Here is a 276397-nt window from a genome sequence, read left to right as displayed (position 1 = left end):
AAGTGCACCCTCGCGACCGAAAAGTACCAGTGCCACAGCCAAATTGCCCTTATATCCAAAAAATAGGCACAGTTTTTTCTTTGGGGATCCCAAGATTTGGCTCAGAGAATACTAATAACCAGCCAAGCATGGAAATCCTGATTCTTAACTTGGAAACCTCAGGTACGTAGCAGCATCCTGAATATTTGCAGCCAATTAGAAGCCCCTTCAAAGGCAACCAAGCTGTGCTAGGACTGCGAGGCCACCTGGTGGCCACCTGCCTTTTCTCTTTTTATCGTTTATTACTTCTGTCAGTCGACTCCCTCTCAGGCCATCTCTTTCATGCAAGCACACCTGCATTCTTTTTAATCCCTTTCCTCTTATTAAAGAGAACCACTTGGGGTTTTCAAGCTCAAATGCACCCAGGGACTAGCCAGAAAATATCTTCGTTAAATGAAGACCTGGTCCAGTAAACACCAGCCTACTGTCACCCCCTGGAAGTTCATTGCCACAGCCCCAGGATGCTAGGGCTTTCCGCAGCCAGAAATCTGGGTGTTTTTAATGACATTTTAATATCCTGGCAGATTGTTTTTTTAAGCTTTAAAATGTATTCTGGATACGGAACTGTATACCTGAAATTTGCTAAGAGGGTAGATCTTAAGTGTTCTCACCACACACAAAAAAAGGTAACTACGCAAGGTGATGAATATGTTACTTAGCTTGATTGTGGTGATTATTTCACACTGTATCAGAACGTCAAGTCATCCCTCTTAAATATATACAATTTTCCTTTGTCAATTATACCTCAATAAAGATGGAAAAATAAAATAAAATTTTAAGAAATATACAAATAATTGCTACATAGGACAGCAAGGCATGGACTCAACAAAACGTGACTGAGGGTCAGCAGCTTGTGATGCTGCGATCTTCTTGCCCCTTGTCTCTTGTTCTTCTTTCTTCTCTCTCCCTCTCCACTTGCCATTGGTAAGACCCAATGGTGACAATGACTGTTAGACATGAGAGGAGGTAGGTCCATGCTATCTCAAGGAAAAGATAACAGGATAGAGGAGAAATCCTTGAATTTTAAACCGAAATCAGAAATTTAAAGAACTTGCGCCATCAGCCTCAGACTAAATCCCTTGAGAGAGCCCAGAAGAACCATTGTTCATCCCCATCACATCTCCAACAGACCTCCTCCTCTTCTAAATTAACCTGCTTCCCTCAAGCACTGGGATTCTAGATAAATAAAAAATGAGTTCTTATTCAAAGGAATTGTTTTTCTGCTTTGTTTAATTACTAGTATTGTGGCGGTATTGTTTTCCACCATTTCCAATGCAAATGCGCAGTGTTTCTGCTTCATTGTGGATTAAGCTGGGTTTTATGAGCTGGCCCAGGAAGATAACCACCACTTAAAAACTACTCCTCTGGGAAAAAACATGCCAAATTCCAAAGATCCAACTTTTACAAATTGGCTCTGGGAAATACAGTCTATTAATACACTGAGGGCAGCCTGGGGAAAAAGCTGTGTTTTGAGGGGTACATTTTACTTTTCACACCATTCTTACTCGAATCACAGGCTGTGAGAGTGAGAAGATGCTTAGAAATTGCTTCGTCCACCCCCTTATTTCACAGATGAGAAAAATGTTTACGTGTGAGAGAACAGCGAGATGGAGTGACATGCCCCAATTCGTACAGCTAGACAGTGACCCAGGTCTCCAGGCTCCCAGTGCAGAGACTACACTTTTCAGATGATGGGAAATACCACGGCCACCAGGCAACCGAGGAAGAAAAGAAATAAAACAACAGCAGCCAACATTTATTGAATACTTGGTATGTGCCAGGCACCGTGCTGGGCATTCAATTTAATCTCATCATTTAATCTTCCAAGAGCCAAATCGGGTGGTACCAAGTATTATCTCCACGACACAGGGCTTCAGAGGTTAAGCTGTCAGCCAGTGCATAAGTGTCAGAGTTAATAAGTAACCAGGAATTCAAGAAAAGATGCTCTTAATCAAGGTGTTCCCGCAAGTTGCCCAGTTCACTCCATTACCCCCACACACCCCAGCCATCTGGTGGAGGCACCACTTCGCAAACCCTAGATTTGCATTCGTCTCTCCCTGTTGTAGGGCAGGTGTAGGATTTCTCTGTTGAGAAGTACCAGTAGGACCTTTCATTTCGGGTAACTGGACAGTCCAGATGTCCAGAAAATTCCCCCAGAATATGATCAATAAAAACAAATTCATTTCAGAAATGCATAGGTGAACTGGGGGAAAAGAAAAATCCCCAAAGGCCAAAAGTCACCCGAAAGCCCCGTCTCAAGAAGCAGGTACACGCTAAAGCCCAGAGTGGGGTTAGAGGGAGTCAGATGACCTCTGCTGACCTGGAGCTTGGGTTTTAATGGGTTTACATGAAGGGAAGGAGCTCAGGAAACACAATCTGGGCTCAGGAAGAGTAGGAGGCAGATGAGAAGTCCCATCACAAAGCCAGGACACCTCTGCACCCTAAATGAACCTGCCCCACAGCTGGAGGTGGGGGGCCTGCCTGTCTCGGCTCCAGGCAGGGTCCTCCTGATGACCCGCCTGGCCCACACATGGCCCTCACGTGGGTTTGAAGTGACACTCGTGTCAGCTGTGAAGCACCACCACAACAAAAAAATTATTTTAAAGTGGTTTTGCTTTAAAAAAACAAACACACAGACCCTCTCCGGAGGAATACAATTCAAGCTTAAACATCAAAGAATTCCTGCAATCAAGCTCTCAAGAGATGAGCTCAGAGATCTGCACTCCCTTGTTCACTGCAGTATTATATACAATAGCCAAGATATAGAAACAATGTACGTCTCTGCTGACAGGTGAACGGGTAAAGATGTGGTATATATACATGGATACACAATAGACTATTACTCAGCCTCAAACAAACAAGTAATCCTACCATTTACAACAACATGGATGAAACAGAAGGGCATTATTCTAAGTGAAATAAGTCAGACAAAGACAAATACTGTATAGTATCATTTACATGTGGAATAAAAAAAAAGATAGAGCTCATAGAAACAGAGTAGAATGGTTGCTGGCAGGGGCTGGGAGACAGGAAATGGGAAAATGTCGGTAAAAGGGTACAAAGTTTCAGTAATAATATGAATATGTTCTGCGGATCTAATGTACAGCATGCTAACTATAGTTAATAACACTGCATTGTATACTTGAAATTTGCTAAGAGAATAGATCTTAAGCATTCTAATCAAAAAAAAAAGATAACTATATGACATGATGGATGCGTTAATTAACTTAATTACGGGAGTCATTTCAGAACATACACATAGATCATCACATCGTACGTTTTAAGTACATCACAATTTTATTTGTAAATTATACCTCAATAAGGGAAAACAAAAATGATCTCACAATCAAAAATTACAAGATACAGCAGGAAATGAGAGGTACCCATAGGGAAAAGCTATAGAGGGAGAAGTGAGGTGGGCTTCACGGTGCTGATGCCAATCAGGTTGTAAAAGTAACAATTGCCAGTCACTGAACACTTACTATGAGCTGTACTCTGTGCTAAGGGCTTTCCACGGACATATCTCTATAACCTTTAGCTGCATATTCAACTGACCAAGCAAATGGCTGGCTTAGAAATAAGCTTCAAATAGCAAAATTGGAAAGAGCATTATCTACTAGGAACTCTCATATTTTTCCAACTGCAAGTGTAATTTTTGTCCAGTTAGATACATAGATAATGGATAGATGTTAGAGAAAGGTGCACACAAAATTAGACACAATGTGTGTGTGTGTGTATGTGTGTGTGTGTGTGTTAGTCAGGATTCTCCAGAGAAAGAACAATGGGAGATACATAGAGATTAGACAGATAGATAAATAGGTAGATAGATAGATAGATAGATAGATAGATAGATAGATAGATAGATAATGGGGTAAATATATCTCCATTCCCATATACACACACAATATGAATACTTACACTGGGTCTCAATATATACATTTTTTATTGCAGATCAAGGTTAAAAAGTAAAAAAGTCTCGTCAACACTGATAAAGTCCCAAGCCACCATCTTCTTTCATGGGAAACTGAGGTCCAGAAAAGAAGCAATCAAAGTTGCTGTCCTTACTAGAGTGGAGTCCAGACAAGAGCTAGGACTTTCTGTTGCTCCCCGTGGCAGCAAGATGGTACTGGGAGCCTTCACCGCGCACAGCCTCGTGCTGGGAGGCTTCCTCGTGTGCCCCTTGGAGACAAAACACAAGCAAGTCTGGCTCTGCCCAAAACAGAGCTTTTGGTAGTTGAGCTCCTAACTGCCCTGGTGATGCCTCCTCCTTCCCCAGTCCTTCTGCAAAAACACCTATGTGTCTACTCTCCCACCATCAACACCTGGTCTCAGGAAAGGCGTTAGTGGCCTGCTTCACACAAAGCAGTAAGTTACTCCCATGTTACCTTCCTCCCGATTATTTGCTCTTGTGCTGAAGGATGGAGAGTTTAAGCCAAAAACAAGAATTTCCCATCCTAGAGTTTTTCCCTGGCATCAGCAAACCATCAGAGAAGGATTGAGGGCATCCAAGGGACAGAGAGAGAACACATTTAACCTCTCTGTTACCTGATAACCCACTATGTCTAGTGCTGGTTAACCAGGAATCACCAGTGGACTTGGGTGGTCCTAAGGGGTGACTGAGGGGTCAGCATTATTCTCCCCGTGATCTCATCCAGCTGCTCTTACCTCTGATAAGGAGTCTCTGTATCTATCCCTACCCTCCTACTTGCAAGGTTGATAAAGAAATTAGCAGATAAGATTATAGAGTTTTAACCGACTTAGCAGAATTTATCATTCCAGATAGAAGTTTGTCCCTTCAAAGCCATCACCTTGGGGATGAACTGCTTATTTCAGTGATGCTTCCATTCATTTCAGGATCTCTGTTTTAGGAATGATAATAATTAACAATAATGCGATGACTGTTATAAATCAAAACCTACTCCAGTCACTTTACATACTCTATCTTATTAAATCCTGTAAAAAGAAGTCCTTTTTTTAAAGAAGACAAAGCTAGTTACATTCAATCCATATCAAACCTCATCAGTGGCCACAAAAACTCTAATCCCCAATTTCAGTCATCACGCTTGGTCTAAATGACTTTAGGCTGTTTCCAGAAATCAAATCTTCCCCTGAAATGCAGAGTGACCCCTACAGAGAACAGTCAGAAAGTATGTCACATGCTCTGTTGGATTCCCCAAAAAGGAGTTCCAGGAATATTTTGTGCCATGGCAACCTCTTTGCAGTAAGTTCATGGCCCAAGATGACTGCTTTGATGTTGGCACTGGCGCGGACACACACGCTCACACGTGAGTGTGTTTAATTAGCCGAGGTGCCTTAGGGGTGCAGGCTACACTCTTAGAAAGACCTGCCTACATGTCTGACCTGACACCTTGAGAGGGGAGGGAGCAAGAAGGGGTCACAGGAGTTTCCCATCCTGACAGGTGAGGGGACGTGGCCACTGCCTCACCGGCTGCCCTGCTTTCTAGTCCTGCACCTTCCTTCTCACCCCATGGCTGCACTTCTGCTGGCTGCACACAGCTCATGGCAGAGGGAACGCCTTGGTTCTCAGCTGGAAGGTTCACCTGGCCTGGAAGGGTCTCCCTGCCCTCCCCCTACTTATGTAAGACCTCCCTGGGGTTCTAAGGGGTTGGTCTTATTTTTCTCTCCCCCTTTGGGTCCCCTGCTCTCTGATCTGATGTCTGAAGTTTCTCAGCCTTGTGTGGGTGTTTCACAGGTTCGTTGTCAAGCTGCCCTTCTGACCAGCTCTACACCCCTTACATCCTTCAAATATAGAAATTCTGGAGTCACCACAGGTCAAATGGACCCTTAGTGCTGCTCAGCAATCTCTGTTTCGTGAGCCCACTTTTTGCCAGACCAAACTTGGGTCCGCTAGCTCATGCGCAGAAAAGCCAGTCTACTGACAGCGGGTTGTGGAGAAGGAAAGTGCAGCGTTTACTGCAGACACCGAGCAAGGAGTCCAGGCAGCGAATGCTCGAAAAACCCAGACTCCCCAATGGCTTTCAGGGAAAGGTTCTTAAAGACAATGAGGGAGGGGGTTGGGGTACATGCTCCATTCATGGACATTCTTCTGATTGGTTGGTGATGACGTAATCGGGAGTCACCATCATCAACCTTCTGGTTCCGATGGGTCAGGGGGCTACGTGCTTGTGGTCATTTGCAGCTAACTTCTTCCACCTGGTAGGAGTTTCGGTATCTGCAAAACAGCTCAAAGGATATGGCTCAGAATATTACCCAAAAAAATTTTTTAAAAGGAGCTGGATTTGAGATTTGTTCTCCCATCTTCTCATGTGGCTACCTTGTAAATAAACCCTCTCTTTGCTGGGAAAAAAAAAAAAAAGAATATTATCTATAGCCCTTGAAAAGAAAATAAAAGGTCCTTGACTGTGTTTAATGGCCAAACTATTATTATTTTGTCTTGCTTGCCTGTTTTCTTTTCTTCAGCATTTTCTCACTTCTCTGATTAAATGCGCTCTTTGGAACTTGGGGAAGGGCTAGGAGGCTGTCGTTTTTCTACAGACCAGAGGCAGGCGGAGCGGGGGGGGGGGGGGGGGGGGGGGGGGTCTCTTCCAGGAAGGCCCCATAGGGTCCTGCTCATTTACACACTTTCTCTCCTCTCTTCTCTCTTTAAAACTCTGACACCGCCTCCCTGCCCCTCTCCCTCAGCTGTGATTCTTATTTCACTGAGAAAAGAGAAGTAATCAGGAGAGAACTCCATGGGCTCCCACCCCTGGATCTCCTGTCCTGCCGCCCCCTGCCCTCCCTCCCGGGACAGTGACCTACCTCTGAGCAGCATTTAATTAGCCGGAAGAATCAACCCCTCCTCCTCAAACCCCCCCAACCCCCCCACCCCCCCACCCCCACCCCCACCCCCGGCTTCCAGGACAACCACTCGCTCTCCTGGTGCTTCTCTCTGTTGTCTTTGCTGAGCTCTCCTCACAGCCTGCTGATTGCAGTGCCCCAGGGGTCAATCCTTTGCCATCTTATCTTTTTTACAAACTCCCCCTGGTCCTGCAGCTTTCAGAGTGAGCTCATTCTGTCTCATGGCTTTAAAACACCATCTAAACTCTAGTAACTAACTCATACCTTTCTGTCTCCAACCCAGACTCTCCCCTAAGTTCCGGGCTCATATCTGCATCCGCCCACCTGCCGTCTTCACTTAAAAGTCCCAACTTAACCTTAACCTGTCCCACTCGGAACCCTTGATCTTCCCTCCGGACGTGCGCCTGCTGCAGCCTTCCCCATCTCAGTAACTGGCAACCCCATCCTTCCAGCAGCTCAGGCCAAAACCCTTGGAGCCCCGCTTGACATCTCTCTCTTACAGCTTTTACCCAATCAGTAAATCTCACTGGATCTATTTCCAAAGACTCTCCAGAATCTGGCCATTTCTCACCGCTCCCCACCTCCCTACAGTCACCCTGGTCTACACCGGCATGGCTTCGTCTGGGTTACTGCACAAGCTTCTCTCTGCCTTCACTCTTGCCTCTCAAAGTCTGTTCTCAGCACAGCGGTAAGGTGATCTGTTTAAAATTAAGTCAGATTACTGACTTCTCTGCTCAAAATCCTGCATTGACACATAGGATAAAATACATCTTCACCCACAGGGAATCACCAGGTCCCCCAGGATCCAGCACCCTCCCCACCTCATCTTACTTTTCTTTCCTGCTTCCTTCTTCCCACTTGCTCTGCTCCAGCCTCACTGGCCTCTGCTGCCACTCCCATCTCTATGCCTGCTGCTCCCTCTGCCTGGAATATTCTTCTCTGTCCTCCTCTTAGCCTGCTTGATTTTTCTCCTCAGCGCTGTCACCACCTGGAGAATCAGGTGTCTGTCTCCCCCACACACACTCACCTCCCCCCACCTCCCGCCACCGCCAGCCCCGCAGAGCTTCAGAAGGGCAGGGACTTTCTCCACTTCCGCTCAATAGAGCCGTCCTACCCGTGCTTCTGAGAAACTCCCCCAGTCCTGCAGCTGCCTTTCCATTCCAGAAGCCACAGCATCTACCGCCCCTCCCATCCCCACCCACCTCGCCCCCCTGCTTGGCCCTTTCCACCTGTCCTGCTTGGCGCTACCTGTGGCCAGCCCACGAGACCAAACACTCGAGCAACATCCAGGTACCCGCATCCAGGGCTCCACACTCAGTAAGATCTCAGTAAGTGTTGGCTGCTTGTAAGGAGGTTTCTTTGATGTTGACATTGGTTCCATGGGCTGGGGGTGGGAGTGGCTGAGTGTCCTCCGTAAATACACCCACCCCGAACCTGGGCACCTGCTACCCCCAGAGCTGGCTTCTCAGGGGCCCACTCAGGCCTCAAAAATACCACCAGCCCTAAGAGCTAAGGGGACCCCATGCTCCTCGGGCCAGAAGGAATTAAAGGTTGGGCAGCCTTCCCACCCCCCTTAATTCACTATTTCCCCACATGAGAGTCAAGTCTCACTGCTGATCCTTGGACAGGCATTCAGTAGCAGTGACCACACGATGAATAAGCTCTCCCTTTTCGATTCTCTTTTGAAGACCCTGTTTGGGGATGAATTGTGCCTCCCCCCAAAAAAGATACATTGCAGTCCTAACCCTCAGGCCTCAGAACGCAGCCCGACTTAGAAATCAGGTTGTCACGGATGTAGTTAGTCAAGATGAGGTCATACTGGGGTAGGAGGGACCCCTGACCCAACGTGACTGTTAGCCTTCTAAGAAGATGGCCCCGTGAGAGGGAGACACAGGGAGAAGGCCACCTGATGGCAAAGGCAGAGGCTGGAGTGACAAACTGCAAACCAAGGGACAGCAGGGATCGCCGGCCAACCACGAGAAGCTGTAAGGGGCGAGGAAGGATTCCCCACTGCAGTTTCAGGAAAAACGTAGCCCTGCTGACCTCTTGATTTTGGACTTCCAGTCTCTAGAACTATAAAACTACAAGTTTCTGTTGCCTTAAGCCACCTGGTTTGTGGTTTGTGGTTTGTGGCGGCCGGGGGAACCTCACACAGACCCTGGGAAACACACAGACCCTGGGAAACTCACACAGACCCTGATCACCTCGAGAAAGTCTCATCTGGGGGCCTGCAGATTTTTCATGCCTTTCCAACACTTGCTAATTTTCCTTTTTACAAAGAAAAACAAAAAAAAAAACTGTCCTCAGGCCAAGAGCTTTTGGCAGGAAAGGCAGCTAACTAAGTTTTAATAACCTTGTTTTGATCTCATTATATTTATTTTTATGACGACCATCTATTTTTGGCGAGTGATAACTAGTTTCCCATGCACAACAGTAAAGCAAAGTTTCATTTTTAAATAAAGCTTAGAAAGAGTCATTTAAGGAACAATAGTATGTCGTACTAAGAAAAGTGTAGAATTATAGCACAAATAGCAGATGCAGGGATGGTAACTGAAGACAGTCTTCAGGAAAGCCAGGCCCAGAAGCCGCAGCATCCACCACCCCTCCCACCCCCGCCCCCACCAGTTGAAACTGACAACACATACAATTCAGAAAAAAAAAAAATGACATCGCAAAGTGGTCATCACATCGCTTTACTGTACCTTTTCTCCCCACCCCACCCCATCCCCACCCGCCTTCCTGGCCTTCCCTCATTTGGGGGCCAGGCCCTACATGAAGCCAGGCTCCCTCTTGTCACCAGAGAAAACTGATCTGATAAACTGGATCCCACTGAGACTGGAGTCAGAGGATGTGGGTGACAGTCACATCGCTGTCACTAATGTGACAAGTGACCTTGGGTAAATCCCTTAGTCTCCCCAGACTTGATTCTTCTCTGCAAAAGAAGGTAAGACTATCTTCAATATCTCTTTCGGCTCCGAATTCTATGCTCCTGGGATGTTAGTGACTTAATGCTTTCGCCTCTCAGGGACTCCCATTTCACGTTAAATTTATAGGAATGATTCCCCAGTAGAGGAATTCCAGGCTCAGAGGCACTTGGAGGAGAGAGACTCCGGGTGGTGGGATGGGGCGCTTCTAAAATTTCACAGCAAGCACCCCCTGTCCCCACACAGGCTGACTTTCACCCCCAGATGCTAGATCTCCCACAATCCCAGTCCCCTTCTCCTCCCCCGCCCTCCAGGGTCCCTGCCTCCCACTCAGTCAGGAATCAAGAAGCCAAATGTCCAATCAGGCTGACTACTACACGTTTAATTTTTAAAAGCAAAATACAGCATTTATTTACATGCATGTTCATACACACACACACACACACACACACACACTGTTGGGGGCAGGAAAGGGCCAGGGAGAAAAATCAGCTTTGACAACCTCATAAATGTCAATTTCTGAGGGGGGCTGAGCTAGAAGATGAATCCTTACAGCTTTAATTGGAGACATGATGGTCTCACTTTGCCAGGCAGCCCCGCCTCTCCCCCAGACCCCTCCACTGATAACAGGGCCCTTGCCTCGCTTGAATTGACATAAGGCCTCTGTCTGCTGGGGTTTGTTTCTGGGATGTCAGAGGTACAAGCGGAACGGGATGCTCCAGTGCCCCTCGGAGAGGAGAGGCCGGAGCAGCCTGGGGACGGTGCCCAGGCTGTGCTGGCCCTAAACGAGATCCAGCAGAAACAAAGGGGCCCTCCCGACTGGGGATGCTTCTCCCCACCTAACAGGAAATCAGAGGCGCCTTTCCATCCAGTGACGGTGTGCTAACCCAGGTACAGTGGGAGGGGGACACAGAGACCTGGGGATAGCACTAGAGAGGAGGCAAGGAAGCCAAGGGCCTTCCCCAGAAAGGCTTGTCCCATAGTAGTCAGGAGGACCACTCCACAGCCAGACTGCTGGAGTCACTGCCCAGCTCCACCACCACTGCACCTTGCCTCAGTTTTGCCATCTGTAAAATGGAGGTAATCACAGTATCAGGAGAGGATTTAAGGGGCTGATACAGGTGGGCTAATACAGGTAGAGCACTTGCTTGCTATCCAGCCCAGCGTGCCTCTCTCGGCCAGAGCTCTGTAGGCAGCACTCCTGGGCAAACTGCAGAGCCCGGGCAACATTACGCAAACAAGCTGCATGTTGTGCATGAGACAGCCATGCCAGGACTGACAAGCGCCAGTCTAATGGATCTGGGGCAAGAACCACAGTCCTCACCATCACCCTCCGGGCCCGCCCGGATACCCTGACCAACCACTTCCCAGTAAAACACGGAGGAGCATTTTTCCCTCAAGACCACCCCACCCCAACAGCTCCTGCCCACTCTAGAAACTGCGACCATTCTCCTTCTGCCCTCCTGCAGACCCCAGTCCCAGCCATGCAATTTAGGTCATTTTTATATTAGTAATAGCCCAGGTAACTAGCATCGGCACCATGCTCTACAGTTTACAAAGCCATCTTTAATTTACATGTTTTTTAATCTTTTTTTAATTGAAGTATAGTCAGTTTGCAATGTTGTGTCAATTCCTGGTGTACAGTATAATGTTTCAGTCATACTTATACAGACATATATTCGTTTCCATTATAGGTTACCACAAGATACTGAATATAGTTCCCCGTGCTATACAGTAGAAACTTGCTGTTTATTTTATATGTAGTAGTTAGTATCTGCAAATCTCGAACTCCCAGTTTATCCCTTCCCACCTCCTTTCCTCCCTGGTAACCAGAGTTTGTTTTCTTATGTCTGTGAGTCTGTTTTTCTGTTTTGTAAATAAGTTCATTTGTGTCTTTTTTTTTTTTAGATTCCACAAATGAGTGATATCATATGGTATTTTCCTTTCTCTTTCTAGCTTACTTCACTTAGAATGACAATCTCCAGGTCCATCCATGTTGCTGCAAATGGCATTATTTTATCCTTTTTTACATCTGAGTAGTATTCTATTGTATAAATATACCACAATTTCTTTATCTGACTTACATGTTTGCATTGTTAATACACTTACATGGGTCAAAAAATTAAAAATATCTATTAAAAGGCAAACAGTGAGGATTCTTCCTGTTACCCATCTCCTTTCCTTCCAGAGTCCAGCCCCAACCCCCACAGGTGACCACTGTTATTAGTTCCTCAGAAATCCTTCTAGAATTTCACTATGTAAGCACAAGCAAGGACTCCTATTTCCTCCTTTTTTAAACACAAAACATAGCACACTGTACATAATGTTCTGCACCTTGGTTTTCTTCGCTTAACAACATGTCTTAGATATCAGTATGAAGCTTTTTTTCTCTTTCCTTTTTACAGCTGCCTAACAGTCCTTCACAGGGGCGAACCATAGCCTCTTAAGAAACTCTTCCCAGTGGACATTAACATCGTTTCAAAATCTTTCCTCATTGCAAATAATGCTGCAACACATAACCATAAACACAGACCTGCTGCACTTACACAAGTATATTTGTAGGATTAATTCCCAAAAGAGGAATCACTGGGTCAGAAGATTATGTGTTTATAATGTTGATAGCTTCTGCCAAATTGACCTGCATGCAGGTTGTATATATTTACCTTCCCATGAGAAATGCCTGATTCTTTACAACATCCCCATTAGAGCAAGTTATCGAATTTCTGGACCCTTGCCAATCTGATAGGAAAAAATTATTTATCGGTGTAATTTTAATTCACATTTCTCTTATTCTGAGTGAGATCGAACATCGTTGCATACGTTTAAGAGCCATTCGTATTGTGTCTTCCCTTAGATGTTCTTTGCCACCCATTTATCTGCTTTGGTCTTCACAACACCCCTGTGAGTTACGGAAGGCAAGTATTAGCAAGATCTACATTTTAAAATGATAAAGCTAAGACTCAAATCATTTAAGATACTGGCTGAAAGCCACAGGCTGGTGTGGGGCAAAACCACACTCCATCTTGCATTTTCTCTCTTCTGCCTTACATCACCCCCACTGAACCAAGAACAGTGCTGAGAAGTGTCACAAGGAGGAGCCAGGGGACAGGAGTCCAGGGACCTGTCTTTTCCCTATGGCTGTGAGTTACGGCTCTGTGCCTTTGGGCCAGAACCTCCCCTCTCGGGTGGACTTTCCGTATCTCTAAAACCAAGATTTGAACTAAATCACCAAGGTCCCTTCCAGGAAATGATTACAGTGGGAAGCACTCCATGAATCTTTTATTATTATTTCTTTTTGAGCAGAGGAAATAAAACAGTTTTCAGACCTCCCAAGATGAGAACTTTCAAAGCAAACGGCGTTTATGTGAACCTAGTCTAATCAGAGGCGGTGAGATGGGTGGCAGGGGAAGGGAGAAAGGAGGGGCTTCAGACAGCGTCGGGAAGGAAGAGGGGGCTGCTGTTGCACTGGGGCGCGGGAGGTGGCCCAGACTGAGAGTTGATGGCGAGATTTCCAGGAGTCTTGCGGGCCGGCTGATCTGACAGCTGGAAGTGGCCAGGGTGGGAGGATTTACACCACGGAAACCAGCAAATGCTGCAGATGATAACATCCCCATCTCCTGTCCCCAGAGGCGGTTGTCTCTAACACCTCGCCTCTGCTGGAGGGCCTGCAGAAAATCGTAAGCAGCGACGAGACCGCAGAGCGGAGAAGGCTTGCGGGGAGCGAGTTGGTTCCCAGGTCGAGACGAGCTCGCCCAACGCCCACACACGCGCAGGCAGGCCGCTGGCTCACATCCTCCGCGTCATCTGTGGGGGTAAGAGCGTGGACCCCGGGGCAAACTGTAGGAGTCAAATCTCTGCTCTCACGTGCTTGCCGTGTGACCCTGAGTAACCACTCGGCCTTGAGTCCCTCGTCTGCAATGACCACGGCCCCTACCTCTCGTGGCTTTGTGCAGATTGATGAGCTAATCCATAGGAAGCGCTGAGAACAGTGCCTGGCACCGTCAAGCGCACCGTCGGCGGTGGGCACTACTATGGCTCTTTTTCTGCAGCTGTGCGAGCGCATTAGAGGCGCATCCTGGGAGGGGAACCTCCCTGTCTGTATCTATGGGGCCTGGGGCAGCCCTCTTGCCCCTCTGGGACTGTTCCCATATCTGACCATCCCTCCGCTTCTTTCCAGCCAGTGCCCCTTGATCCTATGATGAACACAGCTGACAGAGGGATGCCGGCTCCGGGCCTCCTCCCTGCCCTGTATCCCCGGGACCAAGAACGGGCCCTTCACAATGTGCTTGATCAATATTTGAATGAATGGAAAAATCCGTCTCCCACCCTCACCCCAAACACACACGCGCGCGCGCGCGCGCACACACACACACACACACACACACACTAATACCTCTCTCCAGACCAAATTTCTGGCTCTCGTCTATTTCCTGCTAAGAAGATAATTGACGGTTTTGCTGATAATGAACTTAAGGTATGGCCACTTTATAGAGGTGCCTGCCTTTTATAAGGGAGGTCTTTAGAAATGAGAAAACCTTTCATGAGCAAACTCAAGGAAGCTATAATGGGTGAATTATATGGGGGAGGTATTTGAGACCCCCTACCCCCATTCGGAGTGCCTCAAAGTGGATGAGCACATAGGGGAAAAACCGGGCCCCCAAATCACACAGCCAACAGCCGTGCCCCCTTCTGAAGCCCAGTTCGGCTCTCCTGATTCCTGAGGAAGCTGTATCAGCTGTCCTGACCTCTCCTGTCCCCAGCCTTGCCCCCGACGGAGGCCTCATTCTGGCTTTGTCTGGCCAGCCAGGGCCTGGAGTTGTGTGCAGGGGGGCCTGGCTCTCTACAGCAGCAGGTCCCAACCAGGCTGGGGTGGCCCAGTTTGCAGCTCCTGGAGGCTCCCTGGCATTTCAGTTAAGTGTTGCTAGGCCATGAATCTCAAGTGCCCAGAAGAGCTGGCATAATGGCCCTGTGGGCTCACGCCCCCGCCAGCAAATGCCAGATGATTATGGATGAAGCAGGAGACCCCACAGAATGCACGGGTCAGTGAGTCAATCGATGAAGCCCTCCTACCCGAGCCTCTCATGTGAGCAAACATGGGGTTGGGCTCCAGGGAGAGAAACTTCCCCTGCCCCAGGTCACTGTCACCTGTCCCCGGAGCTCCCATCAGCTCTGATCTGGCCAGGGCTAGGGCTGTTTTAGGAGAGCAAATCCAGAGCCTCTCCTTGGAAGATCCCTGAAAACAGAAGGAGTCCTTCAGGTTGTCTCTCCACTAAAGAAGAGCCCCTCTGTGGCTGGAATCTGAGCTTTCCCATCTGGGGACCCCAGCCGGCTGAGCCAATCTGATCACCTCTCCTGGGAATGCTCTGAACAGCGCCCATCTCGGGTCCAGACCTCCTGGAGGAGAAGCTGGTGGTTAAACTTTCTGCCCTTTCTACAACGCCAGCTTCTGGAGGCAGGAGGAGGCACCGAAGACCAAGCCAGCGGTGACCTAAAGGTGCCCACAGATGTCAACAATGACAAGCCTGGGACACTCAGAATGTGACCACATTCAGATACAGCAATAGAACATCCTGTCCACCCCACCTGATCCGCATTATCAGGGGCACCTGGAATTGCTGGCATGCCCTCGCAGGTGCAGACCACACCCCGCGCTCAGACAGAGCCTAGCCTGGCGTGCGGTCAGCAGGGAGGGTCTCTGGGCTTTCCTGGGGTGGGCGTGGGGGGATGGGAAAGGGTACTCGGGCTCCAGCTAGAACTGCTGTCTTCTCTGAAGCAGGCTCCTGGGAGCCCAGGCACTCACCGCCAGGCCCTGAGTGCAGCCCCTCCAACCGGATGGTCTCCATTGATCCACTGGAGCTTTTGCCAACAGGTCAGTTCTCCATCTCAATCCTTCTTGCAGCTCCCATCCCCTCCTCCTCAGGCCATCCATCATCTGTCCACCTGCCTGAATCAGCAGGAAGGGGCAGCTTCTCAAAGGAGCCAGGCTCAACCCTCAGGTGCCCTGTCAGCTGCCCACGGGTAACGAAGCCTCCCTCTGTCCCAGGACCTTGACACTAGGTCTGGCCATTTGCGCTGCCTCTGGTGAGCTTCAGAGGGAGCCAGACCAAGCCAGAAGCAGGTGGACCTAAGAGTTCTCTCCGTCTCTCATCACCTCCCTGGGAACATCTTGTGTCCTCTTCCCAGGGCTCTTAGTCCAGTGCCTCATGGAAGCTGAGACATGAGCTGATAAGACTTTAGGCATTTGTCTGCCAAGGGGGACCCTGGAAGATGATGACTTATGATTGAATAGAGGCATGCAGTTCCCACTCGCCCTCCTGTGATCTCATTTAAGCCTCCTGATCACCCCATGAAGTTGACCGGTGTTACTAACTCTATCTTACAGATGAGAAGATCAAGGCTCAGAGAAGTGAGATGACTTGCCCAAGGTGGCATCATCATCAGAGGTGAGTCTAGGACCTAGTTCTCTTTCCAATCTGCCACATTGCCTCTTGGAAGACTTCAAGTCGCAAAGGGATGACGTTCCTACAGGGACTCTAATAAACAGCATTGGCAGGCAGCTTCCTGGCACCGCCCCCCACACATGGTGCTCTGGCACGCTGCAGAGGGCTTGGCTGAGTCCAATAAGGCCACACAGGAGCCTGGTGACCTCCAGCAAGTCATCAAGGCTCAAGTTTGAATTTCAGTTTCATCATCTGCAAAATATAAACATAACCACTGCTTAGAAAGGAGCAGAGCATGGGGGGTGCTCTGGATTCTGGGAAGCCCTGTGCCCAGGAGAAGCGGCCATAGTCACCCCTCCTCCAGACAGCACCCACGTGCTTGAGATGCGATGATCTACTGTGATGAAACAGCCTCCACAGCTGACTGTGACTTCTGTCAACAAAAAGATACGCTCTTCCTCCCACGATTCCCTTTGTGAAAGGACCAAAGAGGACCAGGCCTACGGCTGAGAGAAGCAAGGAGGAACACTACATGGAGCTGGGAAGGGATCAGGCCAGGGATGGTGTGGACTTCAAGACAGGTGTTCCTGGTAACTGAATGAGGGTTAGCCCAGCTAGGACAACGGGAGGGAGAAGGGGAGGCTGGTCTAAGGGACAGCTCTGTGACCAGCTTCCCAGGAAGGGGAAGTTGGGTTTTACAGCCCCTTGCAGGCATCTGCTGATGAAGGACCTCAGTCTGTGAAAAGTACCTCCTAGGTGTTCACAGCTGTCCCCAGGTGCTGGCTCTCTGTCTTCTGGCACTGATGCCATCCCCACTGAGACCACCACACCTATGTCTTCTGTTCTGCACTTTTTTTTTCAGATTGAAGTATAGTTGGTTTATAATATTAGATTATTTTTAGGTATACAACATAGTGATTCAATATTTTTATAGATTATACATCATTTAAAGTTATAAAACATTGGCAATATTCCCTGTGCTGTACAATATATCCTTGTAGCTCATTTATTTTATACATAGTAGTTTGTACCTTTCAATCCCCTACCTCTGTCTTACCGCCACCCACTTCCCTCTCCCCATTGGTAACCCCTAGTTTGTTCTCTAGATCTGTAATTCTGATTCTGTTTTGTTATATTCATTCCTTTGTTTCATTGTTTAGATTTCACATATAAGTGATAACATACAGTGTTTGTCTTTCTGTCTGACTTATTTCACTAAGCATAGTACCCTCCGGGTGCATCCATGTTGTTGTAAGTGGCAAAAAAAACAAAAACAAAAACCCTTGGGCACTGAGCCCTTGGATCTGTTGACAGTGCTTGGCAACAGTAGCAAAGCAAGGAAACTCCCTTTCCCTTCTCTGCCTCAGCCTCCACTATAAGAGCACCCAAGTGTGCAGCCAGTGCTCTCAGTGAAGGAAAGGATGCTGAGAGACAAGTCCTAGAAATAGATACCCAGGCATGGCTCCGCTGTGGTCCATGTGAATGGTGCCCCCCTGCACTTGTGCAGTGCACAACCTGTGCCACCGTACAAATGGCTCTGTAGACACTACACAGTCCTCAGAGGACCCCATCTCCCTGACAACTTGGGCTTTATTCCTTGGTCAAGCAGGTCAGGCTCACCTGAGCCCTCATTATGAATGGTGCCCCCTAGAGTTGTTCATTGCTCAGCCTGCACGACCATACACAGAGACCCTGCAACACCATCTCCATCTACAGGGTGAGTCTTCTCCTGGGAAGCATCTCTGTCCCTCATGGGATGAGATCCACCCCATCAGTTCTCCAGACATTTCTGAATCCCAGCAGTGGGCCCCACTAAATGTTTAAATTGAAACTTTGAACTCATATTTTCCATAGTCCCTCTTGCTGGAGTCATTTCTGCTTCCTTGTTGCCTGGGCAATCTCCCCAAAACAAAGGATTGTAGAGTTAAGGGGAACTTTGAAGGTCTGCTAATCCAACTCTATCATTTTGCAGGTGGCAAAATAAGGCCCAGAGAGGGGACGAGACTTGCCCAGCATCCCACGGCTCACAGCCAGTTAGTGGCAGAGCAGGGACGAGAGCTCCTAGTTCAGTGCTCTGTCTAGGGTACCATCTCAGCCCTCCTCGTGGACATGTGGAGGTTAAGAGCACAGAGCTGCTAACAAGCAAAGGTGCCTCAAGCACAGAGCCCTCCACACCACTGCTGGCTTCGCTGCCTTCACCAGCAAAGGAAGCAAAAGGCCTTTTCTGTTTTTTTCTTTTTTTTTAAGAGTCCTCTCTATTGTGTCTACTGGGAAGAAGGCTCCTATGCTGGGTCAGCCGAACTGGAAGGCAGGACCAGGAGAGCAGAGGCTGGCTGTCAGGGTCTGACAAAGTTACAAATGCCCCACAGGAAGGTGGCCCAGTCTCTGCCTTAGGCTCAGGCTAGACTTGGCCGGTCAGTTCTGCCCCCTGGCTCTGCAGGTCCCAGACACTGGATGCCTGGCTTTGAGTGCCTGTCCTTACCGCCTGCAGGCTGATCGCCAGCCTCCCAGACCTTTGCCCACCAAAGCCTGCCAAGGGCTCCACACCCCTGCTGTACAGCCGAGCCGCCGCCCCCGGCTAGCCATGCTCCCCGAACCTCCTCAGTGCTGCGCCAGCACCACCTCCCAGCCCAGAGCCAGCCAAGCTCCCGCTCCCTCTGAGCCAACAGTCCTTGAGAAAACCAGAGTTCTTCTCACTGGTTCTCAGGCATAACCCCAGCTTTGGACAAACCCCCCAGCAGCACCAGAATCTGGCCTCAGCAACCATTCTACTTTTCAAAAACTGCAAACTCTTGAGGCTCCTGCATCTTCTGTGACCTGAGAGCATGGTCTTATCCCAGCTGCTCCCCGCAAAGCTCCCCCAGATGACTCGCCCCTCTGGCTCCTCGCCCAGTCCCCATCTCAGTTCTTTCCTTCTTGTGTCCGCACCTTCCCATCCATCCCATTCGCCCCTCCACCCTCTGTCTCCTGTCCATCAACCTCTCCCCTCCCTCGTCTCGTACACACTCATGGACCAAGCTGTTCCTATCTGTAGCGGGGAGAGGAACCTGGGAGCCAGGAGCTGCCTGCACAGGAAAGCTGCCCCTGGGGATTAGGGTCACGGATAATGTGGACAAGGACTTGGGGGAGAGGGAGTTTTGGAGGAAGGTTGAAAGGGAATAGGCCCGCACAGCATCCCTTCCCATACGGATCAGGGAGGTAACCAGCAGAAAATGAACAGCCTTGGTCTAAGTTCCCCTTAATTAACCTGGGCTCTGGCTCGTTCCCCTGGGCATTTGCTCGGGGACTTGCCGTGGTGACACTGGGGAAGGGAAGAAAGCCTTGCTCAGAGAAGGCAGAGTAGCGGAATCAGGACCCCTCCTCCCTCTTGTCTCTCCCCATCCACTTAAAAGGTTAGAAATGATCTCCCTGGGGATGTCGCGAGTGTCGACGTTAATGATTTGTTCCCGTGGATCAAGCACACAACCGTAAACAAATTCTAATAAAATGTAAATACATCTGAGAGGGATTAAAAAATTAACTTGGCCTCCGTTTCTTTAAGTGGAAGATAAGAACTCAGGCGAGAGGATGGTGAAGGCCGCTGTCTGGCTCAGATGTTCTGCTCCTGGAAATGTCAGGGGGCAGGGGTTTCTCTGCCCCCGGGGCACCCAAGGGCCCTGGCTGTGGAGGAGTCGGCTGCGGTGCGGAGAGGGGCACAGGCAGACAGGCAGGCATCAGCAAGGGGAGACTTGCCCATTCACAGTTCTATTCAGAGTTTGGTCTTCCAAGAAGCGTGCCCCGCGCTGAGCTGAGGGCCCGCCTGTACTTCCTGCACCTATGGGCTGAGCCGCCAGGCTCCCAGAGATGCAGCACCAATCAACCAACCACGACACCAGACCCAGGTCGGGGCCGCCCACCTTCAGCCCCATTCCTGCCACCCCAGGACCACCTGCCTCCAGTCCCAGGCCTGCTCCTTTCACACTTGTCCTCTCCTAAGGATTTTAGTCTATCAGGTGATGACCTGCCCCAGGGCATCTGCATTTTAAAAGCAATCTGCTGGGAGACACCGGGGTGAGGGGGTTGGCTTGGACCCAGAATGCTAAAGGTGGGTTTCCTGGAGTCTGTGGGGGAAATGTTTCTGGATGGGAGCCCCCCCAGGGCGCCACAAATCATTACACGCTGGGGAGCACCTGTGTCCACCCCACCCCCAAGAAAAGTGGGCTCTGTTTATTCTTTCCATCCAGAAATTAGTTGTCTGTGCCTACCGTGTGCCCAGCACGGCCTTAGCTGCTGGGGGCGCAGGATGAATTAGGTTAGGAATGAATCCCGCCCTTAGCAGGTTTGCAGTCTAGTGGCAGAGACGGCGAACCTACTGCAGATGGTTCTCTGGCTCCTGTCTGCCCATCCCCTGCCCAGATTCCTCCTGCTGCGGCAGGGCAGTGGCCCCAGGCTGGAGTGGGGGGTGTCTTCATCCCACCCGTTGGCAGGCAGCGCCAACTGGACCACCAGGTACTCCTACCTGGCAGAAAGCTGCCCCCTTCGCACAGGCGTGCTGGCTGCCTAGCCACGGAGGGATGCGGCAGCTCAGATGAAAGGAAGAAATGGCCCCTGTGGCTTCTGCTCTCTGGCCCTGCCTCAAGCCAAAGGCCTTCTAGTCTAGGAGGCAAGCTCTCCCACTTCTGGGCGTAACAGTGTAGGCAAGGCCCGCCCTGCCCAGGTGTACGGAGTCCCCCAGCCAGGGGCTGAAAGGCCTTTGATGCTGCCCAACCCCCTCACCCATCCTCGAATGCTCTTCCAGTTTTCTTCCTCCTTCCTGTCAAAATCCCATCCAGGTCCTCCTACTTCTGCAAAACCTAAGTTCACCCCAAAGCTAAGGGATTCCACTCCTCTGTGCCTCCGTCCCCGGGTTTATGAGACAAGTGCTTCTCCCTGCCCGCCTGGCGGGGCCACTGGCAGGTGAAATGAGGTCGTGGGTGACACGGAGCTCTGCGGTGCCAGGTGCCGTACTGAGAGCCGTGCGTCTATTCACTCAGTCTTCACAACAAGCCTCAGAGAAACACACTATCTCCATTTTACAGGCATGGAAACAGATGCACGGAGCAGGTGCCAGAAGACACACAGCTAGCAAGGCACAGAGGCAGGATCTGAAGGCAGGTGGTCAGGCTAGAGTCTGGGCCTAACCAGCTACACACAACTGCCCCCGGAGCGGTATGTTAACGAGGACCACTGCACAAACTCAAGGGCAGTGTTATTATCCCAAGTGCTGCTGCCCCTCAGGCACACCTCAGGCACCACCCAGCCCTCTCTGAGCAGCCGCCTGGAAGCACAAGGCTGACCCTGTCCTGGGGTGCAGGTGCCAGAATTATTTAACCCGGCTCTGGGACTCAGGCTACCCCAGTAATCCCTCAGAAGCCCATGCTCCCTCCTGAAACCACCAACTGCCTCTGGCCCAGGGATCCAGGAGCTGCTGTCAAGGAGAGGGCTCTGGAGGTGGGAGGGAGCAAGGAGAGAGGCAAGGCCTGGCCAGAGCCTGAACATGGATGGGTCCTGCTCCCCGCTGGCCGGCATCGGATGGGCCTGGGCTCTTAGGAGTGAAGGGGGGCAGTGAGGAACCGCCCTGCCTCCCACGGGGAAGACAGCCTGATGTCTGGGCAAATCAGACGCCCCCTCCCAGGCCTTCTCAGGCCTTCACCTCCCCCTCCCAGCTCAATGACCTCCCTCCTTGCTTCCCAGCCCCACCCTCCCTGAAATCTCCAGCTGCCCTGGCTGATTTTATAAATGGCCCTGGCAGGCGGTGGGCACCTTGGCTAATTGAATCAGCGCCCACGAGGCAGGAGGCAGGAGGCTGGTTAGCATCAAGGCTGAAAGGTGGTGGCAGCAACAGCTTGAGCGCAGCCATCAGGGAGGAGTCTGAGCGAGCAGAGAGGCCCAGGCAATCTGGGCCTGGGTTTATTCTGAGGCTCCAAGGTGGGAACTCACCAGGGGGCCCTGGCCGCCCACACCATAGCCTGGGTGGACTACAGGCCAACACACACACACACACACACACACAAACACACACACACACACACACACACATACACACACACACACACATGCACACACCCTACTCCTACGCTCTGGGAAAAAGAACATACAAGGAAGGGGAGGCAAGAAAAGAAACAGGAAGAACGATGTAGCATGTTCGTGTGTGCACATGCAGTTACGCTAATCCGTGTACATATCTTTACACCACATCACCAGTTGTGATGCCATTCTTACCTGCCCTGATGTCACCTCTGCATAATAATTAGCAAATGAAAGCAGACTCTAAGTGCTCCAACCCAGCAGAGCATCTCCTGGTATCAACAGCTGCCAAGAAGCAGTCTCTGGAGCCAAGGGAACTTTTCTCGGTAGAGCTGTCACCTGCTCTTCCATTGCCCTGTCCCCTTCGAGACCAGTCTGTTTCCTCCCCTAGGAAAGTGCCCCTTGACAACAGGCTGCCAGAGAAACACTTCCAAAAGGGCTGGACCTCTGTGTTTCTGTTTGTGGAGATTAATCCTTGAGGCTCACACCTGCATGAATCTATTCCCGCAGAGCCAGTCGGCTCCACGCTGGTGGAGGTGGGTCTATGCTGGCCCCCCAGCCCCCCAGCTCCAGGCTGGGCTGGTCCTTGGTGTTAGGGAACGATGCACGTGTCCCAGGAGATGGTGCGGTTAAGGTTGGACTGACACAGTTTTCTGCAGAAGGACCCCCCCCGCCCGCCCAGTCACATCTTCTGAGAGGGCCCTTGCCGGCTGGGTCAGCATCCTCCAAGACAGGGCCAGGACTTTCATGACCTGTCCCACTTCCCTAAACGCTCCCCTCCCCTCCCCCCACCAGCCCTCCCTCCACCTTTCCCCAGCCCCAATCTACCACTTCCCCTTTCAAGCAAAACTAGCTTCAGAGGGAAGAACTCCCAAGTCCCTACATCTCAACGGGGAGGAGAGAGGAGAGGAGAGAAGCAATTTTCAGCTGAGGGTCCCACACCTCTCGGAGGCAGGGTCCACAGGTCTCCAAGCGGGATTCTGAGGATCTGAAGGGACAAGCTCTGCCATGCAGGTTCCTCAAATTATCCCTCTCTCTTTGCGGGCAGTAAACCTTGAAGTTCCCTCCTTCAGGGCCAAGACCCCATACCGGGCAGCTGCTAAGCCCCCAGTGGCCTTTCCTACAGGCTAACACTGCCCCCTGCTGGGCTGAGCTGGGATGTCCACCTCAAAGGGCTCTGAAGGAAATTAGAAAAGTGGGTATTCCTGCCTGAAAGTCCCCAGCTTCCCCCTCTGGTCTGGAGAGGGGAACGCCTGAAACCCTTGGAGGCATTAGGCCTCCCAGCCCCCCGTGTATCTGAGGCTGCGACTGGATGGCAGCAGCAGAGACAGCCCTTTGGCACAGACAAGAATCAGGGCTCCCGGCAGGCCTCCCCCTCCGTCTCCATCCTGCTCACCCATTGCCTCAAATTCCTCTAATAAGGGACAAAGGCACAGTGCAAGACAAGCCCCCGGGGAGGCTGGGCAGTCCGTGGCTCTCTGTCCGAGTTCCCTCCCGAGCTCTGGGGCTGCTGCTGGACCTCGTCTAGCTGGAGAGAGTAAAGCAATCTTAGCCTCAGACAGTCTGGAACTGAGCTCACCTTCTTCCCCAAACCTGAATCTCTCCAGAAACCCCATTTCTCCATGTTCCACATCCGAGGTGACTCCAAGACCCACAGGCCCTCTCTCTACAGTGGCATGTGAATCCCCAGTCTTTCTGAATTTCTCCTCCCAATTCAGCCCAACCCACTCTACCCCCAGTGCTTTCTCCAAGGGCTGTCAGGGTCATTGCCGTTACACGCAGCTCTCGTGGGACTTTCTGCTCAGAAGCCTTGTCATTCCTCCTCCGCCTTTAATTAGGTACCAATTCCTCCAGGAGTCTGCCTTCCCAAGCTACTCTGAATGTAGAAGCCTTCCTGAGCATATGTGTGTCCCTGCCCCCACACCTCCACTCAGGTTCTTCTACCCAGGATGCTCTTTCCCCATCCCTTTAATCTTCATCGCGTCCCTTCCCACCCTGAAAATGCCACCTTTGACATGAAGCCTTTCTTGGTCCCCACCATGAACAGTTATCTCCTCTGACCCCCAGGGCCCCGAGTCACTTCTTGTGGCACTCTTGTCCCCCTTTCGTTATGGACATCTGTGCCCTCATCTCAGCTCCTTCTGGTTTTTTTTGTTTGTTTGTTTTGTTTTTTTTTTTGAGGGGGGAGGTAATTAGGTTTGTTTATTTATTTTTAATGGTGGTGCTGGGGATTGAACCCAGGACCTCGTGCACACGAGCTATGCGCTCCCTCCTATACAAGCAGGTTTTGATGAGAAGAGTGCATGCAGGGCCTGGGCTGTGGGGAAATGAGATCCGAGGGCCAATGGGGAGCTTCAGAGCAGGAAGGGGTCCCAGTGCCTACATGGAGGAACCCCCTATTTTACAGAGGAAGGGGGCAAGTCTCAGGAAGGCAAGGGATTGAGTGGGATTAGTCTCATTTCTGGTGCCTAAGAGGCTCAGTAACAGCTAACTCTTGTCTATCTTCCAGTCCAGGTTTACACATACAAACAGCTTCCCCGCTATTTTTCTGGCACGGACTCCACCTTAACGAAGAGTCAGAGATGCTTGAACATCTTTCCCAGGGTGCCCTGACTTCTGCAGACCTCTGCCTCTGTGGACAGATGCTTGGGACCCAGAGCGGACCTTGCTGCTGGGAGAGGAGGGGTCAGGGGTGGCCAGTCGGAGCATTCACCCCAGCAGGGCTGTGCCTGTCCCATCCCCACTTCACACACTCATGCCATGCAAAAATATTTCAGAAATGTTTAATGCCACGGAGAAGTCCAAAACCTGCAGAAAGCTTCAGTCATCCTCCCGGGCTGTCCCCTGAAGGGGACATCAGCAGGCTGGTAGCCTGCACAAGCCAAGGAACCGGGGCCATGTGTGGCCATCTTTTTGTCCTCTTCCCCAAATGCCAGAGGTTCCCTTTAGGCTGGGGAAAGAAAGAAGAGGAAGTAGAAAAGGAGTAGGAGGAGAGTGGGTCTCCTCAGGGCACTGTTCCTGCTCTGGGATCATGACTCACGCAGCAGGCCCTGGGAGGGATCCTCAGACCAAACTGAGGCGGCCAAGCCTAGGGTTCTGGAAGGAGCAGAGAGAGGTTCCTGGGAGGCCGTGGCCAGGAGTCCCCAGCAGCAGCTAGAAGAGGAGGCCTCTTCCCTGGCCTCTAACCCTGGCCAGTGTGCACAGGACCACGCCAGCGCTGGCATTCAATGGGGTCCGCGTCTCCTCCACCCCTCATCACTTCGGGCCTTTCTTAAGTATGATGTTGTCATACTCAGTTCCCTGTGGCCAGCCAGAGGCAGAAAAGTCCTTCTCTGCTGTGTAGACATGCTGGAGGCCTCTGGGGTCCCCATCTGCTGTGGCCTGCCTCCTCCAGGCCTCACCCTGGGGCTCCTGCGGGCTGTCATACAGGGACAGGGTGGCCACCCCCTCAGGCTCGTCATATATGTGGTCAGGTCGTGGAGGCGGATGCTCCTCAATGCTGTCGTACAGAGGATCTGCCTGGGGCTGGGGAGGGACGACCAGGACGCCCCTCAAGCTCTTCCCCAGGTTCCGGGCCACCGCATCGAAGGGCACTGCATACTCCCCCTCCGGGCCCCGCTGCTGGGGGGCAGGCACCGGGATGGTGGGCGACGGTGGTGGCAGTGAGTCGTGGGGCCGGGCGTATGGGCTGTCTGGCCGGGGCAGCACCATGGGCGCCGGGGCTGGCTGGGTTTGGGGCCCAGGAGAGGCAGCCTTCTTCTGGGCAGAGATGGCCTCCTCCAGTGCCAGGAAGATCTCGTTGCCTTGCCGGGTTTCAAATTCAAAGTTGCCCTCCCCAGAGATGCAGCGCCGGCCAGCCTCGAAGGAAAAGGTTACCTGGGTCGAGGGGAAAGGAGATTACTGCCAGCCCACCAGGCGGGGCTGCTGCTCCTGGATCCAGCCCCCAACCACAAATCTGTCACCTCCAACTACCCTTCCAACCAGGAACTGCAAGTCCCCTCCCCAAGCGGCTTCCCCTCCCTCCCTCCATTTTTTTCTCACAAGCAAAGTCCTCGCTCATCTTCCTTCTTTCTCCATCCCATCCATCCGTGTATGAGCCTCCATGATGCCAGCCACCATCCCCCCTCTAACGTCCCCCTACCTCTTCCTTTCCTTTCCTTCCCCACCTCCACCACCATCTCTCCTTCCCCTGGGTCCCTCCTCCTGCCCCTGGGCTGGGCTGTTTTCCTTCTGCAGGACTTCAGCCCGCCTTTTCTTCCTCCTCCCATTCTCTCTTCCTTTGAGGGCCCCTTCGCCCTCTCCCTGCCCGCTGCGGCCCCTGCTCACCTTGTCCCGCCCAAAGCGCCGCAGGAATCTGTAGGGCCACTCGTACAGCTGGGTGCCCGGCTCAGGGCCACCCCACAGCTCCAGGGCACTCTCCCCAGCCCGGAGCGTGTAGGCGCCCCGCAGCCGGCACCTCTCACTGGCTTCTGTGGGTCTCATGGTCACTGCAAACTTTTTGCAGGGGGCCACTGGGGAGGAGAAGGGAGAGGAAGAGGAAGAGGCAGTTAATGGGAAGCAGCTGGCCTGTCTCCACTCCACCCTGCTCTCAGTAAGCGTTCCAGGTCTCCAACAAAAGTGTTACCAATGACCCCATGACCCTGCAGCCTGCATCTTGAAGGCTGAGCTGCTCCACGCCAGGTCATACTCCCCCAGAGGCCAGGTACCTCCACCTCCTCCCCCAGGAGGCATCATGCCTGAACCACATGCACCCTGAACTCGTGCCCACATCCTTCCTGCCCGTCGCCAGAGCCACGGCCTTGTCTTCTCCATCTCATCTCTCACCCCAACCCAGCCGCCTCCCCGATCCCTACTGCCACGGCTGCAGGTGCAGCCGACCCTGCCCTCCCAGCTCTCAGCCCACCCACACCCTGCTGATGCCATCTGGTGCCCTCCAGCGGGTGGAGCCTGGATGTCTCCCCTGCCCCCGTGTCCACCTGCGCCCCACACACACACACACACACACACACACCCAGAGGGCTAGACAGACTGCAAGAGGGGGACTGCCTTGTCAGCAAAAAGCTCCCTTGCTACAGGACACCTTAAATCCACAGAAAGAAGACCATTTTTTACAGACAATTGCTCAGGTCCCAACAAGGGAGCATTCAACAGCAGCGCCTTCACCTGGACCCCTGAGCCCGGCCCTTTCCCACCAGCAGGGCCTGGACCAGACCGCATGGGTCAAGGGTGAAGGGCTGACATTTAAGGCAGGCCAGCCTCCCCCACCTTGGGCCATGCCGGAAGCGATGCGGAGAGGCTGATAAGGGGGCTGGCCAGGGCCAGAGGCAACCACAAGGCAGGAAGACTCAGAGGCAGCCCCAGCCTACATCTCCTCCCCATCACGCCCTGGGGAGAGCACTCGGGGAGAAGAGGCAGGCCCCCCACCTCACCTGTGGTCCTGTTGCTGTACAATTCATTCTCCTCCATGCAGGGCCTGCCGCCCTTCCTCTGCGGCCCCGACAGCTCCTTCCTCTGGCCCTGGGGAGGAGGCCAGGGACTCACCACCACCACCAATTCCAAGCCCCCTCTCTGGCCCAGCTTCCTTTCAAAGCACACTCAGCCTGCTGCCCCATCTGCATTCTGAATTGGGACCCCTCTACCACCACCACCAAGGAACCACCTCCAGCATCCTGACCTCAGCTCTTAGAACACCTGCCCACAGCAAGCAGCCAGTGCCCCACGCCCTTTCTGCAGCCCCGGATGACTCACGGGGAAGGCCAGGAGGCAGATGGCCTGTATCCAGTCACCACGCTCTGCAGTGGGGGCCGCCAGCAGGTATAGGCGCTCTGTGGTCTCCAGGAAGAAGGCGCTGGTGTCCCGAGGGCTGCTGGCCTCCCCACCGGCCTCGGCCACCCGCAGGCAGTCACCGAGGCGGATCACCTTCCTCGGGGCCTCGCCCCGGCGTGGCTTCTCCGGGCCCTCCTGGAGTTCCAGCCGGGCCAGGGCGCAGCCTGACCCGCCATATAGCACAGCCCCGAATCGGCGCCATTTCTACCCCCAGGTGCGTGGCAGGTGGGGAGATGGAGAGATGGTGAGGGGGGGAGATGGAGGGGACAATCACAGGAGACCCAAGAAGGCAGAGAGCATAACAGAGGCCTTAGGAGTCAGAAAGTGTTGGAGATCCACCCCAAACATCCAAGAAAGAGGCCTGGGATGACACAGAGAGGACACCAAAGGCAAAAAGAGGCACAGCAGTGAGCCCCATGGAGGCGACTGCAGGGAGGCCTGGCAGGCCCAGCCCAGCAGCTCTGAGTCTAGAGGTGGAAAGGCTGTGCATCCTGAAGCCCGGAAGGGGTGGGGAGGGCACCCTGAGGGTCCAGACTGGGGCCCAGCCTTCTCGTACTGTGTGAGGCCCTAGAGAAGGACCTGTCTCCAGGAGCGTCAGCTCACCCTCCTAAACCTTCCCGCCTCATCCCCTACAAGTTGGGCCATGAGAGAGACAGAGAAGAACCCTGGGTCAGCTGAGGGAAAAAGGACTTCCTCATTCAAGGAGGCCAAGGGAAGGAGAAGGAAGTTGGACATGCTGGGGCCCTGGCTCCCAGAGACCCCAACTCGAGCTCAACACCAGCCACATGCACCCGGGGCAGAGGAGGGGGCAGGAAAGGAGGAAGGAACCTCTACCTCAATCCCAAATCATTGCTTCCGATGTTCCATTCCCTCCCAGGTGGCCCTGAGAGGAGTCACCACAGCGCAAGAAAGGCGAGAAACAGAGGGGAGCCCTCCTGTACCCGTCCCTCCTGGGGGAGCAGCTGTCAGCAGGGCAGTCTGCCGCCCAGGCTGGGAGGGGAGCGGTTGTCAAGGAAAGAACCCTCCCCAGCTTGTGCTCTGGGCCTAATGCGGCAGACAGCACGTCCCCACCATCCCATGAGGGTTGTGGAACATCCTGGGACCTCCTCTCCTCCCCAGGAGTTTCTAGCAGCTCCCCAGCCCCTCGGCCTGGCCCCCACCCAGCCGAGCTCTCCCTACCTTTCCAAAAGTCTGCTGCTGCTGAAGGTACAGGAAGCCCTGCTTCACCGCCGCGTCCCCCATCTTCCCACCATCCCGTGCCCCTGCGCCTCAGCCCGCTCCTTCCACTCCCGCCTTCTTTCTCTCCTCTCTGCCCTGTGTTCCCCCTTCTCTCAAGTTCATTTCCTCTCTGCCTAGAGTTTTCTGCACTATTCTAGTCTGCTCGATGACGACAGGCCGATAGGCCCTGTGGTTTCTTGCGCTGTGTGTGTGTGTGTGTGTGTGTGTGTGTGTGTGTGTTTCTTTTTGATGAGTGAGTTTCACGTTCAAGCTTCCTGCATTTTCAGTGAGTGAGAGAGAACTTCCAAAAAGCCAAACGCCAGTGCTTCAGTGAGCAACAGCTTAGGGACAGGGGCCGGCGCGGGGAGTCACCCACACAGAGTGGCTGACCCACAAGAACAGAGGCCCAGGAACAAAATTCGACAGTAAAACCGGTAGCCAGAGGCCCCCACGCTCAAGCTGGATGCTCAGCATGACGGAGCAAGCAGAGAACTTAGAAATCAAGCAGCCCAACTCCATCATTTGAAAAACGAGGAGGTCGGAGGGAGGGTGTAGCTCAGTGGCAGAGCGCTGGCTTAGCATGCACGGGGTCCTGGGTTCAATCCCCAGTCCCTCCGCCAAAATAAATAAATTAATAAACCTAATTACCCCCCCACCCCCACCACCACCAAAAAAGCCCAAAACAAATGAAAACGAGGAGACTAACAGAAACAGACTCACAGACATAGAAAACAAACTCAAGGTTACCAGGGGGGAGGGATAAATTGGGAGTTGGGGATTTGCAGACACTAACTACTACATATAAAATAGATAAACAAGAAGGTCCTACTGTAGAGCACAGGAAACTATATTCACTACCCTGTAATGGCCTATAACGAAAAAGAAGATGGAAAGGAATATACATATGTATAACTGAATCAGTGTGCTGTACACCAATATTGTAAATTGACTATGCTTCAATTAAACAGAAAAAAAATTTTTTAATGAGGAGACAGGCTCATGAAGGTCTAAGGGCCACCAAACAGGAACCCAAGTCTCTCAACTCAGTAGGAGCTGAGCGCACACACCCAGCCCACTGGACACGTGAGCCTCACTGCTTTCACACACTCCGCTGCTACTGCTTCGCTCTGCGGGAGCCACTCCCTGCCCACCACCATGACACACACCTACACCACCTCCTTGAGGTTGTAGAGGCATGTACGTCCCCACGCTGAAGCACACTATGCTCCCTGAGCTCATCTCAAGCATCAGAGTTCACCTTCTTTCCAGCCTTTGTGAGAGTTATAAAGGCACTTGAGTTCCATCGGGAGATTATCTTCCTATGTTACAACAACAATCTGTTCTATTTAAAAAAAAAGAAAGAAAGAAAAAGGCTTGAATAGTTATCAAAAGTGCTTCATAGTGACCAAAACTCCAGGCATACACTATCTCCAGCCACATTATCCATCCCTGGAAGAAGGAAGGGCAGGTATGAACACACCTGTTTGCAACTCTCCTGAGGTCACAGGGGCAGAGGAGGAAGTACCAGGACGCCTGGTCTTTAATTCAATGATCTTTTTATTGCTGCCTTCTAAGTGGAATCCGGACTCCATGCAAGAAGAGACATTGCTTTGGGGAACTCTAAACTCCCCAAAGAATATTTAATCTAGAGCCAGATGGTTTAGAGAAGCAATTTGATGGAGGCATGGCACAGAAATGTTGGGGGAACCAGAGAATTAGATCAGCACTCTTGGGGTAACCCCGTAATGCATGCTTATGTGAGGGAGCTGTTTCCTCTCCCACAGGGGTTCGGTTGCCTTGGAAAGGAGAGCAGAGCAGTGCCCCGCTCAGGCCTTCTGCTGGACATGCACCAAAACAGCTCTAAAAGATGAATGCTACAGCTCTGGGAGGAGAGGGCTGAGGCACGGAAAGCTCACCCACTCAGCCCTGCTACCTGGATTTGAACTGGTGGATCCAGAGACCAAGGGGGAACCAAGGATGCTGGTGTAGGGGAAAAAGGCTCCTTGGGAAGTGGTTAGGAGCATGGAAACGGGTGGCCTATTCCATCTCTCTAGTCCTGTAGGGGAGGCAGCGTTACCTGGGAGCTGCATGGTCTGTGGCCGACAGCTTCATCTCCTTATGGAGTGGGAAGAGAAGGGCTTGTAAGGTCATCCTGGGGGGGGGGGGTGCCTTTCAAACTTCAGTGTGCAGATCTTGTTAACAGTGCAGATTCTAATGCAGCAGGGCTGCAGCCAGACCTGAGATGCTGACGTCACCCTGGGGCGACCAGACCTGACTTTGAGTAGCAAGACAATAGAGGATGTCCCCCCGCCCCCACCCGCCCACTCATGCTTTTCCCTAAGGTAAACTGGACACATTCCACTCAGAACCACAAGGGGGCACTCGAGCTTGACAGATTACTCAGAAACTATTTAAACCTGGAGGCCTGAGCCCCAGTGCTTCAGACACCCCCATGCCATCCTTTGCCTGTGGTAGCTGGAGAAGTTCTTTGCCCATGGCTATCGCCTGCAGCAGGAGTGAACTCAGAGCAACACCCACTTTTCCTGGCAGGACTTGTGGGAACCCCTCGATGGAAGTACTAACCCTACTACCTTCTGTCTGGCCACAGGCAAACCCTGTGAGCAGGGACCTAGAAAGCACAGCTCTAAAACACAGCAGACGGGCAGAGAACCTGAGGCCCTTGGGTCACCCAGGCACCACTGATGGGAAGAGAAAGCATCATAAAGGAAGGGGTCCCAGTGGTTTACACTGGGGCAGAAATGGGGGTAGGGGTGCCCCTGGGCTTCTCTTTGCTTTTATTGGAAAGGGATGCCCCACATCTCATTTGCACCTCAGTATAAGCCACCAGGATCCTTTCTTTCACAATGGTCTGTCTCAGCCAGAGTCAGGAACCATACAGATCCGGAGACCACAGCTCCAGGAAATTTGCAACTTTTTGTTAGTCTTCTCATCAGTGATTAGCAACTAAATCCTTAACACAAAAGGGCTTCTGAGTTTGTCTTTGGAGGTAAGAAAGGAAGGAACAGAAGTGACTGATTCCTTGGGCCGGCCTGGAGACTAGGTAACTCCCATATGATGGATAGGTGGGGGCAGCTACCCAAGGGGTAGCTCTGGGCACATAATAGGAAAGAAGGTATAAAACGGGCCAGGAGCTGCTGTGGGCCTAGGAAGGATGGAGGACTGAGCACAGAAATAAGTTAGCAGGGATTCATGAAAGATCCCATCCCTGCCTCCTCCCACTACAGTGGTTCCGGACTGCAGGGGAGGAAAGACAACCCCAGTCTCTTGGGTTTTATTCTTAGACCTCACACTTTCTCCACTAAGTGTATCACTTCTCCCAGTACTAAGAGAGAACCCAATACTCTGAGATGAAGGGCTTATAATGTAACATAATAATAACATAATAATTACGTTACTTAACATTGGCACAATACTTCAAATGCTTTATGTTCTCAAACGAGCCCCAATGTACCAGAAAATTAGACTGAGATAGGAGGAAATTAATTAACTCAAAAATTATTCTTTTGAGCATCTACTCTGTGCAGAGGTAGAAGAAACGGAGCATAAATAAGACATATAGAATCTGTTTTCAGTGTGGTTCCTTTCTAGTTGGAGACTCAGACAATGAAAACAATAAATATGCAACTAAATAGTTTGGGACTGACAGTGACCAGTGATGCAAGTATGACAGTGATGGGGTCAGGAGACAACTTTCAATAGAGCCATGAGAAAAGCCTCTCTGAGGAGATAACAACTGAACTAAGACATCGAAGGTAAGAGGGAACCAGCCACTTAAAGATCTGAGGGGAAAACATTCCAGGCGGACGTTCCTTCAAAGACCCCGAGGCAGGAACAGCTGGCGGTGAGAAACTGCAAGAAGGGCAGAATGGCCAGAGCATTGTGAGCTGGAGCGGACACAGGAGAGATGAGGTCAGATCACACAGCCTCTTAGGCTTAGCAAAGATTTGGAAGGTATTCTAAACGTAACGGGAGGCCACTTGAGGATTTTGAAGCAGGGGCATGAACAATCTGATCTATGATTTTAAAAGGATGTTCTGCCACTATATGGAACATGGATTATCAAGGGGCAAGACAGGAAGTAAGGAAACACGCTGGGAATCTATTATCAGAGCCCAGGAGAAATGGGATGGTGGCCTGGACCAGGGTTAGCAGTGGTGATGAAGAGGCGCCAGATTTGGGCATCTACTGGATAGAGATTTAATAGGACTTGCAGGTGGATTGGATACGGGGGACTGTTAAGACACAAGGAATCAAGGTAACTCCTGGGTGTTTAGTTTGCACAACTGAATGAATGATGGTATTGTTTACTGAGCTGGGTGAGACAGAGGGAGAGAAATAGATATGGGGGAGGGCTGTTGGTGGGGGGTGGCTTGGGGTCTGTTATTTCTACCCTAAAGGCAAGCAGGGAATTGGAAGGCTGCCACTGCATTGTCACTCCACGAAGATACCAAGGAAGCACCTGACCCACCACCCCTGCTCTCTCCCCTCAGGGAGCTAACATCTGGATACCGAAAGGTTGTTGGAAAACAGAAACAGAAAAATCCCACATATCAGGGGCTAGGCTTGCCAGAAGCTATAGTCTAAAGCTCTGACTCCAAAGTCTTCTCTGAGAGAATCTAATTGGCAGAGCCTAACTTGCATACAGAACCCTAGCTGCAAGGAAGTCTGGGTAATGTAGTTTTTCGGTGCCCTACCTCAGCAAATCAGGAAGACACACTCCGAGGATGAAGGTAGAAATGAATGCTGAGCACAGTTTGCTCCATACACAACAGAAAGTGTGTATTATTCACTACTATCATCATTTCCATCGCATGTGGTGCCCCTAGTCAATACAGACTTCAAACAACCAATACTCTCAGCATCCAGCTAAAATCTAATCAGGGGGCCTTGACTGGAAGCCAAAGTGGAATCCAGTGGAAAACAGGAACCAGCATTATCTAACACAGACAATTCCTGGTGGTAAGGACTGGGACTGGCCTCAGCAGGCAGGGCCTTACCTGATCTGACCCAGAGCCCGGGGGTCCTAAAACCCCTTTCTCTCTCCCCACCACCACCTTTCCCAGCTTCTGACCCCTCTAAAGGAGGCAGCCTAGACGACTAGTTAAGCCAAGCTGCTGAGGGAGATCTGAACTGTGCCTTCTGCATGTTTCCATCATCACCACTATCTGGAGGCTATTTGCATGAGCCTTTATTGCGGAGAAAGGGAGAGAAATGAAAACAAGGGGTTCACTATTTGGGTTGCTGGTAAAACCCAGGATCAGAAAGCAATGGCTGTTGTCCACTGGAGCAGAAAGCCAGAAAGACACAAATTCGGCCGCCGCCGACAGTGGAAAGAATAATGCAGGCGTCCTAAGGTGGTCCTAAGGGGGTTGGGGCTGTGGCGCACCGGAAGGCCCCCCCGGAGTGTAGTGTTACAGCGGCGCGGAGGCAGCGGGGTCGGGGGGCGTCCCAGGAACGTCCTGAAGACACTCGGGAAGCGAGGCATCCGCCAGGTGCAGAGGTCTGGGTGGGGACAGGTCCCGGCCCCTCCAGGAGCCCTCACCAAGGCGAGGAGCGAAGGCAGCGCCAACTCCCGCTGCAGGATCTCCGCTGCCCATCGGAGCGAGCGCGGCCCCTTTAAAAACCATGTAAACAAAGCTTTGTTCCCCCGGCCCCCTCCCCTCGCGCCCCCCGGCCCGCTCCTTCCTCCACCCGCCCCCCGCGTCCCAGGGCCGCTGACGTTGCCGCGGCTTTACGCCGTCCCGACGGCGCTGCGCATTCTCCAACCGCGGCCCGGGCCGCCCGGGCCTGCGCAGCCGGGCGGCGCTACGCCGCGAGCGCAGCGCGACGATCCCCCAGCGCGCAGGCGCAGCGGCGACGGCGGCGGCGGCGGCGGCCCGGCCGAGGTGCGCGCTGGGGGGGAGGGGGGCCGGAGAGGAGCATGAATGGAGCAAAATGGCGGATCATGTGCAGGTGAGAGGAGCCGCGGGGGAGGGGGCGGCCGCGGAGAGTGGGGAACGGGGGCGCACGCGGCCCAAGGGGCTCGGGCAGGCTCGGGGCTCGCCGGGCCCGCGGCGCCGCCACTCGGGGCTCCGGAGCCGCCGCCCGTCCCGGAGCTCTGGGGCCTTTCCCGCCTCCTGGGCCGGGGGCCTCCTCCATCCCCTCCCACCCGGTCCCACGCCTCTCGCGCGGGGCTGGAGGTTTGGGGATCCGCGCCCCGGCGGGCACAGCCTACGTCGCTTATCAGTGACTGTCCTCTGGCTGGAGGGAGGCCTCCCGCAAGTCCTCAGTGCCCCCCAAGACGGAGGAGGGAGGGAGACCCTTGGCCGACTCTGTCCTGAGGGGGGGGCTGCCCCCTTGCACCCGCCAGCCCCAAACGAATAACAAAAAGAATACCTCGCACTGATAAACCTCGCTCGACCGAGTCCTTCCCGCCGCCTTCCTCTTCGCGCCCCCGAATCCAAGGGACCCCCCTCGGGCCTCCTTCCCCCTCCCACGGTTGCGCCCTTCACTCCCGCACTCCTGAGCACACAGCCTGCAGGGCCGAGCTCCCCAACCTCCAAAATGGGTGCTCAGGCCTGGGCCCGCCCTCCCTTCGGTCCCCCTATCCACAGTGAAGGAGTTGAGTGCCCACACCTCCTCTGAAACGCGGGGTGGAGGGGGTGTGTCTGAACTGAAAGATGCATCATTGGGTGCAGACGTTGCTCTGGAGGGTCCCGATCGGGCCCAAGAGCAGACCCGGGCGTGCTTTGGGCCCAGGCCACTTTTCTTAAAAGACATGGCACAGGCCCTCGGAAGGGACAACCCACAGCAAACCTCATAGTAGCTGGAGGAGTCAGGGTTCTCCCTTGCAAACTCGAGAAAGTTTTTCCTCCCTGTGCCTTAGATCTGATATTTTTATGATAGATATTGTAAATCACAAATCTGTTGTCAGAAACCTTCGGATGATTCTAAGGTAAGAGCACAGGTTCTGTGTTGTGGGAAGTAAAGAAGTAGAGAGGATAAAAAGTGTCGCCTAATTTCGCATACTGTATAGTATCATTCCTCAAGTAAAAAGGATAATCTTATTCCTAACTTTATGCCTACCTATGTCCACAGGAAGGTGGAGTGGTGTGACTTCTGTCAGTTTCTTTGGGAGAGATGGGACTAAAGTTCTCAGGCCAGGAATCAGTAAATCTTTGGAATGTGAGGTTCAAGTTATCAGGACAGACTTATATCAGAAATTGCAACCACAGATGGAAGACCACAAGATTTGTTTTTTTTAAAGCCGGTATCATGGCCTAATTCAGAAGTAGCAGTAAAACTTGATACAAGGTGGTAATAATAATAATAATGGTGTAGCACCTTGAGTTTTATAGCAGCCATTTCTAAGAAGCGTGAAGGATTTTTATGTGATTTTTTTTTTCCAATTCTTCCATCCTAAAAAAGTAGATAGGCAAGAATTACTTCTGTCATTTTGAAGAAGCAAATCAAAGCACAGAACTGGTATGAAATTTGCTTTGGGTAAGGTAAAGTGGATCAGAGGCTTTTGACTTTGGGTCCCGTGCTCTTATCTACTGAAGGAGAAAAAAAATAGTGTCCATGTGCATTCCAGAACATAGTTTGAACAGATAGCCTTTCTGAATGATGCTTTGGAAGGCAGAGGAAGTCCCCATGTACTTTTATGAATATACATCTGTTTTATCTCCTGCAGAGAAGTATCTCTTAATGTGATGTCTTCCACATTTTGAACCAAAAGGTTGTCATTCCGCACCAAAGGAAAGTCATGGTGGGTGAAAGCAATCTTCATAGCATTTTTGTCTCAGAGGAGGATCTGCCTTATTTTTAGAAAGGTGATGTATTTCTCCCACCCAAAAAAAAAAAAAAATCTACCAAAGTAAGAATTTATTTACTTTTAAAAGCAAAGTGGATTATGCCAGTCCAGTATTTTGTTTGACTTTTGAGAGTTGTAGGGTGTTACTCTCTAAATGAGTGGTCTTTATAACAGCAGGGTGAGTTTGTGAGAGAATTTTTTTTCTGTTTAAATAGAATGGAGTGTATTGCTTTTCTTTGTTAGACTAAAGTATTTTTAGTATTGGATGCTCGGAGACTTTATTGTAGTAGAAAATCTCCCCAAGAAAAAGATAAACTCTCCCCTGTGTGGAATGAGTGAATAAATGAATAGATTGAGGACAAATCTGAGTGTGTTGAGGGGGAATACTTTTCTGAAAACACTTCTGGAACATGAAGTTTAAAAAGGGGTCTATTAAAAAAAAGGAGTCTTATCACAGATTCAAGACAGTGGTTATTTGAAAGTTTCATATGTAGTACTAAATAGTTGAGTCATTATGTATCTCATACTTTTCTGAACCACCAGGGTGAGCAGTTTTTTTTCTATTGACACTAAGCGTCATATGATTCTCCGGCTGGAGTCCTGAGCATCTCTTCTGATAAGTGTTTAATGGAAGTCACAAATCGGTAGTAATGGAAAAATTATAATATTTGGCTTGTCTTTTAGCTCTGTGGGTATCATAGACAAGCCTTTTTCAAAGAGAGGCTTGTAAGAAAGTCCTTGTTGTGATGAGTGTCTAATTCTTGGTCTTAGGTGACCTTATCTAACGCCCACCATGGAGGCAGTGATTGATGGTGAAAAAAAAAAAACTCATTTGTATTTATCTTCATAAAATGAATGCTCCTCCTTCTTTTTTTTTTTTTAATCTAAAGTTAGATGAAGATAATGAGGATTCAGTATTTTCACTTACTGGCTAGTTATTGCAAAGAAATGAAGATGACTCTTAGTGTACAGTGGTAATGAAAAAAAATTAAGAAGGATCAGATGTTAGCTTTAATAGTGCTAGCTGGTATTCACGATCTTGAGAGGAAAAGGAAAATATATACTATCATTATATATTAAGTAGATTGCTTAATATATAAGTATATGTAACTATTAAGTTAAAATTATTAATATAAATAGTAACATAAATGAAGGATAATTCTGGGTTTTTGTTGGATTTATTATGTTATGCTGGGCCTTACAGAGATTCTTAAAGTACTATTTACTGGGCTCTGCATTATGACGATGTAATAACAGAAAATACTGTTTTCAGATAGTGATATTTGTTTAAATATTGACCACCAGTGTAATTCTAGGGAGTCAAAGAATCATTAAAACTGGTAGGTTAAATTTTAACAGAATGCAGAAGTTTATCCTGATTATAGCAAAAGATAGTTGTCAAATTTAACTTTTAAAAATATGCAAGGAAACATGAGAAGAAGACCTATAGGTGGTTCATTTTGCAAAGAGAATTCTGTACAACTTTTGAGAATTTTAAATGGGAAAAAAAAACCCAGTTCTGTAACTTTTTTCTGTTAAGCGAATACAGTAAGGCTTAGTGTGGACAAGGCCCTTTGCTGCTGTGCTGGGCACTGCAGAGGACTCGGAGCTGAGAAAGATACTGGAGCCAGACTGCTGAAGTGTCAGATTCTGATGTGCTCCTCAGGCAGGCTTCAGAAGTACAAACAGATACAAGAACTAAGACACTGATTTCAAAACATGCTACACTTGTGTCAGGTGATACTGGGATGGCTACATCCCCTCACCCCATCTACCTCTTCCGTGGACTGCTACAAATACTACGTCTGTATTTTAAAATAACGTATTTATAGGTACTTGATAATTCTGATTTAGTTTACTTCCTCTTGTGAGAAAAGCCTTCAGAAAAATTAAGGTTGTGTATATGCATGTGGTATCATTAACACTCATTCAATAAAACAAAATATATTACTGTAATGGAATCTCTGCTTTAGATGGAGGTAGGAGAAAAGAGCATAAGAAGACCCCTGTTCTGTGTCTTACAGATAAATTTACTTCCATTTGGTCCAGAAATTGATGGTCATAACCACCAGCTGTATTTTCTTTTTTCTTGGTTGGGTTTCGAAAGCAATATTGTACCACAACCTTCCAAGAAGGGAAAGTTGCCAATTTAAACTGATAAGCTAATGTCTCCGTAGGTACAGCTAACCGAGGCTACTCTGCTCACTCAAAATATGTAAGGAAGATAGTATTCAGACATTGCATCATTTTTATTTTAAACACCAAACATATATTATCTCATAGATTTTCTCAGAGTCAGGGATCTGGGAGTGGCTTAACTAGAGGGTTCTGGTTCAGGGTCTCTGTTTGCCCGCAAACTGTCAGCTGGGGCTGCAGTCAGTCTCAAGGCTTGACTGAGGATGGAGAGCCTGTCTCCAGGCTCATCTGTTGGGAGGCCTTGGTTGGTTACTTGCCGGCTGTTGGACTGGGGGCCGCAGTGCCTCACTGGCTGTTGTCTGCAGGTTTCAGCTCTTCACTATATGGACCTTTACTAGTTCATAATTTTTTTTAATTGAAGTATATTTGATGTCCTGGTATATGATTTTTAAGAGCTTCTTTTCTACATTATGTAATGATGTCTGCTGAGTATAAGTGATCCATCTTGTTACTGTTTTTTTTTTAAACCTCTTATTGAAATATACCCTTAGATACAAAAATCATAGCTGTTCAGCTTGATGAATTTTCACAAGGCGAGCACTCTTTTGTAACCAGCACCCAAATCCACAATACTTTCAGAGCCTCAGAAGCCCTTCTGATGCCCCCCCAACCCCCCCCACCCCCGTCAATAACATCCTTCCTCCTAAGGATGACTACTAGCCTGCCGTTTGATTTTTAAATGTCCTTATAGAAACCCAGCTGAGCAGGGCATGTCCATGAGAGCTTGAACTTTAAAGCCAGGGGGGAGGAGCAGTATAGAGCAGTGGTTCTTCAGCATTTGGGGGAGTTGGTTTGTTTTGGGGTGTTTTTTTTTATTTATTTAATTTTTTTTTTTTAAGTGTAACGGAAGCTGTGTGCTCTCTAGGGAGGAAATATATACCTACATAAAAATTTGCCTACAGTTTCAGGCCATTCATGAACTTCAGAACTAGAGTTTAAAGTTATATTCCTTCTTAGATGAAATGTTTACCGCATTTTCTTTAGAAACTGATTTACCAGTCTTTCTCTTTTGACTTACGTGAAAAGCTAGTTCATTATGACAGTATGTGTTCTTGGACAGTTACATGCAGGCTGAATTTTAAAATATTGAATTTTTGAGGATGATTAAAAACAATTAATGATTATTAAGCATCTAATATCCTGTTCTTAGACACATACAAGATGCGACATCCTATTTTCAGGGGCCTTGCGTGTTAATTGGAGAGATGATGACGAGCCTGGGTTGAGTTGTGAATTTGTGATGAGACATTGTTTTTGTCAACATGTCCCTGAATGAAGGTGCTGTTGCTCCCATTACCTTTTTTTCCCCATTCCAATACATCTGAGCTCACGCCTGACATTTGTAGTGACTCACAATGGCAGGGAATTCTCAATGGAATGAGGTCATATCAGGATCTTGGGGAAAGGAGGGGAATTATCAAAAATTGAGTCTCAAGTATGTCTGATATTTGCATCCCTGACTCTTCATTCCCTTCATATAAGTTCATGTGCATGCACACAAAGATACACCCACACACCCACACACACACACACACACAAACACTGCTGCTACCATAAATGGGAAGGACGTGTTTGAGAGAAGGCACAATGGAAACCTCATGCTAGCATTTATTGGACTTCTAGCTGCTTGCCATTTTACACAATCTCTAATGCTCACAGTAACTCTAAAAGCTCGGTATTATGGAGGTAATAGTAATACACTGTTCCTTGAAATAGGCAGAGGAAAGGACCTGGTGTCTCTGGAGGACAGGAGAACTGTTAGAAAATTTATGTGATGATTGTGTGGTGGTTATTGTACAACTTACTGGTGTGGGACCTTGGTTGAGGGTAGCGACAGAGAGGTACCAACATTTATGGAACATCTGTTATGTTCCAGGCACCATGCTAAGTCATTTAATTGGGCAACTCATTTAGTCTCCTTGAACCTCGATTAGGTGATCTGTTAATCCCTTACACTGTTAACATTCTGGCTGGGATTTCCAATTGTCAGCCTTGCCATTCTCTCCCAGATAAACACCATGTTCTCGATTCATATGGACCTTACTGTAAATTTTCCTGAAATATTTATGCTCATACTAATATTTCCACTTCATCTCTCTTAAATACACCTTCCTCTACCCCACCTCCCAATTTCTTAACTCCCAGTTTTGGGGTTTTTTTTAGGAACTGATAGCCCGTAGCTCTTCTCACAGATTGAGCTCTGCTATCACCGCAATAATAAGTGAAGAGCTCTCTTAGACAACAAGCAGTGAAAGATGTTTTCTTTTCTCTTCTTTTCTTTTCTCTTTTTAATGGAGGTGCTGGGGATTGAACCCAGGATCTCGTGCATGCCAAATGCACGCTTTACCACTGAGCTGTTACCCTCCCCCCAAAACATTTTCTGTGGCACAAGAAGTTTACATTATTAGTCAGATATTGATGCTTGTAGACTGAAAAATAATTCTCACATAAAAGTCCCTAGGTTTAAGCCTCTCAGAGAAAAATTAGATGAAAAACTCAAAATGCTCTCCTGTAAATATGTCTGAAAACAATTAGATTAATAAAATATCCTTTGTACTACATCAGGAAGTTGCAATCCTGTAGCTGTGGTGGCCTTTTGATTTTTAAGTATATGAATGTATGTTGGACACAAAGGCTCATCTCTTTGCTATTTTGGATGATAAGAAATTACAATATATGAAGGGTTATAGTCTCAGAAAGAACTGAGAGTCATGCTGGACATATGCCTTATGATTTGGTTAAAAGGGGGTGTATTTAAGGCCAGAAATAGGAAAAGCAGTTTTTAAAATGAGTTTTTCCAATTCTGTTTAGAATTGTTTGCAGAGTTTTGAAAGCATGTGTTTGGCAAATCATTTCAAAGCTCAGTTTTTTTTAACCAAGTCACCTCCACTGATTCCTGAATTTAGGATTTTATTTCTCTCTTCCAAAAGGACATTGTCTAAAGTCAAGCATGAAACTTAATTTGACTCTAGGAACCTGTAATAGTCTCTGAAAAGAATCTGGGAACTCATGTGTGTATTTCACACATCTGTACTCAGTCGGAAAAAAACAACCCTTCCCAATTTTGCCCAATATATAGTGACAAATTATTTAAAATGCTATTTACTTTGTGTTAGAAGGTGATTTTTTTTTCATTAATTTGTCATTCACCCATCTGACAGGTCCCTGTAAGATCTTATCAAAAAACTAGTCTAGTATTTTAAAAGAATGAATAAAACTTACTAGAAAATGGGACCTTATTTTCTTTAGTCTTAATATTTTGAGTTGATAATGTTGTTCCAGAGTTGAGCAGGTTTCTTCAAGCCTTTATAAGACCCATAACAAAATGTTTTTAAACAAATTGAATCTGCACAACAGAGTTGTTTGTTTGTTTTGTTTTGTTTTAGTAAGGACAGTATCCCAAAGGGGTTACAAATGAAAACTTGTTTTAATATAAAGGATTATTTACTAATTCTTGGAATCCTGCATTTTAATCTAACTTAAAATACATGTTCCAAACAGGAAGATCAGAATGTTGTGAACAGGAAAGGTTTTCAGTTCACAGAATTCTTAAAACCTGTCCATTCAAAGCTCTTTAAGTTGGGTTATATTAATGTGCTTTACGGGTCCCATCAGCAGTGATTATGTGAGACTTGAGACTAACTTAGCTATCCCCCCTTACTCATCTCCTCAGATTTAAACAGCACTTATGAAAGTGAGTATATCAGTTCATAGAGATTGTATGGGTAAATCTGATGCCAGTGGAATCAGATCATCTTTGTACAGTAAATAGCATCCATTTAAAGTATACAAATTGACAGGTATATACCAGTGACTCCTTCACCACAATCAAAATACAGAATGTTTCCTCCTAACCGCAGGCTACCCCTCCCTCAACCCTCAGCCCCAGACACCCCTGATCTGCTTTCTGTCACTGTAAGTTAGTTTGTATTTCCTGGAATTTTATATAATGCACTTACTGGGTACTCTTTTGTCTTTGACTTCTTTAACTCAGCAGTGGTTTTTGAGATTCATTCAGGTTGTTGCATAGTATCAGTAGCTGGTCACTTTTTATTGCTGAATAGTGTTCCATGGTATGAGTGTACCACATTTTATTCATCATTCACCCCTTGTGGGGGGGGCGGCACTGGTATTGGGGCTGTTTCCAGTTTTTAGTCACTGTGAGTAAAGGGACTATAAATATTCACATGGAAATCTTTGTGTGGGCGTAAGTACTCTTCTCTCTTGAGTTAAGTACTTATGGCAGAATAGCTGGGTCCTATGATATGTTTAACTTTTTGAAGAAACTCTCAATTTTCCAGTGATTGTGCCATCTTGTTTCCTCCTCAGCAGTGTGTAATAGTTCCGAGGGCTCCGTATCTTCACCAGCCTCTACTATTGCCGCTCTCGTGGTATCTCACTGTGGTTTTATTGGGCGTTTCCTTGATAACTAACAGTGTGGAGTACCTCTTTCTGTGCTCGCTGACCTTTCCTGTGTCTCAGAGGTTTGCAAACCAGGCTAGTGGTTTGGCCCCACAGCTTGCTTTTGTATGATCTGAAAACTGAGAAGTTTTTACATTTTTAAATGGTTGAAAAAATCTAAAAGAATAATATTCCATGACACATGTTAATTACATGAAATTCTAGTTTCAGTGTTGATAAATAAGAGTTTTATTGGAACACAGCCACGTGAGCCCGTTTACACACTGTCTGCGACTGTTCTGTGCAGCCGTGGCAGAGCTGAATAGTTACAGCCTGCTGGCTCACAGAGCCTAAAATATTTACTGTCCGGCCTTCTACAGAAAAAGTTTGTAGACTCCTGAGGGTATGTCCCCTCAGATCTGTTGCCTGACTTCTGGGTGGAGGAAGGGCTAGCCCAGTATGGTTCTAAGCTAAGCCCAGTTGGACAGAAACCAGATCAGACTGGATACATTTTGATGACTGGCATTTCTGCTGCACTGTCCGAAATGGTAACCACTAGCCTCATGCCACATGCTATTTTAATTTAGAGTAAATTGATTTAAATTAAGTTAAAAATTAAGTTCTTCAGTCAGCTGACCGCATTTCAGGTGCCCGATAGTCACATCATGACCACCATATACGGATATAACATCTTTCCACTATCATGGAAATTTCTGTTGGACAGCACTGCTCTAGAATAAGAGAAACGCCACAGAACCAAAGGTGTTGGGTGCAGAAATAGAACGTAGGTTTTATAGAATTGCTTTCCTGGGTGCCTATAAAAATCAGCTAAATCCTCATTCTCCTGGGTGTGTGAATGCAAGTAGATATATTAAGTAATTTATTTAAAATTACTTACTGTCCGTTCTATGAGCCTATGATGTGTTTGTTCTCTTAACCAGGGGAGTGAGAGGGGACAGTCAACTCTTAAAAGAAATTAGAATTTTACTGATAGTAAATAGTGTTTTAGGGACTTTAAAAAAGTACCCTAAATGTATTCTCCCCCAAAGCACTTTGCAAAAACAGTCCTTCTAAAATTCCCATGTGTATGTAACTGTTTTACAGGTAAGAACGGAAGGAGAATATTGAAGAAGTTATTAAGCCATAAGATTGCTTATTCCAGGAGCTAAGTCTTGATATACCAACAATTCTGTTTTCCCTTCAGCTACTAATTTTAAAATATTATTGACCTTAAAGTTCTTCATAATTATAACATTAGCTTTGAAAATAACCCAGAAATATTCTAAATTAAAATGGTTGAGGTGACCTATTTTAAGATTGTATTTAAAGGCTTTCCTTCATCTCAGCAAAAACTTTTTTGTGATTCAACTCTTGGGAGTAGGCATAACTGATTCTAAATAATGAAGTGGCAGTCAAATATAAAATAGTCATCCTACTCTTTGGCAAAAGAAAAAATTTGTAATTACTGTAGTGAATGCATTATTTTGTTCTTTAACATAAATTGATGTGTTTTGTAAGTTTTTGGTGATTGATTAGTCATGTCAGTATAATCTACCCTAGAAATAAACGTTTTGCTGAAGTAAGAAATCCAGTACCCCAGCCAACACTGAGAAAGCGGCACTTGGGTGTTGTAGTGATGTTCTTGTATTCAGAAATAAGGAGGTATGTAACGGGTGACGTGTGGCGTCAGTGCCCAAGGACTTGGATAGGCAGAAATATATACCAGTAGGACTACAGAGTGATACATGCAGTGTGATACGTGTGTGCAGAGAGCGTAATGAGACATGAGTGTCAGTCCTCCCTTGGAGAGCCAGGAAAGGCTTCTTAAAGTGGGAATGCTTAAGCGACATCTAAAAAGACGTGGTGTCCTCCAGGTTGATAAGTGCATTCCGGGCACAGAGAATACCATAAGCAAAGCTATATATGTTCATGGAACATTGCAAGAAAGTAAAAGCAATTAAATACTGCGGCTGTGTAGGAGATAAAGAAGAGCAAGGTGATAAAGGAGGCTAATGGTAGAAGGGACCAGAACCTAAAGAGCCTGTTAACATCTTAATAAGGAGTTTGGAAAGTAGATGTGTAGTTGAAGGTTTTTAAGTAGAAATGACAGAATAATCGCATCACTGTGGTGATGGTATAGAACATTGACTGGACATGGATGAAGTGGAAGACGAGGCGGTAGTCTGTGCAAGGAATAATTGGGACTTGAACTAAGGTAATTTAGCTGTGAGCATGGAGGATGGAAGACTGATGTGAAGGAGGCTGTACTGTGGGGCTTCATTGACAGTTGAATGTGTAAAGTGAGAAGGCAGGCCCCCACATTTCTAGGCAGCTAAGTTGAGAGTGATTGAATAAACAGGGTGTTGGAAAAGATTGTAAGGTCAGTCAGATTTTGAGGTGCTGGTAAACACTTGAGTGGAGATATCCAGTAGGCATTTGTTTACCTGTTAACCGACTTGGGTTGGAACTTACCTTTTCATAGTGAAAGTCCAATTCAGTCGCCTTCAGATGTTGTAAGTACGTAAAATGTTAGCTGCTTACAATATACACCTGTCATATTTCTTAAGTCTTACAGCAACTGTAAAACTTGAGTGAATCTCTGATATTTTATTCTGGTTTATTTGCTGAAACAGCCTTAGATCGTGTTACCGGCGGCAGGAGTGATGCCCTTCTGACAGTCGGCAGTGAAATTGGCATGCGTGTAATGCAAAAAAGAGGTCCTGTTTGAAGGAGTTTGCGTAAACCTTACAATGTTGACAACTCTGGCCATCAGTACCTCTTGAATACCTTTATTGTTAAGGCAATGAAAACTAACATCTGCTTGAACTTGAACTAAATCTACACCCTTGGTCTGTTTTGTCTCCCCATCCCATTTTTAACTTTTGGAAAACCAGATTAGTTTTTCTTTATCCTCCATCGTAACTAGTGTTTAAGGGGTATATCCAGAATAGACTTCTTATTTTAAAACTCCTGTTTCTTCTACTGGAGGATTCTTCTAAATCTTCTGTTTCGCAATCTGCCTGGTCTTCCTTATTTGCTGACTCGACCAGTTCTTGGAAAACATTTTTCATAAATCATATAATAGTGTAAACTTCAAAGGCAAATTGATATTTTTACAAAACTGTTAAGGGGAAAAGCGATTTAGAATTCCAGAGAATCAGAACACCAACATGTATAGGGCATGTATGCCAAAACTTCTTAAGAGACTTTTACTTAAATTCTTTTTTCACTTTTTTTGTCAGAGGATAAATATGGAACTCTAAATTCCTTCTTCTCTGAATCAGAGTTCAGGGTTCCAAGAATAAGTATTTGTGATTACCTTTATCTTATTTCTTTTAATGTTCTGTTTTGAGTTTCTTGAGCTTTTTTTTACTGAGTCTTCTGAAGGAGTACATGCAATGTTCAGGGTTTTCTCATGGGAAAAGAGATAAGGAGAGCTGAGAAGCTTTCTTCTGAATTTTTAGACCGGTAAAAAAACTCTGTTCTCTTTTATGCCTTAAATCTTCTTTCATTCTTACTAACAAACTTTTAAACATTTATTAACAGTAGTTGGACTGCTAGCCAATAGGCCATAGGAGATGCTGTCTTAAGATCTCAGAATATTAAATCTTAGGGAAGCTCAGAAATTATAGGCTGTTCATTCTTGATAGCTGTGATATAAAGTATAAAGAAATAACATACAAAGTGGGGGCATTCAAGGAGAGTTGGCTGTCCTGTGCATTTAAGATACACAGTGACTTCTTTTAGGGAACCAAAGATGCATTTCTGTAGGGCAAGAAAGTATTACTTGGCATGTGATGTACTATACTGCTTTACTGCCAGGGTTACAAGTGTACATGACATTCTGAGGTTTTAGAACACAAATTGAAATGTCTTCCTCCTTTGGCTGGATTTTATGACATTATCATGGTTACTGTTTAATAGATGGTGTGCTACAGTTTGAAAATTCCTCTAATTCAAAGGATTCAGGGCTATATCTGAGTACACCTGTATATGAGTTCCCCAGTCACATGTAAGGTTTGTTTAAAATTGGAATACTGCCCTGACTCCTGTTTTTCAACAGACAACCGTTTTAATGATGTACAACAGAAGCTTGCTTCGTATTTAATACTACATTTTATTTATGTGACTGTATTAAGAAAGCATTTTAAAGCCAGTTAACATTTTCCCACCAAGTGTACTGTTTTTGTTTACCCACAACTGAATATTTAGAATGTTTCACTTGTGAATACAATAATTACCTTATATGTCCATGGTAATCAGAATAATACTGTTACCAGGTTAATGAAATGGGCTTAGAATCACATAATTTTTAAACTAAGAAGAATCTTAGAATGTGATGATAAAATTTTTTTAAAGTTTGTATACTCTTTTTAGAGGAGATCTAACTGTATATTATTGTTTTTTAGAGATAATGTAAGAATTTTAACTGTTCCAACCATTAAAATCTTAAATTTGTTAGATAATTAGCACAATTAAAGAAAAATTACAATTAAAACATTTAAGAAAGCTTCATTAGACAAGAATAGGTTTCGACAAGAAAAAATTTTTTAATTGTGTATTTCATTTCTGTGGATCAGACACTGTGCTAAATGTCAGAGGTGAAGCAGAGAAGAAAATAGCCATGGTGCTTGCTCAGAGATAGATGGTCAGAAATTGTACCAATAAATATGTGTTTACAATTTGTGATAAGTGATAATGAGGAAAAGAGAGAATACTGGTATCTTTTGAGAATGTGATTTCTTATTTTTATTATTGGGTGGAGATGTTAAGGAAAGGAAGGGGACAGTGTACCATTCAAAAAGAAATGGCATGTTTAAAGTCCCTGAGGTCAAAAAGACCTCCCCTCACAGAACTGGAACAGACCATCCTGGTTGAAGCTTAGTGAACAAAGGGAGATGAGGCTACAGAGATTAGCAAACCCTAGCATATGATGGATTGCTTTGCAGGCATTCAAACCAGATTTTTAGAGATTTAAATGATTTATTAAAATGCTTATTCCATAAAATTTTTTAAATTTATTTACTCCGTGATTTTTTTCTTAGCTCTCACTTTTGAAAGATAGCGTAGCTGGATATAGAAATACAGTATTGTCACTTTCTCTCACCCATTGAAGAGGTTATTCCGTTGTCTTCCACCTTTTGTTGCCGGGAATTCTGCTGTCAGTCTCCTTATCATTTCTTTAGTACAATTACTATGTCTCGTCTGGGACACATAGTCTGAAACAGTCCCAATTTTTCACTCCTATTGCCTTAAGGTCACATCTGGCTTAACATTTGTCTCAGAAAAAAGTGTCCCAGTTTGGAAAATAAATTATGTGGTCACTCTATTTAAGGTCTTCTCTTCTTTGTTTTACTGCAAAGTAGGGTGGGTTGATTTTTTTTTTTTTTTTTTTTTTTTTTTGATTCTGTTTGATACATATTTCCTGAAACTGGGGATTTGGAGTTTTCATCAGTTCTGGAAAATTCTCTGAATATTGCCTTTTGCATTCTCTATCTTTCCTTCTGGAAACCTTTTTAGACATATGTTGTATCTTCTTGTTCTGTCTCCTGTATGTCTTAACCACTCATATTTCATGTCTTTATTTGTTTTCTAGTCTGTATAATTTCCACAGATTTCTCTTTTAGTTCACTAACTCATTCTTCAGCTGTGATTATTCAGCTGTTCAGCTCATCTGCTGAAGCTTTTGATTTAATTGGCTAATATTTTCCATTTTCCTAAGTTTTATTTCATCTTTATTCAAGTCTGCCTGTTCTTTTCTTCATAGTGTCTTGTTCTCTTAAGGTCTTGATTATGTCAACATCTGTACTCATCTCTGACATATAAAAGTTTCTTAGAGGTTTAATTCTGCTGTTGGTCTGCTGATTCTTGCTCTCTTCATGTGTTTTAAGTCTTAGATTATGAAATAAACTAAGAGATTTGTCTGTGGAAACCTTGTGTGGTCTGGATTGGAGGTGCCCTCTACTGGAGAGGTTTTGCATTTAATTCCACCTAGCACAGAAGTATCATTGGCCCAAAGTCAATTTGTATCTTAGTTTCTGAATCAGTTCTTGGTTACAAATTCTTAGGAGATTTTTTTCCCTTTACTCAGAGTTCAGATTAAGATAGACATGCTTCTTTATTGTCTTCGTATACGGTTGGCAGATTTTAAACTTACATTTTAGTATCATTATTTTTTTAGTCTCCCTTCTTTCTGAGATATTTTATTTACTAGTATGAAATCAAGCATCCTTGGGGACTCATTTCCAGCTCCCACCCAGTGCAGGACCAAAGATGTCAAAATGTAAGCCCCTAGATTACCGAGAGCAGAAACCAGCCCACCCCATCTGCACCAGGACAGTCACATGCTTATCTTTCCTGCTTGCTTCTCTGCTTTTCAGTTCTGTCTCAGTTTTTGGCCCTGGTTGATTCCCCCTACTCTTTAGTTAATGCAGCCATGCATTTAAAAGCATTTTCGTCTTACTTAAATAGCAGCTCTAGATGTTTGTGTCAGGAAGGTTTGACGGTAACTACTGTGCCATATTGCGGGACCAGAAGCAGGAACTTCGCTTACCAAGTATTTTCAAATGCACTCTCTCTTTTAATTTTTATATCAAGGTGCAAGCTTCATTGGGGCGAGCAAAATAATTGCAAATTGAGCTTTTCGCTCAAAGTCGAAATCAGTGTGAACCAGGACTAAAACTCTAATATTAAGCTCCGAGTGTAGGTTTCTTTCCAATGCTCCCATTTTCCCACAAAATACAGATAGTGGAACTCATGTGTTTCTTTCTCTCCCCAGTTTCTGCAAACCCCAGGGACTCAGTTTGCTTCATTTTTGTTATTTCATTTTCTTGTTTATTAGTTGCTGCCATTTTTTCTGTCTTTTGGGGCTTTCTTTTCCCAAACACTTTTATGGACTAGTTCCCCCTGAAATAGTGTCATAGGGCCTTTTCTCCTAATAGGTTTACTCCTCGTCATCCGTCGAGCACTGACCAGGAATAACTGTAACAGCCGTGTATGCTGAGCTCTCACGGCGCCCCAGGCGCTTTGCCAGGAGCTGCGTGTATTATCAGTTTAAACTTCACAACCACATGAGGTGTATGTTGTCATTTTCATTTTATAGGTGAGGAAACAGGCACAGAGAGGTTAAATAACTTGCCCAGTTTCACACACTTAGTAAGTTGTGGACCCGGATCTGAACTGTTACAGTCACGCAGGCCTGCAGCGTGCACTGTACACAGAAGCTCCAGAGGTTGTCAAGTCCTGTGGTTGTGGGCCATGGCTTAGTGCTGCTTGATTGCCTCTGAGGTGACGGCTGGAGGCATCTGCCCTTCTGTTTTATCCTCCTGAAAGCCAAGCTCTCTAGCCCCTTCCATCTGTCTCTAACCTGACCTTTGTTAGAATCACCAGAACCCCACCTCAACTACTGGATCAAAATCTTGATTGTGGCCATTTGATTTTTTTAATAGCACCCCCAGGTGACTCTGATTAGCAGTCATTTAGGGATCTCTGGTAATTATTTCTTCTGCCAAGACCTCTCTTTATGCCCGCAAGATCAAATAGCAGAAGAATTTCTGACCTTTGTTTCACAGAGGCGGTTTGGGTCTCAGAATGTGCAGTCCTTATAACAGGCAGGTCACTGGATTCTGCTCTGCAGAGAATGGTTATGAGTGAAGCTTGTCCTGACCGAAAATACTGTGATGATGGAATTATATGTGTTCTGTGATAATCTCAAAAGATTAATTCCCAAACCTCCATGAATCTTGAAATTTTGTGAGTCCTCCATGGCAGCATTTCCTAAATATTTCATGGCTCATTGGCCTGTCACATGTTTCACACACATTAGAGGATTATGTGGTCTTAGAAGTTGGGAAACTTACATATTGTATTTCTCTCTTAGAAATTCATGGTGTACATTTGCATATTGAAGGACTCTTATAAGTTAAGTTTAAAAATTCTTTTTGCTTTGTTAAACTTGGCAGTTCACAAACTGGAAAGGTCTTTTATTCATGTAACTCTATTAGTAGCCAGTGTGAAACACTCATTGCTCTGTAGGTAGAAGTTTCTGTTTTTTCATTTGAAAATGGGGGACAATATCTACTTCATATTGGGTGATTGTGAGGATGAAATGAGAGTTAAGAGGTGAAGTCAAGTGTTTAACTAGGCTACTCGCTACCTACAGAAGTGCCTTGCTACTGCTTCCAGCCCCAGCAAAATAGAAAACTTACTCTGTAGCCAACCTTTGGGTCGCTCTCTTGGTAGAGTCAGGCTGTGACTAATCAAACCTGTGAGTTTCCAACCATGAAAAAAAGAATGATATTCTGCCATTTCAGTGACATGGGTGGACCCGGAGAATACTAGGCTTAGTGAAATAAGTCAGACAGAAAGACAGTACTATGTGACATCACTTACACATGGAATCTAAAAAATAATACAAATGAATATATATGCAAAACAGAAACAGACTCACAGGTACAGAAAACAAGCTTGTGGTTACAAAAGGGGAGAGGAAAGCGGGGAGGGACAATTAAGGATATGAGACTAACAGATACAAACTACTGTATATAAAATAGATAAGCAACAGGGATACACTGTATAGCACAGGGAATTATACGCATTATATTGCAATAACCTTTGTGATGGAATATGATCTGCAGACATACTGAATCACTATGCTGTACACCTGAAACTAACACAGTGTTGTAAATCAACTACATTTCAATTTTTAAATCATACTTTAAAAACAAAGGAATAATTTTCCGAGAAAAAAATTAAAATTTTCAATTTCAAGGTAATAAACAAAAAACCAGAAATATATAAAGAAGAAAAAATTAGGTCATCTGTAGTCCCACAATTTAGAGATAAACACTGTTAACATTTTGTTGTATTTTCCTCCAATTTTTTAAATATGTAAAATAGGACTCAGTATAGCATTAAAATGTATTTTTTTAATTTAAAAATCTGAGTTTCAAAATTGTACTATATTTTTAAATGCCTAGCACAATAAGAGCTCAAAAAATTTCAAACTTACTTATCTTCTGGAATTTTCAATATGGCTAGAGAAATTTTCAAGTAACATCTATATATAATTATTTGTAGATGATAAATTACCACTATGAAACATGCACATGCACAAATTCGTGTTGGTTGAATGAATGAATCTTACTTGGGCCTATTAAATGTATTTCCAGAATACACTTGAGTCATCAAACTATTGATTTGCTTTTTAAAACATCTTGATTTGTTGCATCGGGCCAAAGTGCTTTTGATCTCTCTACCACCAGGATTAAACCTCTTAGTAGTCATGTAATTGGGAAGACCTGTAACTGCCTGGCTCCACAGGAGCTGGGCTGCGTACACTTTTCAAGCTGTGCTTGTCCAGTTCCTTAGCATTCTGAAGTAGCTCTCAGCTCTCTCCTTCCTAGTCCCGTCACTGTTCCTTTCACGGCAGGGTCCCCATCTAAAACAGCCTCTGGGTTGTCAGAACAGGGAAGGTATTCCTTTTTTGAGTTTGATTTTAATTACTAGAAGGCTCACTAAAATCACTGGAAGTTGCTGACTAGTAACTCTGGTTAATTGTAGAGGATTATGCAGAAACGGAAGTACCCTGGACCAACTCAGAAACCTGCATTTCTGCTTCTCAGGGCCTGATTCTTGGGATCTTTGTTCGTCTTTTTAAAGCAGTGTGTATTTGTTGAGCAGCTTCTATGTTCAAATTGATATTCAGTTTTTGCAGGTAGAGATTTTATATGGATAAATGAGAAGCTTGAAAGGTAATTTATAAAGGAGATAGAAAATTTGTATAAAGTTCCTATTGTTACTAAACTTTTATTACTAATACTTCAGAGAGGTGAGGTATGGGTAGTGAGTCTTATGTAACAGTTTTTCTAAAATTTTCTTAATATTATAGTCCTTTTTAAAAGGGCAAATGTTGTCTCACAGATTCCCCAGTATTGATTTAGAATATTTTGGTCTTAATGTAACAGATTATTAATAAACATAAAACTAGACATAAATTTCACAGGGTTGTCACTCTTATGCAACTCTAAATGATTTTTACAAATTTAAAACAAACCTTAAACCAATTACATTTAAAATGGCAGCATACCTTTAATATGCTTGGTGATGATAATCTAATACTGACTCCCGTGCTGTAAGTTCTTTTTTTTTCCTTTCTTTTGAGGTAAAATTCACATAATATAAAATTCACCGTTTTTAAAGTATATAATTCATTGGCTTCCAGTATATTCACAGTGTTGTGCAACCATCAGCACTGTCTAATTCCGGACATTTTCATCACCCTAGGAGGAAACGCACACCCATGAAGAAGTGTCTGTAAGTTCTGTTTGAGTTCGGCATGCCAGTAGTATTTTGTGCCCTGTGATGACCCAATTCTCCCTCCATTTTTCTGTGGAGGCCTGGGAGACATTCATTTATACTGTAACTTGGCCTTCAGTTGGTAGAATGCATTATTTACATGTTAAGTCCACCTCTGCTCCTTTTTTATTAGCCCTCAACTGTTAAATATAACTTCTTGTCATGAGTGTGTCCCTAGACGGGTATGTGAGCACCAACATCATGACACAGTACTTGATACGAAGGTGATTAGCCAGATGATCCAAAATATGCTTGTATTATTTTTAAAAACAATCATAGAAAGGAAAACGCATCATTAAAGTTCTCATAGAGAACTTGTGAAACCCTACGACCATATCTGAGGATCCCAGATTGAGGAATACTGTTAAAATTGCTGAGGTCTTGTGTGTACTTAATGAGGAGCATGGACGTTTTAAATTTCTTACTATACTTTACCATTTTTAAGATAATTGCCCTGCAGTGTGAAAATACCTTTTTGGAAAAGTCTTACTCGTATCTCATTTTGGTGAAAACATAATTTTTTTTTCACTGGGAACCTGAAAAATACTTCCTCCTTTTGGAAATTTCAAATCGATAATAAAATGAAGTAATTTCATTTTTAGCCCTTTTTATTTTTATTTTGTCTCTAATATATTCTTTGTGGATTAAAAGTTAGTAGACTTAGGTTTTTCCCTATACAGCATGCTCATGATTTTCAAGCAAGTAACTTATTTTCAGATTTTAAAATTTGCTTTAGAGAAATTATTCCCAACAATTGAGTCATATTTTTACGCCAAAGTTAATTGAGTCAGATTCTTATAAAATAATTGTAAAATGAATTATCTCTATTTATGAATGATTTTTAACATTGTATCAGGAAAACAGCATCATCAAAACAGACTTTTTTTTTTTAATTTATACTGTCCAAAAAGATTAGAAGGTAAGTGTGACAGAGTGGCAGAAGATGAGGCTAGAGAGACCAAGTCATGACATTCCTTATGAGCTAAGATAATGACATTTAATTTTACTCTGAAAACCAAGAAGTCATTGAAGAATTTTTTTTAATGTAATTAGCAAACATTTCCAAGTCTTTTTAATTTTACCTGAACTTATTAACTCAGCACATGTGTTAAGAAAATCATATTTTTAAATCTATCCTGAATTTGGTGTTAGATTTGAGAACTAATTAGTTATCAGCCTTTCCCATCACTAAAATGTCTCTGCTTATGGAGGTGGACGTTTTCAGGTGTGAAGCTGATCTTTACACGGCTCAATCTGTAGTTAAATCTAGCCTTTGATGGCCAAAATGTGCTGTCTGATAATTTGGCAGAGAAATTAATCAAATACGTTTAAATCCGTTCATTCTTGGTGGTATTTTAAAAGTAGTAATCATTGGTCACCTTCAGAGGGTGATAAGGAAACCCAATTCATTATCTTGAAAACTGGTAAAAGGAAAAGAATCCAGTATTACCCCTGCCTTTTCTAAGTGAACTGAGCCAGTAGATAACCAAATAGTAGATGAGGGGTAGAATCACTTTATAAATGTATTCCAAATAATACATGAAGAAGAAATTACAGAAATTAAAGTATCACCGTTTTAGAATCCCTTCTGACAGTGGCAGTAAGCAACAGTGGCTCCTAACATCACCAAGGGACACAATCAGGCTTTATGTGCCTCCTGTAGTCTTGCCAGAGCGGGGCAGAACCTGAATCTAATCCAATCTCTGGATCCATCTGTCAGTTTTTAGGAAATACCAAGTATCAGGAAGATGCTGAACTGCACCAAGAATATGCAGTCAGCAAAACCCAAACCTGGGGAACGCCAGAGGTGCAACAGCCTGGGTTCTTCAATAGATGCATTACACATGAGTGAAAGGGATGCTGGAGAACCCTAAGGATTAAAAGAACCTAAAAGACACCAATTTTTTTTAAACAGGCAAAACTAAACTCTTATGTCTAGGGAAGCACACGGAGTACCTAGGGAAGCATGCAGTAAAAGGAAAATGGCGAGGGAGTGGTTAGTGTAAAAGCAGGGTGACGGTTACACACAGCAAGAGGAGGAAGGTGCTGTGACTGGGTGGGGCTTCTGGGGTGGGTGGCAGACTTCTGTTTCTGGACTTGACTGGTGTTCACCTTAGAATAATTCATTAGGTTGTACCTTGCAGTGTTGGAGAAGATGTAGTGAATAGTACTCCTAAGTATTTCTTGATAAATAAGATAAATTAGGTAGTTCCTAAGCCCCGCTTGTGTAAAGTGGAACAGGGCTTCTCAAAGTGGTATTTTTTATCAACTGCAGGAGCAGTTGTCAAACATTTGGTCTCAGGACCCTTTTACACTGATATTGAGAACTACAAAGAGCTTCTGTTTATGTGATTTATAGCTCTAACATTTACCCAATTAGAAAATTTTTTTTCATTTTAGAATATGTGTTTAATTCATTTATACACTAATCATAACTCATAAACATTTTAAATGTTTATTAAGGTATAATTGACATATATTAGTTTCAAGTGTACAATATAGTCATGTATTGTGTATCTCATAAAATGATCTCCACAGTAAGTGTAGTTAACATCTGTCATCATACCCAGCTACAGAATTTTTTTTTCTTGTGATGAGAACTTTTAAGATCTCTGTTAGCAACTTCCAAATAGGCAATACATTATTATTAACTGTAGTTGTCATGCCATACGTTACATTCTCCTGACTTATTTATTTGATGACTGGAAGTTTGTGCCTTTTGACTCCCTTCACCCATTTTCACCAGTATATTCTCTGTATCTATGAGCTTAGTATTTTTTCTTTCTTTCTTTCTCTGTTTTAGAGTCCACATATAAGTGAGATGATATGGTATTTGTCTTTCTCTGTCTGACTTATTTTACCCAGGATAATGCCCCCAAGTCCATCCATGTTGTCTCAAATAGCAAGTCCTTTCTTTTTCATGGCTGAGTAGTATTCGTGTGTGTGTGTGTGTGTGTGTGTCTCACATATTGTGAATAATGCTGAAGTGAACATGAAGGTGCATTTTTTTGGAGGGGGGCAGTTAGTGCTTTTGTTTTCTTCAGATAAACACCCAGAAGTGGAATTGCTGATCATATGGTTGTTCTGTTTTTAATTTTTTAAGGAGTTTCCTTACTGTTTTCCATAGTGGTTGTACCAGTTTACATTCTTTATCAGCAGTACACAAGGGTTCCCCTTTCTCCTCATCCTCTCTACAATCTCAATTGCTGTTTTTTGTCTTTTTGATAAAAGACATTCTAACAGGTGTAAGGTGATAGATATCTCATTGTGGTTTTGATTTTCATTTCACTGGTAATTAGTGATGTTGAGCATTTTTTTCTTGTGTCTTTTGGCCATCTGTATGTTTTCTTTGGAAAAAATGTCTATTCAAGTCCTCTGCCCATTTTTAAATCGGATTGTTTGGGTTTTTTGCTATTGAATTGTTTGAGTTATAAACACTTTTATGAAAAAATGTCCCATGACAAAACACAAAAATTTAGTGAAGTAGTGTTGTTCTGTATTTTTTTGGTATATCTCTTTAATTTCTTGCTTAGTAGCATACAGCTGGATTCTCATATGTACTTCTGCATTCAGTCTGTTACCATACATTGTTCTGGTTGAAATGTATGAACAAAAATCCAGCCTCACAAAGATTAGTAGTTGGAAAAGGGAGGTCTGTTTTAATAGTTTTTTCAGATAATTATGGATATTCTTCTTGGATACTTCTCTGACAAGTAGTAGGTTCACGAAGATGGGTTGCAATGTGGAACCTTACCTGAGCTTTCCTTACTCTGCTACATGAAAACCCATTGGCACGCAGCAGAAATGTTTTATGTACTTCCCATTTGTCACATGGAATATTTTCAAGAGTCCTCAAGGTTGAGATTTCATAAAAATAATAATTTTTCTGCTTCCTTCATCAAGGATGTTCTTAAGTGAAGCTGTCTTTTTTTTTTTTTTTTTAAACAAGTGTGTGGCAGTGAAAAATACAATGACTGCTAGTACATTTTGATGCCACTATGTTGGTTTGTACTAAGACACCAGCAGTTTCATCCAGCATTGCCTTTGTGCACCATTGTGCAAATGTCAGTACAGTGGCAAAAGGCAGATAATGTCTCAGTATTATGATGAAACCAGCTTGGATTTCACAGACCTCTCGGTGACCACCAGAGGTCCGTGAATCGTAGTTTGAGAAGCACTGACCCAGAAGATTTTGTGGATGCTCACTGGCTGTTAGTTTAGGTTCAGCACTTGTCTTTGTTTTGTTTTGTCGTTTGGTTTTTTACTTTTTGCTTTTTGTCTTGGTGGGGGTAGATAATTTGGTTTACTTATTTATTCTTGGAGGAGGTACTGGGGATTGAACCCAGTGCCTCATGCATGCTAAGCATGCACTCTGCCACTTGAGCTATACCCTCCCCCTCTCGTCTTTGTTATTTTTTTGAGAAAGATATGAAACAACTTCTTGTGTTTTCAAGAATTGGCACATGATGTGGCTTTCCCAGGCTTGTCAAGAATCAAGTACTTGATAATGTATGGAAGTTCCTTTTAGGTGGCATCAATTGAATAAAATATTTAGGACTGGAGTGTTAGTGTGCTTCAGTGATTGACAGTATGTTTCAAAATATTCTACTTCAAATCATCTGCAAAATGTATAGCCCCCTTCTTTCTTTGGTTGCTGTAACTGAATACATTTCCTTCATAAGTGTTTGTTGCTCTACTGTTTGAAGAAATAAGATTGTAAGGATATAAAAGCAGACTTTGGTAGCATTAAAGGGTGGGTAATTTTATTAAACCACACAGCATCCTTTATTTCCTTCCCTTCAGGGTAACTAAATACAAAATCCTATTTCTTTCCTCCCATTTTACCTCCAGTGAGGGTGGGACTAGACATGAGAATTCTCATTTTCTCCCCAGATATCACACATTTAAAAGGCATTTTGCTATAATGAAACACTTATTTATTGACAGTTTGCTCTGTGTTTAACACTGTGATAAATAACATGGGAAGATAAGTTACAAACTCATTAAACAGTCAATGGGCAGAATATAATATAATATGATATTTTAATGTTTAAAAATGTGCGTTGCTGAGTTCAAAGTTGTGCTAAAGAGATCAGTATGATCCAAATACTCAGAATGGTTTCATGAAGGATTAGGGTGAGTCAGTAAGGCTAGGAGGAAAGGGAAATGCTGTGTAGACAGAATATACCTGGATTTCAGCAAAGCATTTGATAAAATCTTTCAGGATGTCCTCATAGACATTAGGTGATCAACTGAGATGTAAAATTTAATGCAGTCTCAAATATTTGTTGAATCATTGAGTAACTAGTTGAATGACCGTACCCAAGTGTGCTGATACTGTGACCTTGGGCTTATCCGTACAATATTTTTATCAGCATCTTAGATAAGGACATGCATTCCTTATGCATTTATCAAATATCTCCTGTGAGTTATATATTCCAACCTGCTTTCAAAAATCAAAATAACTAATATATATCCTATCCTTTAATCTCAAGGGTAGTAAAAGAAAAGATCATGTAAACAATTAACTGCTGGAGTAAAGTTTAATGTGCTGCTCACACAAGGTGAAGGGGTGGGTTCTTTGATAGTAGATCTCAATAGACTAGAAAAATTCTCCAAATCTGACAGGATAAGTTTATATGGATAAATGCAAGATCCTACATGTAGGTATAGAAAAACTGCGTGGCTATAAAATGGGGAAAATCTAGTTTAACAACAGAGTTGAAGAAAAGAGGACTTCTGACGTTTCTAGCAGTATGGCAGAGTACATTACTTGAAAATTCTTCTCGGTAACACTGAGAAATGCTTAGTAAAGCATTAAAATAATTCCTTTCAAATACATATTGAATCTAACCCCCCAAAAGTAAGGGAAATCCCTTGGTAGCAAAACTGAGTAGGAAGACAGAGTTCCATAAGTGGATCCTATTGAATTTGAATAAGCATTGAGAAGCTTGCAAAAAATGAGGGAAAGCTCCAAGTCCTCCACCCCCATTAATTAATTTAAATGAACCCACTCTAGCTGGAGAGTGGGGAGTGAGTAGTGAAGCAAAAGTCATTCTAGGGTCAAATGCCAAAGCTGAACACTTGTGCCTGCTGCAAAAGTAGGCATCTAAAGCTGCAGCTTCACTATCAATCCAGGGCCTTGGAAAGCAACTGGAGTTGTTAGCACTCCCTGGCCACTGGTAGAAACAGGGAAATGTAGGTATTCAGGATTTCCACAGAATTTTCCTATCAGTCAGTTGTGAGTTTATATTGTCCCCAACATGGGAAAGGCCCCCATAAATGGGATTGAGGAGATTTAGGTTACTCCATTGTCCCTCCCCACATATACACCCCAGGTACTCCCGATACTGGGAAATCATCAGATGCAGAATTAAAAATTAACTGAACTATGTATGAAATGCTTAAAAAAAAATGAATTTTTAAAGGAATAAAAGAGCAAAAAGTCGCCATCAAAAATAATGAGGCACGTTTGAAAAAAAATCAAATAGAATATAATCTAAAAGTACAATCTTTGAAATTTTAAACCCAGTGAGTAGGTTAGCATATTAGACAGTGAGGAAGAGGAAAATCTGCAAAGATTGTTCAGAATCCAGCATAGGGAAACAAGGTCAGGAAGAGCATGAAGTGTGAAAGGTCAAGAGACACGTTGACAGACTGTTCAGCGTACCTAGAAAGAGAGAATGGAGGAGAGACAAGTATTTGAAGAATGTTGGCTGAGAATTTTCTAGAACAAGTTAAAGGTGCTTTGCATATAAAAAAGATAAATTTTTAAAAAATCATACCTAAGCATATGTAGTAAAGGTACAAACTCTCAGAAAGAAAGCATCACCAGATAAAAATCAGGCTGATAGAGACATCTCAACATCAGCTTAGGGGGGAAAAAAAACCAAATGTATTAGGCAGGTAGGTTTGTTTTTAACTTAATTTGCAGCCGTACCCTAAAATATTTCAGAGTCCAGAGGGGTGAATGGGTCTAAAACAAAAAGAAGTCTATTTCTACGGTGCACACACTACTTTTTTGTTGTTGTTGCATATTTTGTTAGTTGCATATGTGGCAGCAAATCTGCTAAAATTTACTGTAAACTCTGCTCTTCAGGTGAAGTGGGTGTTCTGCTTTTTTTAAGAAATGGAGAAAATGCCTGGTTAAGCTGCAGAAACTTACAGAGATGATATTTTCGATTATCAGTGGCCAGAATAGTATTAAAAATTTTTGACAGGAGGGGATAACCAGAGATGCTACATGAAATAGAAGACCCACAGGCAAACCAGCTTACATTTTGCTGCCCTTTCCCATATAGACATATTTTGGGTGTTGAGGAATGATTTCTTAGAAGAGTAACAGTAAGTTATTTAAATATGAGCATGACTTCGAAATAACCTTGTAAGTCTATCTTTTGAAGATTCTTCCTGTATAGATCCTCTAACAGAATAATATTTTATACCGGATAGATACAGTGTGGATCCTAATTTAGGCCTGAAGAGAACCACCGTCAGTTTGACCATCTTTGAATATGACTGACAGTGTTATAATAACTGTGTATTAAACTAGAGATTTTAACCATTTTATTCCCCTGTCAAGTGGACCAGCAAGGTGAAAAGTAGGAGGTGAAATGGCATGTTTTATTATAGAACATTGGTTAGTGAACTGTGGACAATATTAAAATAAAATTTGGGGAAGAAAAGTAGGATTTTTTTTTAAGTTGACAAATTAGATTTATTTTTACGAGACTATATTTTTTTAATATATTTTACTTTTTGGATCAGTTTTAAGTTTACAGAAAAATTGAGTGGAAAATACAGAGTTCCCATATACCTCCTTATCCTCACATACAGTTTCCGCTGTTACTAACATCTTTCATTACTGTGGCATGTTATAATTGATGAGCCAGTATTGATACAGTATTGTTAACTAAAGTATACTCTGTGTTGTACGTTCTGTGGGTTTGGACAAATGTATGATGGCATGTATCCATTATGACACTAGCATACAGAGTAGTTTCACTGCCGTAAACATCCTCTGGACTCTGCCTGTTCTTCATCCCTTGCTCCCCCCCCCAAACTTGGCAGCCACTGTTCTTTTTACTGTCTGTAGTTTTGCGTTTTCCAGAATAGTCAGAATCGATACAGTGTGTAGCCTTCTCAGATTGGCTTCTTTCACTTAGTAATATGCATTTAAGTTTCCTCCATGTCTTTTTGAAGCTTGATAGCTTATTTCTTTTAAGCAATGAAGAATACCCCATTTTCTGGATGTACACTGTTTTTCCCTGCACCTATTGAAGGACATCTTGGTTGCTTCCATGTGTTGGCAATTCTGAATAAACTTGCTGTGAACACTCATGAGCAGGTTTTTGTGTAGACGTAAGTTTTCAGCCCATTTGGGTAAATAACCAAACAGCGCAAGTGCTGGATGGTATGGTAAGAGTATGTTTAGTTTCATAAGAAACTGCCAAACTGTCATCCGAAGTGGCTGTACCATTTTGCATTCCCATCAGCAACCAGTGAGGGTTCCTGTTGCTCTGCGTCCTCACCAGCAGTTGGGGTTTTCAGTGTTGTTGTTTTTTAGCCATTCTAATAGGTATGTAATAGACTCTCCCTGTTGTTTTAATTTGCATTTCCCTGATAACATACCATGTTAAGCATCTTTTCATACGCTTATTTGCCATCTGTGTGTCTTCTTTGGTGAGGTGTCTGCTCAGATATTTTGCCAAAATTTTAATTGGGTTTTTTACTGTAGGGTTTTGGGAGTTCTTTGTATATTTTGGGTACCAGTATTTTCTCAGATACATGTTTTGCAAAGATTTTCTCCCAGTCTGTGGCTGGTCTTTTCATTCTCTTAAGCAAACTAGATTCTGTTTGTGACTGCAGTTCCTATCAGCCATGGAAATGATAATGACTGGTAACATAAAAAGAGAAGGGGAAACCCTAAGATTCCTGAAGTTCCTTGAATACTCACCAGGCCAGTTGCATTTATTTGGCTAGCCTATTAATAAAACAAGTGTATATTGTGAATCTGAAATTCTTTTTATTTAGTCATGGCAGTACATAGTAATGAAGCTTGCTGACCGGTGGCCTCGGGTAGTTGGCAGCTGTATAATCACTTTCTTTGCTCTGTATGTATTTAATGGCACTTTTAATATCCTGTTGTGATTGTACATAAATACCCCCAATACTCTAAAGTTTGGATCTTATACCAAATTGATATGAATAACAAAATTAAATTAATAAATGCACGCTGGCCTAGCAGTATCTGTCTATAGTATAACTTAAATAATAAAGCAAATAGCTCTTGGAAACCAGGACTAAATGAAGTGGAAGGCGATACCGCTCTCACATTTTGACTTAATACTTAACCTGTAGGCTGTCACTTTCTGACCTTTAGAAATCACTTGTTTGACCATATTTGCTATGTGGTTAAAAAAAAATTATTGAATTTGTAAGAAAAAAATATGATCCCAGTGGATGGTACCATTCCAATTTAGATTATTAGAGATGTGGTTTAACACTCTTAACGAGAATATTGAGCTATTATAGGATTTTTCCCCCTGCATAAACCTACTTTAAAAATGAGGTTTTAAGGAAATGATAATATAGCAGAGAAGTTTATTTATGGTTGTGATTGTTTCAAACTGCAAATTTGGGTTCCCAGATAACTGGGTGTCAGCTTCCTTTCTTAAGGTGATCTGCTTGGCCGTCATAATCTGCTCTCTTACTCAGCCATTTTCATAGCAGAGTACATTGTTTTGGTCTTTTAGTGCTGTCAGCATGGCAGAATCAAGTTCCATAAAAGGCATTTGAGAGACAAACAGAGTTTTTTATGAAGGAAGTGAAGGTGGCAGAAACCAAGTGTATTCTTTTCCTTTCTTTCTTAGTGGAACCCCATTTATAAATCATAGGGTGCAAAATTGTTGCACGTAAAGCCCATTACAGCTTTTAAATGCTGCAAGTAACCATACCATGCAGAATTCATTTCAAAGCTGTCTTTTATGTTGCACAACTGCCTTTCTCCTTCGGATGTTAGTTTAAAATGATTACACAGCTCTATAGAAAAACTTCCCAAAGTTTAATGGAGAGTGGTTTCTTTGTCAGCTGAGGGCTTTTCTGTGAACTAAACTGCAACATGGATTTAGGTGAAATCTTCTTAACATAAGAATACTGTCCTTGGGGGCAGCAGGGCTCTTGGTAATGGCTTCCTCAGCGTGACTTGTCCCTTGCGCCACTTGGCTTGAATAAGGCCTCGTTGCTCTCCGTGGCTAGTGCACAGGTGATCCCAGGATCTCCCTTCACCATCCTCCTCGGATTCCCTTGGCATCACTCTCCTGGGTTGGACTTCCCATTTCCCAGGCTCCATGCTTACCTCTCTGTGGGATTACTCTCGTCGGTGTGAGGCACGTTCTTTCACAGTCACGTGGATGATACGTTCTTGTGGCCTTGTGTGCCTGAAGTCGCGCGTGGTTACTTGTTCACCTGGTTGTAGCGCTCTCTATTGATCATCCCCCTTCAGGATCTTGCAGGCGTTCTCTTTGCTTGTTGCTGCTGTTGCTTTCGTGATGCCCAGAGCTGCCTGATTCCCGATCGTTCGTGTGTCATGTGGCTTGGGTTTTATTTTTGTTTTCGTTCCCAAATCCCGCCATTTCCCCACCTGCCCTGCATCGGGTAGAATCTTCTCTTTGTCCTCGGGCTTCTCGGTTTCACAGTGATGTGCTTGGGTGTGGCTTGATTTTCACGCATTATGCAGAGCTCGCTCTGGTGGACCCTTCCTTCTGGCAGCTGATATCCTTCAGCTCCAGGAAGTTTTCTTCAGTTATTTTGTTGATAACTTCCTCTCCTTCCCTAGTCTCAGTTCTCTCTCTCATGAGCTCCTGTTCATTAGACGTTGGACCTCCAGAACCGGGCCTCTGATTTTGTCCTTGCTCTCTTATTTTCCATCTCAGTCCTTTCGCTCTACTTTCTGAGAGACTTTAACTGTATTTTCCAACCCTCTGATAGAATATTTCACCTCTGCTGTCATACATTTAATTTCTGAGATCTCTGTTTTATGTTCGTTGAATGTTTGTTTGTCAGAGCATCATGTTCCTTATTCCACAGTTGCAGTATGTTTTCTTACCTCTTTGGTAAGCTTAATAATATTTTTTCTCCCCCGACCCCATCTCTTTTCTTTTTTTTTCAAGTTTCCTTCTCCCTATACAATTTGTTTTTTGCAGGTTGGTTTTTGTTTGTTTGTGTGTTTTATTGGGGATGGGTAATTCAGTTTATTTATTATTTTTATTATTTTTTTAGTAGCGGTACCGGGGATTGAACCCAGGACCTTGTTCGTGCTGAACATTGCACTCTACCACTGAGCTATACCCTCCCCACTGTGTGTTTGTTTTTATTGCTATTAAAAGATAAACTGAGGCAGATTAAACATTTTAAGAGTTTATCTGAGCAAAAATTGGTTCCAATCAGGCAGCATCCAATCTAGCATATAGAAAGGAGCTCCGAGGAGCCATACAAAGTGAAGGACTTCAGGTGGGAAGGGAGCGGGAACAAGGAAGTCATACTAAGCGAAAAAGCAAGTTAGTTATTGCAGTCACTTCCCTTTAGGGGATGCAGGGGTCTGTCGGGCAGATTACTTAACTAGTGCTGATCAGACAATTCCTGACTGACTGGTTTAAGATTCCATTTCTGGGAGAGCCGAAACTATAATTAAGTCTCAGTTTTTTGACCGACCATAAACAACCCCATTTTAGGTTTGTTTTGTTTTTTAACAGTATCTTCCACATTGAACGCTTCCTTCAGATTTCTGGCAATACTTGATTTCCTTATAACCAAGATCAAGAGACGACAAAGCTGGTTGGAAGCTCTCAGTGCGGGAGTGAGGCTCGTCTACTGGAGGCTTCATAATAGGTTAGCCCAGCTGTGGCCTTTGTTGAGTGGCCCCGTGTCAGCGTAGCTTTAGGTGTTTCCTTTGTGGCTGATGAGATCCTCGAGGGAAGGTCCTCCAAACTCCTGCCTGGGGAGTACAGTCCGGATGCTGGCATTTCTAGGTGGACAGACCCAGCACGGGGAGGCTCAGCAGCATTTTATGTGCACGTGGCCGCTTAATCAGTCAGCCTGTTAGCTGTCTGGTGCCCGTGTCCTCAGATGTTCTTTGAACTGGCTTGGTGTCTCCCAGTCCAGAGAAAGGGGCAGTCATTCAGAGTAAGGGAAGGTGTTTGGGAATCTAACTTCTCAAAAATACTCGTACCCCATTCTTCCTTGCTTTGTTCACCCCGCTTCAGCTTCACACCTGAGCATGCTGAGTGGAACTCAGCTTGGTTTTCAGGTTTTCTCACTGCTGGCAAGGGGTTTGGCTTTCTTGAGTCAGTTAAATCAGTTACCACTGATTTTCCTGTATTCCAAAATTTTGCTGCTATTGTCCACTCTCCTCCTGTCATGGTCCTTGTGGGATTATGATTTTTTCCAATCCCTTTAGTGTTGTTTTATTTGGACTTGGGGAGGGAACGAGATTAGATGTGTGGACAGTCTACCGTTTTAACCCAAACTCCTTCAGAAGCTTTTTAAGAGTTAAACATCCATTTATGCAAGACATTTTAATGAAACTCCTACTGTGTGTCAGACACTGAGGCCTGATCTTGTCCTTTCCATATAGTGTTTCCATTCCTGATCATTTACTAAAGTCACAGTACATAAATAATTAATATAAATGGCAATTCAGACATTTGAGTCAGTTGTGCAAGAATTTGAGTGGTACAGTTATGAAAGTTGATAAATAACTCACTTTTGAACAGACGCCTGTAACAATGGCAATGTAGTTCTGTTTTTGTGGGGAAATATGTACTGGATACCACCCAGTGGTGCTGGCTAATCCTCATTATTTATGGTAGTTATTCTCTGTAAATTCTCCTAGAACACTGATTTAGCGAATCCTGAACCGTTTCTCCTACAGGGTACATAGAGTTAGGTTCCTGCCAACGTCTGGTCACATGTCATCAATCAGTCAGCCTATAACCTTGTTTTATTTGTATTTCTGTTTAAAGACACCTATTTTAATACACGCGAATGAAGCTTATCTAACGTGTATTTTCACACAGCCTTCCTGATCTTAGAAACACCAGATAGCACTTCAGCACTATGCTTGGGTCCATTTTAAACAGCAAAATCAGCACCTCAAAAAATGTAGAACTGCAAAAAAAATGGCATTGAATAACCAACGAAAAGGACACTTATATTTGTTTACGTTGTGAGAGCTGAAACAAGAAAAGAAAGCCTTGTTCAGCCTCAGCTTGGAACACGTGTGTCAGGCCACTCAAAACTTTCACTGTTCTGTGCATATCCACAAATGACCAAAAAATTGCTGTGAATTTCGATTTGGGGGTTTACAAATAAATTTTAGCAAATAAGTAAAATTGCAAATATGGGACTCATGAACAACAATTGTACATCCTGTCCCCAAACCCCCTAGCCCAGCAGGGGAAGGCATTAATAACCCTTTTAGAAAAGACAGTGCAGATTTTATATGCATTTATGCATGTGCTTAAGAAGCTGTTGTTCTCCAGTGTTTAGTAGCCAACGCAATCTGCAATAGCTGGTAACAAACTTAGTGACTGCCAGTTTACATGTGTTCCCTCACTGACTTTTCCAGCCTTGTGAAATAGGTATTTCTGTTGAAAAGAAATGAAAAGCTAGTTTGAAAGATTTGAGTTACCTTACTCACACTTCCAAATAGGGAAGTGAGGATGTGCCTGACACCTGAGGTCTTAACTGTTACACGGTGCTGAACCTCCGCTCCGAAAGGATTCTTGTTCCTGCTGTGAAGTCGCCGAAGTCACTGAGTTAGAGGGATGTATTAACCTGATTTATTTTTTGTTTAATTCTCTTTTTAAAAATTTGTCCTGTTTTCATGATCTTTTTAATTTTAATATTTGCTTTCTTTTAAATCTTACTCACTTATGTAATTAAAAGCGCAGAATTTTAAAGCTGGAAGTATTTTTGTTAAATAATATGATAAAATCCACTTATTTCACACTTGAGAAAACTGAAGCTCCAGGAAATAAATTTGCCCAGAGTCACAGAGCTACTAAGACCAGTATCCAAGTTGCTTAACTCTCAACCTGATTCTTTTCTCTGCCTGAGTTTTATGTAGCCCCCTTGTACTCAAAAGATTATTTTAACCAAATTAGCAAAGAGTTAGTACCCAAAGTTAAATCAGAATCTATTATAATACTGTATGCTCACTACTTTTGAACTTTGACATCTTGGAGTGAACCACTGATATGAGACAAAATTGCATGACAGCAGGTGAGAAAACAGCCTTCTACAGGGGCCAGGCACTTGCCCCTGGGAGGCACTGGCTCTTCCTGGCATTTGATTAGCAACACTTGAAAATGCAGGTCCAGTGTAATCAGATCTTCTAATTTTTCATGGGAAGCTGGAAAACCAGATATTATTATGAATTACTGGCAACTACATCAAACTTAAATCCACACTGTAAGACAAAAAGCAAAAATGTCCGCAGGCCAGTTTGAGACTGCCAGTTTGACATGTGTGCTCAGAACATTCAGCTTCCACTGGAGCCTTCATTCCTTGGCACAGTTAGGGACTAGGAAGTGGAACCAAAACCAGTTTCTAGTGATGTGTTAAGTGAAAACTCAAGAGTTAAATTTGCAAGTCAGTAAGCTCGGCACAGTGAATCTGGCTGCTGACTTCATGAAGTAATTTGTTTATGTGTGCTTTGGCTGCTTATTACCCACGATGCAAACATCATATGTGTTTATTACAAGTTAGAATTGATTCATATTTTGAAGTTAAGTGTAGAATTTTGCAGTCTCATACGTTAGCAGACTTGCTGTCCTTATCTAATGCGTGCAAGACTCCAGCGCGGCGTTATCACCTGCTGGAAATACATATTTTATCTTGTTTGACGGCAGTAGACATTACACAGCATCTGCAGCCAAAAAGCTTTACTCACCCTCTGAGCACTCTGAGAAATAGAATGTCCTCACACGCATCCAAAAATCTTACCTTATTGATGCCCTGAGCAAACAATGGGAGTTACGGTTCTAAAAGCAGGAACTGGTGTAAAAACTAAAGCATTCTGAATCTAACTTGTCATTGTCGGTTATTGATGAACTTCTTTTCCATTAGTCAGGAAGAAATAGATCAGAATTCTCATCTGTTTCCTGAAGAATTTAGGAGAACTGTGTCATTCATCCATCTTTGTTTAAAGCTACCCGTTGAAGTACAACATATGTCTAGAAAAATACACAAATTATATTTACAACTCAGTGGATTTTCTCAAAATGAACGTGCCTCTGTAATCATCACCCGGATTTAGAAATGAAACATTTATCCTTACTACTGTTGATGGACATTTGTTCTTTCCATTTGGGAACTGTATTTAGTGCTGTCATGAACATCCTTGTACAAGTGTTTTGGTGAACTTAGCTCGTATCTCTGTTGGGTATATACATAGAAATGGAGTAGCTGGGTCATAGGTACCCATGTTTGAACCCAGCAGGCCAGGTTCTCATTGTGTTGAATTTACATTTCCTGATTATTGAGATTGAGCATCTTTCACTTGCTTATTGGCCCTTTTAGATATTCTCTTATACTTTTTAAAAATAAAGTTTGCATATATAAACATTCTCATTCAGAGAACTAGCTAGTTTTCCCCCCACTGACTCCACTGCAGTTGTTAACATCTTGGAGATCTTTTGATATATGCATAAAACCAAAATGGCTTTGGTCCACAAGAATACCTTCTACATACATCACTTTATAAACGAGGGGAAGCCTTGCGTGTAACGTTCTTTTCAGGCCATTTAAACTATCAATATTCATTATTGGTAGGAAAGAACAAAATAAAAGTAGTAATAAACACAGACATACTTTTTGAAACTTCTGCCTTTGAAGTAGCCTTTTGCCTTTTTGGTTTTATGAATTTGTTTTATGAATTCTGATTGGAAACAGGATCGACTATTAATTAGTAATATGTTACTAATTACAAGAGATAATTTAGCCCTACTTATCCATCTTTAAAATCTTTCATTTTCTGGCAGATTCAGTACGCTTTTTTAATTTACTCAACACAGTGTTTTCCTAGTACACAGAAAAATTCCAACTAAGGAAGATCTAAATTAATGGAGTTTATGAACAGATGGAAAGTAAGTTGGTTTTTCAGCAATTCTTTTTATGTTTCAGGCATCCAAATCATGAAAATTCAGCTACCAAATTGGTAATTCTAACTGTGTATTCCTCATGAGAACTTCTCTGGACTGAGCCTGTATTGTATACTTCATAATAAGGTGGTGCTTCTGATCATTTCAGGTGGTTTCAGTGGCCATCAGACCAAGGATATACTGTGTAGAGAACCTGCAGATCAGACTAGTTATCCAAGGGTTGTGCTGATTCACTGCTAAGCATTACCGGGCATGTCATCAAATTCTTCCTAAAAGCGAGTGTCCTGATGTCTGATTAGAAATCTCCAAGTGGATTTTTTTTTTTTTAAGCAGTGAGGCTAATTTAAAAGTATATATAGGGTTAGGCTTTTTTTAAAAAGCAATTATGTTACAAATTAAAATAAATTCTAAGGTATTCTGTTTTGTGGAGCAGTATAACATCTAATGTACGAACAAGATCTTCATTTTCCTTTAATATACAGGCAACTCTTCGGCTAAATCATTAAGTTCTCAGGTCTGTAGTCTCAACTGATTACACTTTATATTGCAGTGAGAATAATTGAGCTGCATTTTCTCTATCCAGGCTTAAAAGACTGTATAAAGTAATGTTGCTAAATATTAAAAAAGATACATCCTTTTAATACCTTCATTGTAACTACTGTTGGTGAAGTCGGTGTGGTCAAAGTTTGGGGGTTTGATGGTCTTGAGTTTCTTGTACTAAAGCAGAACTTGGCTAGTTGAAGATCGCCTTCCAGTTTTGTGAAGTATTTCACCCAAACGTGCTTTTGTGTTCCAGTGGGACCAGGTGGAAGCTTCTCTGTGGGTTGTAGATTTGGCAATCTCAGGAATAGAAAACAGGCATTCTTCTCTGGAGGCTCCTCTGTGGCTGAACCGGCCTCGCGTAATAGATACCCTTAATAAGAACTGGTTGAGTGGTAGACAGGACGGTGCCTGGGGGAAGTGCTGCTGAATGTGGAATAACTAGTTTTAATAGCTAATCAAGTAATCGTAGGATGAATTGTATTTTTCTGGGTCCCCCAAAAAAGGTGATTCAAAGTAATCTATTAGATTTGCTTTCAAAACATTAGCATCCAAGAGCACATAAATGTAAATATTTCATCCCCTCTCCTTATGGGTAGTATGGGCACCCCAAATAAAATGACTGTTTTAACCCTGTGGTTTTTAGCTGTTTCCACTAATCTTTTGGGAAAACAAAATTGTTTCCCATTTGTTCTTCTAGAAACAAAGAAATAGAGCTACAGTTCTTCAGACTGTGTAAATGGTCAAATTACTTTTTTGTTTTTTAAGCTGTCTTGTTTCCTGAGCTAAGAACTCATTACCAGACTTACCCTGCAGTGTTGTTTTTGTCTGCGAAATTAAAGCAAATCAAAACAAAACAACAACCAGCAAAGCCCGCCGTAACCTGCATGTCGGTCTGTAGCAGTCAGGAGCTACCCCGACAGATGTTTAGTCAGCGTCATGTGAACAGCGTTGTTGTAATAAACGTAAACAAGCGTTGCACTGGGGCAGCTGCTGGAACTGATCAGACTTTAAGGAGAGCCATTACACCTTCGGTAGCATGACTGTTCAGGGAGTGTCTGTTCAGGATATTGGAGAACTCATAGCGTGTGGTAGCCGTGGGCGTTATGAGGCTGCTCCCCGATACCTCATGCTGGATTTTACAGCTGTCTTTCAGTTTTAGTTAGGGTGTCTTCCTATTGGTGTCTCCTATTTTTGACTTAATTTGTTTCCCTTTCAGTTGATCATTTCATAGGAGGGGGAACAAAAGCAGCCTGCTGGGTTCAGACAGAACCTTGTGAAGGAGACTTAATCCCTTGCTTAGGAATGTAGGGATTTATAATTAAACTGATTCGTTGTCCGTAGGGTGTTAGGCCAGTACTGGCAGGCGTGACACTGACTTTCACATGTGTTTTATGGAGTGTGTGTAATTAATTAGCCTTGTCTTCTATTCCTTGTGTTTTTAAGCTATGTGAAAAAATCAGATACTGCTTATAGCACTTCGGTTACTTCACATCTGGCTTTGCAGGCAGCTTTCTCTGCTTTTGAACTGAAGAAGGTATTAAGCAGGACCCCAGGAAGTCAGAGGGGAACAGATTAAACAGGAGCCTAGTCGGAGCCCCAGGGTGTTTTGAAAGGCGGTTTGTGTGTGTTGTTTTGGGGTGGAGGCGGTGGTTTTTCTTCTTGGAGGGCCCTCTGAAGTGAGACTGGTCGTCCTAGAGTGTCGGTATTTGTCTGTCTTATTTCCTTTAGGTTAATGTTTGAAATGTATTAATCAGATTGAGTAAAATAGGTGTCCTGCCCTCAGGGCTTTCCTGCTTAGTGGGAAAGCTGTGATTTATTAAGTCGCAGCATAATGAAATAAAGTGATAATGAAAAGCCTTGGGCAGACTGGCTGTGTAATATATTTAAGGCGATTTTCACAGGTTGGTTTGTTTAATTATTATTATTTTTGTTCTTGTCAGAAGTGTCGTTTCTAATAGTAAGAGCCCTCAAACTGTTTAAACCAGATCTTGCTTGCTGTTGTAGAAAATGGGGTCAGAATTTCTTGTCAAAGTCCAAACCATTCCTTTAAAAACTAACAGATGTTTGCAGTCCTCCCTCTCCAGCCAGTGAAAGGTGATGGTTACACGAGTTCTTGCTAGTTCCTTTCCTCTTTGCTTTTAAACACCACAAAAGTGGAAGTGGATTTGCATCCTTTTGGGTTTTTGGCCAAAGCACACACCCATCCCCTGCCTGCCTCCCTGGAACTGGTTCAAGATTTGGAGAGAAGGGTTTGTTTGGGGGCGTTCCCTGTGTCTTATCTCTGTGTGAGCACATGCTAGGGTTGAATTTATTTTGACCCTGCACTTTAAATTTGGAACCGAAGCGAGAGTTTGAAGTACAACAGAAGAGAGTCTGCTGAACTTCAGGCATGAGGGATCCAGGGAGGAAGGTGCGTACTTGCATCCCAAAGCTTTCTTGTAGAGGTTGGCCGTCTCTGTGCGTACACGTAATTGTAGGCAGATAACTACCAGACAGAGAGAATGTTTAAACTTGTATAAAGACCTGTGTGCGGCTAACGTTGTGTGTTTATGTGCTTAAATTTACAGTGATGACTCTGATATTCATAATTTTGAAATTGATGGCAGAACAAGTAAATTCTGAATTTTTATTTGAAAGCCTTTTGGAAAAGCTTAGGGTGGATATTTGCGAGGGAAAAAATGTATCATTTGTGATTGATCTTTAAGGGAATGACTGAAAAGCATATAGATATTTTAGGCTTTCTATCACTTTGTCTTCTAAAGCATCAAGTAAAGATCGCTGTAAATGGTTGTTACTGGATAAAGGTCACCCAGATTCTCCTCCAAGCTGAGAAGCAAGTCTCTCTTCATTGATTCCTATTTCTCTTTATTCAGTCATTCTGTGCACAGTGCCTTGTGTATATGATAGGCTAGGCTGATTTCTTTTTTGACTGATCTTTCCCAGAGCCTGGCCCAACTAGAGAACCTGTGCAAGCAGCTGTATGAAACAACGGACACGACCACCCGGCTGCAGGCGGAGAAAGCCTTGGTCGAGTTCACCAACAGCCCCGACTGCCTGAGCAAGTGCCAGCTGCTCCTCGAGAGGGGAAGTGTACGTAAAGTTTGACAAATCCCGAGGGTCGCGGGTCTAGCAAAGTATATTCTGGGTCTAAGTTTGGAGGGGGGATTGGGGTAACTCCTGTTCCTTGATTTGTAAGTACCTCTGCCTTCTTCATTTCACTTTTGAAACTCACCATACCTGCAGGTTAGCAAAAGCAAAAAGGCCTTACACCCTCATCAGGAAAACCTCCTTGAGCATATCTTTTTGTCCCATAATTTTTCATCTTGAATCAAATATCTGGGACTCCTTTTCTGTTTTTCACACTGAAGTACCACTTCACATCCTTTACAGAGAAGACAGGGCTATATATAAATGACCTTTCTTATCCACGAAGTCCATGTCACCTTTCAAGATCCCCAGTCTTCTCTGTTTTTCCCTCCCCTGTACCACAGCTACTTCTGATTGTCTTAGAAGCACAGGGGGGAAAATGATCTTGATAATGAAAATTACAGGAAGTTAATAGTTTTTAAAATGGAATTAGAACCTCTTCCAGCTTAAAAATGGCAGGCAGTGATCAAAGTCATGCTTTTAATGAGACATAATTTGATTAAGTTAATATTTTTGGCAAGATGGAGGTCTTAGGAGGGGTAAGGATCCAGTCAGGGTATCAGGAAAGGGCATCGAGGGAGTTAGCTTTCCGGCTAGACTAGCAGCCGGCATGCTGCTGGAGACGAGAAGGAAATGCGAAAAGGATGAAAGCAGTTAGCTTGTTGAGGGTGTAGGATTCTAGATGACTTCATTTTTTAGTTTGCCTTAGTGGTAGCACAGTATTCATGCATAATTAGAACAAATTATGGTTGGCTAAATGATACCCCTCATGGCTGAGGGAGCTGTAACTCTTCTCCCAAGTGTCAGAAGGTTACAGAGTCGGGGTCAGAGATTGCGCAGTGCTCTGTCCTGTTTTCACATGTAGTATTTTGTATTTCTCTTCAAACACTTGGTTTTAGGGTTGATCCACTTACACCTGTACGATGGGAGATGCGCAGCTCGCTTTCATTTGACTCCCACTGGAGTGTCATCCATGGCACTGTTAACTCCAGTGCCTCATGTTGACAGTCGACGGGCTGGAATAAAACAGGGTTGGTGCAGTACTGCACACAATTGTAGTGGATTCTTCCTTTGTAAAACTGATGGTATGATGTAATACATGTGGATAGCCTGCTGTCTGAACAGCTTTCAGTTTTGTGGGTGAAAATTACCTTTGGCCCGTTGATTAAATTATTTTGATGGCTCTGAGTCCGTTCCTATTATATGGCATTATATAATGCAGCCCCATGGAGGAATTTGCACACGGCTCCTTCTTAAACATTATGATCAGATAGAACGCTCTGATTCTCTGTAAGGTTAACATTCATTAAAATCCACACTTAAGAATATGATAATGCTATTCCATTGCTTACGGTGTAATTTTTCTCTCTAATAAATAATTGTTATGAATTTACTTTACAGCTAGCATATACATTCCCCAAAGCTGTGGCTGACTGATATTTGTGCTGATGGGGAGATACAGTTCGGGGGTTAACTACATGGCATAATGTGGTGGTTCCTGCTAATACTTCTTTTTTTTTCTGTCTCTTTCTAATGTCACATATAATGGCATAATATAGGAAATTTTGAGGTGAAGTCTTTTGAAATATCATTATAACAAGGCTGTTGGAGGGAGATTTCTTGATTTAAATGAAAGAAGAGATTTGTCTTCTAAAGATCTTAATATCTTTCTGAAAAGGTGCCCTCTGACTTCTGCCCCCACAGAGTGACACAGATGCCTGTGTTAGATTGAGTTTGATCAGACACTCACTTTCTCCAGCCCCTTGTCCGTGACTGAAAGCAGCTAAATGAGCACAGACGCTATGTGGGGCTCACTTTTCCTCAGTGTGATAGACTCTTTAAAATCCAGGGTCGAAGATAGCAAAACTGATTCATTTTTCTTGAATCTGAGCACAGATCTCCAAGTTAAAAACCTTATGACTGACTAACTCGATAAAATTGAATTCTAAGTCCTTTCTCTCCCCTTCTCCATTTTTCACAGTCATCTTACTCCCAGTTACTGGCAGCTACATGCCTTACAAAGCTTGTATCGCGCACAAATAACCCTCTACCATTGGAACAACGAATAGATATTCGTAAGTAGAGAATTGCCTTTCCTCTCTTAAAGAAATGTTTGTTTAGTGTTGTGCTAGTAATAGTTAAATTTATGTTGTTTGTTTCATAATGTTCTGAAATTGCTAAGCATACAGAATAGAATCCAGGTTCTTTCCAGAATTTGGGCTTAGAAAAGTGAAGAGGACCCAGTGTAAGTGCTTCTAGGTTAAGCCTCAGTCACCCCTTACGTTGTCAGGAGGTTGTTTTCATTCAGTCTTTACTGTCACTAGTAACTCAGGCGAACATTGTTCGGGATTTTGAATCCTGTGCCAGCCGTGTTACTTAATCACCTCGGGGTTGATTCAGGGTTGCCACACTTCAGATTCTTCACTGGGACAAGTATAAAATTCTGAGTTGGAAAGCCTACAGATCTGAAATTCAAAGTCCCCTTTCTCTGTAGTATGAAGAATCAAGGGAGTTTAGGGCAAACAGCTCACCATTTCCTGGACATGTAGCACATTTAAAGATGGACACCCTTCCCTGGCGGAGCTTCCGTGATGTAGGTGATTTTTGTTTTATAGGGAACTATGTGCTCAACTACCTTGCCACTCGGCCAAAGCTGGCTACTTTCGTGACGCAAGCACTTATTCAGTTATATGCCAGGATCACCAAGCTGGGCTGGTTTGACTGTCAGAAGGATGACTATGTCTTCAGAAATGCAATCACTGATGTCACAAGGTTCTTGCAGGTATGATGTCTGTATATAAGTACATGATGTAATAGAAACGGGTGAAGCGGCACGTGCTGACTTCTGTGTTGATCTGCAAATGGAATTACTTGGTACATCCCCTTCTGTGTCTTTCCCACTCTTGGTCCATCTAGGCTTTACACGTTTCCATGTCAGCACAAACCCCACTTTGTTCTTTATGATGCTTGCACACTGTTGCAATTTAAAATGCTGTAATTCATTTAACTAATTTCTTACAGGTGGGCATTTAGTTAGTTTCTGTATTTTGACTGTTGAATAAATACCTCAGTGAATATCTTAGTGTGTGTGTGCGCGCGCGTGTGTATGTGTGTGTATACACAAGATATATATATATCTTGTCATACTTTGAGTTAACTGTGTTTGGAAGGTGAATTCCTAGCCTTTGAATTATTCAATCAAAAGGATGTGTGTATTTTTGGCTTATAAGCATATTTCCAAATTACCCTGAAAAAAAATTGCTCCCTCCAACAATTAAAAGAGTGCCTGTTCTCCTGCACCTCCACCCTGGGAGTTCAGCTTTTTTATTTTTCTAATTTCATAGGTAAAAAGAATTGGCATCTCAGCATTTGAGTTATGGATGAGATGGAACGAATTTTCACATGCTGATTTACTGCTTACTTTTGTTTTTCTGTGAACTTCCTATTTGTGTCTTATGTATTTTTTAAATCAGGTTCTTTGCCTTTCTCTTGTATACAGTCTCTTCGTAAATCGCCTTACACTTTGATTTGTCACTTACCTTGAATGTGATTTGCCAGCTTCTCCTTCTGTGGTGTGTGTGCTGTAATGCTTATGGGTATTTTTTAGATACAAAAGGCTTCCATTTTGACGCAGTCAGATGTAGCAGTCTTCTTTTATGGCAGTTAGATTTTACGTCCTGCAAAGCAACAGTTTTAAATTACAATTTCCTGCTACCTTGTCTAGGCAGTTTTAATAGCAGCACAAGATTCTGTCATTTCAAAAGTATGACTGCATTTCAAATGCTGAAATCAAGCTACACAGGCCAATTCTTTCTGCTTTCCTTTTTTTTTTTTTTTAACCAGGATAGTGTTGAATACTGCATCATTGGCGTCACAATTCTGTCTCAGCTAACCAATGAAATTAATCAAGTAAGTGCTACAGCCTTCCTCATTGAAGTAAGTGCCATATTTTTTCTTAGTATTGGTGTTTTCTGCTGTGTGTGGGATGATCTTTTTTGGCAGTTGTGTGCTTTTGCGGTAAGTGATTAATGCCCTTTTGAAACAAAACAGTTCCATTGAGTTTTCCTCTGTAAGTGCAGTCTACCTCACTCTTGCTGTCCTGATCCCCTTCTGTCTCCAGAACACCTTACCCTCTCATCTCAGCTTCCCTCAGTGGTATTAATGTTCATTTAGAGATGAGAGCAACAGTCCTAAGTCAAAACTTCAATGAAATAATTGCTGATGAAAGACAATGAGCCCAAAAAGGGATGACAAACGTGAAGCCAGCGTCATTGGTGTACCCTTTCTGCTGTATAAATTAGTATGCGTTTATAATCATTCAAAAGTCAACTGCCGGGTGCTGTTATTAAGGATTTTGCTGATAATCTTTTCAGAATGCATGAAACACTGCTAAATACCAGATAATTTTTTAAATAGTCATTGATGGCACAGGTTACTACAGAGGAAACACCAGTGGCTTTCTTTTGCTCTGGCTGTGATGTTTTTAGTCATTCACTTTTGTATCCAGCTGAAATGTTACAGTTACTGAGCAGACCAGCATCACTACTGGTTGTAACGCCTCACCCTTCAGGTGTCGGCTGCTAATTACATTGGCATCCCTGTTGCTCTTGTTTATACTGATGCAAACGTTTTTATTAACCTTGACTATTTTTAACCGAGTTGGTACTGTTTTAAATGCACAGGCTTATAGCCTCTTCAAGCCTAGAGCCTCTGTTGTGTTCTGTCACTTGCGATCTTCATTGTGGTTGATAATTGTCAAAATAAGAGTACCTTGCACTTCTGACTAGTTTCACCCTCACGGTAGTGCTGCGTGTAGGTACCGAGGTTATCCCGTTTTCTAGATAAGGAAACAGGCGCATAGAGGCTCAGTAATTTGCCTTCAGCGTCAGTTACCACACAGCAGTTCGTGAATTCAGACCCGTGTAGTCTTATTCCAGACTGTGCTCTGAACAGCTAACTTACTATCTAACCGCTATTACCCCTGTAGTAAGAAAGCACGAGTTCACTAAGCATGGAGATGGTGGGGCTAACGGTCTCCCCTTTGAAGTCTGTCTCTGCAAAATCCATCAATGTTGGTATTTTTAAAAAATCTTTTCAAACTTTTATTTGCCTTTCCTAAGAAAACAAAAGAAATGTGTGTGATATACTTAACATGTAATTATTCTCTGTGTTATGATCAGTGTAACAGAGTATCTACGGCATCTGATATATAACCTAGCAATACCTTATTATGCAAGACATTTATGGTAGCACAATGACACTGAAGCTGAAATTGGAAGCCATGCTTAATTTTCTATTAGGCTTTTTTTTCTTTCTTTCTTTCTTTCTTTCTTTCTTTTTGCTTGTTTGTAAAATTTTAAGTCAGAAAGCGTATTTCTGTTACCATTCCTATTTGAATTTAGAAATAAAATTCTAGGGGGATCCTAACTTAGTTGTCTATCAGAAATCTCGCTGCATTTTTCTTTAATGTGCCAAAAGCAAAATGAGCTCCCTCCTGGATGAACTGATCAGCATGTAGAAGAGATTTAAGCTTTCAGTAAGTGGTTGGACTGAAAGTGCTCTTGGCAACGTTGAAGTTCCTTTATTGCACTTATCGAGAGCCTCCTGTGTGTCAGAAACAGAGGGCATACTAAAGAAGTAAAAAACTGAATTCTTGACCACAAGAACCTTTAAAATGTGACTGAAAAGACAACAGAGGAGTAAGTGAGAGACTAGTACAAGTGCTGAAGTGCTCCCACCCGTGGTGTAGACACATGTTGAAACATGTTAGGGAAGGAGAGTGTTACAGGCTGTTGTCATTTATCTCAAGTTCATGGTTGTTGGTTAATGACTGGGGAATTTTGTAGTAACTTCAGCCCTGAGTGGATTGTTTACCAATTGTCTACTGTCTGATTTTGAGACTAAGCCACAATACAGCGTCATAGTAATTATTAGCAATATCTTCCAACAATTCGTTACATTTCATCTCCCTAAGTGCGGAGGGAATTAAACTTTACTGTGGAGATACTCACCCCTCCTGTCTGCCCTCTGTGTGCTGTAGAGACATGATATCCTGCTTAGCTATCAGCAGCTTACTGTCATTTGCACCCTCTCACTGAATATGATTTAATAGGAATTTAAATGTTTAAAATGCATTTTGTTGTTTATGTTGGTTTTATTGAAAATCCTTCTAGTTTATTTGAAGTCTACATGAACTTTTCTTTCCTTTCAGTTAATTCTAAAGCTTGCATTGGTTTATTTTTCTGCACAGGCAGACACCACCCATCCTTTAACCAAGCACAGAAAAATAGCCTCTTCTTTCCGCGATTCATCCTTATTTGATATCTTCACACTTTCCTGCAATTTACTAAAACAGGTGAGATTGTAGGTTGGGTCCTACAGTTTCTTTTGAAAGAATGAGAAAAGGTGGGAACTTGTTAGATGTCAGCTGTTCACTGACCCCGTGAGAGTTTACGTATCTCTTTAATCATCAGCATCTCTCACATAATACCTGTGTCAGATGCCGAGAAACTTGCCAGACTGACCTGACGTTGGAGAGAGGATTGTGACTTCCCTGTGTCACATCTGTTCCCCTAGGTAAAGAGCAGTAAGTGAACACTTACCCACCTCCTAGCTTAAAGGAATTTATCTCCTAGTTTAAAGGAACTAGTTTACCACAAAGTGTGAGATTTTGTTGTTTGCTTTTTTTATGTCCACATAAAATCTTCCTATGTCGAGTAAAAGCATCTTAGCTTTATGGTGTTTGGATTCTCAGTGCTCTGAAAGCAGGTTCAAACTACATTGTTAGCGTACTAAAACTAGGCTGGCTCCCCCGTCCCCTGCTGAGTTACAGGCAGCAGATAAACAAGCAACATCTGTAAGGAAAAGTAGATTTTGAATTTTTAACATCCATTTACATTTCATAACCTGAAGGGGTAAACAATATCACATAAGGAAATTGCCTGTTTTAAAGTAGAAAGTTGGTATTTCTTTTCATTTATTGATAGCCTTGAACTAAGAAGGAAATGTTAACCTATGAATTCTGTATATTTGTAACAATGTTTGGTTGCTTTGTCCCTATAGAAAGCTGAAGGGGGTTGGCCTCTGGATTTTTCTTCATTTGAGGAGTTTTTTGGTTTGTTCTTTCTTGTTCTCATTTTCCAGTGTGTCTCAGCTTTAGTACTAGAAGCAAGTTTGGCTCTGTCTTTTGTCCCAGTTAACGGTGTCCGCCTTTTCCCTCAGTCACCTAGTTTTACTTCAGGACCCCCCAAAGTCCTCAGTTTGGGTAAGCTTCTCGCAAAAGCTGTCGTACCCTCGGGAGGAATAAGCTTTGAGAAAACTGAGGATTGAATCCTCCTCTGATAGTGATGCTGTCGGAAACAATTAGCCAGCCAGTCACCGAGGTCACAGCTGGTATGAATTAGAATCTGATGGTCCCCATGGCTCTGGGCCAGTGTTGAGCTATTGGCAGGTACGCTGCTGATGAATAAATAAAACTCAGTGGCGATTTGTCTTAACTTTGGTTTCAGAGATTTTTGTTGATGTTGGCAATGGTAATGTTAAAAAGTGGAAGGAAGATACAGCAGGTGCAGCGGGGTGTAACACTTCCTAGGACTACCCCCAGAGCTTAGTCCCAGCCCTGTCTGGGAAGAGCAGGAATCTCACATGCACAGTAACCATACTGCCCACGTTGCTTCCAGTTTCCCTGTGGCCGTGATGTCCTCAGCATGTAAAGAATAAGTGTCCAGGGGGGATTTCTTTAAATACCAGCTTTGTCTCTTTATAGTAAATATGCTTTAATAGTAATAAGGAGCTAGGATTTTCATAGTGACATTAAAGTGATGGAAGTACAGCGTCTTTTGGGAGAGGAACATCACTTGACTCTGTTGAAATGCTACCCTCCTTCTGGTAGCAAGCTTGGAAGAAAGGAGTGATTGTTTGGGCTCATTACGTGGTCATTTTTACAGGCTTCGGGAAAGAATCTAAACTTGAATGATGAGAGCCAGCATGGCTTGCTCATGCAGCTGCTCAAGCTCACTCACAACTGCCTGAACTTTGACTTCATCGGCACCTCTACTGACGAGTCCTCGGATGACCTGTGCACGGTACAGATTCCCACCAGCTGGAGATCAGGTAACAGAGTCGCCCCCCGAAGCAGGCGTGCTGCTCCACTCTGCTGGGGGCCTGGGGTGTGGTCTAGGGAACCCCTGGCAGATCCCTTGCTTGCTTCTGGAGAAAACTCAGAGTGTCAGGACAGGCCTTAGTAAGGTCAGGGAGGGGCTGTTGGAGGAGTCTTACAGACCCCCCCAGCCTGGGAGAACTCTTAACTGCTGGGTTCCCGGTGGATGTGCGTTTGACCTTGCACTAATCACCTAGAGATTTCTGATGTCTTACTCATTTGAGGGGATTTCCAGCTTTAAAAACAAAATCAAATAAAAGAACTTATGCTTACGCTTGTTTTTGTGTTCCTAAGAATAAAAATTCTTGCTGTGAACAGAGTCCTGATTGTCTTAAGTTGTTTGAGAATCAGAAGAATGAATCTGTTTCTTAGAGAAGTTAAAAACTAATGCTTTAAAAAAAAAAAAGGAGAGGGGAGTCGGGTATAGCTCAGCTGGTAGAGCACATGCCTAGCATGCATGAGGTACTGTGTTCAAACCCCAGCACCCCACTGAAAAATCAAATAAATAAATAAACCTAATTACTTCCCCCTGCAAAGAAAAAAGAAAAAAAATTTTTTAAAGAAATTGATTACAGATAAACTTTGTAATAAACATGTTTTTAAAAAAAGGAAAAGAAGGGAAAGAAAGGAAGAAAACAAAAAGCCCCTAGTAGCTTATCACTTTCGAAGGCAATAAACGTTGTGTAAGATAGGAAAGCAGAAAGATACCTCCCTGATGAAGACGCAGTGCCAGCTTACGCTCATTGCAATGTACTCAATAAAGTGCTCTTTTTCTTTCAGCGTTCTTAGATTCTTCAACTCTGCAGCTGTTTTTTGACCTGTATCATTCCATCCCTCCTTCATTTTCACCTCTGGTAAGTCAGGACCGTAGTTTGTGTCTCTAGAAAGTAGCAGTGCTGAATGAGCTTTATGTTCGTTTTGTTGTACAAAACCACAGAAGCACGGAGAGAAGGACTAGGGTTAGTGCCTTTGGAGATAAAGCTTTTTGTCATCTAAAGGTTCTCACGGTACAGTCTTAATTCCTTTTAAACTGCTCCTGTCTAATGACAAGTTGCTGCAGGTGTCAGGCTCTTTGGGTCTCACCTTTTATCTGACTTTATACTATGCCTCAGGTTGCAGTAGGATAGAGTGTGGGGAATTCACCCTACATTGTCTAGTTGAAGACTGTCACGACTAAGAAACCGTCTGAAAATCCCTCAGGCGTGTTACGTGAGTGATCCATGGACGCTGCTTTGGGAAGGCAGATCTGCATCCTTACCCTGAATAACATTTGAAAGCTCTTGGGAATGCTGCACTTCTCCTTTAAAGCAATCATTAACTTCCTCAGATCTCAAAAAATTCATGCCGGTCCTAAATGATGTTGGTCTAGTATGCAGATGGTTAGTGTAAATTGCTGTTGTACAGAACATACAAAAAAACACAGTGAAGTAAATGGGTGTTTTGCATAGTGTTTCTGCAGTAGACCGTTTTCCTGGTCATTGCAGTACTTTTCCAAATAAATATAGGCCTTCACTCTGGCAGAAACATGGATTCATGTTGTTTGTATCATTCAGTTTACTTTAGGGAAAGATAGCACACTCAAGAGGGGTAAGTAATGAAAGCACTGTAAAGGGGTCGGCAAAATTAAGGGACTCCAACAAGGGTGGTGATGTACACCCCCCAGAGTGGGGCTAGCAATAGTGAGGACCTTCAGGGGCAGGGGAAGGAAGCCTGGAGCTGAAGCTGTGGCTAGGGGAGGGCTGTCCAGCCAAGGCAGAGGAGGTCTGCCGGCCACGGCCCAGCCGGGGGCGGTGAGGGGGCACCTTTTTCTTCCTGCACTTAGTCTCCTGCTGGTACTTCCAGTGGTTGAAGCCAACTAGAAGGAAGAAGGCAAGGGAGCTTGGCTGTTGTTAGTCAACAGAGGTCAGCCTTCCAGAAACAGAGTAGGGTGGAGAAGGGCAGAAAATAGATCCATCTGGAGGGGCAAACCGAGAATATGAATATGTACACAGTGGGGAAAGGGGAAGTGCTTTCGCTGTCAGATCTGACTTGATCATTTCATGATAGCGCTACGTAACAAAGACCGGTTAGCCAAAGGCCTTAATGAAATGGGAAAAAAAGAACTATCTAAAGCATTATTTAAACTATGAGTTGCTTGGTGTTTTCTACCTTTAACTATGTATCTTAAACACAAATCAAAGAAGCTGTAGGCTGGTCAAAGAATAATATCTGAACGGACTCCCAGACTGTGGATCTAACTAGTTGTTGCGATCAACTGGGATTTAATGTTCTTTTTATTTTTCTCTTAATAACGCTGTTTCAGGCATCCTGAGCTGCGCCCTCCTTGATCTTTCTGCATCGTTCCAGTAGTAGCAGGGGTTGAAAGAGCAGAGCTAGAGGCGCCCGTGTAAAGAGTGTGTGCGGCCGGGGAAGAGGCAGCGGGCACAGCGGGCACAGCGGGGGCCTCTTTCTGATCACTGTGTTGCGTCTGCCCTCCTCAGGTACTCTCCTGCCTAGTACAGATCGCCTCGGTGAGAAGGTCCCTGTTCAACAACGCGGAGAGGGCCAAGTTCCTCTCTCATCTTGTGGATGGTGTTAAGCGAATACTGGAAAATCCACAGGTACAACTTTTGAGAATGTGTGTGTGTGTGTGTGTGTGTGTGTGTGTGTGTGTGTGTGTGTGTGTGTGTGAGATGAGTACATGCCTGCCTGTCATGACTCAGAAGGAAGTCAGTCTAGCGGTCACATGCAGCAGAAATCCTAGAACGCAGTCCGGTCTGTCCTTCAGAAGATTTAAGTACGTCCGTGCGTGTTTGTCTGTGTTTATAATGTTCACTCAAAGAGGAGCTTGTGTTCTTTCGCTTCAGGAATGCAGGATCACTCAGAAGGGAAAGAAGGTGAGGGCTCATCATTTTTCCCCGAGAAATTAAGAATCTCAAGTTTGTTTTTTATTTTCATTTCCATTTTTTGAAAATGCAGTATTTACCCAAGTATAAAGGACTGCATTCAGGTGGGAGAGGGAGATAGTTCTCATTCACATGTTCAGTCCATAACTCAGTTGCCCTTTTTGTCTTTTTCAGTCCCTACTTTTTTTTAAGTGTCACTTCTCCATGCTAGGAAATATTTTCAAAGCAGTTCATTTTTAAATATACTCAGTTCTGTCCCTCTTTTTAAAAATTAATCTATTCAGTCAACGAATGTGTGGAGCCATCCACCATGTTGCAGGGACACAGTGGTGAACAGAACAAAATCTGCCCTTTTTCTCTAATAGAGCAGGACATGTCAGGAAACAACCGTGCTGGTGTAACACACAAACAAACCAAAAGCGTTTTGATAAACAAGTGAAATACATAAAGAAATAAAACACATCGATATACTAATACGGGAATAAGTTTATTGTAGCCATGATGATAGATTGTATGAAATATTTGTATCACTGTGCCACGATGGTGTAGTTGTGCGTCATGATAAACCTGACAGATGTGAAAATGAAAATTTCATTACTTTTCCCTTGATCAGTGGGAAGCAGACAGCCCAGTCACACCCTAGATCGTGCCCCTTCTCTGCCATCAATCAACTCTACAGCTCCGAGCAGTACTGTGGTCCTTCTGGGCTGCTGTTTCAGACTCTTCCCATTGAGGATAACAACCCCCCTGTCTCACAGGGTGGTTTCTGTGAACAGATGAGATAATAGATGTGCCCATCCCTTTTAAAAGTGACTTTTTAAAAAATTGGTTTTAAACATTATACAAACGTATCATTCCAAGTGATGACCTGCAGCTCAGAAGCTAAAGCAGGCTCCCCCTCCTCGTGCCGTCCTGGGCGTCACTTGGGAAGAAGCACCGTGAGTCACACTTGACATTTTATTTTCCTCCCTGTGCTGTCCCCAGAGTTTATCAGACCCAAACAATTACCACGAGTTCTGCAGACTGCTGGCCCGGCTGAAGAGTAACTATCAACTGGGAGAGCTGGTGAAGGTGGAGAACTACCCCGAGGTCATCCGACTGATAGCTAACTTCACAGTGACCAGCCTGCAGGTGTGTCTTGGGTTGCTTGTCTCTTCTCCCGAAACGTCGGACCCTCCCCTCTTGCTCACCGGTGTTACTTAACCTTGCAAGGGTTTTCTCCCTTGGCAGAAGTGGGGGGAAGTACAGGACAGCCCCACGGAGCAGTTACGGTCGCAGCCCGCTCATTTTCCTTACAGAAGTTCACGGGGTGTGCTTAGAGGAGCGTGAGGGAATTGCAGGAGTAATTTTTAGACTCGCAGCAGAGAGAATTCCCTCACGGTCCCCCCGAAAGAGGCAGGCTTGGGACAGGGCGCCACGTGGACGAGTGAGGGGAGCCAGCGACCTCTCCGTCAGGTGGAGGGCAGAGGTCTGCCAGGCGTACGGCCTGCCTCAAAACCGTCTGAGGGGCGTGACGAGCAGTGCAGGGGCGTGGGTCCTGCCCCGTAATTTCTGGCTCGCTCGGTCCAGGGTGGAGCCTTGGCACCCTCGTCCCCAGCAGCCTCTCCACGAGACTCCCATGCACACTGACGTTTGAGAGCGCCTGCACGACCAGCGCAGGACAGCTCTCCTCATCTGATGCGTAACCCCTGAAACACCAATAAACATGTTAGACTGGTTGCTGTACACAGACCAGAAAGCCTGTAAAAGTTTATCTTTTTTTTTTTTAAGAAAAGTCTTTATCTTGTGTGTTGAGTGTCGGGGGGCTGATGTGTTGTGTGCAAAATCGAGAACTGTGCCTCCTGTCTTGGTTTCCTCAGCACTGGGAGTTCGCCCCGAACAGCGTGCACTATCTCCTGAGCCTGTGGCAGCGGCTGGCGGCCTCTGTGCCCTACGTGAAAGCCACGGAGCCCCACATGCTGGAGACGTACACGCCCGAGGTCACCAAAGCCTACATCACGTCCCGCCTGGAGTCTGTGCACATCATCCTGAGGTGAGCGAGCTGGGCGGCCGGCACCGGCCTTCCCGGGGCTCAGACCCCCACGTGGCAGGAGCGGACCTGATCCGAGTCCCACGGGAGCAAAGGCTGCATAACGGTCGTTTTCTCACGCTTCTTGTCAGCAGAGCAGCTGATGGGAGCATCAGGTCTGAAAGAAGAGTCTTCCTCCTTAACATGCTGTTCACTTCCCTGTCTCTCTGACCATAGGTGCTTCGTGTCTAAATGCAGAGGACGCCAGTATGTTTGTCCTTGCCACCAATTTTCTTTCATCATGAGAGAAACGTTTATAAGCTATAGATGACAACAATTTGCGAAGTCTAGGAACCAGTAGGTAGGGCAAGACCTGGCACAGATCCACAGTGCCACAGCTGCGGTTCTGAGGTCTCAGATGCGAACGTTAAAGTTCCTCCTAAGTCTGGCACAGAACTCATTTGGTGGCAGAATTTGACGTGTGCTAATACAAGACCATTTATAGTTGCTCTTGAAAGTTCTACTTAGTACGACTAGTCGCAATATTTATACATTTCACTACAGAAGTAGTGTATCTGACGTGCCACAGCCCGTCGAGGGTTCACGTTACATGGTAGAAACATCGTGTTGGCCCTCCCCCAAATCTGAGCATTTCTCAATTCCAAAACACACCTGGTCACAATGCCTTCATGCAAGGGAAGGGATACTTGTAGTCCCAAAGTTTACTGCAGTCACAACAAATGAGAGGCTAAGAACTGAGAGCTTGCAGGGGTGAGAAGCGTAGGACTGAGAGGGTCAGGGCAGACAAGTGTTAGGGACCAGGAATTGAAAGATTGGACACCCACAAGCAGGACATTCCTATGGGAGCCTGATGCTAGAGTGAGATGTCAGCCCTCCAACTGTTTCCGTCTTCCTTCCTTGGTAAAAAGTAGTGTTGGGATGTGGGCCTGTGCGATTGGACGTGGAGGCTAAGCGGAGATGAAGGAGGGCTGCTGCGATGGGGAAGTCAGCAGGCATGTTTTAAGAGAGCGCCTTCCCTTTTTCCCTTGGGAATAGAGATGGACTGGAAGATCCCCTGGAGGATACAGGTCTGGTCCAGCAGCAGCTGGACCAGTTGTCTACAATCGGGCGCTGTGAGTACGAGAAGACGTGTGCGCTTCTCGTGCAGTTGTTTGACCAGTCCGCCCAGTCCTATCAGGAGCTGCTCCAGAGTGCCAGCGCGAGCCCCATGGACATTGCAGTGCAGGAGGGTGAGTGGCCCGTGGCCGGGGCCTGGAAGGACGTGCCGTCAGCGCCCTTTCACTCATTGCCACCTCTCTTTCACCTTCCCCCCAGAAGACTTCTTCCCTCGTCAGTTAGCTCCATATACACAAAAGAATATTTGTTAATAATAAATGCCGCTGGGAGCTCAGGAAGAGCAACAGAAATCATACTAGCAGCGTTTAACTGTAAGGAAGTACTGCACTCTAAAAATAATGACCCTGTCTGATAGGGGGACCTTGTTCATCTAACAGATTTCCCCCCCGGCATCTGCCTTACCAGACCAGAGTGGTAGCTATACTCTGTAAAAACAGTCCGACTTCATGGCTTTTTCAGTGTTCTTAAGATTAAGGAAGCTCAGAGTAAGAAATGAACCTCACAGTGAAGAATTTCTTCATGAAATTGTCACTGGAGGTGACACTAATGGGTCCCCTTCCTGCTGCAGGAAGGCTGACGTGGCTGGTTTACATCATCGGCGCAGTGATTGGTGGCCGAGTCTCCTTTGCCAGCACTGATGAGCAGGATGCTATGGACGGCGAGCTTGTGTGTCGGTAAGTGCTCCCACAGAGGCTTCCTGTCGCCCCGCTGTGACCCGCCCACCCTTTGGGTCCTGAGACCACCGGAACTCGACGTGCTTCTGTTAGTGCTTTCCTCCCCACTTTTAGAACGTCACCTCATGAAGCTAACTGCCCGTGACAGTGGAGGACTGTTCAGGTCCAGCTTCAAGCCTCTTACACGTACAGCAAGAACTCTGCCTACAGTTCTTACTGAAAAGCCATCTGTAGTAACTCAGCAGGGAAACGACGGATACAGAATTAGGAGTATTAGAATGCAGGGTGGAGAGTAACTTTTAGTTCTTTTCAAGAGCACTGTCTCCAAGTGAATGAAATGTGGGCTGCTTCTGCCTCCCCCGAGGACGTCTAATAGGAGAATATCCCCAAAGACGGAATTACAGAGTTTCTACAGCCTTTCAGATCTCTTACCGTACACTTTTCCACCTACAGGGTTTCAAGTGATTTTGTATCTGTGTTATTCTCATCTTACTGAAAACCTATAAATGAGCATTTAGTGGTTTCTGAAGCTTTCCTTAACATAGAAGTATAAAAAAGGCAGGGTTTTTTAAATACCCTACTGCAGAGGTTTGCAGACCTTTTCTTCAGGACTCTTTACCTTCAGAATAAAAAGTATTGAGGCCCTTGAAGAGCCCCTGTGTCCGTGAGTATATCTAGCAATACTTAGGTATTAGAGAGTAAAACTGAGAAGTTTTTGAAATATTTATTAATTCTTTTAAAAATAACAGTAAGCCCATTCCATGTCAACATACAGTATTGTTTTTAATAAACTATTTTTTCAGAAGAAATTAGTGAGAAAGTGACCTTGTTTTAATGGCGGGCGTAGCAGGAGTCAGCTGGGCTCTCATCTCTGCTGCTGCATTCAGTCTGTTGTGAAATCACACATCTTGTGGCCTCTGGAAAAGCCCACTGCACCCCTCATGTGAGAATGTGAGTGAAAGGGCAGATACTGTTCTAGTATTTTGATGAAAATGGTTTTGTGACCTTGCAGAGAACCAGCACCCTGAAGCGTTCTCAACTTTCAGATGCTCTCCTTGGAGAGAAACACATTTTTACATCGTGCCTTAGTATTTATTGGTCCCCAGACATTTCAGTGCATAATTTTTATTCTTATTCTGAAAATCCCCGTTTGCCTCTCAGCCCCCGCTCTACTTGTCAGCTGCCCATTTGTCCTTAGGTGCCTCAAGCCTGACAGGTCTCCACCGCACGTCACACTGGCTTTTTTTTTGAAGAGCTGAGCAAAGATTTAATAGGAGTAAAATCTAACACTTTTCTGTTTCTGCAGCCTGGTGTGATGCTCTGTGTGTGTTGTAATGTAAACGGAGTTTACACAGTGTTTTGTATACTGGTTCTCAAGTTGCGTGTTGCAGCACAAAGACTGAGTCAGATTCGCTCATGATGTCACAAATAGTTTGTTACCTATTTTCATACTATCAAGATGTCAGATGATTCACTGGTCATAACATCATTCCCGTTCATTCAGCATTCACTCACTTGCGTTCCAGTATGCCTTCTTTCGGGGGGACAGGCTCGGGGAAGAGGGGTGAAGTCACAGGTGGCATTTCTGCTCTTGGTTCCTGGAAGTGTTACCTGCCTGTGAACATTCTCCTTCACGTGTCTCCTTTCCTTGCACGGCTCCATGAGAAAAAAGACTGAGATCCACTGGTTTAGTCCAATCTCCCTCATTTTATCGGTGACGAGCCAAGACTCGGAAAATAAACTGCTTTACTCAGGGTCTCACAGACGTTTCAAGGATGACCATTAGTTCTAGTCTTTTTCCCACTGTTTTTAAGTGATTACGAATTCTGCTTCTGTCCACAGTCACAGGGGACTGGAAGTTTTAAACATCTAACTAGTCATTCACATGCCTCGCCTTTGCTTCCTGTGGGGCAGAAATAGAGAATTTTGTTTTCGTCAGTGGAGCTTAGAGCCTGCAGAGAATGCCTCTCCAGGGGAATGGGTGACGAGAGGAGACGTGACTGTTCAGGGTGGGCCTGATCTGCAGCGCCCAGGATACCCTGCTGCTGAGAGAACCGTTGCTCTTGTTCCTCCAGGGTGCTCCAGCTCATGAACCTGACGGACTCCCGCCTGGCCCAGGCAGGGAACGAGAAGCTGGAACTGGCCATGCTGAGCTTTTTTGAGCAGTTCCGTAAGATCTACATTGGGGACCAGGTGCAGAAGTCCTCTAAGGTAACAGACTCTTAGTTGACTCCATTTAATTCTCACTTTTGCTTGTGGAGTTTCTGACTAAGAGAATTGGCTAATAACAGTTTAGGCACAATCTCCAGATTTTATGTTATCAGATGATCCAAATCATTTCTCTTAGTAGAATTTTGAGAGACTCATCAAAGAATTGGGTCCATTTTTCTAGTACTTCATGTGCTTGATAAATGGCCAATCAAAACATCCGTTGGTCTCCCCCACATTGACAGTTCTCAGCCTCTGTACATAAATTGATGTTTGGAACAGCAGAAGGTTTGACAGCACTGTTTTCAGCTTCAGGGTCGAAGAGGGACTGGTGAGACAGCTCGGCGTCTCTCCCATGTTCAGTAGCACTTAGAAGCCAGCTCATTGCCACAATAAGACCTCCTCAGCATTATTGTCCGTTTTCTTCTCAAGTCTTACCTCCTGAATGAGGACAAAAGTATTCCTGGGATACTATTTTTCTAATCATTCTTTCTTTTCCCTAAACGCCCTACCAGCTGTACCGCCGACTCTCCGAAGTTCTGGGCTTGAACGATGAGACCATGGTCCTAAGCGTCTTCATAGGAAAAATGTAAGTGTTTTGGCTTGCCACCAGCAAGAGTCCCTTGCAATCCTGTTGCAACTGTAAGATGTGATCTCGGCATTGTGCTGCCAGTGCCTTGGTATTCCAGCATTGATCGTTTGCGTCAGAAAATTGTGCATTTGAGTGTGTGACAAGCTGTGCTTAGAGATATGGCCCGGCCCCAGAGCATTCCAGGCTTGTACAGGCAAGGATTTAATTTTGTTCACGCGGAACCTCACCTGCAGCCTCTGGAATCACAGGTGAAGCCCCGTCACAGCATTAGCAAAAACAGGCCGTCCTCCCCAGTGGCTGGCGCTCAGCCTCTCGCCAGATCACCCTGCTCAGGATGCCCAGAGTGGGCATTCACTTTCTGGTGCCAATTTCCGCTAGGTGTGCCCCCGAGGAGAGGAGCCCTACTTTAAAACAGGCTTACTTACTCCTCTCGAAAAGCATCACACCCTTTGAGCGTCTTGAATCTTCAAAATCTAGTGCTGTTGTTTGAATTGTCATCAAAGTTGGAGCTCCTGATTGGCCCTTTTTTATTTCTTCTTCTTTTTTTTTTTTCCTTTTTTTAAAGTTATGCCCCTTTGTTTGCATTTTCCCCTTTTTAGGAGCTCAGTTTATCAAAGCACACACAAGGAGCCAAATAAATTACCCAGGGCTGTGTGCACTGTGACATTTTGCCTCCTTCCAACCATCCCAATCCTAAACACTCATATCCATGAGCTGGTTAATAATTTAAGATGAAAAAGCAACGGGGGTCTAAAGGACTCTGCCAGCCAAGAATCCAGAAGCAAGGGCTACTAGAATTCTGCAGCTGACAGTGGATGGTGCAGGTGCAGAATTGCATACGTCTGCATGTTATCACTGCCGCAGAAATCTCTTACCCTTGCTGCAGAAATCAGCCCTGGAGTGCCCCAGAATTCCAAGGGCCTGGGTATGGGCCAGTGTAGCTTTGGAACCAAGTAGTGAAGATTATCTGAAGGATAATTTTTCTAGTCAACCAAATGTAAGTACAGAGATTTTATACCCATTTTTCGTGGTTGTGATGTCTGTGAATTGGTGATGCAGATGTGTGGTGATTCTTGATGGATGATTTTCTTCTTCTCCCAACCCTCAAGGAAACCAGGCATATCAAAAGTGTCTCTTGCTTTTTTTCTTCTTTTTGTCCTCCAGCATCACCAACCTGAAGTACTGGGGCCGCTGTGAGCCAATCACGTCCAAGACACTACAGCTTCTCAATGACCTCTCCATCGGATATCCTTTTCAAAACAGGACCTGTAGAGTGCCGTGGCCTCAGAAATCATGGCCTCCTGCTGTTTCCACATAAAGCTTCCATTTAGCTTTATGTGTACTTAAGTATCTTCCATTGTCCTAGGAGCCAAAGGCAATGCCCACGTAGACCCCAGGAATGATTCCAGACCCTAAAAACGGGCCAGCTCATTAGCTGATAGCCCACTGCAGATTTATTCCTGGCTGTCTCTAAGCTGTAAAACCACCCAGCGGGTCTGTCTGGTAGATACACTCTCTCTGTAGCCAAGCTTTTAACACAGGTGGTAGCAGAGTCCATTTGGGTTGTCTGTCATCCTGTTCGCAGAAGCAGCCTGATTGCAAGCTTTGCAATGAAAGTGGCGGCAGAGCTTCCTGTCGCCGTGGACCAGGTCTGCTGTAGAGGCTGAATTGCTCTAAGACAGCCTGTCACAACCAGGGCTCTGCAAGAGAAGCAAACTCTGAAAATTAGGTGACTTTTTTCTTAATCTTTCTCCCAAAGATTGTACATAGCTAGTCCCATTCTAAGTGCATAGGAGAGAAGCCAATTTACCACACACAGTGGATGCCTTCGGCAGACTCTTAGGGCCTAATTTTCTCTTAGAAGCCCCGTTGAGAAAAGCTGCTCTAGGATGTTCATGATTCTTGGGGAGAACTGCTGGGTTTTGTCTGTTTTCTTGCAGATGGGAGTTTGCTGTGGGTATGCTTTCATTGATCAGTTAAATGCTGCTTAGAAGAGAACACATTTCTTTTCCCCATTTCCAGTGTCATACACAAATGGTTACGAAAAATAAGATCTCTGGGTATGGACTTCATAGTAACGAAAGAAACTGCTCGATTCTAGAAAGTTCTTATTCTGCATTAAAGAGTCTTAGTTTGCAGCATACTTTCCTTGACCTTCTTGCTTTGTCTTCACATACAGTAGTGTCAGGAAACTCGTGAAGCTGAGCGCGGTACAGTTCATGCTGAACAATCACACAGTGAGTGGTTTTAGCCCCTCTTCCTGACCCTGCTCCGCAGCCGTCCCCACGTGTAAAGGAGACGTTTAAGTTGAGCTCCTTGGTGCCGCTCAGCCTCACTCCAGAGCCTGTTCCCGGCCTCCCGTCACACTGCCGGGTTTCACTTGCTGTCGTCACAGCTGATCTCTGGGATCCACGGACCTGAGTTATGTCACCTGCTGTTTCTCGTACTAAGATAAATTAGCTGTTGGTGACAATGACTAAATTTTTTTTTTAATTTTAAATACCCCTCATACCCTTAAGGAATGATGATATAGCCATTCGCTTGAAAGGGCTCGGTCGTTCTAAACGTAGTGGCTTGCATTCTGCCTCTGGCCCATGTTTTTATCTTTTTAACTTGTTTTCTCTTTTTCAGAGCGAGCACTTTGCATTTTTGGGTATTAACAATCAGTCCAACCTGACAGACATGCGGTGTCGAACCACCTTCTACACAGCACTTGGGCGTCTCCTCATGGTGGATCTAGGTACTGCAGTAAATCCTAGAGGCTTGTGAAGGAATCTGGCGTTGTTCTGAATTTTTTACTTGAGGATAGAAAACAAGAAGGGGGGGAAGTCTTTTCTGTTGTTTCAAAAGTAACAAAACTATCTGAAATAACAGCCTGATTTCACCAAGAACTGATCATGCTGTCGTGGTCCCTGTAACTGGAAGAGAGTAACAGGACGCATCTTAAGTTTTCATCTGATGAGCAGTAGTTTTAAAATTCTGTTCGTAATTCTCGTCTGTAAAATAGTGGGATTGAGAGTGAGACTCCTCAGTGCATCTGGTCTGGCCCATGGCCCTTCCGCCCCCACTTCACTAGCAGCTGTGAAGCGGGAGGGCTTACGCGCCTTTCTAGCTGTGGGGGTGATGTGAGCACTTTGGGGTCGACTTATAACTGAAGCTTAATGGCATCATGATTTTTAGCTATTTAAATTTAATCCTGCTAAAATTACGTTATAAAATGTTCTATGTTTATGAAAGATTACTGAAAAAAAAAAAAAGAAGAAAGGCCTGATTTAAGGTCGAGTGTCGCCTGGTTCTCATACCCCAGACCCAGTCCTTTCTCCACTGACCGTACTTCTCACTTAAGGAAAAATAAATACACACAAGAATCTCTAATATTGAAGCTCAATTTTTAAACCCTTGGGACATCCCTGGACTTGATGATTTGCGCAGTGATAATTTTTTGACCCTCTGAATTACCTTTGGGTCTGCTTGCCTTTCACACCGTCTTATTTTCCACACACACACAACCTTGCATTTTTTTACACTGGGGTCACACCCTGGGTTGTTTTCCTTACAGGAGAGGATGAAGATCAGTATGAGCAGTTCATGCTGCCACTCACGGCAGCGTTTGAGGCTGTGGCCCAGATGTTTAGCACGAATAGTTTCAACGAGCAAGAAGCAAAGGTGAGTGTGACTGGGCAGCTTCTGGCTGAGGGCAGTCCCGGAGGCTGGAGAGCAGTGCAGAAAACAGTGCTCACTCATAGGTTTTCCCCTGATCTTAGTTTTTTATTTAGTCTCTTGGACTCAGGGATTTTGAAATAGAAGAACTAGTATAGATTTATAACCTTTTTTATGTAAAACTGTGTTCTTAAATAGCCTTTAGGATTTTTTGTCTAAATTTTCAAATGAGCGAGCATAAAGTTAATTTTGTATGTTTTCTCATTGCTTTTTTAATCTCTGTTGTGTAGTTATGCCCCATTTTCATTTTTAACACTGCTTCTTAGTGCCTTCTCTCTTTTTTCTAGATCAGTCCTGCCAGAGAGTTGTTAATTTTATTAGTCTTTGCCTCCTCCAAAAATTTTGTTTTCTTTTTTTCCTCTTTGCTTTGTTTTAGCTGTTTCTTCTCTTGCTCCACGTGTTTCTATTCAGTCTTTATTTTCACACATTTTCCTTGGGGTTGTCCTCTTAATATCACTTCTTAGCTTTTTGGCCCTTCTTTCCTCATATAATCATTTAAAACTATAAATCTCCCTCTAGGTGTATTATTCTACAAGTGCTTTTTTTTAATTGGGGTAAAAAACACATAAAATTTACAGTCTTAGCCATTTTTAAGTATACAATTTAGTAGCATGAAGTATATTCACATTGTTGTGAAACTGGTCTCCAGAATCCACAAGTTTTTACATGTAACGTTTTCATTATCATTCAGTTCAGTTCTTTGTATTGTCTAATTTCCATTATGATTTCTTCTTTGACCCGTGAGTCATTTAGGAGAGTTTGTCCATTTCCATATATATGGAATTTTAAAGTTACCTTTAGTTACTGATTTCTGGCTCTCAGAAATCAATAACTAAAGGTTATTGTCATTTCTTGGTTTTTGCTTTCTTCATCTTTCTATTTCACGCACACCTGCTCTCCTTACCTATAGATCTCTGTACCAAATCCAGAAAACACCCGACTTCTAATACTTGTAAGACTTCTTTGCAGCAGCGTTCATAATGACACTGAGACTGAATTTTAGAGCCACCAAATAGCCAGGGGGATTACCCCCTAAAATGCCGGGCTTTACCTAAGATTCTGTAATTCTCCTTTCACCTACAGAAAGCCTCTTCGTTTTCTCTCTCCAGATTAGCGGGGAAGTCAGAAAGCAACACGTGTCCTGCTCTCTCCTCTTTACTCCAGTGTGCTGGAGGCTGGGATGAGCAGCACTCAAAGCTAAAGTTAACTTACCAATAACTTAGGCCGAGTATCAGCCACTATCGTGGGTAATTGAGGGGTATTAGTGAATGTCAGCCCTTTCCCCCATCACATTAGTTCCATAACAAAGCAAGTAAAATTAATGGAAAGAACCACCTTGGCCATGAATTCAGTCATCATCATATCTTTGTCATGCCTCATAGAACAAGTCTTTCAGATTGCCCATGTCTTAGACTTGAGAACTGAGCTTACGGTATCAGTTTAGGAATAGAACTGTTTACTTAAAGCAGGCTGTTAGCGGAAGTGCAGATGCTTTTGACAAATGAGTCAGGACACCCAGGTTGCTCCCTCCTTGAGCCTACTGATGACTGTTAGCTTTTAACAGCAGCCTTATTGCTGTTCAGGGCCCACAAGTAAAAGTTCTGTTGGGAAAGTGAACATTGGATTTGGAGTCTTGGACCTATGAGTCCTAATCCTGGCCCTCTTGCTACCTGCCAGCACGACTCTGAGCAAGTTACTTGACCTCACTGGGCCTCAGGCTCTTTTTCTGTAAAAGGACAGTGTAGTATCTCATGGCTCCAAGATCCAACACATCAGTCTCCTTCCAGACACCCCAGCCGAAGGGCAGGTCCCTTGTGGACCCCTGTCTTCCTCTTCGCGGGGTCCGCACGGTGTTCCTGTGGTGCTGGCGCCTTTGTAATGAGATGTGATGGCGCTTCTCCCGTGGCTTCTGCATCCTGTTTTGCTTTTTTTTTTTTTCTTGCTTCTTCATTAAGCTTTTTTCCTTTTCCATTTCTTACATGTGATTTATCACATTAATGTCTTAAGATTTTATCAGCCTCAGTTTTGGCTGTAATGGGCCAGGAACCATCCCTTTGTCTTGGTATAACAAGCTTCCAAAACTCATTTTCCCAGTGAAGAGACTCCATTTTACTATGAAAGAGACCAAGTCAGGGTATTTGGGAGGGAGGCATTTGTTGAACAATGGGAAGAAGAGTTTGACTCCAGACGTGGAATCCCCGTCAGGTGCTTACGGGGTTGGTTTTTCTTCTATTCTAACATATGTTTGCCTTCCCCTACAGCGAACTCTAGTCGGCCTAGTAAGAGACCTGCGAGGGATAGCTTTTGCCTTCAATGCCAAGACCAGCTTCATGATGCTGTTTGAATGGATGTATCCTACCTAACTTGAACTAGGAGTGGACCACAGTAAACCTTAACTGGAGAGTGAATGGGTGATGGAGTCCCCGGGGAGGAGGGTGGGGGGCGAGTTGAGAGGCAAAGAAGGTGAAGAGTGACCCCAAAGGCCTGCCATATGTCTTGTAAGCCGTCACTCTGGGGTGGTCTGATGACTAACGCTGCCTGCTCTGGTCATTGAGATGGGGGAATGAGTGTGGTCCCAGTTAGAAATGCCTGTGGAACTGTTGCATGTGAATTTTGCTACACTTTAAAAAAAGAGAGACAGTTTGATCTACTGGGAAAAAAAGGCAGCTTTACTAGGAATTAGAAAGTCTAACCTTACTAACTTCACAATCTTGAACAAGTCACCACAAATCTGAGTGCCGCTGTGTCTCAGATTGTTATGTAAAGGAAATAGCTGGTACTCTGACATCATGTCACAGAGGTGGTAAGAGGATAAATAACAATATGAAGCACGCTGTGCTCTTCAGAAGAAAGGCGTTGTGTAAACTGCAGTGTGTTGCTAGATGCCAGTGACAGTTAAAGGACACCGTCACCGGCATCTTCTGTTAGAAAGACTCCAGGATCAGCAGCAAGAGACAGGAGACTAGAGAACTGTCATTTGGCAGTTTGTTTGACCAGTGCTGAGAAATTACTTTAAATTCTGTACCTTTCTGGATTCAGAATTCTTCCTTAGCTTTTCATTTACAGCTATCCATCCTACATGCCAATTCTCCAGCGGGCAATTGAGCTATGGTACCATGATCCAGCCTGTACCACACCTGTGCTCAAACTGATGGCTGAACTGGTTCATAACAGGTAAGCAGGAAGGTCTTCACAGGGCACAGCTGCCCTCTTACCTGAGAAATCCCTAAGAGAATTTTCTCCATCTAGTGTTCACAGCAGATTGTGGAAGATGCTAAGAATCACTGGTGTCAAAATTTAAAAACCACTAAAAGATAATGTGTGTGTGTTTTTGTTTGAAAGCAGGTTGTCCCCAGTTACACAAAGCCACTGCTGCTTACAGGAAATAAGTCATTTTAAAAAATCTACTTTTTGTTTTTTTAACAGAGGTACTGGGGATTGAACCCAGGACCTTGTGCATGCTAGGCATACACTCTACCACTGAGCTATACCCAGCACCCCAAGATATCTACTCTTAAGAGAAGTGACTTTGGCAACCAAAATTCTGATTTCCCTGCCCACATGTATAAAATTTAACATTTAGTGATGGTGCCATATCCATCACATTCCACAGTTCACATTTTATAGAGACAATTGAGACGGATACGGTCATGTTAGAACACTCCTCAGAAAGGGATTTATCAGGCAGATTACAGCTGGATTGGTAAAGATTAATTTTATAGGAAAGGAGAAAGATTTCCAACATACAGATTTTATCTGCATCTGCCTCTCATGGGACTCCTGAGAGAAATAATAATTTTTAAAACTACCTTAGTGAAGAAGTGGGTGATACTCACTGAAGCTATAACCTTCCATGCGGCTTATAGTCAAGACTTACTCATTTATAAAACAGATATTTAAGAACCTCTACTCTGCCGCCTTGGCACTTCCATAGCTACTGTGCCAGACAAAACCTCTGCCCGCTTAAATGTTACATTCTGGGGGGATGAAAGACAGTAAAACAGGCGTGGAGGACCATTTCAGACAGTGGTACGTGCTATGAAAAAAAATAAAATAAGGCAATAAAATACAGGGGAAGTGAAGGAGAGAAGAGTCAGAGAAGGTAATATTTAAGCTGGGATCAAAGTAACCAGATTCCGGCAGCCCTGCACACGAAGGAAAGAGCGCCCTGAACAGACGGAACACGCGCAGAGGTCCTCGGAGGGCGTCAGCTTGCCGGGACTTGAGTCAGCAGAATGCCACCGGCCGGCACGTGGTGAATGAGGGGCCATGTAGGCGATGAGTCAGACGGGGGCAGAGGCCAGATCGGGGTGACCTGGTGCACCGGCAGCAAAGAATGGCATGCCGTCTTACTGCGTGGGAAGCTGCAGCACTTCAAGCAAGGGGTTAAAATGATCTCAGTGACATTATTTAAAGATGTCAGTCTAGCTCCCCGTGGAGAACTGGAGAACGAGCCTGTACGGCCAGGGGTGGGAGCCGAAGGACCGCACAGGCGACGGGTGGGTTCAGGGCATGTGGTGGGGCTCGGTCCTGGGGGGTTCTGTGTGGGGAGGGTAGAATCAAGGGGACTTCTGGATTTGAGGCCTTGCCACTGGGATCAGTGAAGCCCGCTCAGCAGCAGAGCAAACCGAGGAGGTAGAGCTCTGGCCTAGGGGACAGTCAGGACCCCAGCTCTCAGGTCCTTTACCTCGTCTGCCCTCCCCGCCTGACTCCATAGTTACTCCCAGTCCCGTGGCACCTTCTCTCCTTACAAAGTGGGAGCGATGCCAGCAGCCCTCCCTCAGTTGCCACTGAGGCTGTAAAGGTAAGTGCAGAGCAATGTCTGAGGGGCTGTGAGTCGGTACCACCAAGATGTGACTGGCAGGAGCTATACTTTACTCAGACTGAGAATTTTAAGAGAGTAATTTTACCTAGCGCCTCATTTTTCTTTGTTTCTTTTAAACGTTTTCAATTTATGCAGCAGAACTTAAATCTAGTATGTTAAGTCTTCAAGATACAAGCTGCTTCGCTGGGTAAATATCTTAGGTGAACGCAGGCATTTCACATTAGGACAGGTGGCCTGCATGTCTTAGTGCAAAAAGAGTCCCCTGCAGTACCAGGTGAGCGCCTGAAGCGCCCAGTCTCCCAGCAGCTACCTGACTGTGTCTTCTTTGTGCTCTCTGCCCAGGTCCCAGCGACTCCAGTTTGATGTCTCTTCCCCCAATGGCATCTTACTCTTCAGAGAAACCAGCAAGATGATAACGATGTACGGTGAGTGCTTAAGAGGAGCAGAGCCTGGGAGTGGGGTCCGGCTCAGTCGCCAGCTGTACGCAGCGTGGGCCACTCACACACTTGTGTCCCAGGGCCAGCTGGGGCCCGGGGCCTTTGGAGCAAGGAGGTGGAATTGGTACGTGATTGAATAAACGTGCGTCGTGTGTCTACTCAGGCAATCGCATCCTGACACTAGGAGAGGTCCCGAAGGATCAGGTCTACGCACTGAAGCTCAAGGGCATCTCCATCTGCTTCTCCATGCTGAAGGCTGCTCTCAGCGGGAGTTACGTCAATTTTGGAGTCTTCCGTCTCTATGGGGACGACGCCCTGGACAATGCTCTACAGACCTTCATCAAGCTGCTCCTCTCTATTCCCCACAGTGACCTCCTGGTAAGCCCTGAGCTTCGGCTGACAGGCTCCAAGCCCCTTGTCAGGTCAGGCTTTGTTTTGCTGAGACCGTGACTGAATGTTTCCCTGGAGGACTGTAAGCTGGCTCCACCTGGGTCTTTTGTCTTCCTGTTTGACGGGAGCTAAGCTTTTTTGCTTTTGTTTGTTTTTTGAGAGCTCTCGCTCTGTGCATGCCGAGGTACACAGAGCCGAGTAGACTTCCATCCTTTCTCTCACAGGATTACCCCAAGCTCAGCCAGTCATACTATTCACTACTGGAAGTCCTGACGCAGGACCACATGAACTTTATTGCGAGCCTGGAACCTCGTGTCATCATGTACATTCTCTCTTCCATTTCTGAAGGACTTACTGCACTTGGTAAGCACCTGGGTGGGCTGGTAGGTTGGTAAACAGAAAGGGAGAATCTTGCCCCGGAATCCAAAAGGATTCCTGCGCTGGGAAATTGGCCCTGACAACAGAGTGCATAGCTCCTGGGCACATTCTCGTCCAGCAGCTCCTTCCTGACGCCCTCCCTCAGACTAGGCGCTGTGCTCGGCGCTAAGGGTACAGCCGTTAGTAGCACGGAGTCCCTGTCCTTTCGGGGCTTTTTATCTGGCAGATGAAACAGACAGTGTGTAACTGCAGTAACCTGCTCCCACACAACAGTAGGGGCGGGGACGAAGTGCTGTGGGAGCTCTCGCGAAGAATGTACCTAAACTCCTGGTTTTGAAGAGGTGGGGTCCTGCCAGGCTGGCCGGAAGAATTGGTAGTGAAGTGTAAACCTAAGAGCTGAACAGGCGTTACCAGACGCGTGGGGGACGGGGCCTCCCAGCAGCAGCACAGGGGGCAGGGAGGCGCCGGGAAGTCCGGGAGCTGGCACACTCCGGTGGGCGGGCGGGAGAGAAGGAAAGGGGTGAAGTGAAGATGGGGGGAGGGAGGGAGAGGTGGGGCAGATCTGGAGACCATGAAGGGCGCCCTTACGCCAGATCAGGTGTTTGGATTCTGTCCTTCGGGCAGTGGAAGGGTTTACACAGCTGGCTCCAGGAGGTTGTTCATCCTACTCCACCTGGTTCTTGCCAACCATTTTGTTACCAAGCTGCCTTGCAGCAGCCCTCGCAGGTGTGTGTGTGTTCAGGGAATAAAATACATTTTATATTAGGCTGAGCAAAACATAAATAGGAAGATTAAGTTAGCTGCAAAACAATCGCAATATAGTGCAAATGCACAGAGGACTCTTGGACTGTCTACCCTGGTGAGTTATCCCCAGTTCGGTGCCACTTCTCTGATAACGTGTTTACCGCCAGCAGGGTGCCTAGCTGTATCCAGAGCAGGCCAGCCAGGGTATCAGGCCCTGCCTTGGAAGGCTGTGTTACAGCTTTTTGAAAATAGAAGGGCCTCTGCATAGACGGAACCAGGACGGTTTACTCTTTTAAGGGCCCATCCCGCGGTTCTCTGGCCTCAGCTCTGCCCACGCGCTGCACTGTGGGGTCCCCTTTATAAGGTGCAGAGACGAGCCTGCATCTTCCCGCCGCACACTCCCCGGAGGTGCCACTCTCACAGGCTGCAGATGTGGATAGGCTGCATTCAGCTGGGTGGGTGACGTCGCCCAGGTAGCTCGGGGTACAGGCTCACATCTCAGACCTGGATTCTGATCACAGCCCTTCCAGTTACTAGTAGTGTGATCTTGAGGCAAGTCACATAACCTCCGCAAACTTCGGTTTACTCGTTTGCAGAGCAGAACACCCACTTCCTGGAGCTCTCAGAAAGGTAAAGCAGACACCGCGGCCAACGAAGCCCTTAGCACAGTATCTGGCACAATGAAAGCACTCGCTGTGTTGTAGGGGGTTTGTTACCTTTTGTGAAGCAGAAGACAGAAATCCACATTACACTGAGTCAGTAGTTTCAATGTTACTTACTTGTATTATTAGCTATTATGACATGCTCACTTTCAAACTTAGAAGTGGACCTTGCTGTATGATGAGGGCGAGAGGTTAACAAGCAGCGGCCCAAGCAGCGGCCCTGGCTGCACCGGCCACAGTTTCCAGCCTGACTCTGTGGGGTCTCAGCTAAGGGCAGTCTGCGTTTGCCCAAGTCCCCGTTAGCAGCTCAGTGTCCCTGCTCTGCTCCACTCCTGCCCCTCTTTCTTCCAGACACCATGGTGTGCACAGGCTGCTGCTCCTGCCTGGACCACATCGTGACATACCTCTTCAAGCAGCTGTCACGCAGCACCAAGAAGAGGACGACACCCCTGAACCAGGAGAGTGACCGCTTCCTGCATATCATGCAGCAGCATCCAGAGATGATCCAGCAGGTAGGGAGCTGAGGGGCAGGGGCAGCATGGGGTGTCCCACATGGGAGAACCGCTCTGCGACGAGAGCGCGGAGGCCAAGCAAGGTGATGAGTCTAGTGTTTCACCTGGTTAATGCTGCCAAGGCAAAGTTTACGCCTTAAAATTGCCGTGGATTTTGAGTTTGCTGAGTAATCACTGGATATGGATGTAGAAAATCTGAAAAAAATCAGGTTCTGAATTTTTCTTCTGAGAGTCACACCAGTGCCCATAACCTGGGCCTGTCCCTTGAGCACTGTCCTCCTTCCATGACAATGACCTTGTTCACCCATTGCCGTAAATGGAGGCCAAGTTAGCGGTAGCCAGCGGTAAAATTTGTACTGCCACCTGCAGAACAGAAGCGAGAATGCAGGACAAAGGAAATAACCAGCCAGAGGGAGATCAAACCATACACTTGCCATCATTTTATTTCTATGCAGCATCTTTTCAAAAATAAGATCTGCAGAAACACACCAGGTAAAAATAGATAAGGAAAAATAGATTTTTTGCAAATAGTATTTCAGCCAATCCCATCTTTGTCTACATTGTTCTCTAAAGAAGTAGTGAACGTCCCAAAAACATTATAAAGCTCTTTCTTCTGAGAATCGTTCCTGGGAACTACAGTGCAAGGCGATTTTGCATATTATAATCATTTACTTGATCCGTCCCATTCTCCACAGAAATCGGGGTTAACTGGGAAGGTCTGTTTTTAAAAGAATTATCAAACCAATTTAAAGAACAGGAAAGGAGTTATCTCGGCAAGAAAGCCTACCTTGTAATACAAGGTCAAAAGGAAGCTTCCAGAGATACCTGTTTGGCTCGCCCTGGACAGAAAAGGCCCTGCGCCTGATAAACTCCTCTGTTTGGAGTCTGTGATTCCCTCCCGGGTGGCCGTACACGAGGTCACTCCTCAGGTTCTCCATTTCCAGATGCTGTCAACGGTGCTGAACATCATCATCTTTGAAGACTGCAGGAACCAGTGGTCTATGTCACGCCCTCTGCTTGGCTTGATTCTACTTAATGAGAAGGTAAGAGAGCCAGCTCCCTGCGGTCACAGAGACACCCCACCCCCCGATGGTGAAACGGGGGAATGGCCCATTTCTGAGCGTGTCCTATTCGTGCTTTGAACACCACAGTCACTTAATGGTCAGAAGTCAGCCCCTGGGTGGGGCAGGTCAGACAAAAAGTAAAGGATGAGGAAGTGTTACAAGGAGAGGGTGCACCTGGAGACCAGAGCACCCGAGACCTGAGTCCTGGCTCCAGCCCTACCATCAGCAAACAGAAATTAGCTTAGAGATCGCTAAGGAAGGAGGATCTGGAGCCGATGGCCCTCACGGTGTTTACAAATTTAAAATTCTTGACTTTAAAGTAAGATAAAAATGTATCATCTTACCGGTGCTTGAACTTTAAAAAACGTACCCAGTGTTGGTGCCGGTTCAGCGCTCCATTTTTTCCGGGAGAACACCCCTTCCGTCTGCAGCCGATGGGAGGCCGGTTCGCCTTTCCCCGTATTCTCTCCTCACCTTCTCTCGCTTTGCCCCGCAGTATTTTTCTGACCTAAGGAACAGTATCGTGAACAGCCAGCCACCAGAGAAGCAGCAGGCTATGCACCTGTGTTTCGAAAACCTGATGGAAGGCATTGAGCGAAATCTTCTTACGAAAAACAGAGACAGGTGAGTGTGGAGGGCCCTGCCAGAAAATCCTAGGCAGTTGTTGTTTTTCGAATCACTGAAATAAGGGAGATGCCTGAGAAGCCCTCTAGAGGCCGTCTGAAGCAGCGCTGCCCGACGGAGAAGCAGGCCCCGTCGGTGACAGCAAACTTCCCAGTAGCCACACCTGAAGAGGGGAAAAAATAACAAACAAAATTCATTTCGATGTTTTATTTAAGCCACGTATCCAAAGTATTATCATCTCAACTATAATCAGTATTTTTTAATTTAGAATTTTAACATCCTTTTTATTGTAGTAAGTCTTCAAGGTCCTGTGTGTTTCACACTTAATAGGGCATCTTAATTTGGATGCTAAATGGATTTTTAAATTTTCTTTAATTTTAATTAATTTAAAATATGGCATTTTAATTTAAAGTTAATTAAGATGTGACAGGGGAATTTTGAATTTAAAATTTTTTTTTAATCTGATTCAGTTCCTCAGTTGCACTGGGCACCATTCAGGTGCTCAGTAGCACCACCAAACTAGACAGCACGGGTCCCCTGGCATTAAGAAATGAGGCAGTGACACTCCCTTCCAGCCCCCACCTTGTGAGGGCTACTTCCCACCTCTGTCAGTGAGATTCCTTTTGTGCTGCTGTGAGCCCAGGACAGCCCTCAGAGCCCTGGATTGCGAGGCCTGCCATGAAGCTGTCAGGTCAGAGGGGGCACAAAACTGGCCCAACTTTTCCTTAAAGTCTTAAGACTGAGATGAACCAACTTTAGAAACCACCCATCAGTCCGCACACTCTGCCTCGTGAGCCACTTGCCAGCTAGAAACATTTTAGGCAAAGGCCTTTCCCTTCCGCCCTGCTCCCCCAACCCACGCGCATCCTCTCTGCAGGTTCACCCAGAACCTGTCAGCATTCCGTCGAGAAGTCAACGACTCGATGAAGAATTCCACTTACGGCGTGAATAGCAATGACATGATGAGCTGACACCTCCTTGGACTCTGCCTGTACAGAGCAGCGGCCCTGTGGTCTGGCCCAGAGGGGCGAACAATTGCAAAGGAGAGGGCCTGGCTGATCCTGGCTCGCTCCTCCAGGGGTGTGGGGAAAACAGCAGAGGTCACCTAGCTTCTTCCCCAGGGAGTAGGGGTGTGCGTGCACTCACAGGGGCAGGGCGCTGCTGGTTCCGGGGGGCTTGGGTGGGAAGGGCGGTGGGAGGAGATAGAGACACAAGCGTGTGAGACTCCAGCCCCCTCCCCCTGGGGCCGCCCAAGGAGAAGAGAACCCCCAGTGTCCTGCCACAACCTGCCTTGTATAAACATGTACATTTTTTCATAACATTTTGAACAAGGTTTATATTGACTCAAGTTTAAAAACAAAGTGTGACTGAAAAATTTTTACAGAGTCTAGTGCTGACGTGAGGGATTGTGTATGCGAGTGAGGAAAAAATGCGTATTCTGGTGGCCTGAAGCTTTACTGGACGAGGATGTGTGAACGTGCAGAGATATATTTAGTGACACAGTGTAGAGGCAAAAAAAAAAAAGTAAAAATTCCAAATGTATATTTTTTCTTATTGCCCTTTCCTTGGCCCCCGAATTACCACTTCCTGGTCCTGCATTATCCTTGTTATTAGGAACTCTAAGCCATGCAAGCACCAGCCCACCCCGGCCCCGGCAGCCGTGGGTGCTGCCCGAGGCCCCTTGGCCTCCTGCAGCGGCAGACGGCTCCAGCCAAAAGTGTTTGGTGATCTCAGCTTCATCCTTTTCCCCACTTTGCTTCCCCTCCTCCTCAGACAGATGCCTCTTGCTTTTAAAAGTCAGATGTACCCCTGTGACCCAGGGTGCTTGGTCTCTGTAAAGGCGGGGACCAGAGAGAAGGAACCGAGCCGGCTGCTCTCCCGTTGAGCAGCTGGGATGAGTCCAGCAGAGGCCGCCACGTGCGGCCAAGAACTCTTCGTCTTCCCCAGCCCCCGGGGCAGCGTGCGTGGGTGTGTGCGTGTGGATATTTATATGTGTACCCTGCACTCGTGAATGTATGAACTGGAGGAAGTTACGACGGTGGAGGGGTTCTTAATAACAAGGTCTGCCTAGCATGAAGTATTTAACATCCTCCCGCCCCTTTAAAAATATACATTTTTATAAAATGAAAACCATAATAAATGTTTTGAATATTAAAAAGAATTAACCTACAGAGGAAAAGTAGTGGGGAAAGCTGCCTGCCGTGTACTTTTCCCACATCGTTGCTGCTAGTTGTGCGCATCTCTAGTTCAGCTCTCGCCCATGGGACACTCATCAATTAGGTTTTATTTTATTTTCTCTCCTACCCCCAGAAACAAGCCTGTTAATTTTTTTTTCCCCTTCTCCTCTGGCGACTGTGTGGTGAATCCTTTCTTGCGTGATCAGGTTGCGGATAGACTTGTAAGGGTGTTTGCTGCATACAGTGTAAGCATTGTGACCGCCAATAAACTTAAGTGGTTTCTACTGACCTGGTTCGAGCAGTCCAGTCCAGTGTGTCCGCAGGGGCGCGCCTCACTCTGAGCACGTGGAGACGTGTGAAACGTGCGTTCCTATGAGCCAGCGGGTGACAGGGACCCCCTCAACCTTGTGAAATTAGCTCGCATCTCACTGGGCTAAGTCTGACTCAAGGTCTTTTAAAGAGAGAGCTGGTTTAGTGATGTATATATCTATATAAAAACTAGGCTGTGTCCCCAGCACGGAAGTGAAGCCACTCTGCCTCTTCACAGGCTTCCAGGTAACAAATGGCGCGGCAACCAGCAGAGAAGTAGTAACAGCAGAGACCCCGGCTTTGTTGCTGTTCTGACATCTCCTCTAATGTGGGCTGGGCTTCACTCATTAGACCCTGGCAAGTCCAAGGATAAATGCTATCCCCTAAAATACTTCGCAGAATTATCAAGTGAAGAACATAGTAGTTAACAGGGACTATTTCGCGTCCCCGTGCTACGTAGGACCTCCGTATAAAACAATTTAGTTGCCAAGAACATTGAAAAGTATTAAGGTACAAGGGGGAGGGTGTAGCTCAGTGGTAGAGCACGTGCCTAGCGTGCGGGAGGGCCTGGGTTCAGTCCCCAGTATCTCCATTTAAAAAAGCAAATAACCTAATTATCTCCTCCTCCCCTTTAAAAAAAAAAAAAGAAAGAAAAAAATTTTTTAAGTATGAAGGTACAGATACCTACCTGCACCTTAATACAGACTTAGTCATCACGGGCTCTGGAGGGCCACTCTCGTCTGCTGGATGTACTGCCACCTTTCTCTGCTGTTTCCATCTCTGGGCCAAAGTTATTTTGAAGGGCAAAAAAAAAAAAAGTGTATTCTAATAGCTAGAAGGCAAACAGAATTGATTCATCTTCGCCAAGTCTGTCTCTAAGCCTAGTAGAAACAGAAACTGGTCAGGCTTCATTAATAATGCAAAACACTCCAGCCACATGCTCCAGTGACCTGGAACTCTAGTTCTGTGGTAAATAAGACAAATAACTTTCTCACAGGTACTTGAAGAAGAACCCCCTCTACCTCAACTATCCTGAGATGTTGATTGATGAGCAAAACTCTCAACACCCCCCACCTTTCCTTCCACAAAAACAGTTTCAGAGGCAGGGAGCTCACCAGAGATGGTGTCGTCTCGGTGCAGCCCTCAGCAGTCCAGTCGTGACAGTGCCCAGAGTTAGTCTTCCCCAGCCACATCAAACATTTTAAACAGTGAAGCAGCTCCTTTCATAATTGACAGTTTTAAGAAGGACACCCCAAAAATAGCCCTTTTTCCTGATCAATTTCACATGATTCAGCATAATAAATGTGAAAGCTATCTTTAAACTCTGAGTTTCCCCAAGAAATCTTGTGGAGGTTTTATTCAGTTGAAGCATGAGTTTATTACCTCTAGGCTATCCTGGGCGTCACGTCAAGTGTCTCTGGGCAGTGTCCCCTGACACCAGCTGTACCTGAACACTGACAAAACACCTGGATCCTTCACTGCAGATTATTCCACCGTATTATGTATTTGTTTCATTGGCTTTGCCAGCAAATAGGGTTATCTATCCCCCTATAGTATAAACCAGACAAAGGAAGAAGGGATTTGACCCAGGATCCAATTTTAGGTTTTTAGATTTTAAGAAATATGGATTTTCAGCCAAGTATCAATTTTCTAATGACAGGTGATAAGCTATTAAGAAATGATAATTTCATATTCTCCAAATATGAATTTAAGAACTTGTTTTCTTCTCCCCAAGTCGGAAAGTGTTCTACTACCTTATGAATTTTCAACCAAGTGTGGAAACAGACTTCTCAAAATATCGATGGTCGTGTTACGGGTAAGACAAATTGATTCTAAAGCCACAACCTCTCTATATCCCGTCTACCACCAGCCCACCCTCCCTCCATCCAAGATCTTTGGCTAGATCTACAAACCTAAGTTGCCATGTGAAGCTACCCAATTGCCAAAGGAGAAAAGAAAAGCAAAGAGAATCACAGGGAACCTGCAAAAGCCGTAACTCATAAGGCCTGAAAAAAATGTGTATGACTGTAACTATTTAAAACTCCTAGTTCTTTAAATATTTTTAAAGTAGACTTGATTTTTAAAAAGTACTCGCCAGCCATAACACAACAGCCAGTTAGGTGCTAGATAATGTCTGAGAGGATCTTTGCGTCTGTAGCATGTCTCCTGGGTCCATTCCATCTATCTTGGGTTTCTTTGATACTCTGGAATTCTCTAGTCAGCCGCTTTGGTGTATTTCAGGATCAGTGGGTCACTAAACAAATCAGCTGCCAGACAGTGGGACATCAGATGATCGGAATGGGGAATGAAATCAAGCTTGGAATATTACCCCCTTCCTCAGAAAACCCTTATGGTTCTCAGGACTGCCTGGCTGCTGTCTGTTCATTCATCAGAACCCACTATAAGCCAGATACCTTTTGGAGGGTCAGCAACAGAAAAGGAAACTCAAAAGAAAACCAAAAAACATTATTGGCAAGGCAGATTCATTGCCACTCTTCTGTATAGGAAGTGCCAACTGACTCCAGTGTGGTGAACAGTTCTTATACAAACACCATATACAGTGATACTTTAAATTCTGTTTGATAATCATGAAGACAGACAACTCATAGTAAACATAAGTGTAACAGCATCATCTGTGTTACAAAGGAATGAAGAGTGACTCATGAGTTATCTCCTAACCCCTGCTATTGGATAACGAATTGAGCAAGTCCACACACACCTGGGGCAACCAAACTCAGAATAAAAACATTAACTGGACAATAGATGTGACCTTAGGTAAAGCTCTTCAGCGTCCGACAGAAGTGACAGGGTGGGCGAAGGTGAGAGCAGTACCCTCAATATCCCAAGCCACCCCTCTTTGGCCCTTAGACAGATGACGCTGCAATGAAGTTAAAGCATCCTCCCAAGGCTGAATTAGTTCAACTGGGAAATCAGTGGGGATAAAACTACTTTTCAGTTTAAGAATATAACAGGCCATTATCGTTTGTATTTTTCGGAAAACCAATTCCCCACCTTTAACACCTTGCAGTCTGGGACGGGTTACAAAGCAAACCAAGTCATAAACTACTAAGCAAGCTACTACAAACGCTGCAGGAGAACCCTTCCATTCGTCTAGATCCCTGCCACTGCGAATTCTGCCTCCACACCCTACCTCGTGCCTTTTCCCTCTCTTAGTCTAAACTTTCATGCCCACTTTTCAAGGCCCAAAGTAGAGCCCCACTCCCTCTCTGAAGTCTCCCCCTACTAGCCCCGGCCCTAAGTCTTACGGCGTACTCACCGGCTTATCTGAGGTATTCCTAACCCCACTCCTTCCCCGTCCCAGCAACCAAAGCCGGGACCAGACGAGAAAGGTCGTAACGAATGAAAAGAATGTGCATCTGGGGCGTGGGAGAGGCTGCAAAGGAGGGAGCTGAAGAGCAGCTGGACCCCATTCGGGGGAAGCCCTCGCAGAGAGCGCCCCCGGCTGCCTGCTTGAGCTGGTTAACAGCTCGATGCCACAGGCCCCTACCGAAAGGAAAAGAGCAGAAGCCGCTGACAACAGCCCCCAGACCGCGGGAAGGAAAGCATTCAACCCCAACCCGGCACCACTTGCCCGAGAAGCCTCCACGCGCCGGAGGTGGCCCGGCGCGCTCCTCGCTCCCCGCCGCGTCTGCGCACGGCGGCCCGCCCCCGAGGCGCAGGCACGCCCTCTCCGCGCCGCTCGCCCCGCCCCCCAGCTCTGCGCAGGCACGGGCAGGGCGCCTTCCTGCTCCCGCGGGCCTCCGTACTGCGTCTAGCCTGAGTGCTCCGTGGTCGCTGGAGCGTTCTTCTGGGGGAAGGCCAGAGTTGGGCCGTGTGCCCGGCGGAGGTATCCGCGGAGGTGGTCACAGGGACACTGTTCCAAGACCTGGTCCTTGGCCGGGAAGAACTCAGTGGAGTGGGTGAACAGGCTGGAAAGGGTGGTCACTGCGCTCTGAGTTTGCTCTGGGAGTAAGGAGGAGGGGCCTCCAGGAACGAGCAAGTCACAGGAAGGCAATGAAAAAACACTGAGGCATGAAACATCCTGTACCTTTCCAGGAGTTGCAAAAACAGCAGTGACCGGAGGGAGAGGGCAGTGCTGAACGTGTCTGGATGAAGGGTGGGGCACAAGAGGTTGGGATTTGATCCCAAAAGCCATTAAGGTTCAAAGCAAGCTAGTGACCAATCTTTAACTCACCAACTAGTGAGTAATAAGAATTTGAACCAAGACAAGGGCTGTGAAGAGAGAGTTGAGAAATATTGGGGGTGAGGGGTGCAATCAGCGGACTTTGTGAGGGTCAAGGAAAGCGCATTGTAATATGATTCCCAGGATCCAGAATAGGGCTCCAAGTGACTCAAGGCGGAGGAATCGTGGGACACTATGGAGGAGAGGGCGGAGCATTTGGTGAGCCTGGATGGAACTCTTATCCAAGGAGACTTCCCTGCTCTTGCAAACAGAGCACCTGGAATTGCACAAAAAGTAAGAAAACAGAAAAAGAGGGAAGACGTCCCAATCATTTTATAAAACAAGCATTCCCTGATAACCAAAACCAGACGAAGGCATTAAAGAAGAATGGGAAAACACCTTCAGACTGACCTCCCTCATGAACGTGAACGCAAAAATACCTAACAAAATATAAACAAATCAAGTCCACGAGTATATGAAAAAGCATAATACTTCATGACCAAATGGGATTGACCTAGAAATGCAGGTTGGTTTAAAACATTCAAAGACTCAGTAATTCACCATATAAACGAATGTGGAAAAGCTGATTGTCTCAATGGATAAAGAAAAGGCACATGACAAAATTCAGTACCCATTCATGATAAAAATTGTCAGCAAGCTAGAATGAGAAACACTGTTAACCTGTTAAAAAGACGTCTATGAACACCCTACCACCAGCAGCATACCTGAAGCTGAGAGACTGAATGTCTCCCCTAAGATAGAAAACAAGAAAGAATGCCCACTCTTACCACTTCTATTCCGCTTTGTACCTGAGGTCCTAACTACAGCAAATAGGCAAGAAAATAAATAAGTATATGAATAAAAGGCGCATAGGTCAAAAAGGAAGAAATAAAACTGTCTTTATTCACAGATGTCATGATCTGGGGTACAAAAAAGCTACTGGAACTAATGAATTTTGCAAAATCAGAATACAAAGTCAATATACGAAAGCCAGCTGGATGTCTGTATACCAAAAGTAAACTATTACAAGATGAAATTTTAACATATATACTATTTGCTGTAGCATCCGAAAACATGAAATACATAGGAATAAGTTTAACAAGATGTGTGCCAGATCTGAAAACAAAAATCTATAAAACATTACTGAGGAAAATTAAAGATCCAAATAAATGAAGAAATTAAAACATGTTCATGGATTGGAGGACTCAAAATTGGGATGGCAATTTTCCCCAAATTGAACTATGCATTCAACAAGATCCCAGTAAAATTCCCAGGTTTTTTTGCTTGTTTGTTTGTTTTTGTAGAAACTGACAGGCTGATTCTAAAATTTATATGAAAATGCAAAGAATCTGGAAGACCCAGAACAGTTTTGAAATAGAAGTACAGAGTTGGAGAACTCAACTACCTGATTTCAAGATTTACTATAATGCTACAGCATTCAGGACAGTGTGGCATTGGTATGAGGGTAGGCAGATAGACCAATGGGACAGAATAAAATCCAGAATTAGACCAACATATATGGTTAATTGATTTTTGACAGAAGTGCCAAGGTAATTCGATAGAGAAAGAATAATCTTTCCCAAAAAGGGTGCTAGAGGAATTAGATGTCCACTTAGGGGGAAAAATGAACCTTGACCTTTATCTAACATCATGCACAAAAGTTAACTTCAAATGGATCACAGAAGTAAAAGTAAAAGCTAAAACTGCAAGACTTCTAGAAGGAAACTTCGGAGTTTCACAACCTTGAGTTGAGAAAAGATTTCTTAAAATATAAAAAGCGTGAGCCATAAAAGAAAGAAAAATATTTGGCTTCATCAAATATTTGGCAGGGGAGGAAAGACACGCGGAAAGGCAATGAGCACGAGGGGGCAATAATGCTGCTGCTTCCTGCCTGGTAGCAAAGCACCTCCAGCTGGCGGGCTCCCGCAGCAGGCCTCAGTGGGTCCCCATTGGTCAGGACACTGTTCTCACGGCGTGATCGTGGACCGGCAGCATCCACCTCACCTGGGAACCGGTTACAAATGCAAATTCTGGCCTCAGCCAGACCTCCCCAGTAGAAAACGGTGGAGGTGGGGCCTAGCGCTGTGTGGGTCGACAAGCCGTCCAGGTGCGCCTGAGGCGCAGCGAGGAGGAGAGCAGAAGAACCGAATGGGGCTCATTAGACCCCTCCCGTTAACCCCTTCCCAGGCTTCATAACGGCCCTCTTGTGGGCGGCCGGTCCTCAGGTGAGGCCGGGATGAGGCTGGAGTGAGGGAGCCCGAGAGATCCGAGGAGGAGCGGATGGCGTGAGCCGCGCCCGCGAAGCAGGGACGGTGAGATGGAAGAGGGGCTGCGAGACGGCCGGGCTCCGGGCCGAGCGGACCTGGGACCCGGCACCGCCCGCCTTCCGCGCGGCTGCCCAGCGCCGCAGCCCAGGGTGCGGGGAGGGCCTGCAGGGCAGCCGGGCCCCTCGCGGCCTCCCCTTCTGTTTGGGGCGCTCTGAGCATCCCCGTCCGCGGAGTTCTCCCCGTGGGGGCCCCCAGCTCGGGTGTGGGCAGCTGTGCCGGCCAGGGGTTGTAATGCGCCCCTCTCCGCAGCTGCTCGGCCCCCGCCCCGCATCATGAATCGCAGCCGCACGAGCAGCACCTCCGAAAGGGCGGCACCAGCCTTTCTCTGGGGTGAGTGAGGCCCCAGGCTGTTCTCAGAGCACCCGGGGTCCTGGGGGTGCGTCACCCCGAGGGCTAGGGCTGGAGGGAGAGAGGGGACGCCTCCCTGGAGCCTGCCCTCCCGCACGCCGTCTACCTTCTCAGGCTGTGAGCTAAACCAGGAGAAACCCACGTGGACCTTCAAAGCCCAGAAGGAGGGGAAGCAGGACTGTAAGCTTTTGCTGAGCACGGTGGGTGTCCCCCCGCACCCCGCACCCCCACCAGGAGGGGAGGAAGGTTGGAGCCGGGAGGGAGTTAGGCAGGTACAGAGGAGCAGGTGGGACTGCGCCGTTCCACAGGTGGAGCAGGGTTTCCCTCCTCTGCCCTCGGGGTGATGAGGTTTTCAACCCTATCTGCTTTCGTCCGCTCTCAGATTTGCCTGGGGGAGAAAGCCAAAGAGGAGATGAACCTGGTGGAGATCCTGCCTCCAGGAAGCCATGAAGACAGGAAGAGGAAGCCCATCATCCTTGCCTCCCTTCGGGCCTCTGTCCTCCCCATGGTGAGCCTTTCCCTGCGGCTCTAGGAAACCCTGGCCCAAGCCCTAGGAGGCCCCGCTCAGGCCTCACCCTCTGGGTGGGGATGGACCCTAGGTGGGGTGCCCGCATCCTGCGGAAGTGCAGCTGTGCTAGAGAGGCGCAGAGGCCATGACTAAAGGCCTGGACTCAGGAGGCAGGGAGGCCCGTTTCCAGCCTTGTCCACTCTTTACTAGCTGTGTGACACGTTAAATAACCTCTCTTCCAATCACATTTTCACCTGTTTACTGCTGGGGACCAGACACTGTTGATGATTTACATACTGCTTGTGGATCCAGAAATTTCTCACATCTAATAATTTATCTTGAATTTTCTATGCAAATCTTCGTGAATAATGGCAGTTTTTGTGGTTTGTTTTTTCTAATCCTGTTAACACTGGCTAGGATCTCCAGTATAATAACTCTAACCCTCCAATTAGTCCAGGACAAAAAACTTTCTCTAACACCCTGTATCTGACCCCCCTCTTCACTCTACCTCCACAACACACCCCAGTCTGACCGCATCTCACCACCGCCCTGCTGCATCCTGGTCCAGGTGACCATCACCTCTTGCTCACTCTCATTGCAGGGCCTCCTAACTGGTCTACCGGCCTTCATCCTTGGTCCCCTCTAGTCGATTCCAGGGGGTGACAAACTACTGGATTAAGTCCAGACCACTGCCTGTTTTTGTGAATAAAGTTTTACTGAAACACAGCCACACTCCTTCATTTACATATTACCCATGGCTGCTTTCACTCCATAACAGCACAGTTGAGTCGTCTCCACAGAAACCATATGTTTTAAAAGCCTGAAATATTTACCATCTGTCCCTTTACAGAAGAAGTTCCCCAACCTCTGGTCTATGCTATATACAGCTGCCAGAAAGATCCTTTTAAGCAAAGGTCAAATCCTGTTGATTCTCTGCTAGAACATTTAGATCAGTGGCTTCCTAGTTCATTTAAAGTGAGATTCAAGATCCTTTGTGTTCTGGCCCTCAACAGCTTCCCAGATCTCAACCTTTGCTGCTCCCCCGACCCTAACCCTGCTAAAACCACGCTGGCTTCCTTGATTCTACACCGCGAGTTCCAAACATTCCCCCTCCGTGGGATCTTTACGCTTACTGTTCCCTGTGCCAGGGACACCCTTGCCCACCTCCCCCTTCAATCTGGTGTTTGTTCAGACCTCATCTCATTGGTCTTTCCTGGCTACAAACAGCATCCCGTCTCTCTGCCCAACCCCCAATCGCACTTTCCCCCCATGGGATCCATCACTGACACTGGTTTTCATCTGCCCATTGTCTGTCCCCCAAGTCAGAATATAACTCCAAGAGAGCGAGGATTTCGCCTGGTTTTCTGCATTATCCATAGTGCGTGTATCCTAGTGTCTGCATGTTGTAGGAACCCAATGTCTACTGAATGAGTGAGTAAGTAAGTGGACGAACTGTGTGGGGCTGGTTTGATTGCTAAACTATTGTGACTAATAGTTTTAGATCTACTCAGATGTTTCTGGTTCTTTGGGTCAGTTTTTTATCAGCTGTATACGGTTGAGATTCACCAGTGTTAGGTGTACACTTGAGGAATCTGACAACTGTATATAACTGGGCAAACCACCAAAATCAAGGTAGAGGATTTCCATCACCACCACCACCCCCGCCAAATTTCCTCATGCGTCTTTGCAGTTAATGCCTTCCACCCACCACTGCCTCTGGTAACCACTGACCTACTTTCTGTCACCAGAGTTTAGCCGTTGCTGTAAATTCATTTAAATGGAATCATAAAATACATACTCTCCTGGGCTGGCTTTTTTCACTTAGCATAATGCTTTTGAGATTTATCTATGTTGTTGGTGAAACACTAACATGCTCCTTTCTTATAGCTGGGTAATATGCCACTCTATGATACATATAATACATATAGTGTATATTATATATAAATATATTGCATAATTATATAATATAACATTTATCTTATATATAATACATATACACATATATAATATAAAATTTGTTAATTCACCTATTTATGGACATATGGACATTTTGGGTAGTTCCCAGTTTTGGACTGTTATCAATAAAGCTGCTATGAATGTTTAAGTGTATTTGTATAGACAGGTTTTCATTTCTCTTGGGTAAATACCTAGGAGTGGTACTGCTGGATCATGGAATAAGTATACGTTAAACTTCATACCAAACCGCTAAACTGTCTTCCAAATTGCTGTACCATTCTGCATTTCTACCAGCAATGTTGGAGAATTCCAGTTGCTCCACATCCTCACCAGCACTTGGCATTGTCAGTCTTAATTTTAGCCATTCTAATATATGCAGGGTGGCATCCCATTTTGGTTTCTATTTTTCCTTGATGGCTGGTGATGTTGACCATCTTCTTATTTGGGTTTTGGTCTTTTGTGTATCTTCTTCTGCAAAATGCCTGTTTAGATGCCTTGCCCATTTTTAAACTGAGTTATTCTTATTGACTTGTAGGAGTTTTTTTTAATAGTTTTTGGATATACATTCTTTATCAAAAATATTTCAAATCCTTTCTCCTAGTGCGTGGCTTGCCTTTTCATTTTCATAATCATATTTTGTTTTTTATTATTTTAATATTTCTTAAATGGACCAGAGTAACAAGTATGCAGCTTATCTACTCTGCTGGTTTTTTTGTTTTGTTTTGTTTAGTACTTTTTTTTAAATTGAAGTATAGTCAGTTTACAATGTTGTGTCCGTTTCTGGTCTACAGCACAATGTCCCAGTCATGCATATACGTACATATATTCATTTTCATATTCTCCTCTTTTCTCTTGCACTGGTTTGGAAGCTGCAGAATCTCATTCTAATCTTTATCGGTTCTCCTTAATTTTTTTAACAGTCATGCATGATCAAAGCCTAAAATTAACGTTTCATTCCTCCTGAACCAAGGGGTTCTAATTACCCCCTTCTTAACTTACATGTTGTTATCATGTAGCATTTTAGCTTCAACTTGTTTTAAACCCACTTAACATAGTCCTATTTTTTTTACAAGAATGCTTATTTAGGCCTTTGTTGACTAATTTGTTTTCTCACCACTGCTTTTTGCAACCACTTCTTCCTTCTCAGTTTAACTGCCATCTTTTGGAAACATCCCCTAGTAGGTCTGGGAGTAGTAAACTTACTTGGGCTTTGCTCAGAAACATCTTTATTTTACCCTCACTCCTTGGCTGTCCCTTTACAGAAGAAGTTTCCCAGCCTCTGGTCTATACTATATACAGATGCCAGAAAGATCCTTTTAAGCAAAGGTAAGAGGTTATTTCCCTCAAAACATTGGTGATACTATTTCTGTTCTTCTGGTTCCTAGTGTCACTGTTGAAATCCTCAGTCTCTCTGGTTATTGATCCTTTTTTTTTTTTTTTTTTGGAAATCTGTCCTCTCCAGTTGAGTTTTAGATCCGCTTTGTGCTAGCTGACTGCCATCTCACCATGGCATATTCAGCTGCGGATTTCATCTGTCCAGGGCTTCGTTTCCTGAATATGAGGATCTGTGTTTTGGGATCATTTCTGGAGAATTCTTGGTTGTTACCACTTGGAACGCTGACTCCACTCTCCGCAGTCCCTAACTCTGGTTGGACGCATGTTGGACCCTCTGGTCTGTCCTCCAGGTCCAGCTCCTCCCTCATATTTTGTTCATCTCTCTCTGTGCTGCGTGCGGGGTGGTTTCTTCCCAGCGCTTCCCCAGTTTACTGATTTCTTGCTTCAGCTGGTTCCATCCTGCTTTTTAACCATCTGTTCAGTTTATTTCAATGCTTATGTTTTTGACATCTAGAAGCTGCCTGTGGTTCTTTTGATTTTTTGTAGTATCTTGTTCTTACAGTTCTGATTCCTACTTTTTATATTTTTGGTTTTCGTCAAACTCACGGCACATTGTTCAGGCTGTGATTTCCTTACCTCGGCTTCTCAGCTGTACTGGGCTGCCCCGGCTTCTTTCTGCTGCCGCCAGCAGGGCGGTTTCTCGTGCGTTCTGTCATTTTAGGTGGTGAGCTCGTCTTCTGGTTTGGTTCTGTTTTCTGAAAGAATTCCGCTTGGAAAGGCTTTGGGGTGTCCCAAGAGAGCGGCTTTGTGTTTGCGTCTGCCACTTGCCCCAGGAATGTCCCACGCCTGGGATTTTATACAGAGCTCTTGGCTTGGCAGTTCCCACCGAGTAAATCCAGACTTGGTGTGAGTGAGAGGAACGGCCGTGGAAGACAGGAGACTCTGTGACCCCATCCACGTGTCTTCCTTTCCCTCCTTTGATGGTGGGTCATTCCTACTTGGATGGTTTGGGGTCCTTCAGTCCCCTCTCCTCACCCCGCACTCTGGGGCTTTGTACTGACATGTAGTCCTTTGAGGGCCTCAGCCTCCATACGGTGGGCTCTGTCATGGCTCCCCTCTTAAGCCCAAGGCCTTGTGCTTAAGTGTTACAACCTGAGTGTTACAGCCCTCACTGTTTTCAAGGACGCCCCCCCTCCCGCTCCTGCAGCCTCAGTCCCTGCACGAGCTGCTCTTCACTCTGACCCCTGGGGTCTCTCCTTTCTGTCTTACTAGTCAGGCAGGCAGCAAAAACATTGGATTGCATTTATCCAGCGTCCCTAGGTGCTTGTGGCTGCAGAGTTCCAATTTTTGCTAACTTACTTCCTGTCTGAACCAAAACTCTAAATTAATTTCCCAGCCTCACTCTCCTCTTCTGCAAAGGAATAGCCCCTCCTCTGTGGGCTTCTTGTGAAGATTTAAATGAGACAAAGCAGGTAAGATACTTTGCATGGGGCCTGGCACGTGGTAGGAACTTAAGAAAGGAGTGTCATCATTGTTACCCTAGAAAATTTGCGAAGTTTGGAAGAGTATAAGGACTACAAACACTGCACCACCCACTGAAAATGATGGCTGGCACTTCAGTGTATTTCAAACCTGTATTCCTGTGTGTGTTTCCACATTACTTGTAGGACAGTGGTAGGGCTGTAATACAACTTTGCATCTGCTCTCCTCCTTGGATCAGAGCCTTTGCTGGCTTGGGCTGCCGTAACAAAACACCACGAAGGGAGTGATTTAAACAACAGGTGTTTATTTTGTCACAGTTCTGGAGGCTGGAAGTCTGAGATCAGGGGGCCACTGGACCTCCTCCTGGCTTACAGATGGCTCCCTTCCACGTGTGTCCACACACGGCCTAGAGAGAGAGCGTGGTCTGGTCTGGTCTGCCAAGGGCACTAATCCCATCACGAGTGCCCCACCCTCCGGACCTCATCTGACCCTCCTTGCCTCCCAAAGGCCCCGTCCTCGATACCATCACACTGGGAGTTGGGACTTCACCATAAGAATTGGGGGGGGAGGGGGGACACAGTTTGGTCCAGAGCTGTCGGGCCTCTCTGTGCAACAGCCGCCCCTCAGCCTGGAAGCCTGTCTGCAGTCTTGGCAAGAATGAGCTTCTCAGATCCGTTTTCTCTGACAGAGGCCACGTCGGGAGGAAGGCCCAGAGGGGCTGAGAGTGCAGACAGGTCCAGGGAAGCCGGGAAGCCTGTGTGGTTGAGGACAGGGGATAAACTGAATATTTCTGCAGGAGGGCAGCCCCCGCCGGGGGCCAGGCCTGAGCGGCCCCCCCCTCCCCCTGCAGGTCGTCCTGGCGGGGTTGGAGCTCTCTCCTCCAGTCACCTTCCACCTCCGGGCTGGCTCTGGACCCGTGTTCCTCAGTGGCCAGGAATGTTACGGTAAGTCGAGCTTGGGCCTGAGAAACATCTGAGGGTACAGGGCCCAGCACAGGGTCGAGGACGTTACAGCTTCCCAAACCCTTGAAGGCTTCTTGAATTATTAGGGAAGATCCCCAAGGGGGCAGAATCGCCAGCAGCCTGGACTGGAAGGCCACGGGTACGGAGCCTAGCCCCGGATCTCCTGTGCCTCTCCCCACGTCCTCTGGGGGCCGCAGCCCCCCAGCTGTGCCACGAGGGTTGGGGTACACTGGTTTCAGCTTCAGCTGTGGGGGATAAATGGCATATTTGGTAAAAGCGCTCAACATGATGCCTGGTGGCAGCGGTAACAGGGACGCTAGCAAATCGCTGAGCTGTTGACCCTTGATGTTCCTTTAACTGCCCTCTTCTCTGTCCGGTGATGCTTCTTGCATCGGGATTCTCTCCTGCCCCAAACCCTGACAGGCTCCACTTCCCGCGGGGGCAGGTGTGGATTCCTTAGCTGCTGGTTCACCCTCTCCCTCCTCCCTCACCCGCTCCTTCCCGGCGTGAGTCCCCCTCCTGCCCGGCCAGAGCTGCAGCTCACCACCCCCACACCCCCGCCCTCCATCCACTCCTCGGCCCTGACCTTTCAGGGAGGCCAGAGAGGAAACCAGGTGGGCAGGTGAACACTTCCCACTTCCGAGCTGGGATCCCCCAGGACAGGTAGATCTCTGCGGGAGGAGGGCCGAGACCCTGTGGCTCCGAGGCCCCGCTCCTCTCACGCCATCGCTGACACTTCAGACCTACCCTGGGAGGAGGAGGAAGAGGAAGAGGGCCTGGAGGAGGAGGAGGAGGAAGAGGAGGAGGAAGATGATGACGATGACGATGATGATGATATAGACTCGTCCCTAGAGAAGGAGACCCGGGTCAAACAAGTCAAGAGGCTGGCGCCCCAGAAGCAGACAAGCGCTGCCAAGGTGAGGGAGGGGGCCCCCCAGAGGCTCCTCAGGGACCTGGGGGGAGTTGAGAGTTGAGGGCGCTGAGGCCCGGGGCAAGCCCTGCCAGGCGCCTGGTAGGAGTCCACTCTGACCCTGGGCCTCACCCGATCTCCCAATAATGCTTGCGTTTGGTTTCCAGAAAAAAAAGGTGGAAAAAGAAGAGGAGGCAGCGAGGTAACTCTTTCCATCTGTTTACTTAGCCAAAATCTTTTAGCTGAGGTATATAGTGCTCCAAAGAGAATGATGCCGTGGTGTGTGGTACCCAGGGACACAGGTGCACAGGTGTGCTACCACCGTTGGTTGGCACGGCCTTTTTGAAAAGCATTCCACAGTCCTTATCTTCTGACTTAATTCTGCTTCTGGTAGTTCCTTGCAAAGAATCTCATCTGAAATTATATGCACTAGGAAACTTACCACTGCATGACTCAAATAATAGTGAAAAATGGAAGCGTTCTAAATGCCCGTCAATATAATAGTTCCTTAAACTATGTCACAGCTTCTCAATGGAATGAGGCATATGCCATGAAGGGTACAGCCGCCTGGGAAGTGTTTACAGAATTCAAAGAGCAGGATAATAAGTGATTTTCATTTTATTTCACGTTTTTAGAACAAACAAACAAAAAGGTCCTGAAAGGAAACACACCAAAATGTTAATACTGGTAGGAGGTAAAGGAAGTTATAGGTAATTTATCCTCGTTTCTAGTTTGCTGTATTTTGTGCAATGTGGTTAACATTACTTTTATAATGAGAAAGAAACATTTGTGTTTCACACACAAATAAAGGAAAGCAGATGGAAGCTGAGGAAGAAAAAACATCTTGTTTAAAAAGAGAGTCAGAGTGGTCCCCGGCAGGTGACAGGTGGCCAGGCGAATTTGGCAGCTGCCACCTCTCCAGGTCCCAGCCCCCTGCTTCCCGGGCCCAGTTCTCCAGGGTGGGCACCAGGAGGGCGGGGGGCTACTGGCATGGAGCTGAGTGCTCTCTTTCCCTCCCACACCGCCACTCCTCGCCCAACCCCACCCTGTTCCAGATACAGTCTTAAAGACAGGAGCCCTCTGGGCAAGGTGAGTACTGACAAGAAGGGGCTGGCCCCCCTGGGGGAGGGTGTCGACTCTGAGGATGGGGAGGGGACGGGACACTGGAGCCCACCCTTCTCTCATAGGCCAAAACCACAATCAAACCTAAAAAGCCAGGATCCAAGAAATGAGGAGCCAGGAGTGGCCTGGCCTTAGTGACCGAGGGCGAGCCCGCGAGACCTCCATGCTGAGTCTGTGATGGACGTGTTTCGAGGAAACACAGGAGCACCTCACCCCAACTCTTGGTTTCAGCAGGACCGGGGAGGGGGGGGGGAAAGCCCCGACCTGAGGGCCACAATAAAGTTTGCTTTGCTAGGACCTCTGCAGCGGTCTCTCCCCAGGACCTGTTCTTGCCGGCTGCAGTGAGCCCATGTGCCCGGCAGAGGACAGCCGTGTGCCAGCACTTCCCGACCGGGTGCCCCAGCCCGCTGTGTTCTGCTTTCTCTCCCTCTTTTCTTGGCACCATCCCCCTGCCAGCTTTGGGGAAAGACCCAAGTGTCTCAGCCCCCTGACCAGCTTCAACCTTCTGCCCTCTGGCCTGAGGGAGGGAGCCAGAGCTGGTGTGGGTCTTCCTGCCCCCACACTCCTGGCAGGGCCTGGTTTTCCACATACAGAACTGAAGGGTGGCCCCTACCAGGAAGGGGCCAGCCTGAGGCTCTGCGTCTCCAGGCCCCAGCCTAGTCCTGCTGTCCCGGGGGTGCGCGTTTTCCAGGGCGAGCTACCCACAGGGACCTCTCTGGTGTGAAGGTCTGGGCTGGGCAGGAGCCCAGAGGCCTGCACCTTCAAGGAAACCTCCCCAGTGGGGAGACAAGGCAGGCTTGATGGGGGCTGTCAAAGGTCTCGTCCAGGAGGTGAGCCCGTGAGCACGCTCAGGCCCCAGACTAGCATTCCCCCAGGGTAACAGTCAGAGCCACCAGAACAGGGTTCGATAAATTGTTGGGGTAAAGCCAACAGAGGATGGGAAGGAGGGTGAAGGACCCATTGTGTGGCTCTGGCCTCCTGCCCCCTCCCAGCCTGCAGAGCCATTTTGAGGCTGGGTTCGCCCTCGGTGACACACAGATGGCCCCCCTCTTGAGTTTGCTGGCAGGGCCTCTGCTGGGCTTCCCCCTGAGACTCCCCAGCACCCCGACTGGCCAGGCCTGGAGTGGGCCAGTGCAGAATTGACCTTACCCTCTCCCCCAGGACCCAGCGAGTGGGTCCCAGAAGGTTGGAGGTCCCTGAATGCCAAATGCCAGGCTTGAGTCCCCCCCTGCCCCACCCTCCACCCCAGTCCAGCTTTCCTTGATGCCAGAATGGGGTGCAGGGAGGGCAGGGCTGGCATTTTTGCTCCTGTTCCCTACACCCCCTGAGACAGATGCGGGCTTGGTCCCACCCTCTGACAAAGGAGAACAAGCTGCTGGCCTCAGAAACCCAGAGTGACACGGGACATCAGTTCAGGTCTGGCTCCAGGCAGGCAGCTGGTATTCACCATGAAGCTGTGGCTTCATGCCACAGCAATACAGCGTAGGCAAGGCAGGGCAAGTCCCCTCTTCGTGTCGCCTGCAGCCTAGTGGAAACACAAGAGCCAACGCCGTATTGTCAGTTACCGTCCAGTGCTTTGGAGGAAGTAAAACCGGCTAATTTCCAGGGCGGGGAAGTGCTGTTTCATTAGATCTGAGAAGATCCCCTGAGGGTGGTGGTTACACATGGAGCTGACAGAAGGACATTCCTAGGAGCAGGAAAAGAGGGTGCAAAGGGCCTGAGGCAGAACAAGCTTGGAGGTTTGGAGGGAAAGAAGGCTGATACGATCACAGTAATAACACTGGGAGCTGGGCACCGCTCTAAGTGCCTCCCATGGACTCACTCCTTTCATCCTCACAACCGTGCCTTGAGGTGGATATTATTGGCCCCATTTCTCAGATGTGGAAAGTGAGGCACAGAGAGGTTAAGCAATGTGCCCCCAAGGGCACACGGCCAAGAAGGTCACACAGCCAGGGAGTCCAGCCCAAGCACTTGTTTTTAACCACTCTTGGCGGGGAGAGGGAGGTGTGGGCCGCAGCCAGAGCGCTAGGACACTGAGAGCAGAGTGGGAGTTAAAACAGAGTCCGCCGTATAACTGGAGCCCAGCATGGGCAGCTCCGGAGCGGTTATAGCAAAGCCAGTGTCCGCGAAGGTGCTTCTCCCCTCCACCAGCCCCAGGCAAGCACCCAGTTCTCTGGCTCAGCTGTGGGCCTGCACAGAGGGCACTCAACAGCTAAACCGCTGACCATTTGATTTCCACGTGCCGGCAGGAGGTGGGGCTCAAATAGCAAAGATGGGGGGCGTCTGTCTGCACTGTTACAGTGTCCTTCACCCTTCTCCAGCCCTTCTGTTTGTCAACAGGAAAAGGGTGGGCTGGGGTCAAAGCAGGTGGTGACAAGTGGCAGGTCCCCCCGCAGGTGGGCTGTGTGTCTGCACAAGCCAGGCTGTTAGGAGCAGGCGTGAGACGCCCCAGTTGGGGGATGTTGAACTTGGCACTAGGGGGTGGGATTAATCACCTTGGCCCAGGCTACTTCTCACTTCCCTTGTCACCTCCTGCCACCCCCCATAAATGTTAATGAACCCTACCCTTCTCCCCTCTCCCAGCTCCTCTCCTCAGGGGAGAAAGTCAAAATTTAGGAAAACCGAGGATGGACCTCATCAGAGTGCCCCTGCCCCTCTCTCTTTCTTGTGGAGCTTGACGCTTTTCAGGAAGTGTCCTTCATCTCAGTTGACGTGATGCCAGTTTTGACAGCATCAGCAGTCTCCCATTCCCTTTTTATAACTTAGGAAGGTGAGACCAGAGAGGCAAAGGGACTTGCTTCAGGTCACACAGCCGGCAAGGGCCGGGACCAGGGAATGAGGACAAAATCCAGAGTCCTGACCTGGAACACTCCCCACCTGGGGACTTCCCAGGGGGGTAAAGGGGCAAACGAGGTCAAAGACCAGGCCTGCAGGTGCAGAAGGGGAAGGGATGAAGAGTGGAAGACGCTGCACCCATGAAACAGGCTGCCCAGCTGTACCCCAGAGCCCCCTGGCACCAGCCCCTGGCTGAGCCCCAAGGCCAAGCTTGACTGCGGGCATCTGTTACCATGGAGACCCAGGCTGGGCTGGGGGCTGGCCAGTGGCAGCAGGCCCTCCCCCCGCTGATAGGAACCAGGCTCTCGGGCTCAGAGACCTTGGGTCCAGGTGAAACTCCCCCACCTGCCTCTCCTCACTGGCTTCCGTCCCCCAGCTAACCCCTCCACCCCGAACCCCAAGCCTGAGCTAGTCCCTCCATGCCTCTCTGCTCTTCCCTATGACTCCTCGGGACTGAGATCAGGAGGAGACAGCCTTTAATACCCTCTCGAGGGAGCTGGGAGCTGGTGAGGATGTGGGCATGAGGCTTCCCAGAGAACAGAGATGGAGCTGGCACCCATCACGGTGGACAGGTAGATTCGGGGACGCTCCTACGGAAGAGGCAAAGTTTAAATTGGGCCCCAAATGGTGGTAACAATGTGGAAAACAGAAATGGTCAGGAAGATCGGCCTGGGCAAAAGCAGAGAGGCGGGATGGCTGGGGTTTGTTTGGAGAACAATGAGCCCTGGGCTCGGAGTCTGGGCACCCGGTACCTTGTCCCAGCCAGCTGTGCTGCTAATCAGCTGTGAGACCCTCTTCGGGCCTCACTGGTGAATCAGGAGCCTGGACCACATCAAGAATCTCTAAGATCCCTTCCAGTTTTGACCTTCTTTCTGATTGATTCCAACCCTGGACACCCGTGGGGCGGGGGCCTCCACCGGGCTCCCCAGGCCAGCTCTGGCTCAGCACACCCCTGAGTCCCCCCAGCAGGGCACCTGGGGCGGAGCTGGGGCCCAAGTGCAGAGCTGGACAGGGCGGGAGGTGTCCCTGCCTGTCTGCATGTGGGGAGGGGTGGCAGACAGCTTTGTGGATTGATCCAGCTCAGGAAGGTGAGAAGGAGGCCTGGAGGTGAGAGTTTTGCCCTCCCACTCGTCCCTTTAGGTAAATAAATCCACATCCAGCATTTCCCCTTTTCTTCCCATCCTGGGGGCACGGAGACCTCCCGGGAGCCCAGAGCTGAGGTGTGAGCTTCCCTCAGCCCCCCTAAGCACGAGCCCCCTTCTGCGGGCACCATCAGCTGCCTTCTGCAGGGAAGGAACAGTGCAGAGTCCCTGGTCACCAGCTCCCAGGACCTGGGACATTGGGATATCTCGGGCGGGCAGGTGTTGTGCTGTAGAAAGAATCCGTGCTAGAGAGAAAGAGCGTGGACTTTGGAAACCCGGCTGCACCATTCACGAGCTGGGTGGGTCCTCAGCAAACAACCCACCACTGCACCTCAGTGTCCTCATCTGCAGGATGGGGGTGATACCTGGTGGTACAGAGCAGGGTGGCACCGGAGGTCATACAAAGAGGCTGCCAGGCGCTTCATCCCAGACAGCTGCTGGGGGACACGGGGAGAAGGCCCCGAGCTCCTCCCAGCCCTGAGAGGCTCAAGGATGGCTGCTGCCTTGACGGGATGGCGAGCGGGGCCCAGGACATATACTGTTGACTTCTGCTCAACAGCAGCTGTCTCACTTGGTCCTCCAACATCCGAGGCATTACCGTGCCCATCTCTCAGAGGAAACCGCCAAGGCCCAGAGGGAGGCGGCTTGTGCCAGGGCACCCGCTCTCCTGTTTCTGTCTCTGGCCAGTTTTCGAGACTCCTTGAGGTCCATCCACAGCCCCAGCTGCACCTTCCTTCCTTCCCCACCCGCAAACTGTGGCACCAACTATTTGCTGCCAGGCAAGACAACCTTAACCCCTCCTTCCCAGTGCTGGCCAGACAGCAGATAGGGGCAGCAGGGGTGCCCAAGACAGTGGAAGCAACCGCTCCTGGCCAAGCCCACCTCCTGCCCCCTGGAGGGAGGCTCCTCCTTTTAAGGCTGCTTCTGGGAGTTTCCAACCCCGAGCCAGACCCAGCGACCCCAGGCCTGGACTGACACCTGCAGCTCACCCTTGGGGAGGTGGGGCAGGAGAAGCTGGCCCTGAGAGGGGAGGAGGGGCCTGGCTGTTGGGGTCTGTGAGGGTCAGGAATAACGCAAGGCCAGCCTCCTGGTCCAGAAGGCTCCAGCAGCTCCATCCTCTGCGCTTGGGTAGCCCAGCGAGAGGCTGGCAGCCCCCGCCAGCCAGCGGCTGCTTTGCAGTCTCACTGGCCAGGAAGGTGGACCCCTCACACCTCAGTCTCCCAATTACGCCCTCCTCCCCCTCATCCTCCTCCCCTCTCTTCTCTCTCCTCCTCCTCCTCCCCTCTCTCTCCTCCTCTCCCCACTGAAAACCTGTGGCTTGAAGAGACCTTGGCTTCTCTGGGACTCTGCCCCCGGGGACTGCCCACATCTGCTCCTGACTTTGGGGGCAGGAGGGCGACGGCCCCAAGAAATCTCTCCGGCGATGGGAGCCGCCCGCCTGCTGCCCAGCGTAACTCTGTAAGTGCGCTGCCTCTCGGACTGCAGTCTTATTGCCATTTCCAGCCTCAGGGCAGACCTCACCTTCCCGGGACTCCCATCCGGATAGGCAGGGTGGGGCAAGAGTCGGGGTGGGGGTGGGCGCCTGGTGGGCCCCTGGGCCGGCTGCTGGCACCCACACCCGGGTCTGCCTTGTCTCCCACACAGGTGCCTGCAGCTGCTGATTCTCTGCTGTCAAACTCAGGTAGGTGGGGGCTCCCCACTATCTTTTCCCCATCTCTCCCACCCAACCAATGGTGGGGGGGTGGGGGCAGTCTCCCTTTGGTGGACAGAGGCAGATCCTGGCCTCTCTCCAGGTCCAGAAGACTCTGAGGTTTGTGGAGGGTGGGATGGGGCAGGAGAAGGGACTATGGCAGATGTGGGGTCTGATGGAGGTTTTTCTTTCCGCCTTCCCGAGTTCCCCTGAGGTCTCTGCTTCTTCCTCCATCCCTCCACACTGGGTTCCTCACAAGGTTAAGTGCAGGGGCAGCCGGGCCTGAGGGATGGAGCCCAGGAGTGGTCGGAAGAGGGTGGAAGTGATGGCTCAGGTGAGGCTTGTCCTCACAAGTGTCAGAAAGGACAGGTTTCCAGGCGAAGCCACCTGTGTGTTCCACCCACCACCCCACTCCCACCAACATGGATGTCTTGCGGGTCACTGTCCTGGGGAGTCGTGTGGGCAATCAGAAGGCCCAGCCAGGCTGGGCGACTCCTTACCTTCCGGGCAATGAGGTCAAGCCCAGAGAGGTTTGTATGGGACAAGATTCAGGGTTTGCCTCTCCACACCCCCCCACCCCAAGTGAGCCTCCCCCATGCACACCTCCCCCCCAGCCTCAGCCCCCTGTGCGAGCTCGGTCCCTTTTTGTGGTCCTTCATAAAAGTGCAGCTATTAAAATGCAGTGGTCCAGAACCGCTCTGGGGAGAGATCGCTTGGCTTTCCCAGGCCAGAGGCCCGCTTCTCTTCATATCCAGTGGGGACTTTTTTTGAAGGTAAATGCCTTTTCTCTGCGAGAGGGAAAGGGGCTGCCTTTGAAGCAGTGGGGGGGTGGGAGAGAGAGAGAGAGACAGCCCCCCCTTTTCCTTCCCCCTTTTGCTCTAGCCCCCGTTCCAGGCCTTTTGCTTCACACATCCAGGGAGCGCAAGAAGAAAGCCCCCAGCCCGGCTGGGAGGGGGCTGGGGGTGGGCCCAACCTGTTCTGGAAGGGGAATTAGCACAATGGTGCGGCTGGCCGGGGCGTTTATGGCCTGGCTGAGGCCCCATTCAGGACTCTCAGGGAAGGTGGCAAAGCTGTCCTTTTCCCCTTGAAGTGCCCCCTCACCCCCCCTCGGAGGGGGGGCCGGCAGGCCGGACCACAGCCATGCTTGAGGGGCCGTCTGACAAGCAGCTGTCTGCGGCAGTGGAAGGGGAGGTGCCCCCGCAGCGGGGACATGAAAGGGACAGGCAAGGTCCCGCGGGGAGAGCGACTTGTGGGCTGTGGGCTGTGGGGGGGCGTGGGGCTGCTTTTGTGCAGGGCTTGAAGGGGACAAGGAGAGGAGGAGGCTTTGGGGGGGCCCTCTCGGCTCCTGACCTGGAACAGACAGCCAGAAGAAGGCTGCCCGCCAAGAGGGGCGGAGGGCCTGAACCTGGGCCAGGAGGCTCCGGGGCTGGGGACGGGCCGGACCCCATCCAGGGTCCTGGGCCAGCCAGACCCCACCCCCTGGCAGGGAGGCAGGTCCCCCACCCCAAATGCCGGCCTCGGGTTTTCCCAGGGTGGGGTGTGGGGTGGACAGTGAGTCCACAGACACTGCTCTCACGGGCTGGCGCATGGGCGAACCGGGGTGGGAAACGAACAGTGACACACATGAAGGGTTAACCCCGAGCAGGTTACACTGTCAGCCTGAGGCTGCCCTCTCACCTCCTCCTTCCTCAAAGCTGATACTTCCCACCCCACCCTCGAGGAGAGAGGGGCCCCTGACAGATGCTGGTCTGGGTCTGGCTCTGTCCAGATGGTTGCGCTCGGGCCCGGGATGAGGGTGGACTTCGGGGATTTGGGGCAGGGGAAGGCTGTCCCAGCATAGACCAGCAGGATCCAGGTGGAGAGAGAAACGTTTTAGTGCGAGAGCTGAGGCTGTCACCAGCAGCTGGGAAATGTCATCCCGCTCTGCACCTTGCTGGGGAGAGAGGGCAGGAAGTTGTCTGTTTCTCTCCCACTCAGCGCTGCAGATGGAAGGAGAGACCAGGCCCAGAGAAGTCCCTGTTCTGGCTTTGAACGGTGCTCAGAGGGAAACAGCCCCTCTCCTCTCCCAGGAGAGCATCAGGTGGTGGCACAGGCAGATGACCTCACAGGAGAGCCACTGGGCCACCACCGGTAATGCCTCCACCTCCCTCCACTAAGGAGGCAACTTATGCCTAGAGGAGGGAGGAACCCTGGAAAGGGTGACTGGCTTCTCTGAGGGCCCTGAGCACCCAGGAGGAGTGGTAGGGGAGATGGGCCTGTGCTCAGGAATCCTCGGTTAGTGCTATAAAGAAATGCTTACAGTGGCCGTAAAAGAGCCTAATTAGGAGGGTCTTAGAGCCCCCACAATGGTTTCAAATGACTAACAGACCAGCGGCTACATGTGCACATACGTGTGTGCACGTGTGCTTGAGTGTGTGTGTGCATACGTGTGTGTGCATGTGTTCAGCATGGTCTCCTTCGAGGCCAGTGTGAAGGACTATGGAGACGTCTGGTCAACCTGGCTTACAGAGCCAAGCCCCTGGAGTTTTGGAGAGAGGACAAGCTCTGATCCTAGAGGCAGGACAGGAGGTGGGGGGAAATCGGTCACTAATGAGCTGTGTGGCCCTGTGCACCTCCTCTATAGACCAGAGGGACCGAGTACCAGCACCCTGAGCGTACTTCCAGCTCCCAGAGTCATGATGCCAAGCCTGAGCTGTATAACCAGGTGTCCTCTGGGCCTGGGAAGCTACCAGTCCTCTGCTCCATGGCAGATGAGGTCCAAGAGGTCATGATGACTGGCTCACCCACTGGCCTCGGAAGGTCATGGCCAGATGCACCTCTATTTCGCAGGGCAAATGACCCGCCCCCACCACACTTGCCTCTGCACCCCTCCCCTGGATGGACCTGCGGTGGTGTCACCCAAAGCAAATTGACACTATTTTTCCCTTGGTAACCGCAAAGGGGGAGAATCACCCGTCTCCTAATTTTAACCAGTACGTGAGGGACCAGGGGGCCATGACCGACCAGCTGAGCCGGCGGCAGATCCGCGAGTACCAGCTCTACAGCCGGACCAGCGGCAAGCACGTGCAGGTCACCGGGCGTCGAATCTCCGCCACCGCTGAGGACGGCAACAAGTTTGGTGAGACCCAGCCCTCCCCGGAGGCCACCCGCACCCCTGCCTGGCCTCGCCTGGCCCGTTGTCCCCACATGTGTCAGGGTGGAGACCGCAGTGAGAGATCAGGGAGAAGCCTCTAGGGGAAGGGCCCCCCAGGGTCTCCCAATGCCCCCCTCCGCTGAATTCAGGGGTCATGCTGGTGGGGGAGCTCTGCCGCATCCCTGGGCTGGCAGCCCCGATGGACGGAGGTCTTTGTCCCCCTCCCCCATAGCCAAGCTCATAGTGGAGACTGACACGTTCGGAAGCCGGGTGCGCATCAAGGGGGCTGAGAGTGAGAAATACATCTGCATGAACAAGAGGGGCAAGCTCATCGGGAAGGTGAGGCCCGGAGGCCGGAGGCCGGGGAGGAAGGAATGAATGCATCTTCCCGGGGTGGGGGACGCAGGGCCCCAAGAGCTTTCCACTGCCCTCTGCTGGGCCCGACCCAGAACCGTGGTTTCCTCTGCTCTCACCCCACCACTCAGCCTCTCTCCAGTCACTCCATTTAAATGAGTCCTTGGGGGGCTAGAAGCCCCCTGAGGACACTGGCTAATCCATAAGTATCTGTGGCTCTGATAGGGTATTTTTCCCAACTTAAATGAGTAAGAATTTCAGCACCTACATCAGGTCATAGCCCTTGTGTTGAGGGCCGGTCAGGGTTGAGAGTTGGGCCTTCATACAAGGCCAGAAGCTCCCCCAAGGTCAGTGGGGTCCATAAGCTCCAAGCAGCAAGACGCTTGTTAATTCCCTACTCGTGTCACCACCTCCTAGGGTAACCACTAGTTACACTAGCTACAACGGGGCCAGAGCTGTCGGGCATGGAGAGTTCCATTTCCTTTGGCATCGGCCAATCCTGGCTTCTGATTCTGGCTGTTCTCACCGAACATGTGCTTATTTTTGTCAAGCCGCAGGCTTCTCATCTGCAAAATGGGCACAGTGTCAAAGTTATCTATAGAGCCAGATGGGCCATGTTCTACAAACATTTGCCCCTTCTTTCCATCAGACTATTGCCTCCTTTCCCCCAACCCAGCAACGCCATTCACTCAGAACGTCCTCGAGCACGAGCATCCGCTGGGTAGGCACTGAACTGCAGAGTGACCTTGATCGTTCTGCCACATCTGGGTAAACTGAGGCTCAGCCTGGCTAAATACCTCGCTCAAGGTGTATAACTTCCGATGACAAGGTTTATTTCAGTTCTGATCTGACTCCAACAAAGCTTGTTCCTTCCTCCCACCTTCGTGTCTCCGACCAAGGCGCCCACCTCGCCGGGCAGAAATCCTTGGGCTCACAGCCCCTGACGCTCCCTCCTCGGCCCTACCACATAGGCCCATGAGTCAGACAAGCCAGCCAGGGTAGGCAGACATAGCCCTCCTCTCCTTCCTCTCCCCGCAGCCCAGCGGGAAGAGCAAAGACTGCGTGTTCACAGAGATCGTCCTGGAGAACAACTACACGGCCTTCCAGAACGCCCGGCACGAGGGCTGGTTCATGGCCTTCACGCGGCAGGGCCGGCCCCGCCAGGCCTCCCGCAGCCGCCAGAACCAGCGAGAGGCCCACTTCATCAAGCGCCTCTACCAGGGCCAGCTGCCCTTTCCCAACCATGCCGACAGGCAGAAGCAGTTCGAGTTTGTGGGCTCAGCTCCCACCCGCCGGACCAAGCGCACTCGGAGGCCACAGCCCCTGACGTAGTCAGGGACCCCGGGGGCGGCCTTCCCATCCCCTCCCCTTCCTAATCCAAAGACTGGGCTGGGGTGGAGGCAGGGGAGGCCAGAGCCCCCAAGGAGGATGCTGAGGACCACCGAGCATCAGAGTCCCCCTCCCTGGAAAGGAGCAGGACTGCCACTACCCGGAGCCTGCACTGGAGGAGCCCCCTGGATCACGGGGCAGGCCCTCCGGGAGGGGACGTTGAGGACCCTGGGATCAGGCCCCCTGAGCCAAGTGGGAAAGTCAGCAGGTTCAAGGCTTTGCAGACATGGTCTGGAGGTGGCTCTTCCTCAAATGCCCTCCCCATGCCTCCCTCAGTCTGCCCCCAGCCTCCAAATCCCTCCTGGCCAGAATGTAGGAAGGGACTTTTGTTTGGGTTTCAGAAAAAAAGAGAGAGAAAAAAAACAAGAGGGCTGGCCATTTTTCCCATCCCACTACCCAGGCCTGCACCCCTACCCCCAACTCCCAGCCCCAGAATAAAACCATTTTCCAGCAAACAGGTTATCTGAAGGTGGGGGGCAGTCCAACTGCGTAACTGAACTGGGGACAAACTTGCTCCTTGGAGAGGAGGCCAGCGGGCAGGCCGGGCCGTGACGCGGCAGGTGGAGGCCAGGCCGGGCCCGCACGTCCCCGGAGGGCAGGGGACAGAGGGCACGGGGCAGGGGAAGCCGGGAAGGGGTGGCCGGGCAGGCCCCGCACCTCCGCTCCCCGCGGGCGGCTGGCGGCCCGGGGCGCGCCCCTCCTCCGCGGGCTCGGGTTTCCTGGCGGCACCGCGCGTCCCGTGCTACCTGCGGGGGCGCAGGAGCCCCAGTCCCGGGGCCGGCCCGAGCCTCCGCGGCCGGGCCGGGCGGCCGCGGGCGCTGCAGCCTCCTCGCCGGGAGCCAGATTGCTTTTTTCCGGTGAGGAGGTCGGGTGGGGGAGGAGAGGAGGCCGGGCGGAAGCGGAGGGAGGGCGAGAGTGTGTCCCCAGCGCCCAGGTCCCCGCGGGGGGCGGGGCGGGGGCCGCACCTTGGTGGGGGGGGGGTGCGGTGGTCGCGATTAGAGGCGGCGTCCTGGGGGTGGCGGTGGGGGCGGGCAGGGCGAGGGGCGGTCCTCGGCCCCCCTTCCCCGCCCAGAGCGCCTCTGGTGGGCTTTCCAGACGCCTCCAGGTGTGCATTTAGGGAGTGGAACTAAGAGGCCATAAAACCCGCCTCTTTCCTCCTTTGCCGTGGCTTTTCATCTTGTTCAGGGGGAGGCCCTTCCCGGCAGCGCCCCCTCCTCTGCTTTTCGCGGTGAACGCCTCACTGAGCCCTCCCTTCTGCGGATGGACGCCCGGCCTCAGTTTCCCCTCCCTCGCCTTTCTGAGAAAATGTTGGGGAGAGGGATTCTGGAGAGAGAAGAAAGGGGAAGAAAGACACCCCTTCTCCCCACTTCTCCCAACAGCGGCCCACAAATAAGAAAAGAACGGGGAGAGGGGGCTGGTCTAGTCCAAAAGGGGGGTGAGCGAGGCGTTGTCCAAGCTGATGGAGGTGCGGGGTCACTCACCGCTCCCTGGGTGAGGACTGGACCCCAGCCTGACACCCCCAGTTCCGGGCAGTTTAGACTGCACGGCCAAGAGGGAGGGCTCCGGGCCGCGGGCCATTCTCCCTCCAGCTTGTCATAATTGCTTTTCATCAGGTTGCTTTTTCGTCTCCCCCCGGCCCAGTCACAAAGGGTCTTAATCCCGGCGAAGACTGCGGGAAACGTGCTGGGGGCCGTTTTCTGGGGGGTGTGTAGGGAGGGTGGTCTGGAGCCACAGCTGATAACTGGCGAGTTCAATGGGATTTTCGAGGCACAGGCCACGCCCAGCAATTACCTGAGGATAAAGGGTTGGGGCCCCCAGGTGTGGAGGACTGGACTTGGGGGCCGGGGGAGGGGGCTGGGAAGGAGGTAGCTGGCGAGGGGGTGCTCTTACAATCCCTCTGATTTCCGCAGGAATTTGAGACATTCTTTAAAACTCTAGACTGCCTCCCCCTAGCCGGGCTCTCAGGCCCACCCCCACCCCTCCCTGGCTGGGGTTAGAGACAGCTTCAAAGGTGGACGGGGCCCTTTGTCTCGCCTCTGCTTTCTTCTCTGCCTTTCTCCGGCCCCTCCCACCCTCTCTTTGACCTCCCCAGCACAGACAGGCCTCTGGGGGCCGGCTCCAGAAAGCCCTCACTGTTTCCTTTCTTGCTTTTTGAGGTGAGACCTGGCAGGGAGGGACAGAGCATGGGGAAGGGTGAGGGAGGAAGGCAGCTTTGGAGGCCTGTGCTGTCTCAGAGAGCGTCCTAGCCTGAGCCAGCCTGAGCCTGGCCGGTCTGATGCCCGCCTGTGGCCTTGAGTCCCCGGTGTGGACCTCCGAGCTGTCTCACCCCAGCTTTTCGTGCCTCTGCCGAGTCCAGGCTCCACACTCAGGGGGCCTCTTGTGCTCTGGGGAAGTCTGTCCAGCTCATTCCCTCCTACCTGGAGATGGTTTCAAGGTGCTGAAAGGAAGAAGGCAAAGGGATGGGTCTCTAATAATGGGGCCTCAGGGGTGATTTAAAGGATCTGTCTGTGCCTGTGGTGGGAAGGAGGCTTCCCAGGGGACCTCAGACAGCCGGCAGCTGGCTACAGCAACCCTGCTTGCTTCTGGGTGCCCCAAGGCTCTAAGCAGGTGTGCAGATGGGGATGGACACAGCGCAGGAAGACGTGGGGGAAGATGAACGCATCCATCTCAGGGACAGTGTGACAGGTGGAGGGCGGTGGCATGCCTCAAATCCTGTGCCTGTTCAGCATTCCCAAAAACTCCAGCTAAGAACAGCCTGCATACTGATCACCCCTGCTTTGTCCTGTCCTCCAAACAGCCAGATGAGGCAGAGGGGAGCCGAAGCAGGACGCGCACGGGGAAAGCCCACTCATGTCCAAGCGAGTGGCTCCTACTTATGTCACTCTGTTCAACCCTGTCCCTCGGGCTCCGCTGGCGGTGACTTCCCAGTCACCCATCCTCAGCCTCACATCCCTGGGCACCTTGGAAGACCACTTGTCCCTGAAACTCTTACCCTTCTCACCTGCCCTAGGAGTGTTCTTCCTTCTGTTTCCTGGCTCCTCTCCACAGAAACATGCCCTGAGATTTCTGCCATTCTCTTCTCTCTCTATTCTTCCTGTCTCTCTGAGCAAACCTGCATCTCAACTACCATCCCCTTTATAAACAACTGCTTTCTCCTCCAAATCTGGAGCCCTGCACCATGGCCAGACCTCACTGGGATCTGTCCCAGTGACTGCAGTAGCTTTCCAGTGGTCTCTCTGCCTTCTGATCACACACACACACACACACACACACACACACACACACACACACACACTCCAGGACATCACGGTTTGTTCAGCTCACCTTACCATAAACCACAGCTCTGCCCACGTCATGCCATCACTAGCAGACTCCTTAGCATGGCTTTCAAGACCCTGCCCAGCCCTGCCCAGGCCCCCCTCCCAGCCCTATCCCTCCGGATCCCCTTCAAAACGCTGGCAAAACTGCACCCCTTACCACCCACAGGCACACTGTGCCCGTCTTTGCTCACTGAGATGCCCACCGCCTAGCATGCCCTTCTCCAGAATGCAGCCATCGGCTCCACATCCACTCCTCACTCTCCCGGGGGCAGTGGCCCTCTCCGCTGCCCCAGTCCCTCCAGCCACTGACCTGCTCTTGCCTTGGGGCACATATCATGGCTTGTCCAGAACTTGTTGATGCTCCTGTCATGGTTCTGCTGGACAGCAAGTGCCTCAGGTGTAGAACTAGTCAGTCTTTGCCTCTCCCATCCTACCCGGCATGGTACATTATACAGAGTAAGTATATAATGAGGCAATACACCAACTGAAGGCCCAGAAAGAAGTCACTGGCCATTGGCCTAGCACCATGCAGTCCCTTAAGTTGGAGGCAGAATGAGAAGCCAGAATCCTGCCCTAGTCCAGCCTTAGGTGGATTTGGGCAGCGGGGAGACCTAAACAGTTAGTCCAAATATTTATATATTCCTTACAACATATGACCACTCTGCTAGCACTTCAGTTAATAAAAAAGATGGACACGATAGTGTGTCATCCCCTAACAAGCTCTCAAGACACTTGAAATTTAACTGAAGGGAGAAACTCATTAAAAGGCAGGTCTTTTGTGGACTTTCAGAAATCTTTTACCCCTAAGACAGCAAAGCAGCATTTGGTACATCCCCAAAGAATGAAAGGGGAGTTAAGAACTATTGGAAATAAGGACAGTGATGCGTACCAAGCTCCGAGGATGTGCCAGGCAGCACTCAGGTGTGCTCACATGGCACCCCTCATTTAGGGGCTGAGATTATTCCCCTGTCATGTGTGGCAGCTTAGACTCAGAGATGTTAACTCACCCATAGTGGCAGCAGTGAGCATCACAGTCCAGATTCTCGCCTGTCTTTAATACCTCAACTGGGATGTTCTCCACTCTTCTACCAGGCACGGTGGGTTCCAGGATGTACCTGGGGTGAGGGTACTGGGTCAGGGAGCTGAGATTTGTGTGATCTTGAAGAAGGAGCAGGATTTCCGTTAGCAGAGAAGACCCAGAAAGGGGGGAATATTGAGAATGAAAGCAGCATGAGAAGAAGGGCTTTGAGGCAGGAAAATAATGAGGTTTGTTCTGGGGGAAGGTGAGCAGTTGATAGGTTTGGCTAGAACTGAAAGTTTGTGTTGAGAAGTGGCAGGAAAGGATTGGGTCACATTTTGGAGAGTTTGGTCTCTAGGCTGTGACAGGGAGGAAACAGTGAGGGGTTTGGAGAAGGGGAGTGACCAGGTGCAGTTGTGGGGTCAGGGTTTGGGGGAGAGGCTGGTTTGGTGCAGCTGCTGGGGGCTGAGGCTCTGGCATCGGGGAGACAGAAAGTCCAGTGCTCAGAGTGAGGGGATATGGTGTCCAAACTCTGATGAGAAAGGCTCACTTGAAGGCCCTTGTCCCTTCTTTTGTTCTGCTGGCCCAGTTCTCTGTCACTGTCCCTTCTTAGGTGCCCAGGTGCCCTAGCCAGCCTCTCCAGGAGTTAATGTTTAGACCTCCTCTCCGGCAGGTCAGTGCACGGGGCGGGGCAAGGGGCACTGGAGTGAGACAGAGAGAGGACAGAGAAACCTACTGCCCAGGCCTTGGGGAGGGGGGCAGGCGGCAGGGCTGGTGTCCAGTCGGGGCATCTGGCACCCGTGACCTTGCTGGGGAAAGGAGCCAAGAACTAGGTATCCTGGGCCTGGGACCACCGGCCTGAGAGGGGCAGAAGCCTCAGCCCCCTGTTGTGGATGCAAATGCTTATCCTTAAGGCCTCAAGACACTCCTGAGCCTAAAGGTACGCTCTTCCTACTAGCAGCTGCGGAGCAGGACTGAGCGGCGTCCAGGACGCCCGCCCTTGGGCTGAGGCTCGCACACTCCTGCTGCTCAGCATTGCCTGCTTTTGGGGGGAAGATCCTGCCTACTCTCTCCTCCCAGCCTGATGGGGAGGCAGGCAAGCAGTGGGGGAAGACTCGGCCGTTCAGCTGGCCTTGAAAAGTCTGGGGCCTTCCCAGGAGGCTGGGGCTGGAGACAGAGCAAGTCTCCCCATCAGGTGAGGCAGATGGGGACAGAGCCTGGGAGGTGAGGGAAGGGTATTCTGGCCTGGCTGTGCCCTCCCAACCCCCCCCCCAACACACACACACACACACACACACATACATATATCTCAGGATCGCTCAGCACAGAATGACCTTGACAGCCACCAAGCCTCAGGTCGACAGAGGGAGCCCTAACTCTGCGATTGCCCTGGTTCTGGGGCCAGCCAGCTAAGGGAGACTCTTCTGCCCAAGGTGTTTGCCCGCCCCGTGGAGAAACATTCCTACGGAGTGAGGGGCAGTGGGAATGGGCCTTATGGGATCAAAAGAGCACGGTCCCAGGCTCTGACCTTCCTCTAGATCAGGGGAATGAGAGGGTTTGGGGCTGGGAGGAGGGGCTCAGAGACAGCAGAGGCGGGGGCAGGGAGACTTCTGGGTCCAGCCATGCCCAAGACCTCTGCTTCCTGCCAGACGCCTCTCTGACCCTCCAACATAAGCCATCCCTCCCTTGTTCCTATCACTCCTCCCAACTCCACACTGAGCTTTCTGGAATGGGGGCCATGGCCCAGTGCTGCCTCACTCCCCAAGACCGACCTGCTATCTCACCCTGAATTAGGGTTCTCCTGAGGCTACTCTCAGAGACAATCCCAGAGGCTTATGGAAAGAGAGGAAAGGGGAGGGTGGTGGGGCTCAGTGGGGGGCCCCTGGCTCCCGAATCTCCCCCACCCCCACCCCAGCACTGAGGCCCCCTCCCTCCATCACTGAAGAAGAGGCAGTAGGAGCCACAGCTGCCTCCTCCCCCCTCCCTGCCGCTGCTGCCTCCTCAGCTGAGCCGGCAGGTTGTCTTGGCAACGGGAGGCGGAGAGGAGATGCGCCGAGGGATGGAGGTGTATGTCACTGAGGAAGTGGCCGTGCTCCTGCCCCACACCCCAGGTCCTTGAAGGTACGGGAGAACCTTCCCCTCCCCGCCACTGCCCTTTCCTCTTGGCTTCCCCCCTCACTCCATCCTGTGTGCTCTTTTCCCTGAGAATGCTCCCCTCCTCCCTGCCCAGCAACTCCCACCCATTCCTCCTGAGCCACCTCATTCCAGGCCTCTGAATACTGTCCTCAGCGACAGCTCACTCATTCCAGCCCTACCTCTGGGGACCCTTGCACCGGAAGGCAAATCTACGATAGGGTCTGTGGAGGGGCGAGGGGGGGCGTGTGAAAGCAGGAAAGGAACTGAAGTCTTGGGAAAAATCAGGAATTCTGAAGGGCTACCTGGCACTTCGTCTCCTAGAGTTGGGGAGGGAGGCTGCGCAGGACTCGGGTGGGGCCAGGGCAGCAAGGGTGAAGCTGAAGGGACAGAAAGCTGAGAGGCCCAGCTGGTTGTCTTGCCCCCTCCACCAAGACTCTGGCCCCTCTGGCCACATCAAACACGCACCCTCTCCTGCATCACCTCCTGGCCTTTTTCTCATGGATCAGTGGAGCCTGTTTCTCCTCCACCTTCAGGCTTTCTAGTACCTTTCCACAGGGCCTCCACCACACATCCAGCAGCTAAGCCGGGATCTTTTCCCCTCTTCCCCAGCCACTCAGCCACCTGCCTTCTTCATTTCTCCTCTCTCTCTGGAGCCCATCCTTCAGGAGTCACTCTTCTCTGTTCTCCATTAACCCAGACACATCCCTCCCTTCCTGTCCCTCCCTGTCCCCTTCTCTCCTTTTCTCTTTGAGAAAGAGGTCCCAGGACACACTCTCACTTGTCCCCTCAAGACCCTCCCCCTGTGATTTTTCCATTCAGATACCCCAGAGCCCCCTCCCCAGATTCTAGATTTTCCCAACGACAGCTGATACCATCAGCTGACCGGCTGTGGGCAGCGGTTACCAGGGCAACAGCAAGGGCTGCCTAGGTAGGCAAGTCTGGCGGAGGTGGAGAGGAGGCCAGGGTCACGGCCAGGGTCAGCTGGCTGGGCTCCCTCCCCTGCCCCCGCGGGGCACAAGTGAATCAGGCTCTGCTCTGAGCCCAGAGGGAACCAAAAGGTCAATGACAGGTACCTGGAGGGGTGGAGGTTTTCCTAGAGACTGGGAAGGCACATCCCCATGGTTCTGTGCTGGGACCTGGGCATCACCTAGCAAGAAGTTCTCTTTTGAAGACGCTGCCCTGGGAGAGAGATGGGGTCCTTCCCACTCGACAGGCCTGTGCTCTGTTGCAGTTCCCAGGGGTTCGAGTTACTGAAAGGCCAGCCCAGTCTCTTGGGCTGAGGACTTGATTTTTTGAATCCTCTCCTTCATCGCTCCCCTGGAGAGGGTTAATCCTTGGCTAACCAATCCTGGCATCCAGCCCACACCCCTGCCCCTGGCCACCTATGCGCTTTAGCACCCCGGGGAGGCAGGGACCCCAGAGGCCTCTGGGCCTGCTGTTAGGTGATGAGTGGGAGATGCAGGTGCTTGGAGAAACCAGCTGTCGTCACCCCTCTGTTATCAGTGGAGACCCCTCCCCTCTTACTCAAACTCTGCTCGTCTAGGAGGCTCCAGGGGCAGTGTGTGTGAGCGGGAGTGTTGCAAGGGTGGGGGTGGGCGTGGGAAAGGGGAAAAGGCCAGCGGCTCGCCGCCGAGTCCGCTTCCGATTCTGCTTCGTCATGATGCCCGGTTAATGCTCCTCTTGTTTGAAATGGATTGAGCTGCGGCGAGCGAGGTGGAAGAACAGACACAAACACACACCCTCGGGCCGGCGGCCACACGCTATCAGCGGGAGGTGGGGGGGGGGCGGGGGGAGCCGGCGGCCCGCCCGCCGCCCGCCGGGACTGCCCACCAGCGCACACGCCCGCCCGGGGATCGGCCCGGGCATCGAGCGCCAGGCTTGCGGAGAAGCGGCGTGGGGGCGAGGGGGTGGGCGCCCAGAAGGGTAGGTCCCCTCCTTCGCCGGCTCCCCGCCCACCCACCGCAAGCCGGCTTTTTTCCTGTTATTTGTGCTCCGGGAAAGCACGCTGGGTTCCTGGAAGAGCCGCCGGTTACCTGGGCTCTGAGGGAAAGCCGCAGCCCCGGGATCTGCGTCCGCCCCTGTCCCCGCCGCGGGGCCTCACCATCTGGGCCACACTGTCTGGGAAGAGGTAGGTGGCGGGGTCTCCCGCCTCTCTTCCCCTCTGTGGGCACTTTGGCCACAACACCTGCCTGGGAGCGAGGCTCTAGCGGGTGGCAGGGACCCCCTGGGGAGGGGTCAGCTGTGGCCCCTCGTTCAGTGGGAGAATGGGTCTGGGCGGCTGGCCCTAGCTGGGTTTGATCTGATCCAACCCCCTTCTGATTTGGGGAAGAGGGGCTGGGGTGTTCCATGCTGCCACTCAGTGCCCCTCCACCTAGCTGCGCTGATGGGGCGGTGGGGGTGGGGTGCCGGACTAGGTGGGGATCTGTTCCTTCTTTGCTGAATGACCCGGTGGGGGGGGATTGCCACCACGCCACAGATGCTCTTGAGGGGGGAGCAGTTCACTCAGAAGCCTGAATGCTGTTGGTGTGGGGTGTGCTTCTTGCGGGTAGGGACGTGAAGAGCCCCCTTCTAGCTCCTAGCTGGCCAGATGCAGAATGAGGCTGGGCGGCAGGGCGTGGCTGCAGGTCTGACCGCGGTGCTCTCCTGGTGCAGGCCGTTGAAGGGCCTGAAGGGGCTGGGGGCTGAGCAGACACGCAGGCCCCCTTGCTGGCTCTCCCCCACCCTTGGCCTAGCAGGCCAAGAACCCTTTCCCGGGCAGATGCACCAGGTGTTTCCTTCCCAGAGGACTGTATTGCCAGGGTGCAAGAGTCAGGGGAGCGGGGACTGGTCTACAAGAAGTCAGGCGGTCTCACTTTGGGAAGGGAGGGGGCACGGGACGCCCCCACGGGATGGGTAAACGGGGGTTCTGGTGCATTGCCGTCCACGTGCACAGCTTGGGGAGGGGGTGTAGCACGTGGTGCGGGTGGCTGTGAGCGTGGAGAACGGGAGCCAAGGGGAGGATCGGTGGGTGGTGTGAGTGGGTGTCAGAGGCACTGTGTGTCAGCTTGTGGGGGCCTGGCTGGGAGAGTGCGGGCGTGATCTTGCAAGCAGGATGCATGCGTTCTGCAACTGTGTTTCAGCGGAGGCTCTTCTGCCTCTGTGGGTGAAGGGCCTGTGCCCACGGGTGTGTCTTGCCTCTGTGCTGCCGGCCTTGCCAGGGCCAAGTGCCTAACACCTGCACCAGGCTGTCCACCTGGGGGTGCAGGTCTGAGGAGTTCCTCTTTCAGAGCCCATGTGTGTGTGTAAAGACCAGACTAGGGATGCCCCCAAGGCTCAGAAAGCTGAGTTTGGGAGGCAGTCTCTGTGCATCTCGCCGAGCCCTATCAGTCCAGCTTGTACAAGTGACACCACAACCTGCCAAAAGGACCAGCTATAAATAGAGGCCAGGAACAAGCTAAGGACCAAGAAAGTCTGAGGGGCTGGTGGGGGCCAGGACACAGAAAGAGGGGCCTCTTGCGGCGGCGGGGGCGGGGTGGCGTGCAGAGAGAGGGTAAAAAACCCAAGATCTAAGAGAAACCAGAAGACTAGATGCATATTTGTGTGGAGGAGGAAGGGAGGATCGGGGGCGCCTGGCCCGGTAGGTTCTGCTGTCATCAGAAGCAAAGGGGGAGCAGAGCCTTGAGTAAGTGGGTTCCCAACCCCGGACCCAGGTTCTGGGCCCACCTGCCCCTGCCTGATGCTTCACCAGAGTGTGAGAGGGCGCTGTTCAGTGTTGACATTAGAGGAATGCCAACCCTAGACCTAGCAGATAGAACAGGGCTTAAAAACGGGGGCGAGTGGGGGGCGGGGGATGGGAAGGGATAGACTGGTATTTCAAAATGTAGAATAGATAAACAAGATTATACTGTATAGCACAGGGAAATATATACAAGATCTTATGGTAGCTCACAGAGAAAAAAATGTGACAATGAATATATATATGTTCATGTATAACTGGAAAATTGTGCTCTACACTGGAATTTGACACAACATTGTAAAATGATTATAAATCAATAAAAAACGTTAAAAAAAATGGGGGCGAGCGGAGCAGGAAAAAATGAGAGAAGAGGAGGGAGTGGGTGCTTCACCAGCTTTAGAAAAGGCGCAGGCTTGGCAGAGGTGAGGGACGTTCAGATGAACCACTGGCCAGGAGCAGGGCAATTTTTTGGGCAATCGTGGGTGCCCCCTCCCCTTGCACACGTAGACCCCACCCTCAGAGTACGCCTGGGGCCTCCCCTGTTGGGCGGGTCTGCTCCCTCCCGCCCTTCCCCTCTCCACCCTGGGATGCTGTTTTGGGAACTGGTGACCTAGCTGGATCCTGCCTTTATTTCTGGCATTGAGTTGTTGCCACAGTAACTGCGGGGGTGGGGCTGGGAGGGGGAGAGGGTGAAAGGGAAACAGAGCCAAGGGAAGAAAGATGAAGAAAGGAAAGAAAAAGGGAATGGAAAGCAGAAGGAGCAAGGAGGGATCTGGAGGAAGCTTGGAGAGATCCTGAGGGGTTGAGGCCGGCAAGCACACGGTGAATGAAACTGGAGAAAACGGAGAGCGGCAGAACCCCTGCCCACCTGACCCCAGCCCACGGGGACAGTTCACCCATTTCGTAACTCATTTACCATCTGCACCGTCAGCCTCCAGCCTAGCTTGACCCTGCCCTGGGGCACAGAGCCCTAATCCTCCAGTCTCTCTGCTCCTTGTCCACAGGCCAGCAAGTAGGATTCTGGTGGCTCCACTGCATAAGGTTAGCATACGGGACCCCAAGTTCAGATTGAAGTTGGGTCTTTGGGGACCCATTGAAAAAAGCATTCATTGGCTTTGACCTGAGACATGCCTGGGTAGGAATTCCAGCGCGGCTTGTACTTGGTTGAGGGGGTGCCTCTTTGGCAAGTCAATTTCTCAGCTACATTTGCCCCAGTTCTAAATAGAGAAGATGTGGGCTTGTGTGAAGCCAGAGAGGATGGGTGAAAGTCCCTGGTCAGAGCAAGTGGTGATTGGCTTAGAACAGGAGGGGAAGCTGGACTAGAGGACCCCGGGCTGTGGTTCTACTGGTGGAGCCTTCATTTCCACAAGTCCAGGGAGCGACAGCGGGCTCAGCCCCTACCTGGAGCGGGCGCCCGCGAGGATGGGGGGCGGGCCTTATCACCCGGCCCGGCCCGGACTGAGCGGCTCTAGTTGCCATAGAGACGGGGCGGGCGGTGTGAGGCGGGGCCGGGCTGGGGGCTCAGATAAGGCGCGACTGCACAGCTGGGGGAGGGTGGGGCGGAGATGGAAGGACGAGGAACCGCGAGGCAGCTGAGATGGCCCTTCCGCCACCTGGGCCCTTTCCCTTTCCTCCCATTGCGCCCTCCCTTCCTGCTGCAGCCTGCCCTCTGGGTCTGTCCACGGGAGGTGGCCGGGACCCGGGAGCGCAAGTGCAAAGACCATGGGCGTGCTCCAATGGGAGAGGGGGTGAGGGCGGGAGCACGCGCGGTGAGGGCGGGGAGAGCCGGCGCGGACCTGCGCGGAAATGCGCTTTGGAGGCGGGGCTACGCGTGGGCGGAGTAAACGGTCGCGGGCGTGACACACACACACACACACACACACACACACACACACACACACACACACACACACACACACACACACACACACACACACACACACACACACACACACACACACACACACACACACACACACACACACACACACACACACACACACCCCCTCTACTGCACCCCAAAACATTTTCCCTGCTGGCTTAAAATTTCACCAGATCTTCACTCCTTAAGGTTAGCCCCAAATTAAAATGCAAATTATTGTCCCTGGAAGGGTAACACGTGAAGAATTTTCTGAGCTTGCTTTGTAACACATCAAGCGCTGGTGTGCAGGTTCCTGAAGGAATGTGGCTCAGGGCAGAAGGCGAGGAGACCCAGCCCAGGGGATGGGCAGGAGGCTGTGGAGAAGAAGGCGGGGTGTGGGGGTGGGACATGGGACAGAGCAGAGACGTCATTTTTCTGAACCGTGTGGCTGCGCCCTTGGGACAGTGTTTGTGCTCGTGTGAGTGTAGAACTCAGTGCGTGACCGTAGACCCCTCCCCTCTCTCCCTGGGCAGTGACTACTCTGATAGGCGGTCACTGCCCCACTCGAAACCCACTGGTAGCTTGTGTTCAAGGGGAGGGAGCCTGGGCCACCCCCAGGTTCAGCCCGAGGCTCCAGAACACGTGGAAGCTCTCAGTTCTCTCTGGCCTGCTCAGCCGTCCACAGTCCCCACCGAGACCCTCCCAAACCTTTCTGCTCTCTTCTGCCTCGGCCTAACCCACCTGTGAGGGCTGCAGATGACCTTAGCTCTCACTTTACCTGGGAAACCTGAAGCCCCCGATTGCCATCAGCCACCTCTAATATCCCCTGGATTGCAGTTCCCACCTTCCCCTTTCCTCTCTTTTCAGGGAAGCTGGTGCTTTCCTCCCAAAGGCAGTCCTTCACTTGGGCCTGGATGCCATCGCTCTCCCCTGCTGGGATCTTGCTCCCTCCCCCATGTCCTGCAGCCACAGTTTCTCTCTCCTCTTCCCTCTGCACTGCCTACAAATGTGTTCAAGTCTCCACTTTCCTGAAAAACCTTCAGCCCAGCTCACCTCCTCCAGAGTTACTCTCCTAGCCAACCTCCTGCCCTATGTCACACTTCTTAGATGTGCACCTTCCCCTGCCTGTGTGACCTGGCCAGCCCTCCCAGCCCCCCATCCCTGACAAGGAGCCCTCACTCTTGCTCTGCAAATGTTCTCAGAGGCCACCAGGCCTTGACATCCAAACTGGCCAACTGTCACTCCTTTCCACATGTCTCGCCTTCTCTGGGCGATGGACTCTTGGCTTCGGGACGTTCTTTCTCAGCCCCTCCCTCCTCCCCCCTCCATCCTTTCTCTCAATATTTATCGCAGACTAACTTTGTAGTAGGCCCTTTGCTGAAAATACAGAGTCACTAGATACACTCTCAGCCCCTCAAGGAATTGGCCATCTAGTCTTCCTCATCCCCACCCCCTGTCATGCCATCTCCAGCTCTTTTTTTCTTCCAGTGCCTATGTGTTTCCCAGGAGCTGTTTTTGACCTTCTTTCTCCGCTGGCAACCTCATGTGCAGACTACCTACCACCTCTAGCTCAGCTGCCTCACAGATCTATTTCTGACCTGCCCCCTGTTCACCTACTGCTCCCACCTAACCCTCAACCTGGCAAAAAGTGAACTCTTTGCTTCCCCTTCTCCCGTCATTGCAACCTGCTCCTCCCCTGCAGAGTCTCCAGATCAAGTCCTGGTTTGCACATTCTGCCTCCAGGATTCCTCCCACTTCACACCCTTTCCATCTTCAGCCCGGTGCCCAAGTCTAGACCCTCACAAATCTGTCCCATCCATGTCTAAGGCTGCAGCCAGATCCATTTTCCCAAAGCACTGCTCGGATCCATCAGTTCTTTGTTTTAAAAACTTTCTAAGCGTTCCATAGCCCTAGTTGCCCACCAATTACAATCAGAATTCCCTAATCTGAATTCAAGTTCTCTCCAGTCTGGTCCCCAGCTTCCTGCCTCAAACCTATCTCACTGGCTGAGCCCCACGATGCAGCCATATTTGCTGTCCGCAGACTGACCCAGTGCTTCCCCCAGTCTCCACTTTCACTCATGCTGATGTCCCTTTCAAGGATCGCTTTTTGAGTTTGTTCATGCTCTCAAACTGGGCATCTTTCAAGGTCTACCTCAAACATCTCCTCCTCTAAGAGACCTTTTTTTATTTTCCCCTCTTGACACCCCAGCAGGAGTGATCCCTCTTTCCCGTGACCTCTCATGGCTCCTTATACTATCTTATCTGGCACATGTGATTTTCCTCTTTGCATGGGTGTTATCTACATACATGGCCTCATTTCTGGAGGGGCAGCTTAGCTTCTTTGACTCTTCTTTCTGTTCTCCGTAAGACTTAACCACAGCGTGTTGCTCTGTGGTCATTGCAGAATAAGTGCTCAGAAAGTATTTGGTGAATGGATGGGTAAAACAATACATGACTGGGTGGGTGGATGTATTATGAGTGTGTGGATGGATGGGTGGGTAGGTGGGTGGGTAGATGGGTGAGTGGGTGAATGAATGGATGGATGGATATGTGCCTCTAGGGCTAAGCCAAGTACATAGCTAGTTTGACAATGTGTGTTACCAAAGTAAAGACGAAAGAGGATGAAACAGAGCTAACAACTCTTTGAGTATGTTTATTGTGGTTCTCAGACACCTAGTTAAAAGCGTTACAAAAATGAATGTTAAGAAAAGAAGAGAAGGATTGAAGCTCTGGAATGGAGCCTTTCCATGGGCACCAAATACCTCGTGTGACTCTGATGGCCAGAGTCTCATCTTGGAGAAGCCTTGGCTCTAGAATTCCAAAAAGACTTGAGAAATGTGGCAAATGCTAGTCTATGTCCACAGTGAACCTGACACGGTAGTAGGTAGGTACTATGAACCATGCTAGTGCTGAAGACCCAGTCATTTTCACCTCCACGACTCTGGACAAGTTTTTAACCTCTGAGCCTCAGTTTTCTCATCTGTAAAATGGGTCTACCTTATAAAGATGTTGAGGGGGGGTGTGAAGTTAAAACAAAGCAATCCTCGTAAAGTGCTTACCAAAGTGCCCAGCATGAGCATTCAAAAAATGATAGCTATTATTATTGGTTTTGCCCTCCAGAAGTTAGCAATCATAATGAAAAAACATGTCAGGCAACATATAATGAAGGGCTGAGTTACAGGGTTCCCTTTTTAAGTCCCACTGGAATTCAGAGAAGAGTTTATCAGTGAGGACTGGAATAATAGGAGAGACCCCCCCCCCAGAGCAGGAAGGTTTAGGATGGCCCTTAAAGGATGGATGGGATCTGGGAGACGAGCATAGTGCAAGGGCATGCGCAAAAGCGGGAGAGCAGGCGTGAGGGCTGCTTGGAGGGGCGAGTAGGCGGTTTGGTGGTGGAGAAACAGTGAGCAGAAAACTGGCGGGATACAAAGTAACAGGTAACGAGATTGGAAGCACCAGTGACCTCGGTCTTTCATGACCCTCTCTGGCAATGAATGGCTACTAGTTCATCAGTCCTTGGGGAGATCGAAATAATAATATTTAACACTCTACATACACTTTATAATGTTTTAAACACTTCACATGTTGTAACTTCCCTAATAATCAGAGCAACCCTATGACACAGGTACTATGACTATCTTCCATTTTACAGATGAGACACGTGGGGCACAGAGAGGGTAAGTAACTTGCCCGTGGTCACACAGCTTCTGAGTAGCAGAGTCTGTGTTCTCCCCCAGGCACTCCAGTCCAGAGTCCATGCTCTTAACCACTACATTATTGCTGCCTCTTCCTTGTATCTTCTGTAGCCATCAGCTCTCTTCACTCTATGGCTTATTGCCAGCAGATGGAAAGACTGTCCCCCTGCCACTATCACACTGGAAACTCAGCCAGGCGTTTATTGATTGAATGGTTATTGTATGTCCAGTCCTGGGGTGTGTAGGGAGGATGGGAGGATTGCTAAAGGAGTTACTGAGGAAGGAGACCTGGGCTGTGGCCCCAGGGAACTCATAATCTACTGCAGCAGACCGGACCCAACTCCCTATAGGAACAAGGAGGGAGCAGGTGCCAGCGGGGAGGCCTTCCTGCTGGACCAGGGGGCGCTGACTTGCAGCAAAGTAGCACTTCAGAGGGTAGCCTCTGCACGGCATTCTGAGAAGACAGTGAGGAGCTGGGATGTGGCCTCAGCCCCAAGGTGCTTTACGGAATGCCTGCAAGTGAGATTGCCATGCAGTTACAGGCACGAGGGGATGTGGCTCCCTCCAGCCGCCCCTCCCTTCTCCACTGGGGTTGGAACCCACCCAGGGCAGAGCAGCAGCCCCCAGACCTGACCGCTTCCCACCAAGATGGCTTCTCTCGGTCCTCTCCTCCCCGTGTGGCCACCTGGTGTTATTACTACCTCTGTGAGACTTCCTGCCCTATGAGAGATGGGTGGCACCGTAGACAGCAGATGGAGAGGGAAGGGAGCGAGGGCACCAGCACAGAGCCAGGGAGAGGCCATGGCAGAGGCCGAGGGGAGTGAGAACCTGGGCCTGAAACTGACCCGCAGCCCCAGCAGGGCAGGTGTGACGAAGCGTGGATGTGGAGGCTGCCCGGGAACGGCTGACCCCTGCCGTCATTTCCTTTCCAGCCAGAGAACAATGGCTCAAAAACAAGTGCAGCTATTCCACTTTCCCATCCCGTGGGCCTGCACGCGAGCTCGCTTTCCCCAGGGCTGAGTCAATGGAAAGCCTGATCCCCGCTCCCCGGAGCCACGAGGGGCCATAGGGGGCTGCCCTCACCCCCGCCCTCTGAGATCGCGGGGCCTGACAGACCCGGCTGGCACGTTCTCCCTCCCCTTCCAGGCTCTGCGCTCGGCCAGCAGCGTGGAGAGTCACCGAGGGATGAGGACGCTACAGGCCGGGGGAGCGCCCTTTCTGTTCTCGCGGCCCCGAGCGCACAGCGCCCAGGAGCCCGGCAGAGCCTGACGCCCTGTCGTCTCCCCTCGCGCACAGGGCTCCGCGAGTGATCCGACCGGCCAGCTCCCTGCTGCATGGAACGGCTGCAGAAGGTGCGCAAGGCTGCACCCACCCTGGGCAGTAGGGTGCCGGGGTGGGGCACGCGGTGGGGGCCAGGCTCCCCCCGGAGGGTCACGTCGGGAGTCGAGGGTGCCACCTGGTGGTTGCCCGCGGCGCCGCACCCCGGGGCCCCAGAGGCCTAGGGAAGTCCTCCCCTGTCCCCGCCCCCTCCCTCTGGCCCGGCCCTGGCACACACGCACATTCCCACCCGCCCGCCTTCTCGCTCTCCCCAGCAACCACTTACCTCCCCTGGGAGCGTCAGCTCCTCCCGAGGCTCCAGTGTTCCAGGCTCTCCCTCCAGCATCGCGGTGAGTACCTCTCGGCCACCAGCACCCTCAGGCTGGGAGGAGGGAAGGGGAGGGGACGCATTCACCGCTGGACAGCTTCACTCTGAGCCTCCCTGATGACGGTCCTGCCAGGGCTGGCAGGCAGAGAGAACCCCAGAGCCAGAGAAGGTTCTGCACACCTGCTTCTGCTGGTCCTGTCCTGTCTCGTATCTAAAGTGCTAGGTGAAGGACTGTCATCTTAAGGTGACTCTCTAAACCCTTAAAATGAAAGTAAGAGAAGTATTAACTTGTAAGAGCTGACATCTAAAACAAATGCCCATTATCTTCCTAAGAAGTTTCAAGTCTGGCTTGTAAGGCCCGTATTGTAGGTGAGGATTTGGCACCCCGGTTCCATTCATACCCTTTCCCTTCAGGCCAAGATGGACAACCAGGTGCTGGCCTACAAAGACTTGGCTGCCATCCCCAAGGACAAGGCCATCCTGGACATCGAGAGGCCTGACCTCATGATCTACGAGCCCCACTTTACCTATTCTCTCTTGGAACACGTGGAGCTGCCCAGAAGCCGGGAGGTAAGGGTGGGAGGGTCCTCTTGGACGGGTCGTGGGGGAAGGACTCCCCTAGCTGTCCCTGGGTGGGATGCAGAATCCCTCTCATGCTTTCTTTCCTGGAGGCCAGACTCCAAAACAAAAAAAGAAACTATGCACAGAAATCAATTAGTCAGCTGATGAACTGAGTATTCGTGGAGAGCTGGCTGGAGGCCCAAGGCTAGCTCCAGGTAGAGAGCATGGGAGGCCATGTCTGAACGGCAGCAGGAGAGGTGGGTCATGTAGGAAAGAGATGGGAGTGGGGCAGACAGGAAATTTGTGGAAAGCCCTCAGGAGCACTGAACTAGGAGGCCAGAAGTCCTAGCTGAGTGTGACCTGCGTGGCAGTGTGGTCTCAGTTTCCCCTCCTGTAAAATGGAAGTGGTGCCTCTACCCGTCTGCCTCACCAGGTAGTCAAGTGCACGAGAAAACATAGGCCAGGTACTCTGTAATAAACCATTCTGGAGAAAGGGGTAGTATCGTGGCTGAGCGTGAGATGGGGCTAGGCCATGGGGAGACTTCAGAGCCCAGTGAGGGGCCCGACTCCATCCTGGATGTTGTGGGTCTTGTGCCTTCCCCTCGCTGCCCGGCTCTGAGGTCAGGGCCATAGCCACCTTCAGCTGGACTAAGGAGCATGTGCACTCTGCTCCCAGATCTGTGGCTTCTTCGGCTTCTTCATGCGTCCTAGGGAAAGGCTTAGGACCCTGCCCGGTAGAGAGAGGATGAGGCGCCAGCCCTGGGAGCTGGCAAGGACTGAGAGAGATCAGGTGCTCAGAAACTGGCTGGGCAGTGCAGAGTTGGGTGGAGGGTGAAGTGACCCATCTGGGGTCCTAGGGACTAGGGCTTAATCATTACCCCTGTGGCTCTGACCAGCCTCCTCTCCATTCACAGCGCTCGCTGTCACCCAAATCCACATCTCCCCCTCCATCCCCTGAGGTGAGTCTCCCTGCACCTGACATTTGCCCAGCCCTGCCTTGACAGGGCACAACCCCTGCCCCTACAACACGTCCACTGCGCAGAGGGTGATGGAATCAGTGGGCCTCATCCTGACACTGGCTAGCTCTGGTCCATCTGTGTCTGACCCAGATTCTCATATAATCCTTTCTCCTGGGTCAGGCATCACCAGCAGGTCGAGTCCTTGGACAGCCTTCCTGTACCCTGGGTTTGGGGGTGTGTGGGCTCTGAGGGTGGGAGGACAGAGATGGGGGAGGGGGGGAGGGGGGACTGGGAGCTGCAGTGAATGGCACTTTTGCTCTACAGGTGTGGGCAGACAGCCGGTCCCCTGGAACCATCTCTCAGGCTTCAGCCCCAAGAACCACTGGGACCCCCCGGACCAGCCTGCCCCATTTCCACCATCCTGGTAGGTTTTACTGCCAGCATGGCCGCATCATTGCCCTGGGGCCTTTTTTTCCCCTTCAGGAGCCCAAGCCCCTTACTCTTAGTCCCCCACTCTCTGGGGTATACACTCACAACAGAACAGGCCAGATGCCCTGATACCAGGACCCCAATCAGAGTTCCTAGAGATGGTGGGCCCCGCTACGTCTTCCCTCCCACCCAAACAGAAAAGTGCTAAAAATCCCGATCTTTGAAGGACAGTTCCAGGATCTCCGTTTCTGTCTTGGCTCTTAGAAGGAGCCCATCAATTTCCTACCTTCTCCCAATCCATTTGTCTCCGTTCTCTTCACTGACCCAGCCTCCCCACCACAACAAATCTTCCTTCTCATCCACTCTTGCTCCCTCTCCACAGAGACCACCCACCCAGATTCTAACATCTACAAGAAGCCACCCATCTACAGGCAGAGAGGTGAGGGGTCCCCTGACTGACCTGAGCCACCCCCCCACCGCTGTGCTGAGAGGCTGTGCTGAGGGCGGGGAGGGGGAGGGGAGGAGATGTTTGCAACAGCAGGAAAGCCACGTGTGCTTGGCCTTGCGTGTTGCTTTTACGTCCACGATCTCACACGTGTAAAGGGGGAGAGCTGAGGGAGTTGGGGGCTGGGGGTGGGAGGTGGCCTCCAGGGCGAGGTGTGCCCAGGCTGACCCTGACCTCCCCCATAGAGCCCACGGGCGGCAGCCCTCAGAGCAAGCACCTCATCGAGGACCTCATCATCGAGTCATCCAAGTTCCCGGCAGCCCAGCCTCCCGACCCCAACCAGCCAGCCAAGATCGAGACGGACTACTGGCCATGCCCCCCGTCACTGGCCGTTGTGGGTAGGAGAAGCTGCTGGAGAAGAGAGGGGGAGGCCCAGACACCACCTCATAGGCCCTGTTGAAGCCCGGGGAACCCATCACGCCCCACCCCCACCACCTGCACGAACCCTCCAGCCTCCTGCTCCCCCATCTCCTGCATTCCCATTGCTCTTGGTGTAAGTGGCCCTACTTGTTAGTCTTTCCCTTGCTTTCTGTTCATCATGTCCCCCCTTCAACGGACATTGGCCAGACTTCTACTGTGTCCCAGGCTCTGTGATGGGAGCTCTGGAAAGAGAAAGAGAAACAAGACCAGGTCTTGGTTGCCAGTGAATTTAAGTCCTGTGAGCTTGTGTTGCCCACACAGCTTTGCTGCAAGGCGAGAACACGTGGTTTTTATTTTATTGTAATAATTTGTAACATTCCCTTCAAGGTGCAGCCCCCGGACGTGCACAAAGTAGCCACTGACAGATGCTTGCTGAGCAAGTGGCTGACTGGCTAACATGCCCGCTTTTACCCGTGTTTCCCAGAGACGGAGTGGAGGAAGCGGAAGGCCGAAAGGAGGGGGGCAGAGGAGGAGGAAGAGGAGGAGGAGGATGACTCCGGGGATGAGATGAAGGCTCTCAGGGAGCGCCAGAGAGAGGAGCTCAGTAAGGTAGTGTCTAGCTACCCCATCCACTTCCTGGGGTCACCCTGGGGACAAAATTCCATTCTGATCCACGTGGGTTCAGGTCTGAAGAGCACATGACAGATTCCCCTTCTTTACCAGGATTTCAGGCTGCTGCTCCTGAAGGGACACAAGGACTCCATGTTGCTTTGGGGGAATGTCACTTACCATTAGCGCCAAAAGGCGGCCCCGCCGGTGCCAGGCTGCAGCCAGCTGAGTAGTTCATGGGAGGAGGAGAAGGGAGAAGAGGCCTCCCCAGGAGGAGGGAGGGTGCAGGGAGTCATGGACCGGCCACTGATGGTGGCATGGGCTTGTGGGACACAGTGACCTGGGATGGGGAGGCCCGGGGGCAGACTTACTCCCAGCAGCTCTGACTCCTGGCTCTTGAGAGTGGCCAGACCCAATGTGCTGGAGCTTCTGACCAGAAGGACAGGCTCCCTGGGCTCCAGGGATGACCCAGCCCCCAGGAGCTCTGTCCCCACTCCTGCCTGTGGCAGACCCAACCCTGAACCTCTTGGAGTTGAGAAATGAGTATCGAAACTTGGGCTCCATCTTCCGTTCTCCCTCCCCAGGTTACTTCCAACTTGGGAAAGATGATCTTGAAAGAAGAGATGGAAAAGTCATTGCCTATCCGGAGGAAAACCCGCTCTCTGCCTGATCGGACACCCTTTCATACCGGTGAGTGCCACCGAGGGGGCTCAGAATTGCCTGGCCAAGCCCTGAGGCCAGAATCGAATAGTCTGCTGCGTCTGTGTGTCATATGCCCAGCACTGGGCTACTGGGGGTATAAAAGGCGTAGGAGATTCCACGGCTGGCTCAAGGCGCTCACCCTCTCCTTAGGGCAAGAGGACCAGCCATGGAACAGGACTAGGTGACAAAGGGTAGTACCAGCTAAAGCAGAATCAGCAAACTTTGTTTAATTTATCCAACATTTATTGGGTGTCTGCCATGTGCGGGGCCCCGGGGATATAAAGAATGAAACACTGCAGTCTTGCCATCCACTAGCTTCTGGTCACAGGGAAACTGACATGGGAACTGGGGCTTCAGTACAGCAAGGATGCTGTGAGAGGGGAGACACACTTTGAGTGCTTTGAGAGGATGGTGATGGGGCCTGGGGTTCAAGGGCTGGGGGTGCTAAACCAAGTCTTGAAGGACAAGACAAAGTGAGTGGGGGGAAGGGCACCGCAGACCCCAGGGACAGTGTGGGAGCAAAGTCCAGGAGCAGCAAACATCCTGGCCAGCAGAGAGGGCCTCCAGGAGCCTGGAACTGCCCAGGACAGAGTGTGCCGTTCGGTGGCCAGGGCTTTGGTACCATGCCACTAATCACCAAGGCTCGCCTGGGCTTCCTTAGAGCATGGCAGCTGGAGAGGGGACAGGCAGATCTGAGAACCCAAAACTGGAATCTACGGGGCCTCTAACAGCCTGGCCTTGGAAGACACAGGGCATCCCTCTACTGCCTCCTACTGGTCAGAGCAGCTCACCGGGCCGCCCTGATTCAAGGGAGAGGAAAGATTCTACTTGATGAGAGGAATTGCACAAGGGCACACAGGCTGGGAGATAATGTTGTGGGCCATCTTTGGAGACAGCCTACCACACTTTGCAATAGTCTGGTAAGGGCTAAAAATACACGTAGGTCCAGAGAAAAGGGAATGAGAAATATTCAGACATTGTATAGAAATAGTCCCTGACTTACAATGATTCAACATATGATTTTTTGACTTTATGATGGTGCAAAAGCAATGTGCACTCAGTAGAAACTGTGCATCCAGTTTTGAATTTTGACCTTTCCCTGGGCCAGGGATATGCGGTACAGTCATCTCTTGGGATGCTTACTGGGCCTGGGCAGTGAGCCGCAGCTCCCATCAGCCACACCATCGTGATGGGAATCAACCGATACGCTTACACCATTCTGTACCCAGACTGCCACTCTATTTTCACTTTCAGTACAGCGTTCAATACGTCACATGAGATATTCAGTGCTTTGTTGTAAAATCGGCTGTGTGAGAGGTGATTCTGCCCAGCTGTAGGTTCATGTAGAGTGTTCCAAGCACGCTGAAGATAGGCTGGGCTGAGCTCTGATGCTCAGTAGGTTCGGTGCAGTAAATGCGTTTTTGATTGACGATGGGTTTATCGGGATGTGACCCCATTGTAAGTCGAGGGAGATCTGTGTAGGAGCTAGAATCAAGTGGATTTAGTGGGTGCTTGGATGTGGGAGGTGAGGGAGAGACAGGTTGGGATTTTTGTCTCGGGTGCTGGGTGATAACAAACCTGGGGCTAAGATCATGAGAAAGGCAGGTTTCGGAGGAAGATGAAGAGACTGATTTGGGATGTGTTGGGTTTTAAGTGCATGTGGGTAGGAGCCGAGTTTGACTGAGTCGGAAGCTTGAGGGACGAGTCAGGGCTCAGGCAGGGTCTTCAGCTTCTGTTTGGGGGTGGGACCGTGAGAAGAATTCCGATTGTGCAGAGAGAGGAGAGGGAAGGGCAGGGCGCAGAGGGCTGTACTTTGGCGAACACTCACATTACGAGCTCCTGGAGGGTTGGCTGGGAGGAGGTTGGGAAGGAGACCCAGCCTCAGGAAGTGGGAGGCTGGCCTTGAGAGAGTTGGAGACTTGGATCTGGGAACAGGCCACATTAGAAGCTGAGACTGTCTGCTGAGCACGTGGAGGGGGAGGCTTGGTGAAAGGGGTGAAGGTTTGGAAGAGCTTCTGCAGGCAAAGGGAACTGGTACAAGGCTGAGGGGTCTGTGTGATGCTAACCTCCATGGGGTGGACTTCTTTCCATAGCCTGTGGGCAAGAAGGGAGCCCTGGGTGGATACTGAGTGCTATGTACCTGACCACGGATTGAAGGTCAGGGGGAAGCGGGGGATCAAGACGCTGGAGGTCCCCACGAGATTGACCAGCGGGTGTGCTGGGAATGAGGCTGGGGGGAAGCTGCAAACAGAGAAGGGTGCTATGGCCACAAAGGGGTACCCCCAGGTTTCAAGTGTCAAGGTGAAGCAGTTGTGGACAACAAGGTCCAGAGGCTTGCCGTTCAAAGGGGTTGCCTGCTGTGGAGTGGAGGTGAGGGCCACTAGGGTGGGGGACTCAAAGAACCGTAAGGTTCATATGTGGCTGGGACATCCACAGAGTCACCAAAATGATATTTCACCAGGATGGCATTTCAGTGTGGGTGGGAAGAGTTATGACAGGTCTTTTTAGAGAATATGGAGTATGCAGTGAAGGCCTGAAGAATGAGGCAGACAGATGCCCAAAAGGTTGGAGACAGTCTGTGTTCTACTAGGATTTGCTTGTCAGGCAGAACTGGCTCTTTAACTTCCATTTGGCCTTGCAAAGTTGCATAGCGAAATGTCTGCGTAGCCGTCACCGTTGGCACCCCTGAACTTGTATGGGATCGATGACCGCATGGTCGCCTAGGTTACGGTCATAGCTGATCAATCTGAACCTGATCAATGATGAACAGGCAAATCATTTTGACTTAACATTGAAGTAAATCGTCACTTTCAAACATAAGTAATCATTTTAGAAGTAATTAGGAGTGAAAAATCTCCTTATATGCTTTATAGGTTGAAATTCTATCAGAAATGTGTACTTATCACTTGGGTGGGGAGGGTGTGGCTCAGTGGTAGTGTGTGCACAGCATGCACGAGGTCCTGGGTAAATAAACCTAATTTTTATTTAAGTAAACAAACGTAATTACCTCCCTCCCACCCCAAAAGAAAACCAAGAAAAAAAAGTGTTAACAAAAGATTTGAAAAGATTTTTTGAAAAGAAGAAATACATACTTACCACAAAAGTGAAGTGCTTCCATCATGAATGACGGTATAAAAGCAGACAGTTTTCTACACAAAAATAAGAAGCACTAAGGGAGAAAAAGAGGGTGTCCCAAACACATTTTGTTCTCAGCATACCTCCAAATAACATATTTTATGAGAATGTTTGGGAGAGGGGAGGGTATAGCTCGGTGGTGGAGCATGTGCTTAGCATGCATCGGGTCCTGAGTTCAATCCCCAGTACCTCCATCAAAAAAAAAAAAAATAGAATGCTTGAAGAAAACAGTTTTTCCTGATTGAGTCTGTCCAGGCTAACCCTTTAAACAAAAATGCTGCTATCGAATGCCAGTAATTTATAATAACTGGAGATGAAGGAATTTTGACAGCAGCCCAAACTAAGACTCTTTCTAAGAAAGCCTCTTACTGAAAGCCAGTTTTCTTGAACTATAATCTGCAGTGCTTGAAAGCTTAGCGATATTATTAAATGTCAAACGGAAAGTGACATTTGGTCACGAGAGGGTGAAGTCCGGTGGCTGCTGGCGCCGTCCAGCCGCTGACAGTGCAGGGAAAGCTGTTGCTTCTGTTTTAAAATGTCCAGCATTTGAAGTTTGATGATTAACACTGCTCAAAATAAAATTGTAATAATCTGATTTTGACTAAACTATAGGTTTATTTTTGTATTCCAGAGGTTCATTTTATGATGGTGAGCCTCATTGCCTATCATTAGCTGACTATCAGTGTGCATACTCAGGTGTTTGGCCCAAATGTGTTTTGGGCACTTTTGTTTAGGGAGAGGGAAGGCAGTAGAGAGAGGCAGTTCAGAGCCGCCGGCACAATGTCACCTGCTGAAGGTAACGTGCAGGAGCTGGAAGGGCCCACTGGGTTCCCCCAAGTCCTCCCTTCATCGCCCTGGCCCAGGCAGGGCAGCCCAGGGAATGACTCTCAGGAGTAACTGTCAGATCAAAGGGACTGAACCCGGGCCTCCTGCTCTCTTCCAGCCTTGCAGGCAGGAACGTCTAAGTCGTCTTCCCTCCCAGCCTACGGCAGGACCACCCTGAGCCGGGTAAGGTCCCGGAACAGAGACCGTAGACGGTGCGGAGAGAGTGTGCATGTGGGGGCCCGTGAGGGACTGCGCCACCTGGGCACCCTGGGGGCGCGGGCAGACTCTTACGGTAAAGGGGGGTGATGTGGAATGTGCCAGCTTCCTCTGATCCCTTTGTGTCCTCTCCAGCTACAGTCCACGGACTTCAGCCCGTCTGGGAGTGAGGCAGAAAGCCCAGGTGAGAGGCAGGGATGACCTGATGCTGGGAGGGGGGCTCAGGCAGGCTTCTGGGTCAGCCCACGTGCGTTGTGCGCAGGGCTCTGTGGGTGCAGGTCAGTGAGGCTGAGCTGGCAGTCTGGAGGCCTGCTGACCTCAGAGCTGCCTCTGAACAATGACTGTTCTCTCCCGCAGGCCTGCAGGTGAGTGCCTTCTGGAGGGGAACACACATGGAGCGCCAGAGCCACGGACAGAAGGGAGACTGGCAGTGTTGGGGAGGGTGGGTGGGGCCTCAGAGTTGCCTGGTGAGGATGGCAGAAGCCCAGGGTAAGGCTGGGGAGGTCTCGCTGCCCCACTCTGGCTCACTGCGGCTTTGGTCTCCCCAGAACGGAGAGGGCCAGAGTGGGAGGATGGACCGGGGGAACTCCCTGCCCTGTGTGCTGGAGCAGAAGGTGAGGGGCAGGGGCAGAGGCAGGGGATGGGGTGGGCAGGGCATAGAACCATCTCTCCTGGGGGCGGGCCAGTTTGGGGAGAAGCCAGGGAAGTGAATGCACTCAGGGGTCCACCTGGTTGATGATGGGAGGGGCAGCAGGGAAGTTGGGGGAGTTGGACGGCAAGATGGCATGAGCCCCATGGCCCCTGTGGGCTGATAAGGGGGCCGGGGAGTTGAGGGGGTTACGTTCACAAGGACCTCTATGAACCTAATGCTGGCCCCTCCCCGCCCACCCCAGATCTATCCTTACGAAATGCTGGTGGTGACCAACAGGGGGCGGACCAAGTTGCCTCCAGGTGTGGATCGGATGAGGCTTGAGGTGAGCAGAGGGAATGTGCTGGGTAGGGAGGGGCTGCCCCATCGGTGGGGAGGGCCACCCCTTCGTCCCTCGGCCCCACCCTGGGCTGTGCCTCGTCTCTGAGCTGGGTCTCTGCGTGCCCCTTACAGAGGCACCTGTCGGCTGAGGACTTCTCGAGGGTATTTTCCATGTCTCCCGAAGAGTTTGGCAAGCTGGCTCTGTGGAAGCGAAACGAGCTCAAGAAAAAGGCCTCTCTCTTCTGACGGCCCCCACCTGCTCCATGACTGACCCTTGGCCCTCCTGCTTCTGAGCTCTGGAGCTGGGGTCACTGGATCCCAAAGCATCGTCTCTCGGGGAGCATGGAAGTGGGGCAGAGGTGGGGTTGGCTCCACTGCCCAGGTCAAGGGGAAGCAGGACCTGTGCAGTGTTGGGGTTGTGGGACATGGACTTCCTTCCCCATTATAAGCCAGCAGGGGGCTCTCACCTCTCTCATCCCTGGTCCTCACTGCACTGGACAAACCCAGTCTGGACTCCAGCACACACAGAGTTAATGTTTGCACCTTCTCCCTGTCCCCTACCCCCACAGGAAGGTCCCCAAAAGAGAGTGATGAGAAAGGAACATGGCACTTGGTAGTCAGGCCTGGCTGCTGTCCTGACCAATGGGTGGGGAGAACCCTTGGACCTAGGAGGATGCGGGTGAGAGTGGGAAGCAGCTAGGCAGGCAGAGAGAGCCCCAGGACCCTGTGTGCATCCAAGCATTCCTCTGCAGCTCACCTTGGACAGGTTGCCCTGCACCTGAGCCTCCTGCCTCTCTGACTCCAGCAGGAGCAGCGCTCAGCCTCCAGCAGGGAGGCCACCTGGCCCTCCAGCTCGCCCTGTCTGCTCTTTGCGACCCCCAAGCTTCAAAGCTCTTGCTCCAGCCCTGTGGCTTCCCCAGAAGCCTTGGCTTAGAGTGGAGATGTTGCCTATACAGACCCCCAGGCCACCATCAGCCTCCAGGCAAAGTCAGGTAGAATGCTACTTTCTAGCACCCAGGTCTGGGGCAGAACCCAAGCCTTCGGGCTCCCTTGAATGGGACCAAGAGGCCAGGCTTGAGAGTCCTGGCTACCAGGTCCCACCCCCGCCCCCCACCGTGCATCCCCCACCACGCTCTCTAAAGAATGTAATTTATTGGGGCACCCCTAGCTGCTTTCCTCACCTAACTCTACACCCCACCTTAATCACGCTCCCAGCTTTTCTTCTCTCCAAATACATATGTGTATATAATTATATATATATTTTTTGCCCGGGTCTGGGTTTTGTTCCTGCCCAGACCCCGCCATCCCTTTCCACTGTGTGTGTGTGTGATCATGCTTGGGGAGGAGGACTCTGCTTGGAATTAAAAGGTTGCATTGGGGCCCCAAATCTATTTGTTCTTTATGAGCCACCAGATCCGCAGAGTTAGAGGATGGAGAGAGATGGCCCACATTTTACCCTCCCTCGACCCTGGGACAGAAAAGCTGGTGGGGGGGTCCTCTAGCAGGTCCTGTGTGCCTCCTCCCGCTCCTTCAGGGGCTGTGTGATGGCAGCATGGATAAGGGGCCAGAGACTCAGACTCTGGAGCCTGATAAAGAGCCAGCTAGGAGGAAAAGGCTCTGTCCTCCCCTGAGGCCCTAAAGGCTTCCCGTTGGCAGTCAGGGTCATCAACAGTGGACATGACTGTAGCCTTCTGGGCTTGTGACACTCACGGTTCAATGGAGAAGCCAAACACTCAGGAAAGGTCAACAGTGTACGCGTGGGCGGTGAGCTAACTGTCCAGGATCAGGCAGGGAAAACTAAGGGCTGGAGACATGATGGATGAACTCTAGCAGGAGCGAGGGTCAAGTGGGGGCTGAGGGAGCAGAGTAAGGTAGTCTCAGCTGACTCGGCAGGACCTCCCAGGGGGAGTACGCATGGTGCTGATGTGGGTGGAGGGGGTGACAACTGGATGCAAAGATCAGAAGGACTTTAGATGTGGGTGCTGGTGGGGCCCGCTCACCTGGCCTGAACAGAACCTTGGTTTGGGCGCGTGAAGAGGTACCTCAGAGGGGGCACTGCATGTGAACCCAAGCCTGGAGCTGCCTCCTGAAGTCAAGTCTGCTGCCCCGGAACGAGTTTCTAGCCCCTCTCACTGCAACAAAAGCAAAGTGGATAAGAATCGCTCAAGTGGGAACGATTATTTTAAACTGTGGGAGTTCCATTACACCCATTGTTTGGTCCTCTCAACAGACCTATGAGGTCAACGGCACAAGTCCGTTTAATCCTTTTCGAGAATGAGAAAATCGTGGAATAGAGATACGTCATCTGAAGCCTGAAGTTACGTGCAACTGACGAGCGCAGACTGGGAACACACAATCCAGTTTCTTGACTGCTAACCTGGGACTTTCCCAGGACAGACAGTTGCCTCTCCAGGGGCAGCAGACAGAGGAATTGTCTCCATACACAGACCCAGGATAGGTGTTCAGCAAAGGTTTGGAGGGCTTACCCCATTCCAGGATGAAGGAAACAGCGTGGACAAGAACTGCACCCCGTGCAGCAGCCCCAGGTTGCTGAGCACCAGTGTAAGGAATCCACTGGGAAGTGTTTGTGGTGGGCGCAGACTGGAAGCCAAGTCCTAAAGGACTTTAAGTTCCTTAGAATTTAGAGTGGATCAAAGTGGAGGTCTGTCCCAGAACAAAATCTTGGTGATTACTTAGTCCAGTGGTTTCCAAACCTTTTTAGTAGCAAATCCTTTTTTTTAAATTAGAGCTTACTATTAGTAATTAAAATGCCTTTATAAGTTGAATTTTATAGTTATTATGGAATCAATCAATGAGAACAAAGAAGCTATTTGATGAATATAAACATTTTAACTCAGGGGTTATATATAAGTATATCATAGCTGCCTTTTCACCCAGTGCAGGATCTAATTTACTCTCACATTTAATTGCATAGTATCGGGAAAAGCCTGAATCACACAGATAAGTAGTTACAAAATTGTGGTGGTTTAAAAACACACACAAGTTTGTTCACATTCCTCCCCTTGAGCGGCAGCATCGAAGTCCTATCTCTTTGAATCTGAACTTAGTGACTTGCTCTTTCAAACTGATCATTCTGCAACAGACTTCTACCCTCATTACGCTGACAGGAGGAGAGGTTTATTCAAACATCTTCTCCCAAACAGCTAACCTGGCAGCGGAGTTTAAATACGTCAGTGGGCTCTAACACATATATAAGTGTGTCCGCTGACTTTTATTAGAGCTTTTAAAATAAAATTTAAAAAGTTAAACCAAATGAAAGATTACGAATTCCTTATACACTTCCCTGATACCTACAGTTCCTTGAAACATATTGAGGGGGAAAAAAAGCAGATTTAGTCCATCCAGCCTGCTTCCTTTACCCATGAGGAAGGAGACCCAGAAAACAGTGATGGACTAGACTGCTTCCCCATACACAGAACAGATTTGTTTCTTCCTTCGTTCTTATACTTTTTGGCTTAAAAGCCTCCTCTCATTTCCCACAGGCTCTTCACCAGGGTCTGATTGCAGATGAACAGTCAAAAACATCTATTTTCCTAAGCAGCTGCCAGAGAACTAAGATCCAAATACTAGCTCAGCCTGGGCTCGGGCGAACCTTGGCCTCCCGGTGGGTCTGGACTGCAGGCTCCGCTCCACGGCACGTGGGCTACTGTGGGCAGGCGTTGCCTCCTGGGCCACAGTCCCACTGGTGAATGGGGCCCAAAAGGCTGAGCCAAGATCCCACAGCTCCAGGTCCTCAGTTCTGGGACAAGGGCTACCCCATTTCCCTAGTGGGACCCCTAGTGCCTCACCCTCTCATCATATGGTGTCGGAGGTCAGCAGAAACACATTCTGAACAGATGACTGCCCTGTCCTCTGGAAGAATCTCTTTCCACTCCTGGGAGCTAGACGTGGGAGATGGGGAATGGGCTTTGAACCGGCAGAGCTGGCTGCTAGAAAGTCCCCTCCCTAAGGTCCTAGCTTTGGACATTCCCAGAAGCCCTGCTCTGGGTGAGGGTTCTGCCTGTGTAATTCTTGGGTGTCATTTTCCCAGTGTGCCCCCCCAGCACGGGAGAGCCACCTTCTGTCTCTTTCCCTGTTGCAGCTATAAAAGCAAAGAGTTGTGGCTGCCTCTGCAGGACCTCTGGACCAGAACTGCATCCACTTAGGGTAACAAGCAACAAGTGAAATTTTTATGTTATACTTTCGTTAACTCAACTTATCTAATAGCTTATATTTCAACATGTAAAATATCATTAGTGACTATTTTACATTTTCTCCTTTGTACTGTTTTCGGCACATCTCAGAGTTAGTACGTTTCATGGCCGGACAGCCACAAGTGACCAGTAGCTGCTGTGCTGGGCGGGAGGTGGGGGAAGTCACAACTGGCCCCGGTTTGCCCTTCTAGCCGCACCAAGGAAACAACAGAAGGTGGGTCTCCGGTGTCGGGGGCAGAACCCTCGGCCAGAGCAGGGCTTCTGAGAATGTCCAAAGCTGGGGCCTTAGGGAGGGGGCCTTTGAGCAGCCGGCTCTGCCAGTTCAAAGCCCATTCCCCATCTCCCACCTCCAACCCCCGCCCCCAGGAATAGAGATTCTTCCCGAGCACAGGGCAGTCGTATTTTCAAAAATGTATTTCTGACATCATATGATGGGAGGGTCCCACGAGAGAAGTATTGAGACTTCCAAAACCCATAAACCCTCATTCCTCATGGGAAAATCCTGCCTGGTCCCACTCGCCCTTCTCTAAGGGTCGCTCGCTCGCTGCCACCTGGCTCCCCAAGGGACCCCGTTGGACTTGACCCTGCCCCCGCGCTGCGGACGCCCGGGACTCCGGAGGGCCACCCCTCGCTACCAGGCCGGGCCGCGTCCGCTCTCCGACCCCGGGCAGGGCCGGGCGGGGGCTGCGGGGCGGGGCGGCCGGGGCCCCGCCTCCCTCGCCGCGCCTCCGGGTCGCCGCCTGCGCTGGGGAGCTCCGCCGCCGCCGCCGCCGCCGCTGCCCGGGAGCCGGGAGCCGGGCCGCCGTCATGCTGAGCCGGCTCGGGGCGCTGCTGCAGGAGGCCGTGGGGGCGGTGAGGCCGGGCGAGGGGGGGAGAACCGGGGCGCGTCGGGCCTGGGCCGGAAGGGCGGGCGCGGGGCCGGGGGAGGAGCCGGCGGGCGGGCGGGCGGCCTCGGGAAGGGACCCCCACCAGGGCCGCGGCGTCCCTCCCACCCCCGCGCCGCGCTCCCGGCTTCCGGTTGCTTCTTTCCGGATCGCGCCTGTTCCCAGCTCCCCTCCGGGTCGCTCCAGTCCCTAGCCTTCCTCCCCGGATTGCTTCCTGTTTATTTTTCCGGTTCCCCGAGTCTCTCCCAGTTCCCAAACTCCTCTGGGCTGAGTGCGCCCTCGTCACCCAATAGTTTCTTCCCAAAATTCCCCCCCAGTCCCCTCCCCCATCCTGTTTGCCTTCCTGCTCCCCCACGCTCCTCCCTTCCTGGTCACCTGGGCTTAAAAAAATAGCCGCCCCTTCCCCTGGTTCCCAGCCCCGAGGCGACTCCAGGACCTTACTCAGGACTTGGGACGTGCAGGCCCGGACTGGCCAAGTCCCCAGGAAGGCTACGGATACAGTCTAGGGTGGGTGTGGAGCGCCTGGCCCAGGAAATAGCCTTCTGCAGGGTACGAGCGCAGTTTCCAGAATGTTATCTCAACACCACGCCAGTCCGAGTCCGGTTGACCTTGAGTTGGGAGAGGCCAGCCCCGGTGGGGCCCGGGGCGGCCTGCGGGGAAGAGGAGTTTGCGTTTCTGCCATTTTCTGTTGGGGTTGAAGGCTGGTCCGAGGCGCCCACGGCTCCTCTCTTCATTCGGCAAGATAAAAGTGCGGTTTTGATAGGGTAGGCGGGGTGCCCTCCAGTTAAAGTAACCCTGCCAAGAACCTGCCAGTAAAGTTAATTCTTTTGTCTCATAGTATAAGCCCTCCTCCTAATTGATCAGTTTAGTGTATCAAATGTTCTCAAGAGAAACAACCTTGGCTTCCATCCCCTTCCTCCCCAACACACACCCTCCATCAGAGCTTATTATGAATGAGAACAGCCTCAGCCTTAAGCAGACTTGGGAAGAAAGTGAAAAAGCTCCTTCCGCTCCTCCAGCTGCCCCAGCCCTGCTCTTGCTGAAGTCAGGGGCCTCGGGCCATCCTGCTTCAGGAGGGAGTTCCAAAATGATCTCTCGTCCCCTCCTCCCTGTCCCCCATCGAGAGAGCTGCCCTCTTAGAAAGTAACCTGGCACTTCCGTCACAACTCCCAGACAAAGCTCCATACACAAGGTGGGTAGGCAGGGCAGACAGGACCCTGGCCCTGAGAAGTGTATTTCAGATGTTTCCAGCGTGGGAATTTCTGTGTCAGTGGTTGGAGGAGGTTTCGGTGGTCAAGGGAGATCTTTTTCGGCAGGTGATCTTAGGCCAATCAGTATACAACGTATTTGGCTGGCCCCATGTGACTGCCAGGAGAGATGGGAACCCCTCTTTTCCCTTCCACCCCCACCTCTTGGGTGTAAGTCTTCCCTGGGCTGAATCACCAGGTTAAAACCCCTGGCAAGTTGTTTGACCCCTTGTCAAGGAGGAAAAGTGCTCCTTCCTGCCCTCTTCTGACAAAACAGAATAACAGTCTTGACAGTTATTCTTGAAAACAGTATCTTTAAAAATAAATCATTTGGTACAATTTCTTTGGTCTGGTGTTATAGTAGCTAATAATAGATTCAGGTGAACATTATCCCCTGCTTTCTTCACTCCAATGGCCTGTTTTGGCTAATCTTTACTCTCCTGTTTCTCCTTTTTTTCCTGGAGTGTTCTTTTGGGTAAGCCCAGCTTAAGGTTTTAGGAGACTATCAATGCATTTTGAGGATAGATGAGATCCCATCACTGACTTGTGAGATGACTGAAGTGTGGTCAAGGGTCAGAGAAAGGGCTTTCCAAGAGACAAGGAACTATGGGAAGGACTTAAGGAGTTTGCTGAGATATTTGGTAAATATCAATGAGTAGGCAGTCTGTGCTGAGCCCTTTAGGGGCAGGCAGAGTTTATATTATATAAACACAGAACCCTGGCCCTCAGGGAGCTCACGGTCTCCTAGGAGAGATGACTGCTCACCCAGCAGTTACAGTGTCATGTAGAACGTGGTAAGATGCAGTCACTCTGTATGGGACAGTGTGTTTGGTAGGAGGTGCCACTCCAAGAAGGGTCGTGGCCCCCACAGCTAACTTTGAAAGAAGACAAAATTGCCTGGGCAGCCAAAGCAGGGCAAGTATATGAGGGCCTCTGATTCAGTGTTATTGCTTCCTCTTCTTGTCATTCATTCTGTTCTGTCTCCTACATACAACCCCATGATGACTCTTTCTCACACGGCTTAGAAGATGTCACTGACCTGTCAGAATGTCTGCAAAAAAACAACAAAAAAGCAAAGACTTCTTGGCTTGGCGTTCAAGGCCTCACATACTCGTCAATCCATCCTTGCCCCAGACATACTTTGCAAAGGTCCTTCTGCAGGAAATGTCTCTCCTACATCTCTAATTGTTGAAATCGGACCCAGCTCATCAGGTTTTAGTTCCGGCATGACCTCAGTAAAGCCTCTCTGTTCCGGCTCCTTAGGAGTGACCCTTCTTAGCCCAGAGGTCACTCTCTACCTCCCCTGCGTTCTCACACTGCTTCTTGTGGTTGAGCTAGTCAGCGCAGTTTTATATTCTCTTCCCCTTCACGGCACGTTTCTGGGGCACTGGGCCTTAGACATCCTTGTGTGGCTTCTAGCATCCAGCATGGTGTTTTGTACACAGTAGGCACTCAGCACGTGCTTATTGAGTGAATTATGTAAGGAGGAGACCCTCCATTCTGTGGTGCAGTAAAACGCGAAGTTACAGACAGATGCGTCCAGGGACCCTGGACGGCCTTATGGAGGTGGTGGCTCTGAGCCAGACCTCACTGAAGACTGGTAGGACAGAGATGAGTGTAGGGGGATATGGGACCCCCTGGGTGAAAAGAGGAGAGAGGTAGGAATGAGCACTGTGGGTAGGGACTATTGGATTATGTGTTTTTCTCCTGCAACCATTCACTCTGCAAGAAAAGAGAAGAAATGCCCTTTTTTGGAGAAGTTTTCAGGGAAAGTGGTGATTACCAGTTCAAGGTTGGTTCCAGCCAGGGCATGGAAATGGAAAGAGGGGAGGTTTGGGAATTATTCGCAGCCGATGAGAATTTCCTGGGGCCTGGGACATAGAAGGAGCCAGAAGAGACGTGGACAGGAGCAGAGCTAAGAGGCACTAGGGGTGCACGAACTGCAGGCTTGGACAGAAGATGCACATTGTAAGGAAAGTGCTTTCTTAATATCCTGCTGACGTTATCCATCTGGCCGAACTGAGCTGTCATGGCCTTCAACACAGATTTTCACAGACTCTCAGACTGAGGGGGAGCTGAAATCTTTGTCACTTTTTCTGTCTGCATCATTTTGATTTTACTGCTCTGGGAGTGCTCTGCCCTATGTGCCTCTGTTGTAGCATAACCATGTTGTATGGAAACGATCTGTTTCTGTGTCTGTTTCCCCCATCAACAGTCTCAGCCGCTCTGGGACGGAGTATAGAGTTATGACATGTTGCAGGAGCACAGCCTTTGCAGGAGGGAGGGGGGTCTGGGGAGAGGGGCCAGGAGATTGCTGGCAGCTACGGAGACAACGTGCAAGTGTCCTGGAGAAAATGTGTTACTATTCCTTTTGAGAACCCAGGATCACAGCCGCCATGGGAGGCTCCCCAAGGCCCAGCTCCCACCCAACACTTAGTAGACGGGGGCGGGTCCGTTCTGATGAGTGAGGTTGTGTCTGCTCTCTCTGCAGCGGGAGCCCAGCATTGACCTGCTGGAGGCCTTCGTGGAGCACTGGAAGGGCATCACGAACTACTACATCGAAAGCACAGGTGGGACCTGCTCTCCCTCAGCCCGGGATCCCTGGAGGGAGCAGGGAGGAAGGTGTGAGTGGGGTTACCCTGCAGCACAGAGCTGCAGATGTCCTGGGGAAGGTGACATCCATTGCCCGGGAGTTCAGAGTGGAGGCTGCCCCACCCTGACCTTCTGGGAGAGGAGCTTGTGAGGTAGGAGTGGGCCATGGAGACTGGGGTCTCACTGGCCTGACTCTGCAAGACAGAGGTTGAGCGCCACTTGCCCCCAGCCCCTAGCTGGACAGAGTGTCCAGGCCTTCAGCCCCCAAGTGCCTGTGCCTAGGGCGTACTGATTAAAGAAATGGAATAAATTTCCTCTTTTCCCTAAGCCAGCTTAGAGGGTAGGAGATGAACAGAAACCAAGGCATGTAATGTGCCTGGTCCTTCTCCCCACTGACACTCTAGAGAGCCGAAGCCTTGGGTCATCTGGGCCCATCAGGATCACTCACTGAGGGGACAGAATCTCATTGGTTGCTTTGTGGTCAGTATTCTGGGATTGGTGGAGGCCTACTGGTTGCCTGGTAACCTTTCCTGCATGCCTACCATTCCACCTTCTGGAGTTCAGACTGGGGTTTGATTCCAGCCTACACCTTTCCCAAAGGCTTAATTTCCAGCCTGAGCCAACATAAGAAATTAAAAAGTGGTCTTCATATACTCTGAGGGACCATCTGAGCGTTCTGTTCAGTCTTGGCGCTGATGACATTTGGGCTGGATGGTTCTTTGTTGTGGGGAGCTGCAGGGGTACACTGTATGTTTAGCATCAGTTCTGGCCTCTCCCCACTGGATGTCGGTAGCAACCCCTCCCCATCGTGATAACCATAAATGTCTCTCTAAACATTGCCAAATATCCCTGTTGGCATAATCACCCCCAGTTGAGAACAACTGCTTTAGACTGAAGATCTTTTTTTTTTTAATTGAGATATAAGGGCATACAACATTATTTTAGTTTCAGGTGTATACCATATTGATTCAATATATGGATGTATTGTGACATGATCACCACCACAAGTCTAGTTAATATCCGTCACCACACACAGCTGTAATCTTTATTTTGTGATGAGAATTTTTAAGATCTTCTCTGACAGCAATTTTCAAATACACAGTACAGTATTATTAACTGTAGTCACCACGCTGTATATGACATCCCCAGGACTTATTTTATAACTGGGAGTTTGCACTTTTTAGATTGAAGATCTCTTGACAGGGAGTCCCCATCTACCAGAAGACTAGGAAAAGTTCTAGAATTGCCTGAGGTCCACCTGGGACTTCACATTGATTTCCAGACTGACTCCTAGACCAGAAGTACAGGGGTGGGTGAGGTGAGCTGCCTTGCTCAAGTGTCTGTGCTTTCAGGAAAAGCTAGGGGGTGCTCCAAGGCCAGTCCCAAAGTACCAAAACTTTCTTTATAAAAATACTCTTCTACTCTCTGAGACTCTGACTAAGAAAACCCCACTAACCAGCTTCTCCATCAGGACCTTGGCACCATGCAGTGGGTTGGAGTCTGATCCCATGGTAGTGCATGGATTTTTTTTTTCTTTGCCTTCCATGAGTGTCAAAGGGACATAAAAGGCCCCAGGAGGTTATCTGTTAGGAAAATGCTCAAAGGCAGCTTCTAAATTATATGACAGAGACCCTCTGAGCCCTCAGCTTCTCACTCAGGCGCAGAGCTGGCCTGCAGCCCCAGCAAATACCCTTCTGCAGGCCCCAGAGTTCAGAGAAAAAAGGATGCTGCTTTCCTCTGATAAAGTGCTAGGGCTTGCACACATTCTCCATCAGAGGGCTATCTCCTGGGCCTCACCTAGAAGGTCTTTTGTCTTTTTTTTTAACTTTTTTTTTTTTGTATCGAAGTATAGTTGAATTACAATGCTGTGTTAGTTTCTAGTGTATAGCATAGTGATTAAGTTATCCATATATATATATTCCTTTTCATATTTTTAATTATAGATTATTACAAGATATTGAATATAGTTCCCTGTGCTATATAGTAGGACCTTGTTGTTTATCTAGTTTATACATAATAGTTTGTATCTGCTAATCACAAACTCCTAAGTTATTCCTCCCAACCCCTTTCCTCTTTGGTAACCATAAGTTTGTTTGCTATGTCTGTGAGTCTATTTATGTTTTGTAAATAAGTTCATTTGTGTCATTTTTTTAGATTCCACATATAAACATATCATATAATACTTATCTTTCTCTGTCTTACAGAACCCAGTATGATAATCTCTAGGCCCATCCCTGTTGCTTCTATTGTCTTTTTAACCAGAGAGGCATCAACTGTTAACTTCCATTTCCTCTGGTCTTTAAAGGAAATGGTTAGCCTGGCCTCCTCCAGGTTGCCCTCCGTCTCTGCCCCACCACTTAGGCCCCATGGGCTTGACCCCATCAAGCCAGAGGGCCCCTCTGCACCCCACTCACCTTGTTTCCTGGATCTTGTTAGATGAAAACACCCCGGCCAAGAAAACGGACATTCCCTGGCGGCTGAAGCAGATGCTGGACATCCTGGTGTACGAGGAGAGGCAGCAGGCGGCGGCGGGCGCGGCGGGGCCCTGTCTGGAGTACCTGCTGCAGCACAAGATCCTGGAGACCCTGTGCACGCTGGGCAAGGCCGAGGTGGGCAGGACCCTGGGTGCCTCTGGAACCTTCCACCTGAGTCGGGGCCCCTGGGTTCCAGGCCCTTCTACCAGTGCTCCTCCTAGTCCCGACGCTGGCGGAGTCAGGGGCTAGCTGGGGGCAGGGACACTGAGGCTGTCTCAGAGCGCCCCACCACCTCCCTGAGGCTTCTGGCCCTTGCTTATTTGCTTTGGGTGGCGGTTCTGTCTTCCGGGTTGAGGACTTGCTCCCTTTCGTTCAGTCCGCTCTCATTCATCAAAGATGTACTGAGGCCCAGCCACACGCCAGACTGTGTCCTAGGAGCTGGGGACCAGGTAGTGATTAAAACACACAAAAATTCTAGCAGGGAGAGGCAGGATAATCAAAGGAGGCCACATATAGTAAGGTCAATAAAGACAACGTTATGGAGAAAAATAAAGCAGGAAGGGGGATTGGCAGCGCAGCGGAGGCCAGCTTCGTGGGAGGGGTCGGGGTGGGGGAGGCGGCCTGTGGAGAAGGCGCCCTCCGCGCTGCGCCGCGCAGTGAGGGGAGGAGCGCGCAGGCGGGGGCGTGGCCTCGCCGCCTGCCTACTGGACACTCTGTCCCCGACCCCACAGTACCCGCCAGGCATGCGGCAGCAGGTGCTCCAGTTCTTCAGCAAGGTTCTGGCCCAGGTGCAGCACCCACTCCTGCATTACCTCAACGTCCACAGGCCTGTGCAGGTGAGAGGCCCAGAAGCCAAGGGGTGTCTCGGGGTGAGGGCCATGCTTTCCAGAAAAGCTAGGGGGTGCTCTAGGGCCAGTCTCAAGGCACCAAAACTTTCTTCTCAAAAACACTCCACCCTTTGAGACTCTTAAGAAAGCCCCACTAAGCAGCTCCTCCATCAGGACCTTTGCCCCCACTGTGCAGCAGGTTTGAGTCTGAACCCATGGCCGTGCATGGTTTTTTTTTCTCCCCGCCACCCCATTCTCCCCTCTCTTCCCTACCACTCCATTCCCCTCTGTCTCTGTCCTGCCCCCCTTCCAGAAACTTCTCCGACTTGGTGGGACAGTTCCTGGATCCTTCACAGAGAAGGAGGAGGTGCAGTTCACCACCGTCCTCTGCTCCAAGATCCAGCAGGATCCAGCCCTGCTCACGTACATCCTGGAAGTGAGCGCCTCTGGGGAACAGGAGCAGGAGGGCTCAGACCCCAGGGCAAGCCCCGTGGCCCTTCTGAGAAAGTAGGACGGAGCAGGTACCGGGGAGGTCCTCCAGCTCAACGCTGAGGCCCTGGCAGCCAGCACGTCCTGTACTCCCCAGGGCCATCATGGGGAATGGTCTGCACCATGGCCTGGCCTCAGCCAACCTCCCTTGCAGGGTAAAAAGACTGTCAGTAAGAAGAAGGCATCCAGAGAGGCCGCCGCCCTGCCCAAAGAGGCAGCCAGCGTCAAGGACAAGGATCACCCCCACAGCAAGGCTCCTGACGGGGGTCCCTGTGGGGCCCGGGTCTTGAGCACCCAGCCACCTGCTGAGACTGAGGAACCAAATGGGGGGATTGGGGAGAGCAACCTGATCACCTCCCTGATTGGCTTGTGCAAGAGCAAGGTGCTGGCTGCCGAGACGTGGTGGGTGGGGACGGGGAGGGTGAGTGACTGGGAGGGCGCTTGGGGGTTCAGCTGCTTGTCCCTGAAGTTGTACTCTCATCCCCTAGAAAGGTCGGGTGGCTCTGAAGGCCCAGGAGAACCTGCTGCTCCTGGTGAGTGTGGCTTCCCAGGCCGCCGCCACCTACCTGGTGCAGAGCAGCCCTTGTTGCCCGGCCGTCGTCGAGCACCTTTGCCAGCTGTACCAGTCCCTGCCCTCCTTCCTGGACCCCGCAGACATCGCTGCTTTAGAGGGCATTAGCTGGAGGTAGGCGCTGGGCCAGGGAGGGCTGGGCCCCATCTTCAGTGGCCAGAAGCCCTGCCTGTCATCTTTCTGGTGGTGGCTCCTCTTGTTTTCTGGGGGGATGGGGACCCCTGCTGGCCACCCTCTTCCTGAGGTTACAGCCAATGCCCCAGGACCGTCTTGCACTCCAGGAAAGCATCACTTTGGCTTCTGCCTTCAGAGCCCCCAGTAGAACTGACCCCCAGCATCAGAGGTTGCAGGGCAGAGGACAGGAGGGCCCAGCTTCCAGGATGTACCTGAAGCGGGCCTCACAGACCTCCCTCACTCGCCCTCAGGTTACCCAGTGCCCCGTCCGATGAGGCTTCCTTCCCTGGCAAGGAGGCCTTGGCTGCCTTTTTGGGCTGGTTCGATTACTGCGACCACCTCATCACAGAGGCGCACACGGTGAGCAGGGTTGGGCACCGACAGGGCTCTTGAGGGTGTCCCCCACTTCACGCTGCTCCCTCGAGAACCCAGGGGGTCTCTGAGGAGTTGGGCGGGGCCCTGGCATCAGCAGGGACCCTCTCTGCCTGTTGCGTTAGGCACTGTGCAAGGTCACAGCTATGTCTTAGTGGAAAATCGTTGACAGAAGTATGTGTTTAAGACGTGCTCTTTGGCGCCCAGGTGGTTTCGGATGCCTTGGCAAAGGCTGTGGCTGAGAAGTTATTCGTGGAGATTCTGCAGCCCCAGCTCCTACATGTGTAAGTGATGTCCAGTTCCCTCGGGCGTGGCCTGGTCTGGGCAAACCGCCCACTCCACCAGGCCCCTTCCTGTGCCTGAGGCCAGGGACCGCCTTGGCCAGAGTCACGGGAGTCTATGGGCTCCATCATTGATGTTTGCCATGCTGGCCCCCCTATACACACATCGGTGGCTCAGAGCCACGTGGGCTAACAAAGGCCTCCTGCCCTTGGCCTCCGGACCTCAGGAGGGATGGGGAGTGAGCAGAGAAATACCAGCCGAAGATGTAAGGAAGCCAGGAAAGGGTTCTGCCTGCCACCACCCTCCTCCTTCACTCCCTGCTCCCAGTGTCTCTCCCCTGCCTGGCTCAGTGTGCTCTCCCGGTAGGTCTGAACAGAGCGTCCTGACCGCCACCGCCCTGCTCACAGCTATGCTGCGCCAGCTTCGCTCCCCTGGGCTGCTGGGAGAGGCCGTGGCCTTCCTCCTGGGCACAGACCAGCAGCCTGCAGTCCCTGAGGACAGCCCCCACACCCTGTGTGCCCACCTCATCAGGCACTGCGACCACCTCTCTGATGAGGTGAGGTGGGAGGGCCCTCCTCTCTCCTCGCTCCCCTCCACGCCCCGCCCAGGGGACTTCCTGAGCCCTCCTTCCCCTTTTCATTAGCTTTCCAGGTGGTTCTACCTTGGAGGCATTCAAACCCAAGCCCCTACTGGGGAAAGAAAAAAAAAAAAAAAGCAGTGACCTGGTGATTAGAAGCCCAACTGCTTTTGTCACACAGCAATTTTCTGTGATCCCATGTGATGGCATTTTTTATTTTGCAAACTCTTTTTGTATTCATTTGCCTTGTTTGAGGCTGACAGCCACTGTGGGGTAGGTGAGGCCGGTGTTCCATTTTTCAGACATGGAAACCAAGGCACAGAGAAGCCCACTGGCTTGCCCGATACCACACATCAAATTAGTAACGGAACCGGGACCAGCCAGACTTCCGGTTCCTGGGCCAGCACCCATCTGCTCCCCCCAAAACCTGCCGCCTTAGCCCCTGGCCGGGGGAGGTGACCCCCCCCACCCTGAGGGGACTCTTCTCATCTGGGTGAGCAGTTCCCTGGCACCCCAAGAAGCCAGGATGGGAAGGGGGTGTCCTGCTGACCCCTTCTTGCCCCAGATCAGCAGCGCCACACTGCGGCTGTTTGAGGAGCTGCTCCAGAAGCCCCACGAGCACATCGTCCGCAGCCTGGTCCTGTGTCACCTGGAGGGCCGCCCTTACGTGGCCCGGGGCTCACCTGAGCCCGAGAGCTACGAGGACACCCTGTGAGTGAAACTCGGTGTCTCTGGGAGTCCTCAGGCTGCTCGGGAACTTCCTCTGCCCCCCAGCACCCCACACCGGTTCCCCCGTTTACTGGTGCCATGATTGTCTGCCTTGGCACAGGGATCTGGAGGAGGACCCCTACTTCACAGACGGCTTCCTCAACTCCAGCTTTCAACCCTCCACAAAGCCTCCCCCTGCCCCTGCCACCAACCCCGATGGCAAAACTGCGGTGACCGAGATCGTCAACAGGTAGGGGCAGGTCAGGAAGTCTGGGCCACCTGAGTTTTGTTCCATCTCTGGCCACACCCTTGATGGGGGGCAGCCTGGGAGGGGGTGTTCCCAGGGGGCTGGAGATGGAGCCGGGCGGCCCAGGTGAGGCCCCTCCACACCTAGGGTCCTGTTTCTCAGCTTCCTCTGCCTTGTTCCTGAGGAAGCCAAGACCTCGGCTTTCCTGGAGGAGACCGGATACGACACGTACGTCCACGATGCTTACGGACTGGTGAGTGTAAGACCTCGCCACTCAGAGCATGGAGCTAATGCACTCTGCATCTGTGATCTGCCTGGGGTGCTCCCAGCTCTGGCCAGGAGTCCAAGCCCCGCCTGCCCGCGCAGCTCCCTCTGTCTGCTGGTGCCTCCTGACCACCCGGCCTGCTTCCTCAACTCTCCCCGCCTGTTTCAGTTCCAGGAGTGCAGCTCCCGAGTCGCGCCCTGGGGCTGGCCACTGGGTCCCCCACCCTTGGACCCCCATGAGCCCGAACGGCCTTTCTTCGAGGGTCACTTCCTCCAAATGCTCTTTGACCGCATGTCCCGGATTTTAGACCAGGTAGCCAACAGGGCTGGATGCCAGCCACACGGTGAGGGCTTCTGGAGTCCTTCGGGAAAGCGGGGCCCAGCCATGGGGGTCCAGTGGTCCGTTTTCCAGCTTCACAACCCACCTCAGCCCCTACTTATCCCCAGGCGGGAAGCCCCGTCTCGCCTCTGCCCCACACGCCCTAACATGTCCTGGCCCTCAGCCCCAGGGAATCCATGACACACACATCACGTGCGTCTCCCACACGTCTCCCACACATCCACACTGGCCAGGCGCCTTGCAGGGGGGGTGTGAAAATGTTCACCCACCTCTGCCAGCCCTCAGCTTGTCCACCCTGCTCCCCACAGCCTTACAGCCTGAATCTGCAGGTGACCTCAGTCCTGTCCCGGCTCGCCCTCTTCCCCCACCCTCTCATCCACGAGTACCTCCTGGATCCCTACATCAGCCTGGCCCCTGGCTGCAGGAGCCTGTTCTCTGTGCTCGTCAGGGTAAGGATGCCCGGGCTGGAGGAAGCGTGCCAGTTGGGGCAGGGGGCATGAAGGGAGGGGGACCGAATGGGGGGCTGGGGGCTGCAGGAGTGGGCACCCTTGCCAGCGCCAGGGGATACACAGGTTCTGCCCCTGTCCCATGGTGCGGCAGAGCCAGGGACCCAGCGGCCATGTCGCTGGTCTTCCCCTCAGTCTCTTCTTGTTCCTGCTCTAGGTGATTGGGGACTTGATGCAGAGAATTCAGAGAGTGCCCCAGTTCCCAGGCAAACTGCTCCTGGTGCGCAGGCAGCTGATGGGCCAGGTCCCCGGGGAGCAGTAAGTAACCGAGGGAAGTGGGTGGCCAAGGAGGAGCCCTGGGGTGGGAAGGCAGGGTTTCCGGGTTGGGGAGGCACCAGGCCGAGGGCAGAGGGGGGCCCGTTGCTGAGGCCGGTCCTCCTTGAAAAGTGTCTGCCTCTGGGTAATGGGATGTCACGCTGGGCACATTCCTGATGCTGTGACCCTGGTGCTGTCTCCCCCAGGCTGGACCACCAGACCCTCCTCCAGGGCGTGGTAGTACTTGAGGAATTCTGCAAGGAGCTGGCTGCCATCGCGTTCGTCAAGTTCCCCCCACGTGGTCCTCACCTGTGCCTCTCCACACCCCCGGAAGGGCATGTCTGAGCCAGGAGCATGACGGGAGGGGACACTCCTGTCCACACCTCTGCGCAAGAGCCACCACCCTCCTCCCAGGGCGGAGGCTTGGCTCCGTCTCCTCTACATCCCAGGGACCACAGCCTGTGCGGAGGCCTGGGCTTCTCTCCTGGGTTAACTCAAGAAGACCTTGGCCTATTGGCCACACCAGATGGGATTTAAAGGCATGGGTCTCTGAGGTACCAGAAGCCAAGAAGCAAAAGAGATGGCTTCCTGGGCAGCATGGTGTCCTCAGGTCTTCCCTGGGGAGCTGGGTGATGGCCAGGTGGGCACCCAGACCCTGACCCTCATGTGCTCTATGCTTGTCACCCATCTGTATGGGCCATCTGCGGCCAGAGCCAAGGCCTGAGACTCAATTCCAGGGGCACGAGGGGCAGTGCGCTAATGGCTTCAAAGCTGGTCAGGGCCACAGGCGAGAGGAATGGGGGCATGGCCTTGCCTCTGTCACACCAGGTACCATAGACGCTGCTGAGATTTGACATTTCTCCTGCCTTCTTGGCTTAACCCTTGGGGAAGGGGCAGAGGACAGCAGGGGAAGCCCCCTCTTCCCGCTCGACCCTCGTGGAGACTGTTGCAAAATTCCCAGCCGCCTTGTGGCAAATGCCCAAAGCATGCTCCGCGCCCAGGCGGGGGCAGCTGCTAATGAGAAGCTTGATGCAACTGCAGCCAGGGCGGGAGAGGGCCTGGGGAGCTGGGGGGCTGGGTGCCAGGCTCCAGTTCCAGCTGGTTTCTCTCTGGCGCCTTCTGAACCCGTCTCGGCAGGTCCACAACACCTGGGCAGAGGGGCTCAGAGACTGGGAAAGGCCAGGCCTCGCCCTTAGCTTTCTGCCTGCTGTGTTCTCAATGGAATACTCTCCCAGGGGTGCAGGAAGCTCTGGTGAGACCAGGATGACCACCTGGCCAGAGGCCCCCAAGGCCTGGCGAGGAGGGGCTGGGGCGCAGGCAGCTGGTCGTGGTGGCATTCTCCCTGCGTGCCCTCTGTGGCTAGGGCTGCCACCCAACCCGGCCCAAATCTGTCTCGACCTGCAGGAACACAGACGGCGCCAGGCATTACCTCAGCAAACTGCAGTCGCTGGCTTCGCTCCTGGGCAAGGAGGAGCAGCCAGAGCCCCTTTCGCTTCCTTTTCCTGCCCATGCCGCTTCTAGAAGCAGGCCGCAGGTTGCCAAGAGGTGACATGAAAGCAGAGGAAACTCAGTGACCTCTGCCTCTCCCGCATTCCTCCAAGCTGGGGAGGATTTCACTGCTGCTCCGAGGACACCGGGCATGTGCCTGCATGTGTGCGCACATGTGGGCGTCGGTGGGGAACGGGAGCAGAGCTCAGCGGGCCAGCTGGGTCTGGACTCCTGGATTCAGAAAACATTCGCGCGTCCGCGGGTCACACACACTCCCCTCCTCGATGTGCTTGGGCGCTCACACGGCGTCGCCCCGGTCAGCATGGCAATAAATGGTGTGGTTGCGTGGACACGGGTGCCCTGCTCTTCTCCACCCGTCGAGTCCTTCTCCCCAGGACTCCACTGCTAATTCGGGCCCATTTTTCCCAGCTTGGGAGTGGAGCGGGGAGGTGTGGGGGGGGCGGTAAACAGAGACAGGCTCTGGCAGTGCAAATCTGATGTTCCCTGGCGCCTGCCAGGAACCAGGAACCAGCCTGTCTCGGCCAAGCAGCACTATTTCTGTTCAGCTCGCCTACAGCCGAGAGCCGGCAGCCCCCGAGACACAGTGAGGGAATGGGCCGCCTGGAGTGTCCGTGTGCATGTCTCGTCTTCAGTGTTTATGGTGTGAGCTGTGTGGCTGCTTTAGTGAACAGTTAGTGGGCCTGATACTTTAAAACTCTTGTCCCTAAATATACGTGTGTGGAGATCCTCTGGCGGGGGGGTTGTCACCAAGAGTACTCCAGGGCAGGGCAAGCTGACAGCGTGGGGAGAGGGAGCTGATCAGTGCCACTCACCTGGAAATGTCACAATCACTTGGTGGCTTTTTAAGATACCAGTGGCCTGGGCCCAGCCTCCACCAGTTAATCAGTATCTCCGGGGGTGGGCCCAGAGTTGGTTTTAAAGCTCTCCAGGCGATTCTAGTGGGCACCCAGGGTTGAAAACACTGTAGGCCAAGTAGTGGGAGCAAAGATCACTGTTCTTCAAGGTGGATATGGACTGGTGGGTCCCCCAGACACCGAGAGAAGTGAACCGAAATGAAAGGCTTTGACTCCGTTGTTCAGAAGACGATCGTCTTTAGAGGGAACAAGAGGATTCCTACCGCAGCCCCAGTGGCCAGAAAGCCAGGACGGCAGCCCGGAGAGGCAGGGGAGGGGGCCTTTGAGGACATCCTGGTCCTTCGGCGTCAGAGTGGAGCTACCGCAGAAGGGAAGCCCAGTCAAGTATTTCCCTGCTCAGAATCGAATCTCTACGTTAATGACTAGTGCCCAGCAGTGATGGCACATTATGTTTTCTTCATTCATTTCCTTTGGTTTTCCCTTAAATTTTAGTAAAGTTCTCTTTAAAAAGATTCCTGCCATGATCCAGCTGGGCTGAGGGGAAATGGAGAAACATGTTGGTCTGGCTTGGGCTGGAGTTGCATCAAGGCAGAGGCAGGAGCCCAGGTCAGCAGAGTGGCTCAGGGAAGGGATGGAGACACTCAAGGTGGAAAGCCTTGGGCAGAGAGGCGGGGAGGCGGTGGGGGTGGGGTCCCTCACTCCCCACCTCGAAGCTTCTGGCCATCTCACCGCTCAAACTTTGGAGGGGATGTGGTTACACCCCACCTGGGAGGCAGGAGAGGCTGCAGTGGACCAAGGAAGCCAGCCGCCAGTCACCTATAGTATCAGCTTGCTGTCAGGGAAGGCCTGGGTGGTGTCAGTGAGATAAAGAGAGGAGCTTCTCAAACTGAGGCAGCCCCCCTTCCTGCTCCCGTCCTCCCCACAGAGACATTTAGGTGGGAAGGCAAAGTAAGCAACACCTATTTACTCAGCCAGGGACCCACTCCCTTGGAATGACCTCCCCCAGCGCCCCCTCCACGCTGTAAGCGCCTGAAGATCCCGATGAGGCCTTCACTGAGGCAGGCACAGAAAATGCAGAGCAGATGCCACCTCAAGTTCAGAAAGTCCTCCCATCCCCTTAGGGAGTCATCGTGCCCTCCTTGTGCCCTCAGGGCAACTCGGTCCTTGAGCTCTGGATGCCTTATTTGGTTGAAGGCACTGTCCCTTTTGGTGTAGCCTGAAGAGACCTGCTCCATGGCGACGAGAGATGGAAGTCCCCCTGGGAGCCAGGAGAACTGCCCTGCTCCCAACGCAACAAGATCTCTGACTGCCAACCCCCTGCCCATCTCAGAGGAGGCACAGACACCCAGCTCCTGGCCTGCTGACGGCAGCCTCCTATCTGTTGATTGGGATGACCGATGATTCCTGAAGCCTGTGTAAAAGCTGGCTTTGTAGGTCTTCCTCCATCACCTTCCACCAAAAGTAGTTCTCACCCCGAACCTTCGGGGGCTCATTTTGGATACCTGGATTCCGAAAAGCCACGGTCACCAGCACATTCAGGCAGATGCCATCTGTTTGGTCTTTGCCCATGTGCTGCAGTCCAAGCAACCCCTTGGTCTCCACTGCCAGGTGGTGCAGGGTCAGACACTCCTGCAGCAGCCGCAGGACGGCCATCTTGATGCCACCCCTCTGCTCCATGGGAGTGAAGCCACAAGCAGTGATGGGCAAGTGAGGCGTCCCCCCTGTGCCCACCAACACCCACACCGTCTGGACACTGGTAAACGTGGCCACGAGCCGCTGGCAGATCAGACTGCAGGGAAGCTCTTGGGGCAGAATGAGAGGGTGCCTGGCTTGCTGGCAGTACTGGGCGGCTAACTCTACCAGGTGCAGAATGTCATGGGCTCTCAGCGGGGTGGGCAGCGAGGTTCGTGGGTACCAGCCAGCCTGCAGGGACTCCGCATCTGCCTCCTTGGTAGTCTTAAGAATTCCACCTGGGGGAGGTGTGGGGAACAGGGTGGAGGAAAGGGTCTATGTTGAAGAAAGTGCTGGGCCTGGCAGAGTAAAGGGCCACCCAGGCATCTAGCTCTGACCCCAAGTGGGGAGGCCCCAAGTCAAGCCCTCAGGCTGGAATCTCAGGATGCCAGGCTTGTGCCAGCCAGATCAGGGGCTCATCTCACCTAAGGATAAGCTGGGGAAATGTCAATGGCCTTCTACCCACAATGCCACCCGATGGGCCGTACCTGTGGGACGGGCAAGGAACACAAAGCGGATCCAGGAGGGGCCCCGCTCCTCCACAGACAGCAACGTCAGAGGCTCACAGTGCAGCCCAGCCTCCTCCTTCACCTCCCGCTGCAGCGCCTCCACGATAGTCTCCCCAGGCTCCATCCTCCCTGCAGGTAGGTACCACGACCCACGGCACTCTTTCTTAGCCTCCTGGACCAGCAGCACCTCATCCTGTGGGGAGAAAGAAGATCCTCACCCACCACAGGATCAGCACAGACAGCAGCCTTCACTGGCCCTCGGTCCAGATCAGATCTCAGATACAGTCCCTCAATATCCACTTCCTGGTAGACACCCTTAAATTTTTGAGCTCTCCAGGGGGCTGGCCCTTGTGTATCTGGGCACTGCAGCTGTCTCAGCAACTCATCTCTCTTTGCATTCGAGCTTCCATTTCAGAAAGAGGCTAAGATTCCTGGGAGCTGCTTCAGGGATCAGGCTCCACAGAGAGGGTCGCCATGTGTCCTGCACTGACTCATGTGTATGTAAGTCACTGTGTATTTCTCACCTCTCCTTATGGTTTACTGACAGCTTGTGGTTGGTCCTCACATTGGGGTCTAGGCTTTGAGACACATGCCCAACCCTCAGCTCATACAACTCTCACCTATGGCCCTGCCCACACCCCCAGCTGTTTTTATAGCAACTTGTACAGGGATCAGCACGAAAAAGGGCAGCATCACACAGAGAGTCAGAAGTTCTGAGTATAAGCAAAGGCTGCGCAGTGACTGCCCATGGGACTCAGGGGTGGCAGGCACTGTGCTACATTCTGGGGAAAAGGAGTAAGACAGCCCTCCCCTCAAGGAACCGAGGCCTAGTGGAATGAGACAAACAGGCTCCTGGGCCTCCTCCTTTGTACATGGGGACAATCTCCAGGCTGGACCGCACAAGGCTCAGATATAAGTGTGAGAGTGCTTTGCAAAACTGGGAAGAGCCACACACCAAGAAGCGGTGGCTATTGCCGGCAGGTCCTCTGTCCCCACTGAGGCTGGCTGCGTGCTCTGGTGGCCCGGGCGGTGGGCCCGTCGGGCGGACGCTCACCTGCTCGTTGAGGAACAAGGCCAGCACCACGTAGCAAACGTTCTTCCGCAGCCGCACGGGCGCCGCCGGCTCCCCCGCCGGCCCCGAGTCACAGCTCTGCACGCGCAGCCCCCGGCCCCCCAGCACGGCCGCCAGCGCCCCCGCCAGTCCTTCCGAGGCCATCGGGCTCCCTGGGAAGCAGCGGGCCGGTCCCCGCAGACCGGCCGAGCCGGATGGGATGGACGTGGGTGACCCTCGGGCCCATCGGCCTCGCCCCCTCCCCCTGCGGACTGGAGCGGGCACGCTCGCGAACGCGGAAGCGCTCGGCGAGCCCTGGCCGCTGATAGGCTGCGTGTCTCCGAGGCTGTCCCGGATTGGCTGGTGCGTGTCGGTCACTGCGGGGCGGAACCAATCCGTAAGGGGGCCAGGCGCCCCGCCCCGGCAGTACGGACCCCGCCCGGCTTCTGCTGCTCCATCGGTTTCGCCTCTCCCCGGAGTCTTCAGCCGCTAGCTTCGCTAATTCCTCCCTCGGCGCACTTGTCTGCCCGGGTTCCGACGGCGACGTCATCCTGCCCGCAGGCAGCGGAGCGCCACGGCGGCCAGCGACACTGACGTCACAAGCCCGATGACGTCACCGGGGTTGCGGCTTGTACCCACTGTCCAGCTTTTGTCATGAACTTACCACGGCATTGCACGAAATAGCCTTTATTTTTCCCAAATAGCCTTTTTTTACTAAGAATGTACTGACTGTCACGTGGCTCATGAGCTCTTGCCTTGGAGGAGATTAGGATCCATTTGGGGAGGTGAATAGACATATAATGGAAAGTCAACTGACTTCTAAGTCAAGTGCTAAATGACTGGTTTGGGCAGGAGATGATCCAGGCGCTGAGAGAAGGGAAGGAGCAGAGCTGGGGTGGTCAAGGTGTGCCTGGCGATGGGAGGTGGGGATTGGGGGCAGAGAGAGGGCCTGGGATCAGCCTGACTAGCTTTTAGCAGTGTCCCAGCCACCTTCCCCTCGCATTTCTCATGCATTTCTCTCCCCTGCAGGGGCCGGGGTTATGCTCCTGTGTCTTTACTTGTCCTCCCCGACGCCCCTGCCCAGTTAGCAGGGCCCTGGGCCATTGAGAGCGGGGTGTGGGTTGATTTGGCAAACTCCTTCTTTTCCTCCAGCCTGACCTTTCCTCTTCAGAGCTTCCTTTAACTTCCTCTCAGGGTAGGAAGGCAGGACCATCTGGAGAGAAACTGTGAAAGCAGCCAAGTCGGAGCTCCTCAGTTAAGACTTCCCTTTTCCTCCTGCTGGCTTTGGGCACATCCCTTTTGGGGGGGACAGTGGCTTGATGGAGCAGCCAAAGCATTAGCCTTGGAGCTGGATGCCCAGTCACCGTTCCTTGGCTGGCTCTGTGCCCTGAATAAGTCGTGGGCCTGTTTTCTCACTGGTACAGTGAGCTCCTAACAGCTCTTCCATCCCAGGGCTGTCGGGAAGGTGAGACGTCATGAGAGGAGCTCTGTGGACTGTCCAGCGTGGGTCACCATCACCAGGCAGCCCGCCAACCCTCCAGGTCGGGCCCTCCTGGCCACAGCCCTTGTTGTTACCAGACAAAGGCCCACTTTCATGGCGCGTGCCTACACTGCCGCCACGGACTAGAAGACCTCACCCTCACAAACTCTAGCCACAGGATGGGCCTCCTTAGGCCCTTCATACACACTCACCCGGCTGCAGGTTCCCTGGAGGCAGGGCCGTATGTCAGGCTGGGGGATATCCCCGGTGGACCCACAGTCTTTTGAGGCACTTGGTAAGCACTGCTGCCCCCACCCCATCCAAGACCTCTCACATTCCAGACAACTGAAATCACAGGACTGAGGGTCAGGCCTGCAGGACTGCCAAGCAACTTGTCAACATATTTGCTCTGTGTGTATATCTGTGTGTGTGTGTGTGTGTGTGTGTGTGTGTGTGTGTGTGTGTGTGTGTGTCTGTGTCTGTGTGTGTGTGTTTAGCTCTTGGTTTTCCCATCTGTGAAGTGGGGACAGCGTTGGTCCCAGACTCCTTTCTGCCTCCCAGGGATGATTTGGGAGAGTGAGGTCATGTCTGGGCAGGGCTCTGAGAGCCTCAGAGGCAGCCTAAGATAAACACCAGACAGCCTAACTGCCTGGAAGAGCAAAGGCTGCAGCAAACCGCGGCTCCACTCCCCCCATTACCGCTGGGAAAGCACGCCTCTCCTGCTAAGTGGCCCTAATCACCCCTGTGATGAGGAGCATGTGAGGAACTTGAAAGCCAGCTGTAAACTGTGAAAGGGCCCCACAGGTGGAGGGCCCTCGAGGGGGTGTACCGGGGCCTTCTTGGAGGGCTGAGGGGTACAACAGAAAATAGACTTCCAGGCGCCGGGAAGCAGAGAGCACACGCCAGACCGAGACAGGAGAGGCCCTGAGACAACTGGAGAAGCTGAGGGAGGGGGGCTGAGATAGAAACTTCCAGAACGTGAAGCAACGGCAGGTCTCCTTCAGGTTGGCTCCTAGTCCTCCACTCCCACTGAGGGAAGAGCACTGGCTGGTGTGGGTGAGCCGGGCATTTCAGGGCATGTGCATGTGAGCACGTGTGCAAGAAGGTGGTATAGGCAACCTCAGAAATGGGCCGGGCAGGCAGGGTGGGGCAGCGGTGTCGGTGAGGCTGGAGTTGTTTATGGAGCAGCACCTGGCCCTGGACAAAGCAGGAAGGGTGAGGAGGGCAGGAGCCCAAGGGACAGGGAGGAGGAGGTCTGGCTTCAGCCTGTGCCCTGCCGCTAGCTTGCTGAGCGACCTTGGGAGAGCCGCCTCTACACTCCAGGCCAGCTGTAAGCTTGCTAGGTAGATCCTGAAACAGAAGAGGGACATTAGTGGAGAACTGATGAAACCCCAGTCAAGTCTGTTGCTTAGTTAATAGCATATCAATATCCATTTCTTAAGTTGTGTAAGATGTTCACGTGAGAGGAAGCTGGATGAAGGGTAACTGGGGACATTCTGTGCTATCTTTGTGACCTCAAACCATTTCTTAATAAAATAAGAAGTCTTAAAAATGTACTTGATAAGAAAAAAAAAAGTGGCATTGGATAGATAGACACACTCTGAGGTCACTGCCAGCCCTGAGGGTTGTGCCTCTGGGCTGTCTCGGCCAGTGAGCAGGGCTGGAACAGAAGGTGGACAGTGAGAAGCTGGGAGAAACAGGGGTCCAGGGGGCAGAGCTGGACTAGGTGAGCCGTCTGAGCCTCCGTGAGGAAGAGTGCCACCCCGTGCCCCAAGCTGACTCTCAGGATCAGCCCCACCTGGACTGTCTGCATTTGCAGGTCTAGTCCTGGAACATTTGGTCCACCTGCTGCTCGCTAGGAGCCAGACCTAATATGCCCTCGAGGGTGCTAGGACCCGCCATGAAAGGGGAGGCAGCAGGGCAGACTGGAGTCGGAAGAAGCCCAGTCCCTGGTCCAACCCCACCTTCCCACGGGAAGGACCCCGTATTTGTGGTCTGGGGTGACATCAGGACACGGCTATACAAGGTGAAGTGTAGGTGAGGATGAGTCGCTCTGTGCCACTTGGAATGTGATCAGCTGTGAAGTGTCTGTACGGGAAGGAGGAGGACAGAGGGGACAGCAAACCCGTCTGTAAAGTCCATTAAGCGCTAAGACTGTCTTGTAAGTGAGTCAGGAAAATTGGTTCAAGTCCCAATTCTGCCACAAAGATTGCTGGGTGACCTTGGGTGACTCACTTATCCCTAGCCTGCCTGTTTCCTTCTCTGTAAATGGAAATAAATAATACCTACCCCTAAGTCATGATATGGGGTTAAATAAAATCAGTTAAAAGAATCCAGTGGCACTTAAAGGGCAGCAGCTCCTTAATTTTTCCTTTTTGTCCCCTAGCCCATGGGAAATAATTAAAATAATCTCCCTTTGCAAACAATGGAAAAACCTAATTTTTTAAAAAATGAGGGATGATTATGTAAATCACTGCAAAGCCGCTTAAGGGGATATAAGCAGTCATTTAAAATAAAAGTCAGATAGCAGCACAGAAGTGATCAGAATCCCGTGGTAAAAAAAGAACCCCAGTATGAAGCACCCCAATTCAACCCTGTATAAAGCAGATTCCCTGGAGAAAATACTAGAAGGAAATATATGAAAATACTAATAGTGGTTGGACTGGAGGTGGGTTTATAGGGTTTTTTTTTCTTTTTTCTAAATGTTCGGAAAGTATATTAAGTTTTTAATAAAAAATTTTTATTTCATAAAAAAAAATTCCCCGAACCACCGCAGGAACAATTAAGTTTAACAATAGTCAGAGCATGTTGGGGCTGAGACGGACAAGGGCAGGGGAGCGGGTGGAGCCACACCAGAGGGCCCTGGGGTGGGGCGGGGCTGTCAGCTGTCTCAGGCAGCAGGTCAGTCCCAGGCCGGCGGCTTGGGGCCGGCCACAGGACACTGAGGGCAGAAGGCTGGGCAGGGGCGCTCCTGGGCCAGATGCCGGAGCTCCAGGTCAGGTCACACAGGAGAGCTGGGGAAGCCAGGTGTTTGCAGAGAGAGTTGGGGCACCCAGATCTGTGGTGCCACACAGGGAAGCCACCTTGATGCTATGGTCCAGGCCTCTGCCTGGCCCACTGTTGCTGTCAGGACCATCCTCAGGGGCAGCCCCCTGGGGAAGGCTCCATCTGCCCCTCAGTGGGATGGAGGGAACACCCCCCCACACCCTCCTCTACCAAGAAGAGCAGGCAGGAGTATTTGAAGTCCCTGTTACAACAGCCTCAGCCCCTTCCCACCCTGCTCCATTTCCACGTGTCCCCTCCCTCCCCAGTCCATGTGGCCTGCAGGAGCAGGGCCAACCACACTGGCAGCATTCACAAAACAACAGCCTTTAATGGAAATTGAGAAAGGAGGGAGGCAAGAGAGGGAGCAGGGACAGGGACTCGCCTGTACCATCTCCTCCAGCCAAGCCTGTGCAGTGTCCTGATGCCACCCCCTCCCCACACTTCACAGCTTTCTGGCCAGAGGGCAGGATGTTGGTAGCCCCTTGTCCAGCATGCCTGCAGTGCAAAGGCCCCCCCCAGGAGCTCGAGAGGATGTGGGTGGTGTAAGCAGAGTTTGGGCACAGGTGAGAGAGCAGAAGAGGCAGCAGCAGCAGGTGTTACTTAAGCCAGAATGATTCCCGAGGTCCCCAAGGAAGGGCTGTTTGTCCCCTGGGTCGGGGTGGGGGCAGGGGTTGGAGGGAGACAGTCACCCCCAGTGTGGGGCTGGTACCATGGAGAGGGGCGCAGGAGTGGAGCAGGTGCCGGCCTGCAAAGGGCAGGTGTGAGATTTGGTGGCACTGTGGTTGTTTTTGTTAGGGCCCAGATCAGGGGCAGGGAACGGGGTGCCCTGCTTGTGCCCAGAGTGGTGCTTGCGGAATTGACCCAAAGTCCCCAAGTCCCCCAGTGCCAGTCTCTGCTGAAGCTGAGCACTGGTCCGCCTGTCCCTCACCCCTAACCCAGACACCTGGGCTCCCTCTATTTTGCTTCCTGCAGTGTTCCCACAGCCACCTTCACTGCTTGGAACACAGCCCAGTCCATCTAGAAGAAAAAGAGAAGACAAGGAGTTTATAGTCACATCCTGGGGCTCCCCCCAGCCAAGAATACCTTCCTGGGCCCAGTTGTGCAGTAGGGGACCTTGAGCAGCACACTCAGGCTCCTGGCCAGTGTCACACTCACCTGGGCGTAAAGCAGGCGGTGGTCAGGGGATAGGCTGGGTCCCTGGTGGCAGAGCTGAGCAGAGAGGGCAGAGGTCTCCGGGGACAGGAAGTGCTGAGTGACGCTCACTGTGCTTACCAGGCCCTGCACCTGCTCCGGGAAGGGGGGAGGGGGCAGGAGAGTCAGTGCAGACTCGGGATGACGTACATACCCTGCCCCTCTGTCTCATCCCTGAGGTCTGCTTTCCAGAATGACCCCCATTCAGGCCTGAGAGCAGAGGCCCTGGATCCAGCACCAGACAACCCAAGGGGTGTGGCCAAACCCAGGCCTAGGGGATGCCAGAGACAGCAGAGTCGCCAGTGAGGACACAAAGGGCAGTTGGCTTGATGATTTCAAGACCACTCAGCTTCTCCTTTTCCCTAAATGGAGGCGTGACTTCCTGCCCTGCCTGGCTCTGGAGGCAGTTGAGAGGGACGAGTGTGTAAAAGGCTGGGGAATGCTTCTGATATCATGAGCTCTCTGCGAAGGCCTCGCCCGCCTGCGAGCTGGGGAAGCACCTGGTGGGGAGCCCCCGCGGGCACCAACACGGCCTCTCCAGGGGCCTGCAGCAGGGTCCAGCAGCTCACACCCCACTCCTCGCGCAGGCGCCGCCGCAGCCCTGCGTCCAGGTAGCAGCTGCCTGGGGTGCCAGGCTCCAGGTTTCCTGCCCCAGCAGGGCACACCTGAGAGAAAAGAAGGAGGAATGAGTAAGGGGAAAGCCGCAGGTAGGGCTGCAGGATGGCGCATGGACTCCCCAGAGGCTAGAGGCACAGGAAAAACCTGGAGCAGTCAAGCCTTGGAGGGCAGGTCGGGGAGGACATGGGGGTTGGAGAGAAAGGGGCAGGGTTGTGAGGGGCTGGGGCCACTCAAGTTGGCAGAACTATTTGGCTGGAAGGAGCTTAGAGGCAAGGATTAAGGCTGAAGCTAGGGGTCTAAATCCCCGCTTTTCCTGGGCTAGATGCCTCTCTGTCCCTGGCCCTGGGCCCTCTGCTCCCTCGTTCAGAGGTACCCCTTTCTCCAAAGCCCAGAAAGTCATCCTGCATAATCCCAACTCATAAAGCGTCGACACCAGGAGCTCTTAACTTGTGGAGTCCTGTGAACATCCCGAACTGTGTGCTAAATTATAAGTAGGCAGCTGTATGTCCCTGGGGAGAGGATCCAAAGCATTTGTCAGTCTTCTAAGATCCTCAGTCCGGAAAGGTAAAGCCACATGGAATTTCTGACTCCCTGTGGCTGGATGAACTTGCCTGTCCTCTGGAGCAGGCAAGCTTTGGGGGGACTTCCCCAGAGCAACCAGAGTGGGGAGCTCCCTGGGCAGATGGGGACTCATGGAGGCCAGGGCCCAGGGAACACCTGTAGAGGTGAACGCCAGCATCACCCTCCAGCTGGCCACCGGCTACATCCACCTCTTCAGCTAGGACCTCAGCAATTACCCTTGGGCTTAGAGCTCAGGCCTCCAGGACTGGACCGCAGGGAGAGGGGAGGCTGGTGAGTCAGGTAGGGTAACTCCAGGCAGGTGCTGAGGAAGAACATTCTGGAACTGAAGCAGTGTTTCCCAGGCCACCCAGTGAGAATGTGCCCCTCAGACCCTCCCTGTGAATCACTGGGTTTGGCCGTACGGGACGGCCCACAGCTGGCCACACCCAGACCAGACAAGGCCCCCTGTGTATGAAGGTGTGCTTCGGTCTGCTCCCCTCTGCGCGCTCCAGCACCTGTGTGTGTGTCTGCAGCGCTGTGTGATCCGTCGGTGTGTCTGCAGATGTGCACGCCTTGGGGCAGGAGGGTGGTGGTGGACAGCCACTTGGACACCTGCACGTTTGTGTGTGTGTGTGCGTGCGTGCGTGTGGCTGAGCGTAGCGACACTTCGTGGCATCTTTTCTCCAGCACAGTCAGAGCTCATCTGGACTCTGGAACCGCTGGGACACACCCTCCGCTGGCCAGAGCCTCTTGCTCACCCCCTCCTCTTCTCCTCCCCTGCCCCCTCTCCTGGTCCCTTCTTCCCTCCACCTAACACACTGCCCCCTCAGCGCTTACTTGCTAGCATCTCAAAGGACACCTCCTCATAAGATGCAGAGGAGGAGAGCAACAGGATGGATTTTCAGGCAGGTTTCCCATTGGCCTGCCAACGCAGACCCAGAGCCCATGGAGTGTAATGACCCAGGCTGGGAACAGCCACAAGCTCAGGGACTAGCTTTACCATTCAGCCTCAGTTTTCTCATCTGTGAAATGGGAAAGCAGCAGTACCTACCACATAGGTTGGTTGTGACAGTTAACAGAGATAGTGTACCTAGGGCCCTTGGCACAGAGCCCAGCCTGCAGCATCTCCTGCTTCATTTCATCATTGGGTCCTACTTCAGCCCCTACCCTTCCTGTTCACCCTACCACACGCCACTCATAAGGGCCCACTCTGCCTTCTCTGCACCTGTTGAGTCCAGCTCACCTGAGGCAGGGGGGCGAGCACACGGGGCACACACAAAGGGAGAGCTTCTGGGGCTGGGAGGGGAAGGGGCGGGCTCCCAGCTCCCTCCTCACCATCTGGAGAAAGCGGCGGATACGCTGGGCGTCCTGTGCCCGGAACACATGCCACACGGTGCTGACCTGGCTGCCCGGAGACCAGAGCCCCTCCCCATCCAGGCCTGAGAGGAAGTCTGGGGGAGAAAGACAGCTCAGGAGGGCCCAAGGCCTGCAGAGACAGCACCTCACCTTCACAGCTTGTGCCCACCCCTGCTTCCGGCCGAGGACGCACCTTTCTGTGCCCGGTGCCAGGCAGGCAGTGGGGCTTCAGCACATACCAGGACGCTGACCAGGTCAGTCACCTCCACACAGAGGTTTTTGGTCCCCAGGTGCCCACGGTGTGGGCTCACACCTGAATGGAGGTAGAGAAAGGACAGCTGGGAACAGGCCCCCGGACCTTGGCACGTATGCACGTGAACACGGAGATGACAGGAAGAGGGTAGGGACTGGGCAGGAACAGAGTGGACACTCACCATAGGCTGCCCACAGCTGGGGCTCCAGTGGACGCAGGACAGGGCCCGGTGGGAGGTAGGAAGCCAGGTTGAGTTTCCCATGGTGGGCACAGTACTCTGGGAGGGGCAGGCTGGCGGCCAGGTTCTCCACCCTGTGTGTGTGGGAGGGGTCATGCCCAGCAGGCTCGACCCAGGCACCAGAGGCCCCATCAAAGCCCCCCACAACTAAGGTAACTCCCTGAGGCAAGCATGGAGCACTGAGGATCACGGAGCAAAGGAGGCGAGGAAGAGAGGCCCGGCCAGTTCTCGGTACCACACACCTGCTTGTGTCCTCGTCCCCCAGAGCTCTGTGCAGCAGGAGGACGGAGCCCTCATCTGACTTTGGACGAACTAGGGGAGGAGACAGAAAGGCCACTGGCCCAGGGAGGAACCTCCTTGGCCCAGACGCCCCTGCTTCTCTGGCAGCAGCAGAGTCCGGTTTCTGTACTGGACGCCGCCCCCAGGGCCGCTCTGGGACTCTGCTGCCCCTCAGCTCGGGCTCCCAGCTCCCTCTACCCCACGTTAGGGACACTCACCCTCAGGCCGGGAGAATCCCTCCCAGAATGTCGTGCTGCCCAGACCTGCGGGCTGCGGAGGCCCGAGGGGAGTCAGTGCCTGCACCTGGCCTCCAAGGGCCCCGAGAGCTTCCGTCCCCCACAGGTGGCCTTGCAGTGTCCTCTGAATCCCTGACACCAACACGGGCTGTAGTGGGGGCAAAAGGGGGATGGGGGAGAATGGATGGGGCGCCCAATATGGCCAGGCTGGGGCGTGTTGTAGGGGAACCAGAACAGCGTGGAGTCAGCCCTGTTGCTCCCTCTGAGTGAGGGACCCCGTCTGCCTGGGTCTGGGGATCAAGGCCCTGAGGGTAGGCGACGGCGTGAGAGCTGGGAGCACCGAGGCAAGGAGCCTCACCTGGCCCTGCCTCCAGTGTTCCTGAAAGAGATGGAAGCCCCGCCGAGGCCTGGGCTCCTGCAGCCAGAGCAAAGCTCCAGGGGGAGGCAGCCGGGGCCGCACCGGTGAGAGGGGCAGGCCCAGGCCCTTGCGCAGGCCTGGCCCGGCCCGCAGCCCGGGCCCCAGGGCTTTCTCCTGGATCTTCCGCTCCACGACTTGTGCGATGATACTGTCCAGGATGTTGGTGATGCGGTCGTCCTGCGGGGAGGGAGAGATGGAGGGGCAGGAGTGCTCAGGACATGCTGGACCCTGCAGGGCAGGCCAGCCCAGCCTCAGTCCCAGGCCCCCAGCCCTCCCTTCGTGCCCTCGCTCACGCTGGGCAGGGCCGGAGTGACAGGGGCGAAGGCCATGTGTATCCGTTCATGCCCCAGGCAGAGTTTGACAGCAGTGGAGGCCAGCAGTTCACAGAGAGAGGGACAAGGCAGGGGCCCTCGGCCAGCACGGTCCTCTGCTGGGGTCTCCGTGGAGTCTGGAGTCTCTGTCAGGGAGAAAAGTGATTAGTGAGGGGCTTCACCTTTCTCTCGAGGCTCCATTGCCCACCTGCTCTTCCCTCATCTCCTGGCTGAGTTGGCTCTGTCCCACTGGCATTGCCCATCTCAGCTCTGCTTGGGGTACGCTCACCTCCCACCAGCCTTCCTGCCAGCATCTCCAGGACCTCTCCATAGGAGGAGCTCAGAACAGAGGTCTGGCTGGTGAGGGGTTAGGAGGCTTGCCCTAGATTTTATTTAGATTTATTTTCTCTAGAATGACTTGAGAAGAGTGACCGTGATTGTGGGGCAGGCGGGGTGTGGCTAAAGCAATTCCAGTCTCTCTCAGGGGGCTCCAACTGGCCCAGCCTCCCCTGCGCGCGGCCTCAGCGAGGGGCAGGGGCTGCTCACCCTCTTTGATGTCCTTGGTCCTGTTGGTATCTCCGTTGCAGGAAGGCTGAGGAGTTGGGGGAGTTTCCACCGTCGGCTCCTTCTGTTAGACCCATCCGCCACCCACCAGACAAACCAGAGATTTAAACATGGCAAACGCAACTCAATCAACTTCAGCCCACGGGTATTAACAGTGGACCCTTCTAAGTCCTAAGATCGTGTTTACAAGGAGCAAAATGTCACACAATATAACATTAGGTGGAAAAAAGTTGCCCATGGACGTACACATACAGTGAGATCTAAAGTATACTTAAAAGAGACTGGAATAAATATACAAGCAAATGACTGGGAAGAAGAACATCAAAACGATAACCATGGCATTTTAAGCTGTTGCTGTTTTCTTCCTTAATCTTGTCTGTATTTTCCAAATTTTCCGCAATGGGAATGCACACGGTGTCTGGCACATAAAAGTCATTTGATACACTATTTCTTGGGGGGGGGGTGAGGGAGGTTAATTACATTTAGTTATTTATTTTTTAGAGGAGGTACTGGGGATTGAACCCAGGACCTTGTGCATGCTAAGCATGCACTCTAGCATTTTGAGCTGTACCCTCCTTCTTGATAAACTATTTCTTGAATGAATGACTTCTACAATAAAAATACGAAGTTTGTAGACACTTTCTAAATGTACACTGAGCACTAGCTCTGTGTTAGGTGCAGGGAATACTGGGAAGGTGGGTCAATGCTCCGCCTGCAGGAGCCAGTGGCTGGGGAGGGAGAGGCAGACTCGCCAGCCAGCAGCTCGAGCCAGATGTGGAAGTGCTGAGCTGGGAGGGGACAAAGGGTGGCGGGCAGAGAGTGATGACTTCTGCTGGGCAGGGAGGTGGAGCAGATGCTAGAGCTCACGCCCTGTATCCTCATCCCCAAGGGAAGAGGAGAAGTAGCCTGATTTCACCCAGCATCTATGTCTCTCTTCATTCCCATCAAAGAAAAAAAAAAGGATCAAATCCTACTAAGGTCAGTAATTTGCAGACACACTGCCTGGCCCTGCTTCTTACCTGCTGGCCCCCATCCCCAGGGGTCCACACCCGGGCATCAGCTTGGCAGGGGCAGTGCCCCCGGATGTTAAACTTGACCCAGACCTGGTGCACTGCAGTGCTTAATTCTGCCAAAGCTGTGAAGGGGAGAGGGGAGGTAGAATTTGCTGGTGAGTGCAGGCAGGAGGCCACCCCTGTGCTGCTTGGCCTCACCAACTGGGAGAGCATGGGATCTGGCAGTGGAGGGACATCCAAACAGGAAGCTGGTCTCCCCCAGGGCCCGCCCTCTGTACGCCCCACCCCTCTGTGAGAGCTCACCCTGGCTGGAGACAAACTGGGTAAGCATCAGGGAACAGGCACTGTGCCCAGCCTCCTGGGCACACTTCTCCGTGGACTGTTCCTGACAGCCTGTAGGGTAGGAAGGGGGAAGCTGTGGGTCAGGAAATCAAGGTGACCCCAGGTTAAGGTCAGGGAAGAAGGGCAAGGGCATGATATCCAAGTCCGGGGCCTTGACAATCTATAAAACATGGGCTTTCTGGGAAACTTGGGTTCAGTAGTGACATAAGATCTTTTGCTTGCAGAACACAGAGGCTTTAATGTGCATTGCAAGGCTGCAAGATAAACTTGTAGAATACGGTGTTCCCAAAGGTTTCTGACCCTGGAGCTTTTTTTGGCCGTGTCTACCGGGAAATTTCAAGTGTGGAGGTGGCTGAGTTGAGCCAAGGGAGAGAAAGTGCAGGACTTGGAATCCGAAGACCTGAGCTTAAATCCTGGACCCAATACTTACTAGCTGTGTGACCTTGGACAAGTCACTTAACCTCTCTGAGTTTTTCTCATCTGGAGGATGAAGGCAATAATACCCACCTTACCATGTTGTAAGGTTTAAAAAGGTGCCAGCTGAGCAAAGTGAGGGGCAGAGACTAGGCACTCGACTTCTTTTAAGGGTGAGCAAGGATGTGGGCACAGCCCTCTGATCCGGGAAGAGGGAAAGGCCTGCTCAAAGGGGCACTGAGCAGTGGTGGCTGAGGCCGAGGGTGGGGAGGGAGGATTCCTTGGGGAGAGGCTGCCAAGAATTGGCCACAATCCTTGGAGCAGCCCTTCCGAGGCCCCCAGTTCCTTTCCTACCTGCTCTCTCCCTGGCCCTCCCAGCACTCGCCATGCGGCTGCAGGCCACACACAGCCTGCGGCTGCAGCGGGGGCACCGCCAGTGGGTGTTGAAGAGTTCGTGGTGGCAGCGGCTGCAGCAGCGTGGAATGCCCGGGTTGTCCTCTGCCCCCGCTGGCTCCTGGCCTGCTGACCACGAGAGAGAACCGGGTCAGAGGGGCCTCAAGCCACCGGCCACTTTGAGGACCTCATAGGGGAGGCCTCCAGGAAGGGATGGACATACAGGAGCAGTTTCCACCAAGAGGCTGCCCCAGAAGGGAGACAGGCCCCTTACAGACACCCCGCCAACCCTCCCAGGGCAGTGCAGGCCTCACCTCCCCAGTGCCTGCCTCAGGGCTTCCCAGGCCACACCAGTCCCAACACAGCCCATCATCCACCTCCCTCCCTCGCGGGCGCTGTGTCCTCGGAGGACTCTGCGTCTCAGAAGAGGAAACCTTAGTAGGAGGCTGCTCTCTCCCTCACCCAGCCTCAGACTAAGCCCTTGTTGGCAGGAGGGAGGAGGCCAGTGAGCACACGTTCACTTACTCATTCGACAAACACCTTGTCCCATCCCGGGCTCCGGGCCGGGGATTCGGAACTGGTCAGGACCCGGCGCTTACCCTCCCAGCACTCACATCGCAAGGGGGGAGATGAACTCATAAACACAGCAATGATCATGGCATCACGGGGTGGGTGCCAGAGTACAAAAGTGGGACGGGTGGGGACAGCTGGCCAAATGCGCCCCGAGCGGTGACTAAGTGTTCATTCACCAGGTAGGAAGGGAGGGGAAGGGCATTCCAGACAGAAGGAACAGAGGATGCCAAGGCCTGAGGGGGCGGACAAGCTCAGGTGAGCAGAGAGGCCTGGGCAGAGGTGATGCGGTGTGCCAGGAATCCGGGTGGAGGGAAGGGGTGGGGTGGACAGGGGTTGGCTGTGAAAGAGGAGGGGAATGGGCTTCCTGGGGCAAGAGGGAGCCACCAATGGGCTCCACTCAGGGAGTGACAGCATCACAGGTGCGTGTTTTCTAACATCCCGTGGAAGAGGCGCAGGAGGGGCAGCCTAGAGCCTAAGGGACTATCTGAACGCCCCTCGCCCTGTCAGTCTCCAACCTCAGCCCCAAGCCTACCAGCCTCCTAGGGCCCAGGGCCCATGAGCCTGCCGCCCGGAAGCCTTCCTTCCCGCGCAAAGCCGCAGGGAGCTCCCTCGCCTCTGGGTGATCTTGCAGACACTTGGCACTCAGTCTTGTTTCCCCAACAAGCCCAAAGCTCTTAGAGAGTCGAGCCAGACCAGGTTTTACACCTTCCCAACATCACCCGCCCAGGCCAGAAACCAGAATACAAGTTGACTCAGAGCCTGAGCTGGGAAAAAGGGCGAAGCAGGGCAGGAGCTCTCCCGAGGTGGCGGTGGCAGCAGGACCAGCAGTGCTGTGGGAGGGAGGCCCCACGCTCCCTGTGAAAGCACTGACCACAGGACCTGGCCCTCCTGGGATCCTGAATACCCTGTGGGGCCTGCTCACCTTCCCGCTGGGCCCAGGCCAGGGCCTCCCGCTCCCTCCGCAGCAGGCGGCACAGTCGCTCTCCCAAAGCACTTAGCAGGTGCTTGGCGAGGCCCACGCTGAGCCCGGCCTCTGGGCCAGACCCTCTTCCCTCCTCAGAGCTGGCTGCCGAGTTTTCCTCCTGCTGCTGCTCCCCTCCCAGAGGCAACCTGGAGGCAGGGCAGAGGAAGGTGAGGTGGGAGCCCCAGTGGGAGGATGCTGGGGGCCTCCAGGGCAACAGGCTCACCTGGGTACTGGCTGGGAGTGACAGGCCAGCCCTCCCGCCTCGCCAGCTGCCTGGGCACAGCTTTGACACTGAGTGATGCCCACTGGGGGAGCCGCGCAAGGTGTATCGGGAAGCCCTGGGTCCTGGAGGCTGGCCCTGCCGTCTCCCGGTCCTGAGGGGACAATGCAGCTGGTCAGGGGGCTTCTGCGAACCCCAGGCCCTGCCTTAGCACCCAGCCCGTCTCCACGCAGAGCCAGCCCGCCCTCTAGGCCCAGGCCTATGAGGCCTGATTCGGAACTAGCTAACAGGCAGCCAGAAACTTCATCAAAAGGCTGAGTGAAGAGGCTGTGAATTCCCTGATGTGGGCTGATGGGCCGAGAGGAGGGCTCTGCCGTGCTGGGCCTAAGGTTGGGGCAGCTAGGACGCAGGATCCAGTTGGTGCAGACTTTGGATAGCGCTGCCTCAGGATCAGTGATACTGCTGGCTGCCTGGCAGTGTGAAGAGGCAATCCTGACGTGGACGGAGGGCGCCGGAAGGTGAGAAGGCTGGAGAGTTTCAACACAGGCCACAGGTGCTGTAACCCAAGAAGGCAGAGGGGCCAACAGCTTCCCAGCCCCAGGCAGAGGCCCGGGAGAGCGTGGACAGACCCATGCCAGGTGCAGGGTGCTTGGGCAAGGCCAGCGAGAGTCCTGATCCAGGCTGGGCAGTCCAGGAGGCCAAGAAACCGAGGTGATCCCGAATCACTGAGGCTGGGGCTGGCAGTGCCAGAACTCTCCATGAGGGGCACAGTGTGACAGAGGGGTCCAGGATGTGCCCAAAGTCCTAGCAGAGTCCAAACTGAGTTTCCATGGTCCGACTTGCTTAGAGAGTAGTTGTTTGCTCCTGAGACAGGACAAGGGGACCTTCAGGAGAGGCAATCTCCCCGACGAGAGATTCGTGGCACGAATAATCACAAAGATGACTGTTCATTGAGTGCTTACTGGGTGCACTTTACGCAAATGATAGCACTAATCTTTGCGGCAGTCTTGAGGTATGTCTTGAGCAGTATGAGGTAGGGCTGTCCTTATCCCCATTTTATAGATGAAGAAACCGAGGCCCAGAAAGGTGAAGTAACTAGCCCCAGGGTCACACAGACCCAGTCAGCAAAGTCAGGACTCAGGCACTCTGACTCCAGAGTCCATGCTCTGAACACTGTCATTACACTGCCACCAACACACCATGGCTTGGGAGGAGGCAGATGACAATAGAAGCCACTTGCTGGAAGGCTCTGGCCTGTAGATGCTAAGGAACTCCCAGAGAGCTATCCCATCCAAGTGGGAAATCAGACAGTTGGGTGTGATCTACTCATAAAGTGCCTACTGACCTCACCTCCCCGCAGAGCCCCCGCCCTGGCCGTGCCCTCCCAAGTAGGGCCCCCTGCGGCCCCTCCCCTGCCCCCTTACCTCTGTGGTCATCATGCTGTTCTGTCTCCTCCTTGTTCCCAAATGATGAGTCCAGCACGTCCTGCCAACCTCTGGCCCCCCGCCCTGGGAAAGGGCCGGATGCGCGCTTGGCAGCTGGGCTGCCCACTGCTCCCTGGACCTCCGGGCTGCCTGCTCTCTTGAGGGCCCGCAGCTGAGCGGCTGGGCTCTCCTCCTCCCCAGGGAAGCTATCTGGGCACCCAAACTGCTCAGAGTGTCGTGTGAGCCATGTCCTCTTCAGCTTGGTGTGATGGCTGGGTGGGCAGGCCCTGGGACCAGGGGCCTTGTTTGCTTCCTCGCTGGATTCACTGGGCCCACTGGGGTCCCCCTCCAGGCCCTCCTGGCACTTCCCACAAGGGCCAAGACTTCCATCTCTAGTGGGTGGGTGAGATGAGCAACAGCCCACCTGGGTGGCAGGAGGCCCAGGAGAGGGGCACTTTGATGTGGCTGACGGCCCCAGCTGGTACCCAAGGCTCCCACCTCCTGGTACAGACCAGACATTGCCAAGAGTATGAACCAGGCCTGGGGAGCAAGTGGGCCAGGGGGTCCGGGGAACAGTGTCTGGATGCCCCAGGAGAAGAGGACAAAGATTCTGATGCCTGCTGACTCCTGTCTCTCCATCCCTCTGGTGGACTGAAGGGTGTTCCACTTCCCCGGTTCTTTGGAGATGCCCACCAGGGGCTAAGCCCAAAACCCCAGGTTCCACAGTTGCCAGTGGCTCTTTTGCCAGCCTGAGAACGCTTGGATCCTTGTGGTGAAAGCCCTAAAGAGAGGAGAAGGGATTAAGCCAGTGATGACTTTGGTTCTCAGAGCTTAAAAGGATGAGCTGAACTGACAACCAGCAGGTATGAAACTTTGTGGCCTTAAGGGTTGTGAAAATACTGAAGAACTCACATACTGGTCCCCTAACTGCCTCCCTCATAGCCCTGGCTACCCCCCGATCTCTCCCCAGGGTTTCTCAGACCTCTCCACCATCCAGCAGCTAAAGGGTTGATACCTGGCACAGCCAAAGAGCCTGCAGAATCTATTCAGACTGTGCGATGCTCTGTACCATGCTGCACTGAAAATATTCTACATCTCATGCCTGGGCGCCAGGGACACTTGTGGGGAACGTACAGGCCTGGGGCCCCCTGCACACACCACTCCTGGATAGAAGGCTTTGTCGGCCCCTCCCCCAGGACCAGACCACACATTCTGAGGCCCCTGTTCCCAGGGCCTTGTTCTGGGTGGACAATGGGTGAGTCAATTCCTGAAAGGGCCTACAGGCAGGGGAGGCCTGATGAGATGGGTTTGCTCAGAAGAGGAATTGCTTGGGGTTGACTGTGAGCTGACAGGCTCCTCCTTTGCCCAGGTACCGCCTTATCTTTCCATCAAAATGGAAGAGCAGAGTGCTTTGGTCCTGGCAGTGTCGCTCGGGGACCAATGAGCCAGCCTGAGCCCTAGGTACCCTCTCTGCTCCAACACTCACCTTGCTGCCTAAGCTGAAGGTAGAGGGCACTTTGGGCTGGCCCCCGGAGTACACCCAGGGGTGTGGGTCCAGAGGCCAGTCACGTGGATGCTCTGGGGGCAGGCTAGACACTAGGTAGGGTGGCAAGCAGGTGGGCACCCAGAAGGGAGCTCGCTCCAGGATCTTGGTCTCTAGAAGGAAGGGGCAGTGCAAGGGCCGGAAGGCCACAGGGTCACTCTTGGGATGGCTACCGCCATGCTCAGGAATCAGGGGGTCATAGCGAGGTGGGCACGCAGACCCGCAGAATGCCAGTGGATGGGTAAGCATCGCTTCCTTCCAGCGCAGCCCCTCCCTGCTGCCCAGCCAGCCAGCCTTTCTCTCCCCATTCCGGGGGACTTCACCCTCCACCAGTGGGAGCATGTCCTTGGGGCTCTGGGGGAAGCCAGTGGGAAGCCAGGAGCCTGGGGTGCTCAGGACACCCCTCCAGAAGGGAGCGGGCTCTCCCAGGCACATTGCCGCAGGGTGCAGGCCATCTCGCGGCGGGGTATCCGGCTCCTGTCCCACGATGCCGTTCTCAGGGACTGTCTTCTCCCAGGCTGGGGCGTCCTTCAGGAAGCTGGGCGTACTCTCCATCACTCTCCTGCCCTCATGGGGCTCTCCCAGAGTGGGTCCCTGGAGCATAACCACCAGAGCATGGGCTTCTTAGGCACATGCCCGAAGCACCCTACCACCCGGCACAGAGTGGGCACCGCCCTGGCAGCACAAAGGCGCCTCAAACCAGTAAGGCAAGTGCCAACCTACAACTGGGCTCCATGCTGCCTGCCTACATGTGACTCCAAGGACCCGCATGGGTGGGATGCTCCAGTGTGGGTCGGTCACCCCTTCCCCAGAATGCCTGGGACTTGACAGCCCACCTGGGATTTGACAGCCCACCTGGGCCAGAGCCCCTCAGCAGATTCTGCCATTTCTAAGATGACATATCCTGGCCTTACTGAGCCTGGAACTGGTCATGAGCCGCGGGGAAGCACAGGGGGCAAGAACCCAAACGATGAGCTCCATGGAAGGCACTGCACTGGGAGACAAGACGTCTGGATCCTGGCCCTGATCCAGTCACCTGCTGTGTGACCTTGGGCAAGGCATGTCACTCCTTTGGGCCTCGGTGTGTCCTTGTGTAAAATAGGGCTGGGAAATGGGCAGTTTCAGAGGCCTGTTCCCACACTGCAGTCAGTCCTGTGGCTCTAGGGGAGACTGCCGGCCCACCCCCGACCCCTCAGCCCCAGCCAGGCTTGTTTGGGTGGAAAGCGAACGGAGAGCAAGCTGGAGTCATTGGGAAGGGCGGCAAGGCAGGGCTGCCGGCAGGAATCGCTCCCTACTCCTGGGCAGCCAGGAGTCTGCCTCTTCCCTGAGCTCTTCGGTTCCTTGGCTTCTGAGGCAGAACGAAGGACAACTGCTGAGGGCCGGGATCTCCACCGCTGCCCCCAAGGGAAGGAGTGAGCCACCACAGGAGAGCAGGGTTAAGAGGCCTCAGCCGGGATGGGTCAAGATGCCACAGTGCCGGGGCCGCCGGTGGACGTCGGTAACTGTACGCCCGGCTGGTGCGGAGCGAAGGAGGCGGGGAAAGCGGGCTGGGCCCCAGAGGGAGGCAAAGGAGGGAAAATTGAACGTGCGTGCAGAGGACCAGGATGACAGGTGGCACCAGAGCCGCAGCGCACTCCCGGCGCGGCCACCTCGGCCCACTGAGGGGAGCCCCAGGAAGGAGGCGAGGCGGCCCGGGGAGCTGTGACGGAGAGCGCTCGGGGTTTTCGGGGCCGCAGCTCCGACGCGGTCCGGCCCCGTCGGGCATCCTAACTTTCAGAGCTGTGGCCCTGCCCTGAGGAGCAAGGGGAACTCGCTCCCTGCATGCGGCGCGGGCTTGGCTCAGAAATGCCCCGCCGCGGGTGTCCCCAGCATACGCACGCCTGGCGCCCCTCTCGGCACTTACCTGGGCTTCACGGGCCGGGCGCGGCGCGGGCGGCGGCGGTCGTGGTGGCCGACGCCGGGCGCCCTCTCCCCATGAGCCGGCTCCGGGGCCTCCCGGCCGGCGGGCGAGGACTCGTTCTCCCGCTCTCCGCTCAGCGCGCTCGCGCTCTCTTTCCCCCGAGGCGGCGGGGGCGCTCTAGGATCGCAGGTTGGAGGGGTCGGACTCCGGGATCTGCAGGATGCGGCACACGGCGCGGATCGGCCGCACCAGCTTCTGGGCCAAGGCCGTGGGTTGCGCCATGGGACGCCGAGACTCCGTGCTGCGCCGCGGGGAGGGCCGGGCCGAGGCTAGGAAGCGGGTGTCCCCGGAGGGAGAGGGGGAGCCGGGCCGGGGGGAACGCGCGCCCCGGGTCGGAGATGGCCGAGTTGGGGGGAAAGGCCGAGGGGCCGGGGGAGGGGGTCGTGCCTGGAAGGGGGGCCGATCCCGCTACCCGGGAGAGAGGCACCAGCGAGGGCGCAGCACGGCGCAGCGCGGCTAATGGAGGGAGAGCCCGGCGGAGAGCGCAGCAGGACCTCCGATCGCCATCGCCAGACGCGCAACTGAGAGTGGGGAAGCTGCTCCGCCGGTTTCCTCCTCCAGCACCCTGCGGGAAACAGGAGCCCGTGATTTGGCGGCCCCGCCTGGGCCTGCCCCCTCCCGGGCCCCGGGGGCTTCCGCCAACGCCCCGGCGATGCCACCGGCTGCGCAGGGGGAGAATGAGCCCTTTGTTCCCCCCTCCCCCCCGCGGCACCCGGGCGCCTGCCGAGAGAGGCTCCCCCGGGGCAGCGTGCCAGCTTCCCAGCTGCCCCACCCTCCCGTGGGCCCGGCCCCGGAGCCTGGCAGGCGGGCAGCACCCCCACTATAGGTGCCAAGCCCGGGAACTGGAGCAAAGGGCGGGAGGGGCCGGACCAGGCCACGATGGGGCGGGGTGCCCCCTGGGGTGCCAGGGCAGGGCGGCTGGGAGGGGGCAGTGCCAGAGCTGGCAGGGGCAGTCGGGTTCTCACGGGTCAGTGATGGGTGCTCTGACCCATGCCAGCCACCCGGTGCCTGCTGGACCACTAGCTCCTGGTCCTCTTCAGCTCTGGCACATGGGCACATCCCGCTGGCCCAGGTCTGCCCTGCCTGGTCCTCATCTAGTCAAGCTCCTCTTCACTATTTCAGACCTAAGCCCCTTCCTGGGGCGCAGTGTCCTGCCTTGGCAGTTCTAGAAGGGTGTAGGCTCTAGAATGTCCCTGCTCTGAGGGCCTCGGTTTCACCAAGTGTCCGAAAAGGAAGTGCGACCAGATGTACTCCACCACCTGCTCTAGCTCCGTGTTCTGGGGGTCTACCCCATCCTGTGCTCCTGGTGTTTCCAGGCCCAGCACTGGAGAGGAGCCCATGGGAGTGGCTCCTGGGAGGGAGTAGAGAGGAGGAGAGGAAATGGGAAAGCAGGGCACCCTCCACCCGAGGAAGCATCCTGGCTCCTCTGCGGGGGTGGTTCCAGAGCACAGACACAAACAGACAGATTCAAACACACACAGACAGATTCAGACACACACAGAAACCCACACGCCCAACGGGCGCTTCCCTTCCCCTCAGGCACCCACCTCCCACCCTGAGATTCCCCTGCCTCCCTGTGGAAGCCATCCTTGGCCTGCCTTCACCCAGTCTGAGACAGAGGCAGGGCCACCCTACCCAGCCCCATTCCATGGAAGGATGAGGTCTCAGATGCCTCTAGCCTTGTCCCAGGTCACACCGCCATCCCTGGAGAGGGAAGCCGTGAAGGGCCAGGAGGGAAACTTCCTCCCAAAAGACTGAATGGAAGCAGGGATCCTTCCATCAGCTGAGAAGAGGAGGGGTCCTGAGGGAGGAGGCCTGAAATGTCTGGCACTGGCAGGACTGGGGTCATGTTGGCATCAAGTCTCCCAGCCCCTTTGCCTTCCCCCAGAGGCTGGCTCTGTGGCAGGGCAGGCTGCTAGGGGTTGTTTACACGATTGAGTTATTAGCACTCCCTTCCTCCCCCAGCTCCCCCGAGGGGTGGCCTGGACCTGAGTTTCCCAGGGGAAATGATCCTGGAGGGTCTAACAGGGACTGCAGTCCTGAAGCCCCAAGCCCCAGCCTCCAGCTCCAGGCTGGCTCCGGGGATGCGGACGGGGGCTGGGGTGTGCCTGTGGTCCCCCATCTGTGTCCTCTGGCAACCAAGCTTGTGGCAGAGTCCGGGGGGAGATTCCTGTGGCTTGAGGCCTAGAAGAGGCTGGGCAGGACAGGGTGGGAGCCTGGGCTGTCCAGGGCCTCAAGGGCCTGTCACTGTCATCTCCAAAGGGGGAACGGGGACTGTCCCAGGGGAATGGGACAGACACCTCCCCCCACCCCATTTGCCAAGTCTGCTTTGTCAGATCACAGTTTTTGGACTTAACCAGGACCCTCAGGACAGGCTCCTGAAATGCACAGGGGGTCGTGGGAGGTGGGGTGGGGGAGTCCCTGTCCACCCTCACCCAGCACCCCATCACGCTCTACAGCCGGGGCCCCAGGCCCACGGAGCCCTTGTGGCTGGCTGTTCTGTGCCTGAGGACAGAGCAGATCTGAGGAGATACACAAAGACACAAACACAGAGGGAAATCCACACAACGTGCGGCCACAATGCCCGATCCGGGGACAAAGGCGAGCTGACCCGCACCCCCAGGCTCGCGTGGGCCCACTCCGGCCCCGCACCGACCCCTCGAGAGCGCTGACACACACACACTGATACACACGTTCCCGCTAACACGCGCAGCAGCACTCATGAACCAGCTGCCCTCACGCTGTCCCCAGAGCCCCTTACCTGGGCAAGCACAAGTGCCCCTCGGGTGGAGCAGCCCCCTGCCCAGGGGAGGGCAGCAGGCGGGGGCGGGGGAAGGAGCCCCGGAGAGTCAGGCCAAGCTGCCACTAATCCGGGCGGGGAGAGGGGGGGCACCCACGTCAGAGCGGGGACTGCCGGGTGGAGGGCATCTGAGGACATCCCCTCCCACACACGCGGCCGTCTGGGCACCTAGCCCTACTTCCCCAGCCCCTCCATCCTTCAGACAGCTGAGGCTGGCCTCCCCCCACCCCACCCCCCACCCTTGTGGCAACGCCTGGGGCGGGGGCATGGGGGAGGGGGAATACCAGGGAGAATTCTCCCAGGACCTGTGGGGAGGGGCAGAGGAAGGGAAGTGTGGAGATGCTTCTGGAGCCAGGAGGAAGCTCTGCGGCAGATGCCCCCTCCCCTCTCACCCACCCACCCACATCTCTGACCTAATTCCTCTTCTCAGTCCGCACCTCCCCAGAGCCCCTCCTCCTTCCCCCCAACCTTCCCTCCCCTGCAATCTAGCCACCCCGGTAGAGAGAGCCACCTCATTCTGCCCCCAGGCTCAGGACCTTCCGCCCAGCAACCCAGCTCTGGCCCCCAGGATTTCCTGAGCGGAGGGCAGCATCCTCCCGCTGGGCTTCTTCCCCCTACCCTGCTACTGGGCATCCCAGTCCCTGATGCTGGGCGGGGGATAAGGGGCCAGAGCCCGGGTGCTCATCTCCTCAACCCTCTCAAGGGTGGGGCAGTGCCAGCCAGGACTCCCCAACTCAACCACGGGACGGGGCTGTGTTGAAACAAAAGGCCATCTATGCTGCTGCCACCCAGAGCAGCAGCTACAAATGCGGCAGGGGGGCCGCTGCACATGGAGGCCAGACCCAGGGAAGGTGGGCCAAGGCAAGGGGAGGCTGAAGAGACTGGGAGATGGAGGAGCCACCTGAAAGGTCCAAGGGACAGTGGGGCTGTGGGGAAGAGGGAGAAGGGAGAGCCAGGAATGAAGGGCCACCTGCACCTGGGAACTTCGAGGCAATGGGGGCGACCCTCAGAAGCAGGCAAGGTGGATGGGGAGGCCAGAGTGAGCACAAACTGAGCAGGGCTGGTACCCTGGCCAAGCAGAGGTGTGTGCTTCCGAGGACGCTGGCCTAGGCTCTGTAGCTCCTCACCAGTGCCCGGGATGGAGCCTGGTCCATCTGTGTTCCAGTCTAGTTGGAACGGAGGCCCAGCCCTGATCCTGCCTGGGGAAGCAGTGGGCACACTGGTGGATGAGAGAAGGTGGGGGGCCGTGGGCAGGCCAGAGCACAGCCTAACCTTCCTCTTGGGGGCCAGGCCAGAGAAGGTGAGGGCTGGGCCAGGAACCCCACGCAGAAAGAGACAGTGCTGGGCAGACGTCTCAGTGATTCTCAGAGGAACAGGACAGGCTCTGAGGGAAGCCCAGTCTGAACCCAGTGCCCCAGTCTCAGGATCACGTGTGTGCTTGGCCAGAAATGCCTCAGAACTTGGAGTCCTCCTTGCCCCTTTCCCCTCTGGCCCCAGGAGGTCTTGGAACCCGTACAACTGCAGCAGACATTTGCCAAATGTGTGTTACAGAAACTGGGCGTTTTCAAGGCTCTGTGATGGGCAACAAGGGGATGCAGGGCACAAAGATGAAAGTACAAGGTCATGCCTGCCCTCAAGGAGCTTCTACTCGCTTAGAGTGTGTTCTTCTACCAGCAAACATTCACTGAAGCCCTGTGCTGGGAACTGGGGGGAAGATTGGCATTGGGTATGTTAACAAACAGTGACAAGGTGCTTCCAGCCCCACCCTGGGAAAGGCGAGGGAGCGTCACAGGAGGGCCAAGGCTTGAGCTCAGAAGTGAGAATAAGTGGCCCTTCACCATGGATGACAATGTTTCACTGTGTCTAAACCACCATTTGTTCCAGTCCAGGATACAGAATTGAACAAGAGCAAATTTGTTCATTATGAAGTCATAATGCAGCAGGGGGAAAAACACGACATGTTCAAGGCAAAAACGGAAGTCTGTGCAGGAAGAGAGATGGCAGGGTCTGGATGAACAGTAAACCCCAAGAGAGCAGGGGGAGGGCTTACAGAGGGCTTCCTGGAGGAGGTGATGTCGAGTTCAAAGGGGTTCAAAGGGCAAATAGGAATAGGACAGAATTGTGGGGACAGGTGGAGAGAGCATGTCAGGAGAACAGTGTGGAACCACGGAAGAGTCCAGACTGATGGAGCAATTGGGGTGTAAGGATGCAGGTGTAGGTAGGGGAGGTGTAGGGGAGGCTGGTTGGGCAGGGAGCAGAGGGCAGTGGGCACATGAACACAGCCCACAGCATCTTGCGCCCAGGACAGGGTGAGCAGGCCAGAGATTAGGAGCCTCAGGAGACATTGGTGAGTCAGAGAAGGCTTCTTGGAAAAAGCAGGTCATGAAGAAAGGCCATGCTGGCCTAGAAGGAAGACCACTGGGAGCACAGGAGATTCGTACAGTGGAGCAAGGGCCTGGGGACTGATGCTGGAATGAAAGCCATGTGTTCTGGAGACAGAGATAGGAGCAGCAGGGCGAAGGCAGGACTGTGGGGCAGCCGGGCCAGCAGGAGGCTGGGGCTAAGGTGGCCATCAGGGACCATCTCCAATTCAACCCTAGGGGCCAAGTGACCCTGCCACTCACTGGTAAGTCCCAAGCTGAGGAATGCACACAGGTGAGGCCCCAGCTCCCAGGAGAGCTTCCTTATTACCCCACACCTTCAGGCCTCCGCCAGCTGCGCCAAATTGGAGTTTTTATTTCATTTTGCCCATTGATCATAGGCTCCTGTTTTGTTCTTTCCTTTTAGGGATGTGGATCCTGCCATTCCATTCCTACCGAGGCACTTTCTGGGCAGACTTGCATCAGGAGACAGGGCCCTGGCCCATAGGCAGCACAATCGTGAACAGGTTGCCCCACCTGAGTCTCAGTTTTCCCATGTGTAAAATGGGTGTAACTCCTACCTGACAGGCTTGTCGGGAGGATTCAAGGAAATCATCTCTTTAAAATGCCCAACACAAGGTCAGGCACACAATCAATGTTTGATATCTGCTAATTTCCTTCTCCTTGCCTCCCCGGCAAGACACACCTCATTTACTCTAGTTCTGCACAGTGGTGAAGCACACAGACTCTGGAACCAGACTGCCTGGTTCCAAGCCCAACTCTGCCACTTGCTAGCTATGTGACCTCAGGCAAATTACTTGTCCTCTCCGTGCCTGTCTTCTCATTTGTGAAATGGAGATTATAATAGTATGTACCCCATGACATTGTTGTGAGGATTAAATTAATACATGTCAGGGCCTCAGAGCAGCCCCAGTAGCACATTCTAAGTGCTGGCTGTCACTAGATTTTGCATCCCCAGTATCACGAAACATGCCTGGGAGATGCTCAGTAAAGATTTTTTGAATGAATAAGTGAAGAGATAAGGTAGTACCATGTTGCAAGGGAACACCAAGATAGGGAGTCACTGAACACCAAAATGTGAGAAGCTAAGCCTCCCAGCAGATTAAGTACTTCCCCCCAAATAAACCCAGATAATCCCCACACCAAGAGTTAATCCACACTCCTCAGGTCACTCCGGGTGGCCACCCCATTTCCCCTCTCCCCACCTGACACTCTCACCCATCTCTTTGCTTAATCGAAAGGGCAAAGAAAAGCAGGTATGGGGATGGGAGAGGGAAGCAGCCCTGGGACACTATGGTGAGATCAGCATCGAGGGGCAGGATGGGGCAGAGCCGGGCACTGGCTGCCCCAGGAACTAGTAGGGGATGGAGTGGAGCCAGCAAAGAGCCTGGGTCTCAGGAGAACAGGGTATATTCGTGGATGGTGCAGGCTGAGGACCAATGACCACGAACAGCAGGGAGGGCCATTGGAGGCCGGGCCAGAGTTCTGCATCATCCTCCCAGCCAGCCAGCAAGCAGCCAGGCCCCTGCAGGGCAAGGCTCTGCACAGCCTCTGAGCCCCGCCCTCCTTGACCTGGAAGCTGGGGGCAGCCCAGGCCCTGGCAGCTGCTGCCCTCTCGCGGCCACACCGCAGAAGTGCAAAGCTCCTGCTGCTAACCTGAGTGTTTACCGAACTCGGTGTCCTTGGAGCTGCCTAGAGACCCGGCAGGCCCTTGGAGGAAGCCCTAATCTGTGCCAGCTCCAGCTAATCCCCATGGGATTATCGTGCTGCCTGAGGCCCCTCCACACCTCTGTTCTCACTGGCTTCCACTTCCCATCAAGGCCCAATCCCACCTCCTCCTGACTGCAGTCTTCTTAGACTCTGCCCCCTCTCAGGGCTGGTCCCCAAAGAGCTTTCCGTGACAGTTCTGGCCACATCACAACTACTTGTCAGTGGCTATCTTCCCCAGAACACTGGGCCCCTCTAGCAGTCTGTCTGTCCTTTTAGCACTGTTCTTAGGCCCAGACTGGCCTGTGGCAGGCTGGTTAATAATATGTGTTGTGAGCCCTGGAACCACAAGCCAGGAGAAACAGAACACTTTTATGCAATTATTTATCAAAACTTCCACAAACCTGACCTCATTCACCAACACAAACCATACAACAGGACACACACACGGCCTTGGAGAAGGCTGTCAAGTACTTTGAAGAACAGGAAGGAATGAACACAGCGGGGTGGGCTTTTGGTTTCACTTTTCAGGGGTCTGGGGAGGGCTCTGGTCCCACACCTGGGAAGGGAGAGGGGCGAGGAAGGCAATAAATAGAACCCTGGGCCCAGCCTTCTTTGGTACATCATGGGTGCAGCCCGCACAGGGCCCCAGCAGCACCTGCCCCTGGGCCCGTCACCGACAGCCAAGAGCCAGGAAGGCCACGCGCGGGCAGCTGGTACAGCCAGGACAGACGTGCCGCCAGGGGTCTCCTCCAAACAGTCCCCAACGCCCTGCAGGGCACGAGGTAAGACCGGGCCAGGCTCCCAGACCCTAGCTGTCCACATCTGAGGGCGCGGTCTTTTTCCTTGTCCGAACCTTCAGGGAGCGTGAGGTGCCCTGGTGGGGAGAGAGAGCAGGTACACTGTGAGAGGTGCGGGCTGAAGGGACAGCCGAGGCAGCCCACCTCCCTGTGTCTTCCTCGCCACTGACCTCCCGCACCAGCGGCTTCCTCTTGAACGCACGCAGGCTCTGGCTGCGGCTCAGAGGCTTCTCTCGGGGCCGGGCTGGCGGCTGGGGGACTGCTTCTGTATCTGACCAACACTCATCCTCGGTATCGCTGTCCCGCAGGCCCCCTGCCCGGTACCCTGTAGGAGGAGAGGAGGCCAGGAGGAAAAGCTGGACATTGACATAGTCTGAAGGCCTGGGGTTGAGCCAGCCTTTCCTCTAGCCCTGGAGGAAGTCACAGTTTGCAGGAAGGAAGCCACCCCTCTCCAGAGAGCTCTGGGTCCCTCTGCCGACTCACCGATGGGTGGCCTGCGACGGGGTACCTGGTCCTCCAGGTAGAGGGGATCCTGGTAGGTAGGGGCGGGGACGTCGGGGATGGAGCGCAGGTCCTGCATGGAGAAGCTCCGCAGCCTTCCAGCCAGCGCACCCTGACTCTGCAAGGGAGGGGGAGCCGCTGTACCACCTGGAGGGAGGGGCCTCAGCCAGGGCAGCGGCCCGGGGAATCGAGGCTGACCTGCAGGCTGTCCCTGGGGCACAGGCCTCAGTACTGAAAGCAACCTTCTAGCCCCCCCATGCCAACAAGGGCCCAGAGAGCAGGAGCAGCAGCTCACGGTCAGTGTCAGAGCCAGGGAAGTCTGAACTTCCAGCTCCGTGCTCCTGCCAGCACCCCACCTGTCACCTCTCACTCCTGTTCCCCGGCATGGACAGCTGCTATCTCTAGGCTCCCTGACAGAGAGCTGGACCCAAAAGGCCCAGGGGGTGGGGGCAGGGCCGCTGGAGGGCTGGGCCCAGGGCACCTTGGTGGCAGCCTGCACAGCGGCCGAAGCGGCAATGTTGAGGCCCCGCTTCCCAAAGCTGAGCACCGTCTCGTAGCTGCGCTCCTTGGCCTGCACGATGTAGGTGTCGATCTCCTGTGGACACGGGGGGAGGAAAGCTCAGGTGGACAGCCCGAGTCACTCCCCTGAGGACCCAGAGAAACCACTGGGTGCCACGCCTCCTGTCCCCAACACTGCACAGTTTCCTGGCAACCACACAAGCACAGGGCTCCCCACCCCCTCACCGGCTCTCACACCTCAGTGAACAGCCATGCTCCAGCCTTCCCCCACCATCAAAACATCATTCACATGTGTCCCTCATCTGATTGTCCCAGAAGAGGAGGAGGCTTAGGCTCTGTCAAGGTCCCATCGCTAAACAGCAGTGGGACTGGAATGAGAGCCCAGGTGTCCCCAGTGTCCTGAACCCTGAGTCCAGGGCTGCTTCCTCCCACCTACCCCTATGCTTCCCGCTCTGCCACCTGCCGGGGTACCTTCTCATGGCGAGACAAGGACGGGTGGACAAACTTGCGGTAAAGCAGGCTGGCCCCCTTGGTGTAGGGCGAAAGCAGCCACAGCACGAAGGCCATCTTGATCTCGTAGTAGAAAGGGAACCTGGCAGAACAGAGGGGGTGAGGTTTGCCAGGGAGCCGGGCGGGGGAGGGCCAGCACCTCCCTGCAGCCCAGAGAAGCCCTGCCCCCGTACCAGGAAATAAAGATGTCCGTGAAGGTCTCCACTGCCATGAAGAGTGCAAAGACAATCCAGTACATCATCCACCGGACCTGGGGGATCAGGACGCAGGGAGGTCAGAGGCCAGCAGCTGAGCCTGCAGTGCCAACCCCCTCTGTTCCAGGCTGACCCAGCCCAGAGATTCCAGAGAGCCAGTCCCACTGCATTCCCCTGGCACCTGGCTGGCCTCAGAGAGCAGCTGCCACTCATTCCCGTACCCACCCCCAGCGGGCTTCACCCACAAGATCATGCAAGGCACCCCAACAGCCCACCCTCCATCCACACCCACTCTGTTCCAGGATTCGCCACTAGATCATACCATTGGAGGAGGGGAAGGCCAGCTCAGATCCTCCCCACCTGGCCAAATCCTACCTCACCCCCCAAGGCTGCTGTCCCCCCACCTGAGCGGAGGCCTCCTGCCCACCCCAACACTCACATATTCACGAATGTTCTTGGTCTTCACAGCCTTGTAGGAAGCATAAGCTGGGTACAGCATCCCAAACACCAGCCTGAAGAGCAGCCCCCAAAGCAGAGGGGGAGTGTGAGGGGCACCACTCCCCGCGCCCCTGCCAGGTGGCCACCACCCACCTGGGTTCAAGGTGGCAGTGCCTGCCCTGTTCCTCCCGCTTGGCTTGCACAACCTGTGCCTGAGTCAGTGCCCTGGAGGCTGCCTCCCCACCCTGCTGTTTACAAACATCCCAAGCCTGTCCAGGCCTGCGCCAGTGGCCCATGGGTGCATGATGCAGCGAGAGCACCCATAGCCACTCCACCAGCTGGGTAGGAGGCAGGCTTCTGAGCCGTGAGCACCAGGCTGTTTCCTCCCATGGGTGTGCAGTCAGGCTCAGGGCCACCAGGCCCGGCACTGCCAGGCTGCAGACAGGGATATTCAAGCCAGGTGCTGGAGTACTGAAAGGTGACGAGTAGGACAGAGTGGGGAGGCTGAGGCCGGGGTGGTGGGTCACGTGACTGACTGCTCAGCTGAGAAGCAGGCACCTGGATTCTCCACCCACAATGTGTCACAACAGCTTGTATTTGCCAAGGGGCTGCTGGCCAGCCTGTGGTCCTCTGGCCAACACACCTGTCTGCAATGTGTGTGACTGCAAGGGGTCGCCATCAGCCAAGTAGGCTTGAGGGTAGGGGGAAAGCACGCGGTGCCCGGTACCCTGCGCAGGACCGCAGGTCCGTTAATCCTTGCGGTGAGTGTTGGGGGAGGGGAAAGGTGTGTCGGAGATCAGAAAGCCCACTTTCCCACCAGACATTCCCAGCTTCCACTCCAGGGACAGTCTGGCCCTCCGGGATAGAGGGGTATGAGAGCGGCCATACTCACACCACCAGGCGACAGATCATCCAGGACACCATCCTGCAGCCTCGGGAACGAAGGGAGACCACCCCCGCCGCAGGAAGACGCCCAGAGGGACGCTCACGCCCAGGCTGGGATGGGATTATCAGTGGAGGTGCGGGAACCCGAGGGACGCTTGGGCTGCCCCTTGGAAAGGCGGTGTCCGTCGTCCACTACCTCCGCAGTGCAGCCAGCCTGAAAATGGGGAAACCAGCGGCCGGGGCAGGCAGGAACCGACTAGGGAGCCGGCACCGGCGGGCGCGCTCTTCCGCCCGGCCGCGCTGCTCAGGCCGTTACGGCCCCGACCTGCACTTCCTGCCGCGGGGAACCAGGCGTTCGGCCCTCGCCGCGGGCGCTGCGGGTCTCGGGCCAGGGGTGGCTGGTCGCAGCCTGCGCTCGAGAGGGTCCCCGCGGTCCCAGCGCGCCGGGCCACCAGCACCAACCTCGGGGCGGAGTTTGCAACTCACTTGAAAGTTGCACGGAACTGGGCTCTGCCCAACCCCGAGTCTCCGGCTCCCGGCGCAGGCGCCTTGCGGCCCCGGAGGGGGCGGGGCGAGGTCAGGATGGCGAGAGGCCTGTCCCTTAAAGTGGCGATGCGCCTCGGACTCGAGGAGGAGGCCGGTAGGTTGAGTAGCCCTCCGCGTGGAGGTGGGAAGCGGAAACAAAAAGGTGGGGCGGGGGAAGGAAATTTGAAGTCCAGAGTTTCGCAACTAGCTCTTTGCTAGCTTCCCTCATTTGCCTTGTTTTCCCCCTCTATAAAATGGGAATGAGCCTGAGATGGATGGAGGCCCCCCCACTGAGAGGCTCGGGCACAAACCAGGAGGCTTGGCTGAGCGCCAGCAAATCCGAGTCTTATCACACTAGGTCAGGAGCTCGGTAAAGTGCCTCAGAGCTGCTGAAGTGGCCTAGAGGGAAAGCCGGAGGAGGTGGAGGAGAGGGAACGTGAGGGGCTCATCACCCCCACCCACCCACCTTGAAGAGTGGGCCTCAGGAGTTGCCGTCTCCGTGGGCTACCTCTCCAGAGCCCACGTACCTGGGCAGGCTGATTTGAGAGATTCTGGGTGGAGTACCCAGCCCCCCATGCCTCCTTCCGCAGAGGATTGAAATTCCACCTATTTCTGTGAGTCAACAACACAAATATCCCTGAGGGTTTAGTAGTATCAACGATGGCCATCTTGTAGTGCATCTTTGAGCGCAGAGCCTTGATCATTACAAAGATCGTTTTTTACCATTTAGGATGTAGGCTCAACCATGAGAAGTAACTTGCCCGAAGGCACCTGATGGTGTTTGTGGCTGGATGATAAATAAGCGCTTGGCTGGATCAGTCTTCTGAGGGTGGCCCCGAGAGGGGACGGGAAAGCCGAGTTGCTCCTTTAGGAGGTGTGTATCTGGAAGAAGGCAAACTTGGCTGCTTCTACAACTCTCCACGTGGGGTCGCGTTCTTTGTACCTGTTCTACTAGGTGCCTCGCTCCATCCCCCCATTCTGTGCAGCCTCCCCTCTGCCTCATAGGGTTGAGGTAGGGGTGATAACAGAGCTGCTCAGAGCTGTGGGGGTGGGAAACTCAGGCAGTTATTACTTTTTATTAGAGCCACAATTAACACCCACCATCTAGCAAAAGGATGGACTAGCCAATGATGGGAGCCAGGGAAAGGGGGCTTCTTGGGAATAAATAAACACTCAGTGATTATATAGTCCTAATTATTACCATCAATTTTATTGGTGTTGCTGGATGTGAGAGCCAGCAGTGAAACCGGCCCACAGGGGAAACTCCGCCGAGGCCCTCATGCCTCCCTCTCTCCCCCAACCACCTCACACTGGCCCCAGCTCCCACCCCAGATTGGAGGAACAAGAACCACCAAGGGCAGGAGCGCCCCAGGAAGGTCCCAGCTACCATCAGTCTCTAGGCTCAGGCATTGTAATGAGTGTGAAAGTATCCTTGTCTCCTTGGAGAAGAAGGATGTGACTGACCCAGTGGGGGACAGCTCAGGAGGAACAGGGGCTTGCAGAAAGGGGAAGGGACATCCATGCCTCTGGAAGTAAGGGTGCCTGGGCTGACTGTGTGCATGCGAGCCTCGGGTCCTTTGGAACCTACTGCAGAACTGCCTCCCCCGCCTCGGTGCCTTTCAGAGCCATGCACCTGACCTTAGCATCACACGCCTCTCTCGAGGCCATTCGCTGGAGAGGAGCTCTCCTGTCCCCACTCTACACCAACCCAGCCGGGGCGGTCTCTCAGATGGAGACCCTTGGTCCTGATGACTGTGCTTGGAAAATCTAAGGGACAGGATGTCAGGGCTCGGCATGGAGGGGTGTGAGGCTGGCAGCTGAGGAGGGTTCACCCTCCTCGGCTTTGAAAGAGCAAGTGGACTCTGCCTCTCATGCCCTTTGGTCCTGAGCTGTTGACACAGTCACCTGGTTACACTGGGTTGCTAAGCAGCTCTCTGGACATACAGATGACCCACCCTGGGCGGGTGACCAGACAGGCACACAGTGGGCTCCATTCTCCATGTGCAGAAAGCTGGGCACTCAGGGGGAGAAGTGTCTCCTGACCCTGGGAGGCGTCCTAGGGGAGCAGCAGTCAGAGTGATGTTTATCTTTCTACTGGGTGACAGACTGCCAACATGTCTGGGAGACTCACCCCACTTTCCCTGGCAACCTCTCCCTGGCACAGCATGAGGGCCCATTCCCCATTTGAAAAAAGCGGGATAGACATTGCCAGGACAGTGTGGCTGGGGGACCCAACAGGTGCCTGCTAAGCCAAGAGCACATGAATGTGCTTGGAGGGGGCAGAAACCCAGACACAGCACCTAGCAGATTCCCCACTGTGAGGAGCGGGCATCTGAGGCTACAGGTAAGACACAGGGTACCAGGGCCCTGAGACTGAAGATGGGTAAGGAACCCTAATCCACAGGCAGTAGGTCTCCTCAAGGATCAGCCTTCTCTGAGCCACCTCTTTGTCTCTAGTCCTACCACCAAAGAAATCTTAGTTCTGTGCAGGACATATTCTTCTAAGGGCCCTACATACATTAATACATTATAACCGATCTAATGCATTCAAATCACGCACTAACTCTGCCGGGTAGGTAGCATGATTCTCCACACTTTCCAGACAAGGAAGCTGAGATACAAATGGGCAAAGGAACATGGTTGAGACCAGCCAGCTAGTAAGCAGCAGAATCAGGCTCGGGTAGAGTAGGTTTTATTATTTACTTGACAGAAGTAGAAGCTCAGCTCAGGAAATCAGTCCCCTTGCTTCAGATCTCACACCCAGGGTGGAGGGTGGCCAGGATGCTGCGTGTTTGCCCAGCAGAGGAGAATGGAGAGGAGAGGGCCTGCAGAGCTTGTCCTTGGTCCTGTTGGTTGGACTTGACCTGACCGAGGGAAAGACTCCAGTCTCAGCGGGCCCCAAGACTGTGATCTCCAGGAAGGAACACTTGGCCATTAGTCAGCCTCAGCTGGTGGAGACCAGTCACACTCGCCCAGCACCTGAGTGTCACCACTATGAACTTTGACCCCCGCAGCAGCTGACCTTGGGGTGCCCCCTCACTCTGCAGAGGGAATGGAGCAGGGAGAAAGGGGTTCCGAAAGCTGAAGCTGGTCCCCTGTTTCTTAATGAAATAGTTGCCACCGACTGTCACCCTTGAACACCTGAGACCCATCAGTGGGGTGGGAACTTTTTATCTGAAGCAAGTGAATCAGAGCATTGCCCCCAAGTGCCCTTGAGCATCCTGCTACCGAGAGGCCCTCATACAGTCTGGGCACAGGGAAGAGCCTCCCTGCGCCACGCCTTCCCCACCAGCCTTGCATCTCAGCCATCTATTCCCAGCGTACAGCAGAGGGCAGCAGAAGCTTGGCTCCCACAGGACCCTCACTCCCTCCCCTCTCCCGCATTCAGCTTGCACTGCAAGGCCGTGCTTCTGGGGTGTGCCTCTGTGGTTTGGAGGGGTCTCAGGGCCTCCGAGATGCTCTCCAGCCCAGCTCCACTCCAGGCACCCGTCCAGATGGCTCAGGTGCCTGCAGCATCCCTGGCCTGTCCAGTGCTTGGATGCACCCAAAGGAGCCAGCACAGCACTGGATCCATATCCCAAAAGCGGAGCTAAATCCGGGTCTGGTCCAAGGCTGGGGCAGCTGCAGGAAAGAAAAGCAGAAATGCTTTCATCTGGGTGGTCTCACTGTCCACCAATGAGCCGGATTCAGGATCAGAGAGGGAAACTCCAGCGAGAACAGAGACAGCACTGGGAAGAAGTCAGGCTTTGCTGGGGCTGTTGTTCTTATTGCTTCCGGCAGAGGGGCTTTGCCCCTAGGAGGTCAAGCTGGTGCCCAGAGGCTGGCACCACCATTCCCATCTTTATCAGCCGCAGGGTGGGCATGGCAGGGGTGAGCAGAGGAGGACATGGACTATGTGCCCCTCCAGGAAGACAGGCAAGGTGATGGAGGGGGGAGCCCCTTTAGGCGGTGCTGAATCTGCATGAGTGCACGTGGAAATGGGTGTGTAGACAGGTGTGTGTGCGTGTAACTGAAGGAGTCCATCAGGGTCCACGTGTGCATGCAGAGGACGGTAGTGTGGGTGAGTGTACCTGGCAACACGAAGGGTGTGGCTGTGGGCTGCAATGCGGAGCACGAGCAGGTAAACAGACACCTGGAGCACCAACAGGAAAGACCACAGGATCAGAAGGGTAAGCTGAGGAACAGGAGGGAGCAGTTCAGCCTCTGCCCTCCCAGCTCCCCTCCTGGGGGCCAGAGCTTGTGGAAGGCGGCAGTGCAAGGGAGGCTGCGGATGGAATGTGGGGAGAACAGGTGTCCATGTGTGGGAGGGCACCGGGTGCTGGGTCGCCTGGTGTGCAGACAAGTCTTCATGCTGATTACAACGAAGAGAAGTGGCATCTCTGGGCTGCGGTCCACAGCACGGCCCGTGCTCACCGGGGGTGCGTGCACGTGAGAGCACGTATGCGGGTTGGCTACGTGGGTCTTCACGGGGGCACCTGTGCTGTTCATCCGGAGACTCCCACCCAGCTTCCCGTGGCTGCCCAAGGAACCCAGAGGCCCCCTAGGCACTGAGATCCACCACCACGTGTCGGTACACAAGCGTCTGTCCCTTGAAGCTGGGGGCCAGGAGCAGCTGGGCGTCCCCAGCAGGCATGTAGCAGAAGGCCCGAGGGGCCTGCACGGCCAGCTCCTGGAACCGCACGAACTTCTGCCGCCCCTCATCCCACTGGTAGATCTGCGTGAACGAGAAGTCGCTGCCCAGCGCCAGGTAGCGGCGGCCACCCACGAGGAAGGGCTGCAGGGCCAGCGAGCCCCGGGAGGGCAGAGCCTGCACCTCGGAGAAGCGGGTGCCCTCCCAGCGCAGGATCTTGGAGTCCCCAATGTAGCGGCTGAGGCACAGGTAGCTGTCGTGGCCGGCGCGGAAGTGTTTCACAGCCTGGGCGTCAGGCACCTGGGTCACCTCGCCCTGGGCCACAAACTGCTTCTGGGTGCGACTCCACTGATAGATGACAGGTGCCTGGGAGCTGCTGGACACAATCAGGCGCGGCTTGCCCTCGCCGTCTATGAATTCTAGGTCAGTGTCGCGGTGCCAGGCGTGCAGGGCCTGGTGGGAGTAGAAGCCGTTCTGGTGCCAGCGGTAGAGGCTGGTGGCGCCTGCCTTGGAGCTGTCGGCCACGGCAAAGTACCAGTCACCGTCGATGCGGAAGGCCTCGAGGTCGTTGGGCTTGCGCACGCGCTGCGGGTCGATGTCCTGCAGCTTGGTGAAGCGCGTGGTGTTGGGGTCCCAGTGGTAAACATAGGAGCCGCCAAACAGCTGGGCCACCACCACGTACAGCTGGCTGTCCACCACCATCGGCTTGCAGTGCACCGCAGAGGGGGCTGCAAGGACGGAGGGAAGCAGCGTCAGGGGGCCCGCAAGCCCCTGCCACGCCCTCAGAAAAGAGAAGCAGTCCCCTCCAGCCCCGGGACAGGACTAAGGGTTTTGGCTACAGCATTCTCTCCCTGCTGAATAGCCACTGGGCGCACAATGCTTTCTGACTGTTTCAGAGCAAACACCCCATCTCAGCATCACCCTCCCTGCGCCCTTGCCCCCAGGGTTCAAATACAAGCTGACACTGAGCATAAAATAGGTGTCCCTAGATATGGACCGATGGTCTAACCATCATGTCAATTACTGAATTTTTATTGTGTGCTGTCACTGTACTAAGTATGAACATATTGCCTCAATGAATAAGTCTGAAAGATACCCTATTATTTTGCAATTTCACGCAGAAAGTAATGGAGGCTTGGAGTCTAAGTGACTTGCCCAAAGTTACTCCACTGGCAAATGGCTAGGCACGGGAAGGAGGAAGAATTTGAACACAGCCAGATGGAGCCTGGGTAGACAGAGGCTTGTGGATCGTTGTAGGTGAAAACACATTTTCCCCAGAGCTTCCACTTTTGATGAGGTTTTTACATAGGAGAACATGTGCATTGCACCCAGATCGCTCTGGCCCCTTCGCAGGCACCAGAAGCATGTGGGGCCACGCTCCTGACCTGTCCTGGGTCCCCAGGCTTCGCCTCTCCTCTCCTGCTTGCCAGCACTGCTTCACCGCCCTCCTCCTCCCCATGACCTACCTCTTCCCCAAGGGAAGCCCACGCTGAGCCTCAGGCTCTGACAGTCACAGCCCTGAATCCCTTCCACAGCCTTGGGCTGCCCGCCCCGATGCTTATAATTCCTCCAGCTTCTGAGCTGCAGCTCGGACCCTCCTTGCCCACCTGCCCCAAGCACCTCAGCCTCCACTGGCCAGCTCCACATCTACCCCTAAAACTGTGTTCTTGATTTCAATTCATGGCCCCATCCAGAAACATAGAAGCCATCCCCAACAGCGGATCCCCTCTCCTTCTCTCACTGCTGACCAGTCCCTAAGCCCTGTCAGCCCTCCCTCCTGCTTTCTAACACAGCTTGTGTAAGGTTGGTGTAATTTCTTCCTTAGAAGTTTGACGGAATTCACCATCTGGCCCTGAAGTCTTCTTTGGGAGGAGAGGTTTTTAGGTAATGATTTCAAGTTCTTTCATAGATACAGGGCAATTTAAATTTTTTGTTTCCTCTTGTGTCAGTTCAGCCCTCCCTTCTAACTCTATTTCTCCATCCGTACTGCTGCTGCCCCAGCCCAGGCGCCAGCTGATCCCTTCCTGGTGTGCCCAGGCGTCTTACCTAAGGCCTAGCACTCTCCTGCTGCTCACAGAGGAACTTTTCCAAAATGCACATTGGATTGGGTCACACTCTCTGTTCGGTACCTGTCAGTGGCCTGTTCTTCATCCCTCTTGGGTCTCGTCTGCCACTCTCCACCTTGAACCTTATGCTGCCATCATGTGCATGCATGTAATTCTTCACACGTGCATGCACTCACATGGTAAGCTGTTTCACGCCTTCTTGACTTTGCTCATGCTGTTCCCGCTGCCAGAACACCCTTCCCACATTTCTTCTCCTAGCTAAGTCTCCCTCAGCCTTCTAGATTCAGCTTAAGCTCAGTGGATCCCAAACTGAACTCACTAGCCACTCCTATCTCTTCCTTAGTTCACTGGCACCACTCACTTAAGCCAGGATCCTGGGCATCACTCCTTCCTCTCCCTCATCCTTCAAGACTCAGCTTAGGCATCCTCTCCACCAGGAAGCCTTCCTTGATTTCTCAGAGTAGGCCCCTCCTTTGTGCTCCCAGAACATCATGTTTCCATCTCCCTCCTAGTACCAATGTATTATATGGATGTTATCCATATGTATCAACCTTCCCCCAAAGACTAGAACGTTCTTATGGTCAGAGACCAGGTCTCATCTCTCCTCCTACCTACAGGAACTCAACGGAGCCCAATCCCATCCCACCCCACCCAATCAGGGCCGCCACAGCCAGGCCGGGCGCAGGTACCTGGGATTCTATCATAGTCTCGAAGCTGCCGTTCAACATAGTCCCATTTGAGGATGGAGCAGGCGCTGGCTCCTGGCTGGGCCAGAGCCACATAGAGGTCGCTGGAGTAAAGGAAGGGCTCGGCTGACACTGCTGGGAAGGACAGGGTCTGGTACAGCACGAAATCTGCAGGGGTGAGAGGGGTGGGAGGAAGTGGAGGGAGAAGAGTAAGAACTTTCTGGGTGGTAAGGTTACTCAGCTGGCGAGGCAGGGTGTTGGGGGACCTTCCCTGGGGAGGCCCAGCCTGATGCCCGGGGTGGGGCACCTCCTACCCGTGGTGATGCAGTCGAACTCCCGTAGCGGCAGATCCTGCACCTTGTGCTCTTGGAAGCGGGGCGGGCTGGCGCAGTAGATGGGCGCCACCGTGGTGTTGGTGTGTGCCAGCCACTCCACCAGCCACTTCACCTTGCAGTCACAGTTGAGCGAGTTGCCCCGCAGGTCCCTAGATGGTGAGGGTAATGGAGGGGACACAGAGAGGGACAGGTTCTCAGCTGCTCTGCCCACCCAGGCCCTCAAGGTTTTCAGAAGTAGATATCAAGGCTGCTGCTGGCTGCTCATGTGGCATCTTTGCACCGATTAAAAAAAAGTTTCCCTTGGGGTGGTGCAGCCCCACAGTCAAGTGCTTGGCCAGCAGAGTGGAGGCTGAGTTTCAGCCCCTACTTGCCTCCTTGACCTGGTGTCTTTGGTACTTGTAACTTGCACAGGTATCGGTCACATCCCAGTTCCTCCAAACTTTCCACAATCCAGGGCTTCTGTTTTCTCGTAGAAATACTGATCAATGACTGTGGCTATGCTATCAGACTTTAACGTAGATTCAAATCAAACATACATTAAAAAAGCACCTATTTAAAAAACATACACATGCAGTGTGCATTTTAAAGAGGGCCACAGATGCCTTAAAATACTTGAATCTTTGGTAGGTTTGAAAGGTAACCAGTCTATCTATGATTAAACCTAGCCTTCTTGGCCTTCTGCCCCAAACCCAAACCCAAGCCCTCCCAGCCTGTCAAGACCTTATGATCTTCCCAGTTCTGCTCCCCATCCCTCCTTCTAGGGATGTACCCCTCTGTGGCACTGTCAAAAGAAGTAAGACTCAGGCCTTACAAGTCACTCAGGATGTCCAGAGGCCGAAAGATGTCTCTAGGCAGTGTCTGCAGGTTATTGTTGGCCAGTGAGCTGCAAGAGAGACCCCTGAAGATCATGACCAAGGCCAAAGGCCAAAGGAGATAGGAGGCTTTGGTCCGGTGTATGTGTGTGATGTACTCACAGGTGTGTCAAAGACTTGAGTCCTCTGAAGGTGAACTTGGATAGTGCCCAGATGTCATTGTTCTCAATGAAGCTGGAGAAAGACAAGAACTTGTCTTAGCTGCCATTCATGATCCCAGACCCCTGACCAGCTCTCTCCCTATGTCCCACCAAGATTCCAGCCCATGACCCTAAGACAGGCTTCCATTCTGAATCTGGGGACATTAAGTGGTGACAGGGCATCCAGGCAGGATGGTTTAAGCAGAGGGATGGATGAAATGACCCTCTGCTCAGGTCCTCCAGTCAGAGTATTCAAGGGCTTTCCCCCTGCCCTTCCACCTCCCCCCGCAGCCCAGGCAGGCCCGGGCTCCCTCCTGCCTTCCAGTTCCCAATTCCCCTTTCCTCCCAACGCACAGATACTGCAGGTGCGACAGTCCTGTGAACGCATTGTCTCCAATCAGTGTGAACTTGTTGGAGTTGAGTAACCTGCAGAGACAAAGGTGGATTAGAGCTCCCAAGGGCACACCTGCCACACCAGCCCCCAGCTGGCTGCCTTACCCCCAAGCTCTGCTTCCCAACCTCAGGACCCCAGTGGAGGGCCCCAGAGCAGCCTGGGTGGCAAGTCCAGGCAGGAGCCTGTTCTGGTCCCAGAAGCTCCCAGGGTCCCTATTTGGTTCTAGGGTAAGAACAGTGAGGGGAAGAGCTCCCCTGTCGAGCTAGGTCCTTCCCCTCTGCATCTCCCCTCTCTGTCTCCCACCCTCACCCCAGCTCACTCCAGTCCCTCTCGGACTGATGGCAAGGTGAGGAAACTGACATATACTCTCCCCTATGACTGGGGCTTCAAACATAAAAGCCCCTTTTAGAACTCCAGACCCTCCCATCTTCTCTCTCTTTCAGCCCCCAGCTCTTTCTTTAAACCCTGACCCCTACCTAGGGTCATTTGTCTCTAAGATGAACTATCTCCCCTGCATTGTCCGCCCTCTGGCACCAGCTCAAGTTATGGCACCCAATTCTTTTGGGTCTCCAGAAGAGGCAGGTCCCTTCTAACTGGGCTCCAAATACTCCCGTCTTTGCTCTTGCAGGCAATCCCTACCTTCCTTCTCCCCAGCTGCTGCTCCCTGCACCCCTCCTGATTCCAGTCGCCCCCACACTTTGTGGCTAGCCCATGGGAGTGAAAGTAAGTGACACCTGCCTCTTAATCTCCAAACACTACCTACAACCGCTCTCCTCTCCCCCTCCCCAGTCCAGGATCTGCCCCCTTCCCCTGCCCGCCCCTGCCCATCAGCAAGGCCCTGTCCTTACAGGAACTGCAGCAGTGGCAGGTGGGAAAACGCTCCGTCCTGGATCTCCGAGAAGGCAGCATTCACCAGCGTCCTGCAGGGGACACCTGAGTCAGTTCGGTGGGAAGTGTGCCGGAACTGTGCTGGGGCCTTGAGAGGTGCACAGGGCAATGGCTTCTGTATGCACTGGCCATGGGAATTCTCCATTTCACCTGGGTCCCCCCCTCCCACACCTGAGGCTGTCTTTCCCTTCTCAGAAACTCACTGCCTTCCTTCGTCATCCTCCCCTACTGCCTCCCTGAGCACCAAAGACCCCAGGCTCACCCGCCACCCAGTCAAAAGAAGGTTCCATTACCCACACCTTCTCCATCATTCAAACATCCACAGAGTGCTTGGCTCCGTTGAGGGATGGGGCACTGGGATTGGGGTTGTAGATTGGCATCTTGCTCTCAAGGACCAAAGAGCTCATTCTCGTCCCCGAGGCCAGTTGCTGCAAGTGACAGGCTGGCTGGCCCCGTGCAGAGTGGCTGGCAAGACCAGTGGCCGCCATCCGCCCGTGCCAGGGCGCTGTGTGAGTGTATCTCGCTTCCACCCCTCCCCCTGCTGCCACCCTCCCCCCACAAGAAGCCTTCTGTCCTTGGTGTGACATCACAGGCAGGGGCCCCCGCTCATGTAAACAACCCCTCCCCCTAAGTCCAGAGCCCTGCACACAGTAGGTCTTGTTGATGCTGCCGGTGCTGGTGATTCATTCTTGGCTGTACCACCTGCTTCCCCAGCCATGGCTGCCTTGCTTGCATGACTGCAGAACTCCCTGCCCCGCGGATGCCTTTCATCTCCCGTCCTGAGAACTCCCTGGAGCCCTCTTGCACCCCACACTTTGTAGTGGGGGAGCAGAGGTTCTCCCCATCCACTGCCAGAGCCATTTTTGCCTTCCTCCCCATCCAAAGCTCCCCCACCCCAGACCAGGGCTCAGCACTCACAGAGAGATGACCTCGGAGGGCAGGTTCCTGGGCACTGCCTTGGAGTCCACGCAGAAGGCGGTGTCCCTGGTGCAGGAGCAGCTGGGCGGGCAGGGGGGCGTCTTGGGGGGCCTCTTGGCGCCGACTTGCAGCATGAGGCAGAAGCCGAGCGTGGACAGCGCCAGCAGCCCGAGCCCTAAGCCCCGCCTGGCCCGCAGCCCCGCCATGCCGCCTGCAACCTCTCAAGTCACCGGCCGCCGCCCCCGCCCCGCGGCTCTCGGCCACCCCCGCGGGCTGGCACCTCCCGGCCACCGGCCACCGCCAGCCGCTGCCGCAGCTCGGAGCCTGGCCGCCGGCCGCTGCGGAGAGCGGCGGACTCCTCCGCCCTCGGGTGCCGGCCGCCGTCCCCTCCCCTGCTCGCTCCCGCGAGCCGCCTCGGAGAGATGCGCGGAGCCCGGGGCGAGCCGAGGGCGGACCGGCCGGGCAGCACGCGGACTGCGGCGGGCGGCGGGGGCGCGCAGGGCGGCGCGGGGAGTCCCGGGCGGGGAGTAGCCCCAGAAAGGAGTGGTTCCGGCCCTGGCCCTGGCCGTGCGTGCCCTGCGGGCGGGCTCTGGGGCCATCTGCTTGTGTGACGGGCACCCGGAGCGGCTGTGCGTGAGTGCCTGCGAGCGTGCGAGGTCTACAAGTGCATCCTATCACGACAAGACTGCACGCGTGCACACCTGTCCCTGCACGGGCACAGGCGCTTACTCCCTGGAGGAGGCATTTCTGCACTCTGGGTTCATGAGCCTCTATGTACCTGTGCCTTTCTTTGTCTTGGCCCTCAGCGGCCTCTAGGCAGAGTTCATGGGCATGTCAGAGGTGACATGTGTATGTGTTCACGTGCCTCCACGAGCTAATAAAAGAATGTGCCTTTGTGTCTGTGTGAGCGGAAAGGGGTAATGTTGTCCCTGGAGTTGGAGTGGGAATGTGAGGAATTCCGGAACATTCCTCACTACACCACCACAGCCTGCTGGAGCTGGGAAGAGCCTTGGACCGTTCCAGTCCAGCCCTTTTTTTATCAAAGAGGAAACAGAGGCCCAAATCAAGAGGAAAGCAGCCAAGCTTGATACCATATCTACTACGTGTTGTGTACTCTACCTACTTAATCGCCTCAACCTTTTGAGGTCTTTCATGTTAACCCCCTTTTACAGATAAGAAAAGTGAGGCCGGAAGTACCAGAAGAAAGTGACAGAGTAGGGATTTCAACCCCTCAGCCTGACTCCAAACTTCGCAGCTGTCCTACGCAGAGATTTTCAACGTCTGGTCCAGGGAGCCCGGGGGTCCTCGAGAACCTTCCAGGGAGTTTCTGAAGTCAAAAGAATTTCCCTAATAATGTTAAAACTTATTTGCCCTTTTCATTTTCATGCTCTCCCCGAAGTACCCTGGAATTTTTCAGGCGCTCGCTACGTGATGGATCTTATAATAAATTAAATCAATGAAATTAAAGAAATTTGAATAAATGGAAAACAATGACACTCTCCTCCCGAATTTTTTTTTGCCTTGTGAAATAGTTAATTTCATTTAAAACGTATGTTATGTATGTTATAACATGTAATGGGTTTATTATTGCTATTCTAAAAATTATTTTATTATTTTAAAAATTCTCAGTAAATATCAATATAGTATTAATTGATACAACCCACAGAAACAAAAGCTCTTTGGGATCCTCAATACTTTTTAAGAGTGCTAAGGAGTCCTGAAACTGGAAAGTTTAAGAACTGCTCGTCTATATTATGTTACTTACAGGTGAGTGTGTGTGTGTGTGTGTGTGACTGTTGCAAGAGCTCATGGGTACAGTCAGGTGGCTGGGCTCCCAGTGTAGTGTTCTTTCCATCAATCCAGGAAACTGAGATCACTGGGTTTAAGATGCTTCTCCAGCTGTCCCCAGCCTCTGCCAGCAGGGGATTCTCTGGTCTGAGCTTAAGTCCATGTTTTCTCAGCCAGGGATGCCCCTGCCCTTTGATGCTCACTAGCCACTGCCAGTCCAGCTGCCCATGCTGCCCTCCCCATGCCAGCCTGCGGGAAGACAAGCAGTGGGGGTGGGGAGGGTGGCGGGGGCAGCTGGGCAACCATCCCCACCCGTCCCTGGCACGGCTTTGCCCAGCACACAAAGGGCAGAGTGAATCTTGCCCATCCCCTGCAGCTGAGGGGCTGGAAGGGGGAAGAGGGGAGGCCCACACAGAAGGAGTGGCTACCATGGGGCTCGCCATCACTCAGGGTTCTCGGATGGGTTTAACCCAGAGACAGACAGAAAAGGGGAACGTGGGTCCTAGTCTTAGCTAGTGAGGGGAGGTGCCCTGGAGGGCGAAATAGATGATGATACTGACGATGATTGGACTTTCACATCGTGGTGTCATTGGATCCTCACAACAGCTTGGAGAGGGGGACAGAAAAGGCCGTATTAGTCCCATTTCACAGATGAACACACTAAAGCCGAGAAAGGCAGAATGACTCGTTCAGGGCCCCAGAGCTGGCCAGTGAAGCACCGAGGCCTCCATGTACTGAAGGAATGAACTACTGACCCCTCATCAGGAGTCCCCTCATGTTTGGACACAGACTTATCATTGAAGAGAGTCACATGTTGGCTGCATGCGTGCACCTTGCCCTGCGTGAAGCCTCGGGAAAGCATGGTCTCAGGGCCGGCAGCCTGGTTCAGAAGAAAGGCAACAAAAAACAGCCACGTAGCTGATGGGAACAGCAGTCTTGTTCTCATCAGGTGACAGGTGAGAGTGCAGCCGAGAAGCTGGGCGGTCTCTGAGGAGGAAGGGACACTGTGGGCTGAGGCCGTGAGCACAGAGGAGGTGCCACTGGCTCTTGCCTGGCTATTTAGGGTGGGTGGTATTCAGAGCAGTGAAGAGGCATTGAGGGTGCGCTTTTTAGGAGGGAGAAGTGGCCTAAGGGAAGGCCAAAAAGAGAAAAGACTGCAGCAGGGGATTGGCTCCAAGGGCGAGGTGACAGCGGTGCCTGCCCAGCTAAAGGTCCCTCTCCCCTTTCCTGAAAAGGAAGGCAAGACTCCCAAGACCTCTGCCAGGTCAGTGCAAGCACCTGAACTTCCTTTAAGAAACTTGAGAGCACCCTTCCTTCCCCAACCTCCAAGTAGGTGAAAAACGAGTTAAAAAAAGAAAAAAGAAAGAAAGAAAAAACAAAGTTGTAAGAACTACAGCCTAAGGACAGCCTGCAGGGGAGACTGACAACCCAAGGGAGCAGAGGCCTCTTTCCAAGAAAAAGACCCCTTTCCTAGCAGCCAGTGATGGTGGCAAGCCCTAGGCACAGCGCCTGCTCAGAACGAGCTCCACAGCTGGACTATGTACCACCCCCTCCCAGATGCCCACAGGGCCCCCCAAGATGCTTGCCATTCTCCTTGGTTCTCCCGCTGGCCCACTGCCCACCTGGCTCAGGTCCAGTATGTGTGAGTCAGCCAATCAATCCCAGTGTTGCCAGGACAACCAGGGGCGGGAGTGGGGGCCCCGGGGGACAGGCAGGGGTGGACACTGCAGGCGGGCTGCCTTCCGCATCTGGCACCTGCACACAGCTGAAGCTGCACACAGTTAAGAGGAGGATGTTTCTTCCCCTCTTCTTCCTGGATCCCCCTTCCCCTCTTTCACGCCTCCTAGGACACTTGCTGCTAGAGGCTTAGGCAAATATTTAAAGCAGCAGTTGGGGGTGAGGATGCAAACACTTGGGGGTGGGTGCTGGGAGCAAACACTTCCATCCCTCTCTCCTTCCCCGGGCTTCTCAGGGGCTCTCAGCTCAGATGCCATGCTGTTGTGCAACCTGGAGGCTGAAGGTTCTCCAGCTGGAGAGGGGGGTCCTTGTGGGGACAGGGGGACCTGCCAGAGCTGGAGAGGTAGGGGCAAGCTCGTGACTGAAGGGCAGGGCCAAGGTGTGGGGGAGCCCCAGCAATGGACAGGAATTGGGGTGAATTGTTGGAGTTCAAGGACAGGGAGGACAGGGTGAAGCCAAGAGAGGAGCTTGGTGAGGGGCCCTGACTTACACATGCATGCAAGTTTAGAGGTGGAGGTGCTGTGGGGACCACCTGGCCCAGCCAGTGGAGGGAGCTCAGGAGGAAGGATGCAGCCATTAGTGGGTGTGGTTTACTACAACAAAGCAACAGAGATGGCTTTGGGGAAGGAGGCAGGAAGGAGGAAGAGGGGAGAAGAGAAAGGTCCAGAAAGTGGTTCACATCTGGGTGAGTAGCATTCTCAGGGCAAATGTAGGATCAGAGGCTATACAAAGAAGAATGTAGAGGGGTTGGGTGAGGGGCAGCACTGATCAGGTGGGCTGATTCAAGGACGAGGAGACTGGGACCCCATCAGTCACGCCACCCAGTCCTGTGCAAGGCTGTTGGGAGGAAGGAAGAAGTGTCAGGCATGGAGCTGCCATCAAAAGCCTTCAGCGTGATCTCTGGAAATGGTTTGCTGGTCACTTGATGCCGAAAACTCCAAATCAAGAAGCTCAAATCTTCATGTTCACTTTAAGAACATTTGTGAAACTGCCCAGGCCATCAAGGGTCTGCATATCAGAAAAGCCACCAAGTATCTGAAGAATGTCACTTTATAGAAGCAATGTGTGCTGTTCTGTCATTACAATCGTGGGCTGGTAGGTGTACCCAGTCCAAACAGTGGGGTGGCCCAAAAAGAGTGCTGAATTTTTGCTGCACATGCTTGATAATGCAGAGAATGGGGGCGGGTATTATCTCAGTGGTCGAGCGCCTGCATAACAGGCAGGAGGTCCTGGGTTCAATCCCCAGGATTTCCATTTGAAAAAAAAAAAAAAAAGATTAAAAAAACAACTTTAAAAAACGCAGAGTCATGCTGAACTGAAGGGTTTAGATGTAGATTCTCTGACCATCAAGCACATGCAGGTGAACAGGTCCCCAAGATGCAGCACAGAACCTGACAGAGCTTGTGGTCGGGTTAACCCCTACACGACTTCCCCTGCCACATTGAGATGATCCTCACTGAAAAACGAGCAGATTGTTCCTAAAGCCGAAGTTGCACAGAAGAGAAAGACGTCCCAGAAGAAACAGAAGAAACAAAAAACGTATGGTCTGGAAATAAATTCAGCGTATAATAAATGCAAATAAAAGTCAAAGCAGGGGGAAGAAAAGCCTTCAGCTTATAAACAAACCTATAGCAAAGAATGAAAAACTGCCTGTTAGTAAGAATTTATAACCGGAGGGGACAGTTATCAGAATTTGGGAAAGAATGACTGGGGGCATGTCTGAGGTTAGGTACGAGATGTGTGGGAGGAGGTGAGGCAGGTAAAGTACTTGAAGTGAAAATCTGATGCTCCCAGAGACTTTACGGACCCCTTGTGAACCTCACACTGATGCCAAAGCACCCCGTGCCTTTAGCAGTGCCCCTCTGCTCCACAGGCACAGCCTCCTCACTCGCCTTCCTGGAGCTCAACTCTCTGCTTGGGGGAAATTCTGTTGGAAATGTGGACTTCCGAGTGGGTCAGATCTTTGACTGCCTGAAGTTAAGCCTGGCAGAAGAACAGGGAAAGCCACAGGGCTGCAGGGGCAGGTGCCAGCAAGGAAGGTGGGCATGCCAGGAAGATACCCACGGTGAGAGGTGCAGATTGCCCAAGGGCCAGTTTGTGCAGCTCATCCAGCTTTGCTTTCAACGGGTCCAAAAGGACTCTCACGTGTCAAGTTATCGGGTCCTTGGCTCTGGAGGGTCAGGAACAAACAAGCTTCAAAGTTAAGGGCTTGGCTGGCAGACAGGCGCTGGGTTTTTCACCTCTGTCCCCTCTCCATCCTGGTACATATAAGACCCTAGTCCCACTTGTAGATGAGGAGGGGAAGGTGTCTTCTACAAGATGGATGTGGGGAGCAAAGAGGTCTTGATGGAGAGCCCGCCGGTGAGTGTGCCTGAGTGTGGCAGTGTATGTGTGTGTGGTGGTGGATCCTGCCCTCTCCAATCTCTCTGGGTCTGTTTCCTTATCCAAATTAATTCACTCAACAAACCTAGGACTGGGTTACATTAGCAAAGGGACACCAACCACTAAGACAGAGACCCTAGGAGAGACAGAGTCAGCAGCCAGTCATTCCCATATTCGAGGCTGTGAGCCACCACAGAGGTCAGAGGAAAGGCCTGTAGAGACCGCTGGGGAGGGAGCCACTACCTGGAAGGTCACAGGAAGATTCACAGAGAAAATAACATCTGAGCTGGCTCCAGAAGAACAAGTAGGAGCTCACCAGGTTGAGAAGGAAGAAGGCATTGCAGGAAGAAGGGTCGGAATGCATGGATTTGGGGCCAGTGTGGGGGCAGAGAGGAACTGGGCATGGTTGGGGCACCAGGGGTCTGGAGGAAACAGCAGGAGATGAGACTAGTGAAATAGGCTCTCTGGGGTCTCTCCAAGCTAGACCTCACTTCTATGCATCTATGAGTTTGTTGGAATCCAGGCCCCCTCCTCCAGGAAGCCTTCTCTGATCTTCTCAGCCCTCCTCTGCATGCCCGTAGCATTGGTTGTTCAGCCCCGGGAGAGTGTCGGAAGGTGTCCAAGTTATGCAGGGAGAAGAGGGGGCATCTTCATGACCTCACATCTGTCTCTCTGCCTGCCCCACCATGTCAGGACTACTCAGCAGTCCCTCGGGGCCGAGTCCGCATCCCCTGCTGTCCTGTGAACATCAAACGCCTTCTCATCGTGGTCGTGGTGGTGGTCCTTGTTGTCGTGGTGATTGTAGGCGCCCTGCTCATGGGTCTTCACATGAGCCAGAAACATACCGAGATGGTGAGCGGCCCTGGGAGAGGGTGGACAGATAGCAAACTGCCCAAGGAGAATGAAGGGAGGAGGCAAGGGGCACCTCGTGGAACGACAGAGGGGGGATCAGGGTGTCAAACCTGGCCGGGCTTTTGCCGCAGGCCCCAGCCCCATGGTGGGACAGCCCGTTCCCTCCAGCACTTGGTTCTACTCAGCCTCTCTGAGCTCCCAGGGAAGAAAGAATTGCATTTGAATAAAGAGGACTGAGAGTGGGCATGCACCAAAGGGATGAGTGCGGAAAGAGGAATGCCAGGTAGCACTATGCCCTCCCCCAGGTCCTAGAGATGAGCATCGCTGGGCCCGAAGCGCAACAACATCTGGCCCTGAGTGAGCGTGCGGGAACCACTGCCACCTTCTCCATTGGCTCCACTGGCATCGTGGTGTATGACTACCAGCGGGTGGGTATGCCTGGACCGCGTGATCCTAGGGCTGAGGGACCAATGGCAAGACTCACCCAGCTGTGCCACACAGACACATCCATCTCTCCCCACCCCTCAGTGCTTTTGCCTCCCCTGGGGGTGCCTGAGCCCCAGATTGCAGTATGACTCTCTCCAGGGCCCAGCCTAGAGGGAGATGGCCAAGGACCAGGGTTTGGGAGTGAGCTAGGCTGCACCTTCCTGAACCTGCTCTGGGGTTCCCGTGCCTAGCTCCTGATTGCCTACAAGCCGGCCCCGGGAACCTGCTGCTACATCATGAAGATGGCTCCGCAGAGCATCCCAAGTCTGGAGGCTCTCACCAGAAAATTGCAGAACTTTCAGGTGGGTGTGTGGGTAAGAAGGAGTGGGCTGTCACCCTTCTAGGGCTGCTGGGAGGAGCATTTGAGATGATGGCTCTTTGTTACCTGTAAAGCGCTGCGCCTTCTGGACTGCCAGGTGAATGCCCTCCCTAGACTCCCTGCACCAAACTGTCCCCACCTGTTCCCCAGCCCTACCCCACAGCCAAGCCACTGGCTTCAGCTGCGCCCATACACCCCCTGGGGGCTTCTGACTCCAACGTAGCCCCTTTACTCAGAGAGATTGCCTAGCATACCTGAGGTCCCACAAACAAGGTGAGACAAACTCAGTTCCCAGGCTCCAATAAGGTGTTCTTTCCAGGCCAAGCCCTCAGTGCCTACCTCCAAGGTGGGCCAGGAGGAGAGTCATGATGCTGGCTTGGCATCCTCCAGGGACCTGGCTTTCCTGGGCAGCACTGTGAGCACCCTGTGTGGCGAGGTGCCCCTCTACTACATCTAGCACCTATCAGGTGAGCAGGCATGACCTCCAGGGCACTGGAGCAGCACTGGCCCAGAACTGTTTAGGCCATCTTGCTGTGTCACCTGACCAGGCACTGGGGGATCCACTGAGGCCGGGTCACCTCCAGTGCTCAGGCGAGGGAAGGTTCACAGGCAGCCCCCCAGTCCTTCTCTCTCACATAAACAGTGTTCCTTTGCTTCACAGAGCCTCAGGAAGCCCCAAGGGGACAGCAAAGATCCAAGAGCAATGGGTCTTTCGGAGACAGGCAGGAAGCCGCTCCTGCGGACACCACTGGGACTGGCCCTGGAGAAATGGGAGCTGTGGGGAGAGGTGGGCAGAGAAGCAGCGCCTAGGGGGCAGGGGGCTCCTACCACTAGAGAATAAAGCAGCCTGACTGAAAAACGAGGGGTGTACCTCCTTTATCCTCCCCTCAGTCGTCCTCCTGGTGGGGGCCAGCTAGGGGTAGGGTAGGGCCTTGAGGGCGCAAAGCGGTTATTTCCTGTTCTCCCCCGTCCCAGGGTGATGGGGGCGAGGGACTGGGGAGCAATCCACGGGCTTTAGGCGCCCTCCAGTGGCGTCTCCCGAGGGAGGCAGCGAGACAGAGCCGGCGAGAGACAGGACAGAACTAGAGGGACAGGGACAGAGGTGGGAGAGAGCGAGGGTCCGAGAAAGGGGGACAGGGAGACGCAGGCGGGTCTGCGAGACGCGGTCCGAGACCAAGGGGTCGAGCGAGGCGGAGGCGGCGCGATCGACCCGACGGCGTGCCCCGCGGCCCGGGATGGGGCTCGGGCGGGAACCCCCGGGGCCCGGCGGCCCCCTCCCCGGCCCCGCCGTCGCGCGCCCAGCGCCGCCGGAGCCCCCTCCCGGCCGGCCGGCTCCGCGCCCTCCCCGCCTCCGGCTGGCGCGCGTCCCGGCCCGGCCGAGCACGGTCCCGGCCCCGAGGGGGGCCGAGCTCCCGGCGAAAACCCGCCCTCCAGCGAGCTCATTTCCCTAACGAGGGGGAGAGGGAGGGAGGGAGAGAAGGAAAGAGACGGAAAGAAGGGAAGGGAGAGCGGAGAAGCCGGGCCGGAGAGTGGGCGGGAGACAGGAAGGAGGGAGGGCGCGGAGAGGGAAGGGGGAGAGGTAGGGAGAGCGCGGGGGGAGAGCGGGCGGCCGGGAGCGCCCTCCCCTCGCCGCCAGTCCTCCGCTTCCCCTCTCGCCCGCTCCCGCGTCCGGGCGCGACCCGCCGCCGCCGCCGCTGCCGCCGCCGCCGCCGCCGCCACCGCCACCGCGCCCGCCGCCGCGCCCGCCGCGCCCGCCAGCATGCCCGGCGTGGCCCGCCCGCCGCTGCCGCTGCTGCTCTGGCTGCTGCTGCTGCTCGCGCGCCCGGGCCGGCCGCTCGACTTGGCCGACTACACCTATGACTTGGGGGAGGAGGACGACGCGGAGCCCCTCAATTACAAAGACCCCTGCAAGGCGGGTAGGCGCCCCCTACCCCGCCGGCCGGCCCCGGGGCGCCAGGGCCCGGCGCGGGCGGGCGGGCCCGGCCGGGAGGGAGGCGCGGGCTGCCGAGAGTTCGGGGTTGGGGGAGGACAGTCCGGTGTGGGAAGCCGGGAGCTGCCTGGTTGGCAATGCAGTGGGGAACAAAAGAAAGAGGAAGAGAGGGAGTGGAAGTTTGGAGGAATTATAGGAACTGAAGTTTTGCCGCTGTTAGTGGGAGCTGCTGCGACTGCCTATGGTCTTTCCCAGAGAATTCCTCCTCGGTCCCGGTCCCGGTCCCGGTCCCGGTCCCGGTCCCGGGAGAAACCTGCGGCCAAGGAGGCTTTTCCTCCTACTGGAAACTTTTTGGGCCAAACTCCTCTGTGTGTGTGTGTGTGTGTGTGTGTGTGTGTGCGCGCGCGCGTGCTCACACTTTTCCCTTCTCCCCCATCCTGGGCTCCAGCACACTGGTGTTTTCCAGCCTTTCTGTCTGGGCTTCCCTGAGTCTGCACATCTGTCTGGCTGGGTTCAGGGAGGCCTACCTCTCCAAAGAGCAGGTCTGCTGAGGCCCCCACCCAGCCCAAGTGGAAGAAGAAAGTTTTTCAAGGGATCCTCTGAGATCATGCTCCCTGGGGATGCATATTCCTCACCAGCAGCAGCAGCTTTCTGAGACCACGGAGACAGCTGTCAAAGTCAGAGAAGCCAGCCTAGGAGGGGGATTTACTTCTGCCCTTGTGTGCTAGAAGAGGCCCCTACCGAGGCCAAGATGTGGTGGAAAGGGAGAACTAGGGGCACTCAGATACTCTGTATCAGCTCTCTCCATCCACAGACCCTGGAGGCCAATTAGCCCAGGTCAGGGCCCTGGGTGTATATGTGTGTGTGTTCTTTGTCCTTGAAGACCCTGTGTAACCCCTTCATTCCTACTGGGCCCAGAGCGGTCCTGCCCCTAGAGTGACCAGATGGTCATGCACTCCAGCCGTTTGCCTGATTGGATGACCCTGAACTGGCTGCCTGGGACATGAGAACACACAGGGCATAAGATATCAGAACCTTTCTTCAAGTTCTTGCCTCTGACTTCAGACTGTCTCCAAATAGCCAGAGCCAGGGACAGTGGCACAGTGCCTGGAGTTGGGGGCACAGGGGGTTGGGGGCAGGTTGCTCTGGTCCTGACCCAGGAACCCCTCTTTGGGTGGCTAGATCACAGCAAACTGCAGCAGTGGGGGACTTTCCAGTGGGAGGAGGAGAAGCCAATCCCCCCAGCCCTTCCTCCTCCACCCCTGCTGGGTTGTGAGGAAACCGGACGTTAGCTGCCATCTTTCTCATGGGCTTGGGGTGGACATGAGCCTGAGTGGACAGAGCGTGGGCTTTGGAGGGAGACGGTCCTAGCTCTCAATCCTGGACCCACCACTCATTAGCCGTAGCATCTTGGGAATGTTAATTACTGTATCTGAACATTGCTTTTCTCACCTGTAAAATGGAACTGCTAATACGTTTCCCTGTAGAGTTGGTGGTAGGGATTGAGTTGTGAGAACATAAATAAAATGCGTATTAGAGCTTAACACTCAATAAGCACTAAATAAATGTTGGTGGCCTACCCCGTTTTCTGTGCCTCACGCGCTTCATTTTTTTTTTTCTTTTTTGAGGGAATAGGCTAGGTTTTCAGGAAAAGGGAGTATCTCCCTGACCCTGTCCTTCATTCACTTGATCTATATTTACTGAGTGCCTAGAGATGCCAGGCCCTGGGCTTGGTGTTTGGGGAGATACGGAGAATTGTAAGTTCTTCTCCCTGCCCTCAGTCCAGAAAGGGCACAAAACGTATGCGGATGTAGCCAACTGCACAAACCAAGGTATGTTATGTGCCACCTTGGAGGGAAGGCTCCCTTAAGTCTCAAGGAGCCTGTCTGCCCTCTGCAGCCCTAGTGGTGGTGGTGGCAGAGAAGCAGCGATCACAGCAGGCTTGGGAGGACTTCGTGCAGGAGGAAGGCTGGGGCAAGGCCTTAAAGGATAGGTCGGAAGCCAATCTATGTATTTCACTGCTAGTTGGAAATTGGAGCGATTTTCAATTTTTGGAGCAGCAGGAGGCTGAGGGCTCTATTCCCTAGTTTCAGATTTCATGCTAGGGTGGGGCTAGCTGAGTTGGAACTTCAAATACAGACTCTGGAGAAAGTTCTCCAGGAGGGTGAGCGAGGCTCGTGGGGAGCTGGGCCAGGCCTGGGGGTAGCGAAGAGGGCCCAAGAGCCTGTCAAGGCCAAGGTCAGACCAGGCCTCTCTGCTGGGTGTGACTGGTACAGCCCTGCCTCCCTCTGTCCTGACTCCGTAAGACCCCACACTGACACCCTCAGGCCTTAGGTCCCCAGGCTCTAGAGGACCAAGAATGAAAGCCCCATTACACCCTGGCTCACCTGTGATCTCTCAGGAGAGCCAGGCTTCTTCATTTGAGGTCACCTCTTGGTGTCACTGTCGAGAGTTATGGTTACTGTTGCAGTAAGGACAGAATGGAGACCCTTGACGCCCAGAGGTTCAGATCTTCTGGGCAAGAGCAGAACAATGGGCAGGAAGCCAAGCTGGCCTGTGTGGGCTCTGAGCTGGTTCCACCAAGCCCCCCCCCCCCGAGGGAGATTGCAAGTCAGCCCTGATTTCTTGTACATGGGGGATGCCAGACCACCAAGAGGATGCTTCCCCAAGATTCCCCACTCCATTTGGCTGCCCCAGGTGACTTGATAGTGACCTTCAGGGCTCTGGGAGAGACCTTGGCGATGGGAATTGGGACACAGGTGCTCCCATCAGCAGAGAAGCTCACAGAGACTGTTCCTGAGCCAGTGAGGACCTCACTTCAGCCTCAGGTAGCAGCTCAGAGGCCCGCTTTTAGGAGGTGAAGTGGGCCCGTAGCTCACCAGCCCTTGTCAGCATCCTCATCCCAGGGGCTTTGGAGCCCAGGTTTGGGCTTCAGGGGGCCTCAGAGGAGTAGGTTGTAGGCTCTGGAAGTTGAGAAGTAATTCCTTCTCTTGCCAGACCACACTCCCCCTCCAGACACTCTGAATGAGTCACCCACCCACCTCTACCCTGCTCCCTGACTCACCTTCTCTTTTAGGTGCCCCAAGGGAGGGGGAAAAGTCTCCCAATCTTCCTGGGCTCCAGAGGGAGGGGGACCAATGAGACTCCCCCGGAAGAAGGAACTCTCAAAGATTCTAGTTTCTCCAGAGATTTGGGGACGAGGTATTGGGGGAGGGAGCGGAATGCATCACTTCTCAGGCCACTAAGGACTATCCTAAGGCTATCCAGCGGCATCAGCTGATTTCTCTCTCCCTCTCTCTTTTTCTCCCCTCTCCGCTTCCAAAGGCGCCCTTCTCCTTCGGGGGTGTGGCCTGTGAAATGGGGTGCGCCCTTGCAGTTCTTCGTGTTTGAAAACACTAGGGCTTTCGCAGGGAAGCAGTCAAGGGTGTGCTCTTGCACATTTGTGGGTACGCTCCTGCTTTGTGGGCGAGTCTGTTCAGCTGTGCGTGTGGGTACACCTGAGTGCCAGCAAGTGTGCACCAGGGCATACATGTGTACCTGTGACTACACGCAAAAACCTCCAGGAGCTTAAGTGTGTCCCCCGCAGCGAGAGGCTTGTAGCTATGTGATGGGAAATGCATGTCCCTGGTACATATGGTGTCGGGGTTCCATCCCGTCATCCAGGTTCCTCTCCCTCCTCCCAAAAGGGGAGGAGACTCTGGAGTCAAGAGACTGACCTGAAAAATGGGTACATGGGGTGCAGCTCATTCTTTTTCTCTCCTGCTTGGGGAGCTTGGCTATGGAGCAGCCATGAGTATTTCTGGCTGGTTTATAGTCAGAAAACAAAACAAACACTTTTGATCCTGCATTGAAAATAACTACTATCCTGACCCTGACCCTGACCCTGGGCTTCCTTCCGGGTAAGGAGGGGCATCCTGGACTCTCCAGCATCCAGATTCCCTAGCTTTCCGGGAGGGAATCCCAAATGGACAGGACCTTCAGGCCCAGCTCCTGGCCAGAGGGCTCTCCTGCCCACCCTGTTTCTCCTCACCCCCAATCCGTTCCCACGCATTCTTCAGTCATGACATCCCCACCGCAGTGAGCTCCATGGCTAGCCCAGGGCCTGTCCCGCCTTCCACTGGCCCTGCCCTCCACGCTGCCCTGGTCCTGCAGGCCAGCACAGTTCTGTGGCCTCTGTGCTTGGAATCTGAGGCTCTGCATCTGAGCACTTGGAGGCTTCACTCGGCCCGGAGGCCAGGGTGGGTGAAACAGAACGCCCTTGGAAGTAGAGAGCTGAACTTGAGATTACAGGTTATTATTGGGATAATATTAACAGTGGCCATTTAGTGGGTGCTAACTATGCTCCAGGCTCTGTTCTAGATGCTTTATTTACATGCCTTATTTCCCACAGTAATCCTAGGAGACAGTCTTTTATTAGCTCTTTTTTTAAGGACGAGAAAATTGAGGTTTAGAAGTTTATATGCCTTTTCAGCCAGAAGTAGGTAAGCTGGGATTCAAAGACAGGTCTACCTGACTCCAAAGACCTTGCTCTTTGCTGCTCTGTCCAAAGATGAGTCTAAATAAACGTCCAGCCACATATGAACACAGTGATGCCTGCAGGTGTGGCTGCGTGAACTTGGAGTGCATTGTCAGTGTGAAGGTACAAGGTGAACAGAAATGTGGGAACATTCAGGTGGCACATGAGTGCCTGTGTGGACATTGGCACATGGGACCCACCACCACCCCCGCTGGGGGTACCTCTCATCCCATATCCTTACTAAGGCCACCCTTGCGTGTCAGCTAAGAAGCACCCTGTATTGCTGTCCCATCAGCTGCTGAGCCAAGGCCACCACGGGTGATGTTTTCAGTAAGAGAATCTTTCCCGTGTAGAGGAAGAAATTCTGGGCCACTTACCAGCTGGTTACCTTGGCCAAGTCATTTCCCATCTCACATCCAAGTGTTCTGATCTCTCAAGTCAGGGAGGTGGGCTTGAATCTAGCCACTAGGTTGTCTCTCAAAGAGTTTGTAATGGGGCACTCCTAGGCAAGTGCATGGTTGGAATGTCGCTTAATGGGCATGTCCCTGGTGGGTCAGGGTTCATGAATTCATTAATATGAAAGCACTTTGTCAACTGGAAAGCACCATGTTAATTTCAGCAGACATTTACTTAAGGTGTCATTACTGCTGCTGTTGCCGACTGAATGGGTTTAGAACCTGCAGTGGGTTTGTGTGTGTTGGAGCTCCTGCACATGTGTTTTTGGGGACTGTCTGGGATGGGGTGTGTATTTTTTTGTGAATGAGTGTACCTGAGTGCAAATCTATTTTTGTGTATGTGTATATTCAATACGGGTTTTACCAGCTGATGAACGAGTGCGTTGAGCACTGGACTGGGAATCAGGAGGCCTGAGTCATAAATCCAGCCTCTGTAGTGACTAGCCGCGTGGTCTCAGTCAAATCCTTGCCCTTCTGGGCCTCACTTTCCACATCTGTAAAATGGAAAGTTGGCCTAGATAACTGCTAAAGTCACTCCCACATTCTGCCCAGCCCGCTCCAGGTCACATCTGGCAAGGAGTGTGTGTTTGTCAGCCCGAAGAATATCGACGTGTTAACTTCACTTGAACAAATGTTACTAAGAGGCTTCCGGCTTGGGTGCTGCTTGTGTGTGCAGGGGTGTCGCTGGGACTTTGCAGAGCTCCGTGCTTGATGGCATGGGTGTGGATGTCACCGTGTGTCTGCAGGAACAGTGACCCATGTGTCCGATTCTGTGTGTGATGAGTAGGTGTGTGTGTGTGTTTGTGTGTCCACCCGGTGGGCCATCTGGGGAGGGGAAACCTGTGTGCAAGGCCCCAAGGTTAAAACAATTTGTGTAACGCTGCCCTCCAGGCCTGTGCAGCACTCGGGATGAGAAGCAGATGTCGCCATGAGTGGAGCTGCGGGGAGGCTGATCTCTGCTCCATCTCCAATCCCCGCTCAGCCTCCCACCTCCCTCACCGCAGCCCAGCATGAAGCGGGCATCTGAGCTCCTTCCAAAGCGCTCAGCTCTATGGCCTCCTCCATTTCTCAAAAAACAGATAGACTATTTAGCCCATCTCTCCAGAAACTTCTCCCCCCAGAAGTCAAAATGGCCTATTAGGCGGCCTGTTTTCTCTCAGGCCCTTTTTCCTCTAGAGCGGAGACCCTGAGACTCAGAATAGGAATCCTATGAGGACTGTTAAGCATCTTCCTCCAAGCCCTTTAGGTGTCCTGGCTTCCCTAACACTCCAGTCTGCTCCCGTTTGTATTCAGATCCTCTCCTCCATGTAATTGAAATGGCATTTGTTGAGTGCACGTCACACGCTCAGCACCATGCCAAGGCTATGGACCCACAAAGTAGACACCCTATGCTCTCACCCCCTTTTATTTTCCTGGTAGCACCCATCCCTTCCTGGAATTCTCGAGACCTCCACATTTAACTGTGTATCGCTGAAGGTCAGCTTCCTGGAAGCAAGGACCTATCCTTTCTTGCTAATTCCTGGAGTAGCACCTGGCCCGCAGTAAGATGCTTACTAAACGTTTGCTAAGGAATGTGGGAGTAAAGGCCATGACCGCGTCTTTGAGGACCTAACAGTCTAGTGGGGGCTAGGCATCAGCTTTGCTGGGATTCCACCTGAAAAATGAGCATGAGTCTCCCCAGAGAGCCTCAAAGTCCGCCACTGCCCTTCTCCTTTGTCAGTTGCTGTAGGGGCCAGGTGCTGTGCCCACGGGGTCGCGCTGTCAGTGCTGGGTAGGGGGACTAACTCGCCCCACTGTCTCTCTCCAGCTGCCTTCCTTGGGGACATCGCTCTGGACGAGGAGGACTTGAGGGCTTTCCAGGTGCGCCAGGCTGCGGATCTCAGACAGTGTGCAACCCCCAGGTCTTCCATCAAAGCTGCAGGTACATTCAGTACAGGCCGGCCCTCCTCTGTCCCAGAATTGGAGCGACAAGGAACCTCCCTGTTCCCAGCCAGGCCTTCCCAGGACAGAGGCCACGAGCTTGAACCCAGCATAAGAGCCTGTCTTCCCTTGGGATACCTTTATCCCTTCCCCTGAGCAATAGTAAGTGCAGACGTACCTGGGAGCTGCACATTCTTTTTGCATGCAGTTTACAAAGTACTTTCAAAAGCATTATCTAACTTGACTGTCCCCAGCCACCTTCAAAGATAGGTCAGGACAACTCCTGCTTTACAGATACAGCTCTTCCTCAGCTTATGATGGGGTTGGTTACCTGATAAACCTATTGTAAGTTGAAAATATCTTAAGTCAAAAATGCATCTGATATACCTAACCTACTGAACATCATAGCTCAGCCTAACCTACCTTAAAGGTGCTCAGAGCACTCACATTAGTCCACTCTAGGGCAAAATCACCTAACAGAAAGCCTATTTTATAATAAAATGATGAATCTCTCATGTAACTTATTAAATACTGTACTGAAAGTGAAAAACAGAATAGTCATCTGGGTACAGAATGGTTGTAAGTGTACCAGTTGTTCACCCCGGTGATGGCCTGGCTGACTGGAAGCTGCCACTGTCTACCTCAGCCCAGCATCTTGAGAGAGGGTCATACTGCGTCTCACTAGCTCAAAAAGATCAAAACTCAACGTGCGGTTTCTACTGAGTGTGTATCACTTTAATACCATCATAAAGTCGGAAAAATTGGCAGTTGAGGGGAGAGGGTATAGCTCAGTGGTAGAGTGTGTGCTTAGCATGCACAAAGTCCTGGGTTCATTCCCCAGTACCTCTTCTGAATAAATAAACACGTAGATAGGTAAACAAACAAACAAACCTACCTACCTAATTACCTCCTCCACCCACCCCCCCAAAATCTGCAGTCGAACTATGAGAAGTCAGGGACTGCCTATACAGAAGCTAAGATGCACAGAGGTAATGCGACTTGCTCAAAATCATAAAGCTAGTCAGTGGCAGACCTGGGACAGGAATCCAGCCTTCTCACTCCAAATCCAAGGCTCTTCACTCAACACTACCATCCCTCCTGGCTTCCCCTTCTGCTCGCACTTTGCAAGCTTCTACACATCCTTCAAGGCCCATCTCAAGAGATTCTCATGTGAGATCTTCCCTGGTCATCTCCCAGTCATGACGGTGCCTCTGTTTGCTGTTCTGTCTTTACTCTGGGCTTACGCCATTAGCATCTCCATCGTCAAACCACATTGCAATTGTTTATGTCTATCTCCCCAGCTGGACTCAAAGCTCTTCAAGGTCAGCGATGGGTCCAAGTGCCTCACAGCCTGGCCTGGCACTTGAGAATGGGTGAGGGAATGGGAGGGATGAGGGCCTGGGCTGGCCCAGTTCTGTCCAGCCTTCTCACTGCTCTGGAACGTGGTCCTGCCCACAGGTAGCTCTCCCATTGCCAAAGTTGGGGGGATTCTCACCTGGGACACATGCTGATGGGACCAGACAGTTGTCCTGTCCAGCATGAGGGAGGATGCTGGCATGGGCAGCCCATGGAGTAAAGGTCAAACTACCCCAGAGAGCAGCTGGCATTAGAGGGTGACCTGGTGACCTGGTAACTAGCAAGGCTTATTTGACCTTGGTGGTGACTAGCAGACATGGGACAAGGGGAAAGCAGAATAGAGATGTTGGATCATCTGTGACTGCCACTAACCCCCCATGTGACTTTGAGCCAATCTTTTGGCTTGGTTTCCTCGTCTGTCAAACATAGTGACACTCACCCAGTCCACCCAGAGAGCTACTGTGTTAACTGAGGACGTGCGTTTGGGAATACATAAGGAAAACATCAAGTTCTGTATGCTCCACAAGTATGAAGCTTTATTAGCTGAGAAGGGAATGTTTCCTAGTCTCGGGTCCCCTGCAAAGCTGGGGAAATGAGTACACCGCAGTTCTTTTTCACTTACTGTCAATTCTCACTGTCTGTGGTGGCTATGAGTAGAGTTACAGAATAACCTTATAGTTACTCCATAAAGTCACTGCCAACACTGAATTAGCCAATTCTAAACCATTGCTCCTAGGAGAAATGCGAGGTTAGGTTCCTGCAAGCCTCTGGTCACAACGTTTCATCAACTCATCAATACGTAACCCTGTCCTGTGTGTGTTTCTGTTTAAAGACACCTTATTTAATGTATTATGATTTGTTAGCATTGAATTTATGGCCAACAGCACCGTAACTTGTGCCTGAACGAAGCTTATCTAATAGGTGTCGTCTCCATAGGGTCCATCCCAGCCCTCTTGCAGGTAGGAACACTAGACAACACTTCAGCACTGCAGCAGGGTGAGGGGAAAATCATTTTCAACAGTGAAATCACCAACAAAAAGCACAAAAATGCAAAAAAAAAAAAAAGCGGCACTAAATAGATCGTGAAAAAGACACATTTACAGCATGAGCTGAAACAAGAAGGCAGCCTGTCGCCTTGTCCAAGCTCAGCTGGGATCACACACGTTGGGTGACTCACATTTTTCACTGCTCTGTGCGTGGCAGCAAGTGACCTTGAAAGAGCTGAAGGTATTGATTTGGGGTTAGAAACAAGTTTTATTGAGTGGGCAAAATCCCGAAATCATGCGCATTGGTTGTAACTCGTTTCCCCTGTCCGGCCCTTCGTTCCCTCCCTTACCAGTGCCTTCCTCCTTCAATTTCAGGAAACTCTTCCATACTCAGCTGCCAGAGCACTAGTGGGCAGCTTCAGAGGAAAAGCCACGGGAGACGGAGAGGCAGGTCCCGGAGCCGGCGGGCAGCAACATCCAGACCAGAGCGGGTGTGGCCCGATGGGGTCATCCCCTTTGTCATTGGGGGAAACTTCACTGGTGAGCACAATGTCAGGGGCCTCAGGGAGCAGCCTGTCCTCATGCATGCGTGGTAACTTCTGCCTGTCTGCCGAGTGGCTGATCTTTAGCCGTGGGCCCACATGGACACTGTGACAGCCTGGCCTCCTTTGTCCTGGCAGGCAGCCAGAGGGCAGTCTTCCGGCAGGCCATGAGGCACTGGGAGAAGCACACCTGTGTCACCTTCCTGGAGCGCACTGATGAGGACAGCTATATCGTATTCACCTATCGACCCTGCGGGTGAGCAGGGGCCCCTGGGTGCTGCACCCTCGGCCATCGCCCCAACCCATGTTCCGTCCTGGGCATGGCAGCTGTCCCATCTGGGCACAGCCCTATGTCATCTGTCCCCTCCTGCCATGGGGCATCTCCCCAGGAGCTGCTCCAGATGTGGCTCAGACCCCAGCATCCAGCGCTCGGGTCCCTCTCCCACCCCTTGCTCCCTGGCCCCCCTGGCAGCCACGCCCGGCCCCTGAGTGGATGCACTCCCCCAGCTCGGGACCGCCCCCCTGAGCTGGCCCCGCCCTCCAGGTGCTGCTCCTACGTGGGCCGCCGCGGTGGGGGCCCCCAGGCCATCTCCATCGGCAAGAACTGTGACAAGTTCGGCATCGTGGTCCATGAGCTGGGTCATGTCATCGGCTTCTGGCATGAGCACACACGGCCCGACCGAGACCGCCATGTCTCCATCGTCCGTGAGAACATCCAGCCAGGTATACATCTCCACCTGCCTGGGCTCGCTGTGCAGCTCCCCCTCCAGGGCCCCTGGTCAGGGTGGGAGCTGCTCCCTCAAGCCGTCACCTTTGGTCAACTCAGCATTTTGTCCCAACCAGCTGGGTAGTAACACCCCTACCCAGGGTCCAGACCCCACCCCTGAGGCATCTCCTCCGGGCCAGTAGCAGCTCAGGGACTGCGAATCAGTTGTCAGTTGGGGGACCGGGACAGGTCCAGGTCCTGGCATCTGGAGCAGCCAGAACCCCCCTGGCCTGTGGGGTGGGGCTTGGGGAGGGGTCAGCCCACCCCCCACGCCACCTCAGCCTCTCTTCAGTTTTACCCACTGCTCTTTGCCTTTTCGGTTCTCTAAGGGGGTTTTCTATCTCCTTTCTCCTCGCTCTGCTCTTTCTTCCCTCCCTTCCTACTTCCCCCCTCTCTCCCCAGGCCTCCTCCGTTCTTCACTGCTTTCATCTCTCCATGGTTCTAGAAATGGGAGCCTCCTTCCCATCCTGCCTTGAGCCTTCCCTCCAGCAGGCCCTCATCCCCACCTGCCCTTCTGCTGGACAGACTTCCAGAGACCCACTCCTCCCCAAGGCTTCCCTTCGCTGCTGCCCGGACCCTCAGGCAGGGGGGCACCTCTCAAGTGCTGGAAGGACCCTGTTCCCCACCTCGGAAAGGCAGCACTGGCTCCTGCACAGTCTGCCCCCTCCCACCACCCCGCACACTCTTTTCCTGGTCTTGCAGGGCAGGAGTATAACTTCCTGAAGATGGAGGTCCAGGAGGTGGAGTCCCTGGGGGAGACCTATGATTTTGACAGTATCATGCACTATGCCCGGAACACGTTCTCCAGGTGAGAGATGGGCCCTGCAGGTCTCCCGCTTTGCACTAGTCTGCCGTGCTGGACTAGTCGGCGAGGACCAGAGCAGGCCTCTGGGTGGCTGTGGCCCCCAAGCAGAGGACCCGTGGCTGCTGTCTGCTCTGCTGTCCTCTTCCTCAGTGGCTCCATAGCAGGGCTGGGACTCAGGGAGCCTAGGGCCTTTGCCTAGGACTGTGCACATCTGGCCCCAGAGGCTGAAATCCAGCTGCTCTGCAGCCACATGGTGTGCGGTGGGTCCAGAAGTGTGTCAGCCTGAAGGAGCTGTGCTTTTCCCTCAAACGTCAGCCAGAGGGGCCACATTCTTCTAATGGGTCTGCCCTTTTGTAATAGGCTGATCTGCACAAAGTCTGGCTCCTGCCCTGGACCAGCCCCCTCCCCCAGCCCACAAGCTCATATACACCTGCTCTTATCCTGGGCTGAGATTCCCAGAATCACAGCCAGAACCCCCAGAGGTGATGGCCCAGCCTTCCCTATCCTAGCTTCTCCCTAGAAGAGTGTGGGAAATGGCCCCTCCTCCTCCTCAGGCTCCCCTGGCCTTTCCCATGCCTGGCTCTGTCCTCATCCTCTCTCTCTGCTCTCCCAGACACTGGCCCTCCCCCTCTCTTCAGTTGCTCCTTCTAGACCCACTCTTCCTGCCTCCAGACCTGAGGAAACAGAGACCAAGGAAGGGTGGTGAGGTCATCCCACCCCACCCCCACAGACCACCCCCTGTACATTTCCCACCACATCCCACCCCACCCCCTGCTGAGGTCCACCCAGCTGGGTGTGAGTCAGGGGCCCTGGGGAGGTGCCTGCTTCCCCTTCATTCTGCTCCTCCCAGATGGAAACATCCAGGCTGTAGCCTCATGGGGAACTGGGAGGGACAGGAGACACTGATGGATCAGGAGCTGGTGGAGCTGTCCCCAGGGTCTGGTCTGGCCACAGTGGAACCTGCCCTTTGGCCTTGCCCCTGGTGCCATCAGGAGCAGCCTGTGCCAGCCGGGCAAAGCTTTGGCCCTGGGTAGTCCTGGGAAAAGCGTAGTCGGGGCTGAATCAGCACCGGAGGCCGTAGAAGCAGGGCCAGGCGGGGCTGGAGGCGTGAATGGCTAGGGGTCCACAGCTCTCTGGGGCTGGGAGTTGGGCCAGACTGAGCCAGAGCACCAGTGGGTTCCCAGGGCCACCTGGGTCCATGTCCCCGACCTCCCAAAGTGTTCCTGGGACTCCCCCAGGCCCTGTGGTGTGGCTGCCACGGAGCAGGGTGGCTGCTAGTCAGTGGGCAGTGTAATGACAGGGTGAGATGTCTCCACCCGTCCCTGACCCTGCTGAGAAATGTCTGGGCTCCGGTGGGTCGTGACCTTGGGTGCACACAGGCGAGCCGCCCTCCTCCCATCAGACTCTCACCCAGGCTGGGCTTCTTCTCCTCAGGGGCATCTTCCTGGACACCATTGTTCCCAAGTACGAGGTGAACGGGGTGAAGCCTCCCATCGGCCAGAGGACCCGGCTCAGCAAGGGGGACATTGCCCAGGCTCGCAAGCTCTACAAGTGTCCAGGTCAGGGCTGGGAGGGATGGGCCAGGGCTGGGTGGAGGGCAGGGCCCAGGGGCCAAGAAGGTTGAAGCTGTGAGACTTAGCAAAGGCCAAGGCTGCCTGATGTCAGGGGAGGGGCACCCTGGGAGGGGCACTGTTCAAGTTACAGACCCAAACTGGGGCTCGGATCAGGTGGGGAGACGCCGAGACCTTCTGAGGGTCTGTGAGAGTGAGGGGCAGTAGGAGCAGAAAATGAGGAGCACAGAGCAGTTCTCAGGGAGTGAGCCCCCCACATCCTCCCTCTCCTCAAGGAGCTTGACCTCAACTCTGGAACCCATGTAGCCTTGACAACAGGGCATCCTGCAGCACCAGGTAGAATGGAGAGGAGAAGAGGGTGGATCTTAAAGGGACAGACTCCCTTCTCTCCTCAGCCATCCTCCTGCCCTCTAAAGATGCCAGGACTCAGGGCGGGGAAGCCAAAAGTTTGGGCAAGGGGGTTGGGTGCCTGCAGCCAGCAACCCAGTCATTTCCTTTCCTTGACAGCCTGCGGAGAGACCCTCCAAGACAGCACGGGCAACTTCTCCTCCCCCGAGTACCCCAACGGCTACTCTGCCCACATGCACTGTGTATGGCGCATCTCAGTCACACCTGGGGAGAAGGTAACTGAGCATCCCCTCGGAGGGCTTAGTCCACGTGGCTGTGAGTGAACCTACCTGGGGAACGTAAACCCACTCACCCTATAGGATGATGAGGAGCTTTTACATATGAAGGCTAACTCGTGGATAGCAATTACTACATGCCAGGCATTTTCTAGACACTTCCCAGATCAATTCCCAGGCTTTCCACGCGGAGTCTGGACCTCTCACCCACCTCTGGACCTTCCATGTCCTTCGTATTTTTATTGCTCGGAAGAGTCAGCTTTAAGGCTTTATTTCCCTTGATAGGAACGTGTTACTGAATGTCCTAGTGCAACCTTGAGCTGGGTTAGATTTTATTACTGGTCACATTGCTCATTCCAACAGCTCTCAAGATCACTTTGAATCAGAATTCCACCATCCAACAGGTAGCCATCCTCACTCTGTCATGAGCTCATTTGATAAGCATGTCTTCTGGGTCTTCTGAACTTGGCCTTTGATCAAAACATTGAACAGGACATGATTCAAAGCAGATCCAAGATCTCCCTCTGAACTGACGTTGACCCAGTCATCCGCAGGCTTTGGGTGGAGACATGCCACCAGCTATGACTACACTGAATGTCATTACCAGCCAGCCACAGGTCACCACCTTATTGACCAGAATGTGAGCTGCCTTGGAGACCAGGCCTTTGTCATCTTTATATCCCTGGCACAGGAAGTGGTTAATAAATGCAGAATATGTGCCTGGATTTCCTTACGGATACAAATCCACTGTTACATCAGTTGGTAAAACTCATTTTAAACAGGAAGTGAGATTCGTCTGACATGCCTTGTTGCAAGTGAACCCAAACTGCCTTCTAGTAATCAAATGTTTCTTTTCTAAATGGTCACAGACCATCTGTTTAATTGGGGATTGACATTCAACTCAGTGGTTTGCTGTTCTCAGAATTCACTCCAAACCCCCCCCCCAACACACGCACAGGCACGCGCACACACACGCCCCTTTTGAAAACTGGGGAAGATTTTGTTCCGAGTTCTCAAGATTACAGACACTGATCCCATCTGCAAGTTATTTGAATGTCCTCTGATGTCATCTCTGAGCCTAGAGACAAAAGCCAGTTTAAAGAGGCACTCACTGCCTCTCCTATATTCTTGGGCTTCCGCGTCCTTTCCCAACTCCGCTCATTTTATTTTTTTGTACCTTGAAGTTCATCCTCATTTACAACAGACTTTTGCTGAGAGTGGAGTGATCCTGGTTATCTTTCTACCGTCTTCCCTCAAAAGTGAACACACCCCTTCCTTGTTCTTCTTGTACTGAATCTAAGTTAAAAACTGCAGTCCTTTCTGCAGTCTTGTGGTGACCTTGCCCTGGATTCCTTCACTCCTCTGCTGAGGGTTTCCAGCCTTTGGAAATCACACTGCAGATAATAATAGTAATAACAACAACTAATGATTATCGGGCGTTTGACTGGCCAGGCGTGTGTTAAATTCCTCATGTGTTATGTCTCTTAGTTAGCACAACATTATAGGCTGGGAGCTATACTGTTAGCCTCGTTTTGCATGTGAGAAAACAAACTTGGAAAAATTAAGTGACTTGCGCAAGATCTCGTAGAACCTGGATTACGATTCAAAAGTCTGCGATTTCAGTACTCTGTGTATTCTAAAGCCCCAGGCACTGGCCCGGCCCTGGGGATGGACAGGTGCATGAGACAGTCCCTGGCCCCGAGGAGCACAGAGTAGGGTAGAGCATCACTTTCTTTCCTGTTCCATTGGCAGGAGTATGACCAATGCATGGTTGTTGAAATCCAAAAAGTAAAACCCACCCACGGTCCTGGATGAAATCACAGAGCTGTAACTAAACCAAAGATGGAACCCTGGGGGACAGGGAACATTGAAAGCCTGGGGAGTCAGAAGAGGATGGCGTCATAAAATTGGAACGGCCACTCTTTGTTACTGAACAATTTTGTGCCAAAGTATCAGGCATCTTACAGGCATGATCTCATTATTCCTCATAACAGTTTTGTGACGTAGGCACTGTTATCCCTGCTGGAGAGAAGAGGGAATTCAGGCTCCAAGGGCGTGAGCAGATCTGCCCAAGTTTACGGAGGGACTAGCGGTGGAGCCAGCCTTCAATTCGAGGACTATCTGACTCCAAAGTCTACTCTCTCAACAGTAAACCTTAAATCCACCCGTGTTAACAGATGGACTTTGACATCTCTTTTGGCTGCTGAGAGGTTGTTTTTCACTTGCCTTCCGGTTCTCAGCTTATTGCCAGAAATGCAAGTGATGCATCACTCTTATCTTACACAATGATGCAAGTCAGAGGGATGTCAAACAGGAGAAAGACCCACTTTGGAGGGCCTCTTTGAGGATCCCCAAGCCCTTACACCGCATGTACTTAGCAACTGCCCTGAAGAGGATTTGCAATGTTTCCCAAACAATGAAGGCAACTCCTTTATGAGCAGGGAAGTGGTTTTAGGAGACCATAGTCATATGTTGCAGGGGAGCCAAGAAGATAAGAACTTCAACATGTTTTTTGGATTTGGCAGTGTCCCACTCTCATTCCCATCCCTGCCTTCTGATAATCTGCCTGTTCTTCAAGGTCCAACCCAAATTCTGCTTCCTCTATAATGCCCTCCCTGACCCCCACCTCCCATCCCCAGGCTGGGCAGAGGTGACTCCTCCCCGCCCTCCTCTGCAAGGCCTGGGCTTGGCCCTCTCCTGATTCCTTCTTCTGTAGGGCGTGGGACTTTGAGGATGGAGAGGAAGTTGACACTCCTTGGCACAGCTGTTGGGCAAAATTATTGGTAGGCCCAGGAGGGCCACATGGAACAGAGATTAAGGGCGTAAGTTTAAGAGCCAGAGTGCCTGAGTGGCTCCCAGCCGTGCTCTTCCCGAGGTGTATGATCCTGGGGAAGCTGCTTACTCTGTCTGTGCCTTTGTTTCCCCACCTGTGAAATGGGCCTGGTGATAGTACCTCCCTCGTGGGGTTGATACGAGGATTAAACAAGTGAATGTACATAAAGCGCTCAGAGCCCTGCCTAGAACATAGTGGGGATTCGAGCAATGTTAGCTGCTATTATCATGCTATGGTCCCAATCTAGTAAATGAGTTAACTGCTGGTCAGCTTCCCCGGGTCAGCCCCATCTGCCTCCTGGGTTCTGGTCTGGACCATCATGTGAACCAAATATCAAACCATCTGAGCAAACTCAACTCCAGGAATGAAATTAACATTTATGAGTGGCGGACACCGTTGTATGGATGAGTGACATGTATGTGTGACACCGGTGACAGACAATGTTGTCGACTTTACATGCATTAATTTAATTCCCCTAAGTCCCATCAGGCAGGTACTAGCACCATCTTACAAACAAGGAAGAGGAGGCCCAGAGGAGTTAAATGATGAGCCTAAGATCATGCAGACTGAAGCCAGATAGTGGGTCCCCGAGGCTCAGCTTCTTCTCCCACCTCCTCCTTGAGAGCACCCAACAAGCATGGAATACTTCCCACACAGGCCGCACCTGGGGACCCCACACCCCGTATCTCATTGACCCCCGACTTCCCGAGTGGTGTCGTTAAGGTCATTTTTCAGACAAAAACACTGAGGCATAAAGTCAAGCCACGGGCGGGAGTCACCAGCCAGGAAGAGGCGGAACTGGCCGGGTTTTCCTTGGCAAAGGGCAATGCCGCTGCCACCAGAGCACAGCTGCTTCCACACGACAGAAGTTGTTACAACTCTTAATTAGACACCTCCAGTCTCAGTATAGCCACGGCTGGGCCTCCCTGTAGGATGCCCCGACCGCCAGCACAGGTCTCTTCCTCCCGCGTGAGGTGACCTCTGCTTCCTCTTGCCCATTGGGAGGTCTCGGGTGGACCCTGTGGGCGTGGTTTCTTCTTCAAGGGGCCTGGATTCATCCTCTCTGGACAGAGCCAGGGTTGTTTTCCAGGAGGAAGGGAAAGTTGCTGCTGTTTTGAGCACAGCTGCTGAGCAGAATTGATTGGCAGGCCCAGGGAGGCCACACGGAGTTAAGGGGGGTTAAGGGTGCAAGTTTAGGAACAAGGGAGCCCTCTCTCAGCACTCTGCTTTCCTTCCTCCATCCAGCCACTCTTTAAAAGATATTTTTGTTGTTTGTTAGATAGAAAGATAGCATATGCATGTTGTAAAAATTCTGAGCAATATGGAAATGCGTAAGGTAAAAAGGGAATGCTCTCCCCCTGGTTGTCTTCCAAATCCCACTCCTCAGAGGAGCCTGAGCATTGGTAACGCTTGCTAGGTCTCTCCAGACCCTTCTAGGTATGCGTGTGCATGCGTGCATGCACGTGTGTGTGTATGTGTGTGGTCTTCTGTAACTTGCCTTTCACAGCAATAAATTATGGTCATCATTCCATGTCAGCACATATAGATCTCCCTTAGTCATTTTTGTAGTTACTTATCCCATCATCTTGATTTCCCTTAATTTAATTATTTAATCATTCCCTGCAGGTCTCTTGGTGGATGCTCGGTTTTTCCAAGCTTTCATGATTACCAGAATAGATACCCTGAAACTTACATCTTTATACAACTTGGGCAAGTGTAGCTGTAGAATGAATTCCTAAAAGCAAAATTCTATTCAGGAGATATTTGGTAAGCAACTATTACGTGACGTACACTGAGGATCCCATAGTGAATTAAACTTCCTCTGTGATCATAGTTGGTCATTTTCTAAAAAGATGAAACATTGTGTAATAAGACACGGGCTTTAAGAGCTAGAATAGATTTTCAACTTCAGTTTTGCAAAATGCCAGGACTTGTATTTTTATGATAATAATAATAACGCCCTTCCTCCTCCTTCCCTGATTAATAATCATCAAGAGTAACGTAGCATACTTTTCAAAACGTGCTCTCACTTGCTTACAGCTGAGGGTGCTACAGTTAATGAAAGCACACCCCCCCCAACTATAAACACATTTAAACTCATGTATGAATCAGAAGAAAAGATGAAGAGTGGACCGTGAGTTCCAAGCTAGGTCAGGAGAGATGTGAGTACATGGCGGTGGCAGGGAGTGGAAATTCGCGGTAGCTTGAAGGTTGTAGAGAATTGGAAAGGACTGTTGAGCTCTGTGTACAGAGAGGGTGAGCAGGGAAAGACTGGGGCATGTGGATGGAAAGCGTGGTCCTTGGACTTAAGATGATGGATGATAACAAGGTCCAGGGCATGATGGGTGGCCAAGAAGGGGCAGGGGGAGGGTGGGAGAGGTCAGGGAACGGAGAAGCCAGGAAATGGGAAGGATCGTGTGGGTGGTTATTGAAATCACCAAGCATTCTGACAGGGTCGGTGTCAGAGAGCGGCCGTGAGCCAGAAGCTCTTCCTTGACCAGTCACAGCATTGACCCAGGCTGCAGACCACAACCGCCAGCACCCGCTGTGGGGTCCTTTTCATTCTGACCTCCACTCTGTTGGCCTCTAGCTCTGCAGTGAGCCAGGGGGGAGACAGACCCTCTTTGCCCCTTTCTACTCCAGCAGGGCACCCAGCTAGCACCTAACAGGTGGGCCATCGTGTGTCCGCTGCACGCCGCTTGCAGGCGGGGGGCCGTTGTCTGGAGTCCCTGCTTGCTGGGCTTCAGGGCTCACTCTGGAAACTACTCAGGAAGCAGCTGCCCTCCTAGCACGTCTGCTCCTCTACCTGCTAATATGCCCACCAGCTGGGGAGACTGGTACTTCGCAAGGTGTCAAACGTTCCTCCCAGATTGGGTGAGCGTTTGATGGGTTTGGGGGCTAAAATGAGTTCATGCACGGGAAGTGCTTAGGGCACTACCTGTACGTATGGAGTGCAGTGTCAGGGTGACATGCTCTTTCCTCATTTTATGCACCAGATAGCTGAGGTTGTATGATTTACCCAGGGACTCACAGCAGGAAATGCAGAGGTGAGAGTCAAACCTAGGCCTGTGTGATTGGAGTCTTTTCATACTTACGTCTTATTCTTCTAGTTCCTAAGCCCCTTGACAGGGACATATCTTAAAATCATTCACGGGAGGCATCCAGACCTGGTACTCCCTTCAGCAGTTAGCACGACCCTGCCCAGGATCAGCATTCAGTAAATATGTGATGATGGGTGACTCAGCCCTGCCTCCCTCTGCCTTTCCTCTCTGGACCCTTCGTTCCCATTCAGACCCCCCAGGACCCACATGCTGCCCTGGGCCCTTCCTATCACCAAGGAGACCTCTCTCCTCTACAGATGCTGTAATTTATATTATTTAAGTTGACCATGGGGAGAGCTGGGTTTGTTTAACCCTAAGCAACGGCCCTTTACCAAGGAGATCAGTAAAACGAGACCCTGGGGTCGCAAACATTCATCGAGGCTGTGCATTTTAAGTGAGGCCTGGCTCAGGATATCTGGGAAGAATGCTGGCTAGAACTGGCAGATGGCTGGGGCGGCGGCGGCGGGGGGTGCCATATCTGGGCCAGGAGCTCCTTTTTGGAACCCTTAACTATTTATTATCCGTGGCAAACCACCTTGCAAGGCAGGCAGCAGTCATAGGGCTGGTGGGCAAGGCCAGAGGGGTATGGGCAACAGCATAACCTTCTTCCTCCCCCATTACCCCAGATCATTCTGAACTTCACATCCATGGACCTGTACCGCAGCCGTCTGTGCTGGTACGACTACGTGGAGGTCCGAGACGGCTTCTGGAGGAAAGCGCCCCTCCGAGGTAACGGCTAGCCCACCTGTGCCTCCTCCAACAGCTGATTCCTTCTTAGAACTACTCACATCACACTCCCTTCATCCTGCACTTGGCCACGGGCGGCACCCTGGCACGAACACCAGGCTTCCCGGTGTAGTCAGTGCTGCCGGCTCCATCACTGACTGTGTGACTTTGGGCAAGTCCTTTTCCCGATCAGGACTGCAGGGTCCTCGGTGCGGGCTTCCAGGCCTCCCTTGGAAGGGGGCTCTCAGTGTACCGGTTGGGGAGTATACAGAGGGAGTTGAACAGGCTCATCCCCACGGTTCCAGGCTCTCTTCCTCATCGTGGCAGTTTCAGGGGCTCTGTTTTCTGTCTGCAAGATCTGACCGGGAGCTACATACCTGGCACAGTGGCCCAAACTTGTTTGCACAGGATGCTTTGTCTGGTTGGGGGATAGATGGAGGGGGAGGTCAGAACCACAAGACAGAAGATGCTGTAATGGACATAGAGTTAGAGCAAAGAGAGGTGTTCATCAGGCCTGAGGGGCTAAATTCTTCTCCAATCTAGACATGATCCTAAGTGGCCCAGGACCACTCATTAGCATTAGAACTTTTGTCAAGGGAGGTGGGGTGTTAAGGTATAGCTCAGTGGTAGAGTTCGTGCCTAGCATACACAAGGTCCTGGGTTCAGTCCCCTGTAACTCCATTAAAAAAATAAATAAACCTAATTACCTACCCCCCCACCAAAAAAAAAAAAAAAACAAAGAACTTTTGTCCCATAGTCTGAGCCTGAAGCAGGCTACAGATCCTTGCTAACCATCTCTTTTCTCCCGCCAGTTTCTGATATTGGAATTTTTCCTATTAGTCACTCAAAGCTGCTGTCTACGACACTTCCTACTGCAGAAGTGTCAGCGTTTCCAAGATTGCAGTTTCTTTTTCATAACTTACATTCCTAGGGCAGCACCCTCCGTCCGTTGCTGAAAGTTGGGAAACACGCATCTTATTAGGAACACACAAATCATCCCCAGTCAATTCTTTACTACAAAGAATTCTACCGATGGCCAGCCTTACCCACTTACGTGGATTCTTGTTGGGTTTTGTTTCAAAGGGGACATTTTCTGACCCTGTCCCTGGATTCTGGGATTTATTTGGGGTCCCGTGGTATCCCCTGCATTTGAGCAAATGAAAACATTTTGTAATGTACAAAGAACACTGTGTTTGCTTTTAGTTATTACTTGCTTGCGTGGAGAGCAAATCAGCAAAGACAAGTAACGATGGTGATGTTCTTTTTAAGAAGTAAATGAAGTGCAGGTACAGCTGGTTATTGCGAGGAGTCACGTTTCCTCCCAGAAACAGTCGTATCTTTTTTCTCAAGTGCATGAAACCTTCTAGACTGGTCTCTGGCGCTTCAAGGCCAAGCTGGACCTTGGACTGGGGGTCAGTGGCCTTGGGAATGTATGTCAAGTGCAGACCAGGGTCAGAGCCCCCGAGTCCCCCAAAGAAGGGCTTCCTGGAGGTGCAGCTCTGATGCAGGAAGGGAGAGGGACTTGCTCGGGCCTCACTGCCCCTCTGTCTGCACCGCCTGTGCAGGCCGCTTCTGCGGGGGCAAACTCCCCGAGCCCATCGTCTCCACCGACAGCCGCCTCTGGGTTGAATTCCGCAGCAGCAGCAACTGGGTCGGGAAGGGCTTCTTTGCCGTCTATGAAGGTACCGAGGCAGGGGGAGGGGGGACGTCAGAGGTGGGGTCTCTGGACACCCTAGGACCACTCCCTCCTGTCACCCGAAGGGCCCATGAGGGAGGAAGCAGAAATTCCAGCGGGATTGGCTGGGGCCAGGGGCACTGGGCAGCTGTGGGGGAAGTGGGGAGGGCTGAGGAAAGGGACTCTTGATCAGGGCACAGCATTCTGACTGATGTCCTCTTTTTCCCACCTCACCCCATGTCCCCAAAGCCATCTGCGGGGGAGATGTGAAGAAAGACAATGGCCACATCCAGTCGCCCAATTACCCAGACGACTACCGGCCCAGCAAAGTCTGCATCTGGCGGATCCAGGTGTCCGAGGGCTTCCATGTGGGCCTCACCTTCCAGTCCTTTGAGGTGGGTCAGAGACCCCCGGGGACAGCCCATCTCTCTGCGGGCTCCAGGGCTTGGGTCTGGGCTGCCAGAGCTCCTCCCGCTGACGGAGCCCCCCACCCCCGCCCCAGATTGAGCGCCACGACAGCTGTGCCTACGACTACCTGGAGGTGCGCGACGGGCACAGCGAGAGCAGCACCCTCATCGGGCGCTACTGCGGCTACGAGAAGCCAGACGACATCAAGAGCACGTCCAGCCGCCTCTGGCTCAAGTTCGTCTCTGACGGGTCCATTAACAAAGCTGGCTTCGCTGTCAACTTTTTCAAAGGTGCCTCTTTCCCCGCTCCCCCACCTCGCCCTGGCCAAACCACCTCCTTCATTCCTTCTTTTTATGTTTTAAATTTTATTTGATGGTGATGGAACACTTAGCCTGAGATCTACCCTCGGAACACACTGAGGTGTACATCCAGTATTGCCGACCACAGGCACGAGGTTGTACAGATCTCCTCGACTGACTGCAACTTTATGCCCAGTGATTAGTAACTCCCCATCTCTCCCTCCCTCAGCCCCTGGTACCCACCATTCCACACTATATTTTTATGAATTTGGCTATTTTAGATACTTCATGTAAGTGGAATCATGCAGAATTTGACTTTCCATAATTGGCCTATTTTGCTTAACACAATTTTCTTAAGATACATCCACGTTGTTGCGTATGGCGGAATTTCCTTCTTTCTTAAGGCTGAATAGCATGCCACTGTGTGCATAGCCTGCATTTGCTTTAGCCTCATCCTTTGGTGGACACCTTGGCCATTATGAATAGTGCAGCCACGGCTTCATCGCTTCCTCATTCACTCACTTGACACAGACCCTCTGAGGGATGCGTCGACCTTGTCACCTTGCCTTTGAATTTATGGTCCCACCGAAAAACTCCACACCTCATTGAGTAAATGCCAAACTTAGGTACAAGTAGCTGACTCACCGTAGATGCTCAACTATGAATTGACGTAACAGTTCTGGAGTTTCCTTAAAGTCTAAGTTTGTACAGAAGAAGTGTTGGTGAGGCAGAGAGGCAGGAAGTGCCATGGGAGCTCAGGGCGGAGGCAAGGCAGTGTGGACCTTTTGTCAGTGTGATCCTGGGCAGGGTATTCTGCCCCAGCCTCATTTCCTCGTCAGTAAGATGGGGACAGTAACAGCCCCTCCATCACAGGTTCCACGTAGGGATTAAGGAGAGATGAAAGCATGAGGAGAGATGAAAGTCCCCTACTCAGCCAGGGGACCTCATGAGAGGCACCAGAGGCTGGTGGTGGCTGCCAGCCTAGCCAGCATGGTCAGAAGGAAGGCTCTGTGGAGTCTTCCTGTCCCTTCCTTCAGGGCACCGTCTGTCCCTTTGGGGCTGTCATAAGCAGGATCCCTTGGGGACCGAGTAGCATTCTGGGCAGCCATGGAGGGCTGGACGGGGGTTGGGGGGAGGCCCACAGCCCTGGAGGTGAGCGAACAAGGGAGGTTCGCAGCTAACCTCCTCCCACTGGAGTGGGGCTGGGGTGGTCCCAGGAGCCTGAGGAGCCCTGGACTTGGCTCTCAAGCAGAGGGCAGGAGGAAGGAACCAGGCCCTGGACAGGGAGTCCCTGACACCCCTTCCTTCCAACCGCAGAGGTGGACGAGTGCTCTCGGCCCAACCGCGGGGGCTGTGAGCAGCGGTGCCTGAACACCCTGGGCAGCTACAAGTGCAGCTGCGACCCGGGCTACGAGCTGGCCCCCGACAAGCGCCGCTGCGAGGGTGAGTGCCCCCAGGCCGCCCACTCGCCCCCCCCACACACCCTGCAGCCCGGACCTCTTGTGCCCGTGGACAGACCCCTTTCTGGAAAGACTAGGGTTCCTGGGCACTTTTGTCCCTGCCCATGGATAACGGGTACATGGTGTGTCTCAGTCCTTCAGAACACGCTGTGACCAGGTATGAGGTACTCGTTTGGTTTGGCTTTGTTTTCATTCTTCTTCTTCTTTCAAAATGCTGACCTTAATTGATTCCATCACCCACCAGAAGGTCAAGATCTACAATTTGGAAACCACTGTTCTCGGACAGCCACTGAGTCTCAGCCTCCCACAGAGGTTCCCAGGAGGCTAGTGAAATACTCTCTGGCTAACCGACTCCAGCTCAGCCTGATCTGGTGCCCGGCTTCTCTCCACTCACCTCTGAGCAGCTCCTTCTCTGTGTCTCCTGGTCCTTTCTGCCCCATTCCCAGTCCCCTCTGCCTCCCCCTCAGTCCTCCCCACCCTCCTCCTGGTCCTCTCTGCCCCATTCCCAGTCCCCTCTGCCTCCCCCTCAGTCCTCCCCACCCTCCTCCTGCTCCTCCCTGCCCCTCTCGCAGTCCTCTCTGCCTCCCCACCCTCCTCCTGGTCCTCCCTGCCATCTGGCACTGCCTTTCTGGAGCCCCTCTCTCCCCTTCTTCCCTCTAAGCAGATGCCTGGCCTTTTCTCTCGCACAGAAGATAGAAGTGGCCACGCAACTCCTCAGCTCCTCGTACTCTGATGACACCCCCTACCACCCTGCCTCCTCCCCTTCTACCTTCTACCCCAGAGAGATCAGCCACAAGCCCCCGGGCTGGGGGAACCCACAGACCCATGCCTCCTCTTTGACGCACCACAGCCCACGTCCCGTGCCCTTCTCCAGATTCGTGGTGGGGGACTTGTGGTGGGTGACGCCGCCTCCCTTGTCCCTCCAGCGGCCTGTGGCGGCTTCCTCACCAAGCTCAACGGCTCCATCACCAGCCCGGGCTGGCCCAAGGAGTACCCTCCGAACAAAAACTGCATCTGGCAGCTGGTGGCCCCCACCCAGTACCGCATCTCCCTGCAGTTTGACTTCTTCGAGACCGAGGGCAACGATGTAAGTGCCCACCCGCCTGGGGCTGAGGAGATGCAGGGAGGTCTGAGGTGTGGGCGCTCTGCTCGGTGCCTGCTTCCTGCCCTCTGAAATACTCCAGGAGTGGGGAGGTGGCGGAGGGGGGTTCAGGGAAGCCAGGGAGGCTCAGAGGAGGGCCTTGAAGACCGGGGAGCACGTGGCAGATGGGAATGAAGGACGGGGAGTCTAGAAGCCTGTGGAGGGAGGAAGGGCTGGGGGCAGCACAAGAGGACCCAATGGGGCAGGGGTGGCACCCTTCTGAATTGTTAGGTGTGGCAAAGCAGGTAAGTAAAGGCGAAAGGACCCACAGAACAGGGAGCCTCCCCGGGTAGCAGTGGTCAGGAGAGGCTTCCTGGAGGAGGTGGGCCTGGAGCTGCACTGCCCTGCAGGTGTGCAAGTATGACTTCGTGGAGGTGCGCAGCGGACTCACAGCCGACTCCAAGCTGCACGGCAAGTTCTGCGGCTCCGAGAAGCCCGAGGTCATCACCTCCCAGTACAACAACATGCGTGTGGAGTTCAAATCCGACAACACGGTCTCCAAAAAGGGCTTCAAGGCCCATTTCTTCTCAGGTAACCCGGACTCCCCAGCTCCGGGACCCACCTCCCCTTCTTCCTGCCGCTGCACCCCTGCACTTCCCAGCCCCCCTGGTGCCAGGCGGCAGGGTCTGTCCCCGGTTCCCCTCACCAGCCCTCGACCACCAGGCCAGCCCCTCCCCGCCTGAACCCCACTCTCTCTGAGCCCTTAGGGCTGTGTGGGAGCCCACCTGAGGATGGGCAGGACACAGGCCTGCAGAAAGGAAGGGACAGGGCGCTCCAGGTCTCAGGAGCCACAAGCCAAGGCCCAAGAGAGGGCAGGCCCCAGGAGCAGGGGGTTCAGCGAGGCCAGGACCTGGGACGCTTGCAGGGGAGGAGGCTGTTTGCGTTGGACTGTGGGGCGGACTATCTGGCAGGAGCTGGATCTTTAATCAGACCCAGCACACGCCAAATGGGGTTATGCCAGGGCCTTCAGGAAAGTTGAGGAGCCTCCCTTCCCTCAATCCCACAGCCTTCCCGCTCCTCCTGGCCCACGGTAGGGGCTTCAGATGCAACTAGCATACATCTATTGAGAGCCGCCCCACGTCAGGCTTGGGGTCAAGTCCCTTTGATGGCCCCATCTTCGGGCAGCCTAAATGGGAGAGCCCCCTGCCCAGCCTCTCCAGGCTAGACCTGCAGGGCTCCCTGGAGACACCGCCGCTGCTTTAGTAATTCCGCAGTCCTCCACCCTGGGGCCAGGCTGCGAGGGGGCTGGTGGTCTTCTGGAGGCAGTAGGACCCCGAGGTGCAGGCAGTGCAGGGCGGGAGCTCTAAGGAATCGAGTGTGGGGGAGAGCGGAGAGCAGGAGGCCGGTGGGCTGGCTGGAGCAGGCAGCTTTGTTGGGGAGCAGCCAAGGGGTCCTCATCCCCAGCATGCCCGGCGGGCCAGGCCTGGGCAGCAGGAAGGCCGGAAGCCCACGGCCGGGTCCATGCTGCCGGCCTTCTCCCCTCCTTTGCCCAGGGTCCTGCATCCTCAAGCCCCCATGTGGCCACCCTGCACCCCTGCCTGCCCCACTGGATGCCACGCACTGCCCCTGTGCACTGGTTCCCTGCTTGGCACTGCCAGCCACCCCGCTCTGCTTACAGTGCCCCACAGCCCCTGCCCCACTGCTGGCTGAGACCCTCCCCTTGCAATGCGAATTCTCCTCTTCCCTGGGCCCACCTGGAACTCCTGTGAGGTGCTCACCAGAGGGCTGAGGGGCTGTAACACCTCAGGGGTGGGCTTGGCCCCCTGGGGAAACCATTACCTGCTTACTCTTGTCTCTTCCTGCCCTTCTGTTGCTCCAGTCTTGGGGGGCGGAGGGGATGACTATGTCTGTCAGGCCTAGAGCCCAGGGCTCTCCACCCATGGTCACCGCCCTGCCCTGACACTGTGCCCACCCCACCCTCAGCCCCACACAGACGCACGCGCACACACACACGTGCACATCTGCACATGCACACACATGCACTGCCCCTTCGCACAAGAAACCTGCAGAGGACCCTCACCTGTGGGCGTCAAGGCTCAGCCCTCAGGGCCCGGGGCATCTGACTCTGGCCCCCCAGGAGGGGGGCTATTTGGACTTTTGGGACACCCAGCGAGGAGACCCTAAGGCAAGAAGAAGAGAGAGCCTGAAGACCTTCAGTGTGACCCCAGCCACCTTCCGGGGCATTTGGCACTGGAGGGTGAGTGCCATCTCCTTGTCTGGGCCGTGTCCACCCTCTGCTCCTGCCCCTCCTGCAACCTGCTCCCCTGGCTCCCAGGAGAGGCTGCCCCCACCCCACCAGGCCAGAGCCCCGCCCCGGGCACTTCCTCAGGGTTACTGCTCTCACTCCTGCACTCAGCCACTCACTCACCCACTCACTCATTCATTGGGCAAGTATTTCTTTTACCCCTACATTGTGCCAGGCACTGTACTTGGTATTTGGAGCCCAAATATGAGGAAGGCGTGGGGTCAAAGCATTTCAGGGAAATCTTTGTTCAGTCCATGAGCGGGGACCGCTGAAGCTGCTAGCATAGTCACCAGTGAGTCCCTCGGTGAACCCCCCAAGATGACTCGCAGGGTGCTCCTCAGCCCCACTTTCTCACAGGGCTCGTGCGAAGGCAGCTTCCACAGGGTCCCCTGTGACGCCCTATAACTAAAAAGGAGCCCCGAGGAAGTATGTAAGGACTCCACATCTTAACCTTGGGTTTCCATGGGCCCCAAGGGGTCTGGCTCACCTGAGAGTGGATCAGAGAAGCAGGGCCCTCTGGGAGCCAGTGCTCCAGCCCGCAGGCCCCTCTCCTGTGCGAGACCAGGAACAGAGCCCCCGTTGTCACAGTCCCCGCCTGGCCAGCAGGGTTCATCTCTGGAATTCTGGGTGTCCATTTTCCACTCCCCTTCCCCGAATGCCTGCGTCCATGCCAGGCACACAGTCCCCAGAATGACCACGGAGAGACTGGAGAGTATGTGTGTGAGGTACCCACGCCTGTGACCAGGTGTCCCTCTGTGTCGGTGCACTTGTTTCTGCGTTCACTGGAAAGTGCGTGTGCAGAGTCACCTGACCGGGAGCAGCTGCACATGTGAGCACTCCTGAGCCCCCGACCTCTGCATCCGTCCGCGTCTCCGTTGGTACCTGTGCGCGGGGCCCTGAGTGCCCGCACATGCCGCTGGGCCTGTGCGTCCGTCCCTGTGCACGCTTCTGCACACACCTGGGGAGTGAGCAAGCCATGCCTGTCTGTGTACGTGGGTACACAGATGGCTCACAGGTGGTGTCTGTGTGTGAGGGGCTGACATGTGTCCTGCGCAAGTGTGTGCGTGTGTAACCGTGGGTCGGCTTCTGTGCTGCCAAGTAGGGACGACAGTACCTGGTGAGGGACACTGTGTCTGTAGGTGTGTTGGTGAGTGTAGTGAGTGTGTCTGTGTGTAACACACTCTGTAGCTGCAGCGCCAGGAGGGAGCTGAGCTCTGGATGAGTTCCCCCACCCCGTTCCAACGGACTGCTCCCCTCTGCCAGAGACTGCATCTCCCTCCCCAGTGTGCGGCCTCTTCCCACCCCCAGCCTTCTCCCCGCTGCAGGCTTCCTCCCCGTCCTTTCCTGTTGCTGCGCCTCCTCCCACCTGCTGCCCCTCCGTGACCTGGCTGCACCGCCGGACATGGCCATCCTGCATGTGTGTCCCGCTGCCTTCCCGCCCTGCCCGGGGACCCGCCTCGGAGCCAGAGCCGGGCCTGGTTTTCACTGCTCTCCCTCCCTGGCCCCCCCCGCCCTCCACCCCCACCCCTTGGTCCCTTTTCTCCTTCTCTCTCTCTCATTTCAGAAAAAAGGCCAGCTCTGCAGCCCCCCCGGAGACGCCCCCAGCAGCTCAAATTCCGAGTGCAGAAAAGAAACCGGACCCCCCAGTGAGGCCTGCCTGGCCTCAGGACCCTTTGTTACTCAGGAACCTCACCTTGGACAGAATGGGATGGGGCTCTGCTGCCGCCCACCCCCACCTCCGCTCTGCCATGCTGGCCGCCTCCCCCTGGCCGGACAGAACTGGTGCTCTCCTCACCCCGTCCCCCTCACGTGGACAGGGGGCCCTCCCTGCCCCCCGCCCCCTCCCATTTTGATGGTGTCTGTGACATTTCCTGTTGTGAAGTAAAAGAGGGACCCCTGCGTCCTGCTCCTTTCTCTTGCAGTCTGCTTGTCCGTGTGTCTGTTTTTCCACTTGTCCTTCTGTCCAGTAAGCAGGTAATGGTTCCCATGCCAGTCAGCTCTGGACCCCAGCCCTTCCTCCGTCCACTTGGAATTTCTCTCCCCACAGCTGGGCCCCCCTCAGTTGGCTCTGCTTGTGCCCGGGACCCCCATCATCGCCTCGGCCTCTGCTCCCCACCCTGCCTCCCCAGGGGAGGACGCCCGGCCAGACCTCCCACTTGCCCTGGGGTGACGCCGCCCTCAGCCCTGCACAGACCCGTCTGCCCTTGCTTGCTCCCCCTGCAGACAAAGACGAGTGCTCCAAGGATAACGGCAGCTGCCAGCAAGACTGCATCAACACCTTCGGCAGCTACGAGTGTCAGTGCCGCAGTGGCTTCGTCCTCCACGACAACAAACACGATTGCAAGGAAGGTAAGCAGCTCCGGAGCCCTTCCAGCACCGCCCCTGCCCACGCGTGCAGCCTGCAGCGCTGGGACGGGGAGCGGGGTCAGAGATGCCGTCTCCTTTGGCCTCTATTTGGATTCCAGAAGCTGAGTGACCTCTGAGGTCACCTTGTTTTGCCTCCTGCCTGGTACATGGACCCCCGCCCTGCGACCCCCCCCAGCAATATGCAAGCCACACACACTTCCGGTCTTGTGTGTATCAGGGGAGGAGGGGCTCATGGCTTCCCCCAGGCTCCCCTTTTAGGCTGTTCTGGTAATTATGCCCCTTAAAATCCACATCCAAGTCTCCTTTTGTACCCACCTCCCTCTGTCAGGGAGGTTGAGATGGGACAGTGGCTAAGAGCACAGATCCTGCAGCCAGACCACGTGGCCCAGCCATGTCACTTAGCCAGCCGAGTGCCCTTGAGCAGCTGACTTCCTCTCTACGTGCCTGGGTTTGCCGTGAGTGATGCATAGATGATAACAGCCCCGCCTCAAGGGTACAGGGTGCTGCGACGTGCTCCGAGCAGCGTCTGGCTCATAGCAAGCGCAGTCACGTATGCTACCATTATCCATCACACCTCAGATCCCCTGGGACCCAGGGTCACTGCCTCCCTGACATGGAAGCCCTGCAGGTCCCTGAAAACAGCTCTGTGTCGTGGCGCACATCATCAGATACCTCTTTGGACACAATGCAATGCTGGCCTGCTCCAAGGCGTTAATTGCATGCTTGCTGGGAGCCTACTATCCCAGCAGCACGATGCAGACTCGCCTCTGACACTGAGTGTCTGTGTGCCGCTGGGTGAGTCACTTCACCTCTCTGAGCTTCAGCTTCCTCACCCATGAGATGGTCCTAAACATTAGAGCCCATGCTTTGAGCACTTAGCACAGTGCCTGGCAAATGCGTCTTCTCTCCATTACTGGGTGGACGACCCAGATCCTGACAGATAAACTGCCGACTATAATAAACAGAGTTGAAGCACCCAATAGACACTCAGGGGCTTCCAACCCATCACTCCCACTCCCCAAATAGAGTTCCTGACTTACGGAGCCCCCACATCCTTTAGCTAGAGGAGACCTTCTGATGTCTGAACTGCATTGTAGCTTTGTACACTCTCTCTGAAAAAGAGGATTTTGCTAAAGAACCCTCAGCTTCGGCATCGACAAGCTAGCCAGCGGAAGGTGTACACTTCTTGGGAGGAGGGCCTCTCTGTAGCTCTGATTCATTCTAGAAGCACCGGTGGTTCCACACTCCAGTGATAGGCTACTTACAAATCAGTCAGTATTTCCTGACCGCCCGTGGAGGGTGTAGCACTGTGCAAAATTCTGTAGGGGATTCAAGAGAGGATCCCTCTGGTCCCAAGAAGACTGCAGTCCAGCTAGGGAGAGAAGTGGGCATGGAAGGAGACATCAGAAGGCGTGGAAGACCGGTGTAGAAATGGGGGGCCAGTGAGTGCGGAGATGGGGGGCTGTGGATGGATAATGGAAGCAGCTCATAGCTCCAGTATAGAGGCCAGGAGCCCCACCTGCCTCCACCCGGGCTGCTGGGCAGCCTGCAAGGGCACTGCCCCTCTCTGGGCCCTGGCGGATATGCATTCATCCTGTGAGCAATGTGCGGCCCACACCCCACCCACCCTTTTCTCCTCCCCAGCCCAGCAGTGCACTGGCTTTTCCTCAGATTGGATGATCATGGATCAGGAGCATCAGCTTTTAAACTGGAGTTTGCGAGGCCACGCTTCTCCAAGGCAGAGGGCAGGTGGCAGTGGATCGAGGAGCCATGAGTAGTGAGAACGTGGTGATAGCAAGTTTCCTTGAAGGAAAGGAGCCCAGATGGGCAGCAGCTGGAGGGGAGCGTGCGTTGTTTTAGGATGGGCAGAGTGTCAGAAAGTTCATGGGCTGGCAGATCTGACAGAGAGAGGGGGGCTGTGTGTGTGGTAGGAGGGTCCCCAGATGGTGGGCAGCACGAGCTCCAGCTCACAGAAGGAAAGTCCATTCCTGCCAGAGAGGAGGGCACCTTCTCCGAGATGCAGCAGGAGGGAAGGTGAGTTTGCAGGTAGGGAGTGGGATGTTGAAGTCGCTTATATTGGAGGGCCCTGCTTTTCTCAAGGAGGCAGGAGGTGAGGTGGTCTGCTCGGAGCAGGGCTGGGTGTTGAGGAGAGGGCTGAAGGTTTGGAGCCACGGCTGAGGAGGGGAGAGATGGAGCCAGTGAAGGACAAATCCAAAGATTACCAAGTGATGGGGCCCAGCCAACCTGGAGATCACAGTTAGGGTTTTTCAAGATGGTGCAGCCCAAGCATGGCTGTTGATAGGCAGTTGGGGTGATCGGCCACGTGGTCCAGCTGATAGAGAAGCACGTTAAGTCAGCTCAGGAGGAAGTATTGGGAGACACCAGAAGGACTGAGGCTGTGGAGGTCTCTCTAAAGTTGCGAAGCGTTAAAGCAACAGGAGGGCCTGAGAGCCCTGGAAGGACGGGAGGTGGCCACTGAGAGCGTGATGCGTTTGTAGCATCAAGAAATGGAGGGTGATGGCAAAGCCTCGGGAGCAGGGCAGTAAGAACCCACAGAGCTGAGAAGGTCAGGGTGTGGATGGGCCGTCTGTGTGTTCGTTGACGTCACCTAGGATGGTGGCAGGAGTCGGGTGGAGAGAACTGAGTCAGGTGCCAAAGTCTTCTGTGAGTGTGGAGGCATGACAGGAGCTTAGAGGATGCCAGCATTGAGGGCAGAGGTGATGTGGCCAGATGGCCTTAAAGGCCCAGCCGTGCACTCGGGGCACCTGTGGGGGCTGCTGGCATGGATGCTGCCGGGTGGAGTCCAGCTTGGAACCGAGCAGCTGCTTTTCACTAGGCTGGGTGACTGAATGGAAAAGAAGTAATGTCAGCCTTCAGTCCATTTCTAAGAGGAGGACAGAGAAGCGAGAGAGGAGGAGGGCAGGAGGGAAGGGCTTCCTTCCTTTCTTCACAGGGACCAGTGGCACATAGGGTTCCTGCTGATCCCCTTCCCCTCACTCACCCCCCCCCCACAGCCGGCTGTGACCACAAGGTGACTTCCACCAGCGGCACCATCACCAGCCCCAACTGGCCTGACAAATACCCCAGCAAGAAGGAGTGTACCTGGGCCATCTCTAGCACCCCCGGGCACCGGGTCAAGCTGGTAAGGTGCCCACTCCCCAGCCTGCCTGGGCACCCCTGCTCCTCCATGCCTTCTGGCCATCACCTATTTCCCGTCAGCTCCAAAGCCCCATGTCACCCAGAGCACTGCCTGGAGCGATGCCGGTTGCAGGCCCGTGGCCTGGCTGAGCCCATATGGCTGCCATCCCTGTGAGAACCCCAAGTCTGGTCTGGACAAAGGCCCTTTCCCAAAATACAGTGTGGGTGTACCTGCCATCGCCCCAGTCCTAGGTCCTCCATCCTTCCCATCCACCAGCAGCGATCACTCCCTGGTGTCCATGAACTGGGGTCCGGAGACCTAGGTTTGTTGCCCACCCCTCCCGCCCTTCAGCCAGTTTCCTAATGCGCTTTCGTCCCTCACACCCTCCAGACCTTCACGGAGATGGACATTGAGTCCCAGCCTGAGTGTGCCTACGACCACCTGGAGGTGTATGATGGGCGTGACGCCAAGGCCCCCGTCCTGGGCCGCTTCTGCGGGAGCAAGAAGCCCGAGCCCGTCCTGGCCACAGGCAGCCGCATGTTCCTGCGCTTCTACTCGGACAATTCCGTGCAGAGGAAGGGCTTCCAGGCGTCCCACTCCACAGGTGAGCCCCCCGAGAGGCCAGGGCGCTGGGCGGCCGGTACCCTTGGGCTGTCATTTGTCCTGAGGCTTCTGCTAATCCTGATCTCAAAGGCAGGCCCTGGGTTTGGGGTGAGGGTTTTACAAAGAGCTGGTGAAGACAGGCAGGCCAAGCCCATGACTCAGTGCAGAGACAGTGTGTCCTGAAGGCAAGGCCAGGGGGGCAGAGAGTAAGCCTCCTGGGCGAGGGAGGGGAGGTTCTGATTAGAGTTGGGAAGGTCAGAAAACAGGGCAGTAACAACCGGAGGTGGGGAACCCAGGGGTGGGGAGGGAGTCCCCTGGAGTCCCCAGTGGTAGGACACTTGACTGTGCAGTAGCCCACCCACGTTCCAGCCCCCCAAATTCACTCCATCATTCATTCTACAGACACCTGTTAACACGTGGAATGTATAAGGCAGCATTCTAAGTGGGGGTCACAAAGTGAACAAAGCAGACAGACTTCTCAGTCCTTGAGACATTTCTTCTGCTTTGATTTGGTCGTTGACTCAACGACCTTTTCCTGAGCCCCAGCCCTGTGCAGAAGACGCAGAGGGGCACAGGCCATGAATCACGCACGAGACCTTCACCCGGCCCACCCGGGAAGCCACAGCCCGGGAGTGAGACAGGACATGGACAGAGATAATTGCAGCAGGAGACAAAACACGATAAGGGCCTCTCTGTGGGTGAGAGCTGATGGGTCACTCTAGGTGGGGAGTGGGGGGAGCCCAGCACAGCCGTGATCCCAGGACAGCTCTGGGTGCACATAGGTGACTGCAGGTCATTTCCTATGTGAGTCTAGCAGTGAAGTGGGAATATGTGGCCACGGAGGAAGCCTGGAGCCCAGTCCTGCGAGGCCTGGGACGCCAGGCCAGGAGGGTCAGAGGGGGGTTTGCAGTCTTCTCGTGGGTCTTAAGCTACCTGTTCGGGAGCGCCCAGAACTGATGGTTCCACAGCCTCCCCTCCTCCCTTTCAGCTCAGTCCCTGACCCGGGCCCCACCCACCCATTCCCCACCCAGCATCCTGGAGGCCAGAGGGCATCGGGAGGAGGTGGACATGGATGGCCCTGCCCTGCCTGTTCTCGTTTGCCTCTCCCAGCACAGGGTCACAAACTGGAGGCCCGGAACTCCATTTGGCATTCAGACCTGCTATGTTTGGCCCACGCTGTGTTTTTTAAAGACGTGAGCCAGCGTTTTAAACTTAGGAGTTTTCGCCTAAAGTCCAGATGTACATCTTCTCTCTTAAGAATGGGAGCTCTGGTGACTCAAGGGCCACGTTCTTCTGTGACAGCCATCAGCTGAAGCGAATTAGCAATGTCCTCTTTGGACAAGTGCACTCTCCCCAGCGCCTCCGCTCAGAGTGGCCTTCCACCCTGCCGCGTCCCTGGGCCTCTGTGGGCATCTCTCCAGGCAGAGAGCAACAGAGCACTTGTTCCAGGCCGAGTCCTGGGCTGGGTTCAAAGCCACCTATCACTAGCCATGTGGCCTGAGCCAGGGCCTCCATCCAGCCAGGAAGACTGCACGTCGTGAGACACAGTGTCTGGGCCGCAGCCCTGCTTGGGGAGGGGTGGTGGCCGATCTTGTGTGTCCCCCCGCCCCCAACAGAGTGCGGAGGCCAGGTGCAGGCAGAGGTGAAGACCAAGGACCTTTACTCCCACGCCCAGTTTGGTGACAACAACTACCCCGGAGGGGTGGACTGCGAGTGGGTCATCGTGGCCGAGGAAGGCTACGGCGTCGAGCTGGTGTTCCAGACCTTCGAGGTGGAGGAGGAGACCGACTGCGGCTACGACTACATGGAGCTGTTCGACGGCTACGACAGCGCCGCCCCCAGGCTGGGGCGCTACTGCGGCTCGGGGGTGAGGCCCCGCCCCCGCCCCTGCCCCGCCCCGCCCCGCCCCAGTGCAGACCCAGCGCCGAGGTGACGCAGCTGAGCCTCTGAGGGCGTGGGGCTCTGGCGTGGGTGGCAGCACCTGCCTGCCTGGCGCTTTGCAGGAGCCAGAGACCCAGCTAACGCAGACGTTCCTGCAGCCTCGGGCACAGGCCCTGCCCTGACCCAAGCCTGCTCAGCACCAGTATGATTCTGTCTCTAAGGTAGTTTGCATCTAGGGAGGAGGATGGCGTTCCCTCTGCCGCCTCTTTCCCTTGCTCCGTTCCAAAGGCAGCTCCCAGGGCCCGGAATGAGGGCAGAGGTTGGGGCAAGATCCAGGCACCAGGGCTGAGCTAGACAGTCATCCTGGCAGAGCCGTAACAATACCCTCATCTCTTCCACTGCCGGCTTCTCTTCTTGGCTAAAGGCCAGCTGGTCCCAAAGCATATTGGTGCTGCTGTCCAAGCAGACACGGAGCATCACTGCTTGGTCCATAAAATGGCACTTTCAGAGGCAGTGGGCAAAAGTCTGCTTAATGGGATTTTAACTAAGGCCACAGGAAAACCACAGAGATGGATTTATTTTCCTCCTGGGCAGAGCTTGTGGCTTGTTTTGTTTTTTTCTTTTGTTTTTTTTTAATCCTTTCCACTTTCAGACAATGCCATCCTCCCCTCCCCATTCCACACACACACACACACACACACACACACACACACACACACACACAGACTTTTGCACATGTACTTGCATTCATACGCACACTCAGACATGTACTCCTTCCCATCACTTCCTTGATCCCCTGCCTTTCTCATGGCCATGCTCAGGGGCAGCAGGAAGGGTTAAACTTTCCAAGAGCTGCAGCAGCTGCTGGACCCAGTGTTGGCTGGTGGAATCTCCCCTTAGGAGCAGAGTTCCAGCCTTTGTCAACTGGCAAGGTCTGGGCAGGGCTGGGACAGGGGGGAGAGATGGGGAAGCGGAACACGTAGCTGCTCCGAATCCCCTGGCCACCAAGCTAGCATGCCCTCCCCACTTTGCCCTTTGTAACTCCCTTGATCCGACACACTCGAATGAGTCACACACCAAATCAGGCGTCCCCAGGTGGCTTCTTCCAGAGACTTCCACCAGCCTGGAGCCAGCGGGAGGGGACCTGGGGAAGGAACCCAGTTCCGTCAGGGCTTCCTGGCATGGTGGCTGGAAATGTCCCCAAGGTTCTCGGAAATGATCCTTTCCATGCCTCAAGGGCCAGGGCCTCTGTGTGCTGATGCTCTGCGGGCGGCTCTCACTCTGAGGGCCTGCACACAGAGGTAAGGAGGGGCTTGCAGGAGCCTAGCAAGGGGCATCACCGAGAGCTGACCTTGGCCGGCATCAGCAGAGGGCAGGAGGGGAATAGCCGAGTCCCGGTCTGGGGGACCCAGCTGTCCTGTCTTCTCCAAGAGTTGGCCAGGACAGCAAGACGGCAGCCACTTGGAGAAATCGTTCCCTTTGCAAAGCCTTTCACAGCCATCCTCTTTTTCGTTTCCCCTCACTAGCCCTTCTAGGCTTGGGGAGCAGATGGCATTTTTTTCTGTTTGCTGTTGAGGGAAGTCAGGCACAGAGAGGGGCAGTGCCTTGCCTAAGACTTCACAGCTAACTAGTTAGTAGTTGCGCTGGGTGTGGAATGGAAGTGTGACTCTGACTTAAGACAAGCTCTTCTACCCACTGCTATCTCCCCTCCTCCAGGCGCCCCCTTAAACTCCTGCTAGCAAACAGTCCTCTTCCTGCTTCAAGGTGCTGGGGGAATCTGGTGGAAGTCGGGAGCCGCCCGCCTTCCTTGCAGCAGAGGAACGTGGGGAGGGAAGACAGCAGTCCCAGCCCCTCGTCCTCAGCCTCACGCCCACCCCTTTCCTCTGTCAGCCTCCCGAGGAGGTGTATTCGGCGGGAGATTCTGTCCTGGTGAAATTCCACTCGGATGACACCATCACCAAAAAAGGCTTCCACCTGCGGTACACAAGCACCAAGTTCCAGGACACTCTGCACAGCAGGAAGTGACCACAGCCCCCACACGGGTGGGGCTGGCAGGCCTGCTGCCCCTGGTCACCTGAGCCGGACAGCAGGGGGCGGGCAGAAGGCGGACACCCCGTCCTCGTCCCCAGTGCCAGGACCTGTGGGCTGATGGTCTGGGTGAGGCTGTCCTCAAGAGGCAGGGGACTGGACTCCTACATAAGCCACTTCTCCACGGTCCCTTCCTCCCTCGCCCCCACCGGAGTGAGGGGCCAGGGCCAGGGAGCCAGAGCTTTCCCTGAGACACTTGAAGTGGCCATTCCTCTCTGGGGGCCTGGCCCGGTGGGTGAGGGTCTGTCAGCAGGACCCGCCCCCTTCCCTGCCCATCTCTACACACTATATTGTGTACAGCCGGTGGCATAGCTTCATTGTAATGTACATTTCCCACCCCTTCTCCAACCTCGATTTGGTTTTATTTTAATCCCCCACTTCCCCCTGTTCCCTGGGGTGTGAGTTTCTGCACATGTCCCACAGGAGCCACAGTGGGAAGATGCAGGGGAGGGGGTGGGGCAACAAGACAGGGCTTCTCTCAGGCCCAGTGGCTGGTCGGCCACACCAGGGCACCCCAGCAAATAAACCGAAAGTGTTACAGCCAGTATCCTGTGCCAGATGCTCTCTCTGGGACGTGGGGGCCCGGGGTGGGGAGGCATCGCATTCCAGATGTGCAGGCTTGCACTGTCTGGGGCCGGCTCACAGCCAGGGCACCTGGCCTCCCTGGCTGCCCTTCCTTCCTTCAGTTCCAGAGCCCCTGAGGGTGTGATTTCACACTCCGGCACACACAAATACAGGCGCCTTGCACACTTCAGCCTGCAGGCGCAGCACGTACACACACTGCTCCTAGCCCCCCCACACACACAACAAAGGGGTGGGACATTCTGTTTGGTGGGGTAGGAGGAGGTATGTAAAAGGGGACGGTGTGTGTCTGTCCATCCAGTGTCCATCTGGGTCTTCTGTCTCTAGGTCTGGGTGTCAGGCTCTGGGAGCCCACAGAACACCAGCCTCAGCTGGAATGAATCCACCAGCTGGCCCCCAGTACCTGCCTTCCAGAAGGGCAGACCCCGGATGCTGGCCTCACGGGTCCTTCTCTCCCCAGGGAGACAAGAGCCAGACGCTCGGCAGCCACTGAGCAAACATTCCAGCTCTGGGCCTCTCTCCCAAGGTGACCCATGGCTGTGTCTTGTCTGGCCCCCTCCTTCCTGACATTTCTCCTCCCTCCGCAGCCAGCAGTGAGGCATAGACCTGTCTTCCGGAGGCCAAGAGGAGAGAAACCACATCCCTGCTCCTTCCCTTCAAAGCAGCCTCTCTCTCCCCTTTCTTTATGTGGACCTCACAGGGAAAGAAAGCCAGAGAGGACCCAGATTCTCTGCCTGGGCTGACCACTCCCAGATTCCAGAATGAGCCAGGCGGCATACTGCAAGCCCCGGGGCTCCCTGAGACCCTACAGTGGGACTGGAGGTCTTTTACTGGCCCCAAGCTCCTCCCTTTTGCTAGATGATGTCTGAACTATGTGGGGGGACCCACCCCCAGGGTGCAGTATGGCATGGTGTACCCCATTTTGGTCCTTTAAGCAGAAAGCAGCAGTGGAAACCAAACGCATGGCTGGTATCTAATGTGCATGCAGGGCCAGCTCCCCCGGTCAGGCTGCAGCCCTCTCTTCCTGTCCTGACCGCAGGTGAGGGAGTGGGTGATGGCAGAAGAGCCAGTGAGATCACAGGCTGTGATGTCACAGCCACCCCTCCCTGTCTCTACCTCCTCTGACCCACATGCACAGAAAGGCCGGAAGGGCCACGAGCAGAATGGAGAGGCCCCCAAACCGTTGGAGCTGCCTGGGCATTTTACCCAGACACTTTGCCAGCCAGCTTGGCATCAGCTCCACAACAAAATTTGTAGTCAGTGGTCACAGCTCTCCTCACCAGCCCGCCAGATTCCTCTGATGCTCAGAGGACCACACTCCCAGTTCACAAACCACATGCGCGAAGGGAGCCAGGATCATAGCCCTGTCCAGACTGCGGAGCTCCAGCCCGAGAGAGCACCCGGGCCTCCACCCAGGACAGGGTCTTTGTGGAGAGCAAAAGCACCGCTGGAGGCAACTCGGGACCGACCCGACCCATGCAGCTGCCCCGGGCGCCCATCCCAAGACTCCATCACCACTATGGACTCGGGCCCTCTAACAACACAGGGGCTGTGCTGGTGGGCCCTCCCAGTCTTCCCTGGGCCCATGCGCAGAGGCTGTCTCTGGGTGGTGAAGGGTGCTCAGGAGCTGGCTGCAGGCCACTGATACACATTCCAGAACTTAATCAATGAATGTGTTCTCTGGACCCAGCCCTCCCTCACCTCCAGTTGCTTCAGGCTTCTAGTTTAGATGAACTCCAGCGCAGCTGCCCACCGGCTGAGGGGATTCCATGTTAGAGGAAGGCACCCTTGCTGCTCCAACTGTCTCCAAGTCCCTGAGATCCCCTGGGTCCTGAGTGCATGGCCGGCAGCAGAAGAGCTAGGATGGACCTGCCCCAGACTGCGGTCCCAACCTGGGAACCAGTTGGGATAACCACATACCCCGGAGCTCCAGGCTCCTCCCTCTGGGCACACCTCTCTAGCCCTTGGAGGACAGGACACTAGCCCTGGCCTGGCGGTCAGGAGACCTGGCTGTGCCTTTGCTTCACCCTCTGATGTTGGCCAGCTGTCCCCTCCCTGGGGCTCTGCTCCCCAGTCTGTCACCGTTCCCCAGAAACTCTTCCTGCCAGGGTCTAGTCTCCAAGAGCCAGAGGGTGGGGCCAGGCTCCTGAGGCACCTGGGTGCTTCCAGGACCAACTGTTGGCTCAATTATAGAAGGAAAGTTGAATGCCCTATACTGTTCCGTCGCATCTTTTTCCCCCCTTCTCCGTTTGCCTCCCCTTCTTCCTAATCGCACAGGCTTCTCAATTATGAGAAGGTTATAAGCTTGAATGCAAACATAGCCAGCTTTGAACATAAGCTGTCCCACTTGGTAGCTGTGTGCTCCTGGGTGAGTCACTTAACTGCTCTGAGCTTCGGTTTCTTCACCTAGATACATGGGGTGAAAGCACAAGGTTTCAAGAAAGGAAGAGATACATTTTGGAGGGAGCCTGTCACATCATCTGCTGGCAAATAGGCTTTCCGTAAATGGGTCTTCCTTTCCGGTCCTCTGCCGAACAATTTTCCAGTTCCTGGACTATATGCCCTTGCTGTGCTAGAAGGAAACTTCTGGGCACACCAGTTTCCAACCGTGTGTTAGGAGTTTAGTGCAGCACTCTGCCTGCCAGAGAGGGCAATGCTTAACCCACAGCAGGGTGTGGCTTGCCAGGACGCAGGGGACATATTTCTGGCTCGCTGGTAGCCTTTCTGGGCACCTCCCAAGTCACACCCTGTTCTTGATTGTCCCTACATACAACGCTGATGCTAGAATCTGTGAAAAGATTTGCTGCCCTAGTTTGCAAAAAAATAGTAGTGCCTGACTTGGGAGGTGGGGGAGATAGGGAGAGGGCAGCCAGATGTTTCCCTAAAGAGTCATGAGGTCCCCAAAGCAGCCTCCTCCTTACCAGCCTGCTTCTTGTGCTCCAGCCCCCTCCCAGCCTCACTCCCTCCCCTCCCCCATCCCAGGAACATCTGGTTCCAATCTCCTCCAGATGCTGTGGCCAAGCTGTTTTATGGCCAATCACCTCAGCTCAGCTTCCTGAAGGCCCCCCCTCCATTTCGGGGAACAGTCCCTCCTCATCCCTTTCCTTGGGACCCTGGCCACCGCTTTTCCTAACATGGAGAAAAAATACAAAGCCAGATGAAACTGTGAGGGTCCTCAGAGCTGGCACCTCCCCTCCCACCTCCTTGTGGGGAGGGAGCTGTCTCTTCCATCCAGGATTAAAAGAAAGATGCTGGCCCAGAAGGAAAGGAACGGGCAGGGGAGAATGGGTGAACATCTGGACAGAGGAGACTCTGTGTGTGTGTGTGTGTGTGTGTGGCCACATGTGTGTGTTGGGTGTGTCTGTGCCTGCACAGCAGAACACCCCACCTGTACCCGGAAGTGCCCCTTGGTGGCCACCACTTCGTCTTCCCTCCCTATCTCACTGGAGCAGGGCTAACTCGGGCCCCTCTGCTGGACAGTAGCAGCTGCGGTCCAAGGTGGTCCCTTACCTTGAAGTCCTCTGTGGCCACCAAGGCTGTTTTCTGTATCCAAGCCAGAGAGGCGACGTGTGCGTGTGTGCGTGTGTGTGTGTGTGTTTATGGTGTGTATGTATACATAGACCTCTCTCCTTCCATCTGGTCAGATTAGAGGGACACAGGCCAGAAAGGACCCTGGGGGATACTTTGGCAGATGCCCTGATGGACACCTCGAGCAGCCCAGGGCTGAGTGCCAGAGAGCAGCCATCTGGAGGGAGGAAAGAGGAGCAGCCTCTCTGGAGGAGACCTACATGCAGCCCCACCATTACCCCTGCGGCAACTTGCTCCTTATCCCCTGGGAGGCAATCTCTCCTAAGAAATTCAGAAAGGTTTACAAAAGGAGAATTGAAGCCTGTGCCTCTGGAAGACCCTGAAAACCCCTCGGCTGGTGATGGGGTTGGGTGGCCTTGACCAGAGGTGGAAGGAAAGACCCTGTAGGTCACTCCCCATCCTTGGAATCCTGGACTCCTGATATTCCCCACCACTCCTTTAAAATAAGCCTCCTTGGCATTTGTGACTCCACAGCCCCCTCTGGTGTTACTTGGGAACTAGGCACAGCCATGATCAGCCAGAAGTGCTGTAGAGACTAAGACCCTTGCGAGGGCCACTGCGTCTGAGACCCACCTTGCCCATGTCTCACTGTCCCAGGTGGTCCCTGGCATACACAAGGGGAGACAGGGCAGTCAAATGGGAAGATTCCAGCTTCTGGATCAAATCATGACCTACTAGCTGTAAGATACGGGCAAGCCTTTTAACTTTTTTGTGCCTGTTTCTTCATCTGGTAAATAGGAATAACACAGCACAGAGCCATTGTGAAGACCTAAAGGACTGGATGTGTGTGAAAACATCTGGTCAGATGCCTGACACATAGTAGGCCCTCAGGAAGTGGTGTTTGCCCTTCAGTTTTCCTTCCTAGTGCAAGGAGGCTGTGCCCCAAGCTTTGAATGACACGTTCATTTGGCCCTGAGTCAGGCAGTGTTAGGGAGGTGACTCTAATTTTTCTGGAGCTTTTCCACTCCAGCAGAGGATCATTTTAATAAGTCCTTAATAATAGATGCAGAGGTGACTCAGATCTGCAAACAAGGAGCCCAGCTGGTGAGGGGACACTGGGGATCTGGGGGAGGGGAATTCAGTGGCATCTGGGTCTGAGGCAGTGGCAGGCTGCTGCACTGAGAAGGGCTCCAAACAGGGGGGCCTGTGGACCTCAGTTAGGCCTCCAGATTGCTACAGGTTCTCCCCTAAG

The 276397-nt window shown here is 51.9% G+C and overlaps 13 protein-coding genes and 2 long non-coding RNA genes across 43 annotated transcripts; 8 read left to right on the top strand and 7 right to left on the bottom strand.

Annotated features, from left to right (window-relative positions):
- The first annotated feature begins 9637 nt into the window (after positions 1-9637).
- Positions 9638-19630, top strand: LOC141575717 (uncharacterized). The gene is made up of 3 exons (XR_012503464.1): positions 9638-15414; positions 15559-15651; positions 16165-19630. It is a non-coding gene; the product is annotated as an uncharacterized LOC141575717 (long non-coding RNA).
- A 5404-nt stretch (positions 19631-25034) lies between these two features.
- Positions 25035-35865, bottom strand: DOK2 (docking protein 2). Of its 4 annotated transcripts, XM_074355696.1 has the most exons (6): positions 35708-35865; positions 29273-34946; positions 28016-28297; positions 27697-27784; positions 26594-26778; positions 25035-26143 (listed from the first exon to the last, which is right to left on the bottom strand). In XM_074355696.1, the coding sequence occupies exons 2-6, from the start codon at positions 29333-29335 to the stop codon at positions 25523-25525; spliced, it is 1239 nt and encodes a 412-aa protein (XP_074211797.1). In that variant the 5' UTR covers positions 29336-34946; positions 35708-35865; the 3' UTR covers positions 25035-25522. The 4 variants fall into 4 exon arrangements, with proteins under 4 accessions (XP_074211797.1, XP_074211799.1, XP_045372636.2 ...); XM_074355698.1 differs by lacking the exons at positions 27697-27784; positions 28016-28297; XM_045516680.2 differs by lacking the exons at positions 27697-27784; positions 28016-28297; positions 29273-34946 and having other exon boundaries at positions 35708-35857.
- A 37196-nt stretch (positions 35866-73061) lies between these two features.
- Positions 73062-107413, top strand: XPO7 (exportin 7). Its single transcript, XM_074355695.1, has 28 exons — positions 73062-73193; positions 73727-73873; positions 75912-76005; positions 76546-76712; positions 77774-77866; positions 80181-80285; positions 81877-82042; positions 82869-82942; positions 84569-84688; positions 85958-86104; positions 86833-87005; positions 88038-88231; positions 88687-88792; positions 90868-91003; positions 91516-91589; positions 92757-92840; positions 93769-93829; positions 94224-94332; positions 95152-95258; positions 97574-97662; positions 98379-98486; positions 100480-100562; positions 100738-100952; positions 101189-101327; positions 103100-103260; positions 104205-104303; positions 104821-104948; positions 105826-107413. Exons 1-28 carry the CDS (start codon positions 73173-73175, stop codon positions 105917-105919), a joined length of 3294 nt encoding a protein of 1097 aa, XP_074211796.1. The 5' UTR covers positions 73062-73172; the 3' UTR covers positions 105920-107413.
- Positions 104623-111154, bottom strand: LOC105068995 (uncharacterized). Of its 4 annotated transcripts, none has more exons than XR_012503473.1 (5): positions 111027-111154; positions 108123-108214; positions 107415-107495; positions 104934-105111; positions 104623-104832 (listed from the first exon to the last, which is right to left on the bottom strand). It is a non-coding gene; the product is annotated as an uncharacterized LOC105068995 (long non-coding RNA). The 4 variants fall into 4 exon arrangements; XR_012503472.1 differs by having other exon boundaries at positions 108123-108654; positions 110712-111092; XR_012503474.1 differs by lacking the exon at positions 111027-111154 and adding an exon at positions 108550-110705.
- An 18-nt stretch (positions 111155-111172) lies between these two features.
- NPM2 (nucleophosmin/nucleoplasmin 2) lies at positions 111173-123134 on the top strand. Of its 2 annotated transcripts, XM_074355700.1 has the most exons (9): positions 111173-113929; positions 114194-114274; positions 114407-114492; positions 114675-114800; positions 120424-120517; positions 121277-121452; positions 121613-121647; positions 122501-122534; positions 122633-123134. In XM_074355700.1, exons 2-9 carry the CDS (start codon positions 114217-114219, stop codon positions 122675-122677), a joined length of 654 nt encoding a protein of 217 aa, XP_074211801.1. In that variant the 5' UTR covers positions 111173-113929; positions 114194-114216; the 3' UTR covers positions 122678-123134. The 2 variants fall into 2 exon arrangements, with proteins under 2 accessions (XP_074211801.1, XP_074211800.1); XM_074355699.1 differs by lacking the exon at positions 111173-113929 and having other exon boundaries at positions 113958-114274; positions 122633-123133.
- Positions 123135-131156: 8022 nt separating this feature from the next.
- FGF17 (fibroblast growth factor 17) lies at positions 131157-133378 on the top strand. The gene is made up of 3 exons (XM_010955011.3): positions 131157-131352; positions 131600-131706; positions 132760-133378. The coding sequence occupies exons 1-3, from the start codon at positions 131229-131231 to the stop codon at positions 133051-133053; spliced, it is 525 nt and encodes a 174-aa protein (XP_010953313.3). The 5' UTR covers positions 131157-131228; the 3' UTR covers positions 133054-133378.
- A 339-nt stretch (positions 133379-133717) lies between these two features.
- DMTN (dematin actin binding protein) lies at positions 133718-161152 on the top strand. 14 transcript variants are annotated; one of them, XM_074355710.1, is made up of 15 exons: positions 133718-133967; positions 150154-150209; positions 150450-150524; positions 150917-151072; positions 151978-152022; positions 152347-152446; positions 152834-152890; positions 153142-153294; positions 153801-153925; positions 154510-154615; positions 158706-158770; positions 158939-158987; positions 159161-159417; positions 159697-159777; positions 159906-161084. In XM_074355710.1, exons 2-15 carry the CDS (start codon positions 150192-150194, stop codon positions 160017-160019), a joined length of 1401 nt encoding a protein of 466 aa, XP_074211811.1. In that variant the 5' UTR covers positions 133718-133967; positions 150154-150191; the 3' UTR covers positions 160020-161084. The 14 variants fall into 14 exon arrangements, with proteins under 14 accessions (XP_074211811.1, XP_074211805.1, XP_074211816.1 ...); XM_074355704.1 differs by having other exon boundaries at positions 150004-150209; XM_074355711.1 differs by lacking the exon at positions 133718-133967 and adding an exon at positions 138157-138388.
- Positions 161153-164684: 3532 nt separating this feature from the next.
- On the top strand, positions 164685-178634 carry FHIP2B (FHF complex subunit HOOK interacting protein 2B). The gene is made up of 17 exons (XM_074355701.1): positions 164685-164839; positions 168610-168688; positions 171147-171319; positions 171916-172020; positions 172325-172447; positions 172655-172882; positions 172989-173185; positions 173497-173605; positions 173825-173901; positions 174266-174455; positions 175042-175187; positions 175306-175434; positions 175594-175684; positions 175865-176008; positions 176344-176484; positions 176699-176799; positions 177003-178634. The coding sequence occupies exons 1-17, from the start codon at positions 164795-164797 to the stop codon at positions 177139-177141; spliced, it is 2217 nt and encodes a 738-aa protein (XP_074211802.1). The 5' UTR covers positions 164685-164794; the 3' UTR covers positions 177142-178634.
- A 1474-nt stretch (positions 178635-180108) lies between these two features.
- NUDT18 (nudix hydrolase 18) lies at positions 180109-182870 on the bottom strand. The gene is made up of 3 exons (XM_045516577.2): positions 182454-182870; positions 181379-181592; positions 180109-181129 (listed from the first exon to the last, which is right to left on the bottom strand). Exons 1-3 carry the CDS (start codon positions 182613-182615, stop codon positions 180534-180536), a joined length of 972 nt encoding a protein of 323 aa, XP_045372533.2. The 5' UTR covers positions 182616-182870; the 3' UTR covers positions 180109-180533.
- Positions 182871-186648: 3778 nt separating this feature from the next.
- Positions 186649-201922, bottom strand: HR (HR lysine demethylase and nuclear receptor corepressor). 6 transcript variants are annotated; one of them, XM_074355515.1, is made up of 19 exons: positions 201790-201922; positions 199830-200480; positions 198344-199124; positions 196923-197073; positions 196658-196845; positions 195124-195291; positions 194317-194406; positions 194020-194135; positions 192983-193064; positions 192419-192582; positions 192066-192302; positions 191690-191855; positions 191435-191528; positions 191136-191266; positions 190895-191014; positions 190681-190796; positions 188667-188831; positions 188131-188259; positions 186649-187992 (listed from the first exon to the last, which is right to left on the bottom strand). In XM_074355515.1, exons 2-19 carry the CDS (start codon positions 200439-200441, stop codon positions 187930-187932), a joined length of 3573 nt encoding a protein of 1190 aa, XP_074211616.1. In that variant the 5' UTR covers positions 200442-200480; positions 201790-201922; the 3' UTR covers positions 186649-187929. The 6 variants fall into 6 exon arrangements, 5 of the variants coding, with proteins under 5 accessions (XP_074211616.1, XP_045372627.2, XP_045372629.2 ...); XM_045516671.2 differs by lacking the exon at positions 201790-201922 and having other exon boundaries at positions 199830-201783; XM_045516673.2 differs by lacking the exon at positions 201790-201922 and having other exon boundaries at positions 191435-191504; positions 199830-201783.
- A 41-nt stretch (positions 201923-201963) lies between these two features.
- On the bottom strand, positions 201964-202604 carry HRURF (HR upstream open reading frame). The gene has a single exon (XM_074355516.1). The coding sequence runs from the start codon at positions 202066-202068 to the stop codon at positions 201964-201966; it is 105 nt and encodes a 34-aa protein (XP_074211617.1). The 5' UTR covers positions 202069-202604.
- A 6782-nt stretch (positions 202605-209386) lies between these two features.
- Positions 209387-213129, bottom strand: REEP4 (receptor accessory protein 4). Of its 2 annotated transcripts, XM_010955001.3 has the most exons (8): positions 212589-213129; positions 211698-211770; positions 211238-211314; positions 211026-211146; positions 210517-210630; positions 210018-210153; positions 209705-209859; positions 209387-209611 (listed from the first exon to the last, which is right to left on the bottom strand). In XM_010955001.3, the coding sequence occupies exons 1-8, from the start codon at positions 212618-212620 to the stop codon at positions 209546-209548; spliced, it is 774 nt and encodes a 257-aa protein (XP_010953303.1). In that variant the 5' UTR covers positions 212621-213129; the 3' UTR covers positions 209387-209545. The 2 variants fall into 2 exon arrangements, with proteins under 2 accessions (XP_010953303.1, XP_045372626.1); XM_045516670.2 differs by lacking the exon at positions 211698-211770 and having other exon boundaries at positions 212589-213128.
- Positions 213130-215782: 2653 nt separating this feature from the next.
- On the bottom strand, positions 215783-225459 carry LGI3 (leucine rich repeat LGI family member 3). Its single transcript, XM_010955000.3, has 8 exons — positions 224036-225459; positions 223078-223149; positions 222190-222261; positions 221798-221869; positions 221635-221706; positions 220803-220972; positions 220492-220656; positions 215783-218464 (listed from the first exon to the last, which is right to left on the bottom strand). Exons 1-8 carry the CDS (start codon positions 224239-224241, stop codon positions 217647-217649), a joined length of 1647 nt encoding a protein of 548 aa, XP_010953302.1. The 5' UTR covers positions 224242-225459; the 3' UTR covers positions 215783-217646.
- Positions 225460-229764: 4305 nt separating this feature from the next.
- SFTPC (surfactant protein C) lies at positions 229765-232458 on the top strand. Its single transcript, XM_010954999.2, has 6 exons — positions 229765-229921; positions 230636-230794; positions 231100-231222; positions 231472-231582; positions 231919-232066; positions 232261-232458. Exons 1-5 carry the CDS (start codon positions 229880-229882, stop codon positions 232054-232056), a joined length of 573 nt encoding a protein of 190 aa, XP_010953301.2. The 5' UTR covers positions 229765-229879; the 3' UTR covers positions 232057-232066; positions 232261-232458.
- A 485-nt stretch (positions 232459-232943) lies between these two features.
- BMP1 (bone morphogenetic protein 1) lies at positions 232944-271580 on the top strand. Of its 3 annotated transcripts, XM_074355746.1 has the most exons (20): positions 232976-233515; positions 240308-240421; positions 243138-243302; positions 243443-243560; positions 243849-244027; positions 244773-244878; positions 246310-246434; positions 246954-247069; positions 253630-253732; positions 255295-255411; positions 255654-255799; positions 255907-256102; positions 257429-257554; positions 258498-258658; positions 259063-259243; positions 263181-263306; positions 266339-266466; positions 266854-267067; positions 268683-268933; positions 270838-271580. In XM_074355746.1, exons 1-20 carry the CDS (start codon positions 233359-233361, stop codon positions 270970-270972), a joined length of 2964 nt encoding a protein of 987 aa, XP_074211847.1. In that variant the 5' UTR covers positions 232976-233358; the 3' UTR covers positions 270973-271580. The 3 variants fall into 3 exon arrangements, with proteins under 3 accessions (XP_074211849.1, XP_074211847.1, XP_074211848.1); XM_074355747.1 differs by lacking the exons at positions 232976-233515; positions 240308-240421 and having other exon boundaries at positions 243165-243302; positions 243812-244027; XM_074355748.1 differs by lacking the exons at positions 263181-263306; positions 266339-266466; positions 266854-267067; positions 268683-268933; positions 270838-271580 and adding an exon at positions 262522-262746 and having other exon boundaries at positions 232944-233515.
- Positions 271581-276397: the final 4817 nt, after the last annotated feature.

Source organism: Camelus bactrianus, chromosome 31 (genome assembly GCF_048773025.1).
Source record: "Camelus bactrianus isolate YW-2024 breed Bactrian camel chromosome 31, ASM4877302v1, whole genome shotgun sequence".
Lineage (NCBI taxonomy): Eukaryota > Metazoa > Chordata > Mammalia > Artiodactyla > Camelidae > Camelus > Camelus bactrianus.
This window is presented reverse-complemented; position numbering and strand designations above follow the sequence as displayed.

Excerpts from the sequence above, each read along its gene's own strand:
- DOK2 (XM_074355696.1), bottom strand. The coding sequence starts at position 29,335 with ATGGGGGACGCGGCGGTGAAGCAGGGCTTCCTGTACCTTCAGCAGCAG. Across the intron at positions 28,298-29,272 it reads AGCAGCAGACTTTTGGAAAG|AAATGGCGCCGATTCGGGGC; the intron begins GTAGGGAGAGCT and ends ACCTGGGGGTAG. Across the intron at positions 26,779-27,696 it reads GTACAGCAACAGGACCACAG|TGGCCCCCTGCAAAAAGTTT; the intron begins GTGAGGTGGGGG and ends TCTCCTCCCCAG.
- XPO7 (XM_074355695.1), top strand. The coding sequence starts at position 73,173 with ATGAGGGATCCAGGGAGGAAG. Across the intron at positions 80,286-81,876 it reads CCTGCAATTTACTAAAACAG|GCTTCGGGAAAGAATCTAAA; the intron begins GTGAGATTGTAG and ends TCATTTTTACAG. Across the intron at positions 101,328-103,099 it reads TGAAGGACTTACTGCACTTG|ACACCATGGTGTGCACAGGC; the intron begins GTAAGCACCTGG and ends TCTTTCTTCCAG.
- NPM2 (XM_074355700.1), top strand. The coding sequence starts at position 114,217 with ATGAATCGCAGCCGCACGAGCAGCACCTCCGAAAGGGCGGCACCAGCC. Across the intron at positions 120,518-121,276 it reads CAGTGGCCAGGAATGTTACG|ACCTACCCTGGGAGGAGGAG; the intron begins GTAAGTCGAGCT and ends CTGACACTTCAG. Across the intron at positions 121,648-122,500 it reads AAAGAAGAGGAGGCAGCGAG|ATACAGTCTTAAAGACAGGA; the intron begins GTAACTCTTTCC and ends ACCCTGTTCCAG.
- FGF17 (XM_010955011.3), top strand. The coding sequence starts at position 131,229 with ATGACCGACCAGCTGAGCCGGCGGCAGATCCGCGAGTACCAGCTCTAC. Across the intron at positions 131,353-131,599 it reads TGAGGACGGCAACAAGTTTG|CCAAGCTCATAGTGGAGACT; the intron begins GTGAGACCCAGC and ends CCTCCCCCATAG. Across the intron at positions 131,707-132,759 it reads GGGGCAAGCTCATCGGGAAG|CCCAGCGGGAAGAGCAAAGA; the intron begins GTGAGGCCCGGA and ends CTCTCCCCGCAG.
- DMTN (XM_074355710.1), top strand. Across the intron at positions 158,988-159,160 it reads GAGTGAGGCAGAAAGCCCAG|GCCTGCAGGTGAGTGCCTTC; the intron begins GTGAGAGGCAGG and ends TCTCTCCCGCAG. Across the intron at positions 159,418-159,696 it reads CCTGTGTGCTGGAGCAGAAG|ATCTATCCTTACGAAATGCT; the intron begins GTGAGGGGCAGG and ends CGCCCACCCCAG.
- FHIP2B (XM_074355701.1), top strand. The coding sequence starts at position 164,795 with ATGCTGAGCCGGCTCGGGGCGCTGCTGCAGGAGGCCGTGGGGGCG. Across the intron at positions 174,456-175,041 it reads GCGACCACCTCTCTGATGAG|ATCAGCAGCGCCACACTGCG; the intron begins GTGAGGTGGGAG and ends TTCTTGCCCCAG. Across the intron at positions 175,685-175,864 it reads TCCACGATGCTTACGGACTG|TTCCAGGAGTGCAGCTCCCG; the intron begins GTGAGTGTAAGA and ends CGCCTGTTTCAG.
- NUDT18 (XM_045516577.2), bottom strand. The coding sequence starts at position 182,615 with ATGGCCTCGGAAGGACTGGCGGGGGCGCTGGCGGCCGTGCTGGGGGGC. Across the intron at positions 181,593-182,453 it reads CCTTGTTCCTCAACGAGCAG|GATGAGGTGCTGCTGGTCCA; the intron begins GTGAGCGTCCGC and ends TTCTCCCCACAG. Across the intron at positions 181,130-181,378 it reads GTTCCTTGCCCGTCCCACAG|GTGGAATTCTTAAGACTACC; the intron begins GTACGGCCCATC and ends CACCTCCCCCAG.
- HR (XM_045516671.2), bottom strand. The coding sequence starts at position 200,489 with ATGCTCCAGGGACCCACTCTGGGAGAGCCCCATGAGGGCAGGAGAGTG. Across the intron at positions 192,583-192,982 it reads GACCAAGGACATCAAAGAGG|AGACTCCAGACTCCACGGAG; the intron begins GTGAGCAGCCCC and ends TCTCCCTGACAG. Across the intron at positions 188,260-188,666 it reads CCGCGGGGGCTCCCCACCAG|GTGCAGGGCCTGGTAAGCAC; the intron begins GTGCTTCCCCAG and ends TTCCCGGAGCAG.
- HRURF (XM_074355516.1), bottom strand. The coding sequence starts at position 202,068 with ATGGCGCAACCCACGGCCTTGGCCCAGAAGCTGGTGCGGCCGATCCGC.
- REEP4 (XM_010955001.3), bottom strand. The coding sequence starts at position 212,620 with ATGGTGTCCTGGATGATCTGTCGCCTGGTGGT. Across the intron at positions 210,154-210,516 it reads CTGTGCAGGCTGCCACCAAG|AGTCAGGGTGCGCTGGCTGG; the intron begins GTGCCCTGGGCC and ends CCTCCCTTGCAG. Across the intron at positions 209,860-210,017 it reads CCGTCGCAGGCCACCCATCG|GGTACCGGGCAGGGGGCCTG; the intron begins GTGAGTCGGCAG and ends CTCCTCCTACAG.
- LGI3 (XM_010955000.3), bottom strand. The coding sequence starts at position 224,241 with ATGGCGGGGCTGCGGGCCAGGCGGGGCTTAGGGCTCGGGCTGCTGGCG. Across the intron at positions 222,262-223,077 it reads CTGCCACTGCTGCAGTTCCT|GTTACTCAACTCCAACAAGT; the intron begins GTAAGGACAGGG and ends TTGTCTCTGCAG. Across the intron at positions 221,870-222,189 it reads CTGTCGCACCTGCAGTATCT|CTTCATTGAGAACAATGACA; the intron begins GTGCGTTGGGAG and ends GTCTTTCTCCAG.
- SFTPC (XM_010954999.2), top strand. The coding sequence starts at position 229,880 with ATGGATGTGGGGAGCAAAGAGGTCTTGATGGAGAGCCCGCCG. Across the intron at positions 231,223-231,471 it reads TGGTGTATGACTACCAGCGG|CTCCTGATTGCCTACAAGCC; the intron begins GTGGGTATGCCT and ends TCCCGTGCCTAG. Across the intron at positions 231,583-231,918 it reads GAAAATTGCAGAACTTTCAG|GCCAAGCCCTCAGTGCCTAC; the intron begins GTGGGTGTGTGG and ends TGTTCTTTCCAG.
- BMP1 (XM_074355746.1), top strand. The coding sequence starts at position 233,359 with ATGCCCGGCGTGGCCCGCCCGCCGCTGCCGCTGCTGCTCTGGCTGCTG. Across the intron at positions 243,561-243,848 it reads TTCACCTATCGACCCTGCGG|GTGCTGCTCCTACGTGGGCC; the intron begins GTGAGCAGGGGC and ends CCCGCCCTCCAG. Across the intron at positions 246,435-246,953 it reads CAAGCTCTACAAGTGTCCAG|CCTGCGGAGAGACCCTCCAA; the intron begins GTCAGGGCTGGG and ends TTTCCTTGACAG.